The sequence below is a fragment of the Dromiciops gliroides genome, chromosome 4, assembly GCF_019393635.1.
Source record: "Dromiciops gliroides isolate mDroGli1 chromosome 4, mDroGli1.pri, whole genome shotgun sequence".
In the NCBI taxonomy this organism is placed as follows: Eukaryota; Metazoa; Chordata; class Mammalia; order Microbiotheria; family Microbiotheriidae; genus Dromiciops; species Dromiciops gliroides.
The window spans coordinates 290,379,239-290,667,596 of NC_057864.1; the positions used below are offsets into that span (position 1 = coordinate 290,379,239).

The 288,358-nt window shown below is 36.5% G+C and overlaps 3 protein-coding genes and 1 long non-coding RNA gene across 10 annotated transcripts in view; all 4 read left to right on the forward strand.

Annotated features, from left to right (window-relative positions):
• Positions 1–59,619: 59,619 nt before the first annotated feature.
• On the forward strand, positions 59,620–186,274 carry FAM135A (family with sequence similarity 135 member A). 6 transcript variants are annotated; one of them, XM_044004246.1, is made up of 22 exons: positions 59,620–59,915; positions 79,799–79,885; positions 80,482–80,597; positions 102,115–102,194; positions 110,056–110,195; positions 110,300–110,370; positions 112,509–112,682; positions 115,702–115,828; positions 116,742–116,895; positions 120,210–120,287; positions 123,285–123,334; positions 127,576–127,731; positions 144,813–144,886; positions 146,999–147,153; positions 147,370–149,701; positions 152,282–152,442; positions 156,071–156,162; positions 156,842–156,939; positions 160,751–160,902; positions 162,676–162,786; positions 181,509–181,622; positions 184,320–186,274. In XM_044004246.1, the coding sequence occupies exons 3-22, from the start codon at positions 80,521–80,523 to the stop codon at positions 184,523–184,525; spliced, it is 4,602 nt and encodes a 1,533-aa protein (XP_043860181.1). In that variant the 5' UTR covers positions 59,620–59,915; positions 79,799–79,885; positions 80,482–80,520; the 3' UTR covers positions 184,526–186,274. The 6 variants fall into 6 exon arrangements, 5 of the variants coding, with proteins under 5 accessions (XP_043860181.1, XP_043860184.1, XP_043860182.1 ...); XM_044004249.1 differs by having other exon boundaries at positions 147,958–149,701; XM_044004247.1 differs by having other exon boundaries at positions 79,799–79,878.
• Positions 186,275–204,591: 18,317 nt separating this feature from the next.
• SDHAF4 (succinate dehydrogenase complex assembly factor 4) lies at positions 204,592–226,429 on the forward strand. The gene is made up of 3 exons (XM_043963309.1): positions 204,592–204,805; positions 212,451–212,597; positions 225,076–226,429. The coding sequence occupies exons 1-3, from the start codon at positions 204,724–204,726 to the stop codon at positions 225,183–225,185; spliced, it is 339 nt and encodes a 112-aa protein (XP_043819244.1). The 5' UTR covers positions 204,592–204,723; the 3' UTR covers positions 225,186–226,429.
• A 13,482-nt stretch (positions 226,430–239,911) lies between these two features.
• LOC122725894 lies at positions 239,912–275,008 on the forward strand. The gene is made up of 3 exons (XR_006352762.1): positions 239,912–240,439; positions 273,772–273,874; positions 274,271–275,008. It is a non-coding gene; the product is annotated as an uncharacterized LOC122725894 (long non-coding RNA).
• Positions 275,009–283,161: 8,153 nt separating this feature from the next.
• SMAP1 (small ArfGAP 1) overlaps positions 283,162–288,358 on the forward strand; it is a 221,375-nt gene continuing 216,178 nt past the window's right edge. For both annotated transcript variants that reach the window (XM_044001349.1, XM_044001350.1), the window contains exon 1: positions 283,162–283,592. In XM_044001349.1, the coding sequence (XP_043857284.1) occupies positions 283,475–283,592 (118 nt within the window). In that variant the 5' untranslated portion in view covers positions 283,162–283,474. The remainder of the gene's footprint in view (positions 283,593–288,358) is intronic.

Below are 288,358 nucleotides of genomic sequence, written 5' to 3' on the forward strand. Positions count from 1 at the left end.
CCCAAATGAAAAATGGTCAAAGGATATGAATAGGCAGCTTTCAGATGAAGAAATTAAAGCTATCTATAGTCATATGAAAAAAAAATGTTCTCAATCATTATTGATTCAAGAAATGCAAATTAAAACTACTCTGATGTACCACCTCATACCTAAGAGATTGGCTAATATGACAAAAAAGGGAAAATGACAAATGTTGGAGAAGATGTAGGGAAATTGGAACACTAATGCATTGTTGGTGGAGTTGTGAACTGATCCAACCATTCTGGAGAGCAATTTAGAATTATGCCCAAAGGTCTATAAAACTGAGCATACTCTTTGACCCAGCAATACCACCACTACTAGGTCTATATCCCAAAGAGATGGTAAAAAAGGAGAAAGGACCCACATGTACAAAAATATTTATAGCAGCTCCTTTTGTAGTGGCAAAGAATTGGAAATTGAGAGGATGCCCATTAATTGAGGAATGGCTAGACAAGTTGTGGTATATGAATGTAATGGAATTCTGTTGTGCTATTTAAAAAAATGACGAGCAGGAATATTTAAGAAAAACTTGGAAAGACCTACATGAACTGATGCTGAATGAAGTGAGCAGGCCGGGAGAATATTGTACACAGTAACAGCAACATTGCATGATGATCAACTATGATAGACTTGTTTGTTCTCATCAATACAGTGATCCAAGGCAATTCCAAAAGACTCATGATGGAAAATGCTCTCCACACCCAGAAAAACAACTATGGAATCTGAATACAGATGGAATCATACTATTTTCACTTTTGTTTTTTGTTTGTTTCTTTTTTCTTTCTTGGTTTTCCCCTTTTGTTCTGATTCTTCTCACAATATGACTAATGTGGAAATATGTTTAACATGATTGTATTGTATAACCTTTAAAAAAGTCTATTGCAGCCATTCTCCATTAGATAACTGGGTAAAAGGATATGGGAAACAGTTCTCAAAAGAATTGCAAAGTACCCACAACTACATAAAGAATGTTACAAAACATTAATAATAAGAAAAATGCAAATCAAAATCACTCTTAGGTTTCACCTCACAATCTAAAAATTGACCAAGATGACAAAAAATGCCAATAGTCAATATTACAGGGGTTGCAGCATGATGGGCACACTAATACATTGTTTTTTTGTTTTTTTTTTTTAGTGAGGCAATTGGGGTTAAGTGACTTGCCCAGGGTCACACAGCTAGGAAGTGTTAAGTGTCTGAGGCCGGATTTGAACTCAGGTACTCCTGACTCCAGGGCCGGTGCTCTATCCACTGCGCCATCTAGCTGCCCCACACTAATACATTGTTGGTAGAGCTATAAAATGGTATGACCATTTTGGAAACAAATGTGCAATTATGTAAATAAAGTAACTAAAATATCCATGCCCTTTGAACCAGACATCACATTATTAGGCTTGTAACTCAAGGAAGCCATTGATAAGAGGAAAGTCTCCATATGCACCAAAATATTTATGGCAGCACTTTTTGCATAGAAAATAATTAGAAACAAAATAACCATTGATTATGGAATGACTAAACAAATCCCATTACATGAGTATAATAGCATATTACTCTGCTACAAGAAATTATGTACATGAATACAAAGAAGCATGGAAAGGTCTACATTTACCAATGTAGAGTGAAGTAAGAAGAACCAAGGAAACCATATACACAATGACTATAACAACGTAGATGGAAAGAACAACCACATACACAAAAATGAAAAATGGATATAGCAAAATTATAAAAATCAAGCATGCTACGAATGAAGAGACATGAAAGAGCATCCCCAACCCACCCCATTTTCATGGAGACAGGAAGTTCACAAGCATTTCATATTATACATGTTTTTGAGCATTTTCTATGTATTGATTTTTTTCCTCTCCTTTTTCTTTTTGTCTTTAAAAATTATTATATAGGATGGCTTTCTGGGAGGAAGTGGGTACTAGAGAAAACAAAAGCATCAATTAAAACTTTTTTTAAAAAGAATCAACAGAATTGCCCATAGGAAGAGAAATCAAAATTGGAAAGACAGATCAAATTTTAAAATCCCTTTTATTAAATAAAGAAAAGCTATTGCAATAATTCAAGCGAAAGATGACTAGGACTGAAATTAGGGTAAAGGCTTTGTGAAAAGAGAGCAGGGGATAGATTTTGTGAAGTTGGAACTGAAAATCTTTGATAACTGAGAGACTGGGGAAGAAGAGGAGTGTGTAAGGTAAGAGAAAAGAATTTGTCAAGTATGACTCCAACCTACGTGACTAGAAGGATCTGATGCCCTCGAAAGAAATGAAGGATCTGGGAAGAGGAATTAAGAAAAATATATAATGAATTCCATTGTTAATATTTTAAATTGGAGATGCCTGTGGGTTATCCAGATTATTAATTAGCAACATATACACCTATGTTTATAAAGGAACATAATTCTCATCTAGGACAGGCCAAAATCAGTTTCTTATGTGGGATAACTTTGGAATGAAAAGAATTCTGTTGTAAGCTAATTATGTTTTCTTTTTTCAGATTTTTATTGTACTGCACTTATGTAAAGGATATTATTTAACCCATGTTGTATCAGAATCTCAATATAAATGACTCAATATTCCTTCTAGATAACTATTTGGATGATATAACTCTGGCAAAAACAAAACACTTATCAAATGTTGCTTGAATTTTTTGTTCCATCCTTTGTTACAGATTAGATCTTCCATGTCTACCCAATAACAAATATGTCCAGTGCCTTATCTTCCCAGAGGGCCCAAACTGATAAGCTCATCTGCACACATTTTTTATTTCCATTACCATATGTTGTAGTTTTGCTTCTAGTAACTGGCTTTATCCTTGTCACTTTTTCCTAGACCCTAATGAAAATGGAAAATGATTTCATTAAAGTTTATCATTTTTTTGCTATGATATTCATTATTTTTGTTGTTCCTTTATTTCAGTTGTATCCAACTCTTTGTCACTCTTTTGGGGGCTTTCTTGGCAAAAAATAATGGAGTAAAAAAAAAAATACTAGAGTGGTTTGCCATTTCCTTCTCCAGCTCATTTTACAAAGGAGGAAATTGAGGCAAACAAGGCTAAGTTACTTGCCCAGGGTCACACAGCTAGTAAATGTCTAAGATTGGATTTGAACTTACATCTTCCTGACTCCAGGCCTGGCACTCTATCCACTGCATCACCTAGCTGCTCCCATTCATTATTTTAAGGTAATAATAAAGGGAGAAGGGCAGCTAGATGGCGCAGTGGATAGAGCACTGGCCCTGGAGTCAGGAGTACCTGAGTTCAAATCCGGCCTCAGACACTTAACATTTACTAGCTGTGTGACCCTGGGCAAGTCACTTAACCCCAATTGCCTCACTAAAAAAAACAAACAAACAAACAAACAATAATAAAGGGAGAAATATAGCGATGAAAACACATACTAAAGTACCTTTGGTATTAGTATTTATTTCTTCTTTTAAGGTCTCTAAACTTTTTAGTGATTATGGATCTCATTCAGAAGGCTTATCAATGTTGAGGGGTTTAATGCTGTCAACACAATGTCATCCACAAACAGAAACATCTAGAGAACCTGACCATCTAAAGGGAATTCTTCTTCCATTTGGACTCTGTACTGCTCCTCAATGTAGCATGAACCTTAGATAAGCATAAACCTCCTTGTTTTATTCATTGCTTAATATGATCATAAGGTCATCAAAAGAAACATCTAGCATGTTGTATCTTTCAAGGAATCATTTGTGATTTTTAAAAAAGCATATGAAGAATGCCTATTACATCCAGTTGGGACAGCCCATAAAACTGGTCCATCAGTATACACATCTTGGACATACCTTTGTAATTTAGGTAAAGTCCATTTTTTTTCTTTTTTGCTTCTCACTAGAGATAAAAATAGTCCATTAACATTCTCTGTAATAACTTTTTATAACTAAAAACAGCAATATACATACTCTAGATTGTATGTTTATTGATGGCAGGGACAATATTCTAAAAAGTTGAAGTTGATGAAGAATGCCTTTTATCTAGGCTGTGATACACAGTTTAATGGACAACTGAGAGGGCTGATCCATTGGCACACACAGTTTGTAAAAATACTGTGGATAGACAAATGAGTTTGACTCTTAATTGAATAGGAGTAGGAGAATTAATTGGATTGCCTTTGGGGAATTTTGAAATGCTTTCGGTAACTTGAAGTCATTAAACAAAGGCCCATCTTTTTAACATCAACATTCTTCCAGTTATATGGCTTGAAATCATTAAATACCACTGTTAAAAAAAAAAAAAAAACTGGAGTTCACCCAAAAGGCATTGAAGACTAGAGATTCATGGTAAGTGTGAGTAGGTTATAGCATGTTACCAAAGAAGAATTACAAAGAAGCAGCAAAATGAAAATGTATAGAAAATATATGACTAGAAAAGAGCCAGTCATATAGTGAGAGTAAATGAGAATGAAAAGCTCCCATGTTCACATTGGTATCCACATAACATCAAGAGATCTAGATGAAAGCCCTCAGACCTGTGGAGGATTTATAAAAGGATATTGGGGGGGGCAGGGAGGTAGCTAGGTGGCACAGTGGATAAGCACTGGCCCTGAATTCAGGAGGACCTGAGTTCAAATATGGCCCCAAACACTTGACACTTACTAGCTATGTGACCCTGGGAAAGTCACTTAACCCTCATTACCCCACCAAAAAAAAAAAAAAAGAAAAGAAAAAAAGTATATGGATACTAATCTCAAAGATAAGAAGTTGTGATCATTTGCTATTTGTGTCAATGGAGTGAGTACCCACATTTATGAAATCTCAGAGACATCAAAGTATATGTATAAAACAGTAGCATATATATGTATATGTAAATATAATTAATGTAAAATATCAGATTAATAGCCTAACTCATTAGATTTAAGATTACTACATCTAGTGGCTCATTTGGCACCTAAAATATCATTTAATTTCTTATAAGTTTTTATGCCAGTTTTAAATTCAAGCCAAAATATATATCCAAAGACATGCATTGGGAGGTAAAATTCTATGAGAACTGCAAACATATATGGACCAAACACCCACAATTTCCCTCATTCTCTTAAATTCATTTTGTTATTTCAGCTAAAAATGCTTTTCTGAATGATTTTCTACTCAAAATATTAAGTAGTTTACTGCATTTCCTTCTAGTTTGGTACATTTTTATATAACATTTCTCAGTACTTTTTATAATATTTTAGAGAAGACTGATGTAAGGATTTTATTTTCTTTAGTAAAGTTGAAGATCAGAGGCAAAAAAGAGACAACTGGAGAGGTGAAGCTCTTTCATGTATAAATAAATGAAGCATTCCACACCTTCAAAGGCCTTCTGAGACTTTGAGTAACATCAGGGACAATAAACTTGTCCCAGAACACAGACTGCCATAGTACCTTTGGCCCTACTTTCTTTTTTCATTAAGACTCAAGGAATCTGGGAACATAACTGGATAGTCACCATCAATTAGACAGGAGTGCCTCATTGGGGGAATGCAGTTCTGAACCAGAAAGAACTACTAAACCGGAGAGGCTATACTTCACTACCTGGGGAGGAGCAGAACTGGAGTTTCCTGACAATCCTAGTCTAAGGATCTCTGCTCTTGAGGACTACAATTGAAAAGTACCTTGTAACAACCAGTTGAACCTAAAGCTGGAGGTGACAGAGGCTACAGCTGGTCATTGAAGAACAAACCCAGGGATTAGTGGATTAGTGCATTGACCTATTCAACATAGATGTCACACCCTTTTAGGAACCAGTCTAGTGACTGATCAATATGCCTGGCCCACACAGTAGCAGTCACACCCAATGGGGAGGCAACCCAGCAGCTGACCAACTTTCTTCTCTTGGAGTGGCCAGTCCAGCAACCTGTCTGACCCAATACCCCAGTAGAAATGCTGTGTCCTGTGAAGAGATAGTCTGGAAACAAAGTAATCTGCTTGGCACTGCCTAGCAGTGAATCAACCCATCTAAGCAGATATGCTATTTATTCTCTGTGGAGATAAACCAGCTGAGATCCTGTGGTCTATGAGGAGCTAGCCCAGCCTTGCACCATAATGACTTGTGTCACTGACAGTGATTAAATGGGATGATAATCACGAAGCACTTAGCATAGTGTCTGGCACATAGTAAGTGCATGCAATATAAACGTTTGTGATGTTGATGATGTTGATGCTCTGCCATGCAATGAATTTCGTGAGAATTCTCTAGAGAAAGAAAGGAGATCCAGGCCCTGCTGTTACAGGGTTGCAAGCTTCATTGTGTTCTCTATATGTATGTCTCACTCCCATTACACTTAAAATATGTTCTTATTCTCCCTATCCTAGACTCTGTGTCTTTGTGAGAATGCAACTCCAGTTTGGGGGTGGGGGCACGTAGCATACCTTAAAATTACTGTTCTTGCTATGCCATTTGCATTAATGCCTTTTGTGAGGACTAATTGAATCTACTTGCTGACACTTAATGGAAAGCACAAAGAAGAGGGCCTATGAGCTATGACATTGGGAATAATCACCCAAATGGCTATTCCTATAACACAAGGTAACAACTGTCTCTATGGAGAGACAATTTGCTAGTGGCATTAAGAGGTAGGAAAGTGAGCTCAAAAGGAATGCTATATTAATATTTCTGAATTAATTTGTTAGTATCAGCCTTTTAAGCTATCCTTCTTGTGAAAATGATTGTATAAATAACTGTGTCTAGGAGACTACATAAATTGGAAGAGTTCCTAGTTAAATCATCAGGTTTTTATACTAAGCTTTTTATTTCCTATAACCACTGTATTTTTAACCTCTGCTCCTCATATTAATCCTCATGTGGGTCTTAATGATTCTTAAGTCCCTTACAATCCTGGTCACCTTCTGAATGTCCACCAGATTGTCCAAGTCTATTTAAAATGTTCCATCCCAAACTGGACACAGTACTCCAATGTGGTTTTGTCAAGCATTGTACAACAGAACCATCACTTCTATAGCTTTATACTGAGGGAAATGCTTTATAAACCTTAAGATCACTTTAGAAAAATGACCTGTTAATCATAGTTCCTAGACTTAGAGCTAAAAGGGAACACAAAGTTTACCTACTCAAATCATTTTATAGATCGGAAAACTGAAGCCTAGAAATTTGAAGTGACTTACCCAACCAAGATGACTCGGATAGTGAATGGGAAAAGCAAAATTAGAACACAGGTCCTCTAACATCAGATACAGAATTGTGCAGTACAATATGATATGAATCTGGGGGTAGCCAGATCATACTACTAACTCACATTGAGCACTTATACCAATAGAATGCTTAGGAATTTTGTTTGTTTGTTTGGTTTTTGTTTTTTTTTGTGGGGCAATGAGGGTTAAGTCGCTTGCCCAGGGTCACACAGCTAGTATCAAGTGTCTGAGGCTGAATTTGAACTCAGGTCCTCCTGACTCCAGGGCCAGTAATCCATCCATTGCACCACCTAGCTGCCCCTGGATTTTTTTAATGAACTTATTTCTAGCCACATTTTTGCTCCTGCTGCTCCAACCACTGTACCTGTATAGTTGATTTGGGGGGAAACCTACCAAAATTTTTTTGTTTGTTTAATTGCTCTATTATGACATGCTAAGATCTTTCAGGTGTCCAATTCTGTCATACAACAGAATGACTTTACCTTATATCTTTGTGTAACACATAAATACACCAAAAAATTTTAAGAGAACAAAGCCAAAGATACTGCTTTGTAGTTCTCCACTAGAGGCCTCCCCACAGCTTGACAACAATCCACTAATTGTGAGTGAGAGCCCAGTCGTTCAGCCAGTCCTGATTTCATATTATTGTAGTATCATTCAGCCAATCTCTCTTTAACTTGTCTACAATGATATCATGAGAAACTTTGGTAAATTATTTCCTGAAATTTACATGTACTATACCCATGAAATCCACTAATTTAATATTATTAGGGATAGCCTTGATGAGGATATTATTAGTGGGCAACAGAAAGGTTTCACAAGCAATATTCTACAGTGGAACACATCTTTACTAGCCTATAATTGGCTGAAGGTCCAGGATCCTTTTGAAGCTCCGTTTCTTGAAACAGAAGCTTGGGAATATGTGCCAATAAAGATCCTAGTAATGACCAATGGGGATTCGAGGACACAGGAAAGTCATTTTCTCCTCATCCATGATCTTCCATTATTCACTAGTTACCTAGCTGATTATAATAAATGTATGGCCATGATATACAGCACAGGACATTTACAAGAGTGTAATCAAATTAAGTAGTGCTTCAGGATGGTAAGCAACAGGAAATCAGCATTGCTGTCATTAGAAATGTGTGGGGAGGATGATAAGACAAAGTGAATCTGGCATCACAAAGTCAACCAACAAATTTAACTGTAGCAAAACCCAAACTGCAAAAATTCTGCCAAAGTTACCACCCTCTCCCAAGAGAATATGAAGAAAAAAATAGGCTTGAAAAGTTTGAAAAGAAAAAAGGGAGCAGCCCTATGAGAAGTTGTATGGGGAGGGGGGTGCGAATTTTAAAAAAGCAAGGGCTAAATTAAAATCCTTGAGTTGCAATAACATTTCCAGTTCTGGTAGTGATCTGACAGAACCTTAACTCACAACAAGCCCCCAAGAGCACCTGGACAAGGGCCCTCAAATTTATGAAATTATGATCCAAAGATAATGCAAAAATTAAAATGGGCACAAACTCAGTTGACTAGGTGGGAGAATTTGTAGCTATAGTGGTTTAAGGGATAGACTCTGAGTTGGGAGGGACTTCAGAGGTTGTCTAGTTGAACCCTAGAATTTGGGGTCAAATTCTTTCTAGCCCACCAAACAGGCCTTCCCAAGACTCCTTCCTAGACATTGGTATTACTAGCCCTCTAATACTATTCTTTCTGGAAAGAATGGAGAGGAGGCAAGTTCTAGGAAGGGGATAGTAAAAAGAAGACTGGAGAATAGTGCAGAGAGAAGGAAACTGGTATCAGTCTGTTGGGGGGGCTTGCGGCCTGGATTGGGGTGGGGGAGGTAGCTCACCCAAAGAATTGAAGGCTCATCACAAATCTTGTAAAATAAAAATATTTATTAGGAGAGAGGAAGTATGGTCAGGAGACAGACTCACTATGGAAAATCTGTCTCAATGGAGTAAGAGAAGACCTGGTCTTTTGTATCTTTACAAAACAAAGAAAGGGAGCTGCTGCCCCTCTCCCAGGAAAATTCAAGGATTCCTAGGGGACTAGGATCTTTAGGTTTCTTGGGGTCCCACTGCATTCCCACAACATTCCTCCCTCTCCTTATTTCTGAGGAGAAAGGGGTGAAGGTCTATCTACTACTGTAGCTTCTTCAAGGCTGAAAAATGGGGCATAGAGATGTCCTGTCCATTAAGGAGAGAGGAAGTGAAACACCTTATGGACACAATCCAAGGGTCACAGGGGCATTGCTGTGACTTCAGTGAAAGCTTTAATCCTATAAGCAACTAAAAAAGTGACAGTATTACAAATACAAGGTCCACACAGCAAGATGCAGGAAATGATCAAAACTGTAGGTATGAAAGGAGCAAGTAGTGAAAACAACCAAGAAATCCAGGATGGAAAGCTGGAGAATAATTGTCTGTGAGTGTCTGCCATGATATACCTTCAGCACGAAATATTCTGAACCTTGCATACCCCACCTTTGGCAGTAAGTAAATAGTCTAAGGCTATACTATTGTCCATTACTACACTGGCCAAAGAATCTAGGGACTCTTGAAGGTCCTTGAGGCCTAAAGCGGTTTTGTTAGAAATTTTTTTAATTGCCAAGGACAGATTTGTCAGGACTGCTTCATGTTCTAGGTAGCCCACCAAAGGAATGGCAAGTGCCACAATTTTATGGATCCACCACAGGAAATTGTCCCAAGATCCCCCTTTTGCCCTATGCCTTTCCTCAGAAGGGAGAGGGCTCAGAGGGTTCTGATATAGGGATACATGAGGATCTATAAAACCCAAGGTATACTGACAATAATTGATGTAGGAGCTGAGGCAAGAAATGGTTAGGACCATAGAATAGAGATAAAAGCTTCCTCGGGAGACCAACCTGGCAAAAAGAATGGTATCCCTGCCTGAGATGCCAGGAGTGTCGTATAATGACCATAAATAAACCTACATCCTGGAGGAGCAGATAGATCCCTTGGATGAGCTTAACAATCAAGTAACATTATCCCCCCCATTCAGAAGAATTGTTCCAGGAGACAAGAATATTGGTCTGAGGCCTGCCTGTGATAGGGTGTTTCCCTGAAGTACAGACTTGGGATTTGGCCGAGAGGCATTAAGGCCATGAGCTAGGGGCCTAGACTTCTCTTCACTCTGTGGGTATCTCTTACATATCTAGCAGTCAAAAGGGCATGTCTTAGTTACCGCTTTCTCCTAATTGAATCAGGGCATTATCACTCCAGGTAGCAGAGAGTGCATAATTCAAAAGGTATTGGGAGAGCCCAGAGGATGGTGAGATAAGTGACCATAGGTGGGATGGTTCAGTCCCAGAGGCAGTAGGCAGTGTAAGAACAATAGGCCCAAGGAGCAGAAGGGTCAAAAGTAAAAAATGAAGGTACCAAGGAGAAGGAATACTCATTCCAGGGTGTCTGTCAGCAGAAGTAAAACTTGAGATTCTACACCAGCTCACAAGAATATATGTCCTTCCTTTCAGGGTGGTAAGCAACAGGAAATCAGCATTACTGTCACTAGAAATGTGTGGGGAGGATGATAAGACAAAGTGAATCTGGCATCACAAAGTCAACCAATAAATTTAACTGTAAACCCAAACTGCAAAAATTATGCCAAAGTTACCACCTTCCCCCAAGAGAATATGAAGGAAAAAACAGGCTTGAAAAGTTTGAAAAGAAAAAAGGGAGTAGCCCTATGAGAAGTTCTTTGTGTGTGTGGAGGGGGGGTGGAATTTTTAAAAAGCAAGGGCTACGGGGCAGCTAGATGGCGCAGTGGTTAAAGCACCAGCCCTGGATTCAGGAGTACCTGAGTTCAAATCTGGGCTCAGACACTTGACACTTACTAGCTGTGTGACCATGGGCAAGTCACTTAACCCCCATTGCCTAAAACAAAAAACAAACAAACAAAAAAAAACAAAAACAAAAGCAAGGGCTAAATTAAAATCCTTGAATTGCAACAACATTTCCAGTTCTAGTAGTGATCTGACAGAACCTTAACTCACAAAAAGGCCCCCAGAGCACCTGGACAAGGGCCCTCAAATTTATGAAATTATGATCCAAAGATAATGCAAAAATTAAAATGGGCACAAACTCAGTTGACTAGGTGGGAGAATTTGTAGCTATAGTGGTTTAAGACTCTGAGTTGGGAGGGACTTCAGAGGTTGTCTAGTTGGACCCCTAGAATTTGGGGTCAAATTCTTTCTAGCCCACCGAACAGGCCTTCCCAAGACTCCTTCCTAGACATTGGGATTACAAGCCCTGTTTGATTCTGAGGGGACAAAGGGTTTAATTCGAGAAACATGAGTCCATGTAAACACTAGGCCCCCTGTCTGGGCTGGGTGTTGAGGTTATTAAGAGTACCCTATACTTTTTTCAAGGTGGTAGGTGAGTCAAATCTATCTCCCAATCTTCTCCTGGTAGTTCCTCTCATCTTTGAATTGGATTAAAGGGAGGGGGAGGTTTGAGGACCTCAGTGGTATTAGTTTGAGTGTAGAGGGCACAGGAACTGCCGACATCCCAGATGGTATTAGAGATGTCCTTGCCTGTAAAGAGATACTTTACTAAAAGTGGTTAGAGCTTCCCTGCGCAGGTGAGTGGAATTGTGTAGACCCACTGCGAATCTCCACATCATATTCCTTGGGAGAAGCAGCAAACCAGACCGAGGGTGCCACCATCCTGTATCCTCAGACACAAAACCTTGAATTTTAGCCTGTTTAGTCTTCTCCTTGGTATAAGAAGGGGAGATACCTTGGGGCACTGTAGGGGGCAAGGGGATCAGGGCTAAGGTGGACAGGTGAACAGACCTGGCAGCCCATTTAGCAGCAAGGTCTGCCCTGTGATTTTCTTGTGCTATGGAAGAGTTGATAGTTTGGTGCTCTTGACAGTGCATAACAGAGACCTGACTGGGCAGGTTTACAGCCTCGAGTAGGCTCAGAATCTCCTTTCCATGCATGCTTCACAGGAGAATTCTTTGAGGTCAATAGTCTTTTTTTCTTTCCAAATGGAAAACATGAAATGTATAACTATATTTAACATCCTCCCCCTATCAAAATGTGTTTGCAATGGGGAGGAATTTCAGTTCCTTCTAAACCAAAAAGGAAGATACCCAGTTAATTTAGGCTTATCATAATACCACCTAAGCATTAGCAGGGAAACCTGAGTATTAATGTATCTAGTTGTTTGGCATATCAAGTGACCACACATTTAGACAGAAAACAGTAAGATCTTACAAACTTGTATTGTGCTCATATCTTCTACTAACTACTTGCTCTGATTATAGAAATCTGCTATAAAAGAAAAGGCAGGAAAATTATTATAACAGCCAGGATAAAACATCCTTAGCTCTGTTTGATTTCAGGGAAGAGTCACAAGCAACAACCAGGAGCCAGATAGATTCAGGAATAGCCAGATGGGAAACATTTCCTGTTTAACAGGAACACAAGGGGAAACATGAGCCAGAAGGATCCTACCTTAGGTGAGACCAAGATCATCCTCTCAGCTTTTTTCCCAGTTACCTCTACCTATAGCAGCACATTCCCTCTGAGTAACTTAGGGCATTCTCTTGAGTAGTGGATTACTGACTTAACGATCCATCAGACAACTATACCTGAATTCAAAACTCGAAACAATATCAATTACAGTCCCCAAATATTTTATCTTAAATAGCAAATTTCTATTTTCATGGGGTTACAATGAGCAAAAAAGTTTAATAGGAGACACATACATGTAAGAGGTTTCACATAACATCTTTCACTTGTTTGGGTTTTTTTTCCTTTTCTTCTTAAGTCTAAACTTATCCTGGTGTAAAGATCGTTAGAAATTACATCTATATAATAAGCAAACAAATTCTCAGTAAGATCATTCATTGTTCTGCAATTTCATAATCCATAACAAGCTCTTTTCTGGAAAGTTTACAAATTAAGGGGAGTCTAGGTCTTTTTCTGTGTCTTTTCCTATACAATAATTTGGCAACTTTTCCTTTCCTCTGTCTTATAGAGTAAGCAAAACAATTAATATAGTCTATTAAAAAAACAGGTAGGGGTCTCATATAATTTACAGTCGTTTCTAATTTTAACACAAATAGACCAATTTAAAAATGACTTTAAAATTGGCCAGTACTTTAGTTTTCAAGACCATACATATCCAAGTAGATCTTCCAATCAAACTCAATTGCTTTTTGGTTCTTCCCAGATAATTGCAGGTAAGCGCTTAAAGTGATGGTATGCTTTTTTTTTCCCCTCAAAAGTTTCCAAACTTTACTTTCAAGTTCTCTGTTCACATTGTTGGTGCAAACAGGGTACAACATTCTTTCTACTTGCTTTTATCAATCACATAAAATTCTCTGGAATTATTCTCTCCCACCTACCTACCTGATACCACTTCATTCAGCTTCATAGAAGGAAGGAGGGAGGTAGAAAAAAACCCCTGTTTTCCTTTTTTAAACATATCTATGTAACTCCAAATAGCTTAGTTAACAGTATAAGCTCTTAATCATGGTACTTCAGAACATGTGGTCAGCAGCTTCCTAATACATTCATTCCCTTTTTAACAGTAACCAAATTATATACTGTAAGAAAACTTAGAAACATAGCACCTTAAAGCAATATTAAGAAATTTTTAAAACTTGAAACAAAACTAATTAATTACCAATCAGGTGTTCTTAATCTAGTTGCATGTGCTTTTGTTCTATTCTTTACACAGAACAAGTTGGGGTTTAAAATGCGCAGGTTTTTTTCTACTTTATAACAGCCCCAGCCCTAGAAAGCAGAGGAACTCAAGCCTTAATGCTGACAGGGATTGGCATGTTTCACAGGAGTTAAATAATTAAGTCAAAGTCTGGTCTTAGGGCAGTATGGTTCAATGGTTAGAGACGTTAAATAATCTTTTTCTTTTGCAACTTTTACACATTACAAAATCCCTGAAGTCAGAGACTGCCCTTTCCCCACCTTCAGAGCCTGGCCACAGCTCAGGAAGGAGACAGGGTTTAAGATCAGCTTTATGAGTTATAACCAAAAATGTCCATAGATTGTACAGACAATTACAAAATTTGACAGACACATAAATGCACTTAAGACACACATAAAACACACAAGCAAACCAACAACTGTGAGATAATGAAGGTTACTTCTTCCTGTCTAGTCCATTCTCGGTATGGTAGGGGCTAATCAGGAGGCCTGTGTACCTTAATCCTCCTCTCTCCTGCAAGTAACGGCCATCAGGTGTTACAATAGAAAATCATTTATTTCTTTTCACCTAAGTCCAATTTTCCCCAATTTTTAAGGATACACCCAAAGGGTGGGGGGTTCACATGGAATGCTCTCTCCTTATCCCTTCATTGGGGGTTGGGCTAGACTACATTGAGAAAGACAATTGCACTTGTGTCCAAGTGGGTGCCAACAAAAACCTGAGGAATATTACTCTGTCAGGACATCTCCTAACCATAGAGAAAAAGGAATCCAGAAGTAGCCTGTCTATTCTGACCTCAGACCTTGGGAGCCCACCCAACAAGACCGAGGTTCCTGACAGAGGAGAGAAGCACAGTGCATACCCAACCCAAGGAATCCAAGAGCCAAATGAGCAGCCCCTTTTTACCTGTCTGATAACTCTTCCTGGGTTTTGGCACCAAAATGTTGAGGGGGACTTGTGACCTGAATGGGGGACTAGCTCTCCCAAAGAATTGGAAGTTCATCACAAATCTTGTAAAATAAAAAGATTTATTAGGAGAAAGGATATATATCCAGGAGACAGACTCACTATGGAAAATCTATCTCACTGGAGTAAGAGAAGACCTGGCCTTTTGTATCTTTACAAAACAAAGAAAGAGAAGGGGATTACAAGGCACTGGAAACAGGAAGGGGATTTTGGGATAATGGGGCATCAGACTGGGATCTTTAGGTTTCTTGGGGTCCCACTTCATTCCCACAACAAATCTGCTATGATCACAGCTACTCACCATCTGAACCTTCATTTCCTCACTTCTCTGAAGAAACCTGGTGGAGGAGTCCCTGAAGGACAAAGCCCCTGAATATACCAATATCCACTCTCATCCCCATCAGACAAAACCACTACTAGAACTCCACTCCTCTACCTATCCTTTGGAAGCAATGAGAGTCAAATAAAAAGAGGGAGAGAAAGTAAGAGTGGAAAGCTCCCTACAAAAACAAGAACAAAGCTTGTATTCATCTTTAACTCTTTCTTACCTGAAATGCATAGAGGTATCATCATCTGTGTGCTGGAAAATGTTTAACAGAACTCTGGGGAAAAAAAAAGTATGCATGCACACTCTTGAAGTTTAATCTGAATTATCAACAATACAATCAATAAAACAATAAATCAAGCCTGACTTGTAGAGATTACTGATTTCTGAGATGTAAAATGCTCACTATGAAAATTTAACAATTTGTTGTCAAACTGGTTAGAATTAAATCCCCCAAACCATTAGGTAAAACCCAGTCCCCTATGCTATCCCTCCCTTTACCATGCCTCTGTCACACTGCCAAAATCCCCCACCCTTTGATCTCTGCCACAACACAAGGGCAATACCATTGACAACACATGTACACTAAGCTTTTTAGGTAGAAGAACTAATCCCAAAATGGAAATATCAAAAGATAACTTTTTGGGGCAGCTAGGTGGCACAGTGGATAGAGCACCAGCCCTGGAGTCAGGAGTACCTGAGTTCAAATCTGGCCTCAGACACTTAACACTTACTAGCTGTGTGACCCTGGGCAAGTCACTTAACCCCAGTTGCCTCACAAAAAAAAAAAAAAGATAACTTTTTGTTCCCAATGGTACTATGCTATTTGCCTTGAGTGTCATTTAACATAGAACTAAAATTTTTGCATCCAAACATGGAAATTGACCTCTAACTCTGACACTAATCAATCTTTGAAAGCATGTTGTTGTTGTTCAATCATTTCAGTCGTTTGTAAACTTTTTTGGGGGGCGGGGGGCCGGGCAATGGGGGTTAAGTGACTTGCCCAGGGTCACACAGCTAGTAAGTGTCAAGTGTCTGAGGCCAGATTTGAATTCAGATACTCCTGAATCCAGGGCCAGTGCTTTATCCACTGCGCCACCTAGCCGCCCCCGTTTGTAACTTTTTTTTACTCCATTTAGGGCTTTCTTGGCAAAGATACTAGAGTAGTTTGCTATTTCCTTCTCCAGTTCATTTTACAGATGAGGAACTGAATGAGGCAAGCGGGGTTAAGTGATTTGCCCAGAGTCTCACAGCTAGAAAGTGTCTGAGGCCAGATTTGAACTCAGGAAGATGAGTCTTCCAAACTTCAAACCTGGCAGTCTATCCACTGTACCACACAGCTGCCCCCTGAAGATATAGCCAGTGAGAATTTCCGTTTCTTTAATGTGCCACATCAGTGAATATCTCAGCACCCCTCAAAGTAACCAATGCATTAAATTGTGTTTTAAAAGCTATTAAATTAATTAAAACAAAGTTAACTGACAAAAAACCAAATTTATGACTGGCTACCTGTGCTATGGGCAGAATCTACAATGATGTAGTTAGTGGAAAGCACTAAACTTGAAGCTGGGTTTGAGCCCAGCTCAACAATTTACTTTGTGATCTTGGAGAAGTTACTTAACCTAAATTTTTTCTTCATATGTAAAAAGGGGATAATCACATTTATACTACCTCTTTCCACTGTACCTGATTGTCTTCCAGGGTGCTGTTATGATGATCAAATTGTATAATATATGAAGGGAAGGGAGCAAGGATTCATTAATCATTTACTATGTGTCAGGTACTGTGCTAAACACAACAAATATTGTCTCATTTGATCATATGAAGAAACTTATAACCACAACATGCTATATAATCATATTATTATTATGGGAGTGGACTTACAATTTCATTGGTATAAGGAATTCTAGCAAGGAAACTCCCTCTACCAGAGCAGAGAAGCACCTGCTATGCAACCCATAAGCCCTAGGGAGTCCCTAGACAGTTGCCCAGGGCATATTAAATAACTTGGCCAGGGTTATGTAATAAACATTTGTCAGAGGCAGAACTCTAACCCATGTCTCCATACCTTAAGACCAGTTCTCTATTCAATATACCACACAGTCTGTTGTTGTTGTGATTAATAGACCAAATGACTAAATGGGTGCTAAATTCAACAATAACAACAACATGTGATGAAATAATGGGATTTCGCAGATACTCAAAGACCCACCTGGAGATTAATCTAAACTGATTGAATCAAGTGAGAGTGATTGACTGCTGATTAGCCTACTTCAAGTTAACTAGATTGTAATCACACCTGGCTAGCCCTTAAGAAGGTATTGTTCTCAGAAGCTAGACTGTGAACTCAACTTGAGAACACCTTCAAAGCCAATGGATTTGGATGATGCCAACCAATCAGCTTGAAGCAGTGTGTAAGGACTGCCTCTGTTCCAGACCTATAAAAAGCTTCCACAATCAGCTTGCTGGAGAGTTCCTGATTAAAGCAGGCTTGTGGAAGAGGACTTGAAGAAGAACCAGACCATGCTGGAACTCTAGGCTAGATAGGCTTTTTCCTTAACTTTCTGAACTCCACGTTAATATCTGTATGCTTTAATAAATGTTTAATGCCCAAAGACTGGTGCTAAATCTTCTAATTTAAGGTGACCACAATTTAGATTTTAAACATCACAAACAAAAATCAAACATGGAGGGGCAGCTAGGTGGTTCAGTGGATAAAGCACCGGCCCTGGATTCAGGAGGACCTGAGTTCAAATGCAACCTCAGATACTTGACACTTACTAGCTGTGTGACCCTGGGCAAGTCACTTAACCCTCATTGTCCCAAACAAACAAACAAACAAAAAAAGAACATGGAAATCTTCAGAATTACTAAGAGGAAGAATTTAAAAGACAGTACTTGAAATGCTCAATTTTCTCCTATTTTGAAAGAAATAGTATAATAGAGAAACAACATAGGAAAAAATGTTTATTCACTTAATGTCAATCTCCCTGGGCCTCATTTTCTTATCATGTAGTAGATTTTACTAGATGATGGTGATAATGATCATAATAATAGCTAGCATTCATATCGTGTTTTAAGGTTCATTTTAATATATTATTTATTATTATCCATATCTTACAGATAAGGAACTGAGGCTGAGAGAAATTAAGTGGCTTTCTAATACAGCTAGAGAGTGTTTGAGGAAAGATTTGAACCTTGTTCTTCTCCCTCGCAATCCAATATTCTATCCACTATACTACCTACTTGGTCTGTAATGTTACTTCTGCCTGTGACTTTCTCCAGTTCTATCTATGAACTACACTGTCTCTCACATGGAAGGACAAAACAAGAGACTGGCTCTTGAAAGGGCCTGTATTTTGAATTCCTTTTACCTGATGGCTTCCTAGGCCACGCTACTGGCTCAGTATTGCCTGCCCTCAATGTATACAATTTGTCAGTGTTGTTGCTCTCACCCTCCCAGTCATCACAACTGCTCTGACTGAGGAAAGCTTTGGGAATATGGATCCAAACTGCAATTCATTCATTCAACAGATATTTAGGATGCCTTTGCTATGTGCAGGGCAAAGTGCTTGGAATGAGCGAATTACAAGGTCTGAATTAGATAGAGTCCCTTTCCAAATAAAGCATACCATCCTCATAACCATGATACATACAATACAATGAACATTTATTGAGCATCTACTATGTGCCAGGTACTATGCTAATCATGAAAGATACAACTAAGAAAAAGAAATTCTGTCCCTGCTCTTTAGGAGCTTACTATCTAATGGGAAATACAGCAAACAAGAGTGCAATGCTTGCCACATAACCAGCACTTAATGTTTTTCCATTCATTTGTTCACCATCCATTCATTCATTCATTCATGACTCAAAAGGTTTGAATACAGGGGATAATACATTCGTTAGATGCCCATTTGAAAGGCAGATAACTATGCTTGGAAGGCAAAAGAGCTTGCTGTAACTGTAATTGGTAACTGGTAATTCTTTGGCATGACAGAGAAAGGTCTGATGACCCCTTGGCTGTTTGTGTGGAAATGTGGAGTTTACACAGCCATTATAGTGATTGAGCTGATGCAGAGAATACTAACAAGTTCATGGATGAGAGGTAAGTAATGTGATTGTGAGTCAGATTAAATTGTTTGTGAGAGCTCTTGGATGCCTATCCCCAAGGATTTCTTAGTCATTTCCTTAGATGCACATTCCCAGAGAGTGGATTGCCCCCAAGGTAAGCAAGCCTTCATTTATGGGAGCGTGGAAAGTGTAGGTACTGGAGCTAAGTGAAGACAGGTATGTTGAAAGGTGTATCAAGGCCCCAAACAGTATTTGGTTCTAAATCCTAATGCCCTATCATTCAACAGAATCAACTTTTGGGGAGCAATAAAGGAGGGACACCTAATAGACGCTCTGTCTGCATGGCACCATTCTGAGACCCTCATAATCTCCACAAGGTAAAAGAGAATAATTGGAAAGATGTAAGCTCAAAAAGTGTGTGTGTGTGTGTGTGTGTGTGTGTGTAAGTGTGTGTGTGTGAGAGAGAAAGAAAGAGAGAGGGGGGGGAAGGGAGAGAGAGAATTATGAGTCCAAACAACAGTTTCACAAACAAAGCCAGTGGAGTATCTTAAGGAGCAAGTTTAGGGAAATATAGAAAGCTGGGTGTGGGACATGTTGAATTTGAATTGTTTGTGAGCCATCCAGATGGAAATATCCTGAAAGGGCTAGAGCACATAAGAGAGATCGAGACTGGGAATGTAAATTTAGGAATTATCTGAGTCAAAGTGGCAACTGAAACTAGGGGAATGAATGAGATTTCTAAAGTAGAGAGTGTAAAGAAAAGATGAAGCATTGTAAGATCATACAAGGGTCATAGAGAGTTTAAAGAAAAGATGAAGCATTGTAAGATCATACAAGGGTCATATAAAATGGAAAGGGGACTCAGGGATTATCTATTCCAACCCCCTCATTTTATAGAGAAGAAAACTGGGAATCCTAGAGAATCCTAATGTCACACACAATGAAGATCAGAAGGCTCTTAGGGCAGAGAAAACATTGCATGACACTCATGTTAAAGGTTAACTCCTGAATATTATAAAATGCCAGAAGTTGAAATTTAACATTGTGTACTACCATATTCTTTAATTTCAAATAATAGAACCTAAGAAGCTACTATAAAAATATGTCCAAAATGCAGTTTTCTATATAATTGTAGCTAGTTTCTACAGTGAAAACCTTTAAAGTTACTTTAAAACATTAAGTTCTGTTTAAATATGTTTTCAGAAATTGTGTTCTGCTATAAACAGATTTTTGCAGCAGCAAATTCTTTCAGTAAAGATTTGGCATCAAAAAAGAGTTTATAATCTAATCCTTTGAATTAGAATCTGTTGCTATGGTAACAATTGAATGTTAATTTCATTGCAATGTAAAATATTGATTAGGAGGCATAGGGGTAAATTTAAAGTAAGTTGGGATAGAGACTGAGAACTATAATGAGTTGCCAGTTTATTTGATGCTCCTCAAAAACTTCAATGGGAGAAGTTAGGCCCTGTTACCTTCAACAAGCCAGAACAGGATCCGAAAATGTTCAGGTCACTATATAACATGAACCTAGAAAGGGTCACCCGGGAGAATTGATTAAAAGAAGGAAGAGGACAAAGTGCTGGAGAAATTATTTAAAAGATGAGTAGTGAAGAGGAGAGGAGGTAACTCCTCCCCACCCACATTAACTAAAGCAACCAATTTCCAAGTCAATAATTATTTGCATAATTATTGCTTGTAACATCTTCCCTCACATTGAACAACCTCAGACTTGCTACAATTAAAGTCTGTTTCTTCACTCAAACATAAGACCATAGCATCATAGACTTAGATCTTGAAAGTCATCTAGTCCAACAGGTCATTTTATAGAAGCCAATTTTAAAATGGACAACCAAAGAGGTTAAGTGATTTGCTCAAGGCCACAGAGGTAGTAAGTGGCAGAAACCAGATTAGAAACCAGGTCTTCTCGACTCCAAATCCAGTGCCACCGTACCATGTTGTCAAATAATAAAATAAAGAATACCTTTCTTTCGTCCTTCCTTCCTTCCTTTTATCCTTCTTTTCTTAACAACATAAAAGTTTGGGGCTTTTTTTTAGTACAGTGTCTACTAGGAATTCCATCTTATAAAATTAATACAAAGAGGCCATTGTGTTAGTCCCAGTCACAAAAGATAATTAGCCAAATACTAGAATGGGTTAAATAGAAAGAGAAGTTGTATTAAAAGAAAGAAGTGTTACAAAAATACAGAGTATTTTTCCAGTGCCAAAAAGGGCAACAATTACCTTATATGACTCTATATCCTCATATTATGAAAAGCAGTTCAGGGAAGGTGCAGCATGGTATAAAAGAGACTTTTTTTTTCTTAGTCACTCAATCATTTCAAAAATATCTAAGCAACAAAACTTGCTAATACAACTTGCTAAATAAAACACTCAACAGACTGTTAACCATCTGTTGAGTGATTTATTTAAGTATATTTTGTAATTAAATGAACATACTTTTATATTTATTTTGGATAAGTGGACAATCATTTGTTTTCTCATAATGAAACTATACAATAGATATAATCATTCTATTATTAGTAATTGTGGTATTGATACTAACTTGAATAAAGATATTTTTTTCTGATCTATAGTGTAATTTGTTTAAATCATTGGTGTCAACCTCAAACAGAAATTGATCCCTGCTAGCTCTATGTTGACTTAGAAAGCCACAAATTAACATTATCTATGTTGTAGTATATTTTAAATATATTTTGTTAAACATTTCCCTGTTACAATTTAATCTCGTTTATGCTGCACTGAGGAGTTTTATAGCTACTTGCAGCCCACTGGCAGAGTTTGACACTAATATAAATGGTAACAGTATCCCCTCTTTTGAGAATTCTACTTCTGGTACATTTCAAATAAACCAACAAAACACAAGCTACAAGTATTTTTTGAACACTAGGAACTGAGATATTTTGCTTCATTTAGCATCACAATTCATTTAGGAAGGTCTGAGTTCTAATCTTGTCTCAGACCCCTTACTAGCTACATAACCCTAGGCACTTAGCCTGTCCCTCTAAGTCTCATTTTTACTAATCTGTAAAATGGGAGGATAATAGCACCTACTTCACAGAGTTATTTTGAGAATCAAATGAGATAATATGTTTAGAATGCTTTGCAGATTTAAACTGCCATATAAATGTTAGCCTTTGCTATTGTTGGTGTTGTAAGGATCAAATGAAAGAACCTACATAAGGTGCTTTGCTGACCTTAAAGTGTTACATTAATATGAGCTATTATTATTTTTATAAAGCATATTCAGAGAATCACAAAGTTGGAAAAAAAAAAAAAACCTTTTAAAGGTCATATTATCCAACCCCTCTTACAGTGCAGGAATCCTCTCTCAGATCAACTATTGTCTATATAAACAGTTTCAATGATGAGGAGCTCACTGTAACTCATGAGATAAGCCAGTCAGTTTTCTAAGGGTAGGAAAAAAGTTATAGGCAAATATGAAAGAAACAGATTTCAAGAGTCTCATGTAGAAGAATAATAAGTAATATGATCCATATATAGGTCTCAAAATAAAGCCTATGAAGGAAATAGAGAAGGAATCTATAGGAAGGAATGAACCAAGGCATTGCCAAAGCAGCTGTATTGTGCCCAATACAGATAGCAAAATTACTACTTCATTGTTGCCAAAAAAAAAGAAGGTCCATTAGCAATAAGAGGTACTTAAAAGCACCTTATATTTAAAAGATTTTATACTGGTGACAAAGAGTTGGACATGACTAAAAAATGACCGAACAACAAAAACAAAAATACTTGTCATATATGAAACCTTATATTTACCCAACAAATAAATATATATATCTTTATTTTTTCTCAGTGAAAGAAGCCCAAATGACCAGGATTCAGGTTATACCTACCTTAGCTAAATCTTGCCCCAAATTTATAAATTTTGTATAAAATTGCCATAACATTAGAACCAGCATGATAAGGAATTTATGATATTGTGTGAAATATGTTCAGCATGGTTTTTCCAGAAAAACCAAGAAATAAAACAATTTCAATTCAAGCTAATTTAAGATTAGGGCTGGCAGGAAAGTGTTAGATTATTCCATGATGGAGATCTCTCTTCAATGGGAATGAGTGCCTCAACTACTCCTGCTCAACTCCAGTTTCCATGATGACTTGAGAAAAAGAATTTTGAGACAAAAAAAATCTCTTACAAAATACAATGAAAAATACTTTCTAGAAATGTCTAAAATGCATTTGTAAAAGGAATTTGGCAATAGAAGTAAACAGAAGATCAGAATTTGAACCATGGCTCTGTTGTTTAATACCCATGTGATTTGGAGGCCATCACAACCTCTAGACATCATTTCCATCCTCTATAAAATATGGAGGTTGTACTAGATGATCTCTCGAGTTCCTTCTCACTAGAAATCTATGATCCAAAATCATGCATTCTATATTGTGACTTGCTTAATGATTCCCACATATGACACTTCATGTCCTATCTCCATGGCTCTGCATTGACTTTCCCTGTGCCTGGAATATACTCCCTTCTCAACTCTCCTCATGTCCTTCAAAACTCCACTTCAGCAACACATCTTATATGAGGCCTTTCCTGATTCCTCTCAACTCTAATTCCTCCTCCCACAAAATTGCCATGTCTTTATTTTGCATATATTCACTCTTTTTTTTTATAAACTTGTACATAGAATGTAAGCTCCTTGAGGGCAGGGACTATTTCTTTTTTCTTTTTCTTTCCTTTTTTGGGGAAGAGGGGGGTATTCCCAGTGCGTAGCACACTGCCTGGCACATTATAAATACTTCTACCTGAAGCCTTTGCTGATTCCTTCAACTGCTGGATGAACCTTAACCTCTCCCCCTTAGCTTTTATTTATTTTATATACACATATATACATGTTCTTTTCCCCAATAGAATATAAGCTTCTTGAGGAAGAAGAAGCCCAAGCAGATGAAGACAGCTCAAGCAAGTAATAGAAACTACTGCAGCACCTTCAAGAACATAGAGGGAAAGTACTTATGGAACAGAATACAACTAATTTCTTGGATCAATAGTCTAAGACCTGGAAGATATTCCAGCTTGGATTCAACCCTAGCAGTGCTAGTTATCTAATCCTGGATGAGAATCTGTGGGAGACTATACACTTTGTGAAGAGGAAGCTTTCTCTTCTTATTTACTTTGCTATTCTGTCCTAATTGAAAGCTTTTCTATTTTATTCATGGTTGCTAGTCTGTTAGCAGAGAATTTAGCAGATCAGGTTGGCCCATATTTGTATATTTTGCACCTTGCCATCTATGATGACATCAAATGAGCTAGGGAATAGGGATGGGGTGGAATAATCAAATTCCCCCTGCCCCTCACACTGATTACCTCTGATACTTCACAGAGGGATATAGTGACCAATGCTACAAGAGTACATTTGCTAAATATACAGAATAAAATTCTAAATTGATTGCTTTGAGTAAAGTATAGTTAAAAGACAAAGATGCAAATAATTATTCATAAATTAACTCAAATAAGTACTTTGATGAGGAACTAAATTTTAACACGTTATAATAGCAACTGATGCTCCACACATTATGCAGAGAAGATTCAAGCATGAGTAGAGTTAAAGTACAAGAAAGCTGAAGACCTCATGCATGCACACATCTTTTTTTTTTGTTTGTTTTTTTGTTTTTTTGCTGGGCAATGGGGGTTAAGTGACTTGCCCAGGGTCACACAGCTAGTAAGTCAAGTGTCTGAGGCCGGATTTGAACTCAGGTACTCCTGAATCCAAGGCCAGTTCTTTATCCACTGCGCCACCTAGCCGCCCCCATGCATGCACACATAGAAGCTTGGCAACAAAAGTGGAGGATGCCAACTTTAAGAAAAGTATCTCTTGGAAAATAGCCACAGAACCATAAAGATGCCTTTCTCAAGACCCTTTGGATCATTCTCACTGGGGATGGTGGTGGTGGGACAATACTTTGAAACTCTTGGTTAGGCAAAGAGAGAAGAATGAGTTGTCAACTATCATGGCCCCTGGGAAATGTTGGGAGATCCCTGAAAGAGAGAAAAATACAGAGTGAATTACCTACTCCGATCCCATCCGCAAGCCTATTTTCAGGGAAACAGACAGAGACAGAGACAAAGAAAGAGACAGAGAAGTAGAGACAGACAGAGGACAGGAAGACAAAGAAAGGGACAGAGAGAGAGACAGAGACAGAGAGACAGAGACAAAGATCTTGGAGCTCCTTTCCTCCACACCCTGCTTAGTATAGCAAGCAAAGGAATTTTAAAAAATGCTCTCTATTCTTCAGTTAAGTTCTTTGCAAACAATAAAGTGCTCTATAAATGTTAAGCTATCATTATTATTATTATTATTATACAATTTTATGTATTTATACATTTTCCAACAGCAAAAGTCAAAGTTATCATTAACATTCCCTACTTTCCCACAGTAGAGTCATAATAGAAATGACTATTGTTTTAGTCATATCTCTGTTCCAACTTGACCTTGCCAATATTGGCCTAGCAAGTTAGTTGATTGTACCAAAGATGATTGTAAAGCAATTAGGTATCTTTTTCAAGGACCAGAAGATTTTATTATGGAAAAGAGAGAGGGATGCCTTATGGGGGCATATTGTGAACTGCTTATTCAAATCTACACCAGTGAAATTCAAATTCAGTTATATAGCCTCTATAAAGGCTCTTTTTTGGAAATGTACCAGCATATTTGTCTATATTCTTCAGTGTGCTATGGTAGGGTTTTTTTGTTGTTGTTGTTTGGTTTGGTTTTGAAAGTGGCATGGTAATCAGTAGCCATCACAGGCATTTCACAATACTAGTTCCTTCCTCTGTCTCTGCACACATAGGGTTGGTCCAAGACAGAATGATGCAAAAGATAAGTGTGTTTTCAAAGCTTTCCACCTGTCCTTCTATCTATTCTTTGCCTTCCTCTTTTTCTGGTATCCTTCATTACTTTCAAAACTCCACTAGCCTCCCCCTCTTTCTTCCCTCTTATGGCTCTTTACAAAATATCTATTAACAGCTCTTTTTAACTTGGTTTGACATAGTTTAAATCAGTGTTTTCCCCTAAAGGTACTTGCATTTTGAAGCTATCTAATTGTGGGATTAAAGGCTTTGTCCTGGATAAGGAATTTCAGGCATGAACTAGAATTTGGTGGGGAAGTGGGGCATACTCTGAAGCTTATTCCCAATACTCTTCTACAGAGAAGAGAGGCTAGAGGACAGAACTCCCCTCATATAATAGCATTAAGCTGTTTGGTACCCAAATGCTTCTGACAAGTTGCTGCTTGACTTGATGAGCTGGACTAAGAACAATAGGCATGTCTGTTGAAGCTAAACTTACTTGAGTGAAGCAGACACTTTATTAGTGGAACCAAAATATAGTTTGTCAACATTCTAATTCTCCCTAATCAAATATTTCTTTATACATTTTTCTATTGGTGCTTTGAGAGAGTAAATAAAGGCATATATCCCTGAAAAAGAAAATTCCCATAATCACTATTGGTTTAATTGTTTATGAAATAATGAAAAAAGGATGAAGGGAAATGTAATGCAATTATATTATATGAGAGGTATTTTTGTTCCCTTTGATAAGACTGTGACTATCTGATAGAGCCTCTTATCTTGACACAGATAGTAGAAAGAGGGAGCTAATATCATATTAATCAATCTATCTATCAACAAGCTAAATGCCTATTATAGGCCAGGCACTTGTTGGGGATATTTTGGGTGTGTGTGTGTGTGTGTGTGTGTGTGTGTGTGTATGTGTATGTGTATATGTATATGTATATACACACAAATTTGGTATTTTTAAATATATATGTATATATGTGTATGTAGGTATGTATATGTGTGTGTGCACCGAGGATACAAAGAGAAGAATGAAACAGTCCTTATACTCAAGCAGCTTATATTCTTTAGGGGAGACAGTATATACATTTCAAAATATATACAAAATAAATACAAGGTAATTGTGTGCTGAGTGGTAGGGGGTAAGGTACTAATACCTATGAGGATCAGGAAATGTTTCATGTACATACTAACACTTGAGCTAAGCTTTGAAGGAAATTGTGTTGTAAAAAGAGAGAGATGAGGAGGAGGATTTCATTCCAGGTGCTGGAGACAACCACTTCACAAGTATATAGAAACAGGAGGCAGAGTGTCCTCTTTGAGGAACAAGAAGGTGTGAGAAAATAATGGGTTTTGGAAATCCCAAAGGACCCAGGAGGGGATTGATTGGATTAAGATTGATTGGATTGGGGGGGGAAGCTAGGTGGTGTGGTGGATAGAGCACTGGCCCTGGATTCAGGAGTACCTGAGTTCAAATCCGGCCTCAGACACTTGACACTTACTAGCTGTGTGACCCTGGACAAGTTACTTAACCCCAATTGCCTTACCAAAAAAAAAAAAAAAGATTGATTGGATTGGGGCAGCTAGGTGGCACAGTGGATAAAGCGCCAGCCCTGGATTCAGGAGGACCTGAGTTCAAATTTGGCCTCAGACACTTGACACTTACTAGCTTTGTCACTTAACTAGCAAGTCACTTAACCCCAATTGCTTTGGGGGGGGGAGATTGATTGGATTGACTGACTTTGTTGATTAACTCACTTAAAGTTAATTCAATTAAAACCACACCTGCCTGGCCCTCAAGAGGGTGTGTTCTCAGAGGGTGTGAACTCTGATCTCAACACAGGACCACCATCAAGTCCAGTGAACCAATGGATTTGGGTGATGCTAACCAATTAGCTTGAAGCAGTGTGTAAGGACGGCCTCTCCTCCAGACTCAGAGGAAGCTACCACTCTCAGTTTGGCTTTCAAAGAGGCTTGTGGTGGAGGACTTAGAGGAAGAAGCAGGCCAGGCTGGAGCTTTAAGCTAGATATGCCTTTTCTTAACTTTCTAGCCCAGGTGTTCTCTTTTTATTAATACTTGGTGTGCTTTAATAAATGATTAATGCCCCAAAACTGGTGCTAAGGCTTCTAATTTATAAGTAACAAATATATTAGAAACCCCAGCTAATTTTCCCCAAACTTGGGACAGAAATAAGGCGACCACATTTAATTTTACTTGTCACAAAGGTCAGTTTGGCTGGACCATAGAGTGTGTGATAGAGAGTAATATATGCCTGGAAACCTAAGTTAGAGCCAAGTTACGAAGTCTTTAAATACCAAGTAGAGGAATTTATGTTCAATCATAGAGGTAATAGAGAGTCACTGGAGTTAATCATATGAGGGGGGAGTAACATGGTCAAACCTGCGCTATAGAAAAATCACTTTGATAACTGTTAGGAGGATGGCTTGGAAATGGGAGAAATTTGAAGCAAGGAGAATAACTAGGAAGCCATTGCAATAGGCCAAAAATGAGGTGAATGAGGACTTAGACTAGGGTAGAGAAGGGTACAGATGGAAGTGTCATGGGGGAAATAGGTGGTGGGGGTCCTTAGGTATTCATCTTTAAAGAATTACTCTTGGGAAACCTGGAGAGACTTGCATGGGCTGATGATGAGTGAAATGAGCAGAACCAGGAGAACATTGTGCACAGTGTCATCAACATTGTGTGTTGATCAACTGTGATAGACTAGATTCTTCTCACCAATCCAATGGTACAAGAAAGTCCCAAAGGACTCATGATGAAAAAGGTTCTCCAAATCCAGAAAAAAAAAGAAAAGAAACTGTGGAATATGGACGCTGATTGGACCATACTATCTCTTTTGTTTTTGGTGCTGTTGTTTTTCTTTTTTGAAGTTTTTCCTTCTTGCTCTTATTCTTCTTGTATAACATGACTAATTCAGAAATATGTTTAATGTTAAATTTCAGATTACCTGCTGTCTAGGGGAGGGGGGCAGGGAGGGGAGGAAGGGAGAAAAAATTTGAAATTGGAAATCTTATCTAAACAAAGGTTGAAAATTGAAAGAAAGAAAGGAAGGAAGGAAGGAAGGAAGAAAGAAAAGAAAGAAAGAAAGAAAGAAAGAAAGAAAGAAAGAAAGAAAGAAAGAAAGAAAGAAAGAAAGAAAGAAAGAAAGAATTACTCTTGGGGCAGCTAGGTGGTGCAGTGGATAGATCACCGGCCCTGGAGTCAGGAGGACCTGAGTTCAAATCTGGTCTCAGACACTTAACACTTACTAGCTGTGTGACCCTGGACAAGTCACTTAACCCCAATTGCCTCACCAAACAACAAAAAACAAAAAAAACAAGAATTACTCTTGCACACTATCCAATTAGAATAAAATAATCTTTTATTTGGGCACTAGAGAAAGTGACCAAGAGGGAATTCAAAGATTGCCCTTGAGGAGAGGAGACATCTTACTCTTCCAACAAAAGACAGGCCTTTAGAGAGGACAGATGGTGGGGGGACCAATGGGATGATCCCCTGACTATGGAAAGTTCCTACTGGGGGTAGGGAAAGGATTGAGTGAGGGGTGGTAGTCTTGACTTCTGGAGTTATCTATGTCCCTTAACACCCATCAGGCAGAAGCCATGCCTGTTGGGCTTATCTCCCTTACTTCTTAGGCATGTCTGTCCTGATAGCTAGTTGGCCAGTTTAAACTTTAATAGTCCCTTAATTCCTCGATATGTCCCAACCCCATGTCACAAGAAATATTGTGGAAGTAGATCTGACAAGACTTAGCATCTGATATCTGGGTTGAGTTAAAGCGAAAAGGTGATCATGATTTTACAGCTAAGAATTTGAGAGAATTTCATGAAAAACGTCATTTAGGGGAAAATATAATTTTGTTTTGGACATGTTGAGAGGCAGGTCTCAGTTACAAAAACAGAAACAGAGACTTTGAAAACGAAACATAGTTACTAAGAGAGGTGCGATGGTGTCTGAGGCATATCTGTCCCCCTCCCCCCTTCTCCCCAACACTGCTGACAATAGATTTGTGGCAAATATATACTCTGGCATATTTTCACAATGCCCTGCTTAAGGGACACTTTTGGGCATGCACTGTCAGGTAGAGTGAAGTTTGGGGATCATCCACAAGAGTGTAGTTCCTGATATCCTAGAGGAATGATCACACTCATACAGGTGTGACCATAAAAATTACTTGTTTGTACAATAAGCCCTAGTAATATCATGAATTAACTACATATGGCCAGCTCTTGTTTCATGGGGAAACAGAAATCCTTTAATAAGATACTGAATTTTTAATTTAGTCCTCTCTACTACTCCTGTGTGCTGGCTAGGAAACCGAAAAGAAAAAAACCAAACTTCAGTTCAAAAAGAGTATCTACCTTAGGAAGGGTTGGATCTAGAGACTGGATAGAAAACCCAGCAATATGACATACAATTAAAGTTTCTGCTTTGATTATGAATTTGCAAATCTAATTAAATTTTATGTTGAAATGATGATCTTGAGTAAACATGGATAAATGAAGCAACATGAAGGGAAAGCAGAGGCAGGGTCCTGGTCAAGTCAATATGCACTAAGCTAGATCATTAATGCATCATTACTCCCAGATGATAATCAGGCACATACATAATAACAGTGAAGTAGCAGCTGGAGTGCTGATTGATGGACAGCCATATACTGGGGTCCTGCACAACAAAGAGCAATCAACATACACCTAAAGTCTGAAGCCATCCTAAAAATGGTAGAAATTTAGACATATTCAATAAAAGAAGAGATAAATGTTTTAGAATGTTCAAACATTTTAAATATGCAAGCCTGAGAATATTCCTCACTCCTAGATAGAACGAATTTACTTTTACTGAAATCAGTTTTGGTGTCCTGAAGGAGAAAATGGAAGTTCTGAAAAGATGCTTTATTTAGTAAATTAGATCTTTGATCTCACAACATTATTTATTTTCTTGGGAAAAGAGAAAAAAAGTTTGAAAGTTAAACTGTAAAGCTGATAGGGAACTATATGTTGGAAAAATGAATAACCTACATGAAGTTAACTGCCTGAAATTTTCTAGTTAATATTCTGCCTATGTTAACTGCATGCTTGGCAGATTATAGTAAATATGCTTCAAGTGAGTTAACATTCACTTCAGAATGGCTGCAATAAATAATTTTGAGCCATTTCATCAGGATTTTATAGAGATGACTAAACTTACTATCACATTTGGTTATTATTAATAGAAAAAGTGGGGGGAAAACTAGAACCTAAATAATAGCAACTAATGCCATATTAGAAATAGGGAGAAAAGTGAAGGAATATTGGGGGGTTTTAACCTTTGAATTGTTTTGAAAATTAGAATTAAAATTGCATAAAATTATTCCACAGAAAAAGTATGTAACATGTAGATACTAAACTTAAATTGGATAAGATAGTTTAGGAGTCAAGATATGACACTGGGGAGGGGGAGGAAGATAGGGAAAAAGTTTTAAAATACCAGCAAGAAGAATATTCTGGGTCGTGGTTTTTTTTTTCCACATTAAAAGTTCTAGTTATTATTAGATATAAATACTCCAAAAGAGTCGATTAATAGGAACTCAAAGATGTCCTTCAAATATCCTTTGTTATTTTTTTATTTATTTATTGTTCCATCAAGGAAACACCCCATGTTTCCTGATGAAACAAAGGGGGGAAAGTAAAGAATTAATTGTTATTTGAGGTTTTTATGACCCCATCTTTTGGCTAGAATTTTTTTTAAAAAACCTTGGCATGTGCACTGGCCTCTGGGGCTCCACAAACAGCATGGTGCTCCACCCACTGGTTGTAGCCGTTGCCATGGTGCTGACACCTCACGTCATCACCACTCACCAACACCTACATGGGCCTGGCAAAATTATAATGATTGGAAGCCTAGTGAGGGCAGTTATGTGACTGTCAGAGCAGCCAGCCAATTGACTGAGGGCTGTCTGGGGTCTGCTGGGAAGAAGGAGATGCACCATTCTAGTTGGAAGCTGGAAGGCAACAGGACGCTGCTGTGTATTCGCAGTTGATTCCTGGGCGGTGGTGTTATTCAGGTTGTATAATTTCCCTTTCCCCACTTTATTTCCTTTCCCTTGATCCTACTGAACCTCTTTGTGTGTGTGTGTGTGTGTGTGTGTGTGTGTGTGTGTGTTTTTAAGTTCGTTCTTGTTAAATAAATCCTGCTCTGTTTTGAGGGAGGCTGCCAGTCTCCTTCCTTGCCCCAATATTGCAGCAAGTCATTTAGCTAACACTCTCCAATTAAAAATTGGTCCCCACACCTTTAAATACTGAAATTAATTTTCTATACCAAACTTTTATTCTTACATCCCTAGCACCCAGAATAGTGTCTTGTACATACAGTGTTTAATAAATATTTATAGAATTGATTTTTTGTCGGGGGGAAGGGGGAGGCAATTGAGGTTAAGTGACTTGCCCAGGGTCACACAACTAGTAGGTATCAAGTGTCTGAGGCTGGATTTGAACTCAGGTTCTCCTGATTCCAGGGCCAGTGTTATATCCACTGCACAACCCATCTACCCTAGAATTGATTTTTTTAAAAAAGAAAACAAGGTAATATCAGAGATTTAAATAAAACAGGCCTAAAACTTCAGAGTATATCCTGGGCTAAACATGAATTCAACACAATCTCCTACAGCTTCATCTATAAAACTAAACTATGAGAATCATGGTTAACAATGATGACTTTGAAGCACTGTAAGGTCCAAGATTAAATTGTGTTCTGTACACTGTAATAATTACCAATTAAGGGAAATAGATGAACACTTTACAAAAATTATTTACAATAAGGCTGGGATAAGTTCTGGATAAATTCAGTTATATCTGATTATTTTACCATATTCTTTCTTAACTTTTTTAGCTTTAGTGATGAGAATGTAGAAAAGGCTAATTTTAGTCTTTTGCTTTTGAGGGTTATTTCCAATTATTTTTAGTCTAATATACTGTTTTATTGTTAATAAGGGTAATATAGTAAAAAAAAAAAAATAAGCACCATAGTCTAAATAGGTCTCTTTCAAAATAGAATTCTTATCTTCAACTGTCTTTTTTTTTTTTAATTAAATGTAATCCCGAAAAGGAGTGCATATACATATGTACTTTTCTTAAAATATCTAGCAGTTTGACAGGTTTTTCCCTAAGACAAAATGACTCCTAACTCATTCACATATTCATGGTGTAAGGGCTCTTAGCTCCACCTTCTGTGTTTCTCTTGCACAAAGTCATCTTTCTTTTACAAGTCCTGTTTCTCACTTCATCATCTCCCTCAGCCTGGTGTGGAACAGTCTCTGAAAGGCTGATTTAAAACTTCAGTTAATCCATTATAATATTTCCAGTGGTGGCCACTCAACTTCCCAGGTACATGAGTCATACTTTTTTCCTCCAATCTGTTATGACTTGAACTCAGCTGGGTTTCAAGGCCTCCTTTATCTTTCTGGGTGGGTGCAGTCATTAAGGATAAATATGCCCAAGACTTGCAGAGAAGAGGGTTGGGTTTATTTATTAAAGGTGAGCCTCCACCCACTTAACTATTCTAGGCTCTAGCCCAAGGAGTCAAATGCTTTCCTATTCCAATTTCAGCAAACTAACAATCTCTCCTAAGAGCTACTGCTTGTACTCACCAGTAATTTTTCTGCCACACATTAATGTCATAACAAAAGCATTAGGACTAATAAAACTAAGAAATACAGCATTAATGAAAAGTCTTACAAAAGTGATTAAAAATATTTGTTGATTCAAAAAACAACGAATGATCTTTTATTGAGCACCAGATACTATGTTCCAAGTATTATGCAAACACTAAGAAAACAAAGACAAAGGTGAAAACTGTTCTGAAACTTATTCTTAAATCTACATGTAATCAGTGTTTAAAAGAAAGCTAATATTATCTAGTATATGACCTATATATGAAGTTTCTTCAGAAATATAAAGTAATAATGATATTTTAATGTTACATTTAATATGCAGTACTTCGTTCAATTGATTTAAGAATTTTACCATTATATTTAAAAAGACAGAGACAGAAAGAGAAAGAGAAGTAAAAGAAAGAGAATCAGAGAGGAGAGAGAGAGGAGTAAAGCCATAAAGTAGCTTTGAAGAGAGAGGAAAAAGAGAGGTTGTGCCAATAAAAGAACAAAAGGATAATACTGGGGTATAATGGAAACAGCATTGGACTGGGCATCAGAGGAACTGTGTTAGCATCTTGGCTTTGTTACTTATTATATGTAAGTAGCAAACAAGTCACTTACCCTCTCTGGTTTCCAGTTTTCTCATCTTTAATATAAGGGGTTTGGACTAAATTACCTCTAAAGTCCCTTCTAGCTCTGAAATCTATGATTCTATCCATGCCTCACAGCTCGTCGGCTTGAGGGCAGGCACTGGCTTTTATCTCTTTTTGTACCTTCACGGATTAGTACAATGCCTGGCACATAGTAGGTGCTTAATAAATGTTTATTGATTGATTGATTATTTCTAAGTGAGTCAAAACATTGTTACTATAGAACTAACTGGACCATGTGACTTTAGTTTATTTTACTGCTGTATTTTGTAAAATCAATGAATGCTCTCAGGAGGTATGCCTAAACACCTTCTGTGGATTTGTCTGTCAAAAAAGACCTTAAATAGGGGCAGCTAGGTGGCATAGTGGATAGAGCACCAGCCTGGGAGTCAGGAGGACCTGAGTTCAAATCCAGCCTCAGACACTTAACACTTACTAGCTGTGTGACCCTGGGCAAGTCACTTAACCCCAATTGCCTCACCAAAAAAATAAAAAAAATTTTTAAAAAGACCTTAAATAGCCCTGGCCTTGCAATAAGAAAATTAGGGGCATGTAAGTATATATGTTGTTTAATGTTGATTCACCTCGACCTTCCACATTGCTTGTTGTTGCTCAGTTGTTTCAGTCCTGTCTGATTCTTCATGACCCCATTTGGGGTTTTCTTGGCAAAGATATTGGAGCGGTTTGCCATTTCCTTCTCCAGCTCATTTTACAGATGAGAAAACTGTGGCAAACAGGTTTAAGTGGCTTGCCCAGGGTCACACAGCTAGTAAGTATCTGAAGTCAGATTTGAACTCTTAAAGATGAGTCTTCCTGACCCCAGGCCCAGCACTCTATCTAATATACCATCTACCAGAATGATATTCCTAAAACATAGAAGTAACCATAGTGTTTTCTTACTCAATATACTCCAGTGGCTGCCTTTGTAACTTAAATCTTTTCATAACTTGACTCCAACCTACCTTTTTGGTCTTAACATATATTCACAAATAAGTAGCCAAATTGGTGTTCTTGATTTTCTCACACATTGCCTACTATCTTCCTTTTCTCATATAACTCCTGTGCCTTCTGCTACTATCTCTTCCATCACCCTGTCTCATGTGATGAGGTGGCCCAACTCCTTACCAAAGCTAACCCCTCTACCTGCTCAAGCAATCCCAGTCTTTCTTGTCTACTCCAAGAGACTGCCCCTTCTGTCATCCCCACTGTATCACTTGTTTCCAATTTGTCTCCTCAGTACAGGGATGGTGGTGGTGGGGATGAGAAAAGCAAATGGGGACATTGGTCAGCCAGAGAACAACATGAGAACACAGTGGATGTCTCTGTGGTGGAGAAGAAGCAATAGAAAATATGAGGCAAGAAACTTAAAGAGAGCTCAAAAAGGAAAATATTAGAGCTGACAATGACAAATTTACCAACTTAGCATTTTTCCCTTAGGATGCTAGCGGCTAAGATAAGATGCAGACACTAATCCAGAATAAAAACTGAAATATTCTGATTAAGTTTTAGTTAATACAGTCTTTTGCATCTTCATCCAATCTCCATCCCAGCAACCCAACCCCAATTGGGCTTTTTTTTTTAAAGGAAGAGAAAGAAGAGATATGTATATATGTATGTATATATGTGTGTGTGTGTGTGTGCATGTGTGTGTATCCCTTATCTTCTCTTTATTATTATTGTAATAAGATAGAATATACTTGGAATTTACTACTGAGACACTTTCAAATGTATACTTCAATCTATAAAGTCTGTTGTTATTCATACTTTGTGAATCTGCATTGGGAGTACTGGGCCAAGTAGTAGCATCTCTGTTTAAATTGAAATTCATTACATTCTATTTTCTCCTAGAGTTTACTCCCACATTAAAAAAAAATAGAAGATTGATTTTTCAATAAGAGATGTTATTTATAAGCAAAACAATTCCCAATTGAATAAGATACTATTTTATTAGCTACATTATAGTACTGTCTACATAGAAAGGAAAGCACCAACATTGAATGAGAAGACCTGTCTTTGATAACTTTGATGTTTAACAGCTTTCTGACCATGAGTAAGTCATCTTACCTCTCTGAGCCCTGCTCAGTTTCTTCATCTGTAAAATGGGGATAACAGTATTTATAAAAAATAACTCAAAAGGATTTTGTGAGTTAAATAGATTGTAAATTATAGGATGCCAATTAAATGAGCTCTTGATATTATCAGGTTAAAATGGCAATAGATTAGTCATTTAAAGATTAGTAAAAATGAGTAAATCCTATCTAGCATTTTTGTTCAGGAGTCCAGACTTTTAAAGCAAGTACCAATCTGCATTAATTTAACACATTTATTTGTACATTTTCCATTAATTTGGGGGTTTTTTTTTGGTTTTTTGCAGGGCAATGGGGGTTAAGTGACTTGCCCAGGGTCACACAGCTAGTAAGTGTCAAGTGTCTGAGGCCGGATTTGAACTCAAGTACTTCTGAATCTAGGGCCAGTGCTTTATCCACTGCACCACCTAGCTGCCCCTTTTCCATTAATTTGTGAAACATGCCACCACATAACTCTTTTGTTGTGCTTTGTTTGTTGTCTCCCTTAAACAGCAGGAAGAAAGCATGTCACTTTGTTAGTTATCCAGCAAGGGAGTTTAATTAGCTAAGTAAAATCAACCAATCATCAACATTTATTAAGTACCTACTATGTGCTACACAAAGTGCTAAGCCCTGAATAAACAGAAAGGCAAGAAACAATCCCTGCTATAACAGCACTCACAGTCTAATGGGGGAGACAATGACCAAACAACTATGTATATACAAGATATATACAAAATAAATAGGAGATAATCAAAAGAGGGAAGGCAATAACATCAAAGGGGATCAGGAAAGCCTTCTTGCAAAAGGTAGAATTTTAGCTGTGACATGAAGGAAGTCAATGAAGTCAGGAGGTAGAGCTGGGGAATAAGAGAATACCAGGTATAGGGGACAGCCAGTGAAAATGCCCAGAGTCAGGATATGGAGAGTTACTAAGTTTCCACTTCATGAGGATAATAAATATTTAAACTCTGGGGTGTGACTTTCTGATGGATGTGCTAATCAATGAGATTTTTACTAGGATTTTTACTTATGATAAAAAAAAAAGTTTTGGTAAATTGCTGAGAATGGAACAGGTGACCTTGTATATGTGTGGGTCTATGATCTATAATCCTTAACCCCAAATATTTATCTAGATACATATACCAAAGAAAGCATACCCTAGTCTGTGGGATTTCCTTGGACTGGCAAGAAGAATAAAAGGACAGAATGGAACAAAGGGGATAAACATTGAATCTTTTCATTTCCCCCAGTGTGAATTAATTCATGACAATACAGTAATGCCTGCTTGACTAACAATAGATCAATTTTGGCTGCAAGCCAATATATCCAAGGAAACAACATTTTGAATAGAGGAAACAAAGTAAATGAATAGGATTACATATGACAATATGAAGGGCATTTGAGTAAATGGAGTGACTTTCCTTTGGGTATTAATCACTAAGTTTCCTTGTTTATGTATTAAGCAAAAATTTTTGACCATGCCCTAGATCCTTAAAACTTACCTTTGAAGGAGGTTATAAAAAGCCATAATGGTGAATTTTAGTCACAGATTATGACTATACAGAGATATAGCAGAAAGGGATAGGACCTGTCAATTGGAGAATGACTAATCAAACTGTGGTACATGAAAGTAATGTAATAATAGGTGGCACTCTACTTAAAGAGCCCCAAATCACTTCTCTTTCTCTGGCATACTCACACAGGGGTAGTTCCTTTTCCAATAGATAGTAGTATTTTCTCTGAGACCTAGAAGAATTCAAGTCTGCAAATGCCCATGCTGCTCCCCCTTCCCTATTCTCCATGCCTACAAGGTAGAAAATTGGCATCTGTTAACCTTTCACTGGCCATGTTCCAAATTTAAGATAGTAGATAAAATGGAATATAGATCAAGATATTAAAATATAAAATCTTCAATCTATATCCTGCTGAGCCCACATCCCATGAAATATTTTGCTTTCAGGTAATTTTCCACTGTGCTCATAGATTCAGAGACAGCATGCTGTGATTGCAGTTTGTTGTACATAGAATAAAATGAAAAGTTAACTAGACCAAGAGACAGTCACCCATGTAGAAACAGTTGTCACCAATTTTCCTGTTCCTCCTCCCTGTTTACTTCCTTCTCCAGTTTTTGCACTAGGATGGGGTGAGAAGGAATGGGTGGAAGAAGTCATTAGCTTTTTGTCTCAGCTTCATCAACTTCAAAGAAAGCAGCTTCCTCAAGTACACCAGTCAACTGGGATCCATAAGAGCTGTCAATTTCAGCAACCCAGTGTCTCTTTTTCTCTTTTTCTCCTCAAAACTCAGTCACTATCTCTGTTTTAGCATTAGAAACACTCCTTACTAGGCTGGCTTTCCTCTACTTTCACTCCTCATTAAGCCTCTTAGAGGGTTCTGAGAATAATTGCACTATGGTGAGAAATTTCTGATCTACAGCAGGAATCAGGTTATCCTTTAATCAGCATCATCATTAACAACATCTATTAAGTATCTAATACTCACTGTGTGCAGAACACTGTGCTAGGTTCTAGTGATACAAAGGGATATAAGACACAATGGCTGCCCTTGAAGGGCTACAATCTAGCTAGGGCAGACAAGACCTTTACATAAAAGATAAGTAACAATACAAAATGGTATGTGCCGAATGAGTGGGATTAGATAAAAAACATTACAGAAGAAACCTTGGGATCTGAGAGTTTTAAAGTTGGAATATGCTTTAGAGACCATTTAGTCCAACCTCTTCATTCTATAGGTAAGGAAATGGAAACACAGTGAGACTGTTATTTGTTCCACAAGGAGTAAATTGCAGAAACAGGAAATTAATTCTGCTTAAACCAAGGCCATCCGACTTGAGAGTCAGTGATCTTTCTACCATGACACACTGGGGTGTGTGTGTGGGGGAATTATTACAAAGACTTAGAGTTAGGGAAGGCTTTATGAAGGAAGAAGAACTTGGGGTCAGGAACAGAGGGTTGAATTTATACAGAAGAGAAACAGGGAGTGAATTTCACCCTAGGGGAACAGCATGAACAAAGGCTTGGAGGTGGGAAGACACGTGGTACTTTAAGGGAATAACAGATCCTTTTGGATGCTCTTGTCTGTTTTTATAGAAGAGAAAAGCAGATTTGGGGAGACCAACAGGTAGTGAAGAATGACATAATAGTTCTATAATTTTACTTCAAACATATATACTACGTATGCATTCATTTATCAAGCATCCATACTGTTATCTTTCCTAATTCTTTCCAAATATCCTTCTTCTAAAAGAGGAAGCCAAAAGTGAACTCACTTATACCCATGTTTCAGATAAGCTGTAGTAGATCCACTTCTGATTTTATAGTTCTTACTGTTTGCTTTTTGTGGCATTATGTACTGAGTGGGATACTACTCACAGCTGGCCATACTGTCCACATGTGCTCATGCACACACACACACACACACACACACACACACACACACACACACACACACACACACACACCCCTACACATGCCACATTGATTACGCAGGAGAAAGAAAACCTTAGGGAAATAGTATAGTACCATGGAGTTCCAGCCTCCATACTTGCCTACATTCAATCTCTGCTCTCATATCCAAATGCACGCACAAAATGCATTGCTGTGAGCCCACAGCTTCTGTGGGGCAGCTAGGTGGATCAGGGGATCGAGTGCCAGGCCTGGAGTCAGGAATACTTATCTTCCTGAGTTCAAATCTCACCTCAGACACTTATTGGCTGTGTGAACCTGGACAACTCAAACCCAATTGCCTTAAACATCAGGGGCCATCTCCAGTTTTCCTGATGTATATCTTGCCACTGGATCCAGATGGCTCTGGAGGAGAGAATGAGGTTGGTGACCTTGCACAGTCCTCCCTCACTTAAATCCAATTCAGTGCAAGTCATGACATCACCCCAATGTCATGGTCCTCTTCAAGAACGAAGTACAAACAACAACAACAAACAGTTCTCCTTAAACACGCTACGACCACTACCTCTTCTCCCATGTTCTAGCCTTTACTATACCTAGACAGACTTCCAACAATTCCCCTCACCTCTAGACATGCTTGCCGATATTGTACCTCCTTCCTGGCACAGTGGATAGAAAGCTGGGCCTGGAGTCAAGAAGGCTTGAGTTCAAATCTAGCCTCAGACACTTGCTAGTTGTGTGACCCTTGGCAAGTCACAACCTTTGCTTGCCTCAGTTTTCTCCTTTGTAATATGGGGGTAATAATTGCATCTACTGTAGGGAGGATCAAATGAGATAATAACTATAAAGTATTTAGCACAGTGCCTAGCACATAGTAAATCATACAAATGTTAGCTGTTATTAGCTATTATTATCATTCATACATCTATATCTATCTCTATATGTCTATATCTATTATATCTATGTATGTGTGTATCCATTCCTTAGTTCCCATAGAATTGATATCAGTCACTCCTCTGCCAAGATTTTGAAATGGCTGGGGTGATAACCTTCCCCATTAAAGGATAATGTGTGTCTTCTTTCCGCTCTCACTTCTAAAATGTATTGATTTCCTAATATCTAAAAACAATCCCTGTTAGCTTTAGTAATCTCCCAACACAATTTATTATGAGTAAGTTTAACAAAACTGCATCTTTCTATAACTGTGAGTTTTTTAACACAGGTGATTAAAAACAGATAACTTTTCTAAATCACCATTTTATCACCCTTCTTTAAAAAGGTATTAAAAATCTACTCAAGGGGGCAGCTAGATGGCTCAGTGGTTAAAGCGCCAGCCCTGGATTCAGGAGTACCTAAGTTCAAATCTGGCCTCAGACACTTGACACTTAGTAGCTGTGTGATCCTGGGAAAGTCACTTAACCCCCATTGCCCCACAAAACAAAACAAAACAAAAAAATCTACTCAAACCCCAAAGGTTTCTGAAAATAAGAGTGTATCTATAACAAATCACTTGCATACCACACAGATGATTTTAAAATGAACTGAAGGGGCAGCTATGTGGCACTAGCCCTGGATTCAGGAGGACCTGAGTTCAAATTTGACCTCAGACACTTGACACTTACTAGCTGTGTGACCCTGGGCAAGTCACTTAACCCCCATTGCCCGCAAAAAAACAAACAAACAAATAAATAAATAATAAAACAAACTACAGATAACAGGCTATTTTAATCATATCAGCCAAATAACTGAAAAAGATATCTTTAGATGCATAATAAAATGCTAAATTTAATGCAGATACCAAAGCAGCCAATAAAACCTACTCTATACTTACAAGGAAGATGTCAATATGAAGTTTCAAAAGAAATCTAAGGATGAATGAATTTCATAGTCTCCTTTGAAAACAATAAAACATGCAAGTCTATATTGGGAGATTATTTAGTTGCTTTATTTTTTCCTTTCCAGTGAATCCTATTAATGGTCCTGGGATTAAAGTAGCTGGAAGAAAGTTTTGGGGATTTTTTTAGTATATGATGATTTTCCCCTTAAATTCAGTGGTTTGTTTTCAGGGTAATGTTTAAAGTCAGTTTTTTATTTCACATCACCTAAGAGGATTCCAAAACTGTGGTGAGGTTTGAAGTTTGGTGTTGTTTTGCAGTCTCTTTGTCTCTGTCTCTTTCTCTGTGTCTTTCTGTCTTTTTCTCTGTGTGTATGTGTGTGTGTGTGTGTCTATTTAGACAATATAAAGACCATATGTAGAGTCTCTCTCTCTCTCTCTCTCTCTCTATATATATATATATATGTGTGTGTGTGTGTGTGTGTGTGTGTGTGTGTGTGTGTGTATATATATAAATGCTCACAGTGCAAATGCTGAGATAGGATTTTCTAAAGATAAGATGTATCATTCAAGCTGTGTTAAGAGAAATCTTCCTTTACCTAAATTAGCTGAATCAGCTCAATCACTTCCTGCTGTCTTTGACCAGATAGGTCTTAGAATAATAAGGGTACAAATTTAGAATTGGAAGGAATTGTAGGAGACTTCAACCCTCCATTGTTACAGATGAGGAAATTCACAGAGAGATTAAATGACTTGTCCAGGGCTACACAGCTATTAAGTTGTCTAAGGTGGGAATTTAATATGAATCTTCCTGACTCTGCCAAATTCAATATGCTACTCACTATAATATCTTTCTTAGCATTGGCACCATGAACTGGTATGACTGAGACCAACATGAAGATATTGGGGTCTGGAAGTCTTGAAATATTCTGAATAGTCAAGGCTCCCTCTAACCCAGGGATTCTTAACTTTAACTCTAAAAAATTTAAAAAATATATTTCAATATAATTAATTTCCTTTAAAATACTATGTATTTTATTTTATGCATTTAAAAACATTATTCTGAAAATAGATCCATAGGTTTTACCACACTGCCACAAGGGTCCATGACACAAAATAGATTAACCTTATTCTTTACTTTACTCTATCAGTAAAGTTCAAGTCAACCCACTTATGATTCTGTTGACAGTCAATGGCATAAATTTATTGGTTTATGATTATGTATATTGAAACAAAAATGTATTAAGCTTCATGAGCATTTTCCTATTTGTTCCTATTATGCTGTTAATTTAGACCCTTTTAGAATAAGGCAATTATTGTAGCTTCATTTAAAGAAGCAGATATACATTGAAGTAGGCAGTCACACACATGCAGGCATAGTGACATACTCAAATTGACCGCACATAAGAACACAATGGTGGGCTCGGTAGCTAGAAGCTCTTACAGCATGGAACAAATGAACCATACCATCACAATTTTTGAGTACTATAGTGGCCAAAATCATGATGGAGGGGTCCCTATCATAATGCTCTTGAGAGGTTTTAATTAACAACAAGTTAAAAACTTCTGGCCTGAGAAGCATCTGCATAAGCAAGATGGATGTCACCTGACATGATTTTGGCTTGTCTTCCTTAAGTGTGACTCAATGCCAGTCAAACCAAAAGAAGACCCAAGCAGTCAAAGCAGGATCTGTTTAGTTCTGCTCTCCAAAGCATCTGACTAGATGCTGCTGTACTCTTGGGTCCATGGATGATGGGGAAGTTCTAGCTGGATTTTTTCATTCAATAAACGTAATTTCTTATCCAAAACAAACAAACAAATTACAAATCACCTGTCCATTTGCATCAGTGGATGGAGTTCTCACACTGGGAATGATGAAGTCACAGGTCTAGGAAGAGAAGAAAGGAAGGAAAGAGGGAAAGAAAGAAGGAAGGGAAGGAAGAAGAGGGGCAAAAAAAAATTCCTTTCAGTTCATCCTTCTCTGGCTCAAATTACCTCACAGCTGTCCACAGCTGTTTCTGCATGAGCATTGACTCTTAGACTAGTAGTAACTCCTACAAAATGAAATCATGTCAGTAAAACACCAATAATAGTAATAATAATAATAGAGTTGACATTTAGATAGCACTTACTCTGTTCTAGGCACTGTGCTAAGCACTTTAAAATCATTATCTCTGGGGCAGCTAGGTGGCACAGTGGATACAGCACCGGCCCTGGAGTCAGGAGGACCTGAGTTCAAATCCAGCCTCAGACACTTGACACTTACTAGCTGTGTGACCCTGGGCAAGTCACTTAACCCTTATTGCCCTACAGGAAAAAAAAGAAAAGGGAAAAAACCATTATCTCTTTTGATCTTCACAGCAACCCCGGAAGGTAGGTGCTAATACCATCCCCTTTTTACAGATGAGGAAACTGAGGCAAACAGAGGTTATGACTCACCCAGGGTCACAGAACTAGTGTCTGAGGCCAGTATTGTTATTGTTTTTCAGTTGGGTCTGACTCTTTGTGAACCCATTTGGTGTTTTCTCGATAAGGATAACGAAGAGATTTGCCATTTCCTTTTCCAGGAGTCAAAGCATCTGGGTTCAAAACCCCACCTTCGACATTTACTCTTTGTGTTAACAATGACTTATCCTCAATTCACCCGTTTCCTCAACTGTAGGACTAAATGATCTCTAAAATCCCTTCCAGTTCTAAAATGCTATTAACTATGACATTGTGGTTTGGAAGAATTGGGACTTGAACTAGATCTGGAAGAATGTGTAAGATTTAGATAAGCAAAGAGGAAGGATATAGGGCATCCCAGGATGGGGAATGGAGTGGTGCAGCGATTAAAGTGCTTCATTCAGTTGGAATCAGGAAGCCTACCTTTCTAGGCTTAACTCACATTATTCTATTGACTCCACAGTGGACTACTTGTTATTCCCTAAACTTTTCCTGCCTTTTTCCCACCTCCATGGGGTTGTTCATGTTTTTTCCTCTTCCTGAAAAGCATTCCTCTTCCAGTGAAACCACCACTGACCCCAACCTGACTTGGGTGCTACTTCTTCCTATCTCCTAGGTCTTCCACCCAACAGCTTTCTCCTTTTCCTAGCAGTTTTTGTCAAATAGGGAGTCTTTTCCCCCAGTAGCTTTTGTCCTTGGCTTTATCGAACATGCTGTGTTTGCTTTTAGTTCTTGTTTATCGAGTCTGTTCCACATTTCTGTTATCCTTCTTTATATCTAGTACCAAATAGTTGTCAGTTTTTAATATAGTTTGAGATCTGGTAATGCTCGGCCCCTTCATTCCTACTTTTTCATCATTCCCCTTGTAATTTTAACATTTTGTTTGTCCAAATAAATTGTTATTATTTTCCCTAGTTCTATCAAGTAACTCTTGTTATTGGTATAGCAATGGCTTTGCAAATAAACTTAGAGTTATTCTTTTCATTATCTTGGCATTGCTCAGTTGTGAAGCGTTACTAACTCTCCAACTATTTAAGCCTCTTTATTTTTGTAAAGAATGCATTTCTATAAAACCTTGGTAGACTAATTCCCAGGATTGTATGCAATTTTATGGTTATTTTGAATGTAATGTCTATTTATTATTTATTCCTGTCTGTTGTTATAGAGAAAGGTTTAGGAGGAAAACTGAAGAACAGGGACTTAAGGAATATTTGGGTACAGGGGCTTAAGGAAAGGACATGGTCAAAGTAACCGAAATTTTAAGTCTAGGTATCCAGAGAAATTATACTACTATTGGCAGAAACGGTAAATTGAGAGGTTGAGATGATTTTTCAGGGATGGAGAATGATAGATTCAATTTATGAATATGGTCTGTGGTTTTTAGTAATAACAGATTATTCAAATGGAAATGTTATATAGGAAGATGGTGATCCACACCTGGATCTTTGATCAGAGAAGTCATGTAACCTTCCTAGGCCCCATCTATGAAACAAGGGGGTTGTACTAAATGGCTTCTGACATCATGTCTAGTTCTAGACCTATGTTTCTAAAATATCATGTGTATATATATATGCATATACATCTATATATATGTAGATATTTCTCTAATTAAATGTGTATATGTGCATATATGTATATATATTTACACACATTGTCATCGATATAAAGGAATAAGAAATGACATCAGATTTATTCACCAAGGAAATAAATAGAAAGAAGGAATCCAAAAACTGAAGTGTGGAGTTTCCACCATAATTAGGGAGCAGAAGTTGCATAGAAGAAGAATCAGGTTTCCAGTCTCATGCTCTACTGAATCACCTCTTCAAACTTATCAAAATCTCTTAGCTCTCATCTCTATGCCTTCACACCAGTTCTTCCTGTCTAGAATGTATTACCTCTTTAAAATCTTTGAATCTCCTTTGAAGGTTCAATTCGAGTGCTACCCCTTCCATGAAATTTTCCTTTATCTCATCAGTTTAGTGTTCTCTACCTCCTGAAACTGTCTTACATTACTCATCTGAAACATGATGTATCCTCCCTGTAGAATGTAAGCTTCTTGAAGGCAGAGACTGACTTTTTTTATTTGAATCTTCAGTACCTTTCACATAGTAGGTAGTTGTTGAAATCAATTCAATTGTTTTTTCTGAAGTTTTCATCTTTTCTTTTGTTTTGTTTTGGGTTTTTTTGCAGGGCAATGAGGGTTAAGTGACTTGCCTGGGGTCACACAGCTAGTTGTGTCAAGTGTCTGAGGCTGGATTTGAACTCAGGTTCTCCTGAATCCAGGGCCAGTGCTTTATCCACTGTGCCACCTAGCTGCCCCCGGTAGGAGCTATTTTAACAAAATAGTACTTGCCCTTGAGAAGCTTATATTCTATTGGGAGCATACAAAAGGTATGATGAGGAGCATGTTTCTGTCCTTTGAAGTTAAGTCCCTTAGGATTTCCCTTTTCTGTTTATATGCTTCTCTTGAGTCTTGTATTTGGAAGTCAAAGTTTCTATTCAGTTCTGGAATTTTTAATCATATGAAAGTATATTTATTCATATTTCTCATTAAGAAATTGGAATTTCCTTTTTTAATACATATAAATATCAACATTATACAACATATTAAGATTTTTAGATTATTTTTCTTAAATAATAGTTTTATTATAATTCTGTCATATATTAAAATTTTTTAACAATATTATTAACAGAGGCATAATTCTCTAGTACAATTACAAGTAGGATGTGCTCAAATAAATTAATGTCAACATTGTGTTTATACCACTCAGATAATCTGATCTTCCACTTTGAAATGAAATTAATATCATTGTATTAAGGGTGAAAGTGTAAAGTCTTTCATATATACAGAAACCTGGATTTCATAACTCATCCATAATTTGTATTAAATTGCCCCTGAAGCACACACACACATACACACATACACACGGGCGTACCTCTTGGAGTATTTGTGTTTCCCATGGTCAACTGGATAAAAAAATATTTTCAGAAAGGCCAGAGGCTGAATATTTCCACCATATCATCCCCACACTAATAGCATAGTTTTTTCCATGTTTATCAGTTTGAAGTAGCAGCAAAACATTGTATAGCTTCAGTAGTAGATATTCTCCAATATTGGATTTTGAATGCATAGTAAATAAGTCAGAGAGAAAAGGTGACATAGTAGCAATTTACAAACTGCATTTAACACTAATAAATAAATCCCCCAAAATGAGAATATTAAATCTCAGAATCAGTTTAGAGTTCATAAGTAAAAAAGAAAAAATGTTATCAGATTTATATATTTAAGTACAAATCAGAAAGAGGAGATGAAAGGGAGAGGCAAGAATGAAGACTTGGGACACGATTCTCAAAAATATTAACATCTGAATGATTTAACAACTGAAGGCATTAAAAACAAATAAACAATGTTATACTTAGCATGCACTATTCTTTAGCTAAAATATTACCACTTTTATTTATATCATATTAGGCCTTGAATATATATTATATTTAGTGAATATTCACAATGGCATTCTTTCAAAAGTTTCTACTTCCTGAATTAAAAACCCATCCTTTTAATACCAATATTCTCCCCAGTGATGTTTTATGGCAGCAAATCTTGGAACACCATGATAACAGAGGAATCAAAATGGTGGGCAACTCATAGGGCAATGGAAAAACATAAGGTAAGTGTAAGAATGCTGCAACATTATCACAATGATGATTTATATATAAAAAACAGTGTGAAATATAGCACTGAGGGTATATATGACAGGAAAAGGGTGTGGACCCATCTATCATGTGAGGCTGAAAGATAACAGATGAGCTGGTGCACTAAGAACAATTGTATTCACAAAATGTTTAAAAACAAAACAAAATGCCTAGAGAAAGGCTTTTAGTGTATTGGGTAGGATCCTCTAAAAAAGACATAAACACAGATTAAAAAGGGAATAAGATTTAAAAAAAAAAACATGGAGGGAGTACCCAGACTAAGGAGATCACAGATCCACTATTTTTCTCAAACAAAATACTTGATAAGCCTAAAATAACGAATGCTACTTAGTTTCTGAATGTTCAGCAAAATGATGGCTAGTAGGGTTATTATGGCTGCCTACATGAAAGTCTTTTAAAGGCAAGTTAAGACATAGACCATGAGTTCCACTTGTGTCTTTCTTTCCTTTTGATTATTTCTCTATTGGATAACAGCAGCAAGCAGCAAGCATTAGGAATGATTGAAAGTCCTCTATTTCATGGAATATCCACTTTTTCCCCTGAAGGATTATACACAGTTTTGCTGATTGGGTGATTCTTGGTTATAATCCTAGTTCCTTTGATTTCCATTATATCATATTCCATGCCCTCTAATTCTTTAATGTAGAAGCTGCTAAATTTTGTGTCATCCTGACTGTGGCTCCATGGTATTTGAATTGTTTCTTTCTGGCTACTTGCAATATTTTCTCCTTGACCTGGGAATTCTGGAATTTGGCTTTAATATTCCTGGGCATTTTCATTTGGGGATCTCTTTCAGGAGGTGATCAGTGGATTCTTTCAATTTCTATTTTATCCTCTACCTCTAAAATATCAAGGCAGTTTTCCTTGATAATTTCTTAAGAGATGATATCTCTAGGCCTTTTTTATCATGGCATTCAGGACATCCAGTGATTTTTAAATTCTCTCTCCTGGCCATTCTATATAGTAATGGAACTATGCCCAAAGGCCTATAAAACCATGCATACCCTTTGACTTAGCAATACTACTACTAGGTCTGTATGCAAAAAGAGATAAACAAAAAGGAGAAGGACCTATATATACAAAAATATTTATTGCAGCTCTTTCCTGGTGGCAAAGAATTGGAAAAATTGAGGGGATGCCCACCAAATTGGAAATGGCTGAACAAATTTTAGTATGTGATTATGATAGAATATGATTGTGCCATAAAAAATTATGAGCAGGATGCTCTCTGAAAAGACTTACATGAGCCAAGGCAAAGTCAAATGTACTGTGTACAAGGTAATAGCAATGTTGTAAGATGATCAGCTGTGAATGACTTAGCTATTTTCTGCAATACAATGATCCAGACAATTCTGATGGATTTATGATGAAAAATGCTATCCATGCCCCAAGAAAGAATTGATGGTGTCTGAATACAGAATGGAGCATAATTCTTTTTAAAAAATTTTCTTGATATTTTTTGTCTATGTTTTTATTTTACAACATGACTAATATGGAAATGTTTTGCATGACTACATATGTATAACCTATATCAAATTGCTTGCTTTCTCAAATTGGGCTGGGAGGTTAGGGGAAGAAAGGGAGAGAACTTGGAACTCAAAAATTGTTTTTACATGTAATTGGGCAAAAATAAAATACTAAAAATAAATAAATAAATTATCTCTCCTGGAACTATCTTCAGTTCAGTTGTTTTTCCAATTAGATATTTCACAGTCTTATATTTTTCATTCTTTTTATTTTGTTTTATTATTTGATGTCTCATAGAAGCATTAGTTTCCACTTGCCCAATTCTAATTCTTAAGCAACTATTTTCTTCAGTGAGGGTTTGTACCTCCTTTTTCATTTGGCCAATTCTATTTTTTTAATGAGTTCTTTTCTTCAGTGAATTTTTGGATAGCTTTTTTTCCATTTAGCCAGTTCTGCTTTTGAAGGCATTCTTCCCCTCATTGAATTTTTGCACCTCTTTTATCATTTGGCCTATTCTAGTTTTTTGGGGGTTTTTTTTGGTTTTTTTAGGCAATGGGGGTTAAGTGACTTGCCCAGGATCACACAGCTAGTAAGTGTCCAGTGTCTGAGGCCGGATTTGAACTCAGGTATTCCTGAATCCAGGGCCGGTGCTTTAACCACTTTAACTAGCTGCCCCCATTCTGTTTTTTAAGGTGTTATTTTCTTTAGTATTTTTTGTGCCTCTTTCACCAAGCTGTTGACTCTTTTCTTCATGCTTTTCTTGCATCACTCTCATTTCTCTTCCCAATTTTTCCTCTACCTCCCTTACTTGATTTTTAAAATCCTTTTTGAGTTCTTCTATGGCCTGAGACAAATTCATATTTTTATTTGAGTCTTTGGATGTAGGAATTTTGATTTTTCTGTTTTCTTCTGAGTGTGTATTTTGATCTTCCTTATCAGCATAGTAACTTTCTATAGTCAATTTTTTCTGTTGTTTGCTCATTTTCCCAGGCTATTTCTTGACTTTTAACTCTTTGCTAAAGTGGGGCTTTGCTTACAGGGTGAAAGGTGAACTGTCCCAAGTTTCAGGGATTTTGGGAAGCTGTTTTCAGAGATACTTCTAGGGACCTGTAAGTTTTCAGTTCTTCCAAAGGGGCATGATTTAAGGAAAGGTGCTTTTACTAGTCTCCTGGCCTGTGCTGTGGTCTGTGAGTGACCACAAGCACTTTTTTCCTTTCCTGAAACTGTGACCAGGGTCCCAGCTTCCTCAGGGTGACAAAGCTCTGGTATGTTACTGTTCTTCCTCACTCTGGGACTGCTACCCAAGACTATGACCCAGCAACAGAGTCCTGGCCTCAGTGCCAGCAGAGACCCCTATAATCTCCTTCTGACCAATTTTTCAACCCCCTTACCATCTGTGGGCTGAGAGCTCTGGAAACAGCCATTGCCACTGCTGATTCAGTGACTTCTATCGCCTACTCCTGGTTTGCTGGGTCTGGTCTGTGCTTGCATAGCCTGTGCTAAACTGTACTCTACTCTCACCCCAAAGTCACAGACTTTTCCTGCCAACCTTATAAGTTGTCTTGGGCTGGAAAAATTGTTTTACCCTGTCCTTTTGTGGGTTCTGCTAGTCTAGAATCTGTTTTAGGGCAAAATTTAAAGGTTTTTGCAGGGGTGTGGGGAGAGCTCAGGCTGGTCCCAGCCTTTTCTCTGCCATCTTGGCTCTGCCCCCTTTACATGCATTTTAAAGCTATGTTAGTTACTTCAAACAGATTCAAAACTAAAGAAATGAGAAAAATTCAAAAAATAGTGATGTGTTATAAAATGGAAGCTGATTTGGTCATTAAGATTTACATAGGGATTTTTCTAGAGAATGGATAATTAAGTCATATTGAGCCATGAAAAATTAATTTACAATATTAACTTGTGAAGTAATGAATTGTTATACTATTAAATAAACAAACATTTATTAAACACATATGATATGCCATGCTGTGCTAAAAGCTGAGATAAAAAATTCCCAAAGTGAAATAATCCCTACACTTGAGTTTAAATTCTATGTGGTAGACAAAATGTACACATATAATTAAGTACGGAATAAATATAAGAATAAGTTACCAAGTCTATTATTTCATTGAAATGGAATTCTCTAATGAGGGAATTCCCGGCATACCAATGCAGGTCAGGACCTTCTCTGAAACAGTCTTTGAGAGCTGACTAAAGCAGAGGTCTCCAAAGTGCTGCAGCTTGCCAGGGGGCTATGATCCTAAGTATTGTGTGATCAACTAACCAGAAGGTGAGAAGATGGTTGCATCCTATGGTAGCCAATCATGGGACTACCATACCAACCCATCATCAATTATGGACCCACACTCCTCTATTCCAACACCTCTCACCACCATTTAAGTTCTCAAACTTACAACTTCATAGTTAAATTCAATTATAACCTAACCATGACCTGGTTACCCATTAGCAGCAGTTACAAAGGTGGCTAGATCACAGAATATGTGGGAGTATTATATGAAGAGGTTAGAAAGATAGGTTAGGATCAGTTTTTGAAGGACTTTAAAAGTCAGAGTTTATAATTTATCCTACAGGCAATAAAGAGCCACTAGAGCTTACACGGTCACCTTTGTACTTAAGAAAAATGATTTGGGAATCTATGTGAAGGATGGACTAGTGTGTGAGAAACTGGAGTCAAGGATACTAAGAGGCTGTTGCAATAATCTAAGTGAAAGCTTGAAGTGAAATAAATTCTATAGTGAAATTTGATTTAAATGTTTTCATTGGCTTTTTGTCTTCCTAAGGTTGAAGTAATTTATAAGATCCCACTCAACTTTTCTTTCCTTCACTTGAGAATAGTAAAGTATGTTCATAGACAACCATGGTTAGGTGAGGGATTGGAGCTGGGAGATACAGGTTGGATAGTTTGGTTTTATCCAATCCTTTAGTAATACTAAGTAATTCTTAAGTTTTTCACTGCACAAAATACCAAGAGAATCAAAGAATTGGGCTAATGGAAAATGTTATAAAGCCATTTTAATATATTTACATTTTCTTTTAAATACCTAGATGCCCAGACTTGAATTGTCCATTTCATTTAGTGATCTGTTCTGTAGCTGTGTTAATATTATGCAACTTTGAAGTAGGGAGTATGGGTAGGTGGTGGGGTGAGATAACCTGATCTATAGCAAAACAACACTGGAATTAAAGGCACAATATAGATGTCAAAGTATTTTTGGGCCAAGATTAACATTGTTATTTAAACAGGAGAATGGAAAAGGTGCCAAACTGTTATTATTCGTGTGGTTTACATTTGTTATTTAGTCTTAGTTAAAAGGCTAAATGTATAGCTAATAAATAGCTAAATGAATTACTAGAGGAACAACAGTTTACAATGTTATTAACTTAAGGAAAGCATATTAATAAATGATGGCATCTTTCCCTTATATTATTATGTATTTAAATTATATTCATTAGGGGTAGCTAGGTGGTGCAGTGGATAAAGCACGGGCCCTGGATTCAGGAGGACCTGAGTTCAAATCTGGTCTCAGACACTTGACACTTACTAGCTGTGTGACCCTGGGCAAGTCACTTAACCCTCACTGCCCCACCAAAAATATATATATATATTCATCAAATATTAGTATTCCAGGGCCATCTGTAATAAAACTGAGATGGTTGAATTTTGTGTTTTGGAATCTAGCACTCAAGGTCCTTCATATCATTCTGTGTTATTTATAACTAAATGAAAGAAAATGCAATTATCACAAGCTTACTATGGTCCCATGCTCCATGGTAAAGGAGATACAAATGGAAGACTGAGACAGGTCCAGCTCTCAAGAAGCTCATATTGTTACTGAGGAGACAACAGCTACATACAAGACCAATAGAAAAGCCCCATGATCCTTAGGAAACAGTAACAAGTCAGATGACTTGGGTTAAGAACCTTCAGCTTAGTACCTCCTTTTCAGAAAAAAAGAGAAGTGCTCCTTCATTGTATGGAATTTGTTATCCTCCTACCAGCTGAAGATGGGCTCCAAGTATAGCAACAGCCCCATTGCTGCTGCCAAGGAAGATGTTCAAGGTCACTTTTGTAGTCCTAATTTCCCTCCTCTTCCAATCAAATGCAAATAACATTGAAACGTCCTCCTGTTATAATGTCTGCCCCAAAGTATAAAACATTCTGTGGGTTGAGAAGTATTGGATATTGGGATGACTTATACGAACTTATGCAAAGTAAAGTAAGAAAAGAGCCAGGAGATTGTTGTATATAGTAATGGCAATTTTGTATGATGTTCAACTGTGAATGGCTTAACTTATTCTCAGCAATATGATAGGAGACAATTCGGAAGGATTTATAATGAAAAACGCTATCCATCTCTAGAGAAAGAACTGCTGGAATCTGAATGTAGATCGAAACATACTTTTTAAACTTTATTTTTCATGTTTTGGTTTTTGTAGTGTGTTCTCTTTTGCAACACAACTAATATGGAAACATGTTTTGCATGATTGCATACATATAATCTATATCAAAGTAGCTGCCTAAAGTGGGGAGGGGAGAGGAAGAAATTTGGAATTCAAATATTAAAAAATGAATGTTAAAATTGTTTTTACATGTAATTGAGACAAATATAAAATAAAAAATGGCCTTCAAAAAAAAGTATTTAGGGGGCAGCTACGTGGTGCTGTGGATAAAGCACTGGCCCTGGATTCAGAAGGACCTGAGTTCAAATGTGGCCTCAGACACTTGACACTTACTAGCTGTGTGACCCTAGGCAAGTCACTTAATCCTCATTGCCCGCCCCCCCCAAAAGTATTTAGATTTAGTGAAGGGGGAGGGAGAAATCTAGTTTCTTTTTCTCAAGTATTTGTTGAGGTGGAAATTCTTGCTTCCAAAAGCTTGTTTTCTATTTTATTGTGTCTAAACCATTGTTTGCCTTTTTTCTACCTAAAGAAAGATTTGTAAGTCATAAGGGAATTAGCCTACTACTTGAAGATTAAAGAGAACATGTAATCCTGGGGGAAATGTCAATATAAGGAAAAATTTTAAATAGTCCAATCTGTATACCTGTATAACTAAAATAAACATGAAGCCTTCCCTGATTTCTATAAGAGAAACAATCTAGCTGTGATTGGCTCTTATAAGGCCAATTCTTATATCCTAATGAAATATATTCAATCAAAAAATTCTTATACAATGAAATCTGTCTCTCCTCTGAAGTTTCAGATAATTTTGTGGCACATTCAGCTTTGCATTAGTTGTGTATATGCATTATGCTTCCTATGACCCATGAAATTGAGTCTCAAGATTATAGATTTAAAGCAAAAAGAATTAGGCTAGATTTGGAGTCAGGAAGAAATGGGTTCAAGATTCTCTCTAAACCTCCTCCCCAGACATTTACCAGCTGTGTCACCTTAGGTGAGTCACTTTTAACCTCCTTGATTTTTAGGTTCCTCATTGTAAATGGGAATGATACCCTATCATACTTACCTCCCAGGGTTTTTGTATAGCTTGAATGAGAAAAATATAGCCTCACAGAAAAAGAATTTAAATAGCCATCAGAGGTCCTCTCTTATAATCCTCTCATTTTATAAATGAGGAAACAAGCCCAGTGATTTGCCTAAGATCATATACATATTAAGTAGCAGAGTTGGGACTTGAATTTAGGTTCCCTAACTATCTAGCACTTCAGTTTGGTTACAACCACCCTTTCTAGTCTTATCTCATACTGCTCTCCATTATTTATTATACATTCCTGATACATTCCATGGTAGCATCTCCAGAACTTATCCTACACATTCCCATCTCTATGCATGCCCCTAATTTCTGGAAAGCACTGCCCAAACACCCCTTCACTTTCCATCTTGCCTACTGAAATTCTTTCTATCCTTTTTAGGTCTATCTCCAATGTCTTCCTCTTTGAAGTTTCATCTGACCCCCTCAACTAAAAGAAACTTCTTCCTTGGATGACTGTTAGCATTTTGCACATCAATTATGTTCCTATTCTATTTCATGTTAATATCTGTATATAGTTATAACCCACAGGAGACCATAAATACTTTGAAGAGGAATACTGGCATCTGCATGCCCCAGTTGCCAATACAGTGTCTTGCAAACATGGACTTAGTTTCATTTTAATTGCATACTTTAGTTGACTGCAAGGTCACTTAGGCCAGGGTCCAAGTCTCATTCAATCAATCAACAAGCATTTATTAAGGACTTCCTATGTGACAAACTATTCTATACCACATAACATCTAGCTAGCACCATGTATTTGTACAGTGTATGGACTATGAAATTATCTGTTCTTAAACCAAAGTAGAATTAAGAATTTTTTGCTTCTTATTTCAATATTCCAAAGATGTTATTTCATTAGTATGGGTACTCTTTTGTTAGCATAGATTGCATGTGCTTTATACTATAAATAGACAACCTTCTCGGTTGTGGCCAAAAAATTCAATACTTAATGGTCAACCTTCTTATGATGAAACTCTCAGAATTTTACCAAGCTGATCTTTGAAGGACAAGACATATCCTGTTTGTTGTCCCACAGTCAAACAAGTCTTTCTGGCCTGGCAAGATCTGCCAGACTGTTCTCCACTGGGGTAGCCTCTGAGGTTCTAGCCACACCGCCACAAAATGAGTAATTGGATTTGAATTTTTGTAGAAAAATTGGTTGGAGATGGGATAGGTTGGAATCCAACTCAGAATAACATCAGGGCTGATTTAAGTGGAATGTCAGAATTTTATAGATATGTATACGGAGCACATGTTAATATGTAACAAATGGATATTTGTCATAATAAAAATATAGTTCAAAAATATATTCAATTAGAAATTTCAAATTGAACAAGTCTTATGGAATTTACAGGTCAAGCTCGCAATAGCCAAGAAAGATAAATTTCTGTTTTATGAATCAATTTTTGTTTGGATTAGGGCAAAGAAAGGAAAATTCATGGACATTTATAGGGGTTTTTTAATGTCACTCTTCTTGGAATTCATTAAAGTAACTTAAAAGCTACAGTGGTAAATGGCATTCAAATTTTGATCAGTAGGATTTCAAGGTGATATTTATATATCCATTCTAGCTAAACTCTTTTTCTTTCTGCTCATCTTCAGATAAAGCTTTAGTGTTGGTGTATGCAAAATAAAATTATAAGGATCCTTTTGAATCACATTAGTTTTTCTCCAAGAATCTCCCTCAAGTTTTATTTAGCCATTATTAGTCTCTTCATTAAATCACAAATTCCTTAATCCAAAGGGATATATAAACCTAAACCATATGCAGTCTTTAATGCAGCAGATATAATACAAGAATGTAACAATTACTGTAAAACTCTGGTTTCCATAGAGCAGCATTTTACTTCTAAAATTGGGACACTCGTGATTGAGAATTTTCTTTTCCTATCCTTCCAACTCTCAACCATAGAATATTTTGAAAGTTTGTTAAGTTCATTTAGAAGTAAATGAAGGGGGCAGCTAGGTGGCTCAGTGGTTAAGCACTGGCCCTGGATTCAGAAGGACCTGAGTTCAATTCCAGCCTCAGACACTTAACACTTACTAGCTGTGTGACCCTGGGCAAGTCACTTAACCCCAACTGCCTCACCTTAAAAAAAAAAAAAGTAAATGAAGACAAGCTGGAGCACTGCCAACCAGGAATGGAAAATGCTCGTCTGTTTTTATGCACACGGAAAGAGTTTGGCTAGGACATAAAAAGAGTGCCAAGTTTTTAGTGTGGTCTCCTCCATTTCTGGGTTGTCCATCAAAGGTGAAACATAATGAAACAGGGCATGAAGAAGGTACGGCACGTGTGGCCAAGTTAGAGTGTTAACTGATCAAGTATAAGTTTCTAGTGGGGTCAGCAAATAGTAATACATTCCATTCACAGACACCCAGGCAGTATCTTTTTTTTTGGTGAAGCAATTGGGGTTAAGGGACTTGCCCAAGGTCACACAGCTAGTACGTGTTAAGTGTCTCAGGCTGGATTTGAACTCAAGTCCTCCTGACTCCAGGGCCGGTTCTCTATCCACTGTGCCACCTAGCTGCCCCCAGGGCAGTATCTTTAATCAGATCTTTCCCAAACAACCAAACACTCCCACTAAAACAAAGTAAAAACAGAAAGAGCAAAGTAATTTATTCATTTGGGAAGGAAAACAAACCACAAATACATTCAAGAACCAACAACTTAAAGCTTATTGTTTAAGGCTAATAGCATATATGAATTAGGATGAAGATTGCTTTTTTTTTTTCCCAATTCAGAATTTTGTTGTATACAGCAATATCAAGAACTGGGGATGGGGGGTATTCATTTTCAGTCATGTCAGGCTGGCGGCTAGAACCATGAAGTAAGATGTCATGATTTTATAGGCATGTATATAGGGCACAGATTATAAAGTGTGATTATAAAATATTGACACTGATTTTGTATGGAATTTATAGAATTAAATTCACTACATTAGCAGTACTTGTACTGTCATTTCAGTTGCCCTTCAAAGCTGACACTTAATGAACAGTTGTATTTCTAAACAGATGAAGGAAGTCTAGAGAAAGAGAGCATGAAACAGAATAATTTCATTGTATTCAGAATTTTATTCACTAGTTAGGCAAAGCTTTTCTGCGAATGTAGGAGTTAATAAGTTATGTAAATGACAGTACTTTTCCTTAGGCTAATATTAAAATTTAAATCTACATTCCAAGAGCACACTAGGTGCTAAAAGGCAGCTAACATTGCTGGATTATTTGGGGAGGCGTTGGTAGGGGGGATGGGGGGGAGTGGGAGGAAGCTAATGAAGAAAAAAAGAAATAGTTCAAGATTTAAACATAACCACACCATCTACAGGAATACAGTTCAATGTACACTGAATATACAAAAATTAGGATTTATATTAAGAACCTAAAGTGTTGGTTGAAGAACAAATTTGAGTGATATTGCAGGTAGGATCAACTTTCCTTTTTCTTACGAAAGAAATGAGATCAATTATGTGAATGGCGGAGTAATTGGGGCAAATAGACCAAAGAAGGAATTCTAGGGAAGAGCTACATGTTGGGAAAAGGCACAGATGAGGATGGAAGGATACGGAATAAATTTTCCTAGGGATGGCTGAATAAATCTTCATGGGGATGGAAGGGATTTTTTTTTTAATCAAGAAGATAAAACGCACAGCGATATAAGAATCTTTTGGTTTTTTAACGTTAAAGTCATTAGAAATCCGCTTGAAGAAGTGGCCCTTTTGACAGTGATAATTCAAATGAGGGGGGGGGGCACCATGTCCAAGAATATGCAATAATGAAGTACATACCATAGGAGCATACCTTTAGAACTGAAAAGACCCTAATCCAATGGCACCGTTGAGACCTGAATCCAAGGCCGGTGACACCAAAGCCAGTGGTTTTGCCTATCACACAATTAACGCCTATCCTCAATCATCCCGGATCTCAGGCAGTGCCTGTACTCAAACTACAGTGGAAAGAATTTGGTTTAGACATCTGTAGGACCATCCTCTTCACTCCTAAGAGTGTGATATAGGAGCTTCACATTATCGAAAAGGATTAAAATCCCCTGTTCTGAACACTACGAATAGCTATCAAGCTGGGGGGGGGGGGGGGAACCCGACAACAGTATTAGATGAAACAACAGGATTAAAACAAAATCTAATATTTAAGGGGCCAACTGTACAAGTACGTCTCCCTCCCATAAATCTAGGTTTTTCTGCTCGTTTCACTACCTAACATGGCACGAATCTCTAGTTAGAAACATACAAAAAGATGCTACCTGACTTAGGACAGGAGTCAATAATCAAAAAAGGGGGCCTGTGGGGAGGAGAAGAGATCAGGGGACTTTTCTTGGACGTCAGCTTGGGGGCGGGGGGGATTAACAGATTCTTCACCGCAGCCCCCAACCAAGTATACATAGCGACTGCTCCTTCGTTTACCACGAACAGCAACTGTCCCGGGGCCAAAGGCCATTCCCAAGTAGAATGGCTGGTGGAAGGGTGGAAGAAAGGAGGCCTCCAGAAGCAGTACAGGCTCAGCATCCACCTTTTCGACCATCTTCTCCCGATGTGTTCCACTCTCTCATTCCTGTCCGAAGAATTCCAACCAACCTCCAGCCCACGTCAAGCGGCCTCCGTTCGCGCTCTTTATTGACGCCAACGCCCAGATCTCGCGAGAACCCAGTCCCCTCGCCCGGGGCAGTCCTGGGCGAAATCTCACGCAATCTCAGCTGAAGCAAGAGGCTGGGGAAGGGGGCGGGGCGCTGGGCCGGAGCGGGGTGGGGCCGAAGCTCTGTGTGGGGAGGGGGGGTACGGTGGCGGCGGGACCTGTTGATCGCAGGTAGCGCCAGGCTGGCCCGGGGGCTCCCTTGGGCGCTGGGGTAGCCGCGCATGCTCGCTAGCTGTACTACAGGGCTGGTCGCGGAGCGGCGGTGACCCACCGGCTCCTCCTCGGGATCCGCAGCGGCGGGGCGAGCGGCGGCGGTGGAGATGTGAGGGACCCCGGGGGCGGGATGGTGCTGACCCGGGGGAGGGCCGTATTCTTCGACTGGGACGACGAGCTCCTCCACACGACTGGGGGTGGGAACCGCCGACCCGAGCTAGAGGTAATTGCTCCCCAACTGTCGCCACTGCCCGCGTCTGTCCCCTCCTCCCTGTCTCCCTCCAGGTTTGGAGGGAAGCACACCCCCCGCCCCGCATTGCCACCCCCCCCCCGCCTTCCTTTTCTCCCTCATTCCTGGGACCGGGCTGGAGCCGCCGCCCCGCGGGCCAAGCCCAGTGCCCGAGCGACCTGGCTGAAGGTCGGTGCGGACGGTCGGGCATCCAAGCTCCGAGGGGCCGAGCCCGCCTTGGGCAGTGCCCGCTGGTCCCGGCGCTGCTCACCTGGTCCTCCCGGGGGCCTCTGTACCCTTGCTCCGCCCCCCCCACCCCCACCCCGGCTCCATCCCCCGTTCTCGGTCTTGTTCCCCTTCTTTTCCTGCCCTCCTCCTCCCTCTCCTCCGTCCTATCTGCCTTTCTGTAGCATGTGTCTGGTTTGTGGTTTGTTTGGGGGGGGGGGGAGTGGTCTCTAAAATTTGGTCAGTTTCGTTACCCCTTAATTCCTTGGGTTTCCTTACTTTGTTACTTTCCTCTTACTGTTTTCGTCTCTGTTCTCTCGTTTTCACTCACTTCTCTATCCAGCAAGATTCCTTACTCCTTTCTTCCCCTTCCTCCCTTCCACTCCCCCCCCCACCCCCCAGGCCTTTTGCTGTCTATTCACTGTGTCTTCCTCGCTCGGTTTTTTCATCACTTTTTAAAAACTGCTTGAACATCACTTTATACTGTATTTTTTTTTTTGTCCTCCTTACCTTCAAGGGTCTGTATTCCTTTAACAGCCCTTCACGTACGTCTTAGTACCTCACTTACCTGTGTTGGAGCTGGTCCTTCTCCCAACCCCCAATTCTAAGCACTTTCTCGTCCCTTATATCTTAGCTCTTCTGTCTTCTATCTAGACCCCTCCTCAGCTTCCTTTTCTTAGCCTTGTTTGTCAGTTTTCTTTTGTGCAGTTGTTTTTCTTCTCTTTGTTTTCTTCCTCTCCATCATGTCCTTCACAGGCATTTTTTCCCTCTCTTTCTGCATCCTCTGTGCTTGGTACAGTGGCTAAATAAGCACTTAATAAATACTTCTTGACTTGACTATATTCCCTCTAGGCTTTCCGCCTTAATCCCTTTTCCTTGTTCTGTTGCAAATTGTTGACCTCTCCCCCTCCCCAATTATTATTCGCTACTTGTTGGAATGGTCTCTTAACGGCGGAAGTAATTAATGTACCATATTAAATATATGACTAATATTTAAGGAGTATACTTATTTGGTATACCAGTAACTAACAAATTATGGTTGGGTAAAGGTTGACCTATCCCCACCTCCAAAAAATGCATTCCAAAACTATTATGAAGTAATTTTTTTGTTCTTGATGAGGAGGAAATGTTCAGTATTTTAGCTGCTGTTTAATGATCCACAATGATCATTATGGATCCAGAATTCATTTTGTAAAATCCATTGTTGACTGTAATTTGACATATTGTACATTTTGAACATTTGTTTTTTCAATTTTTTTTTTTGGCGGGGTAATGAGGATTAAGTGACTTGCCCAGGGTCACACAACTAAGTGTCAAGTAAGTGTCTACAGTCAAATTTGAACTCAGGTCCTCCCAAATCCAAGGCCAGTGCTTTATCCACTTGGACACCTAGCTGCCCCTTCAATTAATCTTAAAAAGTATTCTCACTTTCCTGAGGATCAGCAAATATATGTAGTTCCCATTAAGTGTAAATGTCTTTGCTCCTTGAAGAAGACTGAAGTTTGGGTAGTCAGAAAATATATGTAAATATTTCTGAGTTCATTAAATTAGAGGTAGTACAATACAACCTTTGAGCTTCTTTTGTTTCACTCGTAGATTTTTGTTGTATGTTTGCATTCTAAACTTTTTATTAAAAAACATCCTCCAGTATAAACAAAAAGTAGAATACCTAATTTTTGAAGCAATTTATATAGCTTGGAGTTTTTGTTTTGTTGATTTTTCTCTGTAGTTTGATTATTTCAAGTTCGTCTTTAAGTAATTTAGAGCCACTTGCTACCTTTGGTCAAGTGTTTATTATTAGGCCTGAAGACTAGCTGTATCACTACACATTTCATATGGTAGGTTTAAGTATTCTACAAACACCATTTTCTTCCTCAAAATACCTGTGTAAAGTAGAAATTAAATTCTTTTGTTCCTATTTTACAGAGAGAAAACCAAGGACTGAAAGGTTGGTTCCTTATAGAGAGAGACAAAATGAATCAGAAGCATAACTGGAAATAAATTGAGAACACACAACTTCCAAACCATTGTCATTAAATAAAACAGCTTAGAAAAACTAGCTGCTACTTTGTGTTGTAGGGAACCCCTGAATTTTCTAGGTTTTACTTAATGTTGGGCTTTTTTGAGTTCACATATTTAAACTGCTGCTCCAGAAAGAAGCCAGTTCCTCTCTTAAAAAGGCATAGCCATCTTTACTTTTAAATATGCATCAAATCATGTGCTTATGTTTCTTTTGTTGACACTTTAGTGAGCAACCCCAGTAATCTGTAGAGATTACAGTGGAATGACATAGTGTAGCTGGCACAAAACTAGTCAAGAGATTTGAATTGTAATGACTTATATAACTTTGTAGAAGCCACTTAATATCTCTGTGCTTCTGTCTGACTACCTGTAAAATGCAGATAGTAATGGTTGCCACTCACTAATCTCATAGCACTTTGTGAAGGTTAACCAGTTTACTGTATTTAATGTATTTATAGACAAAAAGTACTTTAATAGTTTAGAATTCTTAAACTAGCAGTTAGGTTCCTCAAGTGGCATGTAGCCCAAGGTAGACTATAGCTATTCATTTTTTTTTTCAGGGCAATGAGGGTTAAGTGACTTGCCCAGGATCACACAGCTAGTAAGGGTCAAGTGTCTTAGACCGGATTCGAACTCAGGTCCTCCTGAATCCAGGGCCGGTGATCTATCCACTGTTCCACCTAGGTACCCCCCCTTCATTTTTTATTCAGACATCAAAAATATTTAACATAATTCTGAAAGCACTTGTATATTTTCAGATAGTGTTCTTTCTGCTGATAAGATTATATTGGATTAATACATTATACATGATTATTAACCAGGCACTGTGACATTCAGAATTTAGATATATGCACCTTTTATCCTCCAGGAGTTTACATACAGTAGACATAGTTTCTTATACTGCACATTTTAACTTTTGACTTTTTCCCCCCTTTTTGCTGAATGTAGACTGTTTGAGGGACAGGGAAATGAGATATGAGAAATATGAGGTTAAGTGAAAATGGAAAGTAAGTTCTTCCCCTGGTTCTACTAGTTAGGACAGGCTACTTGAAAATTAAGTATTTAGGTGAGTTTTTTTAGTTTGTTTTTAAGGGGGTGGCAGCATGTGGATAGAATTGAAATGGTAGGTATTTTGTTTTGATAGTGACAATTCAGGGCAGAGCATGGAAGGAAAAAAGCAAGTGTCGATGAGAAAAATTTTTGATGATTCCATTGCTTTGGTACATTATAAAATATAAGTTGTTAGGCATACTGGGAATTATTTTGTAATGTAAAAAGGTGGGGCTGTTCCACAATACTTGTCAATTATAAAAACAAAATGGGACTGGGAATGGTGCAGGTTCTAAACTTTGAACCTATGCTATACTTATTAATAAGCAACAAGCTTTTTTAAAATCCATTTTTGGAGTCTTTTTTTCCTTTCAGCACAGGCATATTTGCCTAGAAATATTAACATCATTGAAACAGATACTGGATTTCTACTTTAGATATTGTGCTCTTATTTCTTAATATAATCCATTTATTTTGATTGATGTCATAATTAAGTAGGGAGACATTTTGAATAACTTGTAAGGCATGTATTGTCTTTCATGGATTGAGATTATACATTGTGAGAGACTACCTATATTCTGTATTCTCTTCTGAATTATGTGTCAATATGGAAGTATAAACCTGACAGTATTCTGGAACACCTCTATCTGCATCCCAAGAAATAGCTCACTCAGTTGTACAGGTAATTTATTTCTTTCATTGAAATTTCCTTTAAGTTGTTTTTTGGTTTTTTAAGATTCACCTGTCCCTTTTGTAATTGTTTTTATGCTGTGGTATCTGTGACACCTGCCCTCTGTAATCTTCACAAGTTGCCAGTAAGTCATAGACTTCAATTAGAAGTACTGCTGACTGTAAACATCTCAGCGTAATCTACGCCCCAAGGTCAAAGCTTTAAATATAAGCTTGCCAATTCTATATTGGCAAAGGCAACTTTAAATCTGGCAAGACTATACTTTGCTCTGCCATCACTGTTGTCTCAGGAGCAGGGAATGAGAAGTTTCCAAACCACCCTGTTGCTTAACCACCATTGACTCCAAGAGAGTCAATACTGGGCATTTAGTGTGCTTAGTTGAATAAGAAACAGGCATAATTGTTCTCTTTTTCTAAGATTGTCAGTGATACCTATACAGTAAATTAATAGCAGAATTTTCAGTCCCTTGAACCAGCAATACATTTAATACAAGATCATAATTTAATGATATGCTTTTAAAAAATATCATAAAGTTAGCATAAGATCCCCTATATTAAGTCTAGAAGTATTTTGAGTGAAAATACCCTTTTTGTAAATATTATTCAAGAGCTTAAGTAAGTGAAAGAAACTAGGAAAATCATGATTACTCAAATAGTAACATTTTTCTGGGATTGGAATTTTCAAAATATGGATTATGATGTTCCAGGTGTGAGGCAGTGTAGCCTACCCCATACTGTGTGACTCCGGGCAAGGCACTTAACCTCTCAGTGCCCATGACAACTCTCTTGAAGATCATACATTGCTTATCTGCCTTGTTAGAGGGAAGGTCTATACTAGAAGTTCTCTACAGTAATGAAATCCAAGGTCTGGACCCCCCAAAAAATTTAGGGCATTGTTTTTGAACTGTTTGACACCATTGTGACCATATGAAAGAAATATTTTTATTATGCGTTAAGATCTCAGTGTAGTATTTTAGATTTTAGTATTTCTGTAAAACCTATTCCCTCTAAGATGCTTGAAACAGCTAATCTTGACTTGCTATAAAGGTCAGGCATCTACTCAATACCTTCAAGATAACACTACTTACATACAACAACATTCTGGATTTTAATACAAGATACCTTGTTTTATGCAATACATGTTCCTGAAAAATTTTGCTTAAACTAATTTTTATAAATTGGATCCTTCCCTCCTCCCTTTTCATTTCAAAGATGGTTTTTCTTAACTGTCAGATTTTTTTAAAAAAAAAGTTTCTCTAGCTATTACCTAAGACTTCACATTCAAGCAGTAAATGATCTGTAAATGTACTCAGGGACTGTATTTAAAGCAATTCCTAAGATTTACTTCAATACAATAGACTATGTAGTTTCATTGATTTGGCTACTCCTTCCACCACAGAAATCACAGGTGGTCCTTGCCTTAGTAGACATTCAGTTACCTTGGACAAAAAAAAGGTACCTCACTTTCAGAAAGAGATGGTCTTCTCTCAATTTGTTGGTCCTCAGATGTAGATACACAATCCCTTCCACTTCTTGTGCTCTGCTGACATAACCTTTAAGAACTCAGGGTTACCTCCATGCCAAGATGAGCCATTAAAGCAAGACTTTAGAAAGCAATAAGATTTATTTAATACTTATGGGAAGAACAAGATTTGTGGATTTCCTTTTTCCATGTTACTACTACAAGTAGATAGCCTAAAGTAACATCATTTTCATCTTAGGAAAAAAGAAAACTGGAATACCCCACCTAAAATGTCCTTAATTGGTTTCAGGAAAACATGCGATTAGGTGAAATAATATTATAGGCAACAATTATTTTGAGAGAAATTATACAATTATTGAAATGTTATTTCTGATTTCAGAAGCATTAATGACATTTGCCTTTTGAAGGACTATAACCATTTAAATCCAAATTTAAGGAAAATGAGGTTAATTAGAAATTGATTTTAAAATTTTGTTGTCCCTTTTACTGGATTATGCTTGAAGATTTTTAAACCAAGGAATCATGTTAATTACATGAAGAATACCAACCACTTAACAAGTGCAATGGCCATTTAAATATTTGATTAAATGGTAATTTGGGGTAATTTTTGCTTTTATTCTTTTTTAAAGATATATTAGTGAAGAATTTTATTATTCTAAATGTCATAAATATGACTTTTTGAAAGCATATAAAGTATATGCTTTTAATATTTCAGTCTAACAATTCAGTACTACATTTATTGCATTCTAATTCTGTGCAAGGCACTGGGTAAACTAAACAATGGTTTGGGACATTCAAATATTTTGCCTTTATTCTTACTAGAATCCAAGGTTTGGGATTGTGTCCTCTTCTCTCTCCCCTTCCACACCTCTGATTGAAAATCTCACTTCTTTATTATCTCTGAATATACCTTATCAATTTGGTAATTCCTTGGTAGAGCCTCATTAGGCACAAGGAAATCTCTGCATTAAAAGAAAGTTTTATTGCAAACCTTTAAAATGAAACTTGTCAGCCATTATTGCTCTTCTCATTCTTTTTATATACTTTTCCTCATATAAAGGGAATTATATTTAAAATCTATTTTCTTCAGAGGTACTTCTATAGTTATAAATACTTTGGAGAGCATAGTGATAGATAAATTGGGAACCTAATATAGCCAAATCATTCCAAAGGATTCAGGCTTAGGAGGTCAGTATCAGACAAGATTTAACATTTCTGTAGTTTCTTCCTCATCTTCTCCAAAACTGAAGTTCCTTGTGGCCTATATTTTTACTCACCCCTCCCCCATCATCCCTGCTTGAATACACTAATATGCTGTCATGGTTCTGCCTATGTCTTTCTTCCCTGCTCCTTAGTTGGTAATGACATGGCCTCAACATCCTTCCTCCCCAGAATTATTCTTCAGGTTGCGGTTTGGTGGGATGCTGTTAAAGGAAGGTCTCTACCAATTCTGTGACATGTCCATTATATACAGGCTCTCATTTCATCTCCTTAGGAATGATATATTCTTTCTGTGATTTTCATTTATAACTACCATTAGTGATTTAGAATTTAGAAGATGTAGTTTGGGATTGATTTGAGTCACTTAAAAGAAAGACTGAAGATGTATGTATGTAAGCTAACATTTGCATAGAGCTTTAAGTTTTGCAAAGTGCTTTTCATACAATATCTCATTTGAGCTTCCCAAAAACCCTTTAACATAGATACTGTGTGTATGATTTATCCCCATTTTTCAGATGAGAGAACTGAGACTTAAGAGAGGTTGTGACTTACCCATGATTATATAGGTGGAAAAGTATTTTCCAGTCAGTCAGGTGGAAACTTGAACCCAGGTCTTTCTAATTGCAGTTCCAGGATTCTATATGCTATATCAGGCTGCCTTTCAGCATGGAAACAAAATAGGATGATAATCCCAGCCAAAAGGCCTGTCTCAATTTGTTAATGATTATTTAGGTTCCTGATATTGAAAACAATAAATAGATTCACCTTCAAATCTCAAAAGCATTCATTAGGACTCTTCCCCGCCCCACCAAAATACCTATGGATAGGCTTACAACACAGCAACAAATATTCAGTTTTATTAAGCATCTACTGTGTGCCCTCAGGCACTGTGCAAATATTGGGGATATAAATATTTTTTAAAAGGTCAGTCCCTCAAAGAGCATGATTATAGTCTAATGGGGGGGGGAGACAAATCACAAAAGAAATCTCAAAATTGAGTGGGGAAGAGGAGGAAAAGGTACCTAACAGTGACATGATGGACAAGTCAGTCAGAAAAGTCGCAAAATAGTGTGTGGTAAGGTAGAAATATGGCAGAATTTTAGTTCTTCCTCCACCCTATTTTGTTTAACAAATAGCACTATGAATTTTCAAGGAAGGAAGAGAGGGGTGTCATGAATCTTCCCCTCCTTTTTTCTTTTTTTTTTTCTCATTTCATTTTCTAAGAATTACCACAACTGGTATAAGTCACTGTGAGTAGATTTGGTTGACTGAAATTGGGGCTGTTGGGCTTAAATTGAACAGCCTATATGGGTGCATCTTCTCTGCTTTGACTGTGTTAAACATATCTTGATAATCCTGGTATCGGAGTAGGGTCAGTCAGTCAGTGAACATTTATTAACTGTCTGTATACAGTATGCCAGGCACTTTGCTAAGAACTGGGGATCAAAAAGGAACCAAAAAAACCCAGCCTCCACCCTTAAGGGGCTCACAATCTAATTGAAGAGACAAGTAAACAAATATACTAAGGATAAATAGGAAATAATTAACAGAGGAAAAGCACTAGAATTAAGAGGGGTTGGGAGAAGCATCTTGTAGAAGATAGGATTTTAGCTGGGACTTAAAGAAAGCCAGGAAAATCAGTAGGCAGAGAAAATGATTGGAGTTGAGAGATGGAATGTCTTGTTCATGGAATTTTGAGGAGGACAGAATCCCTAGGTTGAAGAGTTCATGGCAGGAAACGAGGTGTTAGAACACTGGAAAGGTAGGAGGAGGCTAGGTTATGAAGGCTTTAAATACAAAAGAGAGGATTTTGTATTTCATCTTGGAAGTGATAGGAAACCACAAGAGTTTATTGTTGGGGGGGAGGGGGTGATGACATGGTTGAACCTACACTTTAGGAAAATCTCTTTAGTGACAAATGGAGGAAGGATTGGAATGAGTGGAGACTCCAAGGCAGGCAGACCCACCAGCAGGCTACTGCATCAGTCCAGGGGTGAGGTGATGAAGTGCATGTAGGTGGTAGTGGTTTTAGAGGAGAGGTATTTAAGAGGCGTTGCAGTGGGGGCAGCTAGGTGGCACAGTGGATAAAGTACCATACCAGCCCTGGTTCAGGAGGACCTGAGTTCAAATGCTGCCTAACACACTTGACACTTAGTAGCTGTGTGACCCTGGGCAAGTCACTTAACCCTCATCAGGGATATTCCTTGTCAAATTCTGATTGAGGATTCACAAGGACCTAATAAAATCTACTACAATCATTTAAGTTTCCAAGAAATTGGTATAACTTTGATATGTCACTTTGTTGTGGTGGTTCTGTTTCCTCATATGTCAAAATGAAAGGGTTTAGATGATCCTTTAAAGTTGCTTTCAGATATAAATTTTATGACATTAAGATCTCATCACATTCTCAAATAAGGAACTTTCTTTTTCCATGAGGTATATAGGGAGTATTCTAGTCTGTTGGCATTCCCTATCTTTTGCGGTTGTTATTACTGGGTAAAGAAAGTTGTCTGGATCTGGGGAGCTATTTGACTAGTCCCAGGGTAAGGCAGACTGGGAGTAAATCAGGGAGATCCAAACTTACAGTGTTTAGAGATGTTTGTTTATTTTTTTTTTGTATATACCCTTATGCTATAAGATTTCAAAAACAAGTAAGGAAATACTGAAAAAAGTAGTCATAATGCAGAATATCAGCTTTTCATTTTCTGTCCCCTCGCTTTTTTTTTTTTTTTTGGCCTATGTTGACTTTATTTGAGTTGTTGAAGTTGTGTATATTATTTTGGCTTTACTTTCTTTACAAAGCAGCACTTCATATAATTTGTCTCATGTTTTCTCTGAATTAGTCACAATATTGTGATGGGGTAATATGTATTCCATTATATCCACACAACCATTTTTAAGTACATATTTTGTTTCTAGCTTTTTGTTATTGTGAATAATGCTTCTATGAACATTTTTGTATGAATGGATTTGTTGTTGTTGTTGTTCTCACTAACTTCCTTTGGGTTATGTCCTGGTAGTGGGATCTCAGTGCCAAAGGGTTTGAACAGTTTCACAACTTGTGTACTCTTCACGCTTTTCCTCTTCTTGCTGTCTATAATTATATTTTGTCTCTCCCTTTTAGATTGCAAGCTCCTTGAGGGCACGGACCATTTTGCTGTTGTCTTTATATTTCTAACATTTACCTCAATGCCTGATTCATAATAGGTGCTTAATAAATTAATTTTGATAGATTCTTTCCCACCCTGCATATCCATTCAGTTTTCAAGTCTTATTAATTCTATCTACACACCGTTGGTCTTCTTCATTCCCAACAAGCCACCATACTATTTCAGTCCCTCATCACCTATTGCAGTAACCTCCTAATTTGTTTGCCTACCTCAAGTTTACCCTCTCCCGAGTCTATCATTGATCAGACCATGTCACTCCCTTGTCTACACAGTAAACTCCAGTGACTCCCTGTTACCTCTAATATAAAATATAAACTCCTCTGTTTGGCTTTTAAAGCCCTTCACAACCTGGCTCCAGTCTACCTTTCCAACCTCATACATACATCACTTCCCTTCATGCACTCTATGATCCAGTCAAACTGGCCTAGTTATTTCTTAAACACAATATTCCATCTGCTCTCTTATGGGCTGTTCTCCATGCTTAGAATGTATTCTTCCCTCACCTTTGCCTCTTAGAATCCTAGTTTCCTTCAGAGCTCCATTCAGACACCTCCTATATGAGACCTTGATTGAGTTCTAGTTTTAGTGCCTCCCCCTACAAAATTCCATATTGTATATATATTGATTTTGTATAAACTTAAATGTGTACATCTCTCTTCCTTATAGAATGTAAGCTCGCTGAGAGAAAGGGCTGTTTGATTTGTTTCCTTTGTATCCCCAGTGCCTAACACAGTATCTGGCACATAATAAATGCTTGTTGATTAATTGATTGATTGTCCCTACTTATTTCACCAATTCCTTTTCTGTTCCATTTTATCTTCCTCAAGCACTTACACACATCCCTACATCATTTGTTTTTATTTTTAAAATTTCAGTCTCCCATGTGTGTGCACATGTGTTTGTATTCTTACATTTGTAGAGTAAGAGGGAAAACAGATTTGAAAAGAATGAAATGATTTAGCAAGGTTTACATGCTAGAGTAAAAGACATAGTAAAAAAAAAGTTTAGAGAAGACTCAGAAATTTTTGAAGACCCTTTTATTTGTATGTGTCTGTATATTAAACTATATATACACGTATACCCACATATGCACATATATACATAAAGGACTTTTAATTCCAAAATGTTTGCATATGTATTATACCATTTTATCTTTAAAGCATTTTCTTTTATACAGTTGTTACCAGGAATTACTTTAGAACCTGTGAACTCATTAATATAGGTATTTACTCAGCCAAAGCAAATCTCAGCTTATCTGTGCCTTCTCATCTTGTGTGATTCTTATCCTTATTATTCCTTATATCCTCCACAGTTTGCTGGAAGCCACTTCTAGGTCTATATTTTATGGTAAATAGTGACACACTTAGACAGTCCATTCGTTATCCATTTCTCTTACCACATGACCAACCCATTTCTTTTTCAAATCTTAATTTCCTTATGACTTCCTTTGTATAAATTAATAATTAGAAATATGCTACGGTATGTTTACAGTCACTGTTCTTTTTCTATTACCTTTGTATCACCTTTCACAATGATTCCTTGGAGATTATGGTATTCTCAAATATGTAACTAATACAGCATTGCCAGGAGAATATTTGTTTTTTAAAAATGGGTCTTTGCTCCAGTAAATAGCCTAAGATAATTAAAAGTGCAGTGCCACTTCCCAGAGACACTCCAACACACTCCATTCCTCCTATACAATTCTAGACTCAATTCACTGTTAACAGTAGTTCCTGTCACAGGAATGGACTGTCTATCTAAATGCACGTCACAATCTGGACAAGAGACATTATCTGTTTGGCAAATCTCTTTTATAATCATGAAAGAGTCCATGTGATATTTTGGGGCTGGTTGTTACAGTCAGTATTATTACCCACTAAATATAGAATAAGGAGGACTTCATCATTTATAGGGAATTCTTCTTCCATTTGGATCTTCCATAAGATATTCTTCGTGAAAGTGTTAAATACTTGTTGAGCATACATCTTTCTGTTTTGTACTTGATGTTAATAATCAAAGTTGCTTAACTTTGTGGTTACATTTACCTATAATGGGAGTTTTAAATTTTTAACAGTGTTTTATTTTTTCCAATTCCTTATGAAGACAATTTTTAATATTCATTTTAAAATGTTTTGAGTTCCAAATTTTCTCCTTCCCCTCTCCCTAAAACAGAAAGCAATTTGATACAGATTATATATGGGTAATCACGTAAAACATATTTCCTTATCAGTCATGTTGTAAGAGAAGAAACAGACCAAAAGGAAAACACACACATAAAAAGTGAAAATAATATGCTTCAATCTGCATTCTACATAAGATCTTTCTCTGGATGTGGATAGCATTTTCCATTGTGAGTCCTTGGGAATTGTCTTGGATCATTGTATTGCTGAGAAGAGCTAAGTTATTCACAGCTGATCATTGCAGAATTTTACTGTGTACAATATTTTCCTGGTTCTGCTCACTACACTTAACATCAGTTCATGTGTTTCCAGGTTTTTCTGAAATCTGCCTGCTTGTCATTTTTTATAGCACAATAATATTCCATTACAACTTGTTCAGCTATTCTCCAAATGATGGTTATCACCTCGATTTCCATTTCTTTGCCACCACAAAAAGAGCTGCTATAAATATTTTTGTACACATTGGTCCTTTTCTCTTTTTTAATGATCTCTTTGGCTTACGAACCTAGTAGTAGTATTGCTGGATCAAAGGGTATGCACAGTTTGATTGCCCTTTGGGCATAGTTTGTGGTTACATTTCTCAAGGAATCTTATGTGATCTTAATGTATGCATAGAAGTTTCCTTATTGAAGGAGATTCTTTAATGCTATATTTCATTTCTGAGTTAAATGCTTCAACAAATAGTATACGCAGATATTTGTTTTCTCTATACCTTTAATCAACTGTGTAATTGTAAAGATTGAACTTAAGAGAATCATTTGTGAAAGCTCATCTGTCTCCTTACACTTCTATTAAAGATTCTTTTAGTCATCTGTAGATGCTTCTCATACTTTATACAAATTCAGAAGTCATTATATGGGTAGGTAGCTATTGATGATTTTTCAGTTGTCTTAGATATTACTGTTATCCATGACCTTTTTTAAACTGTATCTTTCCTAAGATAATTTTAGAAAATGATTTATCAATACTTTGAACATTATGGTTCTCCTACATGATTTCTGAGCATGTAGTTGGTGTGATTTAGCTACTTGTGTCAACTTCATCTTATGATAAGATCATAGATTTAAAGGTGGAAGGGACCTTAGAGATTATTGAGACCAAGTACCTCATTTTATACATGAGGAAACTGAGGTCCAAAGAGGTTAAGAAATTTGCCCAGGGTTACATAACTTTGGAAACTGATTTAAGATTCAAATATACTTCTTTTCCAATGATAATGAAAACAAATCATTAAATACACATCAATGGATCTGTTCCATTTTCTATTTATTTGTTCTTCCAATTTTACTTAATTTGGGGGATAATATGGATTGGTTCTCTCACTACTCTTTCTGTAAACTTTTTGCTTTTGCTCCTTTATAAGGCAATACTATTTATAATCTTCCACTATCCTCCTCCTTAAGATTTTACAAACAATATTATAATCTAAACCACTGTTGTTCTTGGATTCTACTTCGCACTACATCATAAGGAATGTTTGCTGGCTGAGGCAGTTTACGGGCTCTTTTGGCCTCCTTGCTATGGTGTCTGTTTTATACCAAATAAACCTGCAAAAAATGGTGATAATCAAATTCAGTATATCTTTTCCCATTTACCATTTTGCAGCATTATTATCTTGTTTGAATAGATCAGGTTAAAACTATTGTTAGTGTTTCAGTGTCTTCTTATCTTTATTCTTTTAATTTGGTATTGATTTTTTTTTTTACTTTCTATCTAGTTGATGGGCTGACTTCAAGGAAACGCTGATTGAGATGTTACTTCTACATCAATAGACAGTCATTTCCTGTCTTTTAAGGTATAGCTAGTGTCGGGGCAGCTAGGTGGCTCAGTGGATAAAGCACCAGCCCTGGATCCAGGAGGACCTGAGTTCAAATCTGGCCTCAGACACTTGACACATACTAGCTGTGTGACCCTGGGCAAGTCACTTAACCCTCATTGCCGTGCCAAAAAAAAAAAAAGATATAGCTAGTATCCTTATTCAACTTCTAGCTCTTGAATTGAATCACTGAATAATATATTCATGATATATCAACGTGAGACTTCTGAGTAGCTTATGTCTTTAGTCTTATCAAACCTTAGGTATATTTCCTAATATGGTTTTCACCATCTTTCCTTATACTTGCTTTTGTGTTAAAGTCACTAAATATCATAGTTATCTTTGATGTTGTAGTTAAGTTATTGGTGAAATTTCTCAACTTTTTCATTTTTTGCAACATGTTGATGGTGTAACCATCTTTATAATGGCCTTTTTGCTTATGCTTATCATAAGCACTTTGTGATGAGAGAAACAAGTGAAATAATGTTTCTTTTGGTGTGCTATGAAACCAACTTTGCCTACACCGTTGTTTTGTTTGTCTAAGGAGAATTTGTGAGATATTCTTTCATTTAGCTGGAACTTCCATTTATCTTCTGATTTCTTTTATTCATGAGACAATATTTAATATGTTTGGATTATTCCAGTGGTGCCTCAAATTTTTAATCATTAATCAAAGACATAGCTTACAGTACCTACCAGTTAAGTTAGTTTTTATAAACTTTCCAAAAATAATCATGTTCTTCCCCACTTTTCTACTACTCTGCCACCATCACTGTGAAATTGAAGACCACTGAATTCAGAGGGGCATTTTGAATTTTTCATTGTTTGATGGTTTGCAATAGCTACAGACGTTATGATCTATTGGCTTGTGTACTGCTGATGAACCTCTCTATAATTAGCCATGTTGGTCCTCTGACAACAGACTCAGACTGCCATTAGGACTGCACTTGAGACTTTTCTAGTGTGCATAGAATCTTGCAGACCTCCCCACTGTACTATAGAGTCTTTGGGAATTCAGCATCAGTTCCACAATATGATGAAGCATCAGAGTAGAACTTAGTGGAGGATAAGAATTAAATTGGAATTTTTTTTAAAAAGAAACTTGAATGTCAATTTTTCTTCTCTCGCACCACTCCCTTGATGGTGCTAACTTTGTGTCCCATACCCCTTACTTTAGAAAGGAAGAAGTGGAAACATTGGAGATTGGATAAGGAAGAATAGGACATTGCAAATCAAATTGTTCTTTCTTAGAATTTGGTATATAGAAGTAAAGTTACAAACAGCAGTACCAGATCTTTTCCCCTCCTCCTAAGCATTGTGGATGGGAGGCTCAGAGACTGGTTAAATGACTTAGTTTTACAAAGTCTAGTGGCAGGCAGAACTGCATCCATTTAATTAAAATTAACTCTGAGACTTGAGACAGACAATGCCATAGTTAATGTCAGTATTTACCCTGTCAGGAAGGTCAAGTTTTCACTTTGTCAGGTAAGATGTTAATTAGCGTCTTACCATATTCCAGATCAAAAATAAATTTGTTTATTTTTAAACTAAACATAATGTGAGAAGCTTGAAATCATTGGGGGAGGGAGGCAGAATTTAAGTTACTTATTTTGATCCAGTATAGGAAGCACCACAAAACATGACCAGTAGGCAATAGGAACCAGTATTCCTTCTAGATATAAAAAAATGTATTGCAGTTGTATTACTTTAAGCAAACAAGTGCGTGATATGTGAAAATTCAAATTTACTTCTCTTCCTCCTTCCCAAAGAATTGTCAGTAGATATTTGTTCTCTAAGTCTTCACTGTACAAAAAGATCCCCTGGAATATTCCTTGAAATGTATCAGGAATCATAAACATTTAAAATAGTGACTTTCAGTTTACATATAACTCTTTAGGAATGCATACAGTGCTTAAAGTAAGATATATCTTTACTGGTAACACTAATGCTTTACAAAGCTTTTACATCATTTCATTTTTGTTACTACAACAGTAATAAGGAGATTACAGTGAGGCTAGAGAGCTGTTCTGAAGATGAAATCGATGGGTCATAGTAACTGACTGTATATGAGAGATAAGGTAGAGGGAAGATTAAAAGATAACCCAAGGTTACAAAGTTGGGAGACCAGATGAAAGGTGATACCACATATAAAAGGTGTGAAGGTAAAAGAAGGAATAATCGAAACAAAGAGCTGGTTACATATACTTCTCAAAAACTTTTATTGACTTGATATCACCTCCCCAGTAAAGCTCAAAATCCTTGGTCTGTTTACTTTGTTTCGATTATTCTCCCAACAACATTTTCTTACTGGCTTGGAGGCTTAGAGCGTTGTTAAGGAGCCTTTTGCAATTGTTCTGGTGGGCACTAATGAAGGCCTGTAATAAGGAGATTACAGTGAGGCTAGAGAGCTGTTCTGAAGATGAAATCGATGGGTCATAGTAACTGACTGTATATGAGAGATAAGGTAGAGGGAAGATTAAAAGATAACCCAAGGTTACAAAGTTGGGAGACCAGATGAAAGGTGATACCACATATAAAAGGTGTGAAGGTAAAAGAAGGAAGTTTTGGAGAGAAAAATAATAGCCAGTTTTAGCCATTGAGTTGAAAGTACAAATCTGTAGGTTATAAGAAGTAAGAACTGGAAATAAAGATTTGAGAGGGGAGCAGCTAGGTGGCCCAGTAGATAAAGCACTGACCTTGGGTTCAGGAGGACCTGAGTTCAAATTTGGCCTCAGAGACTTGACACTTATTAGCTGTATGACCCCTCATTGCCCTGCCCCCCTCCCCCAAAAAAAATTTGAGAGGCATCTTTATAGAGGTAGTATAGTAGGTGAACCTCTTGGATGAATAACATTGTCAAGAGAGACCAGAGAGAGTAGAAATTTGATGAAAGACCCTCATAAACATGATAGCCTTGTTAAAGAATCCAAAAAGGAGCATTTATTGGGAAATAACTAGAAGAATGTGGTGTCTCTGAAGCCAAAAGAGGAAAGGGTATTGTTGGCTATGTCAAAAACTATACCCAGTCAAGCCTGGTTAACACAAGTGATACCAGATTCTTTTTTTTTTTTTTTGGTGAGGCAATTGGGGTTAAGTGACTTGCCCAGGGTCACACAGCTAGTAAGCGTCAAGTGTCTGAGGCCAGATTTGAACTCAGGTAGTCCTGAATCCAGGGCCGGTGCTCTGTCCACTGTGCCACCTGGCTGCCCCCAGATTCTTTAATAAAATGGAGAGCAGACCACAAAGGCTATCAAGGAGTGAAGATCAACACCAACGAATAGGTTTAATATGAATGAAAGAATGGGAAAGTTATGTGTTAGAGTTTGTATTCAGAAGGTAGAACTCCAAAGTTCTAGCCAAGAAATAGTAGAGTTTAAGAGAATGTGAACACGTTATGACCATAATGGAATGGGGAATGAATTTTTTGGAGTTGAGAAAAATCAGGATTTTTATGGTCAGGCTATCAGATTGTCAGCATTATTTCTAAATTTCCTAGTATGATGGCAGACAATGGAATGTAGAGTAAGACTACTAGTCAGATATTTAAAATCATTGAAAAAGTTGAAATAATAACCTTGAAAGTCATATATATATATATATATATATATGTGTATATATATATATATAATGAAAAGAAAGTACTCCCATATTTGGCTTTTAAATCCCTTTATCATCCAGCTTCAACCTACCTTGCTAGGCAAATTATAAATTGCTCTCCTTCATGCACTTTATGCTACAGCCAAACTGGCCTATTTGTGACTCCTCAAATGTGTCATTCTATTTTCCATCTTCATGCCTTTGCATAGACTTTTTTTTTTTTTTTTTTGGTGAGGTAATTGGGGTTAAGTGACTTGCCCACGGTCACATAGCTATTAATTGTTAAGTGTCTGAGACTGGATTTGAACTCAGGTCCTCCCGAATCCAGGGCCAGTGCTCTATCCACTGCGCCACCTAGCTGCCCCTTTGCATAGACTTTTAACTAGAATGCTCTCTCTCCTCACTTTAGCCTCTTGGAACTCCTAGTTCCCTACAAGTCTCACCTCAGATGCTACCTTCTTTAAGGAATTTAATCACTGTCCTACATCCCCAATTGCTTTGTATTTATTTAAAAGATATTTTATATTTATTTCTCTGTGAACATTTTGGTCTTCCCCCACCCCTGGCTCCTTTAGACTGGATACTGACTGAATTTTATATTTGAAACCTCACTACTAAAGCAGTGTATCTGGCACATAGTAGGTGGGGAAAGAGAAGAAGCATTTTTGTATAGCACCTACTGTGTGCCAGACTTTTGATCATCACAACAGCCCTAATGGGAGGGTTGGAGAATACCTGGGAAGTACTATTATTATCCCTTTTTAAAAATACAGTTGAGGAAACTGAGACAGAGAGTAAGTGATTTTGCTCAAAATCGTCTTACACACAGTAAGTGTCTGAGACTGGATTTAAATTTAGATCCTCCTGACCTTCCGATCCAGCTCAGTATCCACCATACTGTCTTATGAAATTCTAATTGAAACCTAAAGGGTGGGGTATAGAGTGAGAATTCCAAAGGACACAGTAGAATGGAGCAAGTAATGGGTGAATAGGATTACAGTGGACCTGGGGAGAAAATAGGGTGTACTTAGAATAAAAATGATGCTTCTGGAAAAATAGTATAGGCATGTTGTTGGCTCCTCTAACCAGATACCAGGTTTGAAAAACTAGTACACCAGGAAGTAGATTAGTATCCTATGCTCTTTCCATGCAGCACTTAGAAAGTGTTCAATGTTACAGAATGAACATGTTCTGTGCCAATGTAAATTTTCTTCCCAAAGTGTCCTTTGATCTTTGATCTTTGATTGAGGGAGCTGGGCTTCTAAGTCAGGGAATGTGAGAAAGGTTGCCTGCCTGTTACTTTCCTCAGACATCCTTTGGCCCCTGTAAAGCAAGTAGCTTGATGTAGTGGAAAGAACACTGGCTCCCTGGTATTAGGAGAGACCCGAGTTCAAATTTTAGTTATGACGTTTATTTATTGTGTGAATCTGGGCAAGTAATTTTAATTTAGGAGCCTCAGATCCTTATCTATAAAGTGGGAATAATAATGCTTTGGTGAGAATCATATGAAGTAATGTGTATGTCACTTTGAAAACTTTAAAACCCTACATAGATGAGTTATCTTGTTATTGATAAAGCTGGGCTTCTGAAATAGAGGAACTGATTGAGTAAACTTTATTTTGGAAATAAGGAAGATTTTCTGTAAGGTGAAGATTTAATTGAACTTTTCTATTCTGACATTTATGATTACTGAAACTTGTTCATTTTAAGGATTAAAGATAATTTCTTCCTAGAAACAATATTTGAAATTTAAGATGGACCATCAGGTATTCTCAGGCAACTTCTTTTTATCAAAATATTTTTAAATGACTAACAGCAGTATAAAAATGAAAGTTAGTTAGAAGCACAAATATGCATGTTGTTATCCTGTTCTGTGGTTTGGTTCCATATAAAAAGATGAATTCTTCATTTTTCATTTTAAAGATGAACCAACATTTTCTTCCTTCAGAGTGGACAAAGATTTCCAAACTAAGTATATGAAAGAAAATCCTTGCCTCATATTCCTGAAATATAAAGAAGTGGGCTCTTAGTAGAGACACTTACTTTATTATTTCAAGGAGCTGAAATGTTTCTCAAAATGAACTCTCTCTCTTCCAATGCAGCTTCCCAGCACTCTCTTTGTTTTAGTAAGTGGCCTTTGAGAGGTGGTACAGCTGAAAATTTTAATCTGATGATAAGCCGTCCAGAATTCAGCTGAGATGGTCCTTGAAGTTGCCAGGTCTTGTGCTCTACTTTTCAGAAATATGGTAGTCGATAATGAAAATAGCGAAGCTATGCAGGGGAAATGTCCTTTCTATAAAAAATTTGGCTCAAGTCCTATAGAACACATGCATACAATATATACATATACAAATGGCATAACTGTGCTTTAAAGCAATTTTTTAAATATCATCATTTATTTGTAATCTCTCTTCTTTTTATAGGAAAGAATGTACTTTTAACAAGAGTAAATAACTGGAAGAAAAAGGTTGACTATTTCATATATTAGGATGAAGTTTTGATGGTAAGAGGTAAGAATTTCTTGAAAGATTTCTCTTGAACATAATTCATGTAGCACAGTGCCTCTCAGGATATTGTTTTCTCATTCTAACTTTTAAAAGTAGTTTTGTCTTTAAAATTATGCATTAAAAATTGTCTCCCCCTTAGAAGTAAATTCTTTATAAATTTGTGGAGATGAAAAAATGTCTCTTCTACTACTAATCCTGAGATCTGTTTGTATGCACTGCAGATTTGGAAAGGGAGTAATGGGTAATTTGTTTTAATAAAATATAAATTGAAATTCTTAAGGATGGTAATATTAGAAAACAGACTCAGTCTTGAACTTTTACTAATGATTTGCTATGTCTATTAATATATGAGATTAATATATCTCATAGATATATGAGAAAATATTTTTGTATTTTCACATTATTTGAGAACAATCAAAGAAATATTTAATTTTTTGGTGGCATTTGGTTAAATTGAGCTGGAGGCTTAGCATTCTTTTATTTAGTTTTTATTTTATATCTCTAGATCATATTTTATGTAACAAATATTTGAAAATAAGTTGTTTTTAAGTTGATTTTCTTCCCCACTTCTCATTAACTTTTTTTTCTTTATTAACTAGTGACATTTCTAGCTTTATCTTCTGTGAATAAAATTTAAAATGACTGAAGTCCAAGCAATGGTAGAATTCTCTGTGGAGCTACACAAGTTCTACAATGTTGATTTGTTTCAAAGAGGGTATGTATTAATTTAATGCTTAAAATTATTCAAATTTCATAAGTGTTTCATTTCTTAATTTTTTTGTAGTTAATCTGAAAATTGTTTATACTACATATATATTTTGAGCAGCTTAGAATGTTTGCAACAGTATTCCTGGTACTGAGAATGGTACATAAGAACTGTGAAAAAAATCATCCCTGTCTTCCATGAATTTACCGTTTAATTGGGGAAATAAGACATAGACATGAAACAGTTAACAATAAATAATGTAGAATTTCAGGGCAGAGTAAGAAGAGTGTGCACTAACTAGGTGAGCCATAGAATTTATGTTAGAGCAGATAGGATTTGGATACACACAGGGGAGAAGGAAAGACCTTCCAGGTCAAGGAGGCACCAGTGAGCAAGGTTTTGGAGTTGGGAATTAGCATGATGTATTTGGGAATTAGTATGATATTTTGGTGGATAATAAGGATACTGACTTTGCTGAAATGTACATAGAGTCCATATTGGGAATTACTGGGAAATAAAATTGGAAGAATTAGATTGTGGCCTGTCTACAGAAAGCCTTAAATATTTGGTTAAGGTTTGTACTTGATCTCATTGCAAAGCCATTGCAAGTTCTTGAGCAAGGGAATAACTTAATAATCCTAAAATTGTAGAATTCAGAGCCTCTTTGAAATGTCTACCCATTTTTCCTAATTCTGCCCTCTGGGAATAGGAAAAGAAAGGCTTAATAATCTTTCTTCCCTCCCATGAGAGCCCTTCAAATATATGAAGATAGCTATTCATAAAAGCACCAAATTTTGATTTTGGGATAGTTTAAAGGGACCTCAGTGAGCTCTTACTCTAGCATACACCCCAAAAAGTAATATCTTCTTCCTAAATTTTTTCATCTCTAGGTTAAGCATTTCTACTTCCTTTAGCTATTCTTTTTATGGAATGATCTTAAGAGCTTTGGAGTTTTACCTGTGTCTTCTTAAATTGCATTGCCCAGAACTGTACACATACTCCCAATGTGATAGGGTCAGGACTCTTACCCTTCACCCAGGACACTGGGCCTATTTTGGCTATCTCACAGTTATTTCATATTGGTTGAAATCCAAACTTATATTGATTGGGAGGCCGCTACAACTCCCAGGTCTTTTTCTTAGATGAACTGTTTTCTCTCTCACCTCTCCTGTCTTGTACTTATGAGATTGAGCTTGTGAACTCAAGTGTAAAACTACATTTATCCCTATTAAATTCCATTGTATTGAATTTGCCTTAATATCCTGGCCTTTCACGATCTTTTTAGAGATAACGTATTAGAGCAAGGATGCTCTCCTAATAGTTCAGCCTTCTTAAATATACTGTAAACAATTGCTGCTTTCACCTTTTTCTCTCTTTCTGGTTTCTGTTTTCCTCATTCACTGAGGATTTGGAGTCTGTTAAATTCTAAGCTCCATAAAGGTGAAGACTGGCATAGTCATCTTTGTATATTTTGTACTGTTGAGTAGTGTCTTGAATTAGTAAATCTAGAAGCATTTATTAAGCACCTACTTTGTGCCAATGTTGTGGATACAAAGAAAAAAACGAAAGAGCTTTTGCTTTTGAGGGGATAATACGTACTTATTAAATGAATTAATGTCTATAATAATTATTCATTACATCTTACCTTACTGCCCTTTATCTTCATTCTTCCTATAGTCTGGTAGATATTTGGGGAAAGCTACCATTGCATAGAAACATGTATGCACCATTGCCTGTTCAATAAACTTTAGTGGTTCCCTGTTACCTCTAGAATCAAATACAAGCTCCTTTGTTTACCATTTAAAGCTTTTCTCAACCATACTTGACATATATCTTTCTTTACTTAATGTACTTTTTTTGTTCCCAGAAAATTGGACTTGTTGCCATTGTTCCTCATATAAAAGACTCCATCTCCTGTCTTTAAGCCTTTGCAGTAACTGATCCCCATATTAGGAACACACTATCTCCTCCCTTCTGTTTTCTAGAATACTCCTTGCTTCAAAGCTCAGGTCATGTATCATCTTCTGCATTACTTTGTATTTATTTTACATGTATTTTCATATGTACATGTTATTTTTTCATCTAATAAAATACATTAAGGGTCAGTTTAATTTTTATTTTCGTAAATTCATGATCCAACACAATGCTTGGCACATTGATCTTTGTAGTTTACAGCTACCAAAACACCTGTCTTTAGTGGTAGTTTAAATATTTTCTTTGAGTGTTTTATATTGTAAAATAACTTTTTCTTTTAATTGACATTTGAAGTTTTGCTATTGACACATTCATATGATGAAGTGGGGTTAATTGTTCTGTGCTTTTCCAATTTATTCCTGATACTTAAAAAAAATCACAGAATACAAGGAAAAAATTTCTAAATCTCAAGAAACTAAGTATTCTTTTCCAGTATTCCCTTAAATTTTTTTAAAATAACATCACTAAATAGAATGTGAAATGTCATTGCTTAATTCACCACCTTGAACATACTAAGCACTTAAATGTTTGGTGAATTCAAGCTATATTTGTTGAAAATCAGATAAAAATAGAATTTAAGAAATTCTTTTTTGTCTGTGTGATTCAGGCCTTTTCCTTTATCCCATTTTAGGTTTTAATAATATTGTAGTAGTAATAGTTAAGTTTCATGTGAAAAGGCACAACTATTAGAAGATACCAAAGCTTGAAACAGGTATAGATATTTATCTTGTTGGCAGTAAAAATAATTTGTTACATTTAAAAGTGAGGTTCATCTACATTGATATAGTTCAGATTCTAATCCATTCTGTTTCAGTAATAGATAATGTAATTTTTAATGTGATTGTCTTAGATACAGAAAAAGATTGGCCTATAAATAGAAAGGAATGTAATGGAGCATCTGGTTTATATGGGGGTAATCCAAAACTACATGAAGACAGATGAACAAGACTGTTTTAATGAAATGCTTCTGTAACCAAATGTTAACTTTCATCATCTGTCTGATTATTTACTCAAATCTGGCATTGATATTAAATAATAATTTATTTTTAAGAAAGGAACAATCCTTAATCCTCTTTCATTTGGGAATACTGCATATTTCTAGTTTCTGTATATTAGTTGATAAATTATTGTCTATACTTACATTCGTTTCCTTTTTTTGTATAAAGAGCAAAATAAATTATAAGAAATAAGCAACATGAAATGGATACAGAAAGGATTTTTTTACTATGAAAATGTAAAATTATGATTTGAAAACATTATAGTCATTTTGCAGAGCATATTAATAATAAGCTAATGATCACAATAAATTGATGATAATTTAAGGTGTTGTTATAGTAGGGGGAACTGATTACAGGATAGTAGAAATATAACATAGAAGAGAGCCAGAATCTGTTTTCAGATTTTTCTATACCCAAAGAAATTGCTACATAATCGGGGCATCTCCAAATATAACATTTCCCCAACAACATTATTCAGAATATCTGTGTCAAGAAAGCTATAGTTACTTTAGTCCTTAAGTATATGAAGATATGATGGCATTAAACAGCTGTTCTCTGATTTAAGATGAGAGATGAGAATTAAATTAGACCTGTAGCAGTTTTATGTAGACTTGAAGTTGGGAAGACCTTTCTAGTTTTTACATTAAATTACTAAGGAAAGAAGGTATAGGAGAAGAACACTGGACTAGCAATAATAATAGCATTTGCATAGCACTTTAAGGTTTGCAGAGCACTTTTTACATTTCTCATTTTATCCTCATAATAACCCAGGGAGGTAGATGGTATTATCCCCATCTCACAGATGAAGAAACTGAGGCAAAAGGAGGATAAGTGACTTTTTCAAGGTTCATCAAACTAATAAGTATCTGAGACTGGATCTAAACTCAGAACTTCATGTCCAATTCTTTATCACTGCACCACCTAGCTGCCTAGTAGTTAAGATATTCATGTCATACATCTGGGAGAGTATACTCTGTTTATATTTCTGTTGGTGCCAAGTAATAATTATTGTTGTTTAGTTGTTTTCAATCATGTCTGACTCTTCTTGACCCTGTTTGGGGTTTTCTTGGCAAAGATACTGGAGTGGTTTGCTATTTCCTTCTCCAGCTCATTTTACAGATGAGGAAACTGAGGCAAGCAGGGTTAAATGACTTACCTAGGTAGGTCACACAGCTAGTAAGTGTCTGAAGATTTGAACTCAGGAACTCTATCAACACTGCGCCACCTAGCTGCTCTAAATAATAACCAGATATGCATAAAATTCAGTTTGAGCTTCCTTTTAAAGGAATGTGGCAGAAAAGAAAGGGAAGAAGGACCACTGAACCTTTGGAAATATAAAGCAGGCTTGAAAAGGAGTTTTCCATGTCCTGAGAATTAATGATGAGCCACCAAGTGCCATTAAGGAAAAGGCTATCCATTGTTGTTGTTTGTCCTTTATTCTCATAGAGAACTGTGACATTGGGAGGTGATGTCATGACTTGCAGTGAATTGAATTTAAGTGAGAGAGGGCTGTGCAAAGTCCCCAGCCTCATTCTCTCTTCCAGAACCATCTGGGTTCAGTGGCTAGATTATACATCAGGACCACCAGAGATGGCCCCAGATGTTTAAGGCAGTTAGGGTTAAGTGACTTGCCCAGGGTCACACACATAGTAAGTGTCCAGTGTCTGAGGCCATATTTGAATTTACATCCTTCTGACTCCAGGGCCATTACTCTATCTATTTTACCACCTAGCTGCCCTAAATAATAACTAGATATGCATAAAATTCAGTTTGATCTTCCTTTAGAGGAATGTGGCAGAAAGGGAAGAGAAGAAGGACCATTGAACCTTTGGAATATGAAGTAGGTTTGAGAAGGAGTTTTTCATGTCCTGAGAATTGATGATGAGCCATGTGTCATTGGGGAAGAAGCTATCCATTACTAGTCAGAAAAAGAAGAGGAGGGGGCAACTAGGTGGTGCAGTGGATAGAGCCTGAGTTCAAATCCGGCCTCAGACACTTGACACTTACTAACTGTGAGACCCTGGGCAAGTCACTTAACCCCCATTGCCCCGCCCAAAAAAAAAAAATGAGGCACCAAACAATTAGACAGTCTTTATTTAGTGGTACCAAGACAATTGTGTGTCTCACTGACATAATGCATGTCTAGAGACACTCCCTAATAAAAGGTAGCTGCTGAGTGGCACAGTGTAGAGTCTCAGAGTTGAGATCAGGAAAATCTGAGTTCAGATCCTGCCTCAGACGCTTATTAGCTGAATGACTCTTTTTTATCATAAAAGTATTTTATTATTTTCTAGTTACATGTAAAGATAGTTTTCAACATTTGTTTTTATAAACTTTCTAGTTCCAAATTTTTATCCCTTCCTCCCTTCCCCCTCTCCAAGACAGCAAGACATTTGATATAGGTTGTGTATAATCACATTAAACATTTCTGCATTAGTCATGTTGTGAAAGAAGAATCGGAAGAAAAGGGAAAAACCTCAAAAAAGAAAAAAAAAAGTAGAAACAGTATGGTTCGGGGCAGCTAGGTGACACAGTGGATAAAGCACCAGCCCTGGATTCAGAAGGACCTGAGTTCAAATCTGACCTCAAACACTTGACACTTACTAGCTCTGTGACCCAGGGCAAATAAGTCACTTAACCCTTATTACCCCACAAAGAAAAGGAAAAAAAAAAAACAGTATGGTTCAATCTGCATCTGGATTCCACAGTTCTCTTTTCTGGATGTGGAGAGCATTTTCCATCATGAGTCCTTTGGAATTATCTTGGATCATTCTCTTGCTGAGAAGAGCTAAGTCTATCACAGTTGATCATCTCACAGTGTTGTTGATACTGTGTACAATGTTCTACTGGTTCTGCTTATTTCACTCTGCATCAGTTCATGTAAGTCTTTCCAGGTTTTCTGAAATTTGCCTGCTCATCGTTTCTTGCAGCTCAATAGTATTCCATTACATTCATTTACCATAGCTTGTTTAGCCATTCCCCAATTGATGGGCATCCCCTCAATTTCTAGTTCTTTGCCACCAGAAAAGAGCTGCTATAAATATTTTTGTACATATAGGTCTTTTTTTCTTTTTGTTTTTTATCTCTTTTTGTTTACAGACCTAGTAGTGGTATTGCTAGGTCAAAAGGTATGCATGGTTTTATAGCCCTTTGGGCATAGTTCCAAAATTCTTTACAGAATGTTTGAATCAGTTCACAACTCCACCAACAATGCATTAGTGTCTCATTTTTTGCCACATCCCCTCCAGCATTTGTCATTTTCCTTTTCTGTCCTATTAGCTAGTCTAATAGGTTTGAAGTAGTACCTCAGGATTGTTTTTGTTTGTCTTTTTCCAATCAATAGTGATTTAGAGGATTTTTTCATATGACTATAGATAGCTTTGATTACTTCATCTGAAAACTGTCCATAAATTTTAATCATTTATCAATAGGGTAATGGCTCTTATTTCTATAAATTTGATTCAGTTCTCTATAGGTTTGAGAAATGACGCCTTTTTCAGAGAAACTTGCCTCAGTGGTTTTTTCACAGTTGCAGTTGCTAACTGTATTTCCCTCCATCTTTTTTATTTACATTTGTTAATTATTTTCCTCCATCCTATTTTCTCTCTCCTTTTACTCTGTCTCTCCTCAAAAGTGTTTTACTCTGGACTGCTGCCTCCCTCAATCTGCCCTTCCTTGTATCACCACCATTCTTCTCTTAACCTTTCCTCTTCCTACTTTCCTGTAGGGTAGGATAGATTTCTGTACCCAATTGAGTGTGTATGGTATTCCCTCTGAGTGAATTCCTATGAGAGTAAGGTTCCCTCATTCCCCCCCTCCTTCCTCACCTTTCCCTCTGTAAAAGCTTTTTCTTGCCTCTTTTATGTAAAGTAATTTGCCCCATTCAAACTTTCCCTTTCCCTTTCTCCCAGTGCATTCCTCTCTCATCCTTTAATTTAATTTTTTTAGATGTCATCCTTTTATATATTTATTTATTTGGTTCTTGTGGGTCAATGAGAGTTAAGTGACTTGCCCAGGGTCACACGGCTGGTAAGTATTAAGTGTCTGAGGTCAGATTTGAACTCAGGTCTTCTGAATCCAGGGCCGGTGCATTATCCACTACACCATCTAGATGCCCCCATCCCTTTATATTCAACTAACACCAGTGCCCTCCTTCTAACTGCCCTAATAATGAGAAAGTTCTTAGGAGTTACAAGTATCATTTGCCAATGTAGGAATATAAACAGTTTAGCCTTATTAAGTTCCTTATAATTTCCCTTTTCTGTTTACCTTCTGTGCTTCTTTTGAGTGTTGTAGTTGAAAGTCAAATTTTCTATTCAGCTTTGGTCTTTTCGTCAGGAATGATTGAAAGTCCTCTATTTCATGGAATATCCACATTTTTCCCCCGAAAGGATTATATTCCATTTTGCTGGGTAAGTGATTCTTGGTTGTACTCATACCTCCTTTGCCCTCCAGAATATTATATTCCAAGCCCTCTGATTCTTAGAAGCTGCCAGATCTTGTGTTATCCTGACTGTGGCTCCATGATATCTGAATTGTTTCTTTCTGGCTACTTGCAATATTTTTCTCCTTGACCTGGGAGCTTGGGAATTTGGCTATAATATTCCTGGGAGTTTTAATTTTGGGATCAGTGGATTATTTCAATTTCTATTTTACCTTCTAGTTCTGGAATATCTGGGCAGTTTTCCTTGATAATTTCTTGAAAGATGATGTCTAGGCTCTTTCTTTGATGATGGTTTTCAGGTAGTCCAGTGATTTTTAAATGACCTCTCCTGAATCTATTTTCCAGGTCAGGTGTTTTTTTTTCCTGTTGAACAAATCTAATCAAGAGGGCTTTAAATTGAAAATGGAGTACTGAAGTTCTGAATGAGATCAGGCTAGCAATGGATGACAACAAAAAGGGCATTTTTATCTGTATTATTTGCTAATGCAGAGGAGAAAGGAAAGAGTCAGAACTATTCGGTTCCATTTTGCTTGGTTTGGTTTTTGTTTGTTTTTTCCAATCAAGAAGAATGATCTTCTAAGCAAAAATTGTTATTAGGGAATTCAACCTAAGGTAAAACAATATTCAAGAAACATTGGGGGGGACAGCTAGGTGGCACAGTGGATAAAGCACCAGCCCTGGATTCAGGAGGACCTGAGTTCAAATCCAGCTTCAGACACTTGACATTTAATAGCTGTGTGACCCTGGGCAAGTCACTTAACCCTCATTGCCCCACAAAACAAAAAACAAATAATGTTTATAAGAAACATTGGTTAAGTACCTACTGAATGTAGAGCACTGTTCTTGGCATTTGAGAGAGTTCAACGCTTAAATAAGACATGGTCTGGGCCTTCAAAGTGGTATAATCTAGTGGAATATGAAATACAAACACATTTAACTATGATAGATAACAGTACACCATAGATGCTTCACTTATGTCTCAAGGTCCTTATGCCTCATCATGACATGGACATGACCTAGAGTTCTTGAAGGCTATGTCATCAGGATTCAAGTTCTGGTAGAACCTACTTTTCCTTTTTCATTAAGACAAGAGAAAGAAATTACAGGCATAAACCGTGGTCGAGGACAGACAAAATTATCCCTAGGTACAGGTTGCATATAGTTTTCTTAGAAAACACCTAGAACAACTGGAAGACAAGTAATTGAGACACAATAGTTTCAATAAAATAGCAGGATATAAAAACCCACCTGATTGATAAAGATGACAAAAAAGAAAAATGACAGTTGTTGGAAGGACAGCAGGAAAACAGGTGCTCTTAATTATATGCTCGCTTATTCCCACAGGCTTTTCTCCTACCCTCTTCCTGTTTATCTGCTTCATCCTATGTTCTTTAAATTTAAAATTTTAATTTCTCTTTTATTTACCTATTTTTCCTCTCTCAGCTTTTCTTTTTCCCCAACCCAATTAAACTAATACTTTAAAAGCCTTCCTCTTTTGCTCTGACTTCTTATTTTAAGTAAATGTGCTTCATTATGCTCTTGCCAAGAACTTTTCTTTATCTTTGTCCTCATTGCTTTATTTCCCTTTCAGTCTGTTTTTAATTCTGTTTTTTCATTCCCTTTGTCTTTCAGTTTAGAAGATAAAGCTTGACCTCCCCCTTCTGTTCCATTTCTGTTACTACCTTTGTAGATCTTACTCTCTTCTTCTTTCCATATTTTCTGCTGTCTTTTAGCCTTTAGAATATCACTTCATTAGAGAAGTATTGTCAAGCAGATAGTCTATATTTTGTATATTATATGGTAGAAGTCACTCTGACCCATACCTTAAGGGGATCCTACATCAAATCCTTACTGCAATCAATAGCTATCCTATCTTCTCTTTTTCCTAGGTTCTCACTGGATGTTGGTTGCCCTTATACATTCCTTCTTTTAGGATGGAATCCTTTTTCAAGGAGAAATAGTTCTCTCTAATGACTTTTGGGTGCCTGCTGTTTGGTTTCTTTTTTTATTTTTTAAAGTGGAGATTCTCAATTTAAAAAAAAAAAAGGTTCAGGGGTCAGCTAGGTGGCCCAGTGGATAAAGCACCGGCCTTGGATTCAGGAGGACCTGAGTTCAAATCTAGCCTCAGACACTTGACACTTACTAGCTGTGTGTCCCTAGGCAAGTCACTTAGCCCTCATAGTACAATTTCTCTCCCTTGATGAAGCTCCCCATCTCTTGCTACAAAGACTCATTTCTTCTTCCATGCCATGGTTCTTTAGTAATACCATTTCCCATTCTGAGCTACTGTTCTTCACCTTTCTTTTCTCCATTCTTCCAGTTCTTTACTTTTATGCTATTTTTCTATACTCCCCACTCTTTCTGAGAGACTAAAGGAATTCTTATCCTTTCATTATTCACTTATGGATTTTGTAAGGGTACATCAACCACTCTCCCTATCACTCTTCCACTTTAATTTCTCATTTTCTTATTTCCTCCCACAAATATATTGTTTCTCTTCTAGGAGGTTAGGGGTTTAGTCCATGAAAAATTATATTAACTCTCTTTCTCTTTTCCTGATTTTTAAGTTGCCCTTAAATATCTGGCTCCTTAGATGCTTTTTTCCCTAGATGGTCCTTTTCCCTTTTTCTTTTGATCCATTGGTCAGACTCTTTCTAAAAACAGTAGGCTTATAAGCTTGAGAAAATTTGTTTAATTAGTCTTTTCTCAACAAATTCTAAATTATTTACCTACTTATTTAGGGTGTCTGCAAGTCAAATAATCTATTCACTTCTGTTTTTATTTTTTAAGAATGTCTTAAATGCCTCCCTTGTTGAAAGTCAAACCTTTTTCATTAATAATTATTAGGTATATCTTTGCAGTATATGTTATTTGGGATTTCAGCTAAATATATTGTTTTATTCTCTTTACTTTTTTGTGGCAACAGAATAATTCTGTGCTATTCAAATTTCTTTTTCTTCATATCTGAAGGTGTTTACCATGCTGCATATAAAATATGTTATTTCTGAAATTTCACCCCTACATGCCTTATAGTTTGAAGCATGGGTTTTTCCTGGGAGTGATACATGGATTTGATCAATGCTTTGTGCTCTATTTAAAAGTTCTGAACTGGGGCAGCTGGCCCTGGATTCAGGAGGACCTGAGTTCAAATGTGACCTCAAGACACTTGACACTTGCTGTGTGACCCTGGGCAAGTTACATAACCCTCATTGTCCCACCCCACCCCCCAAAAAAGTTCTGGGTAGTTTTCTTATGTTATTTAATATAATCTGGTATCCAGGTTTTTTAATTTGTCACATACTTCTGGGAGATCTTACATTATCTCTGTGTATCCTGTATTCAAAGTCAGTTGCTTTGATTCATAGGAAATAATATGTTCTCTAGGTCACAAGACCAGCAAGATAAAGGGCTAGAAATTTTCTAATCCCTAGTAATTCTTTTTTTTTACATGTAGCCATTTATTTATTTATTTTGATAATAAACATGTTTATTTAAAGTTTTGAGTTCAAAATTTTGTCCTTCTTTCTTTCCCTTCCCTCCCACTCCCCATGGTAGTAAGCAGATATAGGTTATACATGTGCAATTATGTAAAACATCACCATATTAGTCATTTTATACAAGAAAACTTGGATAAAAGAAAAAAATGAAAGAAAGTGAAAAAATGCAGGCTTCAGTCTATTCAGTCAATATCAGTTCTTTTTTTTGAAGGTAAATAGTATGCTTCATCATTCATCTTTTGGTATTGTCATGGATCATTGTATTGCTGAGAATAGTTAAGTCATTCACAGTTCATCAAACAGTGTTTCTGTCTCTGTGTACAGTGTTCTCCTGGTTCTGGTCACTTCAATATCCATCAGTTCATACAAGTCTTTCTAGGCCTTTCTGAAATCATCCTGCTTGTTGTTTCTTATAAGCACAATAATATTCCATCACCATCATATACCACAACTTGTTTAGCCATTCCCCAATTGATTGACATTTCCTTGATTTCCAATTCTTAGCCACCACAAAAAGAGGCGCTCTAAATATTTTTGTACAAATAGGTCTTTTTCTCTAATCCCCAGTAATTCTAAAAAGAGAGAGAATTATTATGTACCTTAGGGAGAGCAATTACAGCTAAATCCTCAGGACAAGAAAGCAAGAAGCCCAAAGAGGTTTCAGCCTAATGAATTAACAGTGGTGAACACTAATCCATAATGTGCTCACCCAGCACTGCTGCCTCACAAGCTTCTATACTTTGGCACAAAGTAGTCCATGAGCTTGTGCTTTAGGATTCACCCAGGGATTTCCCTACTACTTCTGAGTATCTCTCATCTTACCCCATTGAATGGTTACAAAACAAAGTAGACATCTACACTCCCTAGCCATATGAAGAGGAAAGAATATAGAAGAGGGAGAATCAGACGTTCTTCTATCTGAGGTAACACCTAGGTTAGAGAACCTCAAGGTGACTTTTCCCAGAATCCCCATAGTACCCTCCTCAAACCTCAGAAAAAGCAACAAATGCTGATTTAGCCCAGCCATTGAACTAAAGAATTTAAGGAAATTGGGAGAAATGCCTGTGTGTAACTATACTGGGCCTGAAGTATTTACTTCATTTTTTACCCATTTGGGGCTGAAATCCAACTAAAGTCAGTCCAGTACCCAAAGCTACTTGGGGCAGAGACTGAAGTCAGTAAAAAAAAAAATAGATTTCTGCATTTGGGAAGAAGCTTAGACAACAAAGCTGTCCACCCTTTAGGGGAATACCTTACTTCAGAGAGGAAGAAGTGAAAAAATGACTGATAGGAAGATATAAGGGAAAAAAGTCTAATTCTATCAAAGATTTCAAGAAGAAGAAAATTATGTTAAAAACCTAGTACAAAGTGAGGTAAATCAACAGAGAATATATTAGAAGGGAAGAGGAGTACAAAAACATCCAAAAGATTATAAACCTCCCTAAATAACTTTTGTAAAATGAAAGAAATTGCTGATAAAACACAAAACCTTGTGAATTCCCAGGAGACCCATGAAATTGTAGCAGAATATTCCAGATCAGTTGAGAGATCATAATATTGAGAGAAGTTAGAAGGGAACAAATGTCAGAATATATGGCCTGGACAGTAAGAATAATTAGCAGAATAGAAAAACTTTAATCCCGAGTGGTGAGTCTCTCCAAAAGTGTGAGGGAGAAAAACAGATTGAGAATACAAACATACTGAAGTGGAGGATAGTCTTGAAGAAGAGAGATGGAAAGAAATGAGATAAAAAGAACAGATTTTTTTTTAAAATAATGAAAAGTCATTGATCTCAAGTTCAGGGTTTCTAAGCAGAGGGAAGTTAGGAGAAAGAACATTCCAGACTTGGTAGACAGCCAGTGCAAAGGCTCAGAGAAAAGAAACGGAGTATCATGAGAAACAGCAAGTAGTATAGCAATACAACAGGATTATTGTAGAGGGGAGTAAATGTGTTCAAGGCTTGAAAGACAAAGGAAAAGACTAGATTATGAAGAGCTTTAAATGCCAAACAGAGGAGTTTATATTTGCACTTAAAAGTAATAGGGAGGGGGGCAGCTAGATGGCGCAGTGGTTAAAGCACCAGCCCTGGATTCAGGAGTACCTGAGTTCAAATCCGGCCTCAGACACTTGACACTTACTAGCTGTGTGACCCCGGACAAGTCACTTAACCCCCATTGCCTGCAAAAAAAAAAAAAGTAATAGGGAGCTTTTGTAATTTATTGAATAAGGGGATGATATGGTCATATCTGTGCTTTGGAGAAATCACTTTGGCATTAGCACGGAGGATGGATTGGAGTGAAGAGAGACTTGAGCCAGGGAGCCTAATTTAAAGATTTAAAATAGTCTGGGATAGAGGTTATGAGGGGCTAAGCTAGTGTAGTGACTGTGTATAAGGAAAATGGGGATGTGTGTGTGTGTGTACACAACATGTATAGAGAAAAAATCACAAGATTTGACAACTTATTGAATATGTGGGTGAGTGAAAGTGAAGAGTCAAGGATAAAGCAAAGATTATGAATCTTGATGACTGGAAAGATAGTGGTGTCTTTTGACTATAAGGGAAGATGGAAAGAGGGGAGGGTTTAGAAAGAAAAATGTGTTCTGTTTTCAACATATTGAGTTCTATTGGACATCCATTTAAAGTTGTCAGAAAGGCAGTTGGTGATGTGTGAGACTAGCTCAGGAGAAAAATTAGGGCTAGAGAAAATAACATCAGCATAGAGATGATAATTGAACACATGGGAGCTGATGAGATCACCAAGTAAAATAGTATAAAGGAAAAGTAGAAGAGAGTCTTGGGGGACATCCCTAGTTAATGGGCATGAAATAAATGAAAATGTAGCATAAGAGACTGAAGAGTGGTCAGACAGATAGGAGAACTAAAAAAGAAAGCAATGTCACAAAATTGAGGAAGGAAGAAAAAGTAGGCAGAAAGTGTCATGCTACAGAGAGATCAGGGAATGAATGAATTAAAGAAAACACATTTGCCGAGTGCTTTCTACACACAAACTTCTCTGCTAAGTGCTGAGGATACAAAGAGAAAAGCAAAGACAGTCCCTGCTTTCAAGGAGCTCATGTTCTAATGGGCCTCACAAAACCTAGGTTTCAACTGTTGGTCAGATGGAAAGGTCCCATGAGGTGAAGTGGCAAAGCAATATGGTAATGCATATTCTTTTTAAAATATTTTATTTGTCCCCAGTTACATGTTAAAGCAGATTTTTAACATCTGTACTTTTGAGTTCCAAATTCTATCCATCCTTCCCCTCTCCCTCCCTATGACAGTAAACAATCCAAGATAGGTTATACATGTGCATTTGTGTAAGACATTTCCATGTTAGTCATTTTGTACAAGAAGACTCAAACAAACAAACAAAAAAAGAATGAATGAAAGAAAGTGAAAAGTAGTATTACTTCTAAAGATAACCCATTCCAAATTTGGGCACTTATAATCATGAGAAAGTTTTTCTGAATATCAAACTTAAATTAGTCTCTGAATTCTGCCATCTGAAACCAAGAGCAAATACATTTCATCTACTAGCTATTTTGAGCTGACTGTTCTGTAGACATCTCAAATGTAGCATGTCAGACTAAAGCTCATTATCTTCCCTGTCTTCCCCCTCCAAACTTCTGTATTACTCTTAGAAGTACTACCGTCCTTCCAATTATGCAGATTAGTAACCTCTAAATTATCCCCCTTACTCTGGTACCCCACATATCCATTTAGTTGTTTCTGTAAAGAACTGGGTCCCACTATGCTCATCACCACCAGCACAACTTGTTGACCATTTTCCATCAACAGGTAAGTAACCCAAGAATAGCATTACCCCTCAAACCAAGATATTACTTCCAGCCCATCCCCCACAGCCATCATATGGGGAAGCAACCCTGGAAGAAATGTAACCTGCCCATTGCTTCTGAAGGAAATACAGCGCCTGCATCCTCAACAGCCATAGCTGTTGAAGACCTGAAAACTTTTTAATATCAAAGTCTTTGGCACTGTTCAATGGTTCAACACCAGAAATAGATGAGGTTTTTATTAGTGGAGAGATGGATTACAATCTGCTTTGCCATTGAAGAGTAGTGATCCAATGTTGTCTTTCCATTAGACTTCTAGCAGAAACCTCTTTAATGTGTTGTCTGCTCCTGTTAGAGCTCTCTGAGATCATTTCTCAAAGGACTGTCTTAGTTTTATATATGTATCTCCAGTGCTTAGCCTAGTCCTTTCCACAAAGTATTTAAGGAAAGTTTCTTTATTCATTTCTGCATTCAATGAAACATCAGTGTAGGATTTTGTAGAGGGCCTTACACATTACAGGTGCTTAATAGTTATTGGATCAGATTGATAAATCAAAAAGATATGGGATAGTATTAATGAAGGACATTATTTTGTACAAATGGAAGAAATAGACTATGTAGAATGTATAGATTCCATAGAAGTTGAGATATGTAAGACATGTTCAGGGTGACTACATTTAGCTTGATTGGATTTGTGATTTTTTTCATGTGAAGTATTGAGAGATTAGGTTGAAATGGTAAGTTGAATCACATGTAAAAGGATGTAAATGCCAGATTAAAGAATTAAAAACATTTAGATAAAATTAACCCAGTTATTGAGAATCTGTAAATTTTTTTAAGTTATTTCTTTTTTGATAACAAACACATAATATTGTTTCTAAATGTCAAGTTGTCAATTCTGGTGGGAAGGAGCTATAGTGATCTTCTAAAATGAATGTAGTGGTATCACAGTGTAATAATGTCAGTGTTGGCTGTGACCTAGAAGGGATAAGAAGGTAGCTTATTCTTTGCAGCTGCTCCTTGGCTTAGTCACAGTTGTTGGATGAGAGAGTAGAAGTGAGGAAAAGATGAGCTTCTCAACTCTCTCTGACATTGGTGCAGTTTTTTAAAAGTCTGTTTCAGCCTGTGTCTTTGATCCTCTGACATCATTCCTTTCAGGTAACATTCCCCTGAAACTTGCTTTAAAAGAGCTTATTTCTAATTTTGTAATGAAAATCTCAGAAATGAAAATTATATATGTAAAAGATATATTTTTCAGTCAATTTTTAAGGAAACTATTTCTGTTGCTATTGATATTACATGGGTTATAATGTATGCCCCCTTTTTTACTGAAAAAACTGAGGTCATTTGCCATGAGCTATCTTTACTACTTCTTGTCATCTTAAAACCTTTTGTGATAATTTCCCACTTTTTTTACTCTCTAATGAGGTGATCCTTCTTACCAAGGTGTACCTGTCTGTATTTGCCCTTCCAGTCTTCAGTAGATTGCCATCTCAGTCATACTTCTGTCTTTAAAACCCTTTCCCTCTTTGCCTTCAAATATACCCAAATCTACTCCAACTTTTAAGAAATTTCACTAGTTGCTGCCCTGCCCTTAGGGTATCATCCTATATATCTCCTCCTGTTCTCAGGCAAACTTCTAAAAATAAGCTTTCTGCATTCCTCACCTCATCTTGGTCACCTCTTACTCCTTAACTCTTCTTTGGCATTTTCCAGCTTCATGATCCAAATGAACCTATTCTCTCCAGTTACTAGTGATCTCAAATGGGATAGACTTCTTTCTTAGTACTCCTTCTTCTTGACCTTTCTGCAGTATGTGACACTGATGACTGCCCTCTCCTCCTAAATACTCTTTCCTCTCTGGATTTTCCTTACTCTGACTCTTGGTTTTCCTATGTATTTAATTTCTTATTCTCCTTTGCTAAATCATCTTCCATATCACACACTCCCCCATCTTAGGTTAAACCTAAAGGTTCTGTCCTGTGTCTTCTCTTTCTACACTTTCTCCAGGATCTCATCACATTTCATAGATTGTTGCCCTGTCCTGCATCCTGAACTCTAGTGCTCTTCTGCACATGGTATTCTATTCTCTACTTTTCCTAGAGGACACAGAATTGTCTTGTGCTATTCAAATGTCTTTTTGTTTGTATTTTGAAGGTCTTTTTCCTGATAGCTTTCAGAATTTATTGTTTCTGAATTGAATTGTTAGAATTAACCACTATGTGTCTTGGCATTTGGAACCTTAGTTTTGTTTTGTTTTTGTTTTCCTGGAAGTGATATGTGAATTCTTTCAATTGGGATTTCATTTTTATGTTTGGAAGTTTTAGGCAGTTTTCTTCTATTATTTCTTTCATTACAGTGTTAAGATTTTTTTGTTCTATCATATTCTTCTAGGAAACCTATGATCCTTAGGTTATCTCTGTGCGTCTTTGAGTTCAATATGTTTTGCTTGCATAGTGAGCATTTTTTTTTCTTTTTCTTTTTATATCTTTTTTTATTTGGTGGGGCAGTTAGGATTAAGTGACTTGCCCAGGGTAACGCAACTAGTAAGTGTCAAGTGTCTGAGGCCAGTTTTGAACTCAGATCCTCCTGAATCCAGGGCGGGTACTTTATATACTGCGCCACATAGCAGCCCCCACATATATTCTTTTAATTTTGTTGGGGGGGGTTGCTTTTCTTCTGGGTTGTTCTTCTCTTCTGTGTATTTGCATTCCCAATCTATTGTTCACACTTTTGTTCCTTTGGCGAGGCTTGCCACTGCAAACTATTCTGCTCATTTTCATTATTTTTGCTGTACAAGACAGAAATTCTGCTCTTGTAATTTTTATTTCTCTTGAAACCCCTCAGGAAAAGTGTGGTGTGTGTAATTCCATGTTCTCCTCAAATTCCACAGGGTCCTCTGTCTCATCAGATGTTGGATAATTTTCCCTTAATTTGAAGTGTTTATTCATAGATGTCCAGTATTCATAGATGTCTGAAACTGTTTGCTAGCTATGGAAGCCAAATTTCCTTCTGTTGCTATTTTTTTTTCATTTTGATTTATCTGTTTATATTCAAGGTCTTTGAGTTTTCTTTTCCCTAAAATCTTTGTTACTTTTAATATTTTTTCCCTTATTTTTGTTATCATTAACTTCTGGACTCCTTCCCCTCTGATTGTGGTTTCCTTGGGAGCTGGATCTCAAAGCATCTCAGGCAATTTATGGTTCACCAGCCTAGAGCTTCCCCCCCACCCCTCGCCCCACTCCCTGACTTTTAGGTGGCCAGAACTGGCCCCAGATGGGTGTTGTTCTGTTTGCTCAGGCTTGGTGGAATGCCCACCCATACCAATGGTGTCCCTTCCTGGTGGCCTGTTTCACTCCCTCTGTTCCTCATGTCTCTAGATCAGCATCTGCATTTCAGAGCTTTGCAGCATTAGTGGTTCTGGGTTTCAGCCCGTACTAGGCTTTTGCTCCTGAAGACCTGTGATCTAAGCAAATTTCCACAGCTGGCAGCTAGGTCTCCACAGCATTGGAAGGAGAAAGTGGGGGAAATGGGATTCAGGGATTTTGAAGTAAGTATGTGTTGTATCCCATGGGAGGCAGGGTAGTAAGCATGAATTCCTGGGTTTTAGATTTAAAAAAAAAAAACCTTCATGTTTATGTATCCTGAGCATCCTAAACCATGGAGATAACTGAAGTTCCTTTATCTTTGGGACACAATTTATGTTTTGGAGAGGTTTGAGAGGTTGTGGGGATCAGAAAAAATATCCAGTCTGCCATTTTGTTGATCATGTGACCCAGAACCTCTGTGTAAAAAGTCATTTTAAATGTTAAATGCTTAATACTTTTTGTTTATGGTGATTATATATAACAATTGCTTAGAAAAGACCCTTCTGGAAAAATGAATCCATGTTTGTAAAGCTGTTATACTATTGTTCATTTAGTCTTTCATAGATTATGGTATAGAATATACTTACATACTTTTAAATCTTTTAATTTAAAATGAATTCCTACTTTTTAGATTTGTGAAGAACACTTAAATGTATTATATAAATAGAAGTTTCTTGATATAATGCAATTAGAAAACTAAATAAAAACATTTAAGTGACTTTAACTTGCCAAGGAATAATATGGGAAATTTGCAATTTAGTTTTTAAAAAATAACTTTTTCTACAGAGAAGTTTTTTTAAATAACGCAGGGCAAATAACCTGGAGGTTGTTTTACTCTGTATTTTTTTTAAGAGCAAGATTGTTAAAAATTACAAGATAAATAAGGCTTTTCTTTGTATACCAATATGTAATAAGGACTAAAAAAAAAAGCCTCTCCAGTAGAATTAAAACAGCTTAAAGGCAGGCAGGAGATATTTCATTTTTATATTTATATCTTTAGTACCCAGCACTGTGCCTTGTACTTAGTAGTCACTTAGTAAGTGTTAGGTGTATTAGATGATGGAAAACACAATATGGAAACACATCACAGATTAGCTATGTAATGTCATAATGCTAGTTTCTTTTTGTGTTAATGACAAAATCATCATAATATACAATCCATTTTTGATTGGAAAAAGTTAAGGATAGGGACTAGACTTATTATTTCATTGATACAGGAAATTCTGAAATGAAGAAACTCTGACTACCAATGCAGATTGGTACCTTCTCTGCAATTTATGGTCCTAGAAATTGCCTAGCACTGATCTTAATTGGAAAAGCTTGTTAGACACTATTGGCAATAATAAGAGATCTATTTCTTCATGATTAGGTAATATTTTTTGCCTTGCTAAAATGTTATACTAAAAGTACAGATTTATAGATATGTCATTTAGAATAAGTGCTCTAATTATTATAAATTATCAATTTACAGAGAGGTTCCTTTTTAGTCATAACGAAAAACAAACAAAAAAATGCTTTTGGTCTACACTTAGGGATTCTTAACCTAGGGACTGATTTTTGCAGGGGGAGGGGGAATGTCTTATTTCAGGAGAAGTCTTTAAGCTTGGATAGGGAAAAAAATTACAATTTTATTTTCAACAGAGTCTAACTGAAATTTAGCATTTTCTTTATTCTGAGAGGGGATCCATAGTTTTCACCAAATTGCTAAAAAAAAAGCTTATAAAATCCTGTTATATTTTAGTTAAATTTGTGTTTCTTTTTAAATCCCCAAGTTTAAAAGTGGGAAAATGTTTTTAAAAAGAGATTTGGAAATTCTTTTTCTCTATAAATCAGTTCATTATGCTTAAATGCCTACTGGACATGCAAAGGCACTTAGATATAACTTGTATATGTGCTACATTTTTTTAAAATGCATCCCCAAATAAACAGTTTTGTCATAAGAATAATTTTAATTCATAATCTCAATTATTTATAAAATTATAATCTTTTTAAAAAATGGCTACTAAAATAATATCTTTCAGCATTTGTAATGGTCTCAGAAGTATTTCTGTACCAAGAAAATTAATTATTCATAAAATGCTTTACCTTTATTATAGAAAGTATATATCTAAGTTTGGGATTAGATAAGATTCATTATTATAGTATACTTAGTAATATGCATTACTTTTAAAATATTTGTTAATCAACATCAATAACTCATATTTGTGTAGCATTTTAAGTCAAGCATTTAAGTTTACCTCATAACAACCTTGTAAGAGAAGTAGTACAAATGTTATTATCTGTTTTTATAGATGGCATCATAGTGGTTAAGTGACTTGTCTATTTGAATTTAAGTTCCTTTAGGGCAAAGACCCCTTTTCTTCCTTGTATCCCCAATACTTGACATAGTGAGTATATTTAAATGCTTGTTGGCTTATTCATTGTCTTATAGATAGTAAGCAGTGATGCTGGGAAGTGACGGTAGAGCCAGAATTAGTATAAATGAGCATTTATTCCATTCTTCCATAAGTGGATACCATGGTACTTTATAGATTTGGTTTCCAGTTTGGACAATTGAACAAACATAATTCAGAAAACACTTGAACTCTCACTTCTTGGACTGTTCCAAATCCTTTTTTGTCTCTGTCCTCCAATAGTCCATACTTGTTTTGGACCTTCTTCCTGACTTTGGACCCCAAAGTTTATCCAACAACTTGATGGTCACCTCGGCTCCATCTATTCCTAGTAGAGTTTAGGTTTTGCAGTGGATCAAGTAATCTACCTATCAACTGTCCCATCTGTTTATTGTTCCATTTTCTTTCTCGCCCCCACACCTCTTCCACAAAACCTACACCATAGTCTCCTTGTAATAATAAAGACTAATCCTTACATTTATTTATTTTAATGTATATTATTTATACGTAATTAACATTTAAAACTACAATGTAGAATGGTAGAAAAAATTACAGGTCTTACCAATTGGAGACCTGGCTCTGTCACTAACTAGCTTCGTGACCTTTGGCAAGTCAGTCACCTCTGGTGACTCATTTATAAAAGGGTCAGACCAAATTACTTCTCAGGTGGCTCCCAACTAATATTGGGATGTAATGTACTGTGGAAGCAAGATTTGAAGAAACAGATTAAATGATAAGTTATATAGAAAATAAGTAGAACATTTTGGGCCATTGTCAGTGGTGACTACATCACCACTAATCTGTGCATTAGGTTTTTCATTAAGATGATTTTAGTAGTACTTTTAAGAAATATTTTTTACTGAAATAAATGACTACTTTACAGAAAGAATTATGTGAAAGCTCAGACACGATTCTGACGCTTTACTTTTTGACTTTAATTTTTCTTAATAAGTTTTCTTTATTACAAGTAATCAATATGAGGGAAAGATAAGGATAAAATAATTAGCATATTATTTTTAAAATTATGTATCAAAATTATTTTTCTCTTTTGTTTTAGTTTTTACCAGATTCGGGCATCAATGAAAGTTCCTCCAAGAATTCCCCACAGATTAGAAGCTAGCTTGTTACATGCAACAGGTAAGCCAAGAAATATTTTTAAGTTAAAAAAAAGGCAGAGTATTAATAATTGCAAGATGATAATATAAAATTTTGGCCATTAAAAAACTATATATAGGGATACAATAAAATTCCCTGCTGATGCTGGTTTCTATAAAAAATTAAATTATATGGTATAAAGAGTGACAGAAGTTAGATAAAGAAATAATTTTACATAAATCAGTAATGTATCAAGGGATTTATATTATATGCTGTGGGTGGACTGTTTTAAAATTCCTTGAAAAAGTGGAGAGAATTATTTCAGGGGCTGGTGATAAATATTCAGCAGGATCTGGATAGAATAACGTATCTTTATGGAGTGAATTTCAAAGGAGGAAATGTTCAGGAGTGAATATGGTAGAAGGTAGGTCTGGAAGTTGTAGTGAAGTACAAAAAAACATGATTTCTTCCCTTCTTACCCATTTTGGAGAGGTGCGTGGTAGGACAGTGCAGATGGCAATATATCTAAACTAGCTAGAACTTGGTGTCCTGGTGGAGTAGCTTGATGCAATAGCTGGTTTATATGAATTCGCATTGAATTCACAAGTTTTGAAATGTTCTTTAATTCTTCATGAAGCCACACTTTGATCACATTAAATAATCTAGCTTTGATTATATAGGTTTTCAGTGAGATTTAAATGAGTTCCTAGATCATCAAAGACTTTATTCTTCATGTTTTGAATACATTTCTCAATCTTCCATGAACTATTGCACTGTAGAAGATTGTTTTGCAGGTTTCAGTCTCCATTTGGAAAATTCTGTAATTCCAAAACAATTCTACTTCTCATTGTATCAAGTGTATTTGATTCCCTTCTTCATTGAGGACAAGATTCCCAGAATTTAAAAAATATCCTCAAATATTGTGTAGGATGGATATTTTATAGTCTGGTAAAGATGAACAGCTCTGCCCAGACTCACTCACACTACTTTTTTAAATATATGTACCTCCAGTTTAAGAATCCTTGGGTTAGCAACTGTTATTTTAAAAACTGGTTTTCTTGCTGTTCTTCCAACTTAAAAACATTTTAAATACATTTTATGGAAATTAATAATAGCCCCTCTGGCTACCAGATCCCTCCAGAGGTCTTTGGTTTTGTTTTTTGGGGTTTTTCCCTTAGGTTAATTGGGCTCATTTGTAGCAATAGCTCATCATTTCTAGGTGGCGTTTTTTCATTTTTGACTACACTTTTCCTTTACACTTTAGGGAGGCTATTGCTCTTTCATTATAGGATTAAAATGCTGAACCTCCCCCTCACCCCCCTCCAAAAAAAAAAGCTTTTTTAATAATCTCCAAGTAAATGAAATATCATCTTAAGAACTATTACTTTTACATATTTCTTGGGTAATATTTATTCTTAAAACCTCAGGAATTTTATGATGACACAAAATTCAGCACTAAACTTTCAGAACTAACTAAAGGTGGTGAAACCAGCTCAAACCAGTTTCATATCTTCAGGGTCATACTTTCTGAGTCAGTCTACTGTCAGTGGATGCATATATGCATAATAATTACTGTCACAAAATTAAACTATCTCAAAATTATTTCTTGCCCTGAATGATTCACCACATAATACCACCATGATTCATCTCTGTTTTATTTGACAGTGACAGGATAGTGCTACATACTAAGCCTAAATGCCTTCTAAAGGTGGAGTCATTGTGCTGCCTTACTTAGCTTAATTAACTAACTTACTTAGCCACTTTAGTCACACCTAAATTCTAAGTTTTTAATTGTCTAGCTATGAGATTTTAATTTCTGTTTGCCTTTAAATATAAAACTTGAATTAATTGATGCTTCATTTGACGTTTGTGTTTTCTGTTTGCCCATTTTCCTTTAATTTATTTTAAGAGGTAATCATGGTTAAATGACTTGCCCAGGGTCACACAGCTTGTACCTTTCAAGTGTCTGAAGCTGCATTTGAACTCAGGTTATCCTGATTCTAGAGCCAGTGCTTTATTCACTGTGCTACTTGCTGCCCCTATTTTTTAGAACAGTAGAAAAACCTACTACAATAATTCATACATATAACCTTTTCTTTAGAGATCTTATGTCAGATAATAGGATTATAGAAAAAAGATGTAAATAGATGTCTTTTAGCTTGAACTCCATTTGAATAACACTAAAACAGAATAGGAGAAAAGAACAGTAAGGTACATTATACTTTGCCTTCCATTAAAATACAACTTTCACATCTCATCATGGCTTGGAGGTGACACTGAGTCTTCAAAGTCTGTGCCAGCAAAGAGTAAGCTTTAACAAGTCATAGTAGTATGGCTTTTTGGCTTCAAATATACCTCTAGCAATGGACTCTCCATACACATACAAACGGGGCAGGAAGTGTGTCTCTCTCTATATATATATATGTATGTATGTATGTATATATATATATATATATATATATACATATGGACTATGTATGTTTCCAGTGGAGTATATACATGTATGCATGTATGTGTGTTCTGTTATCTGAGAATTGGCCTCACTAAATTTGGGGAGGCTCATCACCAAAAGGTTGATAAATTGGAAGTGATAAACTTTCTTTAGCAACAGCACTCATAAAATCATATGAAAACTAAAGCATGGAGGAGTTATTCATTATGTTTATTTACCATTATTCTACATTAATGAAAAAAATACTCACACAGAAGAAAATCATGCATCTTAGAATCAAAGGGTCAAAGATTTGGAGGTGGGAGGGAATTTAGGAGCTATAGTCCAATTTCTTAGAGATTAAGAACTGGGGCTCAGAGAGCTAAACTTGCCCCTTGTCATACAGGGAGTGAGAAGCAGAGCTGAGATTCAAGCCCAGGTCCACTGATCAAATCAAACACTCTTTCATCTATATCACAAAACAGTATTGAAGTTGAAGCACTTTTTAGTTGTCAGAACAAATGCAAGGGATAAAAAATTTTGATTCATAATGTTATTTCAAAATTAACGCAGTTGAGGAATGAAAGGGGCATAGCATTACCAGACCTCAAACTATTATAAAGCAGTAATCATCAAAACTTTTTGGTACTGGTTAAAAAAAACCAAAAAAACAGAGGGGCAGCTAGGTGGCGCAGTAGATAAAGCACCAGCTCTGGATTCAGAAGGACCTGAGTTCAAATCCAGCCTCAAACACTTGACACTTACTAGCTGTGTGACCCTAGGCAAGTCACTTAACCCTCATTACCCCACCAAAAACAAACAAACAAAAAAAACCACAGAAGGGTAGGTTGATGGAACAGACTAGATAAACCAGAACTAAGAGCAATTGAAAACAAAACTCAGTCTAACATAAATTACTGGGGGAATAAGGGAAGGACTGCCTAATTAGCAAGAACTTCTGAAGAAAACTTGAAAGCAGTATGACAGAAATTAGATTTAGCCTAGTCTCACAAAGTGATAAGACCCTGATGTATACATGACTTTAACGTAAAAGGTCACACCATTATTTTTTTGTTTTTTAAATAATATATATATTTTTTATTTTTTTTTGGAAGCAGTCGGGATTAAGTGATTTGCTCAGGGTCACACAGATAGTAAATGTCTGATACCAGATTTGAACTCAGGTCCTCCTGACTCCAGGAGCAGTACTCCCTTGTACTACCTCAGTGTCCCACTTTAATTGTCATTTTTTAAAAGCTCTAAATTCCAAATTTTCTCATTCCCTCCCTTACCTCTCCCCTTCCCAAGACAGTAAGCAGTTTGATATAGGTTAAACATGTTCAGTCTTACAAAACATATTACCATATTAGTCATGTTGAATCGCATTTTTTAAAATTTAGAAGAGGATGGAAGAAGGTACCTTTCACAAAGGATAGAAGTGATCATAAAAGACAAACCAGAAAGCTTCTGTTACATAATTTAAAAAAAATTTTATATAAGTAAAATCAATGAAGAGGGAATAAAAGAGAGACCAAATATCACTGAAAAATCTGTTATCTGAGTTTTATAGGTATAGAAGAAAAAAATTACTTCATGTTTAGAACACAAGCCTTCCAGAGAATATTTTTAGTAATTAATCTAATTCTAAGCATCTGCTCATAGAGAGAAAAGTGGTTTGTTTGGTTTTTTAAGGCCTAATTTCACAAACCTTTGAAAATCTCTAAGCCATTTTGGAACTACAATCTAGAATATTCTCATTCTCTGTCTCTCTTTTTTGGTGGGGCAATGAGGGTTAAGTGACTTGCCCAGGGTCACACAGCTAGTAACTGTTAAGTGTCTGAGATCGGATTTGAACTCAGGTTCTCCTGAATCCAGGGCCAATGCTTTATCCACTGCACCACCTAGCTGCCCCAGTCTAGAATTTCTCAAAGAAAAGTCCCACAGTAAGATTACAGTGCTTTAGGGAATAGGATGGAGGGAAATAGTTATGATGACTGATTATAATGGCAAAACGTATGTTACCTACTTTGCTGGGCTATTGTGAAGAAAATTCTTTGCCAAAGATTACAGTGCTTTTCAAGATGAATAAATTTCCCCAATAGTAGGTATTTTAATACCATTTGTAGACTTTTGTCTTAAGGGCACTTGAGAATCTACTATACCAGTTGTATATTATATTCCAGTTTGTCCAGAGTATCTTCTTTAAGCTTTTAAACGTTAATATGTAGATTATAGTGTTAACACATTGGTTCTGAAAATGTAGCTTACATCATTCACAAGTGACCTTAGTCCAAAATATAAAAGTATGTGTTGTAGTGGAAAGAACACTTAAAGTGGCAGGCTGTCACTGTGACAGCAACTTGTGCCATGTTCACCAGATCCAGTACTTTTTTCCATTATACTGCTTGACTTCTTTGTGCCTCATCTATAAATCATTACAATGATATTTGTATTATCTACCTGATTGTTGTGGAGAAAATAGTTTTAAAGCAATATATGAATGTTACTTGTCATTATGCAATGGTCAAGTCAGCATGAGGGTAAATGGGGAAGAAGGCAAGCTTTTTAATTAGGGACCTTGTCAGTGAATGAAGACTGCCTACTTTACAGATTAAATCCAATGGACAGCCTGTGTGTGTGTGTGTGTGTGTGTGTGTGTGTGTGTGTGTGTGTGTGTGTGTGTGTGTACACGTACATACATATATACATATAACTTTAATCCAGTATATCTACCTTAGGACTCACCGCAAATGAACTATGAATTACACAGAAATAAACAAGAGAAGAGTGGGTTGGATTCCATCTAGGAAATTGCAGGACTCCTATAGTAATCTAAAACTTCTCCCTGGAACAAAAATTCATCTTTTTAATATCAATACTCTTCTTTGTCTCTCATGTATTCCCCAGGATATCTTCATTCTTCAGATCACTCTCAAAGAATATCTGATTTCATCCAAGACAAATCTCAAGCACTACCTTGTGCCTGTAGATCTTCCTAACTTCCAGTGCCCTCTCTCACTGAATATTTTATATTTAACTGCCTGATATTTGTTTTACGCATATTCTATATGTACCTATAAATGTACATGTTGTCTTCTCCAATAGGCTATAAGCTCCTTGAGATCAGAAATTGTTATCTCTGGCACATATGTGGCATTTAATAAATGCTTGTTGATGTATCACTGATTGACATAATAGATGCCAGAAAGGATGTGAACATTTGTAGAACTGAATTCTACTGGTAATTTGTGGCATATAGTTTTTCTTATACAACCACTTTTTATTCTTAGTATTAATGTTGACTAAAGACAATATTTAGTCTTTAAAGATAAGCATCAGAAAGTTACTTGTATCAAAAAATATGAGTGAATCACTATACACAGCTTTTCACATTACATAAAGGTAATCAATTTTACTTTTTTCTGAAAAAGCCATGAAAAGGACGTCTCTTTGCAAAAGTTTGTAATGCTTTTAGTGAGAGTGTAGGGCACCTTCAGTTTGGGGTGAAACATGCTGCATATTGACACCAAAGTACTTTTAAGGGTATTTAAGCCAAAATAAGAAATTTCCATTTTTCTTTGTGGTAGTAATAAAAATGAAATAAATCAGTCTTATAAGGTAAACTTCCAATATTTGTAAAAATTCAGTACTCTTTTAAAAAATCCCAGGACTATAAAATTATACTCTGCTAAAGAAAAATAAATTAACCACATCTGTGAAAGAGTTAGAGTTATAGATAATAAATATTGAAAATAATGTCTTTGCTTTTTCCCAGTTTAAAAAACACTGAATCTGAAAATGAAATAGAAGTAAATACCAGCTGAGTAGTCATTGGCTAATCTATACAAGCAATTTACTTTTTATTTTAAAGACCTAGATTTTTAAAATATGGATCAATAAAGAACCCATTTGCCAGGTACCAATATGATACATTGGGGCAGCTAGGTGGCACAGTGGATAAAGCACTGGCCTTGGATTCAGGAGGACCTGAGTTCAAATCCAGTCTCAGACACTTGACACTTACTAGCTGTGTGACCCTGGGCAAGTCACTTAACCCTCATTGCCCTGCTAATAATAATAACAAATATGATACATCTGGACCTACTCCTAAATTAGAATCATTAATAGATTTCTTTCATGATAACTAAGTTTGTTAAATATTTACTAAATATCTAAGTGGCACAATGGATAGAGTGCTGGACCTAAAGGTAGGAAGAGTCATCTTCCTTAATTCAAATCTAGCCTCAGACACTTAATAGCTAGGTGACCCTGGGCAAGTCACTTAACCCTGTTTTGCCTCAGTTCTTCATCTGTAAAATGAGCTGAAGAAGTTAATGGCAAGTTAATACTCCAGTATCTTTACCAAGAAAACCCCCAAATAGGGTCACAAAGAGTTGGACACTACTGAACAACAACAATCTTAAAAAGCTCCACTACCCTGAAAATTGCTTATAGTTAGGGATTAGAAAAATATTTAATTTACTATCATGAAATCTTATATTTCTAAGGGTCTTTGGAGTCTATCCAATCCAGACTTCTTATTTCCCATCCCCAGTTGGAAACTCCCTTACTTAACCCACAGTGTCCCAGTGTTAAAATGAAGCTTCCTTTCATCTTAAACCTCTTCCTTTCTTTACATTTTCTGACCCTCATTCATTCTCTCTCTCTCTCTCTCTCTCTCTCTCTCTCTCTCTCTCTCTCTCTCTCTCTCTCTCTCTCTCTCTCTCTGTAATTTATTTAAAGCTCTTTATAGCCTATACCCTTCCTACCTTTCTAATCTTATACTTTACTATCCTCAATGTACTCATTCTATGATCCAGCTACCTGGCCTACTTGAAGATCCTCAAACATATTACTCCATCTCTCCTCTGTCTACCTTTGTATTGGCTATTCCCCATGCCTCGAAGACTTTACCCCTCTCTTCTGCCTTTTATTTCCCCTAGCTTCTTTCAAGAGTCAGCTCAGATCCCACCTTCTGTAGGAGGCCTTTCCCAGTTGCCCAAGCTTTCTCCTCTGAGGTTTTCTTCCATTTTATTACTCATATATCCTGTATGTAACTGTTTATTTACATTTTGTGTCTCCCATTAGAATATAGGTTTCTTGACGTCAAGGACTATTTTTTCCCCTTTTTGTAACCCTAATACTTAGCATAGTGGCTGGCATACAGTAGGTCCTTAGTCAATGCCTGTTGACTTGCTGACATAATGTAAGTATTAGTATCTATTTTATAAATGAAGAAAATGATGTTGAGAGGGTCAGTGATTTGCTAATGGTCTCATAACTAATAAGTATCCAAAATGACAGTTATGTATCAAGTCCAAGGTTCTGTCCTCTCACATTATTGCTTGTTGTCAGAATGTATTTGTGTTCCTTTGCACTTTCTTATAAAGACTACAGAATTTCAATGTAGAGTATATTTAATTATTCTTATGTTCTGCCATTCACATCAGTTATATATGTTATTATTTTCAGGTCTGGATCTAGCCTTTCCAGCTTCTGTTCATGACAATGTAATTTGCAGTAAAATATTTCAAATTCTTTACAAAAATGAAGAGATTGTTATAAATGATGTTATGATCTTCAAAATTAAAATGCTATTGGATGAAAAAAAGGTAAGCATCCATACAAATAAAAAATATTTTAAAGCATTCAACCATCATTTACATTTTCTATACCTATTCAAAGTGGATTTCATAAGCCATTCATTTCTTTTAAGATTGAAGAATCCCTTGATGAAATGAATTTCCTGTTATCTTTAGATCTACACTTCACAGATACAGATTATTCGTAAGTATTAAGATAAAACAATTGACTTAAAATATCTAGACTTGATATACATCCCTAAGTGAGAACTGGGAATTTTTTTTTTTTGGGTAACCTATTTCCTTCTTAAAATTTCTTTTATATTTAGGTAGCACAGTAGATAAAGCACTAGGCCTGGAGTCCAAAAGACCTGAGTCCAAGTCCTATCTCAGATACTTACTAGCTATGTAACCTTGGGCAGATCATTTATTCAGTTTCCTCATAATTGCACCTTCTTCACATGGTTTTTTTTAAGGATCAAATGACATGATATTTGTAAAGTGCTTAGCATTATGCCTGGCACATAATAGCCCTTTAATAAATGTTTGTTCCTTCCACCCCCTTTCTGGTGACAATCCCTCTATAAAATGAATTAGGGAATGTTAAGACAATATGCCACAGTTACACATCTCAGATTGCATGAGATTCAGGTGGTAAAATTGTACAACATAAGATAGAATAGGAAATGAACTCTTTGTATCCATATATCATGGTAGAATGATAAAGATGAAAACTCATCTTAATGGCACTTTTAAGTTTACAAAACATTTTTCTCACAATAACCTTTTGAGGGACATAGTAATATAAGTATTTATCCCCATTTTCCACTTAATGTGAGCTGACTTAATATATTCAAAGTTGTCAACTCACTTTACATACATTGAGCCTTATAAGTACTATAGGTAACTTGATCCCCATTTTAGTTATGAGGAAATTTAAGCATTGAGAGTTTGTTGTGACTTTATTGTGGTCATATAGTTAGCAAGAATTTGATGTTCTTTCCACTACGGCATGCTGACCCACACCTTAGAAAGATAATGAATAAAGTTTTATTGCTTTTACATCTTAAGGCCTATGAATTTATAAGCAACACTGATTCCTTTCAAACTTAATACCATTCATTTTCAAAACCTCTAAGACATTTAGGAGTGACTATCTTGACTTGTCTACCCAACTAATCATCCAGGCTGTGTTTTAGACCAGTTGCATCTAGAAACACTATTACTTCCTTGACTGCCATGTAAAGAAATTCGTAAATACAATGGGATGGTTTTACTTTTTATTTGTTATCTTGCAAATGCTATTCTAAAGCATTTTTGGAAAATTTCATGTAAGATCAGACTGCTTTTTGGTATTTCTGCACTTAACCATTTTAAGTATCACTGACTTATCTCAACCCTGAGAATTTCATTATGACAAGTTCAGTGGCATTAAGGAATCAGGCTCCCACATAACAGCCACTTCCTCTCCCTCCACTTTTGGTGCACAAAGGAATACGTTGATAACTTGCATCCAATCAAAAACTTGCTTGTAATACTAGCCAAAGTTGAAGAATTGTTCTGTTCTACACATCCAGTAATGCTCTGTGTTCATTGTTATCTGACCACTATATTGGATATAATTCTTGAAATTGTTGCAAAATTGTTTTATAGGTAAAATCTCATTACAATCAAAATTTTAAGTTTGACCAAAGATGTCAAAGTCCCCATCAGTGGCTCCATTATTTTAATACTACAAAATTCCATACAGTAGAATAATTTGAAGTGACTTTAAGAATTTGCCAGAATTGAATCTGTTCTCTAATACATAATCATACAATTGGCATTGTATTATCATGTTAGTCTCTATCTAGGAGAATTTTGTTGTAGTTAAAGAAATGCCAAAAAGACCTTATGAGATGGCTTTATAAGACGACTCATTGTGTGGATATTGAAAACATATTGAGAACATGGATAATGAGACAAGTATATTTTCTCATTGTTGAGTATTATGTTGTTATTCCATGTAAATTCAGTACTTTTTAGATTATTTCTCAGCATTTTTTAGAGTTTTAAAAAATAATGAGGGGCAGCTTGGTGGCGCAGTGGATAGAGCACCGGCCCTGGAGTCAGGAGTACCTGAGTTCAAATCTGGCCTCAGATACTTAACACGTACTAGCTGTGTAACCCTGGGCAAGTCACTTAACCCCAATTGCCTCACTAAAAAAAAAAAAATGACATTTCCCTAAGGTTACCTCTGTATTTATTCTTAATTATTTTCTGTTATTTTGAACTCAACTAGGAAATATTAACTCTGTTCTAAACCATTTCCGTACTTACATACAAATGTGTTGCTTTTTATAGGGCAGATGACTTGAACTCCTTGCAACTAATAAGTAGCCGAACACTGAAGCTGCACTTTAGCCTCCATAGAGGCCTTCATCATCATGTTAACGTTATGTTTGATTATTTCCACCTTTCTGTTGTGTCTGTTACAGTCCATGCATCATTGGTTGCACTACACCAGCCACTAATAAGGTAAATTTATCTGATCCCCTACATCACAATGCTTTTTTTTTCCTATAGGAAGGAAAATGCTTTGAAGAATAACAACATAGAAGTGTTTAGAAAGTTTTTCTAAATTTACTTATGGTGATAAAAATTATGCTAAAATAAGTATGTAATATAAGAAGATGAGATTTTAACTTTAGTAGTATAGATCTATTATGCAATGGTGTTTCTTAATCTAAAACATTTTCTAGTAAAAATTTGTAGGTTCTTAGGACAAACCAAGATCATTCTAGATAGTCCATATTTGTCTTTGTTCCCTGCCATGGTCATGCCAAACTATAATTCTCATATGACTAGACTATTTTATTGTGTTTTTTAAGACTTCAGAGAAAAGTATTCTAAAACCTCCTTTAAATAGCCCAATCCTATGTTTAACAACCTTAGTGTCAGGAAATTCATTTTATGTCTAAACTCTAAAGCTGCAGTAAAAGCCCTTTTTCCCTTGGTCTATTTGCAGTAGAGCTACAGAATATCAACTATATATAAGCTCCTTATATATTTTAGCTATTAAATTTCCTATCACCCTTTCCTCCAATCTTTAAGTTGAATAATTCCAACTTCCCTAAACTTTTCCCTGTGTAGTACTTTGATTTTCAGAAATTTTGGTCATCTTTAAAATTCATTGCCAAAACCTTTCTATTTCATGTACTTTACTAGTTATGAAGACTAAATTAATTCTAGGTCTAGGTCATGATTAGCTTTTGAATAATATTCAGTATATCAGAAAAATATTCCTTCAACAATTCCTCTATACTGTATTCAGATTTGTATATCTCTAGTGATGTTTTCCTTTTGCAATACAGCAGTTTTTGCCACAGACTAGTAAGTAGGGGCAGCTTACCTTCTGGACACGGATTATTGAAGGAAGTCTCTTTTGGCCCTAAGTTATATGCCAGGAGGATGAACTTGTTGGCTCTGCTTAGTGTCTGGAGGAAAGGCTAAGATGTGTTCAATAGCTTATGTTTCCACCCTCAGTAACTTCCATGGAGCCTCATATTTCCTGCTGCTGGAATTGTCCTTGCCATGAAAGCAGAATTTTTCTCTCACTTTCATCCACTTGTAAATCAGATTGGGAGGTTGGCAGGAGGCAGCAGAGCAATAGGTGGCAAAGCTTTTTGCCGATGGTGCTAGTCAATAGGTTTTTTCCTAAATTTATTTATTATTTATTTGTCTTCCAAGTATAATAACAAGAGTGTGAGCATTTCACATTGTTTTATTGTTGTTCTAATATAAATAAGATTAAATTAATACAATTAACCAAAATAGATGTTGATTCAATTAATTATTTGGATTAAGTAATTTCAGGATTTTCTTATATACCTGGCTTGCACATGAGGACAGCTAGGTGTCTCAGTGGATAGAGCACTGAACCTGGAGTGGTTGGGAGGAACTGAGTTTAAATCTCACCTCATACAGTAGGTCACACTAGCTGTGTGACCCTGGGCAAGTTACTGAACCCCAATTGCCTTAAATATCCTGGGCCATCTCCAGTCATCCTGATGTATATCTTGCCAGTGGACCCAGATGGCTCGGAAGGAAAGAGGTTGGTGACGTTGCACAGCCCTCCCTCACTTAAATCCAATTCAGTGAAAGTCATGACATCACCTTGATGTCATGTACTCTTCAAGAATGAAGGACAAACCACAACAACAATGCACATGATCTACTTCTTATTCTATAGTGTGTGTGTATATATATATGTATATATGTGTGTGTATATATATGTGTGTGTGTGTGTGTGTGTGTGTGTGTGTGTGTGTGTGTATATATATATATATATATATTAGTTGTTGTTGTTTGTTTTTGTTTTTGTTTTTGTTTTTGTTGGCAGGGCAATGGGGGTTAAGTGACTTGCCCCAGGGTCACACAGCTAGTAAGTGTCTGAGGCTGGGTTTGAACTCAGGTCCTCCAGAATCCAAGGCCTTATCCACTGCACCACCTAGCTGCCCCTATAGTATATTATTTTAATACAGTTTTTCCAAAACAGTGATACTAATATTTAATTCTGAAAAACATTTGACAGCAGAAGGAATTTGAAGTTGACTTGAAGATCTATTTGCTATGATAGTGACATTTTTATTTTTGCAAATTCACATTTCTTTTTGCATATGAAACCTGCTTATTGCTTATGGCAATATTGATTTCGTTTTTCCTTCTTATTTTTTGTAAATGGCCTAAGTACATTAACCAACTGTCATTCTTCATTTATCTCACATACTAGGATGTAATAGAAATGTAAAAATTATTTGGAAAATGGTGATTTTCTTCATACTGAGGGAATTTTTATAGAGGGTTTGTGCTACAATATCTGCTTTGACATTAGAATTGTTTAGATTGTGCCTAAAAGAATTTGTAGACATTATTTTTTCAAGCTTTAAAATATCACACACACACACACACACACACACAAATCACAGATGTGGATATAAATCATATAAGTCCTTTCCAGCTCTACTTTTCTGATTCTGTGATCCTATGAAATTATCCCTATTTCTTGAGAAACTAAAGAACAAAGTACATTAAATGCCTTTTCTCTAATAGTTAAATTATGGATCCTAACTCCATAAATTTATATCATAATAACAATATATAAATATTTAGATAATTGTGAACCACTTAATACCACACAGTATTTCCAAAAACAACTGAGATATGCCATTGGGTTCAACTTTGTCAGGTTCCTCTCATTTTTTTGTCCACTGTCAAATTATGTGAAGATTCACCGGAAGAAGAGAATGACAATTCCCTTGGGTACCTTTGTCTTCAGTACAGAAAAAAAATCATAATTTTTTCAACCTCATCTTTTAATCAATGGGAATAATTATAAAATTATCTTTAAAATACAAAAATTGAAATCAAAATCTTGCAGAAGTGTTACCCTTTGCATGACTTTTAAAAATTTTATAAGACTGTATTTAGCACATATTTAAATTGAATTCAAGTTGCTTGTTGAAAAAACATAATTTAAAAATAATTGTTCCCTCAGCTTTCCTCGTCCTGTGAAGAACACTTGGTTAAATAGGAATGCACCAGCACAAAACAAGGACTCTGTAATTCCTTCTCTTGAAAGCGTGGTCTTTGGTAATAACTACTCAAAACAGTTAACTCCAGATGTAAGAATATAGTACATTTAATTTTTTCTCTTTTCTTCTTATTTCAGGAAAAAGGGATGCAACAATTTTTTTTTAATAAGCAGTAAAACTTTGGATAATTAGAATCAGTTTGGGGATTGAATCTTTTAATAAATTGAACCACTTAAAAGGGAGAGTTTGGAAACCATCAGATGATTCCATATTCTGTCAAAACTATAATACAACCTTAGAACCAAGCTTAAGAAGTATACTGATTAAAAGGAATCTTTGACAATCTCCCATCTTTGTCACCTTTCCATAATTATCTCTTCCTCTGTTAACAAAACCATAACAGCCTAAAGAAATGCTTGAGGGGGAATTTATCCCCCTCAAGGTTCTACTCTGCAAATTTAAAGACAAACCCCAAACATTATATGTTCATTCAACAAAAAGTCCCTCCAAAAAGGAGGTGACCTTAGTCAATAATAAAATAATACCTAACATTTATATAGCACCAAATATGTGCCAGGCACTGTGCTAAGTGCTTTACAGATATTATCAAATTTGATAAAATCTTAGAGAGTAATGAGGTGATGAATCATAATCAATCAAAATGCTGGCCTAGTAGTTCAGATGTCTCCTCTGATTCCAAAAAGTAAAAATTATCATTCTAGTATAAAGACTTTTTACAGGTAATATAAAAGCTTTGTTTGAATTAGATAAACCTTTATTTCAATATAATTCAGTTTAATAATTTGAGCCATATTGAATGTGCTTAAGTGACTTTTATTAACAAAAACAATTGTGTTAAACTTTACTTTAGTCACATTTATGGTTTAGATTTGACAGAAAGTGTTGTAAATCATTTGAATTTTAGTATAATAAAAATATAGTTCTTATATTTTTCCATTTTAAGGTTTTTTAGGTAATATTTTGTCTTTATATTTTTGTTTAGGGATGCAGTTTCATGATTGCAGAATCCTTCTTACATCATGCCTACAATTTCCATTATACACTTTGTGCCAGTTTGCTGCTTGCATTCCAGGGATTACACAGCTACTTCCTAATGGTAACACAAGAGCTTCCCTCTTGTCACAGAATAGATCTGGGTATGTTGGAAGTAATACCATCTTTTTCTGTACTTCCAAATCTTTTCTACATAATTATATTGTTAGTTATGGAGATACATTGCTATACTTTTCACATGAAAACTACAATGTTCATAAATGATAATATTTGTCTTTTAACCATTGGATCTCAATATGTGAATCAGAAATATTGTACAGTCTCTAAAAACTGCTTTTTAGTGTTACATTTTAAGTGAATATTTTGACATATTAAAAACAAAAAATAGTACATTATCCTTTGTAAAATAATGGAAAAATAAAAGCAGGAAGTAATATTATGGAACAAATATGGAAACAAATTAAAGGTCCACATAAAGTACTTAATAGGATGGTCAAATTTTATAAGCATCTGAAACAACTTAAAAATTGGTTTTAGTTGACCATAGAGTCTGTTGCTTGCACTAAATTGGTGGGATTATAAAAATCATCTAACCTTACGAGTTGTAGGTCACCAACAAACCAAACATGTGATTTCATTAAATAAATATCTGTGTGCATACACATGCGCACACATACAATATGCACACACACATGTGTTATTGGGATTGATGAAGTAAAAGTTTTTGGTTTTTGTTTGATTTTTAATTTTCATATAATAAAAATCAGTAAATTAGATCATTTTAAATATTTTTATTATGTTAGCTCTCAGTATCCTTTTGAAGAAATCCAAATGCCTCTATTTTGATTACTGTTAACTCAGTTATGTCATATGTTCTGCCTACTCTTTTAAGCACCTTAGTTTTTTAATAATACTTAATGCCCTCTGTGAAATAGTAGGTCTCATTCTAGCTATCTCACAGACATGAAAATACTTTGTTTGAAACTATTTAAAGTTAAGTAGCAAAGAAAAAAATTGAAAATAAAATTTAATTTTTTTTAAAAATACATACCCAATTTTTACAGTTGTCTGGTTTTGTTATGAGGTTTGTTTTTTGTTTTTTGTTTTTGATAGATAAACCTTAAGTATTTTTAATGGCCCATTATTCAACCATTGAACTCTCTATAGTCTTAACTGTTACTATAACAAAAAACGTGGAAATGGCAAATGCTGTGCCTGTCTTTGCCTTTATAATGTCACAGTCAGTTGAATTATCTGTACCATTAAAGAACCAGTTATTTCCCTGGGAAAAAAATTATTCCAAACTGGTTTTTGATTGCATTGACTGGTTCAAAATATTGAATACTTAGTTCATATACACCCCATGTCTATGTGTTAATAATAAACATTTTTTCTTGGCTATGTATTATCCCTCAGAATAAAAAAGGATAATGTGAAAGAGTCATTATCCTTTAGGCCATTATTATCTGGACAAACTGCTTTCTTATTTTTCCATCTATTTAAAACATCTGAATTTGTCCTTTGAATGAATCCTACATGTAGATCACTAATGGAGAGTGTCTGTGTTCTTTATCATCACTTTGACTTTTTTTTGTGTTGAATCAGTATTTGTGAATAGATTTTAAAATGATTTTTTAATTTATTCAACCTTCTAATAGAATTTAACATTTAACATAATAGATATTTAAGAGAGAAAATTATTTACATTTTAACTCAGAAAATACATTGGCTAACAAAAGCTAATTTACAAAAGTTGAGTCATGAAGTACTCATAATAGAATAGGCTGTCTTTCTCAAAGACAAAAATGTATTTCAAACAGAAAAAAAGTCAGTCTCTTCAATTTTCATATTATAGAAAATTTATATTTAATAATTATTTCCTCTTATGAATATGTATATATAAATATGTACCAGAGTTGGGTTTTTTTAATTGGTAAAGTGATACCGGAAGTAACACAGTTAATCTAAAGTATTTCCTATTTCAACTCAGGACACAGTCCCAGAGATTAATCAAAAGTTTATTTATTTCTAATTGTGCATCTTAAATGATTTATCATAAAATACTAAATACAAAAATAGGACTCAATCTTTGTATGGTAAAAGATATTTTTTAAATTATCTAAATAAGCATAGGTACTGATGAAAACTTATAAGATTTACTTTTTATTTTCCAACGACATTTTAATGTTTTGTTTTCAGTAAATATTTGTTGGTAATACTTTGTTTTTTCTTTGATCTTTCTTTACTATTTATTGACATATCCTTTTTTTCTTGTGAATTTTTAGTCTCTTGCATGCATCTTTTAAATAGACTTATAAAAAATCATACTCATTGTTTTAAAAGAAATTAACACATTGTCTAAAATAATTAAATTTTTTGCAAGATAAAATTTATATAACAGTATATTTCCATTACCCTATAAAGATTATACATTTTAAAATAGATGTAAAGTAGTTTTTATTTATAGAATATTGAATTTACTTTTTCCCCTTGGATTCATTTTTTCCCCTTAGCATGTATTTCAACATCTGAATTTCAAATAAGGTTTGGAAAATGTTCCAGAGCTTTTTGAGAGGAGTAAAAAAGTAGAAATTTTTCTAATTTTTAGAATAATGCCTTGATTTCTTTTTTCTTTTTTGCATTTTTACTTTCACCTACAATGATGATGGGTTTTTTTATTGGCATTGAATTTAAAAGTGGTGATTAAGGGGGCAGCTAGGTGGCGCAGTGGATAAAGCATCACCCCTGGATTCAGGAGTATCTGAGTTCAAATCTGGCTTCAGACGCTTGACACTTACTAGCTGTGTGACCCTGGGCAAGTCACTTAACCCTCATTGCCCCACCAAAAAAAAAAAAAAAGTGATGATTAAGTGAGAACATTGAACCAGGGAGCCTAGAAACCTAAGTTCTAGTCCCCACTACCAATAATTGCTTTTTGAGTAAATCATGTAATTTTTCTGGGCCTCAATTTCCTCATCTGTGAAGTGAATGAATGGGATTAGACTAAGTCCCCTACCAGCTTTAAAATTCTTTTAAGTTCCTTGAGGACAAAAACTGGGGTTTTTTTATTTTTTGTCTGTATCATCAGCATCTAGCACACTGCCTACTAATAGGTCATCATTAATAAATACTTGTTCATTTGAAAATGAGTGAAAATGAATATAGTTACATATAAATAAAATTGAGTTATTTTGATCATGCCATTTAAATTTTAAAGAGATTTAAAATGAAATAAGTTACAAGCCTTAGATTTCAACATCGTCCTTAATATACACATTTTAAGTAACATTTAATATGCTTATTGACTTACCAATCAATGGACTCTGCTTTAGTGTTCTAATCTAACTACACTATGAGACCAGTGATAACATTTATTACTAACTTATAGGCAAATTCTAATAAATTACATTGAAAAAGGAGTATAGTAACTAGTCATGTGTGCAATCCTTATAACTAGCCAAGGCCAGCATGCACGTCCTTTACGAACGCCTTCTCGGAAGAAAATGTCCACGAAACCAGAAAGACACAAATCTAGGTATGTTTTCAATGCAGGATAAGTAACCTCATAGAATCTTTAGTAATATAGAAATTCTTGTTTTAAATTATTATGATAAGTTTATATACCAATGTAATATGTTCCCACCATTAGTAGTTAGAGATTTTGGTTGTTTGATGAAGCAGCAATTTGATCATTATGGTAACTTTCTCAATTTGAATCTGATATCCAAAGGGCAGAATTAACAAAATGTCTTATTTTAAATTTTGGAATTGTAGCTTAAAAAGGTTATCCTTAAGGATCCTTTAATGCCCTTTTTAGAGTTCTTTAAGTACTTCTTTCTGGGTTGTAGTCACAAGTTGTATTCAAGAACAGAGCTACCATGTGGTGACTTAGAGGCATTAAAAAGCTCATCGATAGTACTAAAATTGAACTAAACTTAATTTTTCTCAGAATAGTTCTTAAGTTTGGGCGGACTCAGTGACAAAAAACTTAAATGGAAAAAATCTAATCTACATGGCAGAAGTAAATCAGAAGACTAGCTAAATCAACTTGAGTTTGAGCTTAATTTTAATGCACTATTTCTCTAATTCAAGAATAACTTCTCAGTAATTCTATAAATTATATAAGAAATAAAAATTACTTTTAAGTTAATGACAGAGTTCTAATTTTATATTTCAAAGATTTATAATTCAGTTCACTAAGCAAGTAATGGTAATACTAGTTCATTTAACATCTCTTTGTGTGAAATATTATTTAAAGGAACTTTATATCTAATTTGATGTAACAGGTAATTTCTGTCACGTAAAACTGAAAATTATGCCTTAGAGCTCAATAAACTTTTTCCCTTTAAAAATACTGAACTATTTTTAATCCTTTCATTAAAAATTAATAAGTAAAATTTTAAATGAAAGGACAAACCAGACCTTTTCACATATTTCCCCTGCCAAAAGTTAGCTCAGATATGTGTAAATGGTCCCATTTCACTGAAGCAGCTAAAAGTTAACAAGGTTCAGGATATAAGGGAGGGAGGAATAAGAGCAGAAGCTGAAGTTCTATTAAATTTTTTTCTTTTAACATCATTTTTATGACAGTTTCATCTCATAAAAATATAAACATTTATCATATGTTTATTTATTCTACAGATTTATAAATGTTTTTTACACTGTAGAAATTCTGACCATAAAGATACTTTCTGGTGTCTTTATTGCCAAAATAAATGTATATTCATATTTAGTGTCATTCCATGTAATTTATTTCCTTTATTTTCATGAAATCTTAAAATAAGGCTTTGATCTATTAATTTAGAACTGATAGTTTTTCATTTTATATTATGAGCCCATATGTACACATATATTAAAAATGTTTTTTCAAACAGGTTTGATTTGGGGCTTAAAATAACAAAAGATACTTTTACTCAATTAAAAATAATACAAAGACAAGATAATTTAAAATAAACCCTTCATTAACAGTTTCTTAACTGAAGCAACAATTTAAAATAGAGATGTCAGAACATCCAAAGTGGGCTGGGGCCCACAACACTCCCAGGTGTGGCCTGGACCAGATTAAATTGTAATTGGGAAATATTTAAGAGAATTTTAAAATACAGTAAAACAAAAGATAATATTAACATTTGGTTTTCAAAGTCAATATGCATCCTGCTGCATGGTTAAGTGGTCCACTTTTCTATTTGAGTTAGATACCACTATTTAAATAGACTTTAAAAAAAAATGTTTTAAATAGACTTTTTGCCTTAAAATTCATTGAATTCATTTTTTAAAGACATGAATTTTAAACTGCTCTTTGTACCTAAGCATTATATCTATTAGTCATTTTCATTGTAGAAAATGACTCATATTACATTAAGTAAAATTCACAAACTTTAAGAACACCTTTTAACTTCATTTTTTAATAAATTATTTAAACTTTTAAGACAATATCAGACTTCCTTGTTTAGTATCACTTAGCCAATAAGGCTGTCAAATGGAATAATGCATCAGATTAAGTATAAAATTCATGAATTAAAAAATTATATAAATACTCATAATCAGCTACCAATGAAAGCCCTTTCTCTTGAATGTATTAATTTAGTTGTATTCACAACAGTCATTTCCTAACATTTTCCAAATTCAGCATATTAGGAGTTACTTTAATGAAGGAATAAACATTTTAGACTACCTTAAAAGGTAGGAAATTTCCCATTATTGAAAATGAGTAAACCAACCAACCTTGGCAGAGAGGTTAGACTAGATAACCACAAAGTTCTTAACTGTTAAGTTTATATACTACTGGCTTTGTAATTTAGCTTTTTTCTTCCTCTTTCACAGAATCTAAATATGTTTTAGTTTTGCAGTTTTGGTATGAAGTCAATTAAAAATAAATGACACTATATAATATGCAAACTGAACTCTTGAGGAAAAAAATGAAGAAATTTTTCCATTTGTTTGATAATTTTTCTTCATTTAAAGTATTCCATTAAGTTCATATTGGAAGTACTTTAATTCACTCTGCCTGAGTTATGCTACAAGACATGCTTCCTTCAGGAGTTCTTGATGTAAAAAATATATAATTGATAAAACATGAAATTATATTTAATGTAAAAGGATTTGTCAGGTTTTCTCTAAATAATACAATATTCCAGTTACATTTTAAGTATAATTCAGTTCATTAAAATTTTTTTAAATGTATGTTACATATAATGATATGCATAACAGAGAATGGTAACCTTTGACCAAAGTTAAATTAGTCATTACATGAGTATTATAGATATTTTTATTATTAGCTTTTTTAAAAAAATACTATTACACTGTTATTCAAGAGCAGTAATTTAGAAAATGATTATTTAGTGAACTGGCATAATGTTCCAATGAAAATGGTAAATTATATCTGCATTTACTTAACTGTTTAAATCTAGCCTAGGAATTTCTTAGAGTTGCTTAAATAAGAAGATAATTTAACTGTATTGTTTGCAGAATAATGCTAAAGTTTGATACTAAAGTATTTCATCTATCTGTACTTTAATTTTTTTTTTTTCAGAAAAAATAGATGTAGAAGCTCGCCTTACTGAATTATGTGAAGAAGTAAAGGTATTTTGGACTTCTCTTAAGAATCATTGAATAATTTGGATGGTTTATGTCACCTATTTAAACTATACTTGAATTTAAATTCAACTTTTTCAAAAAATGTGCTTTTTTTCTAAAATGAAAAGATATGTTTTATCTTATTGAAATAAAATCTTAAATTGATCAGAAAATGTTTTATCTTAGTGTGAAATAAAATTTATGACATCTTCTAGAAGTTTTGATTGTACTTTAATGTGTATTATGTGGTTGCAGTATTGAAATATATTTTGGAAAGTAAAAATTTCCATTTTTAGTGTGATAATTTGAGGTAATTTTTCTCTAAGAATTTATGGGTTGATTTTTAATATTATTTTTCAAAGATAAATGTCATTTGACTACCTTTAGTTGCTGTTATTTATTGTTTTTATTTAGAAAGAAAATTTATGTTCATTTTTCCTATTAACCATTTTGTCTATTACTAAGCTTATTTTTTTCAGACTGATTTCTCTTGTTGCTGTAGCTGGAAGTTTTGTTTTATTTTGGTTTGTTTTCACAGTAAGAAACTAAACATTTTTAATATTTAAAATACTCATGCAGTTTGTCATATATATTAATGGAAGGGAGTAGTGGTACAGATAATGCAGAAATCAAATATATATATGCACATATATATGTATATATATGTATATATATATGACTAAGCATTTATTTTTATATGTCAATTAGCACATGACTGGCTGTGTTGAATATGAATTCTTATAATGATGCTTGAGAGTAGTATATAGAAACTTGACTTGGAAGATGCTAGATAGTTAACTGGTTTTCCTTTCTTTTCCTACTGCCTTCTCTCCAACATTCCATACCTGAAAATAAATGGTATTCACATCTTAAAGTTGGCTATCATCTCTGTATCTGTTTTTGTTGTATTTTTGGTTTGCCTCTCTTCTTTAAAGACATTAACTTATTTTGGAGGGAGAGTGAAGGAATGAAGAGGGGGAACATAAAAAGAACTGCTGGACTTCAGACTGGATTTTTTTTAAGAGTGACTCTTCCCTAAAATGCCTTTACTACTACATTGTTTTGTCATTGAGAACGTGATCATTTGAAATTGTTTACTATTGATAACACCACTTGAAATTGTAAAGTAAATTTAGTCTGGAGGTCAAACTTGTTTAGTTTTGTTATAAGACTCAAGTTAATTGTTATATTTAGATACTTTTTCTTCATCTTTTGGGGGGAAATTTTATAAAGTAGCATTATATGTATGTATTGTTTTATTATTCTTATACAATTATTATGTAATGTGAGTTTTTTTAAAGTTTTGAGTTCCAAATTTGGGTGTTTTAAACTAAGAATTTGGGGTATTTAAAATCTGTTTAGAATCATCCTGGCGTAGTAAATAGAGAGCTGGCCTTAAAGCCAGGAAGACCTGAGTCAAAATCAGACACATAGTGGCTGTGTGGCTCTAGGAAAGTTACTTAACCTCTAGGCAGTTCTCTGAGACCATAAGTTTCATAAGCTGATACAAATGATACAAACAAAATAGAACCTTTTCCTACTAAAAACTTATAAGGTATCTTGTAAGTATAATAGAATACCACTGTCACATGATTTCAGATATACAATACTCTGAATTATATGTACTCAAAAGAATAACTTTGTACTGTGCAAGGCTACTCTGACATGGATAAGCTTTCATTTTTAGCCCTGTACGCTTAAACCATATTACAAAGGGATTTTCTAGTATCTGTGGACAGGTAAGAATGAAAATTGGATATTACAGAATGTTACATGAAGATTAAAAATCAGGAGACCTGACTTTTAGTCCCAGATCAACACTTTTTAACCTTAAACCAGTTGCTTAAATTCATTAGAATGTGAACTCCTTGAGGACAGGGACTATGTGTTTACCTTTCTTTATATCCCCAGGCCTTAGCAGAATACCTGGCTTACAGTAAAAAATTAAATGCTTATTGATTGATTGACTGAGTTTCAGATTCCTTATTTATATAGCACATACTAATTCTGAGAGTCCTTATTACAACTCCTAATTATACTGATAAGGTTAGGATCTCCAAATTTAACAAGAATAACTAGCTGTTTAAAGAGAGCTGTGCTCTCTTCAAACTTATCAATTAGTCATCCAGACTTAATTAGCTTTTGGAAAGGAATGTTTTACTGTGGTAGTGTAGTTAATGCAGATGCTATAAAATATATATTGGACAAACTCTCCCACCAGAACAAAGTTTAGGGGAAATTGAGCTCAGGCTTCAAGAACACATGTGGTAAAGGGGTAACTTACAACTCCTGAAGTCCTTTTCCTTGGAATCCTCCAGATGTTTTGTCTTACATATAGTGTAGCTTTTCTTTTGGGCTCCTTGTAGAACATTGACTCTTCATCTAGTCCTTGCTTTCAATGCAGACACTATCTATCATCCAGTTCTGGAGACAATACTGGGATATGGCGATGAGTAGATCAGAAGTTTTCAAAATTTACAAAATTCATAAAGTCCTCCTTTAATCAAAGGGTTTATTTAATTAGCTTACCTGTTCTAATCTCTTTTAGATTCTAAACATTCTTCCTGTCAAAGTCATTCCAGTTGATTAAGGACTTTTTTATTCATTTCATTCATCTAAAGCCTATGATTAATTGGTTTTCACCTGATTATGGTATCAGAGTACTATGTTTTATCCTTTATTTGAAATGGGGTGGTATAACTTAATTTGGTTTATTCAAACAACTTCCCTCTTTGTAAAAATAAGAGAGTTGAATTAGGTGTACTATTAAGGTCTCTTTAAGCTAAGTCAGTCAACAAATGGGCATTTATTAAGCACTACGTCCAGGCCCTTTTAAGTATTAGGCGGAACTGAGAACATTTTTCTAGAGAGATCATTAAGTTAAAAGTCATTTTAGGGGAAAGCTTAGTTAATAAAAATTTTTTTCCTAGTGTCAAGACACTTTCTTAAAGCATTTAAAAATATTGTTTATTTCCTAATAAGATACACTTGTACTATTATTAAACATTTTTTAAAAGTCCTGTTCCAAATTAAAAACAAATGACAGGCCAAATTTAACTGCAGTTTATGGTATTATCCTGCCCCAGTGACTTTTTATTAAAGTAGATTTACTAGAGGATTATTGGATTTCTGCATGTCTGTGCCTGGTCTCCTGCAGTGCTGATATTCAGGAGACTGAAGCTACTGACAGCTCCTTTCTTAAGGTAATGGAAAGAAATAGAAAGAAGGTTTCACCTGAGCAGAACACTTGTGCTCTAATTATTTTTAAATACCTGCTCTAATGAATAAAATTACTTCCATGAAAAAAATTGAATATTTGGAACTAAATTTATTTTGTTCTTCTAAGAGACTCTTATTTTATTTAGCAGTTCACCAGCTAAGTGATTGCCTCTTTTAGTGGACTCTACTTTTCACAGTAGGTTAGTAGTAGTTTAACTTTTGTGATGTTTCCATGAATATTTAAATATGTAGAATAATTTTATTGTCACCATTAGGCAAGAATGTTTAGGATAATTACAGAGTTTAGAAAAATTACAGAATCTCAGAAAAGCTGGAGCAAATTTTAGAAGTAATCTACTCTAACTCATGTATGTACCAAAAAAAACCCTCCATGAAAACTGTAAAAAGTAGTTATCACAATCTTTACTTGATCTCCAGTGAGGATACTTGTCACTTCTTTATGTAGCCAACCATTCCAGAATGCTACAGACAAACCAAAATTTTAGAGTCGTAGAATCCTAAGAATAAGTCCTAGACAGTAATTTACAAAATATCCCAATACCTTCTTATGGAATCATAAACCATTTATTTAAGTACCTCATATAGCTATAACCATGTTTTTTAAAGTCTGTGTAATTATAAGATATCAATCTCTCAAATTTTGTTTAATCACAGTGTATTATGTGTAACATTTCCCACATTTTGTTGTCTCTGTTCTTAGAATTCCATATTTTATAGAATCTCATTTAGAAGATTTGACATCAGTTGAGTTGTTATAATTTGAAATGATGTGACTTTAATAAAGTTTTGCTTGAGATAATATTTAAAACTATTAGAATTACTATTTTAGTAATGAAACAAGTAAGTAGTTAAAGGTAAAAGCAGTTGTGGTATTATATGAAAACTAAGATAAACACCTTGTTCTCAGCCTTTTTCTTACTTTGAGTACCTAGCATTTTTTATAAAGAATTGTGCTTATATATTTAATAGGTCTTAGAAAACTGTTTCCCCCCCCCCTCTAATTTCAGAAAATGGAAAATCCTGATGAACTGGCAGAACTCATAAATATGAATCTTGCTCAGCTTTGCTCACTTCTAATGGCCCTGTGGGGACAGTTTTTAGAAGTTATAACATTACAAGATGAAATAACAGCGTTATTAGCACAGGAGCATCATACATTAAGGGTGAGTGCTAAATGTAGAATATCATGATGAAAGTTGCAATTATCTGCTAAATTTTCTTAAAATAGAAAACCTGAAATTTATGAAAACAAAAGGTACCCAAGTGCTGTTGTACTTGACGCTTGGTACAGAAGTACCTAATGTATACAAGTGTACACACACACACACACACACACACACACACACTTTCTCCCTCTGTCTCTCTTTCTGTGTGTCTCTCTCTCACTCTCACTCCCAAAGTCCAAAGCTAGAAGGGCCCTCAGAGATCATTAGTGCAACCATCTGGCCTCTCTCCTTTTGTGAGTGAAAACTCATGCCCCAAGGGTGAAGTGACTCCCCTAAGGCTATACAGGCATTTAGAAGCAGAGCCAAAAATAGAACTCCTCTCTCTTCACTCCCAAACTACTGCTTATGTAAGTTACACTGTTCTAAAATACAAAAGCAGAATCAAGACACTACACACACAAATTTCAACAGTGTAAATAAAAAGATGACTCAAAGGTAGCCAAATATGGTCATTGAGAAACCAATAGTGGTTACAGAGAGCAGATAAGAAACTATTGATCCTTTTTCCTGTCAATGAAATAGGAGACTACTAAGGCAAAATATTGTATATATTGTTGGACACGGTCACATGAGTATTGTTTTTGCTTTCTTTTTATACATTACAAAAAAGGATTAGTTTCCAGGAGGGCTTGCATATTTCCAGAAATACTTATGATATAGAAACAAAAGACATTAAAAAATTAATTTTAAAAATACATATATAGTTACAACATATGTAATACTTAGCTATAAATATAAAGTGTATTATTATATTTAGAGCTATTATGTACCTTAGAGGTTGTCTAAAGCCATCCTCTTCATCTTATGTATTAGGAAAGTGAATTCCCATGGTCATTCATGTAGTAAGTGATTAGAACTAGGAATTCAAAACCATGTCATCCAAACTCAGTGCTCTTTCTGTGATACCACACAACCTCATTATGCTAGTCAGTTTGACTTTGAGAGAAATGTTATTTTAATGCATCCAAAATCTCATTAATATGGATATATCTTCCACTTATACTGATTATAATCTATCCCCACCTTATCTTGTATGATTTGTATGTCTTTCTATAAAATCCTCCATAAAGGATATAGCCAGTAGGTCCTTTATGTGTGGTTTTCTTTTTATTATTAGCATTTAGTATATATTATTTTTCACTCTCTGTACCTTTCTACCTCAGTTTGCAATGGTATTGATCCTCCATATCTTTCATACTACTTCACATGTACTTCACCCTCTATGCAGTCTTTCTATTGCCTTTTGTATCCCTTGCAATTTTGAATACTCCAGAAGTGTAGTGTTTCATGATTCGGAGCTATATAACAGTACTACTCCGAGTATTGTTTTTATGTAGTAGACATTCATAGCTATAGTAACTATCCAAGATAACAGGTCTTGATGAAGTCATAGGCTATCCACCCTACCTCATTTCAAAATTAAAGCAATACATATCCCCTTAATTCCTTTATGTCTTAGCTCAAGCATCATTCTTTATACCTTTCCTGATCCTCTCTCCCCTCCCCAGTTCTTCTCCCTGCCAGAACTGCCTTTTATTTATTTATATTTAGTCAGTGTACAGTCATTTATGTAGGTACTATTTCTTTCATAGAATGTGAGCTCCATGAATATAGGTACTACTATTTCCTTTTCTATCCCCAACATCCAGCACAATGGCCGGCACATAGTTGGCACTACTCATTGCTTGATGCAGTTCATGTTCATTTACTTGATTTTTGCTTTGTGGATTGCTAGACTAAATTCTTTTAAGTGACTATCGATCTTACGAAGGAGATCCTATAAAGTTCTCAGTACAATAAACATAATGCCATCTGGAAATAGGATGATCTTAGGAAATTCATCATTTAGAGCAAGATACTCTTCATGACACTGGTAAATATTTTTGAGAGCATTTACCTCACTCCATGTTTATACTTAGAGGATCTTTAAATAAAATTCTCTTTGTCATTACATCCATTGTCTATGACAGTATATGTCAGTGCATTTTATATGACATTAACATGTGTGGGAGATATTGAGACTCCTTAAATCTGCCTTTTGCCTTGCTCCATCACATATTTTTATAATCAAAAAACAAAAATGGCGAAATCTTGCATTATCAACTTTTTGACAGAAATATAGTCTATAACAGAAAATTGTGACAACCTACCTCCTCTCTTTTTATCTCTTCCTCAGTTATCTCTTTAATGCAGGTATAGGGTATTATGATAAAGATTTTATAGGGAAAAAATTTTTAATAAAAAAAGATTTTATAGAAATGTGAAAGTAAGCTAACGGGTCAGTAGTTGCCAATGTCTTTTCGGTCATCTATTTTGTTATTCAATCCATAATTTTAACCATTTTTGGGAAATCTTACTCTTTACAGTATCTTGAGATTTATTCTCTGAGTCTTTAAAATTGTGTCACCTCCAACGCAGAATTTTTCTTTAAGGATTTGATCAGGTCTAACAACTTTTCCAAACTTTTCCTTTAGGTCATCTTGTGCTTCCTTAAATCATGTACCAAAGTAGTGGAGTCGCTACGTGAGACTTGACAATAAGGAAAAATAATTTCTTACCTTACCCTGTTTTCAGGAACCTCCTTTTCTTTCATTGTTTTGTGATATAAAACCACTCATAATATATTCCATCCTTCAAGAGGACTGGCTACTAAACTAGGATTTTATTGACATTAAAGAGAAAACTGGTAATCAACATGTGACTCAAAAAGGCAAGAATAGGAAAAACTTGATGAATAAATATAATATTGTTTCTACATTTTATCAAGAATTAAAATCATGTTTTTTCAAATTCTTTTTACTTTGTACCCACCAAAAGCTTTTAAGTATTTCGATGTTGGTGTTATATATGACTGCTTCTTTGATTCATAGTAAAAAGATCTTAGGCTTTCCCTCCCTTTGACCCAGTGCTTAATTGAAAAAGCAAAGATTTTTATCATCTGATGTTGACTGCACCTTGCATTTTTTAAAAAATGTCTTTAAACTATATTATGACATGAGTAAACTAAATTGAGCTTGAGAAAATAGCCAACAGGAGCAGCTAGGTGGCGCAGTGGATAAAGCACTGGCCCTGGATTCAGGAGGACCTGAGTTCAAAGCCAACCTCAGACATTTGACACTTATTGGCTGTGTGACCCTGGGCAAGTCACTTAACCCTCATTGCCCTGCTTTAAGAAAGAAAAAGAAAAGAGAGAAAATAGCCAACAGATAGTGAATTGTAGAATTTTTTTTAATAATATACATTTTTATTTAAAGATTTGAGTTTCAAATTTTATCCTTCCTTCTGTCTCTCCGCTCACCTCTCCCCAAGGAGGCAAGCAATTAGACATAGGTTATACATGTACAATTATGTAAAACATTACCATATTGGTCATTTTGTATAAGAAAACTTGAAGAAAAGAAAAAAAGAAATTAAAAAATAGCATGCTTCAGTCTGTGTTCAATCAGTATCATTTCTTTCTTTGGAAGTGGATAGTATGCTTCATCATTAGTCCTTTGGGTTTGTCTTGGATCATTGTATTGCTGAGAATAGCTAAGTTATTCACAGTTCTTCATCAAACAATATTTCTGTCATTGCACAACATTCTCCTGGCTTTGCTCACTTCACTATATATCGCTTCATACAAGTCTTTCCAGGTCTTTCTGAAATCATACTGTTTATCATTTCTTATATAACAATAATATTCCATCACAATTATATGCCACAGCTTGTCTAGCCATTCCCCACTTGATTGGCATTCCCTTTATTTCCAGTTGTTAGCCACCACAAAAAGAGCTGCTATAGAAAAACTTGGAAGACTTACATGAATTGATGCTGAGTGAACTGAGGAGAACCAAGAGAACATTTTACATAGTAACAACATTGTATGTTGATCAACTGTGGTATCTTAACTCTGCCCAGCAATACAATGATCCAAGATAATTCCAAAGCACTCATGACAGAGAATAATCTCCACATTCAGAAAAAGAACTATGTAGTCTGAATGCAGATTGAAGCATACTATTTTCACTTTTGTTATTGTTCTTCTTTATTTTATTCTTTCTTGTATTTTTTTCCTTTTGTTCTGATCCTTCTCTTACAGCATGACTAATGTGGAAATATGTTTAACATGATTGTAATGAAAACCTTTATCAAATTGCCCCAGGAGAGTTTAGGGAAGGGAGAGTGGGTGGAAAACATGGAACTCAAAAAAATATCTTTACATGTAATTGGGAAAAAATTAAATTAAATTTTTTAAAAAGAGCTGCTATAAATATTTCTGTACAAATAAGTCCTTTTCTTTTGGGGGGAATGTCTGTGGGATATAAACCTAGCAGTTGTATTACTGGATCAAAGGGTATTCACAATTCTATAGCCCTTTGGACATAGTCCCAAATTGCTCTCCAGAATGGTTGGATCTTGTCATAACTCCACCAGCAAGGCCAGCTAGGTAGCACATTGGATAGAATATACTGGCCCTGGATTCAGGAGGACTTGAGTTCAAATCTGGCCTCAGACACTTCACACTTACTAGCTGTGTGAACATGGGTAAATCACTTAACCCTCATTGCCCTGCAAAAATAAATAAATAACTCCACCAGCAGTAGATTAGCGTCTCAGCTTTTCCACATCCCCTCCAACATCCAATATTTTCCTTTTTTATTATATTTGCAACTCTGATAGGTGTGAGGTGATACCTCAGAATTGTTTTAATTTGCATTTCTCTGATCAGTAGTGATCTAGAGCATTTTTTCATACGACTATAGATAGCTTTAATTTCTTTGTCTGAAAACTGCCTGTTTATATCCTTTGACCATTTATCAATTGGGGAATGATTTGTATTTTTATAAAGTTAACTCAGTTCTCTATATACTTGAAAAATGAGGTCCTTATCAGGGATACTTCTTTCAAAAATTCTTTTCCAATTTTCTGCTTCCCTTATAATCTTCATTATATTAGTTTTGTTTAGGCAAAAATGTTTTAATTTTATATAATCAAAATTATCTATTTTACATTTTGTATTGCTTTCTATCTCTTCTTTTTCTTTGGTCCTAAATTCTTCCCTTATCCATAAATCTGACAGATCAACTATTCTATGTTCTTTTAATTTGCTCATGGTATCACCCTTTATGTATAAATTATGTACACATTTTAACCTTATCTTGGTATAGCCCAGTGTATGCCATACTGTTTTGCAGTTTTCCCAGTAATTTTTGTCAAATAATGAGTTTTTGTTCTAAAAGCTTGGGTCTTTGGATTTATCATATACTAGATTACTATAGTCATTTAGCATAGTATAATTTATACCTATTCTGTTCAACTGATCCACCTCCATTTCTTTGCCAGTACCAGGTTGTTTTGATATTTACTACTTTATAATACAGTTTGAGATCTGGTACTGCTAGACCACCTTCTTTTGTATTTTTTTCATTGATTCCCTTGATATACTTGAGCTTTTGTTATTCCAGATGAATTTTGTTATTATTTTTTCTAGATCTATAAAATATTTTTCAATAGTTTGATTGGTATAGCACTTAATAAATTAATTAACTTAGGTATGATTGTCTGAAAGAATTTCAAGGCTTCTCAGAGAGTTTAATTTTGAACAGTTTATTTTTCTGAAGAGTGCTTTGGGTATGGGAAGCAGCTGGTATTCTTAGTCAAATAATTAAAATTTTGGCAATGATTAAAGTTTTGGAATAATTTTATCCAATAGTATAATAACACTATACTCTCAGGAAATACATATCATGCCTCCACAAGAGGGAAATTTTGCATGTTAACCTTCTGATTTCTCTATTTGGATGTCTGTTTCTTCACAATATACAGTTAGGTAAAGATGGTGAATTTATTATGCATATTTGATGTAGAGATTATTCCTTTAGATTTTTTTTAAAACTTAGTAATTGGGAATAATTGGGTAAATCTGTGTAAGGGAAGTCTGAATTGTTTTGTTATTTCAGTTGTATCCATCTCTTTGTGGCGCCATTTGAGGTTTTCTTGGCAAAGATACTTGAATAGTTTGCCATTTCCTTCTCTAGCTCATTTTACAGATCAGGAAATTGAGGCAAACAAGTTTAAATGACTTGCCTGGGGTCACACAGCTAGAAAGCATCTGACACTGGATTTGAACTCAAATCTTCCTGACTCTAAGGCCTAGTGCTCTATCCATTGTGCCACATAGCTGCCCCTACTAGAAGCTTTTTTCTTTTAAAATGAAAACAATATTCTATTAAAAAGCTGTATTCCCTGCTATTATAATCAAAGTGGTGATAAGTGATATTCATAACTATTGCTGCGGCATTGAAAGACCCGAAAGTACCTTGTACATTTTAAAATGATAATAGTTACATTCAATATACTTTTGTAGTACTAGTGTTAAATTTATTTCATCAGATGAAGAAAGCTAGATTGGGTAGACAATGAGAGAATCACCACTCGTTTTGAATATTTTTTTCCCTTCAGTTGAATGAATAGACTCTTGTAATAGTCTAACAGTGCCTGGTACATGCTAGGCACTTAATAATTGTTTTGAAGGTATAGACTGAAACAAGGGATGGCACAACTAGTGAGTTTGCTATTCTAGTGATTCTGCCATAGATATGTTCCCACTAACTCCTCAGAACCAAATTCTTTAGAATTGAAAAGCTTTTCCTTTCATATCTACTGTTCACAATAAAGTGGTGTTTTAAGGGGCCTTGGAAAGATCTAAGATCTTTCCTTGAAACAGTAGTTTTAAGTCATGTTTTTATATGAAATTATTGAAATGAAATTAGTTGAAATGAAGAGATGTAATCTACAAGTATTTAGGTATGACTATAACTATAAAGAAAAATTAAGAAGAGAATTTTTTGTGTATGGTGACCTCTGCTGGTAGTGATATTTTTCAGGTTTTTAAATTATTATATAGTAACAGAAGCAAAGGGTAAATTTGACAGTGTAAAAATCATAAGAATCTAAATTTTCTTATGGTTTAAACCTTCTAAACCTTAATCTGAACCTTCAAATACATTTGAAAAGATGTTATTTGTTCAGTCTGTTTTCTATTGAGTAGCATCAACAAGCAGATGTGGACTTAGGTTTTGATCATGTAATGATTGGAATGACGCCACCTACTGGAGACTTGCTGTGGAGAGCTCCACCATGAGGAAAATGCCTCAGAGGCATTGTGGCTTTTCCTTGGCGTCAGGAAATGACGTTTGCTCATGGGTGCTGTCTATCAAGTCTACCAGCCAATCAACTGGAGGAGCCTCCTATGGTCTGGGAGGAGACAGGAAGGAGGAAAGGGAGCCTGCGCAGAGAGTGCGGGCCTTTTTTGGCTTCCGGACTTGATGGTGGTGGCAGCAGAGGACTTCACAGGAAATTTGAGGAAAGATAGGAATGCCAGGCTGTTAGAATTCTGTTCTCAATCTTTTTCTTTCTATTTTCCAATAAACCCTTAAAACCTAAACTCGTTTTATCAGTGATTTTTAGTCAGTTTCCCCCCAAACTGGGGGAACACATTAGAATCCACATTTAGAATCTTAAATTACACAATCATTACACATTACTTTTTCTAAGAAGCTAGATTTTCTTCAAGTAAAACCCTGTTGAATAACCTGTTAAATAGTTTCAAAAACAACTGTGAATTTTTATGTCTACTCTTGTGTCCTATTATCTAAATTAAAAGAAAATACTTGGGGCGGCTAGGTGGCGCAGTGGATAAAGCACCTACCCTGGATTCAGGAGTACCTGAGTTCAAATCCGGCCTCAGACACTTGACACTTACTAGCTGTGTGACCCTGGGCAAGTCCCTTAACCCCAATTGCCTCGAAAGAAAGAGAGAGAGAGAGAGAGAGAGAGAGAGAGAGAGAGAGAGAGAGAGAGAGAGAGAGAGAGAGAAAGAAAGAAAGAAAGAAAGAAAGAAAGAAAGAAAGAAAGAAAGAAAGAAAGAAAGAAAGAAAGAAAGAAAGAAAGAAAGAAAGAAAGAAAGAAAGAAAGAAAGAAAGAAAGAAAGAAAGAAAAGAAAGAAAGAAAGAAAGAAAGAAAATACTAGTAGGAAAACAGAGAACTGAACTTAAGGATTTTCACATTTAAGGGACTTATAGGGTCTTTCCCCAACAGAAAAGACTGGAAAGCAACTCTGACTTCATGATCTTACATTTTTATACTCAGAGAAGCTAAATGACTTGCTTAGGATTTGAACCCAGTTCTTCCTGACTAAAAAGTCTTTGTCCACTATGCACTAGCACCTACCTAGAAGAATCAAATGAGATAATAATCGTAAAGTTCTTAGTACAAATACCTGGCCAGTAGGAACTGCTATATATATCATACTTATTCTCTACCTCTCCCCTCTTATTGCCACACTGCCTCTTCTTTTATTTAAGCAGTGATATTTGAAGATGAATCTTTTACTTAATAAACAGTGTTTCATTTTGAACACTACTTGTATTTTTTACTTTTTACAATGGTTTTTGGGGACAGAGTTTTGAGAGAGAGAAGGACTCTTGTTATCACTCCTAGTCTTTTTGGCTCTATTTGTCATTTTCCCAGTTATATCTGCCAAATCTTCCTAGTAAAATTAATTCTCACTTTGTGTTTATTTATTAAAGAATTGGAATAGAAGACAACAGCAGCTGATATTTCATCATTCTTTGTTGATTTTGTTTTTGTTGTTGTTGTTTGCTGGGCACTGAGGGTTAGTGACTTGCCCAAGGTGACACAGCTAGTAAGTGTGAAGTGTCTGAGGCCAGATTTGAACTCAGGTTCTCCTGAATCCAGGACCGGTGCTTTATCCACTGCACCACCTAGCTACCCCCATTCTTTGTTGATTTTTATAAATTCTCTATTATTATTTTTCAGGCAGTGAAGAAGTTAATTCTCTTTTTTGTGTCAAACCTTATTCTTTCTTATAGTGAAAATTGCCAATTACAAAACCATATGGATCTATATAGTGAGAGAGAATGTCAGTTCTTGATTCAAAATAGGATATTTCTCTAATTTCATGTTAATTCAAGGTTTTTGTTTTTTAATATCTTTTGGAATTTAACCATACCCAAAGGCAATCTTAGTAAATATTCTTTTTCCTTCTCCTTGTGCTTATTATGTCCAATCTTGTTTGGGGAGTTCTCTAAGCTCCTCTTTGAATCTCTTTATTTCAGTACCTCAGGGGATCTGATCTCATTTTTATGTTTATTCCATCCATTGATACACCTCACAAACCACCCATACTTTTTTTACCTTATACTTCTTGTCCCATGTTCTTCCATAGATCCTCCTAATAACATCAACATAATGAACTAAAGACTCTCTGGTTTTGTTTTGTGTTGTTTTGTTTAGTATTTTGTGAGTTATAATTGAATTGTCAGGCTATCCTTTTCTTATCTCATTCTTGCTAAATGACTGGACCGCTTCCTTTTCTGGTCCTACATTTCCTTAATGATATTTCTTAAGTCTTTCTTTACCTTCATCGAGGCAATATATACTTCATGCTCCTTGTGCCCAATGTGTATCTTTGCTTTGGTCTTTGTGTCAAATGCACCTTTAGTTCTTTTAAGATTCTGCTATTTGAAAATTTACAACCAATATGCCATCATCAAAAGAACATTTTTCATTGAAATGATGAGATTTGTGGAGGAAAAGAACATAGGAAATTGTGTAGGAACATGTATGTTAAAACAGCATGTTAAAAGCACTATAATTTTTCAAATGCAATTTGACCAATTAACTTGCTGTTAATAAATTCTGGGTGCTTTCCCTCCTTGAGGACAGAGACTGTTTCATTTTTCTCTTTGAATCACCAGCTCCTGGGTACTTAATAAATGCCTTTTTGTTGATGAATCTGTATTATAAGACTTAAAAATTCTTAATTCCACATCATCTGTTCTTAACCCCTAAATACTATCATATGCACATTTTCTTCAATATTTTTAATAACAGGCGTAGCATTTTTTATTTAGCTATTGGCCTACATAAATTATTTTGCTTTTAACATTTTGGCCAGGTGGTGTCATTGCTTTCCAGATTTTGCTTTCTAAAATAACTAAATCACATACTTCAGATAGAACTTATAAACATTGGCCAGTTTCCTAACAGCATGTTTTGTGTTATAAAGTAAGTAATTTCTTCCTTCCACCATTTGTTCTAGAGAGGTGAAACTGATTTAAATAATAGATTTGACAAAACCCAAAGTAATAGAATAAACTGCTTTTCAAAGATGTCTTATTCTTTGGGTTATAAGGTTCTGGTAAATTTTCAATATAAATTTAAACAAAAACAATATTATTGTTTGTATTTGAGTATACTAAGGAACCAGCATATTCTACATAAATTAATATTGCAGATAACTGTAATTTACCTCCTTTAAGCATTAGGGTTTTTTTTACTTGAAGATGTTCTGTATCCCTTATTTGAATTCTTGCAATGTGAAAATTTTCATTTTATTCCCTGCATTCTTTTAAAAATTTTTTTAATTGAGAAAATGTATTTTCTCCTCCTTTTACCTTTCCCACACACACACCCTCCACACACAAATTCCCACATTGATCATGTCCAAAAGTATGTCTTTTAATACTTCCTGAGACTATCACTTTTCTTTTAGGAAATAGGTAGCATGTTCATCATCATATCTCTGTAATTGCTGTTGATAATTGTGTTTGCATTTTTTTTCTCCTTACTTCTCTCAAAGATAGCAGCTACAGTCTATATACCAACTGCATATTTTAAAACTTATTTTGCCCTTCCAAAAATGTTTTTGAGAGTGTCCATGTTCATTATAGTAATTAAAAACTGTGTTTTTAGCAACGTTACAAGACCAGATGGTAGGTTCCAACTTCAAAACCTTTAGGCTTGATTTTATTCCTTCTGTCATGAACCTCTTGCAAAGTAATATGTATTGTTCCTTGCCTCTGTTCTCTATAAGAATAAGTAAATGGTACTATTAATGTCCAGACTACTCAGAATATTTTGAGTCCTGGACTAGAAAGTGACAACTTTGTCCACAAACATCAAGAACCATTAAAAGAAAACCCATCGCCAAAGAAGGTACTCAGTCCCTTGTCATTTTTTATGAAAATGGTTGGGTTTCCGGAAGGCAAAACTGTATCTTACTTGTTGTAACAAAGGTCATGAAACATTTTGGTACTGTATATTATTGTGGTCTATGGTAATTAGGCACCAATTACATAGAATGATAGATTTAGAATTAGACCTCAAAGATTATTTAGTTCAAACCGTCCGTCGTCCCCCCCCCCCATATTTTTAAATGAGAAAACCAGGCCCCAGAGAGATTAGGTAACTTACGTAAAATTACACAAATAGTATCTGAGCCAGACTCAAACCCTAGGTCCTCTGACACCAAATCCACTCTTTCTACTATATCACACTTCCTTACTGATAAGTAGTTTATATGAAATGCTACAATTGTTCATTTTCTAGTCCCTGAGTAGCCAGATTTTTTGTCATTGTCTAGCTTTCCCTGACATCTTCTAACATTTAATTATGCTTTTGGATTTATGGTAACAAACTTACTGGCGTGCACAAGTGTTAAAGATCCCTTGAAACCCAGAGCTCCCTTGCTTCTTTGGCACCCCTTCTATTCTCCATTTGTTCCTCCATGTGTCAACATACTGTTACTCCTCTCCAATCTTCCCTTTCCTGAGGAATACTTGAATAGAGCATCTAGTTACCTCCAGCATTCTGCACCTCTCCCTGTATCCTAGATATTTGGAGGTAAGAGGCAGCAAAAGCAATGAAGCACACTACTGTATTTCCTGATCAGGAGGATGATAGGATGATTCCCACTAGAAAAAGATCAAGTCCAGAGTAGTAGTTTAGGGGGAAAGGAATCAGTTAATCAGCAAGTATTTATTAAGTACATACTATCTGCTAGCTATTCTGCTACATACAAAGGATGCAGAGACAAGAATGAAACAGCCCCTACCCTTGCAGAGCTTGTGTTCCATAAGGGAAAATAATGTGTACATCTATAAAAAGGATAGGAATAGAGTTCTGGACTCTGGTAGTATAGAGAATTCCAGGGTGAGGAAACTTCCTCTACCAATTCAGGTCAACACCTTCTCTGCAACTTAAGAGTCTTAGAGAGTTACAGTGAGAAGTTAAGTGACTTGTGAGGGGTCATACCACCTGTTTGTGTCAGAAATATGACATAAATCCAGGTCTTCATGACAACTTTCTCTCAGCTACACCATACTGCCTCTTCAGTTGATACAAAACAAAGACAACTTAATTTGGGGAGGGAAAGGCACAGGCAGCCAAGGGGTTTAGGAAAGGCTTAATTTAAAAGTGGAAATTGAGTTTTGAAGAAAACTAGGAATTCTAAGAGGAGGAAATAAGGATGGAGAGAGTATCGTGAGAATAGACCCTGCATCCTTGGAATCTGGTAACCTTGGAACAGAGAGGGGAGGAGGAATTGGGTTTAGAGATGAGTAGCAGATCCTGCAAGACCTATAGCCTGGCTGGGCAGCCTGCAAGGGCTAGGGATCTAGCTTCAGAAAGCCCAGGGTGCTGAAACATGCTCCTTCTCATCCAGCAGCCTCAGCCAAGATTATAGCCCCCAGCATATTTTGAAAGGAATCCAAATAACTCAGGTTGGAGGTGGGGGTAGGGGTGGTAAGGAAGACCAACTTTATCCTTTCTGACTCAGTTCCTCACTTCTAAGTGGGATCCTCAACTAAAGCAGACTTATTATCAGTCTTAGGCAAAGTATGATTTCAAAAGCAAGGAAAAGATCCCCATCACATTTATCATTCTATCTCTATCTGCCTGACATTTCATTAACAAACACAAAATATCTTAACCGTATGGATAAAAGGTTTGAAATGCGTATAGATAGCATGATTATCAAATTTGTAAACAACATATTAGGGGCAGCTAGGTGGCTCAGTGGATAGAGCACTGGCCCTGGAGTCAGGAGGACCTGAGTTCAAATCTGGCTTCAGACACTTAACACTTACTAGCTCTGTGACCCAGGGCAAGTCACTTAACCCCAATTGCCTCACTAAAAAAACAAACAAACAAAACAACAACAGCATATTGTAGGATTCTTTTTTTAATCCATTCTGCTGTTCTCTTCCATTTTATGGGAGGGTTCATCCCATTCACATTCACAGTTATGATTACTAACTCTGTATTTCCCCACATCCTATTTTTCTCCTGGTTTATACTTTTCTCTTTCCTTTTCCCCTGTCCCTTCTCACAAGTGTTTCGCTTCTGACTACCACCTCCCTCAATCTATTGTCCCTTCTATCAACCCACCTCCCTTTTTCCCTTTCTCTTTTTGCCTCATAGTTTTGTCCCACCTTTCTATCAGCACCCCACCTTTTTCTTTCCCCTTTCCCTTCTTACTTCCTTATAGAGTAAGATAAAATGTTATACTTGACCGAACATGTATATTATTCCCTCTTTGAGACTAATCAGCTGAGAGTAAGGTTGAAACAATGTTAACCCCTCCCTTCTTTCCCTCTATTGTGATAGGTCTTTTGTGCCCCTTCATGTGATATGATTTACCCCATTCTGCCTCCCCTTTCCTCTTCTCCCAGTATAATCTTTTTTGTCACCCTTTAAGGATGGTTTTTGGGTTGTTTTTTTTTTTTGTATCATCACATCAAAATCAACTTATACCCACACTTCTGTCTATGTGTACTCCTCCTGTCTGTCCCAATAAAAATATAGGTCTCAAGAGTTACAAGTATCTTCTTCCTGTGTAGGGATGTAAACATTTAAACCTTATTGATAACATGTTTCTCTCCCCCCACCCCCCCCACCTCCTGTTTTACCTTTTTATGCTTCTCTGGAGTCTTGTATTTGTAGATAGAATTTTCTGTCCAGTTCTGGGTTTTTCATTAGGAAAGTTTTAAAGTTTCATATTTTATTGAATGCACATCTTTTCCCCTAAAAGATTATGCTTAATTTTGCAAGGTAGTACTTTCTTGGCTGTAATTGAAGTTCCTTTGCCTTCTGGAATATCATATTCCAAGCCCTCTGATCCTTTAAAGTTGAGGCTGCAGGTCCTGTGTAACCCTGATAGTTGCTCCTTGATGTTTAAATTGTTTTTTTCTGGCTTTTTGCAGTATTTTCTCCTTTACCTGATAATTCTGGAATTTGGCTATGATATTCCTTGAAGTTTTCCGTTTCCACCTCAAGAGGTGATCTATAGTTTCAGTGACTATTTTTTCCTCTGATTCTAAGACATTGGATCAGATCTCCTTGATAATGTCATGAAATATACTGTACAGGCTCTTTTTTTTTTTTTATCTTGGCCCTCCGGTAGTCCAATTATTCTTAAATTGTCCCTCCTAGATCTATTTTCTAGGTCTGTTGTTTTTCTGAAGAGATATTTTACATTTTTTTTCTACTTTTATATTCTTTTGATTCTGCTTTACTTCTTCCTGTTGTTTCATTGAGTCATTAGCTTTCATCTGCCCAATTCTGATTCTAAAGGAATTATTTTCCCCAGTCAGCTTTTCCATTTGTCCAATTGTATTTTTTTTTTTTGCAGGGCAATGAGGGTTAAGTGACTTGCCCAGGGTCACACAGCTAGTTAAGTGTCAAGTGTCTGAGGCCGGATTTGAACTCAGGTCCTCCTGAATCCAGGGCCGGTGCTTTATCTACTGCGCCACCTAGCTGCCCCCTGTCCAGTTGTATTTTTAAGGCGTTATTTTCCTTTTCCAAGCTATTGACTTTCTCTTGTATAACTCTCATTTCCCAATTGTTCTTCTACCTCTCTTATTTGGCTTATAAAATCCTTTTTGAGCTCTTCCAAGAGGACTTTTTGCTCTTGAGACCATTCCCCTTTCCCTTTAAGGCTTCATATATAGGGATTTTGACATTGTTGTTCTCCTCTGAGTTTATGTTTTGATCCTCCCTATTGCCATAGTAATATTCTGTGGTGAGGGTTTTTTAATGGTTCTTATTAATATTTTAGCCTCTTTCATGCCTTTTCAAGTTGAGTTGTGCTCTTGGGGCATGCAGTGCCCCAAGCATTTTTCACTCTGTCTTTTTGTAGTGTTTGCAGCTCCAGAATCCGTTTAGAGGCTTAATTTAACGTTGTTTCTGAGGGAAATTTGAGAGAGCTCGGGCAACTTCCTGGCTTTACTCTGCCATCTTGGCTCTGCCTCTGGAATATCCATGCTTACCAGATTTGAAGATGAAAAAAGATGGCCAGGATAGCTAACTCACTGAAAGAGACAGTAATCAAGAAAAATTTTAAAAACTAAAATATTTGGGCCAAATCCAAGGCCAGTTAGCCAAGACTAATTGAAAAGCTTATACTTAGGTTCAAAAAAATCAACTTCAAAGTATAATGGCAGGGGGGGCAGCTAGGTGGCACAGTGGATAAAGCACAGGCTCTGGATTCAGGAGTACCTGAGTTTAAATGTGCCCTCAGACACTTGACACTTATAGCTGTGTGACCCTGGGCAAGTCACTTAACCCTCATTGCCCTGAAAAAAAAAATTATAATGGGGGAGGCAGGATGAGATAGAAGCAATTCATCTGAAACCATTAGTCAATTGTAAATACAATATGAGTCAATAGTAGAATATAGGTTGCTCATTCATTACAATCTTGTCTGATTCTTTGTGACCCCATTTGGGGTTTTCTTGGCAAAGATACTGGAGTGGTTTGCCATTTCCTTCTCCAACTCATTTTACAGATGAGGAACTGAGGCAAACAGAGTTAAGTGACTTGCCCAGGGTCACACAGCTAGTAAGTGTTTGAGGTCAGATCTGAACTCAAGAAGATGAGTCTTCCTGATTCCAGGCCCACCCTGTCCACTATACTACCTAACTGCCCCGATCACCAAGAAAACTAATTAATCTTATGGTACATTAAAAGAAACTGTATAGGGGCAGCTAGATAGAGGCGCAGAAACTGTATAGGGGCGCAGTGGATAGAGCATTGGCCCTAGAGTCAGGAGTACCTGAGTTCAAATCCGGCCTCAGACACTTAATACTTACTAGCTGTGTGACCCTGGGCAAGTCACTTAACCCCAATTGCCTCACAAAAAAAAAAAAAGAAACTGTATAATGATATGAAGGTGATAGCCTTACTATATAAACTCCACCATGGTAAGCCCACACCTGAAGTATCATGTTTGGTACTGGATATTACATTTTAGAAAAGGAATTGATGAACTGAATAATGTCAGAGGCAGACAGGCATTCAGTATGATGAGGGATTTCATATGAAGATGAGTTGAAGAAACTGTAGGTGTTTATCTTAGAGAAGTTTTAGGGAAGGGACATGGTAGTTAGCCTTAGATATTTGAAGGACTATCATCCCTGTTAATTTGTTCTGCTGAGCTTTAGAAGGCAAGCTTGCAAAGAGGTAAATTCAAATTTGAAAAAGAACTTCCTGACATTTAGAGAGAACCAAAATTATAATAGATTCCTTCAGAAAGTAGTGAGTTCTCCCTCACTGAAGGAAAGACCACATCTCAAAATACTGCATTGAATATTGTCAGTAAGCTATGTTTGAGTAAATGATTCCTGACCTGTTATATATAAGTCTGAAATTTGGCAAGATATGACTTCAAGATATGTCAGTATTGTGTGAATATCAAAATGTAAATGACTTTCAGATTCTTCCCTAGTTTTGTTTTTTATAAGAAGAGAGATTAGGCAGTGATGATGCCAGGTTATCTAAAGGGGATCAGGAAAGAAAGGAAAGGTCAGGTATATCTTTGCCTATTTGACAGTATTGCTGAGAGCGTTATCTTCATTCATGGAACTTTTAGGTGCTTTGTGAACTCTTTGGCAATGTGCAAGTGCCCCTTAGAACTATGACTAGAACTGTAAGTATAGCCTTCTTTCAGAACCCTTCACATAGGTGTTTATTTTCATATTCTTGTAACATTTCATTTTGATCAATTGGAGTAGTATTAATAAATACTACTTCTTGTCATCTGAAATTAGTATATAAATATCATTTTGCTGTATTTCAATTGTAGTCTAATCGTATTCTTAAGAATTTACAACTGCCTCTTTTACCTAAAATTGTTCTATATTTGATTAACAGTAACTCTTGGGATTTTTCAGGTACGCAGGTTTTCTGAAGCATTCTTCTGTTTTGAACATCCAAGGCAAGCAGCCCTTGCCTTTCAAGAACTCCAGTAAGTAATCCAAAGCAGAAAATACTACAAGAGTTATATTAATTTTCTTTGCATGGAACTTCTGTCTCAATATTATTTTTTGCTGAATATACAAGATGGGGAGTCTGTAAGAAACTAAATTCCAGAAAACTGCCTCACCAATCAGGTCAGTCAAATGTACAGAAATCTGAGATGAAGCCCCATTCTTTAGTTGAAGAGCTATCCCTGACCTGACAAATCATAACTTTCAGCTTCCCGGTGCTACATTTCCTTGATATTTTTATGGATACATGATCCTGCTAGAGCAAAAAAGAAACCCCTTATTTTCACAACATCTGGATCCTTTCATTTATATCTTTATCTCCTGCAAATAAGTTGTCACTAGCCTCTAGTTTCAAACTGGCATCTAGCTTTAGTATCCAAAGGAAATTAGTTTCATTTCTCCTGTTGACTTTGTGTTAGAATAATAATGTTTGATATGCTAAAGCATTTTTTAAAGCATTTACTATATGCAAGCACCATACTAAGTACTATACAAATATAAACAAGCAAGACAGTTCCTACCATCAAGGAACTTACATTCTAACAGAAAAACATAAAGGAGAATTAAATTGGGTACATATAAGTTAGCATGATTCAGCAGTTTCCAGGAAGTGATTGTGAAGACATGGTTCCAGAAAAGAGGAACTGAAAGCTCATCTATCAGAGCCCAGAATCCCAGAGACAAAGTCCAGAGTTCCAATGGAGGGAGGTGAGGAATATGGCTGAAAATCAGGCAACCAGCAAGTCAAATAAGAGGTTATTGCATTTAGAAAGCCTATGGAATATCTGATTCAAAATATCCAATAGGCATTCAGTGATGATGTAGATCAAAGGTGTGAAACTCTCCAACTTGCCCCATAAAACTCTTAGTGCAACAGTACTACATGAAATGTAACTGGGAAAAGTTTAACAAAATAAATAAAAAATATAATACAACATGGATAATCTTAATTTTTGTGGTTTTCTAAATCAATATGTAACCCACAGGGATCCTTTTCTATTTGAGTTTGACCCCACTGCTGTAGATCATGTCATTTTTACATCAGAAGCCTTAAAAAAGCCAACTAAATAAAATCTAAACACGTTAATCTGGCTTTTTAGGGTCTCCTCCCCTTTTTTAGGACCAAACCTACCCCTCCTGTTTCTGTCCCCACCACTTCCTTAGGTTAACCTTAAACTCTAGGTAAATGTAGCGTAGCTTGCACTTTCCTGCTTTTTCTCACATTAGTCCTTTTCACTACCATTTTTCTGTTTAAATAAGCACATTATTTTACCTTATCAATACTAGCATCAAACAATATAAATGCACCCTTATGTTTTGTCATTTCTATTATGTGTGCTTTACAGTAAATTAGACAGATCTAATCCCTTAAACCTACTTACACTTGAGAAATTTATATACTAAGACTAATAATGCCAACATAGATGTATACATAAAAGTAATGCAGAACAATAAACATAATAATAAGAGCTATCATTTATATAGTACTTTTAAGTTTGCAAAATCTTTTACAAATATTATCTCATTTTCATAACATGGGAGGTAGGTATTATTATCACCCCACCCCTGCATTTTACAGATAAGGAAACAGACAGACAACAATTAAGTGACTTACCTTGCCTATGATCACACAACTAGTTAATCTATCTGAGGCCATATTTGAACTCAAGTTTCCTGACTCCAGGTCCAACACCTTCCCCTCCATACCACCCAACTGCCTAGTAAAGCAGAATGTAATTTTTAAAAATTAAAATAAATATATTTTATACCAGTTTATTGTATCTTAGCTTCTACATCCTGGGATTGAGGTATTTATTTTCCACATGAAGTTTTTAGTAAAGGAACATAACCTTACCAGCTGTTTCCTCTTTATTGGTTTTATACACATAAGGTGAATAACCTTTTGCTTTAGCTAAGAGATAAAGGGATCCTAACTCTATCCCTGACCAATGCTCCCCACTTTCCAAGTAGTTGTACTATTGAGCTGCTTTCACAGTTGTTTTTTCCTTTGGACCATGGAAAGTCTAGAGGCAAGAATTGAATTTATTAAGTATATATTACAGTACTGACTAACAGTTTATATTTTTCAGTGCTCAGAGTCATCTTCAGATGTGCACAGCTATCAAAAACACTTCCTTCTGCAGCTCTCTTCCACCCCTTCCTATTGAATGTAGTGAACTCGATGGAGATCTCAATTCATTACCTATAATCTTTGAAGATAGGTATTTAGATTCTGTTACTGAAGGTAAGTATAACCAAAGTAAAATGTGTATGCAAGCCAGGAATGGTTTTTTTAATGTGTTCATTCATAATGCACATAAAACTTTGTTCACTTTGAAGCATTTTTCCCTCTGGTTACATTTATTTTGAGGATATTTGAAAGTTATATGCAGAAAAAATACATCTTAATCATTTGAGTTCTCTTGTTTTAAACCTGAATCTTTTTTTCTTTGGATAAAAGACTTAGATGCACCCTGGATGGGAATTCAGAATCTTCAGAGATCAGAGTCCAATAGAATGGATAAATATGAGACTGAAGAAAGCCCTATAACTGGACTTTCTAGCCCAGAGTTGAAAATCAGACCTGCTGGTGCCTCCAATATATTGTATACAGAAGGTGAAAAGCAGCTCACAAAGTCTCTAAAAGGAAAAAATGAAGATTCAAATAAACCCAAGGTTAAGGTTACTAAACTGATGAGAACTATAAGAACTGAAAACACCAAAAGAGTAATAAAACAAAACTCTAAGGACTCTGTGGTTTTGGTAGGCTACAAATGTTTGAAAAGTACAGCATCAGAGGACCTCTTTATATGCTCTGAAGGCAAGCCTTCATATAGCCAAAAGGAAGGTCTGGATCCCACAATCAGGGGAGTTAATTATGAGACAAAGACCTGCATCAGACAGACAAGTCAAAAAGAAGTTGGCTTTTTGCCAGCTGACACAGACAGAACTGAACAAAAGCCTACAAAAATTGAAAATATACAGCCAAACCAATTTTCCTCTTTGAACTTTGGCAGCCTAAATCTTTGTGCAAATTTGTCCATTTCAGGTAAACTTGATATCTCCCAGGACGATAATGAAATTACACAAGTGGATCACAATCTGGCATCTGGAAGGCCATCGGACGTTTGCCATGATCATCAAACAACTGATTCAACAGGAGTTAGGACAATTGAAGTAAAACCAAGTAGTAAAGATCCTTTCAGGGGAGAGAAAGTAACTGTCACAGTAGGGCTATGGACAGAATCTCAGCAAGATGAAATATTTTTGGATAATTCTCAGTTACCCAATTTTCAGTCTATAGAAACTAGTGATAAATTTAAATCTATAGAAGGATTAGTGTCTGAAAAGGAATTTGTACAAGAAATAAAGTGCCGATGTGTTGGAGAGTCTTTAAGTAAATTAAAAAGTAATCCATCTGGTCTTTCTGCAAGAGAATATCATGTTGCAGTAAGTACAGATACAATTAAGTTACCAGATGTTAATGTTACATATGCCTCCTCTAGATTTTCAGATTCAGGTGTTGAAAGTGAACCAAGTTCTTTTGCAACACATCCAAACCCTGATGTAATATTTGAAACCATACAAGAAAAAGGTGCTAATAATGAAAGAATGTATCCTCAGCTTTTGCTAAAACCAGATTCTAATATAAAAATTTCATTAGAAAGCCATTGTACAGAGAGTACAAGTGCTTTAAGTGAAATACAGTCATCCTTGACATCCATAAATTCTTTACCTTCGGATGATGATGAACTGTCACCTGATGAAAATTCTAAGAGATCTGTTGTACCTGAGTGCCATCTAAGTGATAGTCAAACTGTGTTAAATTTAGGAATAATTGATTTGCCAAAATACGATGATGACAAAAAGTCAAGTATTATTTTGCAGCAGCAGAGTGTTGTATTTTCAGGACTTTCAGACACTGAGCCTATAGCTATAAATTCCTTACATTCAGATATAAGAGATCCATTGCAGGTGGTTGCTTCAGTGGAAGATACCTCTAGTAGCCACAGCTCACAGGCAAACTTTAATATGGTTAGTAAGGACTCTCAAAGTCCTGACAAGCCTTTTATCTCTACAGAGAAAGTGACTACACTAAATTCAGAACTTAATTATTTGGGAGCCACTTGTGATGTTACAGGTTCAGTTTCTAATAATGCAGAGTTTAGTGAAGATAGACCTCATGAAGAAAAATTAGACCTCAAACAAATGGTTGCAGAATTACCAGTAGTTCAAAAGGAAACTCACACAGGCACAAATGACCTTTCATCAGCCAGCAGTACTGATATGGTAAAACAAGGGCTTGTGGAGAATTATTTTGGTTCTCAAAGTAGTGCGGATATTTCTGATACATGTGCTATTGACCACAGCAATCCAGTTAGTCCTCAGAAGGAGATTTCTGAAAAAGACATGATTAATCCTCAACAAGAGGAAGAGGAGGAAGAGCAGGATCAAGAAATGGTTCAAAATGGGTATTATGAGGAAGCAGATGATTCAGTTTTGGATGGAGCAATAAGTGCTCACTTTGAGAACAGTCATGGGCTAGCAGAAGAGAAATTTCTCCACGCTGAAAGAATAAACAGTGACTATCTGAGGGATGGTATAAATATGCCTGCTATGTGTACTCCTGGTTGTTTGTCTTTCCCATCTGCACCAAGAGAGTCTCCTTGTAGTGTTAAGTGTTCTTCTAAAAACAAATTTGACGCAATCACGAAACAACCAAGCAGCACTTCATACAGCACTACTTCATCAATTTCCTGGTATGAAAATTCACCCAAACCTCAAATACAAGCGTAAGTAATAGACCAATAGTATATTTCTTTAAATTAAATACCTTTATGGAGCTACTTAAATGTGAACTTTTGAAGGAAAGAAAATAGAGATGATGGAGAGTCAGTGTGCATTTAACAAGTGCTTATTGAATTAAATTAGTTAATAGGTGTGTGAACTATTGACAGTCTTCATGTCTTAGCCAGCTACCTCCTGTTAGACTTATGAAGGAACCATTTTCCTACCTTAGAATATTAACTTAAGTTTCTCATAATGGTATATTTACTTCCAGAAATGGCCAACAGACCAAAATACAATTCTTTAAATTGTGTGTTTTTAGAGAACAAAAATAAATTTGCAATAAAACATAAAAGTATGATAGTTTAAATCCTGGGAAGTAGAAAATGTGTTTCTAATTGCACTGGAAATACCACAAATTATACTCAAGGAATGAAAATCTATTTGTACTCTGGTTTGTGTAATACAAAAGTAACCTAGAAATATTCTCTCATGTAGCCACCTAAAAGGGAAGAGGTAAGTATAGCATGTCTCTTAGAGACACACAGTCATTAATTATTCTTCTCTTGATATAAGCAAGCCATTCCTACCTAAGAATAGATGTTCCAGTAGTGATTTTATAGATGACATTCTAAGTTAAAATTATATTTTCAGTATATTAAATTAGCAGCCTTTTCTACCTACTTCTACCTTAGAGAAAAACAGGTATTCTGAACAGACCTAAGGATTAATGAAATTGTCCACCACTGTAGCAGCAAGGAAATGACCAGGAAGTTCCAAGGCCTACAAAATATATAGAACTACATAAGTTTATCATTATCTGGATACTAGTTATCTAGTTTATAAAGCTGATGGAGAATAGCTGGGGAGAAGGATCAGGGAGACAAGTAGAACCTCCATCACCTCATGTAAGGATAAAACTTGAAAAGATCAGGACAACCAGGCCAGCAGTTAAAGTAAAAATGCTTACTTTAACTGTATTCCTAGATGAGCTGATTTTTTTTCCACATTAGTGACATATTTAGCTATCCTTTCACCAACACAAACACTGAATAATAATAACAACTTGCATTTACATAGCACTTTTAAAGTTTGCAGGTTCTTTACAAATCTTATCTCATTTTTTCCTCTCACCAGCCCTGGGAGGTAGGTACTATTGTTAACCCCATTTTACAAATGAGGAAAGTGAAGCAGACAGGGGTTAAGTGACTTGCCCAGAGTCACACAACCTAATGTCTGAAGTAAGATTTGAATTTAAGTCTTCCAGATTCCAAGTCCTGTGCTCTATATACTGTGCCATCTAGTTCCCTCTAAGATTAAGACAGTATTGTCTCACAAATGAATACTTATATATCTTGGTGTTTTGATTATCAGGAATGGATTAAAACTAAATATTCTTAAAGTTCACTACCAAAATTGCTGTTACCGAGAGTATTGAACTACTACCTCCCCATCTTTGTGTTATATTGCACATACTGGAGTATAAGTGTTTGTTGAATTGAGCCAGAAGCCAGTCTCCAGTTCTGTCATGACCAAAAAGCAAAGAATACTTCATTCTTTGAGGTTTTTTTGACAGTAAACGCAAGTTCATAAAACACTGTTATACTTCTAAACTACTTAAATTATTTTTTAATAATAAACATTTTTATTTAAAGTTTTGAGTTTGAAATTTTATCCCTTCTTCCCTCACTCCCTTCCCCCCTCCCTGAGGTGGTAAGCAATCAGATATAGTTTATACATGTCAACCACTTAAATTATTAAGGAAACACTGGTGTACTGGAGAACTATATAATCATACCTTCCCCCACCTTCTGAGTTCCAAAAACCATTTCTGTGGCATTGAAGATAGCCATAGCCTTCCACAAGCTCCATCACTCCCCCTAGGTCATTTAGCAGTCATCTACAAAATTTGGATCCTCCTTTTATATATTCAACGCAGGTAGGCCAGTAATAACTCATACACTTCTTTCGTTGTAATACAAAGTTGGTTGTAGTTTCTAATCTGTTGATCAAGCATAAATATTAAATGTATGATAAGGTCTAGTGTTTACAAAACCTAAGACATTGGTTTATCACACCTTCAACTCAGTATCACCACCAAATGCTTATATTACAACAATACCCTTATTGCACAACCTTTGTTCCCACTGTTCATTGTTGTAAGGAAGATAGACACGATACAGCCTAACCTATTAAATATTGTAGCTAAGAACAGGGTGTGTGGGTGTGGGTGGGTGGGGATGTGGGTGTGTGTGTGTGTGTGAAAGCTGAAGACTTACCTGCAATTGTCTCTCGCAAGCTTTCTTCTGAAATTTTAATTAGAAATTTAGAAAAGTCTTCACTCCTAGTATTATCCTTAAATGATTTCCCATTTAAGTTTTCTGTATTTGATTAGAATTAGAATTTTCTAAAAAGAAAGGGAAAGATTATTGGTAAAATATTAGAACTTAATAATATATAATTTAATTATTTTTTTTTAATCTTCTGGATTTACTTTGTAATTCCATAAACCTAATATGTTTTCTTCCTGGCACCAAAAATATAATGCACTATTATTAGGCATTAATTTACATATTTTGCTTCAGTTTCCTTCAGGCAAAGGAAGAATTAAGACAACTTAAGCTACCTGGATTTATGTATAGTGATGTTCTCCAGCTGGCTTCCTCAATACCTTATTTCAGCATGGAAGAGGATGATAGTTCAGAAGATGGAATACATCTCATTGTCTGTGTCCATGGTTTAGACGGTGTGTGCAACCATAGCATTTGATGAAAATATTTAGTCCCATTAATGATGATGATAATTTTCTTTTATTATTTGTTTTCTGATCTTAAAAAAAGGATTCTTAAATTACTTAAACATGATACTGACACCTCTACAAAATCTAAGAAGCATGCATTCCATTTTATATAAATAGTAACACCATAGTGATTGGGCATTATTGGAAAGGGACTTGTGAAAGACAATTCATTGGATTTCAGGCAGTTAGATAGCATGGTAGATAAAGTGCTGGACTTGGAGCTAGGGAAGAAGACCTGAGTTCAAGCCTACCTCAGTACCTACTGGGTATGTGACCCTAGGCTAGTCATGTAAGTTTTGAGTTTTCCCAGTCTTAAAGTGGGAATAATGGTAACACCCACCTCACAGAGTTGTTGTTAGGTCAAATGTGATAACATGTGAAATGCTTTATAAACCTTAAAGTACTAAATATATACTAGCTTCCATTATTATCAAGTTAATTTTTCAAAGAGCTTATGTTTATCACTCCAATTATTAAAACTTTCTTTTAGTCATTTTGGATTAGCATCTTGCTCAGACATATTTCCTTGCTTCTTAACAAAGGACATTAAGCATATTTGTCTATTTTTTATTTCAACATTATTAATATAGTATCTTTGTACTGGATTATATTAGAAAACTAATTTCTGCATACATTTTTGAATTGTTTTTCCTCTGTCTTAACCATCTGTCAGCTTCTACTTCTAACTGTAGTCAATAAGCTTCCTCTAAAAGAACCTGACTGTATTCAAATGTACCTTTTCTAGTTTGTTGTGATATAGGAAACTAGATAACAAGATTTAATTACAGGTTGATTAATTATAATGACCAGCACTGGTCCTAGAAGATAAATAAAACAAAACTCAGTGGAGAGCAGGGCAACTGTGGGTGTAGATATCACCTACACTGTCAGACATGGTCACTATATCCACTGATTTTGTTTTACTGTTTTTCTTTTTTACAAGATGAGATCCAGTGGTGAGGGAAAGGGGCATATATCTAGAAATGTCTGTGATTTTTTAAAAAATCAAAAGGCATCAGTAAAACAAAAAGTATCAATAAAACTTTTAAAGAAAACAACTATAAGTTAAAAGCCAGCCAGGATCTTAAGTAAAGCATAAGAACTAGCATTTGGGGTGGGGCAGGGGTGGGGGGTGGGGGGAGTGAGGGTTAAGTGACTTGCCCAGGGTCACACAGCTATCAAGTGTCTGAGGTAAAATTTAAACTCAGGTCCTCCTGAATCCAGGACCAGTGCTTTATCCACTGCACCACCTAGCTGCCCCCCAAGGACTAGCATTTTGTGATGCACTTGGAGACCTTTTTAAATTGTACCTTTCTTATAGTAGCTACTTAATAACTGTTTAAATGAATTGAATTTTCAGCTTCTATACATTCAAGATTGCTGAAGATCTGATCTCAAATGGAATGTTAATGTATTATGAAGTACTTAAAATATCTTTTTTTACATTTAATTAAGTGAATTCAAAGCTCAGTTCCCATGATAAATATATGCTTTTCCATCAGCTGATAATTTGCAATCAAATATTTGAACTAAGTAAGGGAACTCTAAAGGAAATGTGTAAGCCATCAGTAGATTTGAAAATAATAATAAAGGAAACTTGTGGTGCATCATTTTACAAAATGAAAAATTATTTTGTAGCATGAACAATTACCTCATTGATCTATTATCTAAGTTCACTTTGTTAAATTTCTTAAAATGGTAAACATTTACACATTTTAAATTTCATACTATGTGACAAATCTCAGATTAGAAGTAATGAACATTCAATCTAAACCTGGCTATTTTATGTCTTTCTACCTATAAATCAAACTCCCCCCCGCCCCCCCCCAAAAAAAACCCTCACTATTTGGAATCAAAACCTTTAAACTACTAAAACTGAAAAGAACTTTGTTACTAGAGTTTATGGTATTTATTCGCTATATATTTTAATACCAAGCTTATCACTGCATCCCAGCCCATCATCAGTTGTCTTGATTTTTCTCTTGGAACTGGACTTTTATGACTGGGAGAGAGAGTGAGGCTGACAATATTGTGCAACTCTGCTTCACTTAAATCCAGTTCACACTTAAGTCGAGACATCACCCCATGATGTCATTGGTCCTCTTTGGAAATGAACAATGAGGGGGCAGCTAGATAGTATGGTAGATAAAGTACCATCCCTGGATTCAGGAGGACCTGAGTTCAAATCTGGCCTCAGACACTTGACACATACTAGCCTGTGTGACCCTGAGCAAGTCACTTAACACTCATTGCCCTGCCCAAAAAAAAAAAAAAAGAATGATGAAGAACAAGAAGAAGGAAGAACCTATTTTCTTCAGATATTTGCCTGAGGACCTTTATGAAACTGAAGAAAATAGCAGATATCCAAAATTTTTATAGATTTAAGTTATGGATGCTGTTTCAACTCATCTAGATTTTGATAGTCTGTTGGAGAGACAGTTCATAGATTTGGTCCATTAATACACATATCTTAGACCAACACTCCAGGTTGATATGCTGAGTCTAGAATTGAAGAGAGGGGTGTGATAAGCAGGTTAGAAATTTGGGGGATTTCATGATGCTTCTAATGACTGCAAAACCAAAAAAAAATTTAATGTAATTAAAATATCTTTAGTTTTGACTCTAGATGGAACAGGTCTCCTGCTTTATAAAACATATTTCAACAGATGAATTTTTCTTTTTTAGGGCAATGAGGGTTAAGTGACTTGCCCAGGGTCATACAGCTAATAAATGTCAAGTGTCTGAGGTCAGATTTGAACTCAGGTCCTCCTGAATCCCGGAGTGCTTTATCCACTGCACCACCTAGATGCCTGCCGCTAGATGAGTTTTTCTACCCAATATATCCTAGAATCTGAAAGTATGCTCTTTTAAACGTTTCTTTTGGAAAGAGTAATAACTTACATTTATATAATACTTTAAGGTTTGTAAAGTGTTTTTATATATGCTGCTTATTTGAGCCTTACAGCAACCTGGTGATGTAGGTGTGGTTATTATCCCCATTCTACAGATGAAGAAATCAAGACTGTGAGGTTAAGGGGCTTGCCCAAAGTCACACATCTAGTAAGTGTCTGAGACAGGATTCGTATTCAGATCTTTCTGACTCAAAGCCTAAGATGCTTTCTACTATGCCATGCTACGTCGGTCATTACTACTTCACCTTGTTTCCAAAAGGAGGGTGGCATAGCTAAAACTGGCTCTAATAAGTATTACAGAGTTGTGGAATAGTTAGTCCATACTCAGCTGACATGCTATATATAACCAGTACTAGCTACAAAACATAATTTTTATTTATTATATGCAACTCTAACAAAGACAACAGCAATAGCTAAAGAATACACCACTAAATTGAGAATGATGCATTAGATCAAATCTGTTCATTTGCTTACTGCTGAAAGGCATTATTTAGATTCTGGATGTCAGTTTTTAAGTGTTAAACGTTGAAGATACTTTAGAAAACTGCCTGCTCACTGACATCAACACAGGCCATAAAATTGCCTTCATAAACTAGAAAAATGCAGGGACACTATGCTTTATACTTCTATGCTTCTTTAAACTTGAATTTTTCTGTTTCTAGGTAACAGTGCAGATCTTAGGTTAGTTAAAACATATATTGAACTTGGACTTCCTGGAGGACGAATAGATTTTCTTATGTCTGAGAGGAATCAGGTATGATATGTGACCCTTTCATAGGAAATCATATTAAAATTGTTTATTTTATAACCTTATTTCTAGCTACTTGAAAAATCTTTTCCTAAATTTCATGAAATAAAAAATAAATATGAAGCAAATTTTTTGTTTTCGATTTGCCAATTCATTGATCTCATTATATTCCAGAGCATTCTGCTTAAGCTTCTAGAGTTTATAAGTAAATAGACCCTATTAATAGAATGCTCCTCCCCGCAAAAAAAGTTTTTGTTTTTGTCTTTTGTGGAAGTGGAATGAGGGTCGTTAAAAGAAAATGCTAAAGAGCACTGCATTTTGAGTCAGAGAACTAAGCTTCAAATCCTGGCTTTGTTGCTTACTACTTTTGTGATATTGGAGAACTCTTAACCACTTTGGTCTTCGATTTCCCCAGTTATAAAGTGAAATGGTTAAACAAAATATCTCTGAAGTCCCTTCCCTCTAGTCTTATGTTCCACAATATGTTTAGACCAAAAAGCAGTCTTTTTATTAATTAGACCATAATGTAAATTCATGAGTGCTGTCTTCAAAAAAAAAAAAAAAAAGACCAAAGAGAGTGTAGGTTTTAATATGTCTATTAAAGTGAATATTAATAATTAGCTAGAAGTTGCTGTACATTTAAAATTGCAGATAAAACTAATTTATACATTCTGTTTTTCTTTAGAATGACACCTTTGCTGATTTTGATAGTATGACAGATCGCCTTCTTGATGAGATAATACAATATATTCAGATTTACAGTTTAACAATTTCAAAAATCAGGTAAATAATATTGTCCCTACTTGTTGAATATCTTTTCAAATTACATAAAAATGAATGTTTCTTAGTAATTTTGTTTTCAGCTATAATATAGAACTCTCCTTAGAAACAGAAACAAAACTATTTGAAAGTAGATAAAATTCCATGAAAACAGTAACAAGTGCATACAAACAAAAGCAAACAAGGAAAAAAATTAAAGCATTCAGTTTCCATGGCTACCAGTTTCTACAATGGTTTTAAAATTCTTCAGTGCTATCAACTCTCCTTCAAAAGAAAAATTGTATGTTATTAATACCAGTAATTATTTGTTCGTATGTACAGGACTTTTTGTTTAGTCTAACTCAATAAGGGCTAAGCAAAAAGATAAATATCCCTGCCTCAGAAAAGACATGAAGAAAAGGCAAGCTAATTGTTTCTGACCAACTAGTTTCAATTCAGTTCAATAAGTATACTTACTATGTGTAATACATTGTTCTTTAACAGAAAGGGACGGGGCGCAGCTGGGTGGCACAGTGGATAGAGCACTGGCCCTGAATTCAGGAGGACCTCAGTTCAAATCCAGCCACAGACACTTGATACTTAGCTGTGTGACCCTGGGAAAGTCACTTAACCTTCATTGCCCTGAAAAAGAAAAAAAAAAACATTCTAGAAATTCAAAGAAGAAAACTCAAGAGTCTCTACCCTTAAGAGCTTACATCAGGGGGCTACTAGGTGGCACAGTAGATAAAGCAGCAGCCCTGGATTCAGGAGGACCTGAGTTCAAATCCGGCCTCAGACACTTGACACTTACTAGCTCTGTGATCTTGGGCAAGTCACTTAACCCCCATTGCCCCCAAAAAAAAAAAATGAGCTTAGATTGATGTTTGGGACCAAAAGGGAGGAGCCAGATAGATTAATACATATACACAATCTGTAATGTTATATGCACTTACTATTTGGCAGGCATTATGCTATAAAGAAAGATCCCTCTATAGGTGAAATGGCTATCCCAGAAAGGGAGACACTAGCAGATAAAGGGAGCTGGAAAAGGCCTCCTCCAAATAGTGATAGAAATAAATGCAAAGTATATGCAGAGTTATTTGTGGGAAGCACATTAACAACTGGACTGATTGGGGAAAAGCCTCATTCATACCAGAGGGGGAACTTGAGACTTGAAGGGACCAAGGGATTTCAAGAAGTAGAGATGAGAAAGAGAACATTCTAAACTTAGGGCAGGGAGGAGGTATACAAAGGAACAGGGAGGTAGAATATCATGTACAAGGAGTAAGAAATAGACTAATTTGGCTAGAATATAAAATTTTGCACAAGGGAGAGTGACACGAAATAAAACTGAAAAGATAAGTCAGAGCCTGATTCTAAAAGGGAATTTTGTGTTTTACACTGGAGACAATAAGGAGCCGCTGAAATTTCTTGATCAGAAGAGTGACATGAGGGGGCAGCTAGGTGGCGCAGTGGATAAAGCACCGGCCCTGGATTCAGGAGTACCTGAGTTCAAATCTGGCCTCAGACACTTGACACTTACTAGCTGTGTGACCCTGGGCAAGTCACTTAACCCCCATTGCCCCGCAAAAAAAAAAAGAAGAAGAAGAAGAGTGACATGATCAGACCTGTGTTGTTAAGAACATCAATTTGGTAGCTACGTGAAAGATAGATTGGAGAGAGCTGCTAGAAGTAGAAGGACCAAGTAGGAAATATTTCTGTGTCCAAGGCAAGAGATAATGAAAGGCTGAACTAGGGTGGTGCCCATGTGAATTGGGAGAAGGGGGAAGATGCAGAAGATGGTGTCAGTGTAGGAAAGACAAGATTTGGCAACTGATAGGACATGATAAGTAAGGGAGTCACTTCGAGAAGAGGAGCCAACTTTGCTTCATTTATGCTGGTGCTTTGTATCAGCATATATATGTTCCCAGCATGGAAGAAAGAGCAGGTTAGATTACAGCAGAATATGTTTCCCGGTTCTCCTGAATAAAACCTTTGCTAAATATAGACCCTTTTTCACTTGAAGTCTTAAATTCACAAAACAGGTATTAATATGGGTACCAAAAAAAACTCTGAGTAAAATAATAAAATTAGGGACTTTAGTTTCATTAGTACCCATATCATATCTCCTCTCAGATTATGTCAGGGATTCACCAGAGAGTTAATTTCAGTTGATTATACAAGTGAACCTGGTTCTCAAGGTTATAGCTATCCCTTTTCCTGAAGCATTGGCATCTTTTTAGAAGGGATTGTAGCTGAAAGTAGGTCTGCTGTCTTGATACCACTCCAGAAGTATGTAGCATTTTTTTGTTTGGTTTTTTATGGGGCAAGAGGATTAAGTGACTTGCCCAGGGTCACACAGCTAGTAAAGTGTCAAGTGTCTGAGGTCCAACTTGAACTCAGGTCCTCCAGTATCCAGGGCTGGTGCTTTATCCAATGTGCCACCTAGCTGCCCCAGTATGTAGCATTTTGAGGAGGAGCTAAAGAGACATTGCATTCCTAACTTCCAACCCTCCTCACAGAATTAACCACCATTTGTACCTACATTCATGCTCATAAACTTCAGCGTTTCAGAGCTTCAGACATGAAAAATAACTTGCCCACAAAAAATTAGGGAAGACTTAGATGAGTGCCACCTGTACTGTAGCTTCTGAAATTCTTAGTGTTTTGCCAGTTAATCTGATAACTAGAATTGAAAGCAAAATTTTGATGGCATTCACCTTTAGTAAAAGAGCCTTTGGCTTGAAACATTCTCATTGTAACATCTTTCAGATGTGAAGTAGTGCCTTTAGTAGAGGAGAATACCTCAGCATGTAACAGACTTCCCTGCATAAATATTTTATGCATCCATACTTTTGTCCTTGAAAACTTCAGATTCTCCAAAAAAGGGAGTTTCTTAGTCATGTTACTTTTAAATTATACTTCTAATATAATAGTTTGAAATTCATGATTTTGTGTTCGTGTTAAGATGACCAGCTTAATAAACCTATCATCATATCATTAACAGGTTCTCATAGATTCCATTCTAACTGTTTCGGTGGAGGTCCCCAAATCAAATGTTTCCTTCAAAAGGAAGTAATTGCCCTAATGAAGAGCTCTCCTAAATTTTATCGAATTTTGCTAAATAGGTACAATACACAGAAAATATTAATCATTGTACTATTGTTTAAAACATACTCAAATGAAATGTGTTCTGACTTTCTATTATTGTAGAAACCACTCTATATTTTACCAGTACTTTGTAAACATTATTGGTAGTTTAAGGACTCTATAATCTTTTCATTTCACATTATTGGTAAAAGTGGAAGGAAAGGTAAACATTTCCACATTAAACATTCAAATAGGCATTAACTTCCTACTGTGTTGGCCATTGTGTAGGAAGCTGTTGTTTAATAATGCCTCAGTAAGCTTAGCTCCATTTTGTTTGGGTTTTACCACCCACTGGCAAAATTATGAACTATTCAATTAAGGGTTCTCTTTAAAATATTCTCTCAGCAATTACGATACTACTTTAAAAAGATGGCTCATCACAGAGCCTTTTTAAAGCACACATATATAGCAAAATTATTTAAATTTTGGATTGTTGAGGAAGTGATATTGCAGCCTCACATCACTTACAAGTAGCATTACTTGCTGGTTTTAGGAAATAGCAAATACTGAGGGCAACAAGTTAGTCAGTTAACCCTTTAAGGTCTCAATTGTAGTATCTGTCAAATAACAAAATTGGACTAAAATTAGAAATCTTCATTCTTTTGTTTCTTCTTTGCATGTTGGGATATTCATTTTATTTTGTTAATTAATGCATTTGAAGACAATGTAATTTTTTTTCTTAAAGCTTTATTGGACATTCCTTGGGCAACTTAATAATCCGTTCAGTGCTTACAAGGCCAAGGTTTAAATATTACCTCAACAAACTTCACACCTTTCTGTCTCTGTCTGGACCACACCTTGGTACCCTCTACAATAGCAGTGCTCTTGTGAATACAGGTAAAATTTTGTTATTTTGAATTTTAAAAAATCTTTTGACTAAAGAGATTAGTTAATTAATAAGAATTAGGTATTTTCAGTCTTCATATGTTGATAAATGAGAATTCATTGTTCCCATATGTAACCTGAACCAGAGAAACCAGCTTGTTTCTTTTTTACCACTCTATACCTCCCCACAAATTATCTGTAATAAACCAATAAAATTATTTGAGAAAAGAGATCTTTTTACATATACTTAGTATTTGTTGAAATTCACATTTAACCCTTTTTGTTTAATTGTACTACCTTTTCTAAATATTTTTGTTAAAATAGTGTCATAGAAAAATGCATTCATCTAAGATCAAAGAATGATCGTTTTTGGGGGCAGCTAGGTGGCTCAGTGGATAGAGCACCAGCCCTGGAGTCAGGAGTGCCTGAGTTAAGATCTGGCCTCAGACACTTAACACTTACTAGCTGTGTGACCCTGGGCAAATCACTTGGCCCCAATTGCCTCACTAAAAAAAACAAAAACAAAAAAAAAGAATGATCGTTTTTCAATTGAAATTTTAAAATAAAAGATCCTTAATTTTAGGAAGAATTTCTCATGAGAATTGTATGTTTTGAATTGTTTTAAATGATTTCTGGGTGAAATTACGGTGAGAGAATTTGATCTTACTAAATATCCCTTTAGAGAGAAGGAATTTTCTTTAATTTTCTGTTTCTTAGATTAAATCTTTGTTTATAGACAAACTTTTTAACTTTCTTTTTTCTTTAATATGCAAATCATGCAATTTTCTTTCTCTTACTTCAGACATTGGTAGCTATCAAAATATTTACAGTTGATTCTTAAGTTTTTCCCATAAAGAATAATACGGGGGCAGCTAGGTGGCACAGTGGATAGAGCACTGGCTCTGGAGTCAGGAGAACCTGAGTTCAAATCTGGCCTCAGACACTTAACACTTACTAGCTGTGTGACCCTGGGCAAGTCACTTAACCCCAATTGCCTCACCAAAAAAAAAAAAAAAGAAGAATACAGAAAAAAATTAAAATCCATACATAATCTAGAACACAGTACATGGGAGTAGTACTCAATAGTTTGAGTTTCTTCTATAAACCTTTTCCCAGCAATTCTTATGTGTAGAAAGTTTTATCTCCTTTTTCTTACACTGATAAGCAGAGAACCCACAAATTCTGACCAGTGTAATAAATAAAGACAAAGCAGTAGGTGGCAATGAATTTTCCACTGTCTAAAAATTAGCACTTGCATAATTAAGAATCTATTGTAAAAGAAATATGTTACACAAATATGGAAAACTAATTAATAAGAAAATTAGTTTGAATGTAGAGTAAAATCTAAAAAGTCATCCAATAATCTGAAAATTCACTACTTGCTCATGTCAAATGAATGCATTGACTCTAAGCATCTGTAGACTGAAATTATTTATCTGCACTTTGATTTTCCAGTGTATTTAAGATATTTTACTTTATTTCTCTCCATGACTATCAAATAGTTCTTGAACGACAACTTCTTAGTACTTTTTCTTTCATACTATATTGTTAATCTAACTATCATAATGAGCTGGTCTTCTGTTAGCCTACTTAATCCAATTTTTTATTCTGGTTTTTTTAATGGACTTTTAAAATTAAGAATGTTCAAGTTTTCTATATGCTAATGGAAAGACTAGCAATTTTCTGGATTTTTAAAAACTTAAGTATGTGTTTGAATCAGTAACTTTGGATGTAATTATCATTACGTTTTAGACTTATGTTAATATGTTATTCATAACTCTCCAGGTCTCTGGTTTATGCAAAAATGGAAAAAGTCAGGTTCTTTATTACAACTGACATGTCGAGATCATTCAGACCCCAGGCAAACTTTCTTATACAAACTCAGTAAGAAAACAGGCAAGTATAAAGTAATAATTTTCAGAAATCTATGCTCATAACAAAATCTATTTCTTACAAACAGATACTTACAAGGTAGGTTACTTATAAGCATGTTAGAGTTACAAGGTACACTGGTAGCCTTAAAAAGAATATTATCAGACTATTGTAATTTCTTTAGTAATGAATAATAATACTTTATATTTGAATAGTGCTTTATAGTTCACAGAACACTACTATATACATAATCTTACGTGATCCTAAAATCAACTGCAAAATGAATGAGTTATATGAGATAATTTCTAAAGTCCCTTTTAGTTATAACTGTCCTTGAGCATATAAGGTGGTCAGGGCCATTGGTATATATCCCCATAATAACTGGAGCTTCAGAGAGGTTAAGTGACTTACCTCTAGTCTCTTAAATCCTGATCCGGTGCACTTTCCACTACACTTCATTGATTCTATAGATATTTCTCTTTTTGTTTAAGTTTCTGTCATATGATTCTATCTTGCCTTTTAGAGGGGATATATAACTTCTCTAAACACTGTTAAAACTTGGCATTTGTTTATTATTAGCCTTGAATTTGAACCTAATTTATTTTATCATTATTGTGGAATCAATTCAGATGTTAGTATGACTCCAGAGGACTGATTAATTTTTTTTTAATATAGTAGTTTCAAATGTTAATATCATGTAAGCCAGGAACCCATAATCATTCTTTTAGATGTGTTTCTGCAATTTCCCATATTTTTTCACCCTCTACTACTTTCTTTCATTTGCCTTCTACATTACTCACCTTACTCTGAAGTTTTAGATGGGATTCAGGTCAGTAATTGGTCATGTCTTGACTAATCTACAAGTCTAGCTTTAGCCTTCTCGAGTATCTCATTCTAAGAAAAGTTTCAGCAGGCTTCAGAGAAGGGAAAATAGGTATAGCAATTTGTAGGGCATGAACTTCAATTTTGATACTAGATATCAAAATTTATTTAGGAAATGATCTATTTTAGTCGGGACATTTTTCCCCTATCAGTCATCTCAAAGGTTTGTTTAATACCGTGTATAATTATACAGTAATGACACTGATTTTTAAATGTACTGAAATGTATGACTACAAATGAGTACCCTTTCAAGTTACCCCCCTTGGGAAGCTATGTAATTGTTTAAATATTGTAACTGTGCCTCAACTTATTCTTGAAATTCTTTTTGGAGCTGCTTTCAGAGCCAGTTTGCCAGCCACACATATAAACTGCCATTTTATACTCACAGAACGCTCTCCTTTGGTCTGATACCTTTTTCTGTCTCCCTCCCTCTTCCCTTCTATCCCTGCTTTGCCCCCTCCCTCCCTCTGCTTGAGCAACAGCCCAAGAACCCCCAGGGAGGGGCTGTGCTGGTGCTGGCTGGGACCCAAGAGACCCCCAGGGAGAGAGGCTCTGCAGGGCAGGGAGAGAGACTGGGGGCCAAGGAGAGCCTTACGTGGCATACATCAGGAAGCAGATTGATATAAGTGCATTTGTGTGCTACGTGCCTGCTGTAAGTACTGTAAGTTGATAGCATGGGTGGTGTAATTTATGGCTGAGCACTGGAAGTTGAATCACCATAAGTCAAAGACTGCCTGTACAAAACAGTGTTTTTATTAAGATTGACTCTTACGTTGACAGGAACTGGTGAATATATCTGTGATGCAGTATTTTTCCTTTAATGAACCTATTTGAAACCAGATCAGCAAAATAGTACTTACTACTCTTGAAAACCTATAGAAAACCTGTTATATTGAACCAAAAATTATAGGACAGCAGTTGAGTCAATTATATTAGCAGCTACTTTTATAAACTATTTTTAGTGCCACATAGCTAAACACCTACAAATCTTTGGAAATAAAGTGATGATTATAAGGTGCTTTTTATTGCAATTAGTGATGGGAAATTTGCATACTATATTCCTGTCAGTTTGAGATTTGGAAGCAAGTCCCATAGGGTCTTGTTCCTCTTTGGATCACGCTGCTTTCCTTGTTTCATGTCAAGATGCAAACGGATTCTGTTTCTTGAATTATATTGCAAGTACCAGGGATGTTTTTAAGGTTTAAGCAACTAGAAATCCCAAAGAAATACCTCAACAGTATTTTTACTGCTAGTACTGTTATTATTACTACTACTTCTGCTGCTGCTACTATTACTACTAATAATAATAGTGATGATGATGATGATAGTTTGCAAATAGTTTATAAATATCATCTGATTTTATCTTCACAATAACCCTGGGAGGTAGTTACTATTTTTATCTCCATTTTATAGACGGCAGAGGTTGTTCCTTGCCCAGGGTCACACACATCCATTTAAGGCTCTGTTTGAACTCATGTCTTCCTGACTCTACGTCCAACACATTAATTACTGTACCACCTAGCTACCTAAATTATACTTAGCCATATGTTAGTCTAGCATTTCCATAGGCTATTTACATACAAGTGTATATACGTGATGTGAATATATATATACATATGATATATGTGTGTGTGTGTATATATAACTTCTTTTTAAAATTATTGCTATCTTTTTTATCTTAAATTTTCCTGTCTTTCCCTTTTACCCCTCCTATACAGCCATCTTACAACAAAGATTTTAAAAAATAAAAAAGAGGAAGAGAAAAAAAATCAACAAAACCAGGCAATATATAGAAAAAAAAGTATGTGCAGTATTTCACACCTGTGAGCCTCCTCCCCCCCCCCCCCAGCTCTGCAGAGCATTGGGGGGAAGTGACTTCTCTTATATCTTCTTTGTAATTTTGCAGCATTCATTTTTACTTGTTTTGTGGTTGTTATTCTTTCCCTTTGCATTGTTGTAGTCATTGTGTGTATATATATATATTGTTTTCTCAGCTCTGCTTATTTCACTTCTTACCAGTTCCTTTAAGTCTTGCCATTTATCATTTTTTACAACACAATAATATTCCATAACATTCATATAGCACCAGTTGTTTAGTCATTTCCTCAAGTCAGTGGCTGTTTACTTTGTTTCTAGTTCTTTGCTACCATAAAGAAAAATGCTGCTATAAATATAAATAATATAAATATTTTTATCAATCACCTCTTTGAGGGATATGGGAAGTGGAATCTTTGGACCAAAGGGTATAGATATCTGTTCCACTTGATTTGCATGATTCCAAATTGCTTTTCAAAATGATCATTTTACTAATTCACAGCTCCACCAACAACGTATTAGTGCACCAGTCTTTCCACAACTTCTCCAACACTAACTATTATATATCTATATTTATTAAGCACCTAGTTTTTCTAGGCTCTGTATCAAGTGCTTAATAACAAAACAAAATCAGTTCACTTTGTTAAACATAAATCAAACAATACCACAGTATTTTAGATCACCAAAAAAAGAAAAAGATTTCAAAATAAGTATATGTATAGTCTTTTTCTTATTTGACCTTTTATTTTTATCCCTCTAATTCTCAGCCATTTCTAAAATTCATAAATTCCTACTGTGGTTCCATGTTAAGTTTGCTTTATTGTCCATTACTAATAAGAGCCATTAAGTCTGGAATTCCCTGGATTTGAGGCTTTCAGACACAGCCAGTCTCCTATTTCTGGTATAGCCTGGAATACCCTTCTAGCATAGGCAAAGCCTGCCCTGTCAGTTTTCCTGCTGAATAAAGATTCTGTTTGAGCTTCTGAGATGAATTACATAATAGATTGGTAACATTACAAGTATTATAGAATAAGTTAATCATACCATAAGGAAGAGCTCTATGAAAAAAGCAAACATTTTACTTAATGTTATCTACAAAATCACTTTTTTTTTTTTTGGTTGATCACGTTCCCTATATTTGCCATTTACTTTCGTGTCTGTTTTGGCCAAGATGTTTCCATAAATTTAGTAATACTTCTGAATGAATTTGTATTTAATTAATTTATAATAATATATGCATTGGTCTAGGGAACTGCATGTATAGAAACTCCTTCCATCAATGGTGATGAACAACTGTTTACAGAAGATGGTTTCAAAGAGTTTACAGTCTATAGACCTTACACTCTAATGTTAATTCTTCTCTATTAGGACTTAAAATAAGATAGTAGAATGAGAAGTTCCTATTAGATTTAACTCTTTCTTACAACATCAAAACAAGAAATGCACCAAATAATGTAACAAAAGTAACAACTGAAACAAAGGATAATTGTTATAAGAGAAAACTGTAGAAAGCCACATTGCAAATTAATCACTACTAACTATGCCCAATTCTTCACTTGCATAACCAACAAAGTCAGTTTCACATCCCAAATTTTGTTTGGCTGTAGCAATATCATTGTTCTCCACTCTTAGCAAAGTCCCAGCTAGATGCCGAGACCTCACTCCCTTAACGGATTGAAGATCATGAATCCAACCAAGAGGCAGAAGAAATTGGTCACTGGAGAAGAATGGCCCAGAAGTACAGGATTTGTAACAATCAAATATAGGACTGAAGGGAATGGGTGGCTGTAAGAGGGTCAAGTGAAAGATGTTATACCCCACTAAAGATGCCCCTGAGTCTTCTCTGGGCAACTACACAGCCAGATACCCCTATCAGGTAACAGGTGGGGCACAGAATTTATAAAATTCAGGTTGCCTCAGGAAATCAGGGGTCAGTTAATGGAGGAGGAAATGATTAGGCCCCATACCAACTGTGCTTAATACAGGAGGAAAAGTATTCCGATTAAGGCTAATTACAGGAGAGAGATCACATAAAAACTAGAAGAGGGAATGATGAAGAAAAATAAGCAAATGATTAGAAAAGGATCCAGTACAATTAAGTATTATGGAAGGAAGAAAATCATATTGAAGATCACTTAGGAAGAAGAAAGTAATACAATAAATTCTATATGGTGCCCCCAAATTAAAATGGAACAATGACAAGAACCTCCCGCATGATTCAGAAGAGCAATAACATCATTAAAAGAATGAATAAGGTTAGACATGTAGGCAAAAATGAAAGTTCTCAAGGAAGAAATAAATAAAACAAGAAAGAGGACTTGGAACAATTGACAAACTGTGGATTTCCAGAAAAGAAGCATGGCAGAATTGGAATCCAAAACTGCAAATATTTTAGTAAAATTAAAACTAGAAAAACACATAAAGCGAAGAAGATTGGTTTTGAAGATAAGATGCAAAGAGATAAGGATTAAAAATTTTCCTCAGTACCACACTAAAGGAAATCATACAGGAACATTTCCCAGAAGTAGCATTTCTATTTTGCTCTTGACCCTAGATATCTTTCTCCACCATATGGGGAACAGCATTCTCACCTTGGAACTTCATTCTGTCCTGTATGCACAACTTGAAAGGTCAGTTCCAGGTACTCCATGTGAGTATCTTTTCCCCTGCTCACCTACCCCCTGCCCACTTTTCAGCTTCCTTCTATATGTTGTCTTTTCCCCATTAAAATGTAAGCTCCTTGAGGGCAAAGACAATCTTCCTTTATTACTATATTTTTATTTCCAGGGTTAGGATAGTGCCAGAAACATAGTATGCCTTTAATATATGCTTGTTAACTTGACTGACAGGAAAAGGAAAAATTGAGAGACATCACAAACCACCAACAGAAAGCTCCAAAGTTAAATACACTGAGAAATATTATGGTCAATTTTTAAATTACACCATCAAATAACAAGTCTTATCAGGGGGGGAAAAAAAAGTCCTTTACATGCTAATCAAAATTCTTAATGAGATATCAAAGGGGAAATTAGAATATTATTCCACAAAAGCAAAGATCCCTTTGCATCCCCAAAATAACATCCTGCAAAGCTAGACTTTTATTGTCAATGAAAAAGAAATGGACTTTTAAGTAAAAGGGAGAATTCAAACTGTTGCTTCAAAAGAAACCAGAAGGATAATAAATATGGTGAAATTCAAATATTGATATGAATGGATTGAGAGTGGGGAAAAGAACCAATAGAGTGTTATATACAGTGACTATAATGATGTAAGATCACTCTTGAAAACAACAGAAATTGGGGGCAGCTGGGTGGCACAGTAGATAAAGCACTGACCCTGGATTCAAGAGGACCTGAGTTCAAATCCAGCCTCAGACACTTGATACTCACTAGCTGTGTGAGCCTGGGCAAGTCACTTAACCCTCACTGCCCCACCCCCCCAAAAAAGGATATGGAAGACTAGTAGGTTGGATAGGAAATAAAATTAGTTTTATGATTTAGGCAATGGGGAAAGAAAGGCTTCATGTAGAAAGTGGTACTTGAGTTAAGTCTTGAAGGAAAACAGCAAAATCAGACCAATTGGTTCCAGGTAATTGTTATTCATGCTTTCTTTTTGTTGTTGAAGAGGTGCTAGATTATGGGTGCCTGAAACAAAGAAAGGGCTCAATAAATACATGTTGATTGATTGAATAAGAAATAATATAGTCACAGTATATCAGAAGATTTTGTTCAAGTTTTATTGTAAGAGAGAGTACTCTAGAGTTGTGGGGATTATTAGAAATAAGTTTTCTGGGTTTTGTTTGAAGACTAGTAGGTTGGGGAGCAACTAGGTGGCGCTGTGGCTAAAGCACCAGCCCTGGATTCAGGAGGACCTGAGTTCAAATGCAGCCTCAGACACTTAACACTCACTAGCTGTGTGAGCCTGGGCAAGTCACTTAACCTTCACTGCCCCACCCAAAAAAAAAAAAAAAAGGATATGGAAGACTAGTAGGTTGGATAGGAAATAAAATAAACTAGTTTTATGATTTAGGCAATTTATTTAGTTTTTCTGGGCCTTGGTTTCTTAAATTAGAAAATGGGACTACATGATCTCAATTTCTTCTCCAATCCTAATATAAGTTCTATAATTCTATGAAACTGTCTATCATACACTACACCTTTTAAGAATTCCAATGTCATAAACCAGGAAAAAACAACAGAATGGGGGAAAATACGAGAAGTGGAAGTGTATAAGAGAAACAAGCTCCTCACACAGAAGTAAACTATCCTTAAAATTCCCCTAGCATTTTATGCCTCTTAATTGCACTTTCATAGTTATTCTTGAAATGTATTACTTATTAGTTTAATACATATATATGTCTTATCTACTTTGCAATATTGTAAACTCTTTGATGTTAGGAACTAAATTATTTTTGTATTTCCCTTCAGCACCATCCGTAGTGCCTTTGCTGTTTTGTAGTGTTTCAGTTGTGTCTGACACTTAATGATCTCATTTTGGGATTTTCTTGGCAAAGATAACTGGAGTGGTTTGGCATTTCCTTCTCCAGCACATTTTACACACGAGGAACTGAGGCAAACAGGATTAAGTAACTTGACCATAGTCCCATAAATAGTAAGTGTCTAAGGCTGGTTTAAAGCTCATGAAGATGACTCTTCCCAATTCCAAGCCACGTGCTCTATGCACTGTGTCACCTACCTACCCATTTAGTGCTTTATACATAGTAGTGATTGTTTTATACTAGACTATAAGCTCTTTGACAATAGGATTTATCTTATTCTTCTTTGTATTACTCATAGCATCTAGCACAGTTTCTTCACATTGTAGGTTTTTAATACACATACGTTTAATGAAAAAATAAAACAGCAATAACAATATTAGGTACATAAATAGACCAGCTACAGTCATGTGGGAAAATGATGGTACCACAAGATAAAATAGTCTACAATCATATTGATATTTTCCCTCTGTTATGGCTAAAATTCTAACTAGTCTGTCTAAAATATCTAATGAGTGGTCGCCAATAAATTATAAGCTTTAGCAAGAGTTAGATTTTTAAGCCTTTATTAAGGAGAATAAGAATTTGGTAAAGAGAGAGAGAAAGGCCTACATTCATCTATCTATTAAAGGGAGAGCGCATTTCTAGCTCCGCTCTCCGCCAGAGTCCACAGGAAAGAGAGCGAGTCAGAGCACCCGGCTCCCCCTTCTTCCTCCCACAAGCAAACATCACTTCCTGACGCCAAAGAAAAGACGCATGGTCTTGCCCTCAAAGACCTTCACCTCATGGGGGAGCTTTTCTACAGTAAGTCTCCAGCAGGTGGCGTCATTCCAATCGTTACAACTACATCCCATTTTCATTGGTCTTCAATTTTAAACATCAGATTAAATATTGAAATGTACCAGGTGCTGCCAGTATTGGAGAGACTCAGGCCACAAATCTATACTTTGGCAGAGGATGGGATTATGCCCACTGCACTTAAAGCAAGCAAATTTCCAGTGAACAGATAGAAAATGGAAAGATTCTGATAAGTTGAGGTTAAAGTTTAATGCTGAAAACAAAATGAACTAGCTAAGAATCTAGTCATTGTTCAGAGTTTCACAAACAGAAGGTCACTATTTTAAGAAACCCTAAAACAAACAACTGAGAATCTGTTTTCCAGCTGCAGAGATCTGACAAATAAAGTATAATAATTAAGGAATCCTACTGTGCTGCTATAGCACAGGATAATCTTTTTTTTTTTTTTAACCAAATGTAGCCATAAGCGCATACCACAAAAACTGTTCAGTAAAAGGTGTCTCTTTTGATTTGTAAACATTTTATATTGTGATATATTTTGATTTTGAAAGAGTATGGAAGATTTGAGGAACTTAAGTTATTTTTGTCAAATAGAGAATAAATGTGGTGTTGTAGTAAGCAAAGAGGTTAAGGACTATTCTATTTGTTTTGGAATGCTGATCATATAAGCACAGTACTTAGCCATCTTTAGTATGAACACTCCAATTAATGCCAATTTCAGCATTTTTTTAAACTAAGGAAGAAACCTGGAACCTAAGGACCAACAAAAAAATGTTCAGGAATAAACAGAGATTAAAGATAATGGTTAACATAGCCATAGCAAAGATTGTTATTGTTGTTGTTTAGTCATTCAGTTGTACACAACTCCTCATGATCCTCAGGGACCATAGCATGTTGGCACTGTCCACGGGGTCCTCTTGGCAAAGATACTGGAGTAGCTTGCCATTTCCTTCTCCAGTGGATTAAGGCAAACAGAGGTTAAGTGACTTGCCCAGTTCATAAAGCTACTAAGTGTCTGAGGCCTAATTTGAATTAAGGTCTTCCTGACCCCAGGCCCAACATACTATCCTCTGAGCCCACCTAGCTGCAAAAATTAGTATTCAATAATTCAAAGAAAATCTTTTAAGAACTAAGGATGACCATTACCCAATAGATAAGTGCTCAAATGATATAAAGAGTTCTGAAACGAAGACTACCATATGAAAGAATACTCTAAATCACTAATAATAAGAGAAATTCAAATCAAAACATAAGGTTTTAGTTCATACTCAGCAACTTGGCAAAGACAAAAGACTGGAACAGTCTGTTGAAGAGATTGTGGAAAGATAAGCACACTGATCTATTTTTTTTACTGGGGCTATAAATTAGCACAGTCATTCTCTGGAAAGTAGTTTGGAATTATACAAATAAAATGGCAAAGCTATCCATACGTTTTGACCCTGGATATTCCAACATTAGTCATATCCTCCATTGATAAAAAAAAAAAAACAACACCCTATGTATATCAAAATATAGCAGTGATTTTTCTGATAGCAAGTACTTGCCCATCAGTTGGGAAAATGGTTAAACAAAGTGTAATATAGAAATGTAATAGCAATGAAAAATATGATGACTACAGAGCAGCATGAAAAGGCTTATTGAATTCATGCAAAGTGAAGCAAGCAGAGCCAAGAAAACAGTTTACACAATGACTACAACAGTTCAAAGAGAGAGAATAACCACCACCAAACTACTGAAAATCAATGTTTCAAAATTACAAAGATATATACTCCAAATAAGATTTTTAAGGTACTTCCCTCCCTTGTTTTGCAGATCTGAGGGGGAGAAGAGGGGAGTGGGTTCACAAGTATAGAACATTGCTTACATTATCGGGTTGGGTTTTTTCCAATGTAATGATTGGCTTTGCTGAATTTTTTTTCCCTTTAAAAAAAATATTATAAGGGATGGGTATCTTGAAGGGAAAAGGGAAGGAATATAAGCAGCAATTCAGACAATGTTAAGTAAAACATCTAGGCTCCATAGTGAATAAAGTGCTGTGCCTGGAGTAAGGAAGACCTGAGTTTCAAATCCATTCTCAGACACATACTAGCAGTGTGATCCTGGGCAAGTCACTTAAACTGTGTCTCATTCTCCTCCATCAAATGAGGATAATGACATCACCACCTTGTTGTTGGTTTTTTGGTTTGTTTTTTTTGTCACAATCTTATTTTTTTTTATTCTTGATTAATAATATTTTTCCCCAATTATATGTAAAAGATTCATTTTTGTAAAATTTTGAGTTCCAAATTTTTCTCCCTCCCTTCCTTCCTTCCTACCTCCCCAAGACAGCAAGCAATATGATATAGGTTAGACAGTACAATCATGTTAAACATATTTCCACGTTAATCATGTTGTGAAAGAAACATTAGAACAAAAGGGAAAAACTACTAGATAAAAACAAAAAAAGTCAAAATAGTATGCCTCAATCTGCATTCAGACTCCATAGTTCTTTCTCTGGATGTGAATAGCATTTTCCATCATGGATCATTTGGAATTGTCTTGGATCGTTGTATTGCTAAGAGCTATCTAAGTTGTTCATTGCTTAATATAACATCTACTTGTAAAGATAATATTTGTAAAGTGTTTTACAAACCTTAAAGTACTATATAAATTCAATATTACTAAAAATACATCAATAAAATTATTTTTAAAAAGAGCTAATGATGTTTCATCTTTTAGCACTACATTGAAATACTGAGAAACATATACTTTTAAAACATATGTGTAGGGTGCAGCTAGGTGGCACAGTGGATAAAGCACCAGCCCTGGATTTATGAGGACCTGAGTTCAAGTCTGGCCTTAGACACTTGACACTTACTAGCTGTGTGACCCTGGGCAAGTCACTTAACCCCCATTGCCCTGCAAAAAGAAAAAAAAATTTTTAATAAAATTAAATATATATGTAGATGTTATATAGGTAGAGCCAATGAAATACTGGGTTGTCCATACATATTTTATGAACAGATACATTTTTGTATATGGATATATATAGATATATTTTTTAGTATTTAATGGTTCTATAGTCTCACCAATGTTGATACTCCCTCTACAGTCACCTCTTCACTTCCTGTTATTCTGTATATCTTCCCATAAATTTTCCATAAAAGATCTGCCTGAGGAATTTTTTTTTTAGTTTTAAAATTTTATTTATTTTCATTCATCTATCTACATTTATTATTCATTTATTTACTTTTGCACAATTTTATATGGCAAAATCAGCTCCCCCAAACACTATTCTGCGCACACACACACACACACACACACACACACAATATATATATATATATATATATATATACACATATATAATTTTGAATTGAGATCAAGTAAGTTCAATGGGGCTTTGTATTCATACCACATTTGGAAGGATGATGGTCCAGATGGTCAAAAAGTTTCTGCCCCCCGAAGCTCTTTTTATTGACTTTGGTAGTATTATCTTTTTTTTTTTTTAACATATAAGGTATTTTATTTTTTCCGTTACATGTAAAGATAGTTCTCAACTTTTGTTTATACAAGCTTTACAATTCTGCCTGAGGAATTCTTAACATTCTGCTGGTACCCGTTCAGAATACAGTGTTTGTTACCTCTCTCTTGATACATGACCAGCCACCTCCTTTTTCAGTCATACATTTTCTTAATAGTATTTATGCTGCCTACCTATGATACCATGTATCTTTCCATTGTCTTTTAAAACACCTGCAATTCTGATTCTTTTGCTTAAAATCAAACTATTACATGGTTTGCATCCATATAAGTATCATGAGAAGGCTATTGTGATAAAAAATAATGGAACTGTCAAGGTACAATTTAGAATTATTGAAGGTGCTGTACAATTTCTTAAATATAATTCAGCCATTTTTTTCTTCCCATTTATTTCTGAGCCCAGTTCATTATCTATTTACAAGTGCCTTCCCCTAATATATACAGTTATATTAACTCAGTGGACTAACCATCCGTTACTTGTCATAATCTAAGAAATAGACATTATTCAACTAGGTGATGATGGTTGTTATTCTCTTTTGTAGATGATTAACTGAAAATTTTGAGCTACTCTTGTTGAGGAAACCCTATAATGGACTTTTGGGGGGGGGGCAGGGCAATGGAGGTTAAGTGACTTGCCCAGGGTCACACAGCTAGTAAGTGTCAAGTGTCTGAGGCCAGATTTGAACTCAGGTACTCCTGAATCCAGGGCCGGTGCTTTATCCACTGCGCCACCTAGCTGCCCCTGTAATGGACTTTTGATGCTTGATACAATCTGTATAGTGTCATCTGGAAACAAGAGTTTTCTGTAGAATTTTACCCTTCATAGAAAATCTCTCTTCCTTTTAGAGTTTGCATAGGGCATGCTCTGTAACAGTGGCAAACATCTCCACTGTTAATGCTCAGAGATTCTTTTATAATCTTACTACTTGTTAGGGGAGACATACTGTTTGGAGCAGAGCCTTTAAAGCTATATTTTTCTTTTTATGAACCAAATGGGTTTTTTTTTCATCAATAGCAAACAAACACAAGAGAATCTTATGTTATTTACATCTTTCAGTCTTTTATATGACCCCGAAGATGTGGTCTTCTACTGAAGAAAATTATTTGTGAAGGCCTTCCTGTTCCTACTAATGACGAATTCTACAAAAGTTGATTCCGCTGTCTGGGGAAATAGCGGGCTATTCCTCATTTAAAGACTTCAGGCAGACAATCAGCACTTGTTAAATATGTTGTAAAGGATATTCCTATTTAGGTATGAGTTGGACCAGAAATCCTCTGTGGATTCTTCATAGCATTTTATGGTACTTTAAAGGGATCCTTGAAACCATATAGTCCAACCTGTACCTAAGCTGGAATCAGTTCTGTGAAGGTGTGAGGAGAAACAAGGAAAGGAGGTTTTGTCTCTAGGAATTGAATCAAAGGAATCAGGACAACAGGAATTGTAAGTTTGTCCATCTTAGGAATAAGTGAAAAACTGTAGATGAAGACTCCTATCCTCCATGATCCAGAGATGATGTAGCATACATAGCATTGATCTGGAGCAGCCAAATCAGTTTCCATGGCTTGCTACCACTACAGACAGTAGGAACCTAAGAGTAAAGAAGGCCGGGAATCTGGATCACTGAATACCTTATGATCAGGTCCCTGCAGACAGGCAATTCACAAGGCTTCCAGAGTCTATAGTCTCACCCCAGAATAGCAGGGAAAGGGATTCATCCAGCCAATCAACCAACAAATATTCATTAAATACCTGCTGTTGTGCAGGTACTGTGCTAGGTACTAGAAGTACAGAGACCAAAATGAGAAAGACACTGCCCTCAAGGAGTTTTTATTTCAGTGGAAATAGTGTGTATGTGTTTTTGTGTGTATGTGTATATGCGCAAAATAAATCCAAGGTAATTACTGGAATGAGGTACTAGCAACTGAGGAGATCAGGGAAATTGGCATGTAGAGGGCTATATTCTAGCTTAATTTTAAAGGATACAAATACCTAAGGCAGAGGTGAGAAAGGAGTACATTCCAGGTATGGTGGACAGCCAGTTCAAAGGCATGGGATAGAAGATGGATTGGTATATGTAAGGAATAGCAAGAAGGCCAAAAAGCCTAGACTGCAAAGTGTAAGGAGGGGGATAATGTATAACAAGGATGCAAAGGTAGGTTAAAGAAAGATGGTAACTGGATTTAAAAGTCAAAAGGTGCAGCTAGGTGGCACAGTGGATAGAGCACCGGCCCTGGAGTCAGGAGGACCTGAGTTCAAATCCGACCACAGACACTTGACACTAGCTGTGTGACCCTGGGCAAGTCACTTAACCCCAATTGCCTCACCAAAAAAAAAAAAGTCAAAAGAGTTTTTACTTGATGCTAAAGACAGTAAGGAGCCACTGGAGTTTATTGAGTTGAGATAGTAACGTGATCAGACCTATACTTTAGGCATTTCACCTTATATAAGTTATGTAATGGATGGATTAGACTGAGGAGAGACGAAGCAGGGAGAAGATAACATGTACAAATATAAATATATACAAAATAAATTCAAGTTAATTGGTAGAGAGGAAACTTTAGGAAAACTCTTTAGGAAACTATTGCAAGAATCCAGACAAGAAGAAATGAGAGAGCTCTTTTAAGTAGAGAAGAGTTTGAATGTAAGAAATGGGGAGATAGAAGTGAAAAGATTTAACAACTGATTGTATATGTGGATTGAGTGAAGAATTGGGCATAACACCAAAGTTGCAAATGAGCGATTGGAAGGATGATCTTGCTCTAGAAAGAATTAGGGAAATTGGGGGCAGCTATGGCGCAGTGAATAGAGCACTGGCCCTGAATTCAGGAGGACCTGAGTTCAAATCCGGCCTCAGACACTTGACACTTACTAGCTGTGTGACCCTGGGCAAGTCACTTAATTCCCCATTGCCCCACCAAAAAAAAAAAAAACCCAAAATAGGAAAATTGGAAAGAAAGGTTTTGAGAGAAAGAATGAATTCTATTGGAGACATGTTGAATTTGAAATCTTTGTGGGATATGCAGTTTGAAATGTCCAGAAAAGCAGTTGGTAGTGTATGATAGTTCAGGAGAGAGTAAGAATGGATATATAAGGTGTCATCCAGACATAGAAATGATAATTAAATCTATTGACACTGATGAAGTCCCTAAAAGATGCTAGAGGGAGAAGAGAACTGAGGGCATGGTCTTGGAGTACATGCAGTTAGAAGGCATGATATTGATGATGAACCCACAAAGGAGAGTGAGGAGAGGCAAGATAGAAGAAGTACAAACCAAGCAATGCCATGAAAAACTAGAAAGGACAGTATTCAAGAAAAGAAAGTTGTCTAAAGTACCAGGTGCTGCAGAGAGGTGAGGGAAGATGAAAATTGAGAAAAGGCTATCAGATTTGTCAGGAGATCATTGGTAATTTTGAAGAACAGCTTCAGTTGAGTGACGAGGTCGAATGCCAGATTTCAAAGGGTTGAAGAAGAGAGTAAGAACGGTAGCAGTTCGTATAAACAGCCTTTTCTAAGGCTTTAACTGTAAAGAGGAAGAAATATAGAATGCAATTTGAGAGATGGTAAAGGGTTAAATATGGGGAAGATTTTGGTTTATTTTTGAAAGTTGAAGAGAAAGAACTAGTAGGTAGGAATTGAAGGTGGAGGATAGTGGCGATGATGGTGGAAACAATCTGCTGGAGAAGATATGAGAAGATGAGATCAAAAGTATATGTTCGGGCGGCTAGGTGGCGCAGTGGATAGAGCACTGGCCCTGGAGTCAGGAGGACCTGAGTTCAAATTCGGCCTCAGACACTTAACACTTACTAGCTGTGTGACCCTGGTCAAGTCACTTAACTCCAATTGCCTCACTTAAAAAAAAAAAGTATATGTTCATCAGAGACTACAATAAAGGAGAGAACTGAGGAATTGATGGCAGAGGGTTTTGAGAAGGGGTGGAGAGGAAGCTTGAAGTAAATCATCTTTTTTCAGCAATCTATGAGACTAGGTCTCAACCGAGAGGGTTAGGGGAAGAGTTCTGTGGAAAGTTCAAGGAGAGAACAGTATGAAATAGTTTCTATGGCCATTTGAGTAAAGAATTAAGGTAGAGAAAAAGGATTGTTTCACTTCTAGGAAGATCTAATTAAAGTTAGGTAAATTGTAGTAGAAAAAAAATCTACTTGCTTGCCAACTTTCATCTAGCTCAATTCATCAGTACTTGAAGTGGTGGTGGGAATGATCTAGAGTTGGGATTTGGCAAAACATGACCATTAACAAGACAAGGAGGCAAGTATTTAGAGGACAGTGTAGAATTGAATTGGTTGGATTATAATACTAAGATTATAAGGGTGAAAAGTTGTAGTTAGAGTAGGGATGACAGCCTGGAAGAGTACTATGGGATGGAGGGATTAGAGATGTTGATGGTGATTATGAGTTGGTTGAAATAAGTGGAAATAAAACATTTTTGGGTGATGGTGAGATCAAGAGTTTGAACATTCTAGATGTATCTGGGGTTCAGTGGCATTGTAAATCATGGAAATAGAGGAGATTGAGGAATTTGGATGTTACGGTGTTTGTAGAGATATCTACATGTATGTAGATGTCCCCTCATATAAAAGTAGGAGTTAGAATGGAAAGAGAAAGACTGAGGCAAGTATTATACTCCTTGACAAAGGAGGGGAAATGACATGGTGGTGGCATTTGGTAGGCCAGTGCTACTAATCTGGATTAGGTGATAAATTTGGAATAAAGTTCAAAGAAGGAGATTTAGCTGAGTGATAGCCATAAAGGAAAAGTGAATGTGACAGAGGAGAGCAAGGAATATTTTGACTCCCAATATGTCATCTGGAAGAAGCCAAGACTATGTGTACCAGAAGATCAAGGAAGCATGAGAGCAAGAAGTCTAACGTGAAGGGAAGTTTGTCAGCTAAAGATTAGGAATTCCAGAGGTCCCAATGACAGTGGGAAGAACTATTGAAGGGATATGATTGAGGTGGATATGGATAAGAGAATGGACAGTAGAGTTGGAAGTGGGGAGAAGATGACTTACTCTTAGGCAGCTGAGGATTCAGCAAATAACTTGAAAATAACCATATACCTTCCACAATCTATTGATCTTCTCTAATTTAGGCCCTGTACCACCTTTGGTTTTCTGAGGCGTAGTTTCTCTGGAGGTTCTCCCAAGTGATTCAACACCTTGCAATCTGATTTTTTATTACATTACTCTACAAAAACTACTGTCCAAGGTTTTTCTGACAATCTTAGTTTTAATCTTAAGAGATCACCAAAGGATTATAGAAAGGACATCATACCTTGATTTTATTTAGCAATAATAAGCAAGTTAGGCATTGAAAACACATACCTTAATCCATTCATCAGTCAAGCTTATTAAGCATCTAATAAGTGCTAAACACTGTACAACTCATACAGCTCTGTCCTTAAGAAGCTTACATCTGCTCGGGAGATCCAGAACACTATGGAGTGGTGACCAAAAAAGAGGTTTTTGATGAAAGCAGTAACAGGGATTGGGTGGAACTATAGATCATTGTATTGCCAGGCCCTTTCCATTGGCAATAATAATAATGATTGCATGATTATTGCCTGAAAAGAGGTAAAAATCTAGGTGGGGGATAGAAGGCAGGTAAAGCCAAGTTGGAGGGGCAGTAGGGGTGGGTAGATAGCAAGATGTATATGCTCACTAGGCCTTGGTCTCTGGTGTATAATTGGATGGGATTACAAAGTGGCAAAAGTTCTGACTCTGGATATAAGGACTTCAATTCAAATCTTACCTGTCATTAAATTTGACATTTGGTCTTGGGCAAAACTTCAGTTCCTTATTTGCAAAATGAAGGATTTGGACTCTGGCCTGTGAGAGTTCTTTCCAGAGCTATACCTATGATTCCATGATCTGAAACAATCTGATACTGGCTGGATATGAGCATAATAATATTTTGAGCATTTAAGGATAAGTTTGTAACACAAAAACCTTAGTCTTTTAATCGTTTTTCTCTATTCCTCATCAACTATCTTTCCTTCCTTCTGTGTCCTTTAAAGATTACTTCCCTTTTTTTCTCTCCCTATAAATATTTTATTATTTTCCAGTTACATTCAGAGATAGTTTTCATCGTTTGTTTTTATAAGATTTCTAGTTTCAAATTTTTCTCCCTCCCTCCCTCTCCCCAAGACAGCAAGTAATCTGATATAGGTTATATATATATACAAGGATTACTTTCTTTTTTAAACAACCTGGAGAATTCTCAGAAAAAAAAAAAATCTCACTTTACCTGACCATATAGGTCCTGGACTGCATATCTGACTACAAGCTGAATGTATGAACTGGGAGAATTGGAAAGAATAGATAGGGACTGGTTTCCAACTTAACCTTAAATAAATTAGATATACTGCAGTCACTGTGCAGTTAAAATGCTTGCCTCCCTTTTTAGGGCATCAGCACAAAATGAGACAGTATTGTGCTGGAACAAATTTAACAATAATGGTGATAATCCTGACATTGAACTCCTGTTACTTCTTTTTCTTCACCATCCTACTAACTTCACTTACTCTTTTCCTTTAACACAATGTAAACATTTTATTTAATGCATATTTCAAATATGTGCCCCAAATCGCAATACATGGGAAATGATAGTTACAATCATGATGTAGTTTAACTGACTTCACTGTTTCTGCTACCCACCTAGCTTTGATTTTGAATTATCTATCCATTGAATGTGCAGCTAGGTGGCAGAATAGATAGAGTGCTAGGCCTAGAGTCAGGAATACTCATCTTGCAGAGTTCAAATCTGGTGTCAGACATTTTCTAGCTGTGTGACCCTAGGCAAGTCACTTAACCCTGTTTGTCTCATTTTCTTCATCTGTAAAATGAGTTGGAGAAGGCAGTGGCAAACCACTCCAGTATCTTTGCCAAGAAAAGCCCAAATATGATCACTAAGAGTCAGACAGGACTGAAACAACTGAACAACAACTACAACAATTCGTTGAAGACTGAGTATTCATGTTCTAAACAGTTTGATTACATAAGGGAGGTTAATTGAAAATTAAGTAGTATTTGAATTTATTACAATAACAAAATTGTACTGAATTTTTATAATATATCAGGTTCAAACTTTAGTTTCTTTAAAGAAAAAAAGTGTAACATTTTTAGTAGAAAAACCTAGAGGATTCTAAAAGTTTTGTATTGAGAAATCAGTTGCATTTTTTATTCTTGATGGCTTTCTCCTTATCCTTCATTTTCACAGGTCTTCATTACTTCAAAAATGTAGTATTGGTAGGATCCCTGCAGGATCGTTATGTTCCTTATCATTCTGCCCGTATTGAGATGTGCAAAACAGCTTTAAAGGACAAGCAGTCAGGTAAATGGGGAAAATTGCCTTATGGAGCCAATAAGAGAATGTTTCAAGTAATTACTTATAACCTCAAAAAATTTTTTCCCCTATATTCTTTTTCCAATTTTAACATGCCCTTTTTCCCCTAATGAATCCTTACTTTTATTTTCCATCCTTCTTCTACTCTGGTAGGTAAAGGAGTAGCAGATTCCACCCTCTAATTTACCATCCTTTCCTTGTTTTAGAAAACCTATTTTCTAATGACATGAGAATGATTTCTATGAAATGGATTCCTTAACTTTAGGCATGTCACTCTGAGCCAGTTTCCTCATCCATAAAATGGAAATAGTAATGCTTACATTCACAGAGGGTGAGCCAGGTGTGCATGGGTGTGCCAGCTAACCTGACCCACGCTGTATGTATGCATATGCTCCCACCTAGGGCTCTTGTGAAAAAAAAATGCTTTGTAAACCATATAGTACTCTGTAAATGAGAACTGTTACTCATTAAAAGTTACCACCTTGGGGGGCAACTAGATGGCACAGTGGATAAAGCACTGGCCCTGGATTCAGGAGGACCTGAGTTCAAACCCGGCCTCAGACGATTGACATTTACTAGCTGTGTGACCCTGGGCAAGTCACTTAACCCCTATTTGCCCTGCCAAAAAAAAAAATTAGTTACCACCTTACTTTCCCTCTTTTTTATCTCCTTAACAGCTTTTTGAGCATTTATTCCTCCATGGTAATTGGGGTTGTAGTGTGTAGTAACGGACTTGCTTTCCTGTAATGGTGGACAGTAAGGCCTTACCCCTCTTTGTTCCTAGGTAGCAGTAGACTTGCTGACTTTTTTTTTTTTTTTTTGGTGAGGCAATTGGGGCTAAGTGACTTGCCCAGGGTCACACAGCTAGTAAGTGTCTGAGGCCGGATTTGAACTCAGGTACTCCTGAATCCAGGGCCGGTGCTTATCCACTGCGCCATCTAGCTGCCCCAGACTTGCTGACTTTTAAGATTCTTTCTAGCTCTAGATTACATAATTCTAAAATACAACCATAAGATGTCCAGCTAAAAGAAACCTCCAGAAAATCTAATTTTACAAATTAAAAAACTAAGGTCCAGAGAAATTAAATAACTTTAATAAAGTTAGATAACTGATTAATAACAGACCCAGGGGGCAGCTAGGTGGCGCAGTGGATAGAGCACCATCCCTGGAGTCAGGAGTACCTGAGTTCAAATCTGGCCTCTGACACTTAACACACACTTACTAGCTGTGTGACCCTGGGCCAGTCACTTAACCCCAATTGCCTCACTAAAAAAGACAAAATAAAAAAAAACAACAGACCCAGAATTAAAACTCAGATCTCCTGTACAGGGCTTTATCCAAATTGTCAATGAAAGACCATCATTCCAGGATTATTGGGCGACAAGATTAGGAGAGGGGAAATCAAAATTCGTCCATATGGAATTATGTTTGGCATTTTTTCCCTATACAATATTTTACATAAGGCAATATGATACATAAGACAACTAGAAAGTAGCTGTACTAATATGTGGCTTGTGGCAAGAAGAGGGTAAAAGAGATCTGGTGGTTCCATAGTTTTTATTTCTTCAAGGAATCTAGTATGATGTATTTAAACAGTACAACTTCTTATTCATTTATACTCCCTATTTTCCCCCCAGCTCCCCTCCTCTATGTTGTCCTGAAATTATATTTCTACTACCACCTTTGTACTTTGACACTGCCTTCTTAATAATCATAAGAGCCATAAATAAGTGATATCTACCCCTTATTTATTTACCTGTTAAATTTAGCCTTACTCGTTAGGGAGAAAAATGGTTAACAAAACTCATAGCCTTTATTTATTAGAAGTACAGTAATGAACCAATGTTGAAAAAGCAAATGTCTTTGCCCCAAATAAGGCAATTCACATTTATAAATAGTAGCTATACTTGCTGCTTAATAGCACCTCATTAAGTAAAATTGCAGAGGTCCAAAAAATAGACAGCTTTGAAATAAAAAGAGAGAAAAGCATTTAACAAGCCTTTGTTAAGGTCCTGTGTATTTGGGGAGAGCCAAACTCACACTGCTGTTCTGACTATTGGTGACTACTGCTTCATGAAAACAAGATGAAAATCAAGGCTACTAGAATATTTTTAAGAACCATCTAGTCATTTACAATTACTTGTTTTCTCAGAATGACCTAAGTTCAGAAGGAAAAACAAACAGAAAAGTTTTGTTATTGTCATGTTAAATTTAACATACAATTTTTAATTTATACTTTTATACATAATAGAAGAACACAGTTTCATCACATCCTCTTTTTTGTTTGTATATTGGAATGTTCATAATTATTGGTTTTCTCATAATAAAAATAAATTTAATTGACCTAAGTGACTATACAACTAATATAATCAAATTATATAAGAAAATCATGCTATTAGCTGAATGAGAAAATAGCACATGATTTAAGCTTTATATTGAGTGAACCAAATAATTTGCTAAGATTTAATAAGTGAGAGTTTTACATTGCAAATATTATAATACACACAACTAAGAGAATACTATGAGTATATTTTCTAATAAAATCTTAATAAAAATACTAGAATTTTTATATTAAAATGAAATATAATTGGGCATTGTAAATAGCCCATACAATTTTTTAGATTATTCATGTTTGCCAGATTTTACATAACTTAAAAATACTCTCCTTTTTCTTTTCATTTATAGGACCAATTTATGCTGAAATGATCCAGAACCTCCTTCTCCCAGTTCTGCAAAGCAAGGACTGTAATTTGGTTCGATACAATGTCATCAATGCATTGCCCAATACAGCTGATTCACTTATTGGAAGAGCTGCACATATTGCTGTTCTTGATTCAGAAATATTTTTAGAAAAATTCTTTCTGGTGGCTGCTCTAAAATATTTCCAGTAGCATAAAAGCATTGTTAGAGACTTGGCAATTACCTCATTCACCAATGAATCAAATAATTTGTGGTATTAAACTGTAGCTGCCACTGAGTTTCAAGAAATATTGATACTTTTTATATGGAAGATAATTTATATCATCCATGTGTAGAGCTTTTTAAATATCAATTTTACTTTTTAGGTAATGTGGCTGTGCAATATTTTTTAATTTTATTCTTTTTACTTTTCTATTACTTTTTCTTATATTTTTGGTACTTAATTATTCAGAGTGAAGATTTAAACACAGTATGTATATTTGGTTGTTTATTATTGGCTTTCCATCTGAAAGAATTCCTACATATGCCTATGTTATTAGAAGTTATTACTAGAATCGCTTTAGTTTTAAAATTCTAACATTGAGGTGTATTATGCAGTCAATTATGTTGAATTTTACTTATAGTTTAAGAATGTTTTAACTGGAAATACAATTATGGCTGCTAAAATATCATACATTTTGAAAACTGTTTATAGGTCTGAAATTATGAGCATCCCTCGTAGTTTACTTAGACATCCATGGTGTCCTAAAGGTTTTCTACAAAAATCATTGTTGTCATTATTCTTAAACATATGCCATGTCCATAGAAATGCATTTTCGGGGCAGCTAGGTGGCGCAGTGGATAGAGCACTGGCCCTGGAGTCAGGAGGACCTGAGTTTAAATCCGGACTCAGACACTTGACACTTACTAGCTGTGTGACCCTGGGCAAGTCACTTAATCCCGATTGCCTCACCAAAAAAAAAAAAGAAAGAAAGAAAGAAAGAAATGCATTTTCTACATTGATCTCAAAAACATTGTTTTACATATTTACTTTTCTTACTGGAACTTTTCATGTTCAAAAGCTAGTAGCATATAAAGATTTTTGAATGTTTGAATGACCGCTGCCTTGATTTAGTTGGAATTTTGCTAAATTTGTTAATGTTGCTTGTATTCCCTGAATACATTTCTTTAACTTTTTTCATGAACTTCCTTATATGTACATAAAATTACTAAATGTTAAAATTTCTGCAATACTTTTATGAAGTTAGATAATTTTTAAATATTGTTAAAAGATTTTATTGAAATACAAAATATTGTAAATAAAATAACTCCTTGAAATGGAACAAAGTTATTAACTTTACATGTTTGGTGATATAGATACAAATGTTTTTGATAATATGAAAATGTTTAAAGGTCTTTTGACTTTTCACTGGTGCTGAATAGCATAATAAGTTGAGTATTTTTCATTTCCCCTTTTACTTGTTCAAATGATAATGCACTAAAGTGAATAGGAAGTTCACTAGTTGTGACAAACAGAATTTTTATAGGATAATTTGTTGTACAACAAATGCATGCTTATTTTTAGCATTATGTTACTGCATCTGGCATTAATAAAATTAATGTATGGCTCTACTAGAAGCAGTTAAAGCAACTGAAATCTTTTGCTAATTTTCATAATGTAAGGAACAGATATATATATATTTATGACATTTAAAGTTAATGATTTTATAACATATAACATGTAAAATGTTTTTCCCCTTGATTTTCCAAGTTACATGTGCATGGAATTATTTAAAGGTACCTTAAATATCTTGCTATAAATAGCATTTTCCTTTTTTAAGATATATTTGAGAAATTCATCAATTGACTAAACATTTGAGATTCTGAGTACATTATAATTGAAAATGTGAATATGTTAAGCTCATGATGTTTTCACAACAAAGATTGGTTTTTCATTTTCATACTGAGTTTGGAGTAATGATTCTTCTGGTAAATTTGGATATAGTCCTAGTATTGTGTAACTTTTCTTATAATTGATCCTTTAACATTTGAGAAAACTTCTGATTTTTCTGAATTTGTCCAAAGATAGTTCAGAGTTGAATTTCAAATATTTTTCTATGTTTGTTTCCATTTTCTTTAAATTTAAGGACCATCTTTGTTTTTTAAAAATGACATTTCAACATTTTGTAATTTTAGTTGTTTTAAAATATACTTGGTCTTCAGTACCCACCCGACAGTGAACATACTTAAATTTTGTTGAGCCTAAAAATCAGAAAAAAAGAAAGAAATCAGTGAAATAATCCCCAGATTTAGATTGAAGAAACTGTTCATTATGACTATATAATATTTTAAAGAATCCTCTATGATGTATTTTTAATGGCCACTTAGAACAGGAAGAAAGAGATTTTATACTTAACATGATCATATTTGTCTTAGAGACATTTGGAGATAAATTTGATTTAGTAGGCTTTTATCATCATAGTTTGTAGGTTTTATCATCATAAATTTTAGGTAGAAATCCTAGTTTTGCTACTTAATGTGACCTTAGGTGAGCTGGTTAAGGAAAATGAGACCTAGAGCAATTATCTATAAAACAAGAAGGTTGGATTGGATGACATCTTAGATCCAATCCAGTTCTAAATTTATGGTCATGTAAATACTGTATTGACCTCCCAAAAAGAGTCTTCTTGGAACAAAATCTAAAGGTCAACAGAGGATTGGTGTCAGAAAGTGGTTATAGAGAATATTTAGGTTCTGAATTTTTTCATATTTAGCCAAGTCATATAAGCAGACCTGTAATTGGAAATTTTTTCACACTGGGCAAGTACCACACTGTCTAGGACAAACTGTTAACTATTAATTGAAGAGAAGGTAGGCAGCAGATGGAGACATAGGCTCAAGGCTACTACATGGCACCAGAGCAAGAAGGGTAGGGGAGATGTTCACCTCACCCTACCATTTGCTAGCTTCCTTTCTTAAATTATTCTTGCTAACATAAGAAGTATCTTTTGATGCTGATCAATTTAAGGACTCTAGGTTCTGTCATCATGCTCAAAATTTGGTAATCTCTAAATTCATCTTGGGAAAAAGTTCCTGTCCCCCACCACCATTTTATTAATCTTAACAGGAACAATCTTAATGAAATTAAGGACCATGTCTTTTTTGTATTCCCCATAGTATCTGTCACAGTGCTTTGTGTATAGTAAGCACTCAATAAATATTCCTTGATTGCTAAAATGTTATTTGATAACCCTATGATCTCTACTGTTACTTTTGAAATTGATGAAGTACTTAACTTCTTAAACAACTTCTTTCCAAAGGATAGGAAGTAGTAGAAATTAAATGAGCATCTGAATATACATTAACCTCGAGGGAAAAAATATGTAAGCAAGGAAATATGTATATTTTGCCCTCCTGGCCCTATTTCCTTACTCCCATATTTCCAAATTATGCTATCTCATTCTGGAACATACCTGAGGGACTGGGGCTTCCCCACCCTAGAACACCCCAACCATCTCTTTGGCCTTCTCAACATGGAACATCCTTTGTAAGACCTGCCTCCTTTTCATTGGTGAACTTCTATTTTCTTCATTCCCAATGTGGCCTTGCTTCTGGCTTCTGGACTTCAAAACCATTCCCCTATATGGGAAACCTTCTCCCTGGCCCCCTTGACGACCCTTCTGTGGGTTGTCTTTCCCTGTTAGGTAAGTTCCTTGAAGGCTAGGACTATCTTTTTGCTTTTATTCCTATGCACAGTGCCTGGCGCACAGTAGGTAAGTGCTTTACATGTGCTTGTTTTCCTTCTTTGAGAGAAGCAGAAGTAGGGAAGGACAAGTGGTATACTTAAGGTTTCTTTCAGATTTGTGGCAGAAACACCAAGGAATGAACAGCCCCAGACTATTCCTCTATACCTGAGTTGAAAGTGCTTTGCACATACCTCAGAGAAAGTAAAAACAGAACAAATAGGAAAGTTCTCTAGTAGTGAAGTTTGTTCAGTATGATGTGACCTAGCGCCTGCTTTGATTAGACAGAGCATCCTAAAGGTGGATATTGAGGTTTTCTTAAAGAGATAAAACTGTAAGCAACACAATGTTTAGGGTGCAGTGACCAGAGCATTGGACTTTTAGTCAGGAAGGCCTGAATTCAAAACCTGATTCAACGTAGGCAAATCACTTAACCTCTTTCGACTTCAGTTTCCTTTTCTGTAAAATGGGGATAATCATAGCACGTATCACTGAGTTGCTAATTTCAAATAAGATAACATGTAAAGCTCTTTGCAAACTTTAACGCATTATATAAATACTAGCTACTATTTTTTGTTTGTTTTGGGGGTTTTTTGGGGGAGGCAGGGCAGTGAGGGTAAAGTGATTTGCCCAGGGTAGTAAGTGTCAAGTGTCTGATGCCAGATTTGAACTCAGCTCCTCCTGAATCCAGGGCAGGTGCTTTATCCATCGTGCCACCTAGCTGCCCCCACTAGCTATTATTTTTGCAGCAAAAGCTATTCTTCACAAGCCCAGTCTTATGGAATCCTTACAGCATACAAGATATCAAAAAGAATAAAAAATTAATTAATGAAAAAATATTAAGTGCCTATTAGATGCTGGTCCCTCAAGAAACAAGTACAAAGAATGAACCAATTCCTACTCGCAAGGAGATTAGATTTTAATAGGGTAGGCAATAAGTAGCAAAAGATAAGAAAATATATTTTTGATTCATGTTTACTACAAAGTAAGAGTAGTAGGAGAAAGGAAAAAAAAACCCTAAATATTGTACCTAAAAACAAGCCAATATGATAACATCATTATTGTCATTTAAAATATTTCAGCAGTGCAGACTGAACTGTCATCTTTCTCTTTCAGTCTTCATACACACACTGGTGGATGCTGAGCACTTTATCACCATCTCAGTGAATTTGCGTGCTCATATTCTCACACAGCGATCCAAGTGTAGGTGAATGACCTGGGACATTAGCAAAAACCAGTAATGTTTTAAATTCAATATTGTTGTCCTAACAATATTTTTTCAACAGCCTGGTTGAAATAACTTGAAAACCAGTCTTCAAAAATAGCTTTAGTCAGGGGGCAGCTAGATGGCGCAGTGGTTAAAGCACCGGCCCTGGATTCAGGAGTACCTGAGTTCAAATCCGGCCTCAGACACTTGACACTTACTAGCTGTGTGACTCTGGGCAAGTCACTTAACCCCCATTGCCTAAAAAAAAAAAACAAAAAAAAAAAACAAAAAAAACTCTCCTCCAAAAATAGCTTTAGTCACCCAAGCTTTCTTATTTGATCACAAAAGAAGAAACGATTGATGACTATGGCATCTCAGAGCTAGATGATTTTGAGACACATAAACAAGTATTGCTTTTAATTTAAAATCTTCTGTATTACCTCTCAATAAAAGTGTTAGGCAATCCTCAGACACTTCAAATCCAGGTTGAAGGGTTTTTTCTTTCTTTCTTAAAAATCTAAATTCTAGAAGGCATCTTTTTCCAGAATGTCTGCTTCATCCACATTAAAAATTAGTTGATCACTGTACCCACCTTTCTCCATTATTTTCTTCAAAACATCAGAATAGGGGGCGGCTAGGATAAATGGATAAAGCACCAGCCCTGGATTCAGGAGTACCTGAATTCAAATCCAGCCTCAGACACTTAACACTTACTAGCTGTGTGACCCTGGGCAAGTCACTTAACCCCCATTGCCCTGCAAAAACAAAACAAACAAACAAAAAACATCAGAATAATTAGCTGACACATTCTTATCTCCAGTGGCCACTTCTCTGGCAATTTTAACATTATGTAATTAAACTTTATTTTTAAAGTCATCAAACCAACCAATGCTTGCCATAAAAACTTATTTACTTTCCACTTCATTTCCATTTTATCCACTATTTTCAATAAACTTGAAGCTTTTATGTGATAGCTGATCTAAGAGAAATGACTCTTATTGAAATCTTCAGTTAATAAGCATTTATGGACCTACTACGTGCCAAGCACTGTTAAGCACTGAAGATTCAAAAGGAGGCAAAAGACAACCCTTTCCTTCAAGAAGCTTACAGTCTAAAGGGGGAGACAATATGCAAGCAAATATATACAAAGCAAGTTATATACAGGATAAATAGACAATGCTAGAGGTAATTCTTTTATTGATTGCTGTCAGGTTACACTGGAAGAACACTCTTAAAGTTGATTAACATGGCAATGTCACACTGACCCACATAGACTCTGTTTGGATAAAACCCAGACTTCATGATGTCAGTTACAGTTTTGTCTGCCATTTGTAGCCAACTAACTTGTAGTATTAGTGAAGAAGGAATAGGTGTAGTCAAAGCTATCAATGTGTTTTTGTCTTTTCACTCTTCCAGTTGGAATTGAGTTAGTTCAATCAACAAGAATGTATTAAGCCCTGTGTCAGTGCCAAGTATTAGGGCTACAAAGACAAATGAAACATTCCCTCACACCAAAATGCTTTTATTCTGTTAGGAAAGGCAACATGTGCATATGTAAGGATAGACAAAATCTATGCAAAATAATTACAAGGTTATTCTGGAGCTAATTGAGCTAAAGATCTAATTGAACTGAAGTTTAAGGAAGCTAGGGTCTCTAAGAGGTGGAGGTGCCAAAAGAATGCATTTCAGGTTCAGAGACAGACAACCTTTTTTAAAGGCATGAAAATGGAAGGTTGAAAGTTGTATGTGAAGACCAATAGGCCAGTTTGGCTAGATGGCAGAGTATGTTGAAGGGGAGTAATATATGATAAGCCTGAAAAGGTAGGCTGAAGTCAGGTTATGAAGATGGATAAAATGGAATAAGGAGGAAACAAGGCTAATTAGGAGGCTCTCACAGTAGTCCAGGTAAGAGATAATGAGGATCTAAACTATTGTGGTTGCTGTGTGAATGGAGAGAAGGAAATAGGTTTAAGACTTTGTGAAGGTAAAATTGACAAGATTTGGCCAACTAAATGCATAATTTGAAGAGAAAAATTGAGATGAGGATGACTCCAAGGTTGCAAACTTGAGTAGAAGAGTGGTAATCCCCTTAACAGAAAGAGAGAAGTTGAAAAGAGCAGGTTGGACAAGGAGGGAATGAATCATACAAAATAATGAGTTCATTTTTGTGCATGGTAAATTTCAGTTGTCAATGGAACATATGGTTGGTTGAAGCAAAACTTTGCCCCCATTACGAATTCAGCCCACTTGATGTCCATTGTTGAACACAGTGTGAGGGATCTGGCAAATGGTGTTGATTATTTTCCCATAATCCACTTTGAGGCCTCCTAAATAGTTTGTAACATTTCAGCCTGACCATTTGCTTGAGGAGAAATAGTACCAACATAAAGTATCTCTTCAAAAATTCTTGAAACTCAACTGAGTTGAAGCATATCCATTATCAGAAACAGTATCAAATGAGAGTCTGGAGTTTACACATAATGGATTCAGAGTTGTGATTGCTTTAGCAGAGATTGAAAGTGAAACTAGGAGACAGTCCAGAGAATTCAAGAACTTCTGGTAAAATCTTATGAAATTAGCATGAGTTTTCTTAAACAACTTTCATTAAAAAATCTCTGGTACATTCCATAAATAACCCTTTAAAGTTATTCCAATATCAAAAGTACAGGCATGGGGCAGCTAGATGGCGCAGTGGATAGAGCACCGGCCCTGGAGTCAGGAGTACCTGAGTTCAAATCTGGCCTCAGACACTTAACACTTACTGGCTGTGTGACCCTGGGCAAGTCACTTATAACCCCAATTGCCTCACACACACAAAAATTACAGGCAGTCTGGTCATTTTCAGGTAATGCTATTCAAATTTGACTATAAACTGTTTATATGTTCCATCTTAAATGTTGCAAAGTTAACAAATGTCCTCTGGAATAAGAGGACATTTTTAATTCACCTCTGTAGACTGAAAACTTATGAATACCTTTAATTCCTGAGATCCTTTTCTCTGCTAGTCACACACTCAGTTCAAAGCATGGGTCCATCTGGGATGCCACAAAGTCAATCCTACAATTTGATCTTCCTGAAAAAGTCAATAAAGGAAGACTCTTCTGACATTAAAACTTGATGCAGGCAACAATTCAATAAGCATTTATTAAGCATCTAATATGTATTTAGAAAAGAAAAAGAAACAATTTCTGCCCTCCAGGATCTTACAATTCTACTGGGAGCAAACTATGCACATAAACAAATGCAAAGTGATTGGGGGGGGGGCACTTACAATGGGATGGATTGGGGAAGTCCTCTTGTGGGAAATGGCACTTGAGCTGAGCTTTGTAAGGAGCTGAGTTCCAAAAAGCAGAGGTGAAGAGTAAGAGGATTCTAGTCAGTGAGGATGTGGAAGATGGGATGTGGTACAGGAGGGCAACGTCACTTTGGGTAGAAATCAATCTGTAAAACAAAGGAATTTGAATTTCATCCTGGACTAGAGGTTCTTAATCTGAGCTCCATGAACTTTTTTGTTTATTCTGTTGATTAGAGTACTTCAATATGATTAATTTGTTTCTTCTGTAATCCTATTATTTTATTTTGTGCATTTAAAAACATTCAGACTTCACCAGACTGCCAGAGGTGTCCAGGACACCAAATAGGATAAGAATCCCTGACCAGAGGCTATAGGGAGCCTCTGAAGCTTTGTAAAAGGGGTTAGTGACATGGTCAGATCTCTGCTTTAGTGACAGCATTGAGTGTTATTCTCAGTTTGCAGAGAGGTATGTAGTCTAGGTACACTGAATAAAAGACTCCAGTGGGGGGGGGTGGGGGAGGAGGCAGTATATGAGCATAGGCTTATCTTTATGGAGGCCCAGAGTAGTCTTATAATCAGTACAACTTGTAAAGGAACTGCTAAAAAAAAAAATAGTAATGTCTTGACTCATGAGATAACAGCTAGGGCTTGTCTATCTGCATTTATTCTGTTCTATAGGTGACAGTGTTCTTGAATAGCATTTGGGGCCAGAAAGCTATCTGGCATTTTATCTCTAATGGCAATTCTAGCACATTAAGGTTAAGTACCAGTGGTTAAGAACACAGTAATTTTTGTTTATCATAATGTTCTAAAATAGACTTTATAAAGATAATTTCTTAATGTCTCAGAAAGCAGCCTCGTACTTACAAATATAAAACGATAAGCCTCTTTTTTTTCCCAGTAAGCAATGAGATTGTTCAGAAGAGGTTCAACTCTTCTGAAGAAAAAATGCTAGAAATTGGATAATCCCAAAAGTACATTAATTTTTTTTCATAATAGAGGCATAATGAATTTTTATATTCTCTTCTTCAGTGGGGTGAATTTCAGGTGTATTTATGTTCATTAAGAATTCAGGAGGTGGGGCCAAGATGGCGGAGAGGAATCAGCAAGCTGCCTGAGCTCTCCTTTTGTTCCCTCAAAAAGAACATTAAATCAAGCCTCTGGATGGATTCTGAAACTACAGAACCTGCAAAGAGACATAGAGACACAGTCTTCCAACTAGAGATAATTTAGAAGACTTCAGGAAAAGGTTGGTCAGACTCGTGCAAAAGGGAGGCCCAGCACAGGGCAGCAGCCCAGTGCCAAGGGGGTCGGGGCAAATCAGCAGGAGCTGCGGGCCACAGCCGAACAACTGAGGCCCCTGGAACCTGGCTCAAAAAATCTGGTGGCCAATAAGGACAGTGGAAAAACCTACCTGCACCAGCCAAGAGGGCAAGTTGCCAGCTCTAGGGCCACGAAAAGGACAGGCGCAACCAGGCACACTGACCTAGTGCACTCAGACAGGAAGTGCAGGGGGGCGAAATGCACATACTATAAAGGCCTCAGAGTAAAAAGCTGGTCACACAGCACCTATACCCCTGCACAAGAAGCCCAAAACAGAGACCCTGGTGCCCCCAGAGCAGACCTCAACTTAAAAAATAAATAAGTTGCACTAATGAGTAAGAAGCAAAAAAGATCCCTCTCCATTGAGAGCTTCTGTATCAATAGGGAAGAAGCCAACACAAACTCAGATGAGGACAATACCCTCAAATTGCCTACGTGTGAAGCCTCATGAGGGAAGGTGAATTGGTCTCAAGAACAAAAAGCCTTCCTGGAAGAGCTCAAAAAGGATTTAAAAAATCAATTGAGAGAGGTAGAAGAAAAAATGGGGAGAGAAATGAAAGCAAAACAAGAAAACTATGAAAAAAGAATCAGCAGCTTGGAAAAGGAAGCTCAAAGATTGACTGCAGAAAACAATTCCTTAAAAAATTAATCTGGCCAAATGGAAAAAAAAGTGCATAATTTCACTGAAGAAAACAATGCCTTAAAAAATTCATTTGGCCAAATGGAAAAAAAGGTGCATAATCTCATTGAAGAAAACAATGCCTTAAAAAATTCATCTGGTCAAATGGAAAAAAAGGTGCATAATCTCACTGAAGAAAACAATGCCTTAAAAATTAAAATTGGACAGGTAGAAGATAAGGAATCCATGAGACACCAGGAATCAGACAAGCAGAATCAAAAGAATGAAAAAATAGAAGAAAATGTGAAATACCTCATCGGAAAGACAACTGATCTGGAAAACAGATCCAGGAGAGACAATCTGAGAATCATTGGACTGCCTGAAAGCCATGACCAGAAAAAGAATCTAGACACCTTATTCCAGGAAATTATTAAGGAGAACTGCCCTGATATCATAGAATCAGAGGATAAAATCATCATTGAAAGAATCCACTGATCACTTCCTGAACGAGACCCCAAAAGGAAAACCCCAAGGAATATTGTAGCCAAATTACAGAATTATCAGGTGAAGGAGAAAATACCCCAAGCAGCCAGAAAGAAGCAATTTAAATATCATGGAGCCACAGTCAGGATTGCTCAGGACCTGGCAGCTTCAACATTAAAGGACCACAAGGCTTGGAATATGATATTCCGGAAGGCAAAGGAGCTTGGATTGCAGCCAAGAATCTATTAGCCAGCAAAACTGATCATTCTCTTTCAGGGGAAAAGATGGACATTTAATGACATTGGGGACTTCAATCTTTCCTGATGAAAAGACCAGAACGGAATAGAAAATTCAATCTTAACATACAAGACTCAAGAAAAGTTTAAAAAGGTAAACAGAGGGGGAAAAAAAGGTTACTCAATTAGGTTAAACTGTTTATATCCCTACACGGGAAGATAATACTCATAACTCTTAAGAATTGTAAATGTATTTGAGCAGAGAGAAGGACTTTACACAGAGGGTATAAATATAAGTTGTCTTTGATGTGATGATACAAAGAAAATTAAGGGGTTAAAAAGGGAGTCTATGGGGAGGAGAGGAAAGGGGAGGTGGAATGGGGTGAATTATATCATATGAAAAGGTGAAAAAAAAAACCAATTACAATAGAGGGAAAGAAGCGAGGGGTGAACATTGTTTCAACCCTACTCTCATTAGATTTGATTCAAAGAGGGAATAACATATACGTTCATTGGGATAAATAAACTTATCTCATTCTTAAGGGAAGCAAAAGGGGAAGGGAAAACGGGGGGACTGATAGGAGGGAGGACAAAAGCAAGGGAGAAAAGGGTAAAGAAAGAGAGGGGGTGGTAAAAAGGAAGGGCAGATTGGGGGAGGCAGGGGTAAGAAGTAAAACATCAGTGAGGAGGAATAGGGTGAAAGAAGGGGGGAAAGTACAAAGGGGGTAAATAGAATGGAGGGGAATAGACAGTCAGTAATAATAACTGTGAATGTGAATGGGATGAACTCTGCTATAAAACGGAAGTGAATTGCAGAGTGGATTAAAAACCAGAATCCTGCAATATGCTGTTTACAAGAAACACATTTGAAGCAGAGAGATACACACAGAGTAAAGGTAAAAGGCTGGAGTAGAATATATTATGCTTCAGCTAAAGTAAAAAAAGCAGGGGTAGCAATCCTTATCTCAGACAAAGTGCAGGCAAAAATCTCATTAAAAGAAATAAGGAAGGAAATTACATCTTGCTAAAAGATACTATAGATAATGAAGTAATATCAATATTAAATATGAATGCGCCAAGTGGTATAGCATCCAAATTCTTAGAGGAGAAGTTAAATGAGTTATAAGAGGAATTAGACAGTAATACTATACTAGTGGGGTATCTGAATCTCCCCCTCTCAGAATTAGATAAATCTAGCTGAAAAATAAATAAGAAAGAAGTGAAAGGTGAATAGATTACTAGAAAAGTTAGACATGATAGATGTCTGGAGAAAATTGAATGGGGATAAAAAGGAATATACCTTTTTCTCAGCAGTACATGGCACATTTTCAAAAACTGACCATGTATTGGGGCCCCAAAACATCATAGTCAAATGTAGAAAGGCAGAAATAGTAAATGCATCCTTCTCAGATCATGATGCAATAAAAATTACATGTAAGAAAGAGCAAGGGAAAAGTAGAATGAAAATCAGTTGGAAACTAAATAATTTCAGTCTAAAGAATGAATGGGCCAAACAACAAATCATAGAAGTAATCAATAACTATATCCAAGAGAATGACAATAATGAGACAACATACCAAAATCTATGGGATGCAGCCAAAGCAGTGCTTAGGGGAAAGTTTATAGCTCTAAATGCTTACATGAATAAAAAAGAGAAAGAGGAGATTAATGAATTGGGCATGCAACATAAAAAGCTAGAAAAAGAACAAATTAGAAATGCCCAATTATATACTAAACTAGAGATCCTGAAAATTAAAGGAGAAATTAATAAGATTGAAAGCAAAAAAATCTATAGAATTAATCAATAAAACTAAGAGCTGGTTTTATGAAAAAAAAAACAATAAAATAGATAAAATATTGGTTAATTTGATTTAAAAAAAGAAAGAAGAAAACCAAATCACCAGTATCAAAAATGAAAAGGGTTGGGGCAGCTAGGTGGCACCAGCCCTGGACTCTGGAGAACCTGAGTTCAAATCCAGCCTCAGACACTTGACACTTACTAGCTGTGTGACCCTGGGCAGGTCACTTAACCCCCATTGCCCTGCAAAAAAAAATGAAAAGGGTCGGGGGCAGCTAGGTGGCGCAGAGGATAAAGCATAAAATGAAAAGGGTGATGTTACCACCAATGAAGTGGAAATTAAATCAATAATTAGGAATTATTTTGCCCAACTGTATGCCAATAAATTTGACAATCTAAATGAAATGGATGAATATTTACAAAAATACAAACTGCCCAGGTTAACTGAAGAGGAAATAAAATCCTTAAATAAACCCATATTAGAAAAAGAAATTGAACAAGCCATTAATGAACTCCCTAAGAAAAAATCCCCAGGGCCAGATGGGTGTATAGGTGAATTTTACCAAACATTTAAAGAACAATTAATTCCAATATTATACAAATTATTTGGGAAAATAGGTGAAGGAGTTCTACCAAATTCATTTTATGACACAATTATGGTGGTGATACCAAAACCAGGCAAAGCAAAAACAGAGAAAGAAAATTATAGACCAATTTCCCTAATGAATATTGATGCTAAAATCCTAAATAAGATATTAGCAAGGAGATTACAGCAAGTGATCACCAGGATAAAACACTATGACCAGGTGGGATTTATACCAGGAATGCAGGGCTGGTTCAACATTAGGAAAACTATTAACATAATCAACCACATCAATAAGAAAACCAACCAAAATCATATGATTATCTCAATAGATGCAGAGAAAGCTTTTGACAAAGTACAGCACCCATTCCTAATAAAAACACTGGAGAGCTTAGGAATAGGTGGAGTTTTCCTTAAAATAATAAACAGTATCTGCCTAAAACCATCAGCAAGTATTATATGCAATGGAGATAAATTAGAGGCCTTCCCAATAAGATCAGGGGTGAAACAGGGATGTCCAATATCACCCCTATTATTTAGTACTGTACTAGAAATGTTAGCTTTAGCAATCAGAGAAGAGAAAGGAATTAAAGGAATTAGAATAGGCAAGGAGGAAACAAAACTATCACTCTTTGCAGATGATATGATGGTATACTTAAAGAATCCTAGAGAATCAACTCAAAAATTACTTGAAACAATTAACAACTTTAGCAAAGTAGCAGGATATAAAATAAATCCACAAAAATCATCAGCATTTCTATACATGACCAACAAAGTCCAGCAGCAAGAGATAGAAAGAGAAATTCCATTTAAAGTAACAGTAGATAATATAAAATACTTGGGAGTCTACTTGCCAAAACAAACCTAGGAACTCTATGAACACAACTACCAAACACTCTTCACACAAATCAAATCAGGTCTAAATAATTGGAACGATATCAATTGCTCATGGATAGGCAGAGCTAATATAGTAAAAATGATAATACTACCTAAATTTATTTACTTATTCAGTGCCATACCAATCAGACTACCTAAAAATTATTTTATAGAGCTAGAAAAAATAATAACAAAATTCATCTGGAAAAACAAAAAATCAAGAATATCCAGGGAAATCATGAAAAAAATGCACAGGAAGGTGGGTCGTATAAAGCGGCAGTCATCAAAACTATCTGGTACTGGCTAAGAAATAGAGTGGAGGATCAATGGAATAGGCTAGGCACAGGAAACGCAGTAGTAAATGACACTAGTAATGTAGTGTTTGATAAACCCAGACTCCAGCTTCTGGGATAGGAACTCAGTATTTGACAAAAACTGCTGGGAAAACTGGAAGATAGTATGGCAGGAATTAGGCATAGACCAGCATCTTACACCTTATACTAAAATAAGGTCAAATGGATACATGATTTAGACATAAAAGGTGATACCATAGGTAAATTAGGAGAGGAAGGAATAGTCTACCTATCAGATCTTTGGAAAGGAAAACAGTTTATGACCAAACAAGAGATGGAGTATATTATAAAATGCAAAATGGATGATTTTGATTACATTAAATTAAAAACTTTTTGTACAAACAGAAGCAATGCATCCAAAATTAGGAGGGAGGCAGAAGGCTGGGAAATAATTTTTATGGCCAATACTTCTGATAAAGGCCTCATTTCTAAAATATATAGGGAACTAAATCAAATTTATAAGAATCCAAGTCATTCCCCAATTGAGAAATGGTCAAAGGATATGAACAGGCAGTTTTCTGATGAAGAAACCAAAGCTATCTCTTCCCATATGAAAAAATGCTCTAAATCTCTAATGATTAGAGAGATGCAAATAAAAACAACTCTGAGGTACCACCTGACACCTATCAGATTGGCTAAAATGACAATAAAGGAAAATAATAAATGTTGGAGAAGCTGTGGAAAAATTGGAACACTAATGCATTGTTGGTGGAGCTTTTGAACTGATCCAACCATTCTGGAGAGCAATTTGGAATTATGCCCAAAGGGCGATAAAGCTGTCCATACCCTTTGTCCATACCACTTTTGGGTCTCTTTCCCAAAGAAATCATGGAAACGGGAAAGGGACCCACATGTATAAAAATATTTATAGCTATTCTTTATGTGGTGGCAAGGAATTGGAAGTTGAGGGGATGCCCATCAATTGGGGAATGGCTGGACAAGTTGTGGTATATGAATACAATGGAATACTATTGTGCTGTAAGAAACGATGAGAAGAGGGGCAGCTAGGTGGCACAGTGGATAAAGCACCGGCCCTCGATTCAGGAGGACCTGAGTTCAAATATGACCTCAGACACTTAACACTTACTAGCTGTGTGACCCTGGGCAAGTCACTTAACCCTCATTGCCCTAAAAACAAAAACAAAAACAAAAACAAAACAAAAAAAAGAAACGATGAGAAGGGGGACGGCTAGGTGGCGCAGTGGATAAAGCACCAGCCCTGGATTCAGGAGTACCTGAGTTCAAATCTGGCCTCAGACACTTGACACTTACTAGCTGTGTGACCCTGGGCAAGTCACTTAACCCCCATTGCCTCACCAAAAAAAAAAAAAAAGAAAAGAAAAGAAACGATGAGCAAGAGGAGTTCAGAGAAACTTGCATGGGCCGATGATGAGTGAGATGAGCAGAACCAGAAGAACATTGTACACAGTATCATCAACATTGAGTGTTGATCTATTGTGATGGACTATATTCTTCTCACCAGTGCAATGGTACAGAAGAGTTCCAGGGAACTCATGATAGAAGAGGATCTCCAAATCCAGGGAAAAAAAAAAAAGAACTGTGGAGTATAGATGCTGAATAAACCATACTATTTCTTTTGTTTTTGGTGCTGTTTTTCTATTTTGAGGTTTTTTGTCATTGCTCTGATTTTTCTCTTATAACATGACTAATGCAGAAATATGTCTAGGGGAGGGGGGAGGGAGGGGAGGGAGGGAGAAAAATCTGAAATTGGAAAGCTTTTATAAACAAAAGTTGAGAACTATCTTTACATGTAATGGGAAAAAAAACAAAATACTTTATTAATTAAAAAAAAAGAATTCAATGCATGGCACAGTGGATAGAGCACCAGCGCTGGAGTCAGGAGGACCTGAGTTCAAATTCGGCCTCTGACACTTAACTCTTACTGGCTGTGTGACCCTGGGCAAGTCACTTAACCCCAATTGCCTCACCAAAAAAAAGAAGAAGAATTCAATGCAAAGGCACCTAGGTGGAACAGTGGATAGAGCACTGGCCCTGGATTCAGGAAGACCTGAGTTCAAATCCAGCCTCAGACACTTGACACTGACTAGCTGTGTGACCCTGGGCAAAAAAAGAATTCAATGCTCTAAGGTCCAATTCATACTTCCATTTTTAAATTGCATTTCTGATGTATTGAAAGAAAGGCTGTCAAACCTTGCCACTGAGAAGCAGTGTGTCATAATGTATAGAGTGCTGGTCTTGATGTCCGGAGAACAGATTAAAGTCTGGCCACTTGTGTACACATGTGAGAACATGAGCAAATTAACTTAACCTCACAGTGCTACCAGACTACTTTCTTAAGCCTGTTAGTTAAGATTAAATTATCAATCTGCACTGGTAAAAGGAATTGCTATATCAGGAGTTCCCTACAGCAATAAAAATATCACAGGTCCCTTTCCACTCCCTACGACCCACCCAAAAAATAATAATAATATGAAATCATTTACAAGATCATTATCTGTTTGTCTCATGTCTTATATTCAAGTCATCATAAACATTTGCTCTCAAGACCAATAAAAAGGCAGTCTTAGGATTTCTATCAAGATGGTAAAATAAAAGGAAGTAAAAAAAAATCTCAGATGCCCCCTCATTCCCTTAAAAACAGCTATAACTATACCAAAACAAAATAATCCTCATAAGAAAATTCCCTCATTACAATGATTTACATATAAAAGAATGAGCAAAAAAAATTCTCCAACATTATGAATAAGTATTATTAAGTAAAAAAGAAATAAAAAAAGAACACTCTACCACAGTTACCCCTTCCTCATTGCAGGGCTTAGGGGCACAGCACCCTGCAATCTAGAAAATGTACTTAAAATGTTTTGGCCCTCCTTTTATTCCAGAGAAGTCTGAAGATTTTCTTTTTCTTTTATGGGGTGTTTACAGTACCCTATTTTAAAATTTGGGTTAAGTATTTGGTCATAGGCTATATGTAAGTCAATGTTAAGTAAAAATACTGTTTGAAAAATAACTTTTTATGTGTCTTCTGCTGGCCTTCATGTGTCTTCTGTGGCTTCCGCAAAACTCCCCCCAAAATACCATTTAATTTCTTATTCCAACCTGCAATATAGCGAAACCAGATAGGGAAAGTTGCAGTATGGAAAAGAAAGGGTAATTATACTCAAATATATCTGTGATCACCTTGATGTTACAGTTCACAAACTGAGGCCCAAAGACATGGACCTGTGGTGGTAAGAGACAGAAAAAGGATATGAATCCCTTATCAAATTCAAAGCTCTTTTCTACCGCCTCTGATTTGCTGTTTGACCATAGGGCAGAACTAACTGCAATAAGTGAGTTTTGAAGTGGTAAAGCAGTTTGATGCAAGGGAAAACTTCTTAACACTTAGAACTCAAAGTGAAATTGGCTAACCCAGGAAGAGATGTATGATAAAAGACTTTGAGCAAAAATAAGATGGCCATTTGTTGAATATATGATAGAGGAGCTGCTTTTGCAGGGATAATTTGGAATGGATGTGCACTGAGTTCTCTACCTCTGAAATTCTGTGATTCTATAAAACCATAGATATTTGTATATATCATTAAGGGAGAAAAACAAAAAAGTTGAGAAATACCACTTACAATGAAAATGAAATGACTAAATATTTGGGAAATAAGTTTCTAAGAAAATAGGAATAGAATAAATATGTCTACAAAAATTATATGAAAAAGTATTACTAGAGAGCCATTTACTATACATAGGTTATTATAATTTTGTAAAGATACATCCCAAATTAATCTATAGGTTTAACAGTATACTAATCAAACTACCAATGGAACACCTCATAGAATTTAATAAAGTAACCAAATGCATGTAGAAGAATAAAAGTGAAGAATAAAGGGGGAAATAATGAAGAAAATGAAGAACCAAGTTGTCAGATCTCAAAATATTTGTTAAAGTGATGACTATCAAAACTGTGGTACTGGATAAAAAGAAAAATAGATCACCAGAATAGATGAGATAAACAAAATCTAGAAACAAATGCATGAGGTAGTCTAGTGTTCAATAAACCAAAGAACATAAAACACTATGGAAGAAATGCATTATTCTCAGAAAACTGGATGGCAGTCTGCCCCTTCCTCCCCAAAATTAAGTAACCCATATATATGCCTTGATAAATTAGAGCTCTAATTATTTTAAAATCACATCCCTAATGAAATTCAAGAATGAAATGAAAGAGCCTTTGTCACATCGCTGCTGGGTTCCTCAGAATTATTGAGAAGAGGATTGTTTTTTTCCCTCACAGTGATAGACCCTCAGTGTGAGAAGGACTGAATGAGCCTAATTTCCATCCTGGTCCTATGATATATAAATCCTAGACAAATTCAAGACCTCCCAGTTCCAGACCAGTAGAACATCAAAACGTGCTAGTAATTTTAAGATGACATGAATGTGTTAACTTTAAAGTTTTACCATTAACTTTGAGATGATTTGGATATGTTAATGAACTAACCCCAAGGTGGCCCAGATAAGAATTGGTCTGTTCCCTCAAAAATCCTATAGAAAAAATATTTCAAACTACACCCCCACACCCAGCCCCAGCACTCTCCAATCTCCATCCGGTCTATGCTGCTAAATGCTCCCAATTCTAATCCATGGTTACCTCAGTGATGTGCTCTGCCTCTTCCCTCTAGCTGCTAGTATCTTCCCCTCCAAGATTTCCTTTTACCTGGTTTGTAAACATCCACATATGGACCTGTTGTCTCCCTGTTTAAAATGTAACCTTCTTGGGGGCAGCTAGGTGGATAAAGCACCAGCCCTGGATTTAGGAGTACCTGAGTTCAAATCCGGTCTCAGATACCTGACACATACTAGCTGTATGACCCTGGGCAAGTCACTTAACCCCCATTGCCCCGCAAAAAAAAAGTAACCTTCTTGAAAGTAAGTTTCCATTTTTTTTTTGTCTTTTATATTTCCAATGCCTCAATGTTATTCATAGTAGGCACTTAATGTTTATATTTGTATATATCTTAGAGCTACTTATCTATGAGAACAAGAACCCTTCACTCCTCCCCCACCAAGATATACATGCCTTAAGGGCTGACACTATCTCACTTTTTTATTTTTAGGCACATATTAGACACTTAAAATTAAGTGGTTGTTAGTTGCACAAGCTCAAAATTAGTTTTAATTTTTATCTTTGTATCTTCTAGGCCTAGCACAATATTTTGTGTATTTCTGTCGTTGAAAAAATGTAAATTGAACTGGTACATACAAAAATCAATGAAGGGGTCCTGGCATGTTGGGTAATCACTCCGCGGGAAATTTATGGGAGAAAAAGGACAAGAATTGAATAGGATGAGGAGGCATGGATGGGTTGCAATTTGCAAACTGCAGGAAATACATGAATAGATAAGGGATCTGTTGAAATATATGAGTGACTTATATGGGGCTGGGGCAGCTGAGGAGATGCACTCATGGCCCCGTGAAGAGGCAGGTTCCAGATTGGCCCCATTGTTTCCACGAGCTGTAACTTCCCTATGTCCAGGGAAGTTGAAGTTCAGTTCCAAACTCGGGTGCACCACCCAGTTTGGGGTCCATGTGTTGAAAGACGCTGGGAGCGAGCAGGCCACGAAAAGGGGCTTCCCAGATGCTCTCAAGGATTTCCAGAATGTCCGCGGGGCAGCGGGGAGGGTACGCTTGAGGTTCAAAGAGTGTGAAAGGAAGAGCTCGGGCTAGTAGAACGGAGGTGTGGCCACGCCCCCCCAATGGGCGTGGTGACGGGTGCCGGTGGGACGACCCGGGAACACCCTTTCCGGTTCCCCCCACGCGCTGCGTGCGGCCGCCTCCTCCGCGGAGGAGGAGCGGCCTGGTGGCCGCCGGGCCTAAAAAATAACTGCTGAAGGCCGGGAGGTGGCCTTCGCGACCTCGCCATGGCAGCGGAAGGAGCTGTGGCCGCACGACTGCTCATTCTGGGTCCCTATTCTAGCGCCTCGTGGGCCTCGGTGATGACAAGTAAGGAGCATTCCCAGCGGCCCCCCAAGGGCAGGGGTCGGTCGAGCGCGGTGGGAGCCGTTGGTCCCGGGTCTCTGTCGGGCCCCAGGGTGTGAGGGTGTCTCGGGGAACTGAGCCTTTCGCTGCGCGTGTGCGCATGCGTACGTGAGACACCCTCCCCCCCCCTTTCTTTTTTCTTTCCCCCCCAGTTTCCCAAGTGTTTGGGGCTCTCAGCTGTTTTGCTTGCCTCCGGGGACCCCGAATTGTGACGGATTTTCCCTTCAGTTTCTGGCTGTATCTCGGCCTAGAGATGGTGCCGCGTGCCTCCGTTAATCCGCGCAGACGTTTGGGTGGGGTCGACTTGGCACGCGGGCCTGGACCTTTTTGCCACTTCACTACCCTTGTACCCCATGAACGAGTGAAGCTAAACCAACCTGCCCCCCTGGGGAAGAGCCTCCCATCAAAGTAGAAAGCGGCTCTTTGTTTATCTTGTTGTTCAGTGTTTCAGCCTGTCCAATTATACATGATTCCCCTGGACTATGTCCTTGGGGTTTTCTTGGCAGAGATACAGGAGTGGTTTGCCATTTCTTTCTCCAGTGTGCCCCAAGTTTTACAGATGAGAAGCTGGGGCAAATAGGACTTGGGTGACTGGTCATGGCTTAGATAGCAAGTAAATGTCTGAGGTCGGATTTGAACTCAGACCTTCCTGAATCCAGGTCCTGTGCTCTATCCATCTAGCTGTCCCTGCCTACACCCCCTTTATGTATGAGGGGTGGGGAGAGAGAAGACCAACAGTAACTTATAATTTAAGTATATAACATGTGCCTGCCATAGCCTGGCTTTCTTCAAGGCTCAGCTCAAATCCCACCTGAAGAAGGCTATCGATTCCGGCCCTCACCCATGCTAGTACTTTCTGAGATTACTTTGATTTATACTGTATCTGTCATGTATTTGCCGTTTTTTGCATGATGTCTCTCCCATTAGAAAAGCCCCTGGAATAAAATGGTGATTGTCCCATTATAGCCTAGCATTAAATGTTAAATCTGATGGCTTTTTCTCAAGTGTTCGTCCTGTTACATGTTTCACAATTGACCATCCCGTCTCCTGCACTCTCTTTTCTTCCTTAATTTCTGTGACACTGTTCTCTCTAGATTCTCCTCTCAAAGTCTGCTTTGCATTCATTTTGTGAACTTTCAGCACTGGTATCTGACTCCTAAGGTTCTGTCTTGAGCCCTCTTCTTTTTTCTCTTCTAGATTGAATTATCATCTTTATTGCAAGTGATTCCTAAATCTGTATACGTAGCCTTAATCTTTTAGCTGTTCACCATGTCTAGTGCCTTCTAATTCTCTTTGAAGCAAATATTTTTGTTATTTAGATAGGAAGCCTTACCTAAAAGGATTCCCTCTACAACATACCTGACAACTATGTATTCTTAATTAATTTTTTTCAGTTAACAAAGCATTTCTTTTCTCTCCCCACTCTAGCCTCAATTGAAAAAAAAAAAGGGGGACCTCCCCCCCCCAAAAGTTATAGCAAATATGCATTGGCCAAGTCCCAAAAATGTATATCTCACTATGCATTTTGAATGTCAAATTGTATCTGGCCTTTTCTTGCAGACTTCAAGTGAAGTCTTAGTGCATAGACAGTGCTTGGCACATAGTAGGTGCTTAATAAATGTATATTGACTGAGTAGGAACCTGCTGGTTCCTGAGACAGCCCATTCTATTTGTATATCTATATGAAGTTTTTCTTTTGTCCAACCTAAATTAGTCTCTGTGTCTTTCTTTTTTTTTCCCCCCTTGGGTGAGGCAGTTGGGGTTAAGTGACTTGCCCAGGGTCACACAGCTAGTAAGTGTCAACGGTCTGAGGCCAGATTTGAACTCAGGTCTTCCTGAATCCAAGGCCAGTGCTCTTTCCACTGTATCACCTAGCTGCCCCTGTATCTTTCTTGCATTGCTTCTCATTCTGTTTTCTGGGGACCATCCTCCTTCCACATGATAAGCCTTCAAATACTTGGAAGACAGTTATATTCTTTTTTTAATCCAGGCTAAAGATCCCCAGTTCCTTTACTGTCCTCATATGTCGTCCTTGCCATTTGCTGTCATGATTCCTTTCCCTCAAACACTGTCAGTGTCCTGTCTAAAATACAGTGTCCAGAAATGAACACAGTACTCTAGATGTAGTATGAAGAGTAGGGCATAGTGAGATGATCACCATTTTATTCCTACGTGCTTTGCTTCTCTTAATGCAGCCTAAAATTTTTTTAAGCTTTTTTTTGCCTGTTATATGTTTTATTTGGTCATTAGGCAAAGATCTCATGTGTGCATAGGAAAATTAAAAATCACATAGATGGGGGGGAAGGAATGTATGCATACATACATACATACATAGACACACATATACGTGCACAAGAAAGAATGTGATATACAGGAGAGTTCCAGAGATGAATGAGAGAGTAGGAAGGGATCACTTTTACTACTTATTAAAAGAAGAAAAGAATTTCAAAGGACGGAAATGTAAAGGGTCTTGATTCTACATTGATCTGTGCATAAGATCCAAGAAGAACTGACTATCTAGTTTGATTGAAAGGAAGTAGTGTAAAAAAAAAAGTTGGAAAGAAAGGTAGATTGGAACCATATTTTGAATAATTTTGAATCCTAGAACAAGATAATATTGCATCCTGTAGTTAGTGGGGAAACAGTGAAGGTATTGGAACAGTATAGTAACATGATCAAACCTGCATATTAGAAAGATTTACTTTGTCAGTAGTGTAAAGGAAAGAGATGATGTAGAGAGAACAATTAAGAAGCTGATATGTCCTTAAGACTTTTTTTGAAGCCCTCAATTAGGGTGATGACAGTAGAAATAGAAAGGAAGGTATAGTAATTGTAAACTTTATATTGTTTGATGTTATAGTTACTGTTTGATATTATAGTTACAATAGTAGGGCTCCAATATGGAATCACTTAGGCTAAATGGTCCTAATGCTCATGATAGGCAAAGACAGCTATTTTGTACTTTTCTGCTGTTAACTCTCTATCAGGCAGATAAGACCTGCAGTTTTTTGTGTTTGTTTGGTTTTTTTAGACCTGCAGATTTTTGATTGGCTGAAACTCTTGGCTGAAAGTGAAGGTAATTTCTCCTCATTCCAGCCTGGTATAAATAAGTGGCCCTTAAGAACTTATCTACCACATTTGGGTCTAATTAGAAATGCCCCCTCCGATTTGGAAACAATTATCTGTTCTCTGCTGAGCCCATTCTGAGGATATATAATTTTACGACATAAACCCCAACTTTGAGTGTGTTTGCTCCCCACACATTTCCGTCACTCTTGCCCTGGAGTTTCTTCCTCCTGTTGGGACAATCTTCTGTTTATGTTGCCATGTAGTGTGTCTGTGTGTGTGCTTTTTTTACCTGCTTGCAGCACCACAGCTCTTAATTGTATCAGCTTCCTGAGTACCAATTTTTTTAGAAATTCTTCATTTTAGATTTTTACTTTAACCTGATCCTTGAGGCCAAATAAAGCAAAGGCAGTTTTAAATTTTTTTAAGTTAACATTTTAAGAAATATTTTGAGTTCCAAATTCTCTCCCTTCAGCCACTGCCCCACCCATTGAGAATGTAAGCAATATGATACCCATTATACATGTGAAGTCATGCAAACGTATGTCTGTATTAGCCATGTTGTCAAGGAGGAAAAAAATCAGGAAACATAAAGTGGAAAAAATATGCTTCCATCAGCACTTAGTTTATCAGTTCTCTCTCTGAGAGTGGATAGCATTTTTCATCATGAATCCTTTGGAATTGCATCATTATGTTGATCGAAGTAACTAAGTCTTTTCAAAGTTGGTAATAGTTACAATATTGGTGTTACTGTGTAAAATGTTCTCCTGCTTTTGCTCACTTTACATCAGTTCATATAAGTCTTTTGGTTTTTTTAGAACCCATACTCCTTGTGATTTTCTTTCTTTCTTTCTTTTTTTGGTGGGACTTGCCCAAGGTCACACAGCTAGTAAGTCTCAAGTGTCTGAGACCAGATTTGAACTCGGGTCCTCCTGAATCCAGAGCTAGTGCCACCTAGATGCCCCACCCCTTGCTATTTCTTACAGCATAATAGCATTCCATCACAGTCATATACCACGGCCTGTTCAGATATCCCTCAACTTATGGGGTCCCCTCAATTTGTAATTCTTAAACAAAGGCAATGGAACAAATGTAAAAACAACAGAACAACTTGTCAAATGATTAAACACTGAGGTGTCAGAGGCAAGTAGAATATAAGCTAGTTGATGATCATTTTTTTTGTCTTTGTATTTCAACATCCTATGACAGTTCCCCTCACATAGTAGTTAATAAATGCTTGTTGCATTGCTTTACATCGAATTGAATTGCCCAAGATGACTTGGGATTTGACCCTAAATAAATGGGGGCATCCATACAGCTAGGGGAATTGAGAGGATTGGGGAAGATTAGTTTCATTTTTTTATGTTTTGCATTTGAACTGCTAACATTAGATGCAGATTAGTGCTGTAAAAATTATACATTAGGGAGTCATTCACATAGAGGGAATGAAAGTGAGAGCAGGATGGTGGGAGAGATGACATTGGTAAGGGAGTAAGTCTTTTGTAAAAGAGAATAAAGACTGGGAGATGACTGTTGGTGGATACCTTTCTCTTAGAGGCAAGAGAAAAGAAGAACCAGCCTAAGAAACCAAGAACAGATGATCAGAAAAGTTTTACAAGAGTTCAGAGAGACTAGTGACCTGAAAAGGGATTGAAGGAGTGATACTGAAGAAAGGCTTAGAAGGATGAGATTTGAGGGGGAAAAAAAATTGTGATTTAAAATGTATAGCATTTACTTAACATTTGGCTTGCCTGACATTTAGTTCAGTATTTATTAGCTTTGAAGAAATGCTTGGGAAATTTAGTTTTAGAAAGTCTGCCTATTGAACTTTTGTAATTAAGCATCTTTTCAAATCCATGCTCAAGGAGTTTTTTGATTATCTTATAAATGAAGAGGCATGTGGTGAAGCTATATAATAATATATTATAAATGAATAGGCATACCAGACACAAGACTTCTTTTAAACAAGTTTTACCAAACTTAAGACAAATACTACTAATTCTGCATTAGTAGATACTGTTTTCATAGTGATAGGCATTTAGACAGTTGTTGAACTTTTCATTTCAAAGTGAATTATTTAGTGCACAATAAAAACAAATTTAATTAGTAATCAAATGGAGAAAACCAATCAGCCAGGACATTAAATGTAAAGTCTGTTTATATTTAGAATCTAATTTGCAAGTTCTCAAGTTTCTTTTTATGTATCTCTAACTAACATGATTTAGCAGATATTTGAATATTTCATAAAACTATAGTAAACTGAATTTTGGAAAGATTTTTGTGGCAAATGAAATGTTCTCACTAAATTGGGATTTGACATTATAAAAAGAGTGAAAATTAAACTTATTTTTAGATCAGATAAATATTAATGAAGATCATACAATTTGGACTGAAAACTTTGCATGAATGTAAATAGTTCATAGTCACCAGAAAAACATCCAATCAAATGCATATACTTATCATGGAAAGGATTGATTTATTGATGAATAATAATGCTCATTTATAATATAATACCTTAAGGTTTTCACAGCATTTTTCTGATTTAGTGGAAAGATGTTGGATATATAATCCTCATTTATGTTTTTTGTTTTGTGGGGCAGTGAGGATTAAGTGACTTGCCCAGGGTCACACACCTAGTAAGTGTCAAGTGTCTGAAGCCGAATTTGAACTCAGGTCCTCCTGAATCCAGGGCCGGTGCTTTATCCACTGCGCCACCTAGCTGCCCCTTGGATATAGAATCAAAGGGACTTGATTCAAGTTGTGGCTCTACCACTTTCTATGTGACTGTGGTTAAATAACTTAACCTCCTTGGACCTCAATTTACTCATCTGTAAAATGAAGGTGTTAGACTAGATGACCTCTAAAGTCCACTTTTTTTGGGGGGGGGGGGTAACGCAGTTGGGGTTAAGTGACTTGCCCAGGGTCACACAGCTAGTAAGTGTCAAGTGTCTGAGGTCAGATTTGAACTCAGGTCTTCCTGACTCCAGGGCCAGCGCTCTACGCACTTCGCCACCCAGCTGCCCCACTACAGTCTACTTGAGGAAGAATTCCTTTCTCTTCCACTACTTCTTTTCTTTCCTACTCTTATTTTCCTCTTTTCATTTTTCATCTCCCTTCTTTGGGAGTGTCAGGATTCTGGAGCTGGCTTTCTCCAGAGCAATGGGGTCAAACTCATAGCCTGCAAAACTTGGGAACCAGATTAAAATGTAATTGGGAAATGTTTAAACAAAATAAATAAAAATATAATAGAACATAATTAGTGATTTTCTGAGTCTGCAAGATATCTAGTTCTATTTGAATTTGACACCGCTGATCTTAACCTTTTCCATTTTGTGGAACCCTTTGGCAGTCTGGTGAATGAAGCCTATTCACCCCTTCTCAGAATGTTTTTATTTCAAAAAACCAAAATTACAAAGGAAATCAAGTATATGGAAATGTAATTATTAAAAAAAAATTTAAGTTCATGGACCCCAGGTTAGGAGAAGAAAGTAGGAGAGGAGAGTTACTGACCATGATAACTGGGTGGCACAGTGGTTACAGCACCAGACTTGGAGTCAGGAAGCCTTATCTTCCTGAGTTCAAATCTGGCCTCAGACACAATAGTGAACCTGGGCAAGTCACTTAACCCTTTTTGCCTCAGTTTCCTCATCTGTAAAATGAGTTGGAGAAGGAAATGGCAAATCACTTCAGTATCTTTGCCAAGAAAACCCCAAGTCCATTTTGTAATCTGTTTTCAGTCCTGGCAGTGTTTGTTACAGTTACTCAGAGTTCAAGTTCCTTTAGTGTTCTTTTATATTATTAGAGGCATTGTATATATTATTTTTCTGGTTCTACTTTTCTTCACTGCATACATTCATCTACTACAGCCTCGTAGTGTAGTGGAAAGAGCGTTAGCTCTCAAGTTGGAAACCAAAAACCTACACCTAGTGCTACTGCTTGTGTATCCTTATGCAAGTCATATAATCTCCCTGGGCCTCAGTTTTTTCATCTATGAAATGAGACATAGACTAGATGGACTTTGAGGCTCCTTCCAGCTCTACTTCTGTGATCCTGTATTAACCATAATTTCTAACCCTTTATGGTATGCAAAGTGCTTTAAATAAATAATCTTATTTGATCTTCACAGTAACTTTGTGAGGCAGATGCTATTATCCCCTTTTACAGATGAAGAATCTAAAATTGAGAGAGGTTAAGAAATTTGCCTAGGTCACACAGCTAAATGTCTGAAGTAAAAATTGAACTAAGATGTCCCTGACTTGTAAGTCCAGCACTCTAACCCCATTGTCATCTAGTTGTGTAAAAGTTTTCCCATCTTTCCTTGAATTCTGCATATTGGTCTTTTTTTTTTTGCATTAGAATAATAATCCATTGCTTCTATATATCACAGGTGACTCATCTGATTCTCATATTTTAAAAACTTTTTGCATTTTTTTACAGGAATTCAGGGCATCTTAAAGTTTGTCTTATTTTGTATATGCTTTGATTTTATTTGGAAAAAATAAAATGTCTTGTTTCTCATCTTTACATTTGTCCACTTTCATAGGATTCTCTATGACTAATTCTTTGAGGAGAGCAAATTATAGTCAAGAACAGTCTGAACCAACCAAACAAGTACTTAAGAAGCCCAAGTTACCACAAGGACGGTTTGATGCTCCCGAAGATTCCAATTTAGAACAAGAGCCATTAGAAAGTGAGTATAATAAAAAATTATGTATGCACACATATATACATACACATACATGCAAATATAATAAAAATTTGCATTTTTTGAGAGGTAGTATAGTATGGTAGTATATATAAAAAGCCAGCTTCTGTTATATATTAGCTGTATGACCCTGGGAAAGTTACTTAACCTCTTATTGCCCCAAACACAGTAGAATACCAAGTGTAAGTTGGGGAGCAGGTAGTGATGTGCATTATTATAGAGTTTTCACCAAGAGTTCTCCATACAAATAAAATCAGAAATAAAATCTAAACAAAAAAAATTTTAGCCCATTGAAGGAATTATTTCAAAGGTGAGAATAAATTGAAGATAGTTGTTAAATCAATATATTGATTTTCAAACTTTAATAAAACAATAAAGATTTTGCAAGTACAAAATCATAATGAACCCTCTTTATCCTGGACCCAACAACAGAGCCTTCTCAAGTGGTAGATAATTATTTTTTCCTCAGTGTTAACTTACATATCAGCCTAGCAAGCACCTCCAAATATATTGAGGAACTAGTTATTAAGCTCTCATGTAGAGTTACCTGATAATGAAAAGACTGTTTGGGGAGTGAGATGTCTTTAAACTTATTTATTTGGCACATTATACAAGAACCAGTCTCCCTTTTCATGAGGACATTTACAATATAGATACTAAACAAATATTTTTTAGTATAAATCATTTCAGTGTAGTAGCAGCATAGAAAATTTAGTAGTTCTGAAGGAGAGTTGAAAATTGTACTGAAATACATCCATCAAAATGTAGTTTACATTGCTTTGTGGCAAAATTCTCAGAGCAACAAAAAAGTATTTCCAAATTCCAGTGTTGGTTTATCTCTTTCTTCATCACAAAGACAGTAGGTTGGGGCAGCTAGGTGGTGTAGTGGATAAAACACTGGCCCTGGATTCAGGAGTACCTGAGTTCAAATTTAGCCTCAGACATTTGATACTTACTAGCTGTGTGACCCTGGGCAAGTCACTTAACCCTCATTGCCCTGCAAAAAAAAAAAAACCCAAAAAACAAAGACAGTATGTTGGTAACACAAATAGTTCTGGACCTTTAAATCAAAATTGCTGGGGCTGAATTCTGATAGGCAATTTCTTTTTATATTGATACTATTCCAGACGAAAAAGTGCTGACCATAATATGAGTACTGCCCTCTGATGCTCTTTCAGTTTTATAATTTTGTATCAGTTAGTCTTTAATTTGTTTACTTTAGGAATATAGCACCCACAAATTTTCAGTCTGTTAACCAGACTGAAATAGTACAAAGATAAGGAGCTCAGTAAACTTTGAAATAATACTTACTAAAATACTTTAAAAAGATTGTCTCATGATTTTCACCACACTTCTGTCAGCAACTCAAGTTCTTTGTAGGTGACAGCATAGAAATGTTCTAGGATTCCAGAATGCCACTGACTTTTGAGACCAAATACCCCTTCGTTTCATCTATAAAGACACACTAATCATGAAATGATAGTTCCAGCCATCACCAGAAAGGATGAGAACTTCAGGGCGCAGGTACCCTCAGGGAAGGGTAGCCACACACAGCTGGAAGTGTTCTTTTTAGCTGCTGTCCTTTCTGTAAGTAATTTGTCTGGGACTACATAGTTCAATTAGGAACTCCTCTGAAACTTGGTGGTCTGAGTTTGCTGAGAGACTTTTTTGCATAGCAGTAGCACAGATATAAAAATATGTTTTGGAGAATTCTACTCCTACAGTGGTGTCTTCCAGGGGATCTATCTCGTGTTGTCCTCATAGGTGATTTTGTGTGTTTTCCTCTGGGTCAGCCCTTTCAGAGCTAAGACATTAGATAGAGCTCCTATGCTTGTGTTGCCAAAGAGAATCTTTCTTTGCCTGCATATGGCATAAAGAAACTAGCAAACTGTCCTAAACTGCTCATATGTTGAAGTATAACAGCTGGTGACTGCCAGCTTACCTTTTATTTAAAGTACTTCCCATGTCCCAATTATCAAAGGCTAAAACTAAAACTCAGTAAAAAAGTTATCTCAACCAGAGGGTATTTTTCCCCAGAGCATGATCCAGGTAGGGAATAGCAAAATTAAAGAGTCAAGAAATATTACCAATATTGTCTTAAGAGCCAAGAAAAGGTACAAAAGAAACAAAGCATGGTCCCATTCATTAAGGAGTTTGTAGTCGAAAAGCAATACACATACATATGCAACATCAGATTCAATAACTTCTCCCACAGAGACTGGATACTGTATCTTTAAGAGGCAGTGGAATCCAGGGGCAGCCAGGTGGCTCAGTGGATAAAGCATTGGCCCTGGATTCAGGAAGACCTGAGTTCAAATGTGGCCTCAGACTCTTGACACTTACTAGCTGTGTGACCCTGGGCAAGTCACTTAATCTTCATTGCTGGTGGGGGGCGGGGGGGGGTGCAGTGGAATCTTGGACATTTACACTTTAACTGGCATTATATGAGGAGTCTCTAAGGAGAACTGTTAGCATAGTTCCTATCACACAGTAAACACTATATAAATGCTAGCTATTAGTTATTATTAGAGAACTGATGTATAATTCTTCTTACAAAGAAACATGAAGAGAATTCTTGAGGAAGAAAGTTTAATTACCATCCAGAGAGAAGTAAATGATGGGACTGTGTTTCCACAACTGAGAAATCATCAAGTGTAGTGATGATGACTTTGACTGATCTTCCTCACAGTTAATACATTGTAAATAATTATTTAGGTTTGTTTTGTTGTCATACTGTTAATGAATTGTATCATCATTAACCTTGGTGTTTAAGCTGAAGAGATTTTAGGATGTTTTTTAAATAGTACAGGAATAAGGAGGTTAGAGCTAATTGAGTGAGGAAAATGTTATGATTTTGGTAATTTATTGGGAGATAAAAAAAAACATACCCTTTCTTTGCATTAGAAACCAAAATGAGAACTTAAATAGGAAAATGAGCTAGATGAAGGTCATACCATGTAGGCTACACAAAAATGAGGTCTACCCTAAATCATGACAATGCATAAGAAGACATTACATTATCATGAGGTTCAAAGTATGGTTGTACAGTACATAGCTAAACACGTATGCATGAGGTAGTTAAGTTCAGAGAAGTCACAAACATTTCAAAAATAAAGTCGAACATTCCTGCGAACTTTAAAATTGTATGATTCTGTGATTAGGAAATGGAAACCCTGTGGCAGTTATAAAAAACAATTAAGTATTTGGAAGTTACTTTGTTAAGGGATAAATATGTAAATCTTGAGTTCCTTTAGGTTCCCTTAACTAGAATAATATATTACCAAGCTAAGCCCTCTTTTAAAAAAAAAAAAGTTGGGGAAACATTTTCAGAAGTTCTTGGGAAATGGCAGGCAAATTATGTAACTGTTAGGTAACTTAATCCGTACACAAAATAATAAGATGTTAAGTTCCCCAACCCTCCTTTCCACAAATGTGTAGTCTTTAATTAATATGTCTAAGATCCCTTCATTTGTTTCTCACTACCAGAAAATGGTAAGATAATGTGATATTACAGAGATGAATAAAACACCGCCTCTGCTGTCTAGAAGTTTTCATCCTATTAGGGGAGGTAAGAGATACTCAACTTTAAGAAGGGATTACACTAATAACAATGATTTCAGGTCTTCAAAGTGTTTTATATAGCTTTGGTCCTCAGGAAAACCCTATGCAATAGGTAGTACTTGTACTATTCCCATTTTACAAATTAAGAAACTAAGGCTTAGAGATATAAAATGACTTGTCTAGGATCATAAATCTAGTATGTCATAGACGTGAGATTTGAACCCAGATCCTTTGACTTCTCTTTTTACTATAAGGCGGAATAATTTTTCTTTTCTTATACAAAGCAGTATGTGAAAAATTCCTTAAAGAAAAGTATAAACAAATTTCCCATTGGATAGGAAGAAAAGAATTGGAGTGTTAAAAAAGGATTTTTTTTTAATAGCTGACCATGTGTAAGGAGACAAGTAAAGCCAGATTGGTTAAAATAGACTAGATGAAATTAAAAATGTTACAGAACCAGAGGAGAAGTACATATGAGAGTAAAATAGGTTGGATATGTGTGAGGAAAAGTAGATTGTAGATGCTAACAAAATTTGGAAAAACTAGTATAAGCGATGAGACAGCTAGGGGGCACAGTGGATAGAGCACTGGCCCTGAAGTTAGGAGGACCTGAGTTCAAATGTGACCTCAGATACATAAAAGCTGTGTGACCCTGTATAAGTCACAACTCAAATTGCCTTAAACATCCAGAACCATGCCCAGTTGGCCTGATATATGTCTTGCCACTGGACCCAAATGACTGCAGGAAAGAGTGAGGTTGGTGACTTTGCACAGCCCTCCCCTGCTTAGATCCACTTTACTGCAAGTCATGACACTACCCTGATGTCATGGTCCTCTTTGAGAATGAAGGACAAACAACAACTGATGAACCTAGATTTTAAAAGAGGAGAGTAATAGTGGTGGAACAGTAATCTGAAATCTGGAAATGGCAGTGGAGAGCCAGGAGTATGCCAAACACTTTACTTAACCTCTGAGTGTAGGGGGGTATGGAAGAAGGTTTCATGAAAAATGGTCATATCTGAGGAAAGTCAGCTTTCAATTAAGGCAGGGACATTTAGGAGTGATTCTATAAACAATGAAGGATATAGAAAGCAATTTGCTGACAATATAGAGCAAGAGAGAGGTAGTACAGCATAGTGGATGAAAAGTTGACCTGAGAGCCATGAAGAACTGAGTTCGAGTATGACTGTATAACTGAGCAAATCACTTAATGTGTCAGTGCCTTAGGCAGCTCTCTTAGACAGCAGTGGTACCAATCTGCATTAGTAGTTTGCTCATTCAAGAGTTTCCTATATCAGTTAAATCACAGGTGCCATCCCTATGCCTATAGAACAGGACTTCTTGAACTTTTTCCACTTGTGACCCCTTTTCGCCCAAGAAATTTTCATGCAACCCAGGATATATAGGTATATAAAATAGGTATACCGTTTTTAATTTTTGATTTATTTAGAAATTTTTCCCCAAGTTACATGTAAAAACAAATTTTAACATCAATTTTTAAAACTTTGTGTTCCAAATTCTCTTCCTCCCTCCCACCCCCCTTAAGAACACAAGCAATTCAATATAAGTTATATATGAGCAGTCATGCAAAACATTTCCACATTAGGTTGTGAAAGAAAACAGACAACAAAACTTTAGAAAAAGGAACTAACAAAAAAATTATACTTCAATATGTATTCAGATACTATCAGTTCTTTCTCTGAAGATGGATTGCATTTTTCTTAAGTCCTTCAGAGTTGTCTTGGATCATTGCATTGCTAAAAATAAGTCATTCACAGCACATCATCTTACAATTAAAATAGGTATACAAATCAAACATTTACTGCAAAATGGTTCATGACCCCCCACATTCAGTTACACAACCTCATGTGGGGTCACAAACCACATTTTAAGAAGCTTTGCTATAGAACACAAGTGAATGAATAAGTAAATGTGTAAACTTTCAAAGTGATATAGTAAGCTTTTTACTTTTGTCTGAAGGTTTCATTTTCTATGCATTGATTCACATCTCTGTGGCCTAAGCTTTCTGGGCTTCACCTTAGTACAAAGGGAAGTCCTTGTCTGTGGTGCATAGGAGATCTCATTAGAGTTCTAAGTAAAGCATTTACTGAAGCTAGGTCGGCCTCAGGAGTCCTAAGCAAGTTACTCACTTGAATGTGAGGATATAAACTAATGAACATGAATTTCAAAAGAAGAGGGTATTAGTAGTGGAACAATTATCTAGAAGTGGTAGCATGGAGCAGAGTATACTGACCACTATAGAGAACACAATGTGCGTCAGTGACTTGTATATGAAAAATTGAGTAATTGAAGAATAGGGGTACCAGAACTTTTCTATGATTGTGGAACAAATGTAATTTTCCTAATCTCAGAAGATAAGAATTTTGTTATTAAGTATAAACAAAGGTAGATAGTTTGCTGAGAGAACCTAGAATCTAAAGATAAGAGGTGAAATAATAGATTTCAGAACTTTATCAGCTAAGTTAGAAATAATGGATATTACATTTTCTGCTGATTAATAAGTTCAGCTGAGCAATGGATAAGTTTGGCAGCAGAAAGTCAAAGAAGTCCCCCAGCAGATCAGCTGGTTTGAGACATTTGTGCCCAGTGAGACGGCTTATCAGTGGAGTCATTCATTCAGTACAAAGGCTATCTTTGTAAAGGAGCTTTTGTGGTCGGTTCTTGAGACAGAAAGATGATGTTGAAGTTTAGAGTTAGGGGTTACAACAGTTCCAGGTCTCAAACAATATTACAAAGTAGTAATCATCAAAGCAATAAGTAATAGAGCAGTTGGTCAGTGGAGTAGACTAGGTACACACTATACAGAATTAAATGACCAAGTAATTTATGTTTGGTAAACCCAAAGATCCTAACTATTGTCCATTGGGACAAGAATTCTCTCATTCAGTACAAAACTTCTGGGAAAACTGGAAAGCAGAAACTAGGCAAAGACCAACATCTTTCACCATACACTAAAATAAGTTCAAAATTAGTATGGAATTAGACATAAAGGGTAATATTGTAGGCAGATTAGGGGAGCATGGAAGATATTACTTGTCAGATCTCTGGATAAGGGAAGATCATGACCAAAGAAGAGAGAGAAAGAATCATGGGAGGTAAAAATTATCGTTTTGATTACATGAAACTAAAATACAAAATCAATGCAAACAAATTAGAAGGAAAGCAGAAAACCAGGAGTGGGAGGTTACGGAGAAGTTTATAGCAAGTTTTCTAATAAAGTTCTCATTTCTCAAATATATAGGGAATTGAACCAAACTTATAAAGATAGAAGCCATTCCTCAACTGATTAGGCATTTTTTCAGAAGAAACCAAGCTATAATTGTCCTAGAAAAAAATGCAATGTCACTAAAAATTAGAGAAGTTCAAATTAAAACAATTCAGAGATACCATCTCATACCCATCATATTGGTTGGCATAACAAAAGAAAATGACAAATGCTGGATGGAATGTGAATGCACTGTTGGTGAAGCTCAGAACTGGTCCGCCCATTCTGGAGAACAATTGGAACTGTGCCCTTTAGAAGTCATAAAATGATACATAACCTTTCATCCAACAATACCAGCACAATGTCTGTATTCCTCCATGTTGCTGGCGAAAAAATTGGAAACTGAGGGGGATGCCCATCAATTGGGGAATGGCTGAACAGATTTTGGTATATGATTGTGATGGAATACTATTGTGCTAAAAGAAATGAAAAGAGGAATGAATGGTTTCAGAAAAACCTGGGAAGACTTATATGAACTGGTGTAAAAGTGAAGTGACCAGAAGCAGGAGAATATTGTACACAGTAACAGTAATATTGTCATAATGATCAACTGAAAGACTTAGCCAGTCTGATCAGTATAATGATCCACAAGTTCCAAAGGACTCATTAATGAAAAATGCTGTTCATCTCCAGAAAGAAAGCTAATGAACTCTTACAGCAGATTGAAGCTTTTTTTTTTTCCACTTTTTTTTTTTTGCCCCCGGGGGGGGGGTTGGGGGGGGAGCAGCAAACATAGTTAATGTAGAAATATGTTTTGTGTGAATTCATGTGTATAATGGGTAATAGATTTCTTCCCTTCTGGATGGGTGGGGGAGGGGTAGAGGGAGGGAAAGAATCTGGCTGAAAATTAAAATTAAAAAAGATATGTTAGCCCAAGCCCATGGGTTTTTCTCACTTGTGTACTTTCCCTGCCAGGTGTCTGTAAATGTAAGATCATTCTCTCCCACAGAAACTTAGTACATTTGTGGGAGAGTGAAAACCCAGATTCATGTATGTATTCTGATGTGTTCATTATTCCTGCCATTACCTTATGGTGTTTTATTGTGATATTATTATTTCTTTCACTTTGTTGCTAAGTAAGTGGTTTTGTTTAAGATCTAATTGTCATCTAGTGTGAGGCAGGTTGGGAAAAGTGAGCTAGCTCAGTGAATAAGAGTAGATGTTCATATGTCTCATTTGTGGGGGCTCACCTGGGTTTTCTGCAATGGTAGTTACTTGAGGATGCCAATTCATTTAGTTAGTGTTGTATTTGTCAGCCTTATTATGTCACTGTAATTGTGAATAATAGCAGTGTATTAAACAATTAAGCTAAAAGAAAAATGGTCAAGTGGGGGGAAAAGTGTATCAGCTATCTCTGACCAAAGTCTAATCAATATATGTAAGTGTGGTGAAAATTTCTATGCCGCAGTGTTAGACAAATAAAACACCAAAGTCTCCAAGCCAAAAGAAAATAGGTATATTGACAGAGGGATCCTTTCTTACAAATAAAGCTGGTCTCAGGTCTGGGACCCAAAGACCCAGAGCTTCAGGATTCCCAGATATTTATATCTATATAGTCCCAAGATTAAAGTATTATAAATGCAGTTAGATATTCATACAATAAGCAAATATATCATTGTTGCTAAGTAACATAACTCAAAACATACAGAATTGCGATATCATATCTCACATTATAGAAATAAAAAACCCACCTGTTGATTTAGAAGTGGCCATTTGTGGCAATGTATCCCACGTTTGTGACACTTTTAGGACATTTGATGGATTTGAGATGCCTTAATCAGGTCAATCTCATTGCCTTATATCTTATTTTAACAGTTCTGATTGGTCCATAGCAACTCAAGAGTAGCTATTTGGGATATCTGACCTTTATCCTGATTTGTCCATCCTAACCACAAACTTGTATAGGAGGAGAATGTATGAGAAGACATGTTGATCCAAGCATTTGCAACTTGTCTTAATTTATTATCATCTACTGATACTTGAATCGCATATGTTGGTAAGGAATGACCTATGCCATGTAGAAAAGTAAGGAATGGGGAAAATCTCACTCACAATAGGGAATTTGCATACATTTATTAGTTCAAGAATGATTTCCCAGTAGAAAAGTGGTCAAACATTTTGAAAACATGTTCTGAATCATAAATAGAAATTAAAATAGTATTTGAGGTTTCACTTCATGCCCTATATAAAACAGTAATGTTCAAGGGACTGTGTTAAATTAGTCCAACCTTTCTAGATATCAGTTTGAGCTTAGACAAGAGAAGTTATTACTTGGGCCCATTGTTTCCACTACTGGACCAATAGGTCTTAAGACAAGCCAAAATATTAATAATAACATTAATCTTTGTGGTATCAAAGAACTGGAAACAAATGAAAGCCTATCAGCCAGGGAATGGCTGAAAAAACTAATTTGTAAATGTAATAGAATAGTATCAAATAATAAAAAATGGGAGGTTTGAAGATTTTTTTTAAAAACCTGGAAAGATTTGTATGAACTGATTCAGAGTGAAAAAAATAAAACTTCAATAAGAACAGTATATACCGTGATGAGAATAAACATCAGTGCAAAGGTCACTAAGAGAAAGACTCAGAGTAATTGAAAAACCAGAAATGGTCCCAGAGAACAGATAATGAAGCATACATCCCTCCTGATGGCAAAGAGGTAGATACTACTGGGGCAGAATTTTGTTTACATTATCAGATATGGTCACCATTAGGTTCTTTGCTCAATTTTTTTCTTTGTTAAAAGAAAATTGTATGAAAATATTTATAACAGCTCTATATGGAAGTGAAGAGGGAAGATTTCCAAAAATGTCCTATGTGAAAACAAAAACATCAACAAACCTTTTTTTTTTTTAAAGAATGATAGTGTTTGCTCATTTGACTCTGCAGCTATTTTAAGTATTGAGCTGTATTACCTAATGAAAATCAGCAGAGGGGAGAGCACTTTAATATGATAAAAGTTTGATTAGCCAGGGCTTACGTTGCATCTTTACATAGTAGGTACTCAGTAAATCTCCCTCCCCCACCCAAATGCATGAATTTTTCCCACTGGTAGAGGCATTGTGGTAGAGTGGGAAAAGTGTTGGATTTACAGCTAGACTATCTGGATTTAAAAAAAACAAAATCAAAACTAGAATATCTGGATTTAAATTCTAACACTGCTACTTACTATTTGTTTGGCCCTGGGTAAGTCCCATTATTTTTCTTAGCTTTCCTTTCCTCATCTATACAATAAGTACTTGGGTTAGAATGATCTCTTAAGAGCCTTTATAATTATAAACCTGCAATCTAATAACTACAATTTCCTCTCTTTATACAGATTTCAGGGAAAAGAGGCACAAATTATCACAAGTATTTATTTTAAAAAGCAATATCCAGGGCCAGCTAGGTGGCACAGTGGATAGAGCACCAGCCCTGGAGTCAGGAGGACCTGAGTTCAAATCCGGCCTCAGACACTTAACATTTACTAGCTGTGTGACCCTGGGCAAGTCACTTAACCCCAATTGCCTCACCAAAAAAACAAAAACAAAGCAATATCCAGAATATGGCCTCAGTTTAGTAAACATTCAATACAGTCTCCTATCTACTAATGCATAGTTAGCACCATATAAATGGTAACTATTAGAATGCTGGTACAAAGGCTTTGAAGCTTGTGAATCACAGGTTTAAGTTGTGTTCATCATACTTATAGGGAGGGGTTAAGTGGTTTGAATACATATTAGAAAGTCTTATAAAAACAAGAGTTATATGCTTAAAGGCCTCACTCCTATTTACCTAAAGAATATAATAAACTATACATACCTTTCTTCAGTATCCCAGTAAGTTGAAGTAATATATTATTGTTTTTCTTTTGATGTGCTGTTTATTTTCTCTTGCACCATTCTAGTGCAGGCTCTCATCACCTTAACTCCTTGATTACTGTAGTAGCTTCTGTTGGGTCTGCCTGCCTTCAAGTATGCTCACTCCAATCCAATCTCCATTCAGCCACTAAAGTGATTTTCTTATAGCTTAGATAAGATCATGTGTCTGTCCTGTTCTCCCCCAGCCAGTGGCTTCTTGTTACCTCTAGGATCAGATGCAAAATGCTCTGGCTTTCAAAGCCCTTCATAACCTAGCTCCTGCTTACCTTACCAAATCTTCTTACACCTTTTTCCCCAACACATATTCTTTGATGAAGTGATACTGGCCTCCTGATTGTTTGATGACCAATACACACCTTCTCTGAACTCCAGGCATTTTCTCTGCCTATCCCCCATGCCTGGAATGCTTCCCCTCCTCTATTCCAACTGCTGACTTTCCTGGCTTCTTTTAAGTACCAACTAAAATCCTACCTTCTAGGGGAAGCCTTCCCCCAACTCCTCTTAACTCCAGTGCTTTCACTCTTTTAATTATTTCCTATTGTTCCTGTTTTGTGATTAGTTTTCTAGGAGGAGGAGTTTAGGGCTAGGGCAGACAAGCAATGGTTTCTTGTTTATAATTCTGTAACATTTTGTCTTGCTTCATCCTAGGATAGTACATTGTAGCTGAAAATCATTTATTAGAAAGGGAAGAGATTTTAAGAATTAAGATAAATTTATTTTCAAGGGATAGGGACAGTTTTCTAAGGAAGCTCCAAATCACTAGTCATTAAAGAAATGCAAATTAAAACAACGCTCAAGTTTTACCTTGTATCCATCAGATTGGCAAATATACAAAAGAAGAAAGTAACAGATGATGGAGGGGCCACTGGAAAATAGGCATGCTAGTGTACTGTTGGTGGAGCTACGAATTGATCCAGCTATTCTAGAAAACAATTTGGAACTGTACCCCAAATCTTATAAAATGGTGCATAACCTTTGGCCCAATTATATTACTATTAAGGTCTGTTACCTAAAGAAATCAAAGAAAGAGGAAACTGGAAACTTATGATAGTATCCACCTAATGGGGAAGAACTAAACATATGGTATATGAAGATAATAGAATATTATTGTGCCATATGAAATAATGAAATTGACAGTTTCATAGGAAACTGAGAAGACCTCTATTAACTAGGGTAGAATAAAGTGAGAACCTGTAGAATGATTTATATGACAAGAACCTTATGAAAAAAATAATTATGAAAGACATTAGCATTCTGAACAGTGCAGTGATAAACCAGTGTTTTAGAGGACTAAACATGCTACCATAGAGGTGTTGGACTTAAAATGTGGAATGAGGTGTGGTTTTGTATGTGGCCAATGTGGAAATTTATTTTGCTTGACTTTGCATATTTTTCATCTTTTTATTGTTCAATTGGAGGCAGTGGAAGAAAGAAATAATACATGTTTATAATAATTTTAAAATAAGAATGACTTGCAGGGGGCAGCTAGGTGGTGCAGTGGATAAAGCATTGGCCCTGGAGTCAGGAGGACCTGAGTTCAAATCTGCCCTCAGACACTTAACACTTACTAGCTGTGTGACCCTGGGCAAGTCACTTAACCCCAATTGCCTCAGACCCCCCCCAAAAAAAGAAAGAGTTGCATTGGTATTTTTGAAACCCGTAGTTCTCTATTCTTTAGAATTGCTATAGTTCTGTAATGTCTTCCACCTCTCTTGAGCTTTGTTTATATTTATATTTTTCTTTCTTTCTTTAGAATTTCCAGATGATATCAATCCTCTTACAAAGGAAAAAGGTGGCCCTAAAGGCCCTGAACCTACTCGATATGGAGATTGGGAACGAAAAGGACGCTGTGTGGATTTTTAGTGGTCCAACTCTTGATAAACTGGTCACTTCTTCTGAATGTAGTATATTTAATTAAGTTCTTCATGTTTAATTTCTTTGTGTTTTGTTTTTGTTTTGTTTTTTAACTAAAAAACCATCTAATTTGGAGAATGTTAGTCCAAAAAAGATTAATTTTTGGAAGTATTTCTGCATTAGCAAATTTGTTATTACAAATTTGTTAATGAAGAAATGATGTTCAGGACTGACTCTTAATTTATAAATTAAATTTAAATTGCTTATATAATAAGTTCTATATTTTAATTTTTATGGGGTTAAAGTGGTTCATTGTTTGAAAAGGTCTTACTGGGACACAAAATGTCATAAACCCCCCAGATGTCTGTTTCTAGCTCTAGTCTCTTGAGGTGAAAGCTGTGGAAACAAGTACTTGAAGCACCATAATTGAGATTTTAATACTTATATTATTTATGTAAAATTATCCATTCGATTTCACTAATTGAGAATTTATGATAATTTGAACAAGTAAATTAGACTACCATGCCATCTGCAAAGAAAGGGTTTACCAACCAAATAATAGCATAACCAGCATTTCAGTTAAGTAAGTTATTGAATTGAATACCTTCTCTATACCTAACACTGTGCTAGACTGGGGGAAGGGAAAATACAGAAGGAAAAAGAGGCATAGCCCCTGGCCTCCAGAAGTTTATGGTATACTTGGGGAAATAATAGTATTGTTTTCCAAATTGTGGGTTTGGGTTGTACCACATTGATAGGAGACATATCTGTCTGTGGGGGTCAGGAAAGTTTGAAGCAGTAACCAAAATTATTGGATATTTTAAGATATAATTTTTAGATAAATACATCCTTTTGCTTAATTAGAAACCGAGTTCAAATCAAAATCAACCTGTGAAACTAGCATCAAATTCTTGACTTGAGGTAGCAGAAAGGGAGGATGCAGTTGTATAGCTGAAGGCAGTGTATCCCAACATCGGTGGCATGCAGTGAATAGGTAGTTAAAAGGGGAAAGGACCTGGTCCTTACACCAGAGGGAGGGATTGGGCACTTTTATCCCCCAGTGCTGCTTGAATGCTCCCCACCAGCCTTTCCCTTTGATAGAGGATCCTAACCTTTTGACAATGAATTCAGTTCACTGATTATTTGATATTTTATGCTACTTTTACTTTATGTGTAAGTTATTTTTTATAAAATTGTGAATTCTTAATTTTATTTGAATAAAATGCAAGCTAAGAAAAAAGTGTGTAGATTGTTTTGTGAAAAGGGAAAGCATATATAGCAAGACCCCACTTTAAAAAAATACACAATACAGATAGATAGATAGATAGATGTGTGTGTGTGATGTATATATGAAATTAGGAAACTATTTCCCTAGAGAATAGCAGGTACAACATAGGAAAAGTATCAGTAGAGAGGAGCATAAGTCACAGGAGACAATATGAAAAAAGAAAACCAGCAAAATCATGCCCTCAGTTCTATAAACAAATATAATTTTGCCTCAAGGGGTCAGAGAGACATTGTGGGATGGAACTTAAGAATATATAGGACGATGACAACATAGCACGAACTTGAAAAGGGATGGTGGAGGAACACCATATATTGTAACGATTGGAATGGCACCACCTACTGGAGACTTACTGTAGAAAAACTCTGCCATGAGGAGAAGGCCTCTGAGGGCAAGCCACGAGGTCAGGAGGTGACGTTTGCTTGTGGGTACTATCTATCAAGGCTACCAGCCAATCAATTTGAGGAGCCTCCCATTTCTGGGAGGAGGACACTGTAGGGTCCCCAAATCAAAATAAATTTCCACAACGTGAAGTAAGAAGCAGATGCTGGCGGAGGGCTTCTCTCTCTTTTTGGTTCCTGACCTCGCCATGGTGGGTCAGGTGATAGGGTCTCTTAGAAATAGTTAGATTTTTACCTTTCTCTCTGATCCTAATGCTCTGTAATAAATAAACACTTAAATACTCTTGATAAAGCTTATAATTCATTGGCGACCACTAATTAGATTTTAGATAATATAGCTAGAATTTTAGCCCTTAACAATATTAAGAAACTATGTTCACATGGGAAATTTTATGAACCATACTGCAGATGCATAGTGAAGATCAATGGAAGAAGAAACATGATATTGTCATTGAAGTATATTATAAGTCATAAACTTGACAGAGTCACAATACAGTAATAATCAAGAACTTAAAATGTGTAGACACTTCTAGGACTAATAAAGCAGAACTGCTGACAAATTCTTGACTTCTCTTAATGATCACATTCTCCAAGTGATATAGAAAGCAACAAAGGGTACTGCTATTCTGGACATGAGTTATGCACAGTGAGTCCTGATTGCTACACTAAAAATGATGGGAAAATCTTGAAGGTAATTCAAGAAAATGCTCCGGAAGGAAGGAAGAAACCACAAATATTCTGGTGTACATTCTAGATTTGAGAGAAGTAGATTACATAAAGTTTAGAAGATGGGGGGCAGGTAGGTGGCGCAGTAGATAGAGCACTGGCCCTGGATTCAGGAGGACCCGAGTTCAAATCTAGCCTCAGACACTTGACACTAGCTGTGTGACCCTGGGCAAGTCACTTAACCCCCATTGCCCTGCAAAATAAATAAAAAAAAAAAAAGCCAGTCCCAAGCTCAGAAGGAGTTGAAGCTGGTAATCAATGTTAAGGACTACAAAAGGGTTTTTAAATATTTTTTAAACAAAAGGAAGATTTTTTTTTAAGGGGGTAGGACCACTGTTCAACATGTACCAGACAGTAATAACATGACAAAAATAAGGTAGTTACCTCACTTTTGCTTGTTTTCTCTTCCAAAGAAGAGTGTTCTCTGGCCTAGAAAGGAAAGGAGAAAAATGGTTGACTCAATTGAAACCCAGGATAAATGAGAAGATATTGAAAAGTGCCTTAACTACCTTCATAAAAATAAAATCACTAAGTCTATTAAAACTACATCACTTAGGAGAGGAAGCAATAGTTTACCTTTCAGATCTTTGGAAAGGAGAACAGTTTATGACCAAACGAGATAGAGAATATTATGAAATAAAGGATGATTTTGATTACATTAAATTTAAAAGTTTTTGTACAAACAGAAGTAATGCATCCAAAATTAGAAGGGAGGCAGAAAGCTGGGAAACAATTTTTATAGCCAGTACTTCTGATAAAGACCTCATTTCTAAAATATATCAGGAACTAAATCAAATTTATAAGAATCCAAGTCATTCTCCAATTGAGAAATGGTCAAAGGATATGAACAGGCAGTTTTCTGATGAAGAAATCAAAACTATCTATTCCCATATGAAAAAATGCTCTAAATCATTATTGATTAGAGAAATGCAAATTAAAACAACTCTGAGGTAACACCTGATACCTATCAGATTGGCTAAAATGACAAAAAAGGAATATAATAAATGTTGGAGAAGCTGTGGAAAAATTGGAACACATTGTTGGTGGAGCTGTGAGCTGATCCAACCATTCTGGAGAGCAATTTGGAATTATGCCCAAAGGGCTATAAAGCTGTGCATACCCTTTGACCTAGCAATACCACTATTGGGTCTTTTCCCCCAAAGAGATCATAAAAAAGGGAAAAGGACCCACATGTACAAAAATATTTATAGCTGCTCTTTTTGTGGTGGCAAGGAATTGGAAATTGAGAGGCTGCCCATGAAGTGGGGAATGGCTGGACAAGTTGTGGTATATGAATGTAACAGAATTCTGTTGTGCTGTAAGAAAGCAGGAAGAGTTCAGAGAAACCTGGAAGGACTTGCATGAACTGATGATGAGTAAGATGAGCAGAACCAGGAGAACACTGTACACAGTATCATTAACATTATGTGTTGATCAACTGTGATAGACTTGATTCTTCTCAGCAATACAACGGTACAAGACAGTTCCAAAGGACTCATGATGGAAAAGGTTCTCCAAATCCAGAAAAAAAAAAAGAACTGTTGAATATGGATGCAGAATGAACCATACTAGTTCTTTTTGTAAAGAATTAATTGTTATTTGAGGTTTTTATGCCTCGACGCACACTGGCCTGGGGCTCCACCCACTGGTTGTAGCCCTTGCCAGGGCTCTGGCACCTCACCACTTGCTGACGCCTACATGGGCCTGGCAAAATTATAATGATTGGAAGCCTAGTGAGGGTAGTCATGTGACTGTCAGAGAGGCCATCCCATTGGCTGGGGCTGTGTGGGGTGTTTCTAGGTTTGGGGGAGGAGAATTGGGCATTGTAGGTGGAAGCTGGAAAGCATCAGGTGTTCTGCTGCATATTTTCAGCTGATTCCTGGGCGGTGGTATCTTTTAAGGTTGTATAATTTCCCTTTTCCCATTTTATTTCCTTTCCCTTGATCCTACTGATCCTGTTTGTGTTTTGGTTTTTTTAAGTTCGTTCTTGTTAAAATAAATCTTGTTCTGTTTTGAGGGAGGCTGCCGGTCTCCTTCCTTGCCCCAATATTGCGGCGAGCCTCTTAGCTAGCACTCCCCAATTAAAAATTGGTCCCCACATTTTGGTTTTGGTGCTGATTTTCTTTTTTTGAGGTTTTTCCTTTTTGCTCTGATTCTTCTCTTATAACATGACTAATGCAGAAATATGTTTAATGTTATTGGACATATATAACCCATATCAGATTACTTGCTGTTTTGGGGAGGGAGGGAGAAAAATTTGAAACTAGAAATCTTATAAAAACAAATGTTGAAAACTATCTCTACATGCAACTCGAAAATAATAAAATACTTTTATAATTTAAAAAATATATCACAGAGCATTGAAAGCACCTACAGATGTAATTTATCTTTTTTTCTTGCAAATTTTTTTCTTTTGAACTAGAAAGTAATTTGTTAGTAATCCTTGAAAGATGAGAACTGGAGGACACAAGAAGGGCAAATTAATTAATTTTCAAAAAAGGGAAGAGGAAAGTATAAGCCAGTAGATTTGATTAAAATTCCTGACTGAATTCTGGAACATAAGGATAGTTTGAAGACTTGGAGAAAAGGAAATGGTGCTTAGCAAAATAGTTTGGCTTCATCAAAAACAGGTCCTACTGGATTTACCGCATATTTTTTGTTTGGCTAAGTAACTAGACAGAAGTATGATACAAATATTTCTATACCTAGGTTCCAATAAAGCATTTGACAAAAAACTTTCTGAAGATGTAAGCCAGATGTAAGCTAATAAGTTTAAATGGATTCAAAAATGGTTAAATGACAACCCAAAGTTCTGAGAGAAAAGATTATTTTCTATTAATAACCAATTATTAAATTAGGATTGAAGTTTTTCCTTTCTATTTCCTCATTCAGGGACCAGCCCCTGTAGGCCAGTCAGTCTCTGAAGGATATTACGGATAAATGAGATTGCCCAAATCCTCTGGGTACTTGCTCCTCCATCTTGGGTGTGACTCCACCCAACTAGAAGACCTTATAAACAGAACCTAATCTAGGTGAATTCTTGCCCTTGGGAAATAAGCCCATGTCAGTGTACCCCCTCCATTAGAATCTAGGGGAAAACAGCTTATGAAGGAGAAAACCAGCCCAAGTGTCCAGATTCATAGAGGAAGCTACATCTCATGATGAAGCCATGTTTGTAGGAGGTGGAACTGAAAACTTTTTGCCCACTTCCTCATTAATATGTCTACCCCTTCATTAACTGTTCACCAGTCAGGGTTTATTTTCACTTGTCAGGGGCATCTCCTTTTCTAAAGGTATGTAAGTATTCTGGGATTGCCGTGGTTTTGTCTTTAGTTACTGGGAGAGACCACTGACCATCTATTTATTATTTACTAGCCTAATTAATAAGTTGATTATTAGTTACCCAGAAATGCTGTCTCTTGGGCTTTTCATTGGTCAGTTTAGTCACTATTGGGAGAATATTAACTATTAAATTGAAATTTCTATTGAAGTGTCTGTCTGTCCTTGACCAGTCGACATTTTATCCATAACTTGAATGAAGCTATAGATGTCATGCTTATATGAAAAAGATGGCTATACTAGCCATCCTGAAGGATGATGGGATTTAGAGTTAGAAAGGACAGTACACTTTCATTTTACAGATAAGGAAAACTAAGATCCCAAGAAGGTTAATGACTTACCCAATGTCCTGCAGGTATTAAGTGGCAATGTAGGGTTTCAAACCCATATCCATTGTCTCCAAATCCAGCTCTCTTTCCATTGTACCGTACTGCCTTCTATCATGACAAGCTAGCTAGATGGTAGATCAAAATAAGATGAAATTTAATGAGTTTAAATGTAAAATTCCATACTTATTTTTAAAACCTTCAACCACTCTCTTGTATATATACATGTCTTCTGTGATACTGATCTCTCTTGTATCTCTTCCTGTATATCATCATCTATTTCCTATCCTCTATGTTATTTATTTCAAGACAGTTTTGAGCACTCTTTTTTATTCTAACATCCTCTCCTAGTGATATCATATTTCATGGGCTACTATTTCCATGCAGATAGCTCCCAAATTTATATATTTAGCCCTGTCTCTTCCCAGAATTTATGTGCCATATCACATCCACCTGGATGTCCTATAGACATCTCAAGCTCAATGTGTCCAAAACACAACTCATTATCTGCCTCTTGGAAACCTTAGGTCCCTTCAAGAACTAAGTAAGTGCCAGCTCCATCAAGAGGCTTCTCCTGATATTCTCTTTGTTTATACCCCTCCCTCCACTATGTATTTCCCTTATATACCTCCTGAATTTATCTGTGAACATGTTATATCCTCTCAGTAAATTATAAACTCTTTGAGAGTCAGGACTGTCTCACTTTTGTCTTTTGTGTCCCTGGTGTCTGGCACATAGCAGTCACTTAAAAAAAAAAAAGTTAATCAACAAGCATTTAAGTCTCATTGATGCTTTAAAAAAAAAATCTGTAATTTCCCAGTGACTCTTCCTCCTCAGCCAAATAGAGCCATCTCAACAACTAATTACTTTTCCTTCAAAATCCCCACCCCATTCTACACTTTCCTTTTTCTATCAAAGTTGCCACCATTTTCCAGTCTTAACTTTGGAGTTATCCTCTGTCTCCTCATCCTACATATCCAATCAGTTGTTAAATCTTTTTTACCTCCACATCTCTCACATCTGACCCCTTCTCTCAACTTAAACAGCCACCATTTTAGTTCAGATCTTCACCTATTGCTTTGACTAGTTATATCAGCCTCCTGCTTCAAGTTACTCCTAACTCCAGTCCATCTATATAGTTGCCCAAGTGATTTTCCTTAAGTACACATGTGACCATGTCACTCTTTTCCTCAAACTCCAGTGGCTCTCTATTTCTTCTAGGATAAGGTGTTTGAAAGCACCTTTATAACTTGACTCCAACCTATGTTTTCATCCTCTTTCCATGTTGAGGTGGGAGATGGGATCAGAAATATCAGATTGGCATTGAGAAAGAACTGTGCTGGTCTGGCTGGCCCAACTCTTTGGTAAGGGATGTGATTAGAAATAGCAGAATAGCATTGAGAGAGTTGTGCTGATCTAGCTGGCCTAATTATTTTGTTCTCAATTTTGTAGCATGAAAGGACCCATCTCCCCTAATAAGGAAGAGCTGAATTATGTAAAACTCTGTGAGATTAGAATATGCTAAAAGCCTTTTGAGCATCTTTATATCTGCTCCAGGATAAGGCCCAGCCCAAGGATAGAGTCTCTGGGGCACTGTGAGGTGTCACAAGAGGGAGGCCCCAGGAAGTAAGGAAGACCCTTTGCATGATTCTTTTTGTTTACTCTGTTATAAAAAAAAAATGGGAGTTTCTTCCCTTGGGGAGGTTGAAATATAGGATCTCTCCTCCAGGCCAGTTGCTCTGTTGCAATAAACTGACTCCTACTTTTATCTAAATTATGTGTGTGCCAGTTTAATTCTTTAAATTGAGGATCTCCAAGAACCAGCCTGCCCATGACAATGTTACTACCCTTCCTGCACTCTATGATCTAACCAAAATGACCTCTTTTCCCAGAAGACATTCCACTTATCTGTGCTTTTGCCTTGGCTATCCCCCATGCCTGGAATGCACCTTTTCTTCGCCACTGCTTTATAGAATTCTTCTCTTCCTTCCATACGCAGCTTAAACATCACCTACAGCAAAGGCTCTTAACCTGAATTCTGTGAATAATTGATAATAATAACGACTACAATTTAAATAGTGATAACCATGTGCCAGGAACTGTGCTAAGTCCTTTATAATTATCATCCCATTTGGTCCTCACAAAAACCTTGGGAGGTAGATGTTATTATCCGCATTTTGCAGATGAAGAAATTGAGGCAAACAGAGGTTGTGACTTGCCCATGATTATACAACTAGTAAGTGTCTGAGACTAAATATGAATTCAGGTCTTCCTGGCTCCAAGTTCATGTTCTATCCTCTGTACCATTTAGCTTCCCTATGAATTTGTTTTATTAATATTTAGATAACTACATTTCAAAATAATCAGTTTCCTTCTTTAAAAAATGTTTTATTGGTGGATTTTATTTCTATATTACATTTATGGATTATTTTCACTTCCTGAAAGGTCTCTTGAAACAAAACAGTTAAGTAAAATGAATATATCTATGTAGGTATATCTCATTCTGCATCCTAAATCCATCACTCCTCTGTAATAGTAACATGTTTCATCATCAGTCCTCTGGAATCACAGATGGTCATCATATTGATCATAGTTCTTATAGTTTTTAAAGTGGTTTGTTTTTATATAAATCATTCTGTTGGTTCTGTTCATTTCATTCTTCAGTTCATAAAAGTCTTGAGAATTGTTCATTTTTATAGTATAGATGTAGGATAGATTGTTCCGGTACTGCTCACTTCACTTCTTTGTCTTTTTGAAGTCATCCATTTTTTCATTTTTTACAATAGTACTACATTGCATTAATGCACCACACTTTATCTATTTCTCTTTTGTTGGATACCCTTCTTACTTTACAATTTTTGCCACCACAAAAAGAGCTACTATAATCATTTATGTACATTAAGGGCCTTTTCCTATGTCTTTGATCTTTTTTGGGTATAGGTCTTGCAATGTCATAGCTGAATCACAGGGTATACAACATTTTTGTGTATAATTACAAACTTTTTGTGTATAATTACAAATTGCTTTCCATAATTGCCCATTTATGGGTCCAACAACAGTGTATCAATGTACCTGTTTTGCCACAGTTCCTCCAACATTCATCACTTTCCTTTTTTATCTTCTTTGCCACTCCAGTGGGTGTGAGGTAGAGTCTCAGAATTGATTTAATTAACATTTCTCTAATTAGTAACTGTGTAACTTTTTTTTTCATATGGCTATAGATAGTTCTTAAGAGAAGAAACCCAGTCTATCTGTTCATATCCTTAGACCATTTATCAGTTGAAAAATGGCTCTTTTTCTTATAAATTTGAATTAGGTCTTATATATCTTGGGAAAATAGTATTTAATAGTATTTTTCCCCAATTACATGTCAAGACAATTTTTAGCATTCATTTTTAAAATATTTTGAGTTCCAAATTCTCCTTCCCCTCCCCTCTTCAAAAATGGTAGGCAATTGATTGAGGTTATACATGTGCTATCATGTAAAACATATTTCCAGATTAGTCACAGTTGTAAAAGAAGAAACATTTCAAAAGAAAAAAAATGCAAAAAAGAATAAAGTGAAAAAAGTATGCTTCAATCTGCTTTCAGAGTCCATCAGTTCTTCCCTTCTCAATAGATCTGACAGGTAGACTATTCCTTGTTCTTCTAATTTGCTTATGTTGTTACCCTTTATGTCTAAATCATGTGCCCATTTTGACCTTATCTTGGTATATGGTGTGAAATGTTGGTCTATATCTCATTTGTACCGTATTGTTTTCCAGTTTTCCAGGAAGTTTTTGTCAAATACTGAGTTTTTCTTCCAAAGGCTGGGGTGTTTGCGTTTATCAAACACTACGTTACTATGGTCATTTACTACTGTCTTGATATTCATTAGGGAAACTAGTTTATAATTTTCTTCCTATTTTAGCTCTTCCTTGTTTAGGTATCAGCACCATATTTGTACCATAACAGGAATTTGGTAGGACTCCTTCTTTGCCTATTTTTCCAAATAGGTTTTTATAGTATTAGGATTAATTGTTCTTTAAATGTTTTGTAAAATTCACTTGTGAAGCCATTGGGCCAGGAGATTTTTTTCTTTTTCTTTTTTTTTTTTTTTTTTTTGGTGAGGCAATTGGGGTTAAGTGACTTGCCCAGGGTCACACAACTAGTAATTAAGTGTCTGAGGCTGGATTTGAACTCAGGTCCTCCTGACTCCAGGGCTGGTGCTCTATTCACTGCACCACCTAGCTGCCCTGAGATTTTTTTTTTCCTTAATGAGTTCAATGCCTTTTTCTAAGATGGAGTTATTTAGGCATTTTATTTCCTGATTTGTTCATCTAGGTAATTTATATTTTCATAAATATTCATCAATTTCCCTCAGAGTGTCAGATTTATTGGCATATAATTGGGCAAAATATTTCCTAATGATTGCTTTAATTTCTTCTTCATTGGTGGTGATTTCACCCTTTTCATTTTTGATACTGGATATTTTATTTTCTTTCTTTTTAAAAAATCAAACTAATGGTTTATCTATATTATGGGTTTTTTTTTCATAAAACCAGCTCCTAGTTTTATTTATTAGATCAATAGATTTTTTTACTTTCAATTTTATTAATTTCATTTTTGATTTTCAGGATTTTCAAATTGGTCCTCAATTGGGGATTTTTAATTATTATAATAGTCATTCTCTCAATTACTTTTTTTTTGTAATAAAGTATTTTTTCCCATTACATGTAAAGATAGTTCTCAACTTTTGTTTATACAAGCTTTCAAATTTCAGATTTTTCTCCCTCCCTCCCCTCCCTCCCCCCTCCCCTAGACAGCAGGTAATCTGATATAGGTTATATATAGATATACATAATAACATTAAACACATTTCTGCATTAGTCATGTTATAAGAGGAAAATCAGATCAATGACGAAAAACCTCAAAGTAGAAAAACAACAGCACCAAAGACAAAAGAAATAGTATGGTTCATTCAGCATCTATACTCCACAGTTCTTTTTTTTTTTTCCTGGATTTGGAGATCCTCTTCTATCATGAGTTCCCTGGAACTCTTCTGTACCATCTCAATTACTTTTTAACCAATCAGAGTTGATTGCTACCTTAAGGAACACCCACTCTTCCAAGGGCATATAAGCACTGAGTGGGTTTTATGAGGGATCTCTGGCATCTGAGAGAGTCATTGACCCTTTTATTAATTATAGAAATTCCATATTAAAGTGCTACAGAATATATAAAGTACTTGGTAGCCTATTTACCAATATACACACAAGAAGTATATAAATACAACTACAAACAACTGTTTATATAAATAAAGTAGACCTAAATGGTTGGGAAAATATTAATTGCTCATGGGTAGGATAAGCCAATATAATAACCATTAATAATTTACCTAAATAATTTACATATTCATTGCCAAACCAATCAAATGATTATTTTAGAGAACTAGAGAAAATATTAACAAAATTCACTGGGAGGGAAATGCAACAACAGGGAGGAGATTTTGGAATAATGGGGCATCAGTAAGATATGCATTACCCATCCATATCTTGTATATCATCTTGAAGACCTGGATATTGCTTATCAGTATACCAGGGTTGTGTGATCTGCCACACCCCATGGGAGAGAGAGAGCTGTTTTTCCCTTGGCCTTGGGGGTTGAGATCTTTAGGTTTCTTGGGGTCCCACTGTATTCCCGCAATACTAGTATTTGATAAACACTTGCTATTTGTCAAAAACTGCTAGGAAAATTGGATAGTAATATGGAAAAAAATTAGACCAGCACCTCACACATTATATAAAGATAAGCTACAAATGGGTATATGACCTAGATATAAATGGCCACAAGATAAACTAGTGGAACATGGAAAAAAAATACCTATCTGATCTATGGAGAGCAGAAAGGTTTATGACCAAATAAGGAATAGAGAGATTAAAATGGATAATTTTGATTACATAAAATTTAAAAGGTTTTGCTCAAGCAAATCTTATAAAGCTAGGATTAAAAGGGAAACAAGTGGGGAAAAATCTTTGCAGCAAATTTATCTGATAAAGATCTAATTTTAATTTTCTGAGACTTCTGGGAGCAAAGACGGTGGAGTAAGCAATAAACCACTGTAACTCTTCCATATTCATCACCGAACAATCATAAAATAGCATCCCTAAACAAATCCTGGAACAGCACAACCAGCAAAAAGATGGGGTAAAACAAGAAGCTTGAAAAATCAGCATGGTCTGTCTGTCTTGGGAAAAAGGGGGGCACAGTCCAGGATAGGAAGCATTCCAGAAAGACAACTACAAGCCCCACCTAAGCAAACTAGCAGGAGATTGAGCTCCAGTGCTGTAGAGCAGGCAAATGCCAACACTAGGACCCCACCACATGACTCAGCAAAGCCAGGGGAACAAATTCCTGCTCAAAGAATCATCATGTGCTTCAGAGTAGCCCTGTGGAAACGGGCAACCTCTAGTGGCCATGATGGAGGAGGCTAAAAGGGTTAACAGATAACCTATCAATAGTACCTAAAAGGGTTAACAGAGAAACTAGGGTTTGTGTTCTTAGAATAACCAAGAGATTTTGTCCCAATCAACCCTTACCATCAACAGAGACAGTAACCAGGGACCATTAACCATTAATAGCCATTAATATTCCTAGATGACAGGACATCTAGAAACCAGATCCTAAGTAAAGAGATATCATAAACACAGAGACCCTCTGGGCCTGACAAGTTTAAGCATGTCTTTAGGAACATGTGCTGAGGGGCAGCTAGGTGGCGCAGTGGATAAAGTACCGGCCCTGGATTCAAGAGGACCTGAGTTCAAATCTGGTCTCAGATACTTTACACACATACTAGCTGTGTGACCCTGGGCAAGTCACTTAACCCCAATTGCCTTACCAAAAAGAAAAAGAAAAAAGGAACATGTGCAGAAAAAGCCAAATGTGTCCTTAGGTTTACCTTATGACATGTAAAAGGTATCCACTTTGTGGATTGTTTTAGGACCCCAGGAAGTCCAAATTAGGATAAGACCTCCCATGAACCTCCCACAAGGAGGAGATTAAGATAACGAGGAGATAATCTACTTTTTCTTACTATAAATATAACTATTCTTCTGACCCCTATTTGAGACACCTATCTCCATGGTGGTCTCCCTGTGGTTATTCACAGTATTGCAATAAAACTTGGGAAACTGAGTCACTGAGTCTTGTAATTCTTTGGGATGCCTCACAATCAATTTGATTAATTAACACCCCCACACACAGAGACACACATACACACACATCAGTGACTAACCTTAGCAACAGTGTAGAATCCAGGAAATGCAGAAACACCCCACTCACCTCAGAATATGACAGACATCAGCACTAGGACCCCAACTCAGCACCAAGTAAGCTGCCAGCAGCACCAGCCACACCCCCAACAAAGACATCCTCAGCACAGCACCAAACACAAGGGTCACCCGTGGGCCTAAGGGCAACATCAGTGCAGCACCAGGCAAACAGCTAGGGCTTGTGGCCCCTGACACAAGAACCCCAAAACAGTGCCCTTTCTACCCCATAAGCAGAGCTCAAATTTAAAAGAAAGGAAAAAGGCTAAAAAAGATTGTTGTGGGGAAATAGGGTGGGGGGGTTTGGAGTAGGGGTTCTTAGGAATTCCTCTTTAAAGAATTATACCCTCTTGCACACAAATCCAATTAGAATAAAATAATAGTTTATTTAGGTGCTAGGGAAAGGAAACAGAGAGAGAAATCCTTGGACTTCTTCTCATGGGGAGAAGGCAAGGCACAGAGGTGTGGTTCTCTGAGATACCTTTCTCCCTGAGCAGGAGACAGGCAGATACTTTTATAGAGGACAGATGGTGGTGGTCTGATGGAGTGATCATCTGACTGTGGAAAGTTCCCTCATTGGGGGAGGACTATCCCCCACTGGTGGCTGGGGGAAGTTGGGTGAGGGGTTGCTCCAGATCTCTCAAGCTATCTCTCTCCCCCTCATGCCACAAAGGCAGCAACTACACCTAATCTTATCTCCCAGAGGGATGGGGAGACTGGAATGAAGGGTGGTGGTCCTGGAGCTAACTCAGTTTGATCCAGTGCCACTTATCTTTTTGGGTGTCTGTCCTTTGGTTTAGTTTCTGAAGGAGGTTCTTTGATTTATCCTAGAAAACTTCTGAGGTACCCTGGCCCATTCAAATGAGGTACCCTGGCCCATAACAAAGATGAACAAAAACCAACAGCAACAAAAGAATCTCATGATAGAAAGATCAAGACACAAACTCAGAAGAGGGCAACATTGTCAAAATACCTATGGGCAAAGACCCAAACCAAAATGGAAAGGGGTCTAGAGTCCAGAAAGAACTCATGGAAGAGATCAAAAAGGAGCTTAAAAATCATCTAAGAGAGGTACCAGGGTAGAAGAAGAATGGGGAAAAGAAATGAGAGTGGTGCAAGAGAATTATGAAAAAAGAGTCAACAACTTGGAAAAAGAAAACCACTGCTTAAAAAGTAGAATTGGCCAAATGGAAAATGAAGTTGAAAAGGTAACTGAGGAAAACAACTCCTTAAAAGTTATAATTGGGCAAATGGAAGCTAATGACTCTATGAGACACCAAGAATCAATCAAATAAATTTTAAAAAATAAAAAAAATAGAAGAAAATGTAAAATACCTCATGGGAAAAACAACTGATCTGGAAAATATATCCAGGACAATGTCAGAATCATTGAACTACCTGAAAGCCATAATCAAAAGGAGGATCTGGACAGCCTCTTTCAAGAAATTACTGAGGAAAACTCCCTGGATATCCTGAAACCAGATGGCAAAATAGGCATTGAAAGAATCCACAGATCACCTCAGGATAGAGATTCCCAAAAGGAATATTAATAGCAAAATTTGAGAACTAATCAGATTAAGGAAAAAATACTGCAAGTGACCAGAAAGAAACAATTCAGATATTGGGGAGCCATGAACAGGATTACATAGGACGTATCAGCTGCAACATTAAAGGATATGAAGTCATGGAACATGTTATTCTGAAAGGCAAAGGACCTAGGACTACAACCAAGAATAACTTACCCAGCAAAATTAATCATAATACTTCAAAGGAAAAAATGGTTATTCAATGAAAGAGGATTTTGTTTTCATAAGGAGAAGACCAGAATTGAATAACAGATTTGGTCTCTAATATCAAGACCCAAGAGAAGCCTCAAAAGGTAAAAGGGGAAAAGAAAACACAAGGGATTCAATGGAACTGAATGGTTTATATCCCTACATGGGAAGATGGTATTTGTAATTCTTAAAAATTGCACCACCAATAGTACAGGTTGAAGGAATACACATAGACAGAGGGTATAGGTATAACATTAATTTCAGGGAATAATATAAAAAAAATTAAGGGAGTACATTGGGTGCAAAAGGAAGGGAGAGGTAGAATGGAGTAGGTTATTTCATATGAAGAGGCACAAAATATTATTACAGTGGAGGGAAGGATGGGAATGGGGGGAATGGACATTGCTTGAACCTTAGTCTAATCAGTATTGGCTCAAAGAGGGAATAGTATACACAATCAATTGAATACATTAATTTATTTTAGCTGACGGGAAAACAGGAGGGGAGAAGATTAAATAAAGTGGAGTGGGGACTGACAGAAGAGAGGGAAGACTGGGGGAGGTAGTAGACAGAAGCAAAAGACTGTGGAAGTGGAAAGGGTAACAGGAGAGAGAGGACAAACAGGAGGAAAAATAGGATGAAGGGAAAAGCACAGTAATCATAATTGTGAATGTGAATGGGATGAACTCTCCCATAAAACAAGCAGATAGTAGAGTGGATCAAAAATCAGAATCCTGCAATATGTTGTTTACAAGAAACACATGAAGCAGAAACACACAGAGTAAAGGTAAGGGCCTGGAGCTTCAGCTGAAGTAAATGCAAGGGTAAGCAATCCTGATCTCAGACAAAGTAAAAGCAAGAATAGACCTAATTAAAAGTGATAAGGGGGACAGCTAGATGACACAGTGGATAGAGCACCAACCCTAGATTCAGGAGGACCTTAGTTCAAATCTGGCCTCAGACACTTAACACTTACTAGCTGTGTGACCCTGGGCAAGTCACTTAACTCCAATTGCCTCACCAAAAAAAAAAAAAAAGAGAGAGATAAGGAAGGAAACTACATCCTGCTAAAAGGTACCATAAACAATGAGGTTAATATTAATACTCAACATATATGCACCAAGTGGTATAACATCCAAATTCTCAAAGAACTTAAGTGTTACAGAAGAATTAAACAACAAAACTATACCAGTGTGGCATCTCAACTATCCCCTCTTAGAACTTTATAAATCCAAACAAAAAAAATAAACAAGAAGGAAACTAAGGAGGTAGAGTATTAGATAAGTTAGATATGATAGACATTTGGAGAAAACTGAATGGGAACAGAAAGGAATATAATTTTTTCTCAGCACACATAAAACCTACACAAAAATTGACCATATATTAGGGCAAACCCCTCTCAAAATCAAATGCAGAAAAGCAGAAATATTAAATGTATTCTTTTCAGATCATCATGCAATAAAAATTACATTCAACAAAGGGCAGTGGAAAGACAGATTTAAAACCAATAGAAAACTAAATAATTTAATCTTTTTTTTTGGGGGGGGGGACGGACAAGCATGGCTGGCAAGTTTACCAGGTGGGTGTTTCAGTGAACTCCAAGCTCAGTACAAGAAGCAGATGACAAAGAAAGTAAAGGCAGTTCCTGGGCCTCACCCAGGAGGGGCAACCCCTTACCTTCATGGGGAAGCTCCCCAAAGCTCCTTCCAATTCCCAGCTTCTCCAGGGAGAGATTTTCAGGAAAAACTAAGCCTACTTCTGAGCCGTCCAGAGGAGACAGCCCTTCAGACCTTGGAGGTTGGGGCTTCTCACAGCAAGTGGGTGTGTGGGCCCTAAGAGGAAAGACTGTCTAAAGGGGAGGTCACCCACCAGCAGCCTTGGGGTTAGGGTCCTCTCCCCTCCCTGGACTGCAAGCTGTGAGAGGCCCTGACTGCATCCCAGAGTAAATAATTTAATCTTTTTTTTGTTTGTTTTGGTTTTTGGTTTTGGGGTTTTTTTGCAGGGCAATGAGGGTTAAGTGACTTGCCCAGGGTCACACAACTAGTAAGTGTCAAGTGTCTGAGGCTGTCTTTGAACTCAGGTCCTCCTGAATCCAGGGCCAATGCTTTATCCACTGCGCCACCTAGCTGCCCCAAAGAATTTAATCTTAATAAGTAGGTCAAAGAACAAATTACAGAAGCAATCAATTATTTTTTTAAAGAGAATGATAGGGGGCGACTAGGTGGCGCAGTGGATAAAGCACCGGCCCTGGATTCAGAAGTACCTGAGTTCAAAATCCGGCCTCAGACACTTGACACTTACTAGCTGTGTGACCCTGGGCAAGTCACTTAACCCCCATTGCCCCGCCAAAAAAAAAAAAAGAGAATGATAACAATGAGACAACATCCCAAAATTTATGGGATGCAGCCAAAGTAGTACTTAGGGGAAAATTTATTTTTCTAAATTCTTACATCAACTAAACAGAGAAAGAACAAATCAATGAATTGGGCATGCAACTAAAAAAAAAAAAAACTAGAAACAGAACAAATTAAAAATCCCCAATTGAGCACCAATTTGAGCATCGGCCCTGGAGTCAAGAGGACCCGAGTTCAAATCCGGCCTCAATCATGTTGATAAAACTTGGTTACAAGAAAATGGATAGATGGATTTTACATGCATTGTATAGGAAAAGAAAAATATGTAGACTATCAACTTTCTGGTGACCCTTTTTGTTTCTGGTAGACCTCTCCAGTTTTAGTTTTTCTTGTAGCCATCTTTCTTAGACTCCTTAGTCTAGTAATGAAGAACATTCAATAACATTTTAACAAAGAAACAAGTAACAAAAACTATTCCCATGACCTCAACTTACACAAGGGTTGTTTTCCATCTTTTGCCTAGGAGCCAGGAGACTTGACTTAGTGTCCAGACTCTAACACCTACTAGTTTGGTCAACCTGAGAAAGTTATTTCATGTCTTAGCTTTCGCAACTGTTAAATGAGAATATCGGACTAGATAATCTATGAAGTCTCTTCAAGTTCTAAAATTCTATGATTGTTGCTCCAAGACATCATTTGTAAGTTGCTTGAAATGTATTTTCCTGTAGTGATAGAATTTAGACATCTACAAAAGTCTATTTAATCTCATACTCTAGGTATGTGTTTCAAGTTTAATAAAGGGTCCTACCTTGAGAGAAAATGACTTTTGGCTGGGGGCAGAGAAAGAAAACTAACTTGCAGGGTCAACCCCAACCTTCAAGGATGAACCCAGGTGCAGACACTCTTATAAGGGACCCTCTGAGCTATTGGGTGCAACTGGAATGAAATATTATTGTGCCATAAGAAGTAGTGACTTGGAGGAATTCAGAGAGATGTGAGAAACTTGAAAGAACTGATATATATAAAAACAAACAACTAAAAGTGTATACAACTATAGTAATGTAAATGATAACACTAAAAGCAGTTGCACACAGATAAATTTTATTGAACAATATTCATCCAGGGGACTGATGATGAAATATATATCCCTGTTCTCGGTAATCAAGAGAGAACTAAGAATATGGATCCCACTAAGATGGGGTTTAACTTATGTATATTGGTAAGGAGGTAATGGAGTTTAGAGGAAATTATTTTGTTCGGTGTTTGTTTGTTTTTTGGTGGGGCAATGGGGGTTAAGTGACCGCCCAGGGTCGCACAGCTAGTAAGTGTCAAGTGTCTGAGGCCGAATTTGAACTCAGGTCCTCCTGAATCCAGAGCCAGTGCTTTATCCACTGCACCACCTAGCTGCCCCCTAGAGGAAATTATTTTTATATAAAAGCAAAAGGCAACAATAACATTTTTAAAAATAAACAAAACTCTTCTAACTGGCCCCTTGGGCTTTAGTCACTCTCCCATCCTCTCTATCTGCAATATAATTTCCTTAAAGTGCCCCAGAAGGGAAAACTAGGAGGTGATACTCTGCATCGAGCCAGAATTAGTCTGCACATTCCTAGTCTTCTGTTATCCTTAGGGAAACAGGAGCACCCTGCCAAGATAATAGCTATGCAGAACCAAAATTAGTAAGAATAAGAAAAGCCAGCAACCCTAGGAATCTAGTTTTTACATATCAATAAAAAACAGCAGGGCCTGTTAAACCTATTGTTGTATGACAAGGAAAATTTACTTATTGTAGACATTCTATATTCACATGATCTACAAGGGGGTAGAAGAGGAAGCTTGCATTTTAATCAAAGCATACTATATATAAGTGCTTCATAATAGGTATAGCTAGGTCCTAAATAGTGTGAATAATGTGGTCTCATTAATTCGTACTATTCAAAATTATAATTATGTAAAATATGGTAATTGGCTCAGTACGATGTAAATGTACAGTGTGAATTCAAACAATGTGACCTCTTCAGGGAATTCCATGTTCTCACAAATTGAGACCTAACTGTATTTTACTGAAGTGTATCTTTATCTTGATACTTTTCTTCATCTCTTCCTTTTCTTCTGTCCCTTCAAATATCTCTCCTCTCTCATTCTTCCCTTTTCTTCTGTTTTACTCATGTCCTCCTTTCACTCCTCACAACACTCACTTCACTTTCCAAATGAAATTGATGTCTTGGCTGTTGAGATATGGTAAAAAGAATTCTAGATTTGGGGCTAAAAGACTTGAATTCAAATACCAATTCTACTTGCTACCTGTGTGACCTTGAGCAAGTCACCTGATGACTCAGTTTCTTATCTGTAAAATGAGAACTTGATAGACTATAGGGCCCTTTTAGGTCAAATTGATGATTCTGTGATCTTTGGTTCCAATCCAATCCCATAAACATTTAGTAAGTATGCAGGATTCTGTGTTGGTAAAGGGAATTAAAACAAAAAAAGCAAAAATTAATTCTGGTCCTCAAAGAACTTTTTTATTTGTTTGTTTGTTTTTTAGTGAGGCAATTGGGGTTAAGTGACTTGCCCAGGGTCATACAGCTAGTAAGTGTTAAGCGTCTGAGGTCAGATTTGAACTCAGGTACTCCTGACTCCAGGACTGGTGCTTTATCCACTGTGCCACCTAGCTGCCCCCCCTCAAAGAACTTTTATTGTGTTGTTCAGTTGTTTCAGTCGTGTCCAACTCCTCATGACACCATTTGAGATTTTTCTTGGCAAAGATACTGGAGTGGCTTGCCATTTCCTTCTCCAGCTCATTTTACAGATGAGAAAACTGAGGCAAACATGATTAAATGACTTGGTCACAGAGCTTTTAAATGTCTGAGGCAGGATTTGAAATCAGGTCTTCCTGATTCCTGGTTTAGTCCTCTATCCACTGTACCACCTAGCTGTCAGGTTAGACAAGTCACTTAACTTGAATTTCAGTTTCCTTATTTAGGAACTAGAGCTATTAATACTTGCATTATATCTACTTCATTGGGAGTTTCAGAGAGTGGGGATTGAACAACATAGTGACTACAGTGTTAACTGTTATAAGAACATTATAATCGATGGGACAGCATGGCTAGATAGAAAATTAGCCTCTGAACTAGGAAGACCCGAATTCAAGTTTTGCCTCTAATACATATTGACCCTGGGATCCTAGGCAAGTCACTGGACCTCTCAGTATGCTAGGCAACTAGCCAAGATTATAAGCTGTAGAGAAATTGCTAATCTTCATTTGTGGAGAAAGTATTCTTCTCCTGAAATTCCCTTTATAAATAAAAACAAGTCCAGTCCCTAATCCTACTGGTGAAGTGGGAGAGTTTACCAAACATGGATTTTGTCTAATTTAGTGTTTCCCAAGCCTAAACCCACTTTTAATATCTCCTTTTCCTGATTCCACAATTCTTTATTGCTTACCCTCATTATCCTTCCTTCCAGATAAGAAATCTGTGGAAGAGTTAGGGTCAGAACTCAGGAAGGTTGTACCTTACAACCAGTTTTTCCATGAATAACACCTACATTCATGTGGCTACCAAACCCCCAACTGTATACTCTTCTGTTTGTTTTTATCCTGGGTGCTGTGCTGTCTGGTTGAAAAAGGTCCTTTTCTTTCCTCTTCATTTACCAATTATATACCAAGACTTCAATGTAGGTATAGCTTTTATTAAAAATGATCATATCTGTGGTATATGAATGTAATGGAATACTATTGTGCTATAAGAAATGATGGGGGGGGGCAGCTAGGTGGCGCAGTGGATAAAGCACTGGCCCTGAATTCAGGAGTACCTGAGTTCAAATCTGGTCTCAGACACTTGACACTTAACTAGCTGTGTGACCCTGGGCAAGTCACTTAACCCTCATTGCCCTGGGAGGAGGGGGGAGAGAAATGATGAGCAGGCACATCTCAGAAAAATCTAGAAAGACTTAAGTGGACTGGTACTGAATGACGTTACAGAACCAGGAGAACATTGTACATAGTAACAGCAAATTGTGCAATGATCAACTGTGATAGACAGCTTTTTTCAGCAATACAATGATCCAAGACAATTCCGAAGGACTCATGATGGAAAATACTCTCCACATCCAGAAAAAGAACTATGGAATCTGAATGCAGACAACAGATGTAGAAGATTTCACCAGCAAGCCAAATGTAAAGGACCAGTAAGTGGCTTGCTGCTAAAAACTCCTACATCTGTTGTCTTCCCTTTTTAGAAGGGGAGTCCCTTGATATCAGGAATTATCTTGCTTTTTTCTATTTGTATCCTTAGCATTTAGCATAATAAGTGCTCTTCAATTTCCTTGCCATAGACCCTGCTATTCTTCTTGCCAGATCCTCACAACCACCTGACCTTTCCCTTTGCCAGGAAACCCAACTCTCCTTTATATGTTATCTCCCCCATTAGAATGTTAGTTCCTTGAGAGCAGGGACTCTTGCTTTTCTATGTATATCTTTAGGGCTTAGCATGATGCTTGTCCCATAGTAAGAGCTTAAATGCGTTTCCATTTCATGACATCTCAGGTATCTATATCAAATATATCACATCACCACCAACTTTGTGGCTGGCTACTTTTTTTTTTTTTTTGCAGGGCAATTGGGGTTAAGTGACTTGCCCAGGGTCACACAGCTAGTAAGTGTTAAGTGTCTGAGGCCGGATTTGAACTCAGGTATTCCTGAATCCAGGGCCGTTGCTCTATCCACTGTGCCACCTAGCTGCCCCATGGCTGGTTACTTCTAAAGGTTGCTTCACTATATGGTCTGTTGAAATTTTCTGTGGTTGATAAATTGAGATAATTTATTCCTGGTAGATAGACAATGTATCTTGATGCCAAATAAAAATAGAATTGTTTGTTCATTTTTTCCAAAAATATAGGAACATTTTGCCATTAGTGTGTGGTTTCTTGGGGGGCAATTTAGACATAACAGGACACAGAACAAATATTTTACGAATTACCTACCTTCTCTTTATAAAACAATGTAATGAGATTTCAGCCATTGTAGAAGACAGCTGTTTTTGTTTTTAATCTTACAATCTTTTAGGAAAGAGATTGATTGCACAACTGTCAAGGATGATATATTCTAAAGTTTTGCTATCTTTTATGTTTAAAAAAATTAGCTTTTACCTAAGTCCCTTCAGCACATTTCCTTTTCCACCCCTTCAAGGAAAATTATATATAGGAGAATTTAAGTTCTTGGGGTCATGGATTAGGACTGCCTTTTTGATGTATTCAGAAAGATCCCATAAGACCACTGCACTACCATCTGCTCTTCCCACTGCCTGGCACATAGTAGGCATTGTATAAAGGCTTATTCCCTTCGATTTCCTTTCTCCCTAGAAACAAAACAGATGACTTCTAAATGTCAAAAAGTCTTACACTCATAAGTGGTGAAAGGATAAATAATTTTCAAAAGGATAAATTCAGAATATCAACAACTATAAAAAAATTATCAAAATCATTAATGCTAGGGGCAGCTAGATGGTGCAGTGGATAAAGCACCGGCCCTGGATTCAGGAGGACCTGAGTTCAAATCTGGCCTCAGACACTTGATACTTACTAGTTGTGTGACCCTAGGCATGTCACTTAACTCCAATTGCCTCACGCAAAAAAAATCATTAATGCTAAGATAAATGGAAATTAAAAGAACTCTGAAATTTCACCCCCACAGCTCTAGTACATGTAACTGGCAAAATGATGAATGATAGAAATAGTCAATATTGAACAAACTATGGGAAGTTATTCATACTAATCGTTATTGGAGCTGTATTCTGGAAAACAATTTAGAATTTGGGAGGAAAATGACTACACTGTTGACACCCCTCCTACCACCTTTTGACTCTGAGATCCTACTATTTAGGCATCCCTCACTAGAAGGTCAAAGGCAAAGATGAAGGGTTTCACAATTACCAAAACAATCAACTAGCATTTCTTACTATGACAAAAACTGGAAATAAATACGTGCCCATCTATTGGGAAATTGATTAACATATTTTAGCATATGAATGTGATAGAATTAATATTTCTTATGCCATAAGAAGTCAACTAATAATCACTATTATACATCTGCCCTCAAGAAATGATGAATACAAGAATTCAGATGAACATGCAAAGATTTACATGAACTAATGCAAAGCAAAGAAAACAAAACTATTTGAACCATACACATAATAGCAAGACTAATGTAAATAAAAATCCTAAAAAGACAGCTAACTTGAGATTAAACACAATGACTAATATTGGTTCCAGAAGATGGGTGATAAAATGGTACCTCCACATAGGTACTAGGGATACTGGATGTTGTAGGCTCTGACAGCTGCAGTCACTGGTTGTTTTTACTTAACTGTTTTTCTTTGTTACAAGGAAGGGCTTCATAAGGGGGGGGGGGTTGGGGAATAATATATTGGGAAATTACTACACAGTAAAAAAGCAAAAGGGATCAATATAAGTCAAAATGAGCTGTCCAACCTTTCTAGGTATTTCCTTAGTTATTTTGAAATATTCCAACAATTAGAAGCAGCATCCCTCTTTCTACTCAAGGTCATTTGAAATATCTGTGTTCTGATTTTTCCTTGGTTTTAAAACAAAGAATCCCACTCTCAAATGTTGTGAAGCAATTTCAATAGCAAACTCCTAGACAGTGACAAAAAGGCGTGCTTCCTCCATACATTGTACTGTAATCAAAGCATCTGTGCTCATTAGCAGAATGAGAAAGATTTAAAAGTCTTAGAAGTAAAGTATTATCTACCCCCTTGGACATTTGAGGTTTCAAAAGCTTATAAAAATACAATTTCCTTTCATTTTTTTAAAAATGTGAACTAGAAAATCAACACATATGATCATTTCTACATGCCAAAAAAGTCTTTGAAAAAGAGGATTGCATATGAAGTCATTAATCTATTACTTACAAATATATATTATATATATATATATGTTAAATTTAACATGACAGGACCATTTCCCTGCTTATCTGTGTCACCTTTTGAACACTTGTTCTTTTGTGTTTTTAAATATCTCATCAAAGATTTTTCTTTCTTTCTATTTTTTGCATCTCTACTGCTATTCCCACTCTTCTCCACAACTCTCCTTCTTCCATTCCAAAATAAACCCCTTTCTGGTTTAAAAAATATTATCAAGCAAAACAAATTTGTGTTGTATTGCTTTCATCGGAAAATATGTGTTGCATTTTATACCTGCAGTTTATTATCTCACAAGGTGTGAAGCATCAGTCTTCTGGAGTCATGATTGGTAATTGCAGTGATCAGAATTCTTAAGTCTTTTTTTCCTAACTTTGCAAGGAGCACTATAGCTGCTAGGAATTTATTGGACAGAGTAGGAGCCTCCTGCTACATGAGGAGATAGTTGGGCTCTTTGTCATCATCTATAGCTTAAGAGAGAGAACCTTTTCAAAGCCCAAAGAGCAGATGTGAACAATTGTATAACTTAGTACACTAGCGGGACCAGACTCTAAGAATAACTTAAAGACCCAAGCTGTATTGATGAATATAGTCCATTTGCACATAATAGAGAAAGTAGGATGAATAATTTTATTTGAAAGTAAAATAATCATATCTACTTCTAATTATGTGTATTTGGGATTCATTTGCACAGATGGGAAAAAGTATAAAAATATAATAAAATGATTTTAAACTATTTTTTAAATTATTTCATCAGTTGAAAAAATTGATTCATCTGGCCCCAGGCTTACAACCTAGATGTTATTTTCGACTCCTCACTCCACCCCGCCCCCTCTCAGTCACTCACCTCCCCATATCCAAAATGTTGCTAGTGGAGTACTTGTGGGTGATAGCAAGATAAAGAAACTGCTCTCCCCCCTCATTTCCATCTCTTGATTTCTCTGGCTTTTTCCAAGTCCCATCTAAAATCCCACCAAGAAATCTTTCCCAATCCCCTTTTAATGTTCTATGTTGCTTATGCTATATATTTACAGAAGTCTATATGTTCAAATTAATTTGTAGGGACTATAATTTTCACTGGAGGAGGATATTGTGCATGTGCTATTACCCAGTGATGAAACCCTTCTCTAGCATAGAACATGCCTATTCTATTGGAATTTTAGAGATGGGTGATTTGATAGTTCAAAAGTTGAGAATGGGGGGCAGCCAGGTGGCACAGTGGATAAAGCACCATCCCTGGATTCAGGAGTACCTGAGTTCAAATCCGGCCTCAGACACTTGACATTTACTAGCTGTGTGACCCTGGGCAAGTCACTTAACCCCAATTGCCTTACAAAAAAAAAAAAAGTTGAGAATGGGAAAAGAGTAATGGAGATTGTCTTTGAACAAGCTTATTTATGCCATTTGTCTTTGGGGAAATTTTGAAGCCAGGCAACACTACCTCTCTTTGGAGAAAGCCGACAGATATTTTTCCTCCATTACTAAAGAGACAAAGGTATAGATTGACATACACACTTGTTTTTAACCAAAGTAGAAGAGTGACATAACTGGAAAAGTTGAAATTGATGACACCTGATGCTCATATATTCACCAACACAGCTGATATTTATTATCAGTACATCCTGAGCAATTACACTTATTTGAATTAGCAGTGATCCTGGATGTCACATAGCACTGAACTTGTTTTTATCTCACTGCTACTTGAGAGGTTGGAGTGAGAAGCTGAAGAAGTGTTCTAGTCTTGCATATTCAGTGAATACTTTGCTATTGCTGTTTATGGATTTTTAAAAAACCTTTTTGATAGATTCATTACTTTAGAAAACGTGCTAACAAACAATATTCAATAAAAAGTAAAAATAACCTGAGTCCCAAAACCCATTGGTATGGGACTTTCTTCACATTGGTGGAAACCAGTGTCCTATAGCTGTGTGAGGTGCAGGGCAGAGTTGCTGAGAGTGGGGGAGAGAAGAGATTTAGTCTCTTCAGACTCTCATTGGATACTGCAGGCACTTTGGGAACTTCTGGCTTCCATCTTAAAAAGAGAAAATTAAACATAGCACCCTATTTCAGGTTCTTGAAATGAGAATAAGATTGGGAAGAAGTCAATGTGAGAGGAACTAGTGGTTTCCATCATGCTCTTATTCCCAGCTTGCTACACTAGAGACTTCAGAGAATTCCCCCTTGGCTAACATCTGGGATTCTCTCTCTTAGTTGGAATGAGATACCCTGGAAGGTAGTGAGTTCTCCATCCCAGGAGGTTTTAAAGCAGAGTTTAGACAATACTTGTTAGAGATCGTGTGGAGAGATATAGATTGTACTAGGCCTTTGACATCTACTTCAGCTTGTTCTATCTGTAATTCTTTGATCTACTCCAGTTCCCTCCATTTTGTCATGTAAAGAAACTAAGGTCCAGATACCATGTGGTTAGCTAGTGGTAAAATGAACATTAGACTTTAGGTTGAGTACAATGTTTAAAATGTAGAAAAGAAGGTTGGCAAATTTAATAATATTTATTTTTGGTATTAAAATTGATAATACCAATAATAACTTGCACATATGGTACTTTAAGGTTTAGAGACTCCTTTCTTTGCATTGTTATATTTTACTTTCAAAACATTTTAAAATTTGTACTATCTTTTGTTTTTTTAAAATTACCTTTATTTCCTAGTAAATGCCTCCCTTCCCCATTCATCCCTTAAAAACAAAGAACAATAATACCAAGGAAAAAACAGAGAAAAGACTAGTTTAGTAAAACTAACCAACATATAGACTGAATCTGACAGTATGTAAAACATTCCACACCCACAAATCCCCTCCCTACCATTTTCTCATCTCTTCCTGGTGAGATTCTACTATATATAGCTGGACCTAGACATCCAGTTATGCTTCACTGCTACTAATCCTTCTGGTGACTGGTAGGGAAACTTTGACCTTCTCTGTTTCTAACCTGGGCAGCTCTATTCCTCCTTGGGCTCTTTTTGGGGACTCACAATGTTGATGCCAGACTTAGGGCAGATACTTGATTGGCATTGGCAGTATTAGAGCACAGAATTCCTGAGTTTGCTCCTCTATCCACTAGCCTCAGCCTTCCCAGTAGCAGGTGTTACAGGCATGTGCCACCACTTTTTTTTTTTTTTTTGCGGGGCAAGGGGGGTTAAGTGACTTGCCTAGGGTCACACAGCTGGTAAGTATCAAGTGTCTGAGGTCGGATTTGAACTCAGGTACTCCTGAATCCAGGGCCGGTGCTTTATCCACTGCGCCACCTAGCTGCCCCGTGCCACCACTTTTGACAATAAATATTTGATCGTTTGTTCATTCATTCATTCATTCTTTAGAAACCAAACTTGATCATTATAATTACAACAGCCTTGTTTCACTTTTATCCTACCATTTAAAAAAAATCAAACTTATCAAGTATAAGAAATTAACATTCAAGCAAATGCCTTTATAATTATGAAAATGAATTGCTAATCACTTTCATGAACTTCTAAAGATGTGTACCTATTCTATTTATTTTCTTAACTCCCTGCTGAGTTTGATGCCATTATTATTGAAAAGAGATTTACAGTTGACTTGCCTGGAAATATGATCATCAGGGCAACACTATTAACTTAGTAACTGTCTATTTGCCTCCAGGAATTTCCCACTTTATCATTGTTGTATTCGTTTCTTCATGTAATCCATTATGTTCTGGGAAACATTTAACAGCACATCTTATCATAAAACATGTAGAGCACAAATAAATATGTATATCCATTGTTTAATGGCTCAGCTACAAATCATTTTCATAGTTTTACCAGTATTTTCTTAAGAGAAAACATTCATACCAACAAAATCATATTTTTTAGAGAAAATTTTCCAGCTGGATGGCTAGAAAAACCATGCATGCATAATAAAATATAAGCAGAGGAAAAAGAAAAACCTCTCCCAACACATAATGAAAAGATTGTTTTACAAGTTTTCTCTGCTTTTCTTGGTCTTTTCTCCTAAATTTAACTATAGAATAAAAAAAAATAACATTCCCCTTTCTTTGTGTTGGATTGACCACTGGTTAACCTGAAGGTGTGATTTTAATAGATTTGAAGATATTCACTCATAAGTAGGGGTTAAATTAAATGACACTTGGGGTCTCTTCCAAATCTAGAACTCTTATGATCATAAGTTCTGAAGAAAAAACAAGAGGAAAAGTGAGAATTCCTTGCTAGAACATTATAATGTGGAGAACTAGGAAACATAAGCTGGCAGGAGTAAGGAGAGAGAGAAATAGGTAGTAAAAAAAATGAAAAGTACTTATCCTGACTTTGGAAGAAGTTTCAGATTTAATAAGGTTAGTTTTTATTTTCTTATTAGTTACATTTGTTCATATTGCAAACATTTATTAAGGGCCTACCATGTGTTGGGTGCTTAGCACAGTGCCTAGAACATCATAAGTTCTTAATAAATTCTTATTGAGTTGACTAGAGCCATTGTAATAGGAGTTGTAAGTAAAACAAGGAATGAGTTCCAGTGCCTACTCTAAATGCTCACCCCTCCCTTCTTTCCCTCTATTATAAAAGGTCTTTTGTGCCTCTTTGTGTGATATGATTTATCCCATTCTGCCCTCCCTTTCCTCTCCTCTCAATATAATCCTTTTTGTTACCCCTTAAGGTTTTTTTTTTTTGTATCATCACATCAAAATCAACTTATACTCACACCCTCTGTCTATGTGTTTTCCTATCTGCCTTAATAGAGATACAGTTCTTAAGAGTTACAAGTAGCTTCTTCCCATGTAGGGATGTAAACATTTTAACCTTATTGAATAACATGTTTTGTTTTACCTTTTTATGCTTCTCTTGAGTCTTGTATTTGTAGATTGATTTTTCTGTTCAGTTCTGGGCTTTTCTTTAGGAAAGTTTTAAAGTCCCCTATTTCCTTGAATACCCATTGTTTCCCCTGAAAGATTATGGTTAATGTTGCAGGGTAGGACATTCTTGGTTGTAATCCAAGTTCCTTTGTCCTCTGGAATATCATATTCTAAGCCCTCTGATCCTTTAATGTTGAGGCTGCCAGGTCCTGTGTAATCCTGATAGTTGCTCCTTGATATTTAAATTGTTTCTGGCTGCTTGCAGTATTTTCTCCTTTATGTGATAATTCTGGAATTTGGCTATAATATTCCTTGGGGTTTTCCTTTTGGAGTCTCTTTTAGGAGGCAAGCAATGGATTCTTTCAATGACTACTTTTTCCTCTAGTTCTAAGACACTGGGGGCAGTTCTCTGTGATAATATCATGAAGTATGCTGTCCAGGATCTTTTTTTAATCATGACTCTCAAGGAGTCCAATTATTCTTAAATTGTACCTCCTGGATCTATTTTCAAGTCTGTTGTTTTTCTGAAAAGGTATTTTATATTTTCTTCTGCTTTTATATTCTTTTGATTCTGTTTTACTTCTTCCTAATGTCTCATTAGCATCTATCTGACTTTCTTCTTGTGAATTCCATATTTTCTTGTTAAGGGTTTTTAGTATTTTGGTTGTTTTTTTGTTTTTTTGGTTGTTTTAGTGAGGCAATTGGGGTTAAGTGACTTGCCTAGGGTCACAGGGTCACACAGCTAGTAAGTGTTAAGTGTCTGAGGCCAGATTTGAACTCAGGTACTCCTGGTTCCAGGGCTGGTGCTCTATCCACTGTGCCACCTAGCTGCCCTGGTTTTTAGTATTTTGAACCTTCGGAAGTCTGTGTTAAGACAGAAGTGTAAACAGAATGCTATAGGCAGGAAAAAGAACATATGTGGGTGAGAAACACACAAGACCATGAAAGATATAATATTTGAGCTGGTGGGTCTTTTAAAATACATGGGAGAAGGGGCAGCTAGTTGGTGCAGTAGATAAAAACACTGGCCCTGGATTCAGGAGGATCTGAGTTCAAATCTGACCTCAGACACTTGACACTTACTAGCTGTGTGACCCTGATCAAGTCACTTAACCCTCATTACCACCCCCCCAAAAAAAAGTGGATGTGGTAAAATATATGGGAGATGGCTAGGACGACTAGGTGGAACATTATAGGAGAGGCCTGACTCAGACTAGTTAGCCCCCTAGTAGTTTAGGCTTAATATTAGAAAAAAAATGAGACACATGTAGTCCATCCATCAGTTAACAAAAGGAGGATTGGGGGCAGCTAGGGGGTGCAGTGGATAAAGCACTGGCCTTGGATTCAGGAAGTCCTGAGTTCAAATCCAGCCTCAGACACTTACTAGCTGTGTGACCCCGGGCAAGTCACTTAACCCTCATTGCCCCACAAAAAAAACCCCAAACAAACAAAAAACAAAAGGAGGATTAATTATCAACAATAGCAGGATATTCAATAAGGAAATTCAGTGAAGGGACCATATTGATTCAGTTGAGCGGAGCTTCCAGCTATTGGTCATGCAATAGCATGATCTAGTTAGAAGCATTCTAGAGAGAGTTGTCCTTCCTTGTGGTCTTTAGTACTTACAATGACAGGAATTTATGTCAACAGCCTGAGTCAACAAAATTTCAGAGAGTTTTAATATCTCTTAAGGAAATGAAGTAGTCATGAGGTAGGACCTTAAGAAAAGCTAGTCCAGCCTTCATGGCAAAGCCCTAGAAAATATTACTATTAAAGGGGAGGTAGCAGTATTTCAATTTGCAATTATTCTAATAGTCTTGTTTGTGTTTTAGTTTAATTTACTGAATTAAGATTTAACAACAATTTGTGTTCTTAAAAATAATCGGCATTTATGTTAGACTTTAAAATTTGCAAAGCTCTTTATCTGCATGATCTATGAACCTAACAATAATATACTGAGCATGATGATATAGGTATTATTACATTCATTTTATAGTAAAAAAAAAAAACAACAACTAAGGTTTAGAGAGGGTAAGTAACCTGTCCACAACTGCAAACAGGTAATATATGTCTGAGACAGCATTTGAACTCAGGCCTTCTTGAATCCTAGCATTCTATTCACCAAAAAGCATTTCCCCTAATCTGGCACTCTATTTACTATAAAATATCTCAACTACCTGAAGAATCTATGGAAGTGGCTAGATTGAATCTTGGCCCATATAGATCAGGGAGATACAATTAAAATTGCACAATTAGGACTCTAGAAATGACTAAAAAGAAGCTAGCAATAGCCAAAAGCACCTGAACAGAAAGTATCTGATAGAGTTCAGTTGTCACTCGCTATTTACAAAAGAAATTTTAAAGTCCAATAGAAAAAAGCTCGTATTGTCCTGGAAGTAGATGGTATTAAAATCCTAATTTTATAGAAAAATATTCTGACATAAATAATTTTTCAAGAGATGTAGAAAAGTAAACAGTATAAATAGGAAAAGAAGTGAAGATTTGGGGAGTTTGGGGACATTATTCTCTGCCTCATCTGCTAGACTTCACAGTGTCATTAGATCAAAGTAGTAAAGTTGGAGGGGACCTCAGAAGCAGGTAATCTCATCTAATCTCTCATTTTTACAGGTGAGGAAACTGAGGCACGAGGAGGTTAAGAGAATTGTCTAATGTCACATAGTTAGTAGGGATCAGAGCAGAATTTGAACTCGGGCCCTCTGACCTCAGAGCCAATAGTCTTTTCATGATTCCACACTCCCTCCTCGGTGAACTGAAGCCCAAGTGATTTCTTAATAATAACTCTGTTCTCTAAATATATATGTGTATGTTTATATATTATATATGTACATACATATTTGGGGGTTTGTAGACTCTTTTAAGCTAAAATATAGAGAGTAGGCATTATTGCTTTTTGATAAGAAAATAGTTCAGGGGTTCAAGAAAAGATGATCAATACTTGGGAAACCTTTGATTCAGAAGGCAATTACCCTTATATAGATCTTTTTAGATTATGTTAAAGATAATAATAATAGTAGTTAGCATTTAAGGTTTGCAAAGTTCTTTAGAAACATTAGCTCATTTTATTCTCAAAACAACTCTAGGAGGTAAATTGTATTATATACTATGTCTCCATCACAATATCACTTCTCTTTCTTTCCATTGATCCTTAACCAAGTTTCTTCTGTACCATATTTTCCCATTGTACATTTTACAGATGGGAAAACTGAGACAGAAGAGTTGAGAGACTTGTCGAAAACTGATTTAGGTCGTCCTAACTCCAGGTCCAACACTCTATCTAGTTTGCCACCTAGATAAAGTCTTCACAGGTTGTTCTTCCTATAACAGCATAGTTAACAAGAAGAAATAGGGGGCAGGCACAGTGGATAAAGCACTGGCCCTGGATTCAGGAGGACCTGGGTTCAAATCCAGCCTCAGACACTTGACACTTACTAGCTGTGTGACCCTGGGCAAGTCACTTAACCCTCATTGCCCCCCCCCCACAAACCAAGAAGAAATAAAAATACTGTTAAACATGTTAGCCACGTTACCTACCACCCTGAGTGTATTAAACAGACTCAGATTAGTATATGGCAGACCAATAGCTAGTAATTCTGGTACTTGAAGTAAGCTCCAAAAAAAATGTACCTGGAACAAATTCTCTGGAAAGCAGAGTGGTAATAGGGAAGGAGTGCTAGATTAGGAGGTGGAAGACCTAGGTTCAAATCCTAGATTTTCCATTTTCTAATCTCTATAACTTTAGGGAAGTCCCTTAATTCTTCTAGGCTTTAGTTTCCTCACCTATAAAATGAAGGGGTTGAACTGCGTGCTTCTGAGGTCCCCTCTGGTTCTTAGAAAAGCAGCTAGGTCATGCAATGGATAGAATGTTGGACCTGGAGTCAGGATGACCTAAGTGCAAATTTGTTTGTGTAACCCTGGGCAAGTCACTTGACCTATGTCTGCCTCACTTTCCTCAGCTGTAAGATGAGGATAATAATAATACCTACCTCCCAGGGTTGTTTCTGAGTATAAAATGAGATAATCTTTATTGAGATAATGAGATAAACCTTAAAGCACTATATAAATGCTGTTGTTATTATTCTATCATCCTATAAACATTAAAGTGTCCTTGAAATAAACTTTTTTTTTTTTGCAGGGCAATGAGGGTTAAGTGACTTGCCCAGGGTCACACAGCTAGTAAGTCTCAAGTGTCTGAGGCCGGACTTGAACTCAGGTACTCCTGAATCCAGGGCTGGTGGTTTACCACTGCGCCATCTAGCTGCCCCTTGAAATAAACTTTTAAAGATGTATTCAACTGAAGAAAATAGGGGGAAAAACGTCAGGAAGAGACCTCAGACTTTGGGAAACAAAGCACTGTTGCAACAGAGCCCCTAATCCATAGTAAGGCTGCTGGTATAGAGAACCAGCTCACTTGGGGTGCGAGAAGACCTCAGTATCCTCCCTCAGACTACATATACTGACATTTATCATCATTGTAACACCAGTGATTTCCAGGAGAGCCCTTGACTCTTGTATGTGTTAATCCCCTTGTTCCATGTTTCAAGAAGAGTTGGGTGAAATTTCATACCATATACCAAGATAAAGTCAAAATGGGTATGTCATTTACACATAAAGGGTGATACTGTAAGCAAATTAGGAGAACAGCTGTCAGCTCTATGGATAAGGGAAGAATTTAGGACCTCACAAAATACAGAGAGCATTAGAAAATGTTAAACAGATCATTTTGATTATATAAAATTAAAAAGTTTTTTGCACAAACACAACCAAAAGAAGGAAAGCCAAAAAGTGGAGAGGAAATTTTACAAGTATCTCTGATAAAGGCCTCATTTCCCAAAAACATAGAGAACGAAGTCAAGAATATAAGAATAGATGTCATTCCACAATTGATAAATGGTCAAAGAATATGAACAGGCAGATTTCAGACAAAGAAATCAAAGCTATCTATAGACATATAAAAAAATGCACTAAATCACTATTGACTGGAGAAATGCGAATTAAGACAACTTTGGGAAGCAGAGTGGTAATAGGGAAATAGTGCTAGTCTAGGAGTTGGAAGACCTAGGTTCAAATCCTGGATTTTCCATTTTCTATCTCTACAACTTTAGGAAAGTCCCTTAATTTTACATGCAAATTAAAACAATCTGTCAGACTGACTCATATAAGGAAGAAGGAAAATGATAAATGTTGGAGGAGATGTGGGAAAACTGGAACACTAATGCACTGTTTGTAGAGTTGTGAACTGATCCAACCATTCTGGAGAGCAATTTGGAACTGTGCATATACTTTGATCCAGCAGTACCACTGTTCACTCTGTATAACAAAGACATAAAAAAAGGAAAAGAACCTATTTATATAAAAATATTTATAGCAACTTTTTGTGGTGGCTAAGAATTGGAAATTGAAGGAATGACCATTTGGGAATGGCTAAACAAGTTGTGGTATATGTGACAAATAAAAAGTTTGAGAGACATAATTTCTGAATAATTAACGATTTTATTAATTATGGCTAACAAATAATAAAAGGATGGTCATCTGACATTCTCTTATAAACCAAAAGATCAATCATGGAGGTCTTTCAATGCATATGCCCTTGGAAGAGTAGGGGTTCTTGACAGGTGGCAATTAATGAGAGATGGGCAGCTAGGTGGAGCAGTGGATAAAGCACCAGCCCTGGATTCAGGAGGACTTGAGTTCAAATTCTACCTCAGACATGTGACATTTACTAGCTGTGTGACCCTGGGCAAGTCACTTAACCCTCATTGCCTGCAAAAAAACCACAAAAATAAAAACAAAAACAACCCCCCCCAAAAAAAAAAACACCAGAGAATGAATTATATAAGGAGAGGTGGACCTATTCTAATGAGGGGTTGGGGAACATGACTTGGATTATGCCATTCTTCCCAGAGCACCCCTTGGAAATCTAGACAATGTGCTTTACCGCCCCCCTCCTCCCCAAAGCCTGTCTGAGTAGAACACAATGGCCTGGAATTCACCTAGATTAGATTATCTTTGTAAGGTTTTATAGTTGGGTGGGGTAACAATTCCAACTAGATAAGATGATCTAGATGGAATAATTTTGGGGGCAAAGTCAGTAATGTCCTTCAAAGACTGGCTGAATAACCTATAGGGGTTTATTTCTGAATGAGGAAATAGAAATAAATAAATAATAATCTATATTAATGATTGGTTATTAATATGAGAGAAATAATTTATCTCACATATGATTGTAATGGAAAATTATTGTGCTATTAAAAATGGAAACAGGATGATTTCAGAAAAACCTAGAAAGACTTACATGAACTGATAAAAAGTGAAGTGAGCAGAACCAGGAAAACATTATACACAGTAATAGTAAATATTGTACAATGAAGAACTGTGAATGACTTAGCTATTCTCAGCAATACAAAGAAAATGATCAAGACAATCCCAAAGGACTCATGATGAAAAATGTTATCTGCCTTCAGAGAAAGAATTGATTTTGTCTGAATACAAACTAAAGCATTCTATTTGTCTCTCTCTCTTTTTTCCTTCCTTCCTTCCTTCCTTCCTTCCTTCCTTCCTTCCTTCCTTCCTTCCTTCCTTCCTTCCTTCCTTCCTTTCTTTCTTTCTTCCTTCTTTCAGTCTTCTCACACAAAATGACTAATGTAGAAATGCTTTACATGATTGCACATGTGTATCAGATTGCTTTCCTTCTAAGGGATTGGGGAGGGGAAGAAGGGAGAAATAGAATTTGGCACACAAAACTTAAAAAAACCACAACAAATATTAAAATTTGACTTTACATGTAATTGGAGGGAAATAAAATATTATTTTAGAAAAAAAGATGGGTTGGGTGATGTGAGAAATGGGTAGTTGTCTCCTCTCAATGTGGATATAACAGTCAGTCATACTCCTCCTGACCTGTTTTGTAGGACAAAGGTCTCAGATCCCCTCCTCCCCCTCAGGTTAGCAAGGTCAAATGGTTCAAGGAGCCCTGGTCCCAATAAGGTCCACTCCAGAGTTGTGTCCATAAAAGGAAGTATAAGGTCCACTCCTGAGTTTCGCCCATACAAGGAAGAGGGGTGGGAATACTGCGTTCAGATTAGCTAGTTTTTGCATGTAGATTGTAACCCCACCAGTGATGAAAAAGGGGAGGGTCCATTCGTGTTAGGGACTAGGATATAAAACAGGGCCTTCGAGCCCCCTTTCTGGGCACCCACTAGCTGCACACTAGGGTGCCTCCTTCTCATGAGAATGAAATAAAGCCTTTGTCACTTTGCTGCTGAGTTCCTGAGAATTATTGAGAAGAGGATGGATTTTTCCCTCACAGGTGAATAGCTTGTGTTGCCACTGTCCCTTGTGTCCTCTGTGAAGGCATGTCATAATTCCTACTCCTGGTCCTACAGTTTGGTAAAAGTACACTCTGGATAATCTATTCTGGTTGGATGTAATTGTGCAGAAGGAGTGACAGTCCTTCCTGGAGAGTCTGGCCCTGGCCTGTGGTACAGCAGATAATTTCCATCCACCTCCAACCCTGAGGAGAAGGTATAATGACAGGTAAAGTATATGGCAGTAGGGAGATTCAGGGAATGTAAGGTCTAAAAGTCTAGCTGTGATGTCTAAAATCTAATGAGTGGTCACCTTAAATTAGAAGCTTTAGCAAGAGTTTAGCCTTTTAAGTTTTTATTAAAGTATATTAGAAGTTAGTGAAGAGAGCAAGTGAGGGAAACAGATTCCTTATAGCATGGAAAATCCTAGCTTAGATCTATTCGGTATAGCCAGAGAGAAAAAAAACCTTCCTTTCCTAGGAGCCCACATGAAGTCCCCAACCATGCCAAAGTATGGAACCAAAAGGGACCCACTTCTCAGCGGCTTTTCCCAGAAGCAGCCTCTGACACCAGAAGCCAGGCTGTCCTCACAGACATCTCCAAGCTAATTGGTTGGTAGCACTGATTGACAGAACAAACAGGCAGTAATTTCCAGATGCCAATCTAACCTTCTGGACACAAAGTCACATGCTTTCTCCTCAGGGTGGAGCTGCCCTGGTTCCCACAATGTCTTTCTCAGCAGGGGTAGCGCTTCAATTCTCACAGGGAGTAAATTCCCTTGGTGCTGAGATGTGATGAGAAAATGATAATGAGACAGAGGTGGTAGCTGAGGTCCTCGTAAGTCATTCCATGGCATAGGACTAGCAAGGCATAAGGATAGTGGCTGGAGGACCCCGAATAGGGGGAAACTGTGTCTCTCCCCTCTCCTTAATTTTAGCTAACCACTTAACCCATTAATTTTTTCTACTTCTAAAAAAGCACAAATGTTATCATCCTCTAAATTATGACACCCTGTTGGAAAGCCCTGATCATTCTGCCTATGACTCTGAAATAATGCCTAGCTATCCATAAGTTTATCCCCTGAGAACATAGAAAATCACAAGTTGGACCTGGAAGGGACTTTAGAGATAAAAATAATTTTACTTCACTAGGATAGTATAATATGGAGAGAAATGAGTGGGTGAAAATAGATTAAAAAATTGACATTAGTAGGCCTGAACTAACAGTTAGAAGGGACTAGAGCTGAAATGGACCAAGAAATATTGCATCATCTGAAAACACAAGTCATTTAGCAATGATCGAGAGCATGTTACTATGGAAATAGCTTAGTATCCAACAGATCAGGGAGACTTCCTTGATCACCTCCATTAAAAAGAAATGTAAGTTTTACCAACAAGGGCTGGAAAAAGATATTTGCCTTGGGTCTTCCTGAATTTGATCAAGATGGACTTTAAACTGAAAAAGAGTAGAGGTAGAAATGGAGAAGTATACCACTAGATATGCTGTCTAGAACTCTAAAGGGTAAGAGGTACAGTACAAGAAGAAATAAAACAGAAGAGAGGATCAGTAAATTTAAAGATCATATGGAAGAAGAAAGCCAGTAATAAACCCTTCTCTTTAAACATCTATATATAATTGTGCAAAGTGAATTAAACACTATAATGGAAGAAGACGAATTTTGAGCTCATAGGTATCACTGATACTTTGCATAATGAAACTTATGAATGGAATATGGCTGTAAAAGGGGAGACCTTATTCAAGAGGAATAAGATAGATATAAGGGTTGATATGGTATATATGAAAAGTATACATAAACTGGGGTGGAGGAAAGAAATATAGGAACCAAATGGGAAAAATATGATACAACAATTCTGGAGAAAAATTTGGAACTATGCCCAAAGGGCTTATAAAACTCTGCATACCCTTTGTTTTTGTTTTGTTTTTTGCAGGGCAATGAGGGTTAAGTGACTTACCCAGGGTCACACAGCTAGTTAAGTGTCAAGTGTCTGAGGCTGGATTTGAACTCAGGTCCTCCTGAATCCAAGGCCAGTGCTTTGTCCACTGCGCCACCTAGCTGCCCCCTCTGCATACCCTTTGACTCAGCAATACCACTTCTAGGTCTATATCACAGAGATCATAAAAAAGGGGAAAGGACCCCACATATACAAAATATTTATAGCAGCTCTTTTTGGGGTGGCAAAAAGTTGGAAATGGAGGGGATGACCATTAATTGGGGAATGACTGAACAAGTTGTGGTATATGAATAAAATGGAATGCTATTGTGCTGTAAAAAATGATGAGCAGAGGCAGCTAGGTGGTGCAGTGGATAGAGCACTGGCCCTGGAGTCAAGAGTACCTGAGTTCAAATCTGGCCTCAGATGATTGACACTTACTAGCTGTGTGACTCTGGGCAAGTCACTTAACCCAAAATTGCCTCACCAAAAAAAAAAAAAAAAAGATGAGCAGGCAGATTTCAGAAAAACCTGGAAAGACTTACATGAATTGATGTTGAGTGAAGTGAGTAGAACCGGGAAAACATACACAGTGATAGCAACATTGTGCAATGATCAACCATGATAGACTTGGCTTTTCTCAGCAATACAATGATCCAAGGCAATTCCAAATGACTCATGATGGAAAATGTTCTCCACACACAGGAAAAGAACTATGGAGTCTGAATGCAGATTGAAGCATACTATTTTCACTTTTTTTTTCTTTCTTGTGGTTTTTCCCTTTTGTTCTGATTCTTCTTTCACAACGTGACTAAATGTAGAAATGTGTTCAATATGATAGTATATACATAACCTCTATCTGATTGTTCACGGTCTTGTCTAGGGGGGAAGGAAGAGAATTCAAAATCTTACAAAAATGAATGTTGAAAATTATCTGTACATGTAATTGGAAAAAAGAATAGGGGGCAGCTAGGATAGAGTGGATAGAGCACCAGCCCTGGAGTCAGGAGTACCTGGGTTCAAATCTGGCCTCAGACACTTAACACTTACTAGCTGTGTGACCCTGGGCAAGTCACTTAATCCCAATTGCCTCACTAAAAAAGAAAGAAAAGGGGGCATCTAGGTGGTGCAGTGGATAGAGCACCGGCCCTGGAATCAGGAGTACCTGAGTTCAAATTCAGCCTCAGACACTTAACACTTAACTAGCTGTGTGACCCTCGGCAAGTCACTTAACCCCAATTGCTTCACTAAAAACAAAACAAAACAAAAAGAAAGAAAGAAAGAATAAAATATTATTAGATGGAAAAAAACATTTAAAAAATAAAGTCCCAGCCCACCCCCAATTTTGTGCATTCCTTCTATTCCTGGCTACATAGGTTTTATTTATACAAGAAAAAAATTAATTTAAAATAATTGAAATTATTCATTTTACACTTCAAACATGTGCTCACCTTATAATATACTTTGAGGTCTGATACTGCTGAAACTATTTCCTTTACATTCTTTTTCCTGGTTTCTTTGGGGTTCCTAATCTTTTATTCTTCCAAATGAACTTTGTTATTTTTTCTAACTCGTTAAAATGGGGTTTTGGTAGGTTGCCATTGAGTCTGTAGTTTGGGAAGGTAAAATTGTCATTTAAAAAAATTGTATTGGCTTTACCTACCAATGAACAATACATATTATTTCATTTTTTTGGATCTGAGTTTATTTGTAGAAAAAGTGGTTTGTGTTTGTGTTCGAATACTTCCTGTGTCTGTTTTGGTAAGTGTACACTTATATAATTTGTACTGTCTAGTTATTTTAAATGGTCTAAAACAATATTGACTACTATTGCTGACACATAATATAATTTCTCTATTTTTCTCTTTTGATTAAGTCTATTTTGACTTTAACTTTGTCTGAGATCATGATTACTATTCCTGCTTTTTTGTGTGTGTAATGAATTCTACTCCTGCCCTTTAAAAAAGAAAAGAAAAGGACCTCAAGTATCATCTTATCATTTTACAAATTAAAAAGCTGGGACCCAGAGATATTATGCAATTTGGCCAAAGTCACATATTTAGTTAGTAGGAAAACTGGAATTCGAATCCAGGTCCTTTGACTCCAAGTCCAACAATCTTTTTACTGTATATGCCTGACTTTCTTAGTAAGCCTGGATTTTAGCAGAGCACTTAAAAAAAAGTCTCATTTAATCCCCACAGAGAAATGGATGATAGCACAGTTACATCAATTTAGAATTGATTGAATGAACAGACCCATAAAATAGTCATTAATTGGCTGATGTCAACTCTAAGAGAGGTCTTTAGTGGAGTGCCCTAGGGATCTATTTGTACTTTCCTATTCAACATTTTTATTAATGACTTGGATGAAAACATAGAAGGAAGACTTGTTAAACCCACAGATGACATGAAGCTGAGAGGAATAGCTACTACACTGGATGACAGCCAGGATCCAAAAATATCTCAAGAGGCTAGAATAATGAACTGAATCCATCAGATGAAAATTTAATAGGGATAAATGTTAAAGTTCTATAACTTGGGTTCCAAACAAGTGCTGGATAGGAGAGAGGCATGGCCAGATAATAGTTCCTGTGAAAAATATATGAGAGTTTTAGTGTACAGTAGACATAAGATAAATTAACAGTTTGACATGGCAGCCAAAAAAGTTAAGGTAATATTAGGCTGTATTGAGAGGGATGGTGCCAGAAAGAAAGAAGAATAGTTCTCCTATTCTCTGCCTTGGTCAGAACCACAGTTCTGGTACCACATTTTAGGAGCAATTGTTTCTACATCTAAACAAAGGTGACTGGGATGGTAAGAGGTTTGGTGAGCATTTTGTATAAGCATCTGTTTATAGAAGTAGAGATGCTTGGGTTGGAGAAGAGAGAACTTAGGGGAGTATATAGTATCAGTCTTCAAATTTTTAATAGCTGTCTCAGGAGTGATTAGGCTTATCCTATTTCTCCCTAGAAGATCAAATGAAGAACGGTGGATTAAAGTTGATGAGACAAATTTTGGGCTTCATGTATATTGTTGTTTAATCATTTTTCAGTTATGTCTGACTCTTTGTGACTCCATTTGGGTTGGATGGGTTTTGGGATTCTTTGTTTTGTTTTTGTTTTTGGCAAATATACTGGAATAGCTTGCTGTTTCTTTCTCCAGATCATTTTTACAGATGATAAAACTGAGGCAATAGGATTAAGTGATTTACCCAGTGTCATACAGCTAGGAAGTATCTGAGACCGGATTTTAACTCAGATAGATGAGTCTTCTTGGTCCCAGGCCCAATACTCTAGCTGCCCCACAATGTATGGAAATACTTCAAAACAACTAGAGTTACTAAAAAATGGAATGAGTTGGCTTAAGAGATGTAGTTCTGGATCTGGATCATATATCTGATTTGGCCCATCTCATAAATGCAAATCCTCCAAAAAATGAAGGACTGAACAAAAACTCAGAGGGAATGATTAACCTATTTACGACACCAATATAACACATTTTAAAGTTTGGAGGTTGGCTTAGGTGAATTGAGTTAAATAATGTATATATGCAATTGACAGACAATGTTTATAGATCCCTTGACACTTCTGCTTTTCTCTTCCTTTTCCTTTTTTTTTTTTTTTTTTGGCTTTTTGCTACCTTTGCATTCCTGAGTCATGAGGCTCTTCCTTTTCCAAACACCCCCAGAGTTATAACCCTGTGATAATAAATATTTGGACAAGAAAGGGAATCATTTTATGACCTGCTCATTTCTAAAAATAGATAAGTTAAAAGGTCACATCGACTCCACCCAAAAGACCTTAAAGTTAAGGATCCAACATTCCAATCCAAAATATTGCTTACTCTTGTGGCCTAGGACTTTTTTTTTTTTTTTTTGCCTAGGACTCTTGAGAAGCAGGGACACTGAAGAATCTTCACCAACATATGACAGAGATGGGACTTTTTCAGGGATAAAAAAATGGAGAAAATCATATTATCCTTTTGTGGTGCTTCCATCTCATAGCTTAAGCTGCAGGGCTGATGCTTGTGTGACTGCAAATTGTTGACATAAGATTCAATCTATAGAACCAGATAAGGACATATCTGTAAACATCTGAGAGAACCATAGCAACTGTATTCTTAGCTTTTGATCTTTTACCAAAACCCAGCTGACTGTTCTATAGCTTTCAATAAATTTTTCTAGGATATGTAAATTTTTCATGTGGTTTGTCTTTTTATTTCTTTTGGTCTGCTGACAAACCACATAATGACCCACTTGAGTTCTTGTGGGTGGGGGGTGGGAATGGAGAGAAGAAGAGAAGTTGGAACACAAAGTTTTAAAAAATTGATGTTAAAATTTGTTTTTACATATATTTTGGAAAATAAAATTCTATTCAAAGCACACGCAAAAAATGCATTTGTGGGGCAGTTAGGTGGTGCAGTAGATAAAGCACCGGCCCTGGATTCAGGGGGACCTGAGTTCAAATTTGAACTCAGACACTTGACATTTACTAGCTGTGTGACCCTGGGCAAGTCACTTAACCCTCATTGTGAAAAAAAAAAGTTCCATAAAAAGCATTTGCTACTAAATGATAGGGAATGAAGAGAGAATGGTCACGTAAGCCTCTGAAAATTAGCATCTTGAACCTAGAATAGGAGGCAGTAAATTATACCTCTTGAATCAGAGGCTGGACAATTACTATTTGGGGATGCTATAGAAGGTATTTTTGGTCAATACAAAGTATCTATAATTTCTGAGGTTACATCCAAATGTGATATTCTGTGACTTATTCTATATTGCTCAAATTCAATTCATTTCAATAGCCATTTATTATTTGTTTATTAATTAATAAATATAAATGGAATTAAATTGTTCCAGAAGGCAAATGATAGGACTAGTGAATAGATGTTACAAATAATTAGAACTGCCTTTTAATTAAAACTGCCTAAAAAAGTAACTAAAATTGCCTTTAAAAATGGAAAGCTCTGCTTCTAGAAGTGGAGAATTTATTGTCACTGGAAATCTTAAAGCATTAAATGAGTTGACTTGTCAAAGGGATGCTTACAGAAGGAATCTTTGCACTGGATAAGAAGTTGTGTTGTGACCTCAAATGTTCATTCTAACTCTGTGGTTCTGTGATTTTAAAAGTTCTTGGTAATATAGCTTAAATATTGCAAAAGAAAAATACTACGAAACCAAAAAAATACTGTAGAAAGTACTAATCTAGTCCTTTTTCTTCAGAATGTAAGATATTTTAAATATTTTGATGCGCTTTTTCCTCCCTCTACTACATCGATAATATATAAGAGATAACCTGGCATGGGGGGCAGCTAGGTGGCACAGTGGATAGAGCACCGGCTCTGGAGTCAGGAGTACCTGAGTTCAAATCCAGTCTCAGACAGTTAACACTTACTAGCTGTGTGACCCGGGGCAAATCACTTAACCCCAATTGCCTTACACCAAAAAAAAAAAAAAAAAAAAAAAATTTAATCTGTAGAATTAACATTTGGGGCGGCTAGGTGGCGCTGTGGTAAAGCACCGGCCCTGGATTCAGGAGTACCTGAGTTCAAATCCAGCCTCAGACACTTGACACTTATTAGCTGTGTGACCCTGGGCAAGTCACTTAACCCCTATTGCCCCGCAAAAAAAAAAAAAAAGAGATAACCTGGCATGGTAGATAGAAATGTGGCCTTAAAGGCAGGAGGACCTGAGTTCAAGTTCTGGGGCTGACACATATTGACAATGTGAACCTGGGCAAGTCACTTAACTTTCTCAGGGTTCTAGTCAACTCTCTAAGGTAATAAGTTGCAGAGAAGGTGCTCACCAGCATTGACTGAGTCAGGAAATTCCCTATACCAATTTCAGGTCTAGTACCATTGCCTATCTTATGTGTAATGTATGCATCAGAATTTCAAATGCAATTACATGTAAAACAATACTTAGAAATTATTGTATTTGTCTCCAAATACTAATAAGTTTTCATTTAGTCATACTATGGAGTACATAATGGAGCACATTTACTTTATCTTTATGGAAAATAAATTTTTATAAGACATTCCAATATTTAATCTGTGATTTGAAATTGAGGTTTGCTAAATGAGAACTTCTTAAATGTGTTGCTTCACAAATGAGCACTTATACAATTGATTTAACTCTTGATTTTTGAATTTGCTAGTATGTGATTTCTGTTTGTTTCTCTCTCTTGCTCTCACATATAAGCACATAATATATATATATATATATATATATATACACAGAGAACTGTGAGTCACTGATCTATTTGAATCTTTGTTACTAAGAGCACTGTCTATTCAAATTTAGTACGAACAAAACTATTCTCGGAAGATGGAAAAACACTAAAGCTAACTTGTTAGTAACTACTTTTTAAAGTATATTTTTAATCTGCATTCCAATAGGTGAAGAGATCTAAGATATTCTTGGACAAAAAAGGCAAAGGGCTAACTTTTGTGTGATTCTACTAAATTAATAATCTTTGGGGGTATAACAGTTCAAGGCATTCCGACAAATCTAAATGGTTATATCCCTTTATTCCTGAATAAACCACTCTAGATAAAAAAAAGTCATTGAGAGAGACTGTATTAAATTTTTCAGTTAAGCATTCAAAGACTACATCTCAAAAAATGACCAGCTTTCATCTGGGAATTGTTTACTTAGCCTATTTTCAGTCTGAATGATTGCTCAGACCTTCCTACAAAGGTATTCCATTGTTTTTGTTGTGGTGGATAGAGGAATGAAAGTGTTAATATATTTTGCAAAAATGCCTCACTTGTGCTTTGGATTACTTCATTCTCACAAGTAGGATATGGTCCATTAGAGTTTAGATAATGCCAAGTAAAAATCTATGTTGGATTCATCTTAAAAGATCTCACTGGGGACCCATGTTCAGATGAATAAAATTACTTTCTGTCCTTTTCCACACTGAGACTTACAATGAAACAGTTGGTCTTTTCTAAATTGAGTTTGACTAACAATCTGAGAGACTAGCCAGAGGGCTAATGAGTATTAACAAATGATTGGACATTCTGGCCAATTTTAAACAAATTAACTGTATACAGGGAAAACACTTAAAGACTAACATGAAAACAAAAAGGGAAATAAATTGCTTTTCTATTGTCTTGTTGCTATTTAGTCATGTCCCACTCTTCATGTCCCTGTGGGCCATAGCATGCCAATACTGGCCATTGGGTTTTCGTGGTAAAGATATTGGAGTGGTTTGCCATTTCCTTCTCCAGTAGATTAAGGCAAACAGAGGTTGTGACTTGCCCAGAGTTGCACAGCTACTAAATGTCTGAAGTCAGATTTGAACTCAGGTTTTCCTGACTCCAGGCCCAGAGCTCTATCCACTGAACCATCTAGATACATTCTTCTATGGCCTACAACATGATAATTACCTTATAGAGGGATTCTTGCCCCTTGTCATCAATTGAGAATGGGGCCACCTTATGGTCATTGTTACCTCAGATCCATCGTTTCAGTGGGGATTTGGTATTGGAATTGGTATTTTTGGTATTAGTATTTGGTATTGGTATTTTTTCTTTTCCCTTTTCATTTATAATAACAGAGGGTCAATAATAGATACCTCTCCTAGACATTAGTGTCAGAGTGGCTTAGTGCAAAGCTTCTTAAACTATGGGTTGTCACATTCACACTTATGATTATTAACTGTCTATTTCCCTCCATCCTATTTTCCCTGTTTATCCTTCTTTCTCTCTCCTTTTATCCTTTTCTTCCTCAACAGTGTATTGCTTTTGACCATTGACTCCCCTAATTCGCTTTCCCTTATATGAGCTCCCACATTCTCTTATCTTTCTCCTCTCCTACTTCCCTATATGTTAAAATAGATTTCTAGGTGGCGGCTAGGTGGCACAGTGGATAAAGCACTGGCCCTGGATTCAGGAGTACCTGAGTTCAAATCTGGCCTCAGACACTTGACACTTACTAGCTGTGTGACCCTGGGCAAGTCACTTAACCCCCATTGCCCTGCAAAAAAAAAAAATTAAAAAAAGATTTCTATACACAACTGAGTGAGCATGTTATTTATTTTTCAGCCAATTCCACTAAGAGCAAGTTTCAAGCATTGCCCTACACCACCCAGCATCTTTCCCTCTAGGATAAAAACTATTTCATGCCTCTTTTATGTGAAATAATTTCCTTCTTTCTACCTCTCCCTTCTCCCTTCTCCCTTCTCCCAGTGCATTTCTCTTTCTCACCTCTTCATTTTATTTCTTCTGGATTTCATCCCATCATAGTCAGTTTACACCTGTTACCTCTGTCTATTCATACTCTTTCTAACTACTCTAATAATGATGAAGTTATTAGTAGTTACAAGTATCATTTTCCTACATAGGAATGTAAATAGTTTAACCTTACTGAATCCCTTAGGGTTTCTCTTTTATGCTTCTCTTGAGTCTTGCATTTGCAAGTCAAATTTTCTATTTTGCTCTGATCTTTTCATCAAGAATACTTGAAAGTCCTCTATTTCATTAAACATTCATTTTCTTCCTGAAGGATTACACTCAGTTTTGCTGGGTAGGTGATTGCTTTTTTTTTTTTAATAATAATAAACATTTTAACTTAAAGTTTTGAGTTCCAAATTCTATCCTTCCTTCTCTTCCTTTCTTCCTCCCTCCCTGAGGTGGTAAACAATCAGATATAGGTTGTACATGTGCAATTATGTAAAATATTACTATATTACTAACTTTGTATAAGAAAACGAATAAAAGAAAAATATGAAAGAAAGTGAAAAAAATACACCAAACTATGGGTTGTGACCCCATATGGGGTCATGTAACTGAATGTGGGGGTTGCGAAAAATTTGGAAGCAATAAAAGGTTATGTATACCTATTTTATGTACCTATATATCTGGTGTTGTGTAAAAACTACTTGGGCAAAAAGGGGTTTGGATTGGGAAAAGTTTAAGAAGCTCTGGTTTAGTGGATAAAGGCTGTACTTAGGAAGATCTAGGTTAAAAATCCTGCTTCAAGTACATATTAGCCGTGAGATCCTGGGTGAGTCATTTAACCTCCATTTCCTTAATTATGAAATGGGGATAATAAAACCTTATAGGTGGGGAAGCTAGGTGGCGCAGTGGATAAAGCACCAGCCCTGGATTCAGGAATACCTGAGTTCAAATCCAGCCTCAGACACTTGATACTTACTAGCTGTGTGACCCTGGGCAAGTCACTTAACCCCCATTGCCCCGCAAAAAAACCCCAAAAACCCAAAACCAAAACCTTATAGGATTGTGATGAGAATCAAATGATATAATGTAAATAAAACATTTTGTAAACTTTAAACTGCCTTTATTGAAAGATTTAAAACCAGAAAGAACCTTAGAGGTCTTCCAGTCCAACACCTTTATTTTACAAGGGAGGAAACTGAGGCCCAAAGAGGTTCAGTGATTTGCCTAAGGACATATGGGTACTAAGTGGTCAATCCAGGATTCAAACCCAAGTTCTCTGCTTCTGCTGTATCATATGGAGTTATCATTGTTAGTAGCCTCAAAACTATCCTTTTAAAATAATTTGTTAGGTTGGTCATTCTTTTTTAATTCCCTTAAAAAAATGGTAACCAAAACATTGTTCTTCCCTACTGAGAATCTAAATCCAAAGGTAAAATGCTGTTTGAGAAAAGAAAGGTACACAATACAAAAGAAAATGGAGATGGCATTCAGTCAGAACTGTGACAGGGCTTATTTTGGGCCTGGAGACATTCTAAAATATTTTAATTTAAGCACTTGAGGACATCTTTCACACCTTTAAAAAGGTCCCGACAGCTGCTTTTTCTTATGTATTTCTTTAAAAAACAAATTGGCCATCGCCCTGGATACATAGCTTTTGGAAAGTCAAAGTGGGAATTTAGAACTCAACTCACTTCTTGCTGCTCAGAAAAAAGCAATGGACTTGAGACAGGGGACCTGGGCTCCGGATTTAGCTCTAGCAGTTATTAGCTCTATGATGTTGGGTATCTGTTTCCTCATTTGTAAATGAGAATGATAATACCTTTAATTTCTCTTTTCAGGATATAAATGTATGCTTTGTAACCCTAAAGTAGTGAATTTTGAATGTGCATTATTATTAACTATGTGTTCCCTGAGGAAGAGACAAGAGGCCATATGAGTCAGGTAAGTCAAACCACTACCACCTCCTTCACTACCATCCCCACCTCAGACCTTCATGTAGATAACTCAGGACACTGAACACAAGAGCTTTGGGAATAGCAATCCTTATAGCTCAGCAATAGCTGGTGGTACAGTCAATAGAATATTGGGTCTAGAGTCACGAAGACCTGAGTTCAAATCCAGACTTAGAACTTTTTAGCTGTATAACTCTGGGTAGGTTGCTTGATTTCTGCTTGCCTCAATTTACTCAACTATAAAATGACAATAATAATAGCACCTACCTCCCAGGGTTGTTGTGAGGATCAAGCAAGATAATATTTGCAAAAAGCATCTAGCATAGTGCTTGGCACATAGTAGATACTTAATAAATGCTTATTCCCTTTCCTTTCCCTCCCTCAGTTCCCTCAGCCATCATCCTGGGAAACGAACCCTGTGGAGATGAAGCCTGGCAATTCTGCTGAAGGACCAGAAAATAAAGTTCTTGTCACTGAAATCCCTGGCTCTATCAAATGGTTCAACATCAGAAATTGATATGATTTTATCAGCAGAAATGACATTAAAGAAGATACATGACCATCTGCACTGCTGCTGTACTCTCTGACTTGCGACCTAAACCTTCCCTATGTGTTGTCTCTCCTACTAGAATGTGAGCTTCTTGGCAGTAGGGAATGTCTTTTTTTATTTGTATTTCCAGCACTTAGCACAGTGCTTTGCACATAGTAAGATTAATAAATGCTTCATTCATTCATTCTCCTTGATGATCATGTATTTATAGAACACCTTTGATATGTCCAGCACATGTATAAAACATGATTCCTGCCATTAAGAAGTATATAGGCTCATTGGAGAGATCAGATAATGTCACATGAGACAATTATTGAACAATACAAGGGAGCAGATAATTGAATGCTAAACTGTATGTTTTGAGTGTAGAAATTCAAAGAAGGGAGATATTTGTATAGGTTGATAGTGGGGGGAAATTTAATTGAAGAGCCTGAATTTGAGAGGGGATGTTCAATGGGGGGAGCAGTAATTACTGACTTTATGTTTGACAATTTACAAATGGCAATTTTCTTTTTTTTTCTAATAATAAACATTTTCATTTAACTTTTGATTTCCCAATTTTATCCCTCCTTCCCTCCCTTCCCTTCTCCCTCCCTGAGGTGGTAAGTAACCAGATGTGACTTATACATTTGCAATTTGTAAAACATTACCATATTAGTCATTTTGTAGAAGGAAATTTGAATAAAAGAAAAAAATAGCATGCTTCAGTCTGTGTTCAATAAATATCGGTTCTTTCTTTGGAAGTGGATAGTGGATAGTATGCTTCATAATTAGTCCTTTGGATTGTCTTAGATCATTGTATTGAGAATAGTTGGGTCATCCATAGTCAAGTCTATAATTTTCCTCTTTGGAACTTTCTCTCCTTGCTTCTGGTTCTTCCCACTTGGAATAAACAGAATAAGTTTTATTCCTCTTCCACATGACAGTCCTTCAAATTTTTTTTAAAAGCCATCATTTTCCATTATATATTTAAAAACAGCTATATCATGTTCTCTACCCTCAATCCCAGTTTTCCTTTTTGCTAGTTTAAACACCCTCAGCTTCTTCAACTGATCCTCATATAGCTTGGCCTTGGGGACCTTCATCATCTTGGCTATCCTCCTCTGGCTGTGCTCCAGATTATTCATTCATTCATTCATTCATCTATTTATTTGTTTGTTTTTTTTAGGGATGCAAACAATTTAACTTCCTTGAGCCCCTTATGGTTACTCTTTTCATGTTTACCTTTTTATGCTTCTCTTTGGTCTTGTATTTGAAAGTCAAATTTTCTATTCAGCTCTGGTCTTTTCATCAGGAATGTTTGGAAGTTCTCTATTTCGTTAAATCAATTTTTTTCCTCAGAAGGATTATACTCAGTTTTGCTGGGTAGGTTATTCTTGGTTGTAATCCTAGCTCTTTTGCCTTCTGGAATATCATATTCCAAGCCCTCTGCTCCTTACAATGAAAGCTGCTAAGTCTTGTGTGATCCTGAATGTAGCTCCACTATATTTGAATTGTTTCTTTCTGGCTGCTATCAATATTTTCTCCTTGACCTGGGAGCTCTGGAATCTGACTATAATATTCCTGTGAGTTTTGACTTTGGGATCTCTTTCAGGAGGTATTCAGTGCATTCTTTCAATTTCTGTTTTATTTTCTGGATCTAAGATATCAGTTCAATTTTTCTTGATAATTTCTTGAAGCATGATATCTAGGCTCTTTTTTTTTTTTAATCTTGTCTTTCAGGCAATCTAGTAATTTTAAAATTATCTCTCCTCAATCTATTTTCCAGGTCAGTTGTTTTCCCAGGGAGATATTTCACATTTTCTTCTATTTTTTTCATCCTTTTGACTTTTTAAAATTGTTTTTGTAAGTCTCATGGAGTCATTAGCCTTCACTTGCCCAATTCTAAAATACGGCCATGTTTCCTCTCTCCCCCCTTTTACAGATCTGTCTTACTGACCTGCTAAGTTGTTTTAGGCTGGGAAAATGTCTCATTCTGATCTTTTATTGGCTTTGATGCTCCAAAATTTGATTTGAGGAGTTATTTTTTTTCTAAGTGAGGCAATTGGGGTTAAGTGACTTGCCCAGGGTCACACAGCTAGTAAGTGTTAAGTGTCTGAGGCCTGATTTGAACTCAGGTACTCCTGACTCCAGGGCCGGTGCTCTATCCACTGCGCCACCTAGCTGCCCCTTGAGGAGTTATTTTAAAGTTGTTTGGAGGGGAATATTGGGAAAGTTTAGCTAGGTCTTGGCCTGTACTTCCTTGGCTCTGGATTATTAAAGTACTAACTAAATGGTGAGCAGCTAGGTAGCACAGTGGATAGATAGAGTGTTGGGCCGTGAGTCAGGAAGACTCATCTTCCTAGAGTTCAAATCTGGCCTCAGACACTTAATAGCTACATGGCCCCGGGCAGGTCTTTTAACCCTGTTTGTCTCAGTTTCTTCATCTGTAAAATGAGCTACAGAAGGAAATGGCAAATCACTCTATGATCTTTGCTAAGAAAACCCCAAATGGGGTTATAAAAAATCAGATACAACTGAAAAACAACTCAACAACAACAAAAATTAAATGGTGGCACCTAGAACTGAACAAAATACTCTAGATTTGCTCTGACCAAAGCAGAGTACAGAGAAATTGTCACCTTATTCTTAGAAGCTATGTTTTTCATTGCAGCACAAAATTTCATTAGGTTTTTTTTTTTTTGGCTGCTCACACTGTTGACTCATATTGAGTTTATAGTGCACTAAATCACCCTAATCTTTTTTCAGAAAAACTACTATGACTCTTCCTTCTTATACTTATGAAGGTGATTTTTATTTTTACCCTAACTGTAAGAATTTACATTTATGCCCATTAAATTTCATATTATCAGACTTAATTCAATATTTCTGTTTTTAAGGTCTTTTTGGAGGTCAGGTATGGTGGCAGATACCTGTAATTTTGGCTACCTGGTATGTTTTTGAATATTGATTTCCTGTTGCTATAGACACCAGTTTGGAGCAAGCATATATTAATTTATTAATATTATATTAAGAAAATATTGACTGACCACATGTCTCATAACTTCTCATGGTCTCAGGTTGTGTCATAGAGAAATCTGGGAGAGAGCTTCAGCAGGCTTCTCCTGCAGGAAAAAAGCCCCAAAGGCCCCATGCTGTCTCCCCAGCATGTGGTCTCAACAAGACCCAAGAGAGACAGTGAGAGAGACAAAGACCTCATGGTCTCAGAGAACCAAGAGAAGCCCCAGAATATCCAGAATACCTTTAGGACCTAAAAGAACCAGAAGACCTCCTATGGCATTTTCCAAGGGTTTTTGTCCTCTTTTGATAGAGGTGGGTCGTTATACATTGATCAAAGCTAATTCCTTAGCATCATTCAATTAAATTGGTTGACATGACTTGAAAGTTGTCTACATTAAAATGAATTCTAGAGATGACATCAGGGAAAAGAATGTAAAAGACCCTCACTGAAGTTGCTCAAGTCAAAGTCCATTATCTAGGTGTGGTTTAATCAGATAAAGTGATCTCTGGGTCCCCCAAGAAATCAATTATTAATAATTATTTTCTCATACTGGGAAGCTGGGACTGGTAGAACTCTTGAGCTCAAGGGTTCTGGGCTATGCTATTTAGGTGTTTACACTTTGGCATTAATATGCCTCTTTCTCCTAGGATACTAAGCTTCCTTAAATAACAACAACAAAGACAACAATAATAATAAATAAATAAACTTTAAAGTTTACAAAAAGCCTTATATAGATTATTTAATTTGTTCCTCACAGAAATTGTGAGATTATTATTCCCATTTTGTTTCTTTAGTTGTTTTAGTCCTGTCTGATTCTTCATGACCCCATCTGGGGTTTTCCTGGCAAAGATACTAGAATGGTTTGTCATTTCCTTCTCCAACTCCTTTTACAGATGAGGAACTGAGGCACAGAGGGTTAAGTGACTTGCCCAGGGTTACACAGCTAATGTCTGAGGCCAGATTTCAGTTCAAGCCTTCTTGATTTCAGGATTGCTCTCAAAACTCAAATCAGTTGGTACCTAAGATGGAAAAACGTTGCTTGATACTCTAGGTTTTGAGTACTCTTTCCTTTCTTCAGATTACACTGTATTTGGTTATCTGTTTATATTATTCTTCTGGGAGAATAAAATTCCTTGAGGACAGGGACTGTTTTGTTTTGCTTTGTTTTTACCTCTCCCCTCCCACTCCCCTTCCAACAATTGCTACCATTCTTTGCCTCATTTCTTACCTATCTTTAATAGGAATTACCTCAGACAAACAAGAGACCTGGGAAAGATCTTAGCTTAAAAAGGCCAACTTCTCCCACTGCAACTAGGGCCATCTCTAGTCGTTGGGATCTATATCTAGCCACAGGACTCAGATGGCTCTGGAGGAGAGAGTGAGGCTGGTAACTTTGCACAGCCCCATCTCACTTAAATCCAATTTACTGCAAGTCATGACATCACCTCCGATGTTATGGTTAAAGGAAGAGCAACAACAGCAACAACCAAGAATTAAGCACTTCTGATGTGAGGGCTTGCTGAGCCCTTTTCAGGGCTGGTCATCCACCTTTGGTGTCCAACTGTTTCCCAATTCTTATCTGTGGCTCCAAGAAGCTGTAGCTTGTGTAGCAGCCACACCCTGAAAAACCATCTCAGTAGAAGGGCTAAACCAGATTGAGGGTAACTGACAGGCCTCAGACCTGTTGGTGAATTAGGGGGCTGTCTTCCCCAAACATGTGAAGATTTCCTTTGGCAGAATGGATGGATGAGCAAAATTTGTTCCAACTGAATCAAGGTGTCTGAAATAGTCACTGCGGAGCACTTAGAGCTTGGTCAGGCATTGAAGGCACCAAGGTTATCCACTGTATCCAGGGCCATTGCCAGTCATCTTGACTTTTGTCCCACCACAGGAAATGATTCTGGAATAGAGGGTGAAACTGACAACTTTGTAAGACTCTGATACTTAAATCCAACTCATGAGGGAGTCAAGACATCACTCATGATGTCATTGGTCCTTTTTGAAAATGAAGAACAAACAACAACAACAACCTTGGGCATAGCAACTGCTTAATAAATTTTTGTTCAACTGAATTGAAGGGAAGGGAAGAGAATAAACATTAAATAATGCTTACTATGCACTAGACACTGTGTTATGTACTTTACAAATATTATCTCATTTGATCCTCATAGCAACCTTGAGGATTAGGTGCTATTGGCACCACCATTTTACAGTTGAAGAAACTGGGACAAATAGAAGGTAATCAACCTGACCAGGCTCACATGGCTAGTAAGTGTCTGAGGTTGGATTTTGAATGGGGGGGGGGGGCAGGTCTTCCTGATTCCAGGCACTCTAGCCACAGTGCCATCTAGTTGCCTCTATGATGGTGACTGGTTCAGTTTGGGAGATGTTGAGATGGTAGAGGAGTCAAATGGCAATCCTGTAATGTATTAATGTCCATTGTATATATAAATCTACTGGGCTATAAACTCTAGTCAAGCAAGGACTGTATTATCTAAATTCTGTCTTCTTCAGCATCTAGCACAGTGCTCAACATATAGATGTTGTTGAGTCATTTCAGTCATGCCTGACTCTTTGTAACCCCATTGGGGATTTTCTTGGTAAAAATACTGGAGTGATTTACCATTTCCTTTTCTAGCTCATTTTACAGATAAGAAATTAGTAGCTATTTAATAAACATTTGACTTGAATTGAAATGACTTGATATTTTGGGGAAAATCCTTCCTATAGCTGGGTATCATCATCAGAGAAAAGAAAAGTGATGATAGTTAAAAAGCATACTGAACTGATAGTTACCATTTAGACCTTGGGGAAATCCCTTAACCACTTATTTGTTGACATAGTATACTTCCCCTGTAAAATATAATCTCCTTAAAGTCAGGGAATGCTTTATTTTTGACTCTATGTCCCTAGCACCTGCCATACAGTAAATGCTTGATATTTGTTGAATTGTTGAATCTTTAAAATGGAGAAGTTGGACTTGAGTTAGTTCACTGAAACCAAAGGCATAGAGGCCAGAGGAGAACTATTCTCCTTCTTTAAGAAGTAGTGTCCACATTTTCCGAGTTGCTAATGTCTTCATCTTTGAGGTTATTGCTCACCTACTTCCCCGTGGCTATGTCGAGGTACATTCCAACTCTGATTCTATGAAATGCACCTGGGAAGTTACAGAAAAAGCAGATAAATTCAAGTTATCAGGTTTCAATTTTTTCTTCCACCTGTATATAGAGAATAAAAGTGTTTTTTTCTAAGTATGTTGTCCTTTTTCCTTTGTCCCTAAATAAAATGCCTTCCCCCCTAAATCCGATACAGTTTGCTGTGTTAAATGTTACTGGTTTGTCAAGGTGGAAATTAGGAGGTAGAAGTACTGGCATGGTTCATGAGCCCTGGGGAAGGGAGGACTTGGCTGTTCCGAAAGGTTAGGAACAGGAGCCAAGTTCTGGAGGACATCTTGTCTCCACTTCTACCATGGCAGCACACACCACATTAGCAATATTGAGTGTGATGGCCATCTAAAAGGCTGGGAATAAAAGTCCACTTTGGTTTGTCTCCTGTAGGAGAGTGCTCCCTACAAATAACTACAATGAGTTCATAGAACTACAGATTTAAAGCTGAAAAATTATCTTTGAGCTCATTAAGTGCCACCTTATCATTTTACAGATAAAAAACTGAGGCCCAGAAAATTTGGGTGTTCTCTCCAGTGTCACACAGCTACTAAATGCCTCAGGTTCAAACCCAGGTTTTCCTGACTCTAATTCTAATTATGGGAGAGATCCAGGCTTTTCCCCTGTCCTATTCCTTGTTCCAAGCCCAGCCTTTGAATGACTTTACTGACCTCTGCCCAAAATTTACCCCACATCTAGACCATCTTATCTAGGTGAATTCCTGCTCATTGTGTTTTACTCAGGTCTGGGTGGGGATACATTCTTTGATTAGCTTGCCCAAGGCTGGGGGTGATTTGGAAGTAAATAATATAATCAAAGTCACATTTCCCCCAGGTCCCCTAAGAATAGGTCCATTTCTCATTATAATATTCATTCTCTTATTTTTTGCTTTTTTGGTTTTTTGCGGGGCAATGAGGATTAAGTGACTTGCCCAGGGTCACACAGCTAGTAGGTGTCAAGTGTTTTAGGCCACATTTGAACTCAGGTCCTTCTTAATCCAAAGCATGCTTTATCCATTGTGCCACCTAGCTGTCCCCATGTAAAATCAATCTTTCCACTTAAGTCTAATGTCTCCTGCTGGCCTAGTAACTGACCCTGGTTCTCTGTACAAGCAAATTCTGGCAAACACTTTCTAGTTGGAAAAAGCATTATAGAGTTAGAATTTGAAGGGACTTTAGAAGTCATCTATTCTAGATGAGAAAATTGAGTCCCAGGATGTTAAATAACTTGCCTAGAGTCACTCAGGTAATAAATGACAGAGCTGTCGTTTGAACCCAGGTCCTCTGACTTAAAATCTAGCACTTTTTCTTGGTCTACTAGCTTCCTGAAGACTTGCTTTAGGGTCTGCACATGGTTCATGTTTCAAGGACTTGGGAGTCAGGGACAAAGAATGGAGAGGAAGAAGAAGAACATGAATGGGCCCAGGGAATTTGAGCTAAGAAGGTTACAAGACAGACTCCTGGGTGGGCTGAATGAGGCAAAGGTTTTTTCTCTTGGAGTCCAAAGTCCAAGATTCAGCAGAGGCCCCGGTCTCTCTCAGTTCATTCTTCTGCTTTCACTTGAGGGCTATTTTTGTGGGATGGAGTGAGGTGGGGGAGGATGTGGGAGGCTGTGGAGCATGAAGCAGAGGGGCAGGAAAAGAGAGAAAACACAGTACTGTAAAGTTAATACAAATGTTGGTTTTGCAATGTGGATTTCTTTCCTAAGCCTTTACATGTTTAATTTGCATAATGAGAATTTATGTAAAGTGAGAACTGTCTCTAAATGGTCTGGGGAAATCTAGATTTACTAAAATGATCGTCTCATGTAATCATTTAGACTAGAATTTGAATTCCATAGTTAAACTCAACTTTGCATCTGGAAACTTCACATATTTTGATAATCCAAATATAATAGTAGCTCAATTCTCTAATATTTTACAAGTTGATTTTTTTCATCACAAGTCTATGAAGTAAGGAAAGTTTTACCGAAGAGAAAACTGAGTACTGTTTGAATGTAGGACTTCTGAACCAAGGGTCTATGGTGTCTTCTTATTTCAAAAAAATTACAACTTTTTTTCTTCTATTGCCTAAGACATAGTAGGTACTCAATGAGTTCCTGATACTTGATTGAGAAACTCAAGATTGTGTATGTCCCAAACCTAAAATGAGGTAGCTGGTGACTGGCCTCGAGCCAGGAATCCTCATCTTCCCGAGTTCAAATTTGACGTCCGACACTTCCTAGCTGTGTGACCCTAGGCAAGTCACTTACCCCTGTTTGCCTCAGTTTTCTCATCGTAAAGTGAGCTGGAGAAGGAAATGGCACTACCTTTTCCAAGAAAACTCCACATGGGGTCACGTAGAGTCGGGCACGACTGAACAAAGACAAACCTAAACCCAGTACTATACACCTTGCCGAATAACTCTTGCCCAAACTGCTTAATGATTCTTCCCCAAGGGCGGGGAAGGGGAATGACAAGAACCTCTGAAGAAGGCCTTTGCGCATGCCCGCTCGGAGAGCGCAGCCCCGAAGGATCCCGGGGAGCCTAGCGCGTGCGCAGTGAGCCCAGCCGGCTTTGGGAGGGTGCGGGGAGCCCGGTTTCTTCCTTCAGAACCGGCCCGGAAGTCAGCTCTCGCCTCCTATTCTTCCTCCCTCCCGGTGGCCGGCTCGGGCTGTGCGTACGGGGCCGGCGCGCTGCGAGGAGGCGGAGACACGTCGGCGTTGCCACCGCCGCTGTTCCTGCTGCTGGTGCCGCTGCTTTTGCTGCTGCCGCCGCCGCCTCTCGGACTGTCTCCTGGCGGTGCCAGGTGCGTTCGGCAGCTTCCTCGCAGCCCCAGCCCCAGCGGCCGTCCTCGGCTCATCTTTGCCCGGCTCTCCCCGGCCAGGTCCCCCGCGATGGCGACGCGCTCGTGCCGGGAGAAGGCTCAGAAGCTGAATGAGCAGCACCAGCTGATCCTGTCCAAGCTGCTTCGGGAGGAGGACAACAAGTACTGCGCCGACTGCGAGGCCAAAGGTAGCGAGCGAGAGAGCGAGCGAGCGAGGGCTGGGGTCCCGGGCCCTGCGGGGCACGAGCCGGCCTCGCGGGCGCCCCGGGCCGAGCCGGCGGCCCTGCCCGGCCCGTGGCCACCGGCTGGGGATTTCAGGCCTGGGGGCGCGGTCACCCTATTCCCGCCCCGCCCTCCGCCCCCACGCCGCCTGCTGGGGAGAGGGCTCCTGGGGGGTTTGGGGCGGGGGGAAGCTTGTGGCAGTCGTGACCCCTTCCCCTCCCGGACCTTGGTTCTCTGCTGGGGTGGGAGAAGACCCGTGTCCAGAGCCCGCTTGGGCATCGGGGTCATCTAGAGTCTGCCGAACTTAGGGTTCTCCAGAGGTGGAGAAGAGAGGGCTGCGGGTGGGGGGGTGGAGATGTCACCAGAAGGAACCTTTCGGGGGCTCGCCCTTTCCCGCCCCTCCAAGACAAGTGTCCTTCCCCCGCGCTCATGCCTCTGCCCGGCCTCCGGGTATTAGCGCTGCCCTCCTGTTTGGGCACGGGGCGCTTGTCATCGCTTCCCCCAAGGAGAGAGAGGGATGTTTGCTGCCCAATTTTAGAGATGAGGAGGGGGAGATGGCAATAAGTGGATTTAGGTGGGCTTTTTATTTTTTGCGGGGTTTGATGTGTGTGTGTGTGTTTTTTTTTTTTTGGCAAGTGCTGAGTGGGGGGTGATGTGGATAAAGCTGATCACGAGTCAATGAACAGGCATTTCATTTTCATTCTTGGAGACACAGTGATCCTGGGTAAACTATATTCCCAGCCTGGAAGGCTTGAAAGGCCAGATGCTGGAGCTCTCTTTGAAGGAGTGTGTCTCCTGCTGGGTGGGGGGGTTGGGGGGGGAGGGCGGTTGCCTACTAAAGGTTAGGAATGCATTTTATTGGGCCAAAGACATAAAGCACCTGATTTTAGTTTGTGCAGTTGAAGGTTGTTCCCCACCCCACCCCCCCAAGCTGTGTGTGGGGGGGTGTTGGGGTGGGGGCATACATTTTGGGGTAGATTTATTTACCATTTCAGAAACTTGGAATTAAAAAATTGTTTATAAGAAGCTCGAGGTTGTTTAAAAAAATACTATGGTTGCATTGGCTCCTTATTCACTGGGAAGTAGGTAAATTTATCCAAAAGCAAAGACTATTCTTGGCAGTGTTTGAAATTCCGGGCATTATTTGACCTAGTCTCTTCCTGAAGCTTCATTATCCATCCCCCATATTAACTACATGAGTCATGTTTCAGTGTCTTGGTAATACTTGCCTAGACTAAGCAATGTAACAATCTAGAAAGTTTCTTAACCTCTAGTGGTGAATGTAGGCTTACCTTTCAGACCATTAGAATGAACATTTTGAATATAATATTAATTTCTTTCTTTTTTTTTGGTGGGGCAGTGAGGGTTAAGTGACTTGTCCAGGGTCACACAGCTAGTAAGTGTCAAGGTCGGATTTGAACCCAGGTCCTCCTGAATCCAGGGCCAGTGTTTTATCCACTGTGCCACCTAGCTGCCCCAATAATATTAATTTCAATGACACCTCCTTATACTTTATGACTATTTGAGTGAAGCTTTTTTTTTTAACGAAAGACATAATTTTGATGGCAATTGAAATTTTAAATATACCTGTTGTGTAACCAAATAAACTTGTGTATATGTTTGAGAGTACTGTCATGTGTAATGGACTGTTAAGTTAATCATTTAAGGTAATACATACAGTTCATCATTTGTTTTAAGTAAGTGGAGTATTTTGAAAGCTAATATATACCATTTAATGTTGAAAGAACAGCTGAGTTTATTTAGTAACAGTAATATGCTAGTCTGCCAATAATATGTTTAAATAGATACACTGATAAATTGGATTTTATTAATCTTATTTGTCAGGCTCTGTCATTAACTAGATGTGTAACCTTAAACAAGACCCTTTCTGGTTTTGAGCCTCAGTTTTTTCATCTGTAAATTGGAGGTGCTGGACTAAATAAACCTGTAGAGTCCTTTCCAGCTCTAACATTTTATGAGACTGAGACTGAGCTGATGTTGCAACTTGTGCTTTTTACTAGATCTGAAATTTTCTTTTAAAGCTCACATGCCCACCAGAATTAAAAGTTAATTTATTTCTTTGTGTTTATTTTAATTTTGTTGTTGTTGTTGTTGTAGGTTTGGGATGGATAGAAGTGATATAGGGCAAAATTATAAGTTAATTTGTCCCTACTTGAAAATGGGGAAATTTGGAATAGGAAAGATATAGAGGAATGTGGCCTGGACCTTCAGATTCATTGGTGTAGGGCATTCTTGGATAAGGAAACTGCCTACTAATGCAGGCTAACTTCTCTCAACTTACAGTCTTAAGAGAGTTGCTTAAAGCTCTGAGAGGTTAATTGACTTGCCCAGAGTTAGACAGTCAGTATTTGTTCCTGCCTCTGAAGTCTGCTCTCCATCCATCACCTCTCATTCCACTGCAACACTCTGCTTTCCCCATGATGAAAGGGACATGGTTTAATTGTTTCTTATTTTGATCTTTAAATCTTTTTTTTTACAGTTATTTTATTTTAAACTCCACAAACACCATATTTAAATCTAAAGCACCTTTTCAGAATTGTAATGATTGGAATGACGCCACCTGCTGGATACTTACTGTAGAAGAGTTCTGCCCATGAAGGGAAGGTCTTTGAGGGCAAGACCAGGAGTCAGGAAGTGACGCGGGCTAGTGGGAGGAGGAAGGAAGAGACTGGCGCTCAGTCTCGCTCTCTTTCCTGAGGACGCTGGCGGAGAAGGGAGCTAGAAATGTGCTCTCCCTTTAATAGATAGGAATCTAGGCCTTTCTCTCTCTCTTTACCAAATTCTTATTCTCCTTAATAAATGCTTAAAAGTCTAACTCTTGCTAAAGCTTGTAATTGATTGGTGACCACTCATTAAATATTTTAGACAGTTTAGCTAGAATTTTAACCCTTAACAGAATGGAGTGGTTTAATACCATAGAAAACATAAGTTTCTTTGACAATGAAAGTGCTGCCAGGGCCAGCACTTCATGTTTTAATTAAAATTGGCCATATAATTTTAAGACTTGACATTTGATGGCATTGTGTCATGTAAAGGGACTTAATAATTTGGCTTTTGAGTAGTTTTTATAGTAGAACCCTGTTCTACCATAGACTTAGGGATTTAGATATACCAGACTTATGGTGAAACAGCATTAACAAAAATATGATTACATACATAGAAGAACTTTTAGGCATAAGCTATTGTGTAGTCTTATTCCACAATACCAGTCTTATCTTGGATTCTATTATATGTGTAAGTATTTTCCTCTAATGAACCCCCTATGAGTTTTTTTTTCATGGTCTTTAGGACTGCCTACAATCTCCTGGTCATATCTCTCTCTCTCTCTCTCTCTCTCTCTCTCTCTCTCTCTCTCTCTCTCTCTCTCTCTATATATATATATATATATATATAAATTAATTAATTATTTTTTTCTGTTACATGTAAAGATAGTTCTCAACTTTTGTTTATACAAGCTTTCCAATTTCAGATTATTCTCCCTCCCCCCTCCCCTAGACAGCAGGTAGTCTGATATAGGTGTTTTTTATATATATATATATACACACATAATAACATTAATCCTATTTCTGCATTAGTCATGTTATAAGAGAAAAATCAGAGCAATGATGAAAAACCTCAAAATAGAAAAAACAACAGCACCAAAACCAAAAGAAATAGTATGGTTCATTTAGCATCTATACTCCACAGTTCTTCAACTTTATATTTTTTTAAAATGGTCTGAGTAAGGTACACTTGGCCTGCTGCTCTTCAGTCATATTTACCAAAACTAAAACATAGCTACTTTTTTCAGAGCTTTGTAAACCAGATTTTAAAATCTTCCTAAGTTACCAGTCTGTATTCTTTTCTTTTATTGACTGTTCAGGAAGTCACTTTTGAGAGAGGAAAAGGATGGTACAGGCCAACTTCCTGCTGTTGATCCTACCCTTATCAAGATTGTTTGGAAAATTAGGAATCAGAACAAACAGATGGGGGTATGGTTCCTCTCCTAAGTCTTCTCCTTGACCCTATGGGAATTTGAGTAACCCTACAGAGCTTTTAGTTGGTTCTAGATTATGGAATACTTGAAAAGTTTGGGCACCTTGCCAGTTTGAAATCTAGTTGCAGTTGTTTGAAGCCTCAGCCACCAGGTTATACCAAAACAAGAAGGGATGGCTTTGATTTGACATATGTATTTGAAGCTCATTAATGAAAAATTCAGGTCACTTGTCTAGCCAGTTACTGGCAAGGTAATCTTATAAAAATATATAGGTGGCAGTCACTCAGGGACTCTAGGAGTAAACAGAATCTTAGAATTCATAGATGGAAGGGAATTTAGAGATCATCTAATCTGATCATCTTTTTTTTTTCCAGGTGAGGCCCAGAGAGATTGTGTATTGCCCAAGGCTAGATAGTTAAAGAAATATTGGGCACAAAGAGTTTTACAGCTACTTTCAGAAGAAACACTGTGGGTACAGGCTTCCAAACCCTTCCTGTTCTCTAGCCTTTCTTCCCTAAAATAATAGACTTGCATTTGATTTCTATAGAACCGAAGTCCTTTGCTGTCATTGAACTCTTCTCCTAACTTTGCCCCTGGGTGGAATCTAGGCCCTGAAAAATTAAGCCATATGCACCAAAATCTAATGTCTCACCCCTTCTAAGCTTTCTTTGTTGTAAATAAGAACAGTGAAAGAAAGCTGGATCCTCCTCTTTTGTGTCCAAGGAACATTTCAGA

Coding starts and splice junctions, on each gene's coding strand:
- FAM135A (XM_044004246.1), top strand. CDS start 80,521: ATGACTGAAGTCCAAGCAATGGTAGAATTCTCTGTGGAGCTACACAAG. Junction 120,288..123,284: donor CCAGAAAGACACAAATCTAG/GTATGTTTTCAA, acceptor TTTTTTTTTCAG/AAAAAATAGATGTAGAAGCT. Junction 123,335..127,575: donor AATTATGTGAAGAAGTAAAG/GTATTTTGGACT, acceptor CTCTAATTTCAG/AAAATGGAAAATCCTGATGA.
- SDHAF4 (XM_043963309.1), top strand. CDS start 204,724: ATGGCAGCGGAAGGAGCTGTGGCCGCACGACTGCTCATTCTGGGTCCC. Junction 204,806..212,450: donor GTGGGCCTCGGTGATGACAA/GTAAGGAGCATT, acceptor CCACTTTCATAG/GATTCTCTATGACTAATTCT. Junction 212,598..225,075: donor AGAACAAGAGCCATTAGAAA/GTGAGTATAATA, acceptor TTCTTTCTTTAG/AATTTCCAGATGATATCAAT.